We start from the raw sequence: 226,985 nt of genomic DNA on the forward strand, positions 1-226,985 counted from the left end.
GTTACTATGGTTACACTGGCATCATCATTGTTGTTATGATTATAGAATTGACCACACGTCAAGTAGATAAAAGTCCCAACTGTTGAAACGTGCTAAAAAGATGAGACATTATACATGACCGACCACTTCCCATCGCTCTGTGAATCACTTCTTCGCCATCTCCTGCCTCGTCATTCATCGGACCGCCCAAACACACACGCATACGCCTCACACACCATCCTTTTGTTGCCAATTTAATTTGTTTTTGTGCATCAGGATTAATTATTTTTTTTTTCACCACCCAATTGTTTTCGCACATAAACGGGAACGTGCCGCTCCGAGTCATCGTTTGGATTACTTTTTTCAACCGTCATTTTTATTTCGACATTTGCAGCACATCTGAAGACGCGCATTCACGTGTTTGTGGAAAGAAAGAAAAAAAGATTGGACGTGGTAGCTCATGTTTATTATGTTTTATAAGTACTGTACCTGTACAGCAATAAATCACAACCGTGTCAGTGCTCGCCTGTCCGATTTCATTGATTTTTTTTTTTTTTTTGGGGGGGGGGGTTTGCCCTTAAACTAACAAAATTACTTACAGATTCAAATAGTAAGTAACCAGTAGTAAATGCGCCAAATAATCTTCACATGGCCGACTTTAGATTTGTGTTAGTCAAGTCGCGAGACACAATCCAGATCAATATAATCGCATACTGTAAATACAGCCTTTAAAAAGATCATTGCACATATTTTATGAATTATGTGATCATTTTATCACTGCGGATAAAGAGTTCTGCAAGTGCACCACATCATACGAACAGTTGTTTCTCATTTTATTAGCGACATGGGATGGGCAAAATACACATAAATCCACGTTTATAGTTTACAAACCACGGTTAGGGGGTTTCGACTTGGGTTTGAAGCAAAGGTTCAGATTTCAAGATAAAAGTAGGATTATGATTTCAAGTTTAGGGGTACAAGTAAGGGTTAGGGCTTTCAGAACCAGGATTAGCATTTCATGTTAGCATTTCGAGAACAAGAGATCGTTGTAATGTATGGGTTGGAAACAGTGCGACCGGTTCAAGTTCGGATTTGAAGCCAGGGTCAGGATTGTGTCAAATTCGGGTATCAAGACTTGAATTTTGAAGTGTCAAGGTTTTGAAAATCGGATTTGAAGCCAGGACTATGGTTGAAAGTCTGGCTAAGGATTTTAAAAGTAGGGTTTCAAGATAGGGTCGGGGTTTTAGAACTGGAATTCAAGCCTGGTTTGGGTTACAGTCACTAACCTGTCAAGCCTCGGTGAGGATTTCAAATGTGGGTTTCCAGTCAGGGTTCAGATTTGAATGTAGGGTTTCAAGCTACATTTGAGGTTTTACATCTTGGTTTTGGTTTCAAGTTATGATATTAAGTCAGCATTCCAAGAACTTGGACTTTGAATCCTTGATTATGGTTTTAAACAAGGCTAAGTACTTCTAAGTAGGATTTGAAGCCAGGTTGAGGGATCCAAATGTGGATTTCCAGTCAAGGTTAGTGTTTTAAATTATATTTCAAAAGAAGGTTTGGATTTTTTTAAAACATTTTCAAAGCCGGACTAGGATTTCAAACTAAGGTTAAAACCCTCTTTTTTAAAGGCAATTTTTTGTCATCTTTAATGAGTCAGTCCTTGTTGGCTTCTTCCAAAGCCACCTGAGACAACCGCCAATCACACTTGTTGGTTTTTGCGTCTATTGGTTGTCTCGCCGTGTGCCCGAGAAGCGCAGGTGTGCGCTCGGACATTGGTTAGTCTGTGGGACACGGCGAGGGGTCCCCATCGATTGCTTGGGGTGGCTTTATGTTGACTTTTAAACCGCCGGGGGATCTCATCGATCGGCAAAGAAAAGCCACTTGATGGTCTTGCTCAACCTTCACCCGCCCCGACGTTTCTCCATCAGAAGCCTTTCCAAGCTCATTTATGACTTCGTTTCCCCACCACCATCCCGATCCCCTGCTGTTGCTTCTCTTTCAACCCTGGTTCATTTCTCACCGCAGCACTGCCGCCCCGCGCCGTGATAAAATCAATAGCGTCGTCCAAAACACTGTCTCAATTTTCAATTAACGACTGTAAGGTCGCTATCTCCAGACGCATCCATCACGCGGGATCAGACTTTGACACGTGCGATTAGACACGAGCCAACGCGAGATGGGGCTCGCCTGAGCGCGACACTGGATGGACAAACTTGTGGAACGTGAACCACGACTTAAACAACAAAATTAATGGGCTGGTTATGGGTATGATAAATAATATCATATCATAAACATTCCACTGTAGCCATACTCTGGTGACGCCATTTGCGCATTGTCAGCGTTGCATATGGCCTCCATCAGCGTGGCACTGAGCACTAACGGCCTCCGTCTTGATGTCGGGCCAGCGGTCCCGGCTTGGTGCGGCTCCAAACATGAAACGACAAATGAAAAAAAAAAAAAATCACTGCCAAGCAGGTTTGGAACAGAAGATGAAATCCGTCTGCTCCGCCCCGGTCGCATCCCGACGACCCCCCACCCGTCATTATAATTCCACCTTCCCTGCCTTTCTCCACTTAACCAGCAGTCAGCAAATCCGCGCTTGTTCTGATGATGAAGCTAATTAGCATAGCAATTAATGAGGCCATAGAATGCTGACGGGGTCACGCGCGCTGACTTTTCTACTGACGCGCTCAATGGCACTCCAGCAAACGCTAATGAGGTGTAACTGTGTCTTCAACGCGCTCTATGATACTGACAACGTAATTACTTTATAACGACACAAAGGAAAAATGGAGCGTGCCTCGCGCGTTTTTTTCGCATGTACGCATGGCGACAAATCGCAATACTGCATGCAAGATGGTGATCGTTTGTGTACATTTTCTTTGTGCACCTTTTTTAGCACTTTGAAAAAAAATGTCGCTTTTTAATTATTTTATTACCTTACTTGATGTATCGGGGGAAAACAGAACACTGCACGCATTTTTAGCACCGTGCTTTTTGTACCTAGAAGATGTCAGTTTTCTGTTTTACAAATTCAACACGTGTGCCTAAAAGAAGTCAATTTTTTGAACTCATTTTGCTGTTCTTGTACCTCAATTTAGTCGCTTATTCTCTTACCTAAAAAAAAAAAAAAAAAAAAAAAACACTTTTTCCATTTTCCAATTCATTTTTTTTTTTTTCTCGTATGCATTGAGCCAGATGGCAACATTGCAGGCGGGTAGGGAGCTCGGACCCCCTCAAACTATGCGAGAAATTGTGTCAATCTCCGCTGTATGGTTACCGTGGCAACAGGAGGCTTCATCAGGGTCAGAGGCAAGCGCAATGCCGCTCCTTTCCCTCGGGCCATCTTTCTCCAGGCCACTCCTTGGTACGGTACGGTATATGTCACGTTTACGTGAATAAGCCGCACCGCTCCCACAGGACGACATATTGCGTGGCCAGGGGGCGCTATACAAGCAGGCTGAGAGAATAATTACACGTATGTAGCTTGTACACGCTCCCATCGATTGCAAAGACGTGCACGTGCTGGTTGCGAGTGAGATGGATAGAAGGATGGTCATCAATGCAGAAAAACATATTCGAAAGAAAAACCCTATTTTTCACATGGGCGTTGCCCTTGTGTGGTCGCTTCTTTGTGTCAAATTGTTTTTTGTCCGCTGCCCCCTCAAGTGCTGCCCTTGTGCGTTCGCACACTTCAAACATAAACGCAGCTCGTAAATGTGCGGATACTCGCACGAGAAAAGTGATTTACTGGATGGAAATATATACATCAGTACTGTAATTTCATACCTGAGTCAGAACAATTTTTTACAAATTTTATTGCCTACTTGTGCTCCTGAAAACCCTAAAAAGTCTTTCTCATTTTTAAACTTAGTACCTTGATTTTATTCCAAAATGGGAATTCCGTTTTCTACTCATTTTAGTTTTACTTTTGTACCTGATAAAATATCATTGATATGCTAATTTAATATACTACTTGTACCACTACTCATTTGAGTGTTGGGGGTGTAATTTTTTCTACTCTTAGTTTACTAAATTTTCCAACTACAGTAGAGACTCAGTTCTCGACCGCAATCCGTTCTAGAAGGCGGTTCGAAAACCAGTTTATTCGAAAACCAAAGTCCCAAGTTTTGTTCGAAAACATAAGCAAAGAAATCTCGAAATTTTCGTTTTAAAACTGTTTTTTTTTTTTTGTGAACGACCGAGGCTGTACTGTAGTTTAATATTATGACACGCCCCTTAAAGAAACACATCAACACAGGGTGAACTACTACTACTGTTTGTGTGTGTGTGTCTGTTTGGCCCGATCACACTTTTATCAATTAATGTTACTTTATTACGTATTATATTTGACAACGCATGTTCCCATTTATCTTTAAACACAATAAGAAAAAAAAATGCATATTTGGTGTCGGGGCTTGAACTGAGTAATGGCATTTAGTAGTTTTAATGTTTCTTTGTAAAATATTTTGTTTCTCTCTAATTTTACTTTTTGTACACAAAAAGCTTTTTTATATTAATTATAGCCAGGTTTTCCTCTAATTATAGTACTTTTTTGGGTACAAAGTCTATCTAAACGCTTGGGAGAGGCCGCAGCACTTGAATTAAACATAAAAAAAAAAAATACACTGGGACGATTTGTACGCTGTCGTCTTCTAATGAGGACCACACCCAAGCGTGGTCGCTTTCATTCCTCCACGGATGAGTTTCCCCTCTCCATCTCGTCTTAATGAGCAAACCCACCCGACCCCCCACCACCTTTTAATCAAGCATCGGTTAACCATCTAATCAGCCGGCCGCCGGCTAATTACATTCTCGTAATGGCCTCCTCAAGACGTATACACAATGTTGTTTGCGTCTCTGCATTGGTGACCGCAGCCGCGTTGAACTTTTTGCCGCTTTGGACCTTAAAATTCCGCTCGTGTCGGAGGAGTGCATGTGTGCACTGGAATATCCTTGCAGATGATAATTCAGTGGGACGTGCGTAATGAAGGATGGAAGGGGTGGAAGGGAGGACTGTACTCGTAAAACATACGAAAACCAGTTTGCAAGAATCTGAAGAATTTCTTTGCGTGTGTCCAAATGCATCCCAACACAGATTTTAGACATGGTTCCTTTTGTCCTAACATACTCCGCAAAGATGCCCGATTGGTTGAAGACTTTTGGTTTCAGGCAAAAACACGGAAACTCACAATAGCTCAATTCAGCGAGCGTCCAAAAGTCAATTTTGATTGGTTTTGGGGTGGGGGGTGGAGACCTTTTCACAACACTTGTTCCATAAGGCAGAGAAGTCTTAACGAGAGGTCCTAATTCAAGAATAAAAAGAAGACGGTCTGGCCACTGCCGTGGGTGGCGCCTCCTGTCTCCTGTGGGGGGCGTGGCCAGGTCACTGGTCTGGCCGGTGCCACCTCAGACACTAATGAACTAAGTGCTTGAATGGTAAATGTGCCATTTTAGTTTGATCAGGTCTTGTAATGCTACTTGGTTTGCCTCATAGTCATCGAACCTTGTTTCACGTTTTTTTGTATCTTGCCTAGCCTAGGGTTTTGGTGCCTCTGGCTTGTTTTGGACTGCCTTTTGTTATTGACCTGTTTTTTGGAATAAAACCACTTTGAACATTATGCCTTTGCTTGGAAGTCCTGACCCAAGTCTGCCCCCATGCCGCTGGTTCACGACAACAATGAACGAATTTGCTCAGTTAACGGCCTACTTTCCGTTTTTCAATCATTTGTTTTCTACGTGTTTTAACTGTCATTATGACTTTGCCTTGCGTTTGTGTGGGTTCGTATCGGCTTCTGATTTGCATCCGAATTCGGACTACATCACCACATTAGGAACGGAATTACATGATAAACTGAGGACCACCTGTAATTATGAATTGTATAAACTTTTTGGATAATAATGCCACCATGTGCGTCATTTCTATTAAATTCTATTAAAAAAAAAATCTGTGTTCAATTACACATGAAAATCTTGCTGCGTTCTTGTGAAAGTACAGTTGAAGCCAAGAGTTTACACACACTGTGCAAAAACAAACAAAGGTGGCTTGAGGATAACAAAGTGTTGGAGTTCCAAATTCCTGATCTGAATCCCATCAAAATTTTGTGGGCAAGGCCTCAGTTCAGATCAGTTGCATCAGTTCTGTCAGGAGGACTGGGCCAGGATTCTTGTGGAAGCTTGTGCAAGGTTACCCAACACCTTCGACCTGAGTCATGTAGTTCAAAGCAAATGCTCCTCGATACCAAGAAAATGTGTGTCAACTTTTGACCCTGAAGAAAAAAAAATTGAAAATTCTCTAAGAAATTCTCTCTCTCATTATTGTGGCATTTAGCAAAATGAAATAATTCTGGTGATCCTGATTGACCCGAAACATGAGATGTTTAGTCTGATTTGACTTTAGACAGTCAGACAAAAAAATAAAGTTTTTGCACAGTGTATGGAAACTTCTGGGTTTGAAAGCTGTCTGGCGGTCACTGGAGATACTCGATATACATAGTAGGTCATAAAAACGGGTTTAAGCAGGAGAAGAGCAGTTTCACTGTTACAAACTCAGAATACTCACCTTAGATAGCGATGTTACACGATGTACTGTTCATGTGCCAAAAGTAGATAAGGTTCCAATAATAACGTTTCCATGACAACAGCTCCCCCAGAGCTCCGTAATGTATTTTTAAAGGCAGAATTACATTGTGGCCGTACATAATGAAAGGCATCAGGTGACCTTGTGGTTAGCGCATCTGCTTCACGGTCAACAGACCACCGCCCTTCAAATGTTCTCCCGTGCTTACGTGGCCTTCACGGGTTCGTGGAAGACAATTTCAACAGGTGTGAATGTAAAGTCATCTCGGGCGTTTCCGACTTCTCGGCCAAAATCGCGACGCTAACGACGACAAGCGCGATAGAAAACGGATGGATGAACCTCGTGAAGTATTGGACAAAAAGCACGGCGATGGCCTGAGATAGTCCGATGACTCCGCCATCGCCTTAGTGGGACAACACTGGGGCCCATGTGCCTTTGAGCGTGCCGTCTACAGCTCCCTTGGACGCGAGCCACATTCCTTAAAGCGGCGTTTCGCCGTATTTCCATGCGAATGCATCTGGGCCCTATTTGCGCAAGCTCGCTCGCTGGTCTCCCGCTCGCACATCTGATGGGTGGATTTATACAGAGACACGGAGTAAATACGACTTTACCTTTATTCTCATATGACAAATTATCAGAGATTTTCAAGGGCGGGCAGGCCACTGAAAGTACGGGACTTTCCATTGCGTAAATGGGCCTCGTTGAGCAATAACAATTCAAAGAGAGAATAAGACGTTCAATCTGTGCAAACGTACCCGCAGCCTCCACAGTGTAAAACGCTGGAGCTTGGATTGATTTTTGGTTGAACTGAAATTGCTTTGGTCTAACAGTTGGCACTGACGTTGCTGCGCATCGGATTATGTGAACGTGTGAACCCGCAACATCCGTTTGAACGTGTACGCGATCAGCACAGCAATGTCGTCCCAAATTCAACCAGTTCTGTCTGAAAGGCACAGGTGGTTAAAGGCCACCGTTAGACGGTATCTCTGAAGCTAGAATGGACCTTTCCGACCTGTCAATCACTCGTACGATAACAGCCAATCAGATACCCGCATTGTCTTGACACTCCCCCTGCCGCCATGTTGTGCCACAAGCAATACTGGTTGTCAGTAGCGTGCGCTTGGAAAAGTTAATGTTACCAAAAAAATGTTCTTCAGATGCGCTTGGGGAACGTGCAATTCTGATGAACGATATCTTGCTAGGTTACAAGGGGCCCGTTTGATTCATTTTCCAAAGCCTAAAACACAGGTGACGAAGTGTCTACGATGGATTAAGGCTTGCGGAAGACCGCACGTACTAAATGTGGACAATATCAACAAACACTAGGCTCTATGTTCGAGCGTAAGTGAGGGAGAAGTATTTTCTCTGAGTTTGACTTAACGATTATCAGTGCTTGATACATTGCAGGAGAACAAATTTTACCTTGTGTCATGGTCCTGCCGGTCCAGCCCTGGCTGTGCGGGTTGCTGCACAGCCGCACTGATTAGGAGGTGCAGACCTGCGCCTCATGCTCGTTGAGTAACTCCGGTATATATAGGACCCAGGGGACAACTGGTCGTCGCAACTCATGCCCCGTTCCTGCACTCCCGTATCTCTGATCATGAACCCGTGTGTACCGACCTCTACCTGTTCTCCGACCGACCCCGTAAGCCTGGCGCCTTTGACACTCCTCCCATCTTTGATCGATCTCCCGTGCACCGACTCCTGCCTGCTCGCGGACCTGCTCTCTACGCCCGACATCCTGACTACCGCTGCTGCACTTGACTGTCTACCTGATCCCCGACTTTGCAACGAATAAACACTTTTCCCAAAATGCCTCTGCGTCTCCGGAGTCCTGTATTTGGGTCCTCCCTCCGTACCGACCATACGTACCGGTCGTGACACTTTGCTAGTGTATCACTGACCTGCTGAATGAAGTGTGGAATGTTTTGTGCCGAAGAGTCAGGTTAGGGATACGTAAATGCACCACGTCATGCAAGAGAAATGTCGATTTGCCTTTTTGTATCATATCGGACTTTTAAGACAGAGCACTGGGTTCGGTTACGAGCCAAGTCAAATGAATACACCCACTCACTTATAAAGACTACAATGATATTACTCAGGATCTTTCCAAGTAAAAAGTACTCACCCTGCTTTACATGCGCAGTACAATTCCACTATTTCATCCTGTTGGATTTCAATATGAAGTTTATGAGGCGTCAAACTTTTTTGCATTGATTGCCAACGTTTCGCTGTAACTCTGACATTGCGTCCCGCTCTGTGCAAAATCTTAATTCCGTGTACATACCCTTGTGTACAATAGTTGAGACCTCTCTGTAGAACTCTCTTGGACAAGTCTGATGCATTTGGAAAAAAACATACCCCAATATTATCTAGAATACGCGTTAGAGAATCGACTTCAAACCTGTTCTGTTCAGTCGCCATTTTGGAAGCTTGTGGGAGATGGTAACGGTAGCAAAGGGGGCGGAGTTTAAGATCACCAGTCGCAAAGGTCCATTGGTCGGGAGGCAGTACGAACCGGGCTACATAGTCCGATTTTGGTTTTGCAGGTGACAATTGCCAGTGAATTGTGGGGGCAACGGTTGGGGGACGTTTTTATCAGGTCATCAGGTCGGTTGATCACCGAGCTCATATTTTTAATTGTGTACATTGTAGAAAAATACATAGAACCTGAAGCATTTTGTCTTTGGCAATACTCAGTCGTGAATAAATCACGCTTGCAGTCGCAGTATTGGCGCGTTTGAGCAACGACGCAAAGATGTGATGTGAAGTCACATTCAAGTCCTGCTACTAGTTCGAAAAATGCATCCTTTAACGGGCAATTCTTTGGATGTGTGTGCTTCCGACTTCTGGTAAGACAAAGCTTTGTTTTGCAGAAATAGCTGACACGACTCCGGCAGGTCAGGCCGCTCCACCAGGACGCGGCGCTGAGATCCACGGCTGGCTCCGAGCTCGGAGTGTGGGGGAGATCGTTTAAGTCAGATGCTCCCAAAATTGGGAACAGAACGTTTTGTTGCCGAGGGGTGGTTAAATTATCCCGGCACCGAGTGTTCCCCTCGACCGTCAAACACGACAGAAACACCCCCTTCCTCGCGGTTAAGCTCCCGTATGCCTTGTGCGTACACGGAGATTACATTTCGGAGACGAAGTGTTCTTTCCCAAGAGCAAATAGCATTCCTCCATTGTTGAGGGGGCACTTTCTCACTGATAAAACTGAGATGTTTTTTTTTTTTTTTTGGGGGGGGGTTCATTTTCCAACACATAAAGTTGAACTCAAATATATTTTTTTCTCACGAAACGCTCATATTTAGCAAACAGAGGTCATGTGCTTCACCGCTCGAGAGTACGCGATAGCGCACGGCCTTATCCGTTACCGTGGCAACGCACCGGATCCACTCTGTTGCGTGTCGTGAATAAACTTCAGTTTCTGCGGTGAAATCGCGAAGCTTTGATCATTGGTGTTTTTGATAACGTTGACCTCGACATCGAAATCCTACGTCATGTAAAATCGTGAATCGTAACAGTCGTATCCAAAACAATGTCGTGTTTTTTGGGTAACGCCTTCTAATAACGACCCAAGTCTCAAAATGTTTTTCCAGTGGTAGTCGTGGAAAACCCGTGGTAACCGTGTAACAAGAGTTATGAAAGAAAGTCAAGTATTAATTAAATATGATGTATGCCGGAACATGTCTTCATCTTCTTTTTGTCTTCATCTTGTAACTTTTTAAACAACTGCTTTACGCCACGTCTGTCTTAGCTAGTCAAGTGTATTTTTTTAACCACCCCCGTGTATAACACTATAGCGGCAAATAATAGCGAGTAGGGACTGAAAATATTAAAGCATAACTAAAAACTCAACTGGTACTGTGAGCCGGTTATGAATGAAATCTGGACTGACAAAAATAAAGGAAAACCTTCTACCGGCAATGACCAAAATGCACTGAGGAAACCCCGCCCGGTCGCATCCTAGCTAAAACCAGCTGTAGCGACACCTCTGACTTGGAGAAGAACTGCAGTACATATTCATAACTGAGCGTATGGGTTGTGCAAACTAGCAAACTGGGTGCGGCAGAACCGCGAGGATGTCAGCGCGTTCGGTGTAAAGAAGCCTTTAGGAGACGTTTACCTCTGGACTGTGGCGTTATATTCCACAGTCTCCACTTTGCCGATTATCTTCTGACACTCTCAGACAAAATTTGCTTCTCGTGTTTGTTGTTGTTGGGTTTTTTTTTTTTGGGGGGGTCCTAATGCATTCAATGCGGCATGTTTTTTGCAGTTTCCCGCAACTCCCAACGCCAATGTGAAAGAGGAGAATTACGGTCCACACTAATTTTGTTAGCATAATATTTTGGTTGTATTGTTATTTTTGGAGCGTCGTTGAAGGCCAAGAATTAGGATTATTTGCAAAGTAGGCCTATTAAGATCGTGATCGTTTCGGCATCGTGGCCAAATCCAGAGGAACAATCCGGCGTGAGGAAAGAGTGTGACACTTGCACCAGTTGGACCACAACAACCTGCGTCGCAGAGGCCCCCTCGCCTCCGCCCCCACCGGGCCGCCGTCTGCCGTTCCTCACAGACGGAAAGGTCAGCCAGAGAGCGCCGTAAAGAGGAGTTGAGGGTGGTCATTGAGTTCTCCTAAAGTTCAATCAGATTCGACGGCGACTCCTCCTCGTCTTCGGCTTTTTGTCAACCCTCCGCGGGAATGAGGGGTTAGTATCCGTGCTGCGTTTGAGAGTGAAAGGCAGCAGATTTCAGATCGCGTTTAATAAGCACGTGTGTGTTGTTTTAGGGAAGGGGGGGGGGTTGTCCAATGACCCTGAGGCTGTATAACCTCAGGGTCAAAACAACAGGAAGGAAGTCACATGATGGACTGAAAGTAGCTTTGTTTGGGATGAGGTGGGGGAGGATCGAGGAAAAGCAGAGAGGGAAAAATAATGAGTGGGGGTGGCAAGATGTGTCCTCTACTCCACCCCCCCACCCGGCCCCCCTCAGCTTGTTTTTCACCCACACAGGTGCATGACAAAGAACCATCCAAGAGACGCTTTCCCCGTCTTTTTCTTCTTTTATCCAAGAGATATCCAGGTCATGAGGCAGAAAAAAACATTTGACCATTAATGCCACTCGTTATCCGTCCCCCTCATCTTAACTGAGTGTGAGTATGATATAGACTCATATAAAAAAAATTAAATAAAAGCAGCTGGTTTGAAGCACCGCTTTATGGCCCGGGTCGTTAAACTGTGTCATTTGGATGGATTCGGTGCGGGCTAACATCAGAACCCGGGCAGCGATCCACTTGACATTAGCGACCATGGACCATGTGTGAATCACCGCTGATATCCGTGAAGGGAAGTGGTGTTCACTAGCATAAAGGTACTGGTGATAATATTTTGTCAAATTAGCATCCCTGATGTACATTTATGGAAAGCAAGAATTCACACTATTATTCACAGCAGTGGACAATTTAGAGTTTTTGATGAAGCTAACATGCGTGTTTTGGGAATGTGGGTGGAGGTCGAAGTACCCAGAGAAGAAGAAGAAGAAGAAGAAGAAGAAGAAAAGAAGAAGAAGAGGAAGAGGAAAACTGTTTGCCACATAGAAACTTTGCCAAAAACAACAGAGGAGCAGCTGTAAGTGATTTTTTTTCAACGTAACACTGTTAGATGTGTAATTTAAATCTAACATGATGTATTAGCGAGTTGAACGATAGTTTGCAGGAATTTTTTTAACCTAATTGATAGCGCTAATGCTAATCGCGATTGCTAACTATTTAGCATTAAGGTGTCTGAAATACTGTTGACCAAATTTATACCATGCACTCAGTAACAACAACATTGGCAATCTAAGGATCATATTCAAACCCCGAACTGCAGTACTGCATTGTGGTGCCTGTGAATTATTATTCATGTCAACCAATAAGCTTCAACACACCTCCCTTTAGAGCACTTTTTTTTTTTTTACCTTATTATTTTATTCACAAATGTTGATTTTGGGGCGGCACGGTGGCCCTGCTAGAACGTGTTGGCCTCACAGTTCTGAAGTCCCATGGTCAATCCCAGACCTGCCTGTGTGGAGTTGGCATGTTCTCCCCGTCCCTGCGTGGGTTTTCTCTAAAACACTCTAAATTTCCCCTAGGTTTGATTGTGAGTGCGCCTGTTTGTCTCTATGTGCTCTGTTGACAGCTGGAATAGGCTCCCGCACTCCTGCGATTGTCGTGAGGATAAGCTGCAAAGAAAATGGATGGATAGATGGATGTAGGTTTTGCCAGACTGTACTCAGCATCTTTATATACAGCAATTTCAGATTTTTTTTGGCTATCATCATATTTTCCCTTTGCTCGCACTGGTTCTGGTAAAGGACTGGCCGATTTTCTTGCTGCCCTCAGTCTCCTCTGGTATAGAATGTTTATTTGCTGTTTTTGCAGTTTTCTATCATTTCTAAATCCAGCGATATTGAGGAGTTCAGTGGTCATCACAACAAAAACAGAAAAAACAACAACTTTTAACTTCTATTATTTTCTGCCTTCACTCTTGTCTGTTTTCCATTTGTTGTTGTGTCTGAGCGCAGTCACTGCGGCGTGGATTTTATAGTTTCCTGTGAGTACTGAGCTGACGTTTCATGAGATGTGCTGAGTCTGATTTTTGGTGTGCCATTTTTTTCTCCCATATTTGGGTTTTATTCCAAATCGTACGACCTCAGAGGCATTCGACCTCAGCGATTCCGCTCCGCGCGTTCGTTATGTACTCATTGTGCAATTTAAAGACGGGAGCCACGGTGTTGACTCGTGAACACTCGCTTTTAGGTGTTTATAGCGAAAATGTTCTTTCTTGGTATTCATGACAGCAGGTCAACATTTGTTCATTGCGATGCTAATGAAGGAGTCGGTTAGCCGATGTGACTCATGCGTGTGTTTTTTGGGATGGGATGATGCACAGGTAAACACCTGCAAGCAGGACTGAGTCACTGTAGATACAAGGCAGTCTTCAGTTCATATGCATTGACGTTATGACTTTTTTTTTTCTCTCTCTCTCATTACTTGAAAAAACAAGTACAATTCTCTGGATAAACAAGCGCAGTTCTCTGGGCGTGCTCATCAGCAACAATTTCATTCCAAAACAAGGACCATTGTCTTGAAAAAGATGTGAACATACCTGATTTGATCTCAATTTGGAAATGTCAATGATGTTTCCTTTATGGGATCGGGTTTTGTAGCAATATTAAAAGACGTTTTCAAAATATATGTAGTCCGTACGCTGGATCAGCTGGTAAAGCGTTGGCCTCGCACTTCTGAGTGCCCGGGTTTGATCGTGGCCCCACCTGTGTGGAGTTTGCATGTTCTCCCCATGCCTGCGTGGCTTTTCTCCGGGCTCTCCGGTTTCCTGGCACATCCCAAAAACATTACAACTTCAATTGGAGACTCGAAATTTCCCCTAGGTGTGATTGTGAGTGCGACTGTTTGTCTCCATGTGCCCTGCGATTGGCTAGCAACCAGTTCAGGGTGTACCCCGCCTCCTGCCCGTTGACAGCTGGGATAGGCTCCAGCACTCCCGTGACCCTTGTGAGGATACGCGGCAAAGACAGCAGATGCATGGGGTTTTTTTCCGAATGAGTTACAGCTCTTTCATGCTCTTTTTGGCAGAATCCAGTCAGAAGATCACTACAAAAACCTTGATAAAAGGTTCGACAAAAATTGAAGTGACTTTGTCCTGCCTTTGAGATCTGTTACAAATATCTGACAGGTTTGTCTCCAATGTCCAGTGAATCATATATATCACCCAAAATTTTAAAAATCAATGTTCATCATCGATTGGCAGGCAACCTGTTCAGGGTGTACCCCGCCTCCTGCCCGTTGACAGCTGGGATAGACTCCAGCACGCCCCGCGACCCTTGTGAGGATGGGTGAAAAGAAAGAAAAAGGATGGCTGGGTGTTCATCATCAACCCCACAGATCGAAGTTGAGAAAATTCACGAACTAGATAATGTCCTTATAAGCCTTCTTGAGGATTATCATCTAACAAGTGGATTAATGTAGCACATTTTATGTAATTGATGAGTAATTAATTAACATTTAATGTCCAGTAGGAGAAAAAGAAATATGAGGCGTTTAGAAATTCTTAAATTGCTGCATAAGTTGGGAATAGAACGTAATCAAATCTTCATCCAAATCACAAATGCACCAATACCACACCAAGAACAATAGAAATAACCGGCTATAACGATGGTGAATTTTTCCAGATTTTGTCACGCCACATGGAGGCGACACTGGGAGTAGCATCTGCCGTCTATCGCCTAATGGGCCTGCCAAATCTGGCCGTTATGAATGAAAACGTGAGACGTCAGTACCGCGTATCACATGCAACGCGTACCTCATAAAACCTCAATTCGGCAACGCTGAACGGATTGTCGGCACCACGCTACCCACTATTGAGGACTTGGACATAATGCGAACTCGGTCCAGAGCAGGCAGGATCCTTCTGGACCCTCCACATCCTGGCCACCACCTCTTCCTGCTCCTTCCTTCGGGAAAGCGCTACAGAGCAATGAAAGTCAAAATTAGCAGCCATTCAAACAGTTTTTTCCCCTCTGGCAATTACGTCATTAAATTATTGATCAGCGAACCTACTATTTTTCTGCCTTGTGCCTTTGTATTAAGATTAGTAATATATTTTGTAGACTACCGCACGGTTCGTCGCTTTCAACTCATTGGTCTATAACGGCAACCGCGAACGGGTAAAGGCACTCTGTACAAGTTGAACACCTTGTGGGACGTTGACACACTTATCTCGTACTTGTTCCCAACGAAGAACATTTTACATCTTGCACGACTTTTCTAATGTCTCTGGTTCTTTGTTCTTGCTGCTTTGTTGTTCTTTGTTCCGTATGTCCTACCAGGAGAAAAAATTCCTTGGGTGTTTTTCCACGTTTGACCAGAAAAGATGATTCTGATTATCACAGGATTTCTCGTTTTGCTTCGCCTTTTTGCGACTGCTGGGAATAATTCAAAGATTTCATTCGACCAAGACCAGGAAACATAGATCGCTTATAGTTTGTCACAACAGTAACTTTAACGTCAGTTGGGAACAGTCTGGAGCAGCTTTGTTTAGGTGTCAATACAGCTCCTCTCCAACATTGCCTTGACATCCTGCGTGTGTGTGTGTGTGTGTGTGTGTGTGTGTGTGTGTGTGTGTGTGTGTGGTGTGTGTGTGTGTGTGTGCGTGCGTTATCGCTCTGTCCACACTGATACTGATCAGCGGAAGTCTTTATGACTTCCGTTATGGCTGAATAATCATTGTGCACGGGCTCATGTGCACTCCCGTCACACTCCCGGGCTGGCACGCCCCGTGTCAAATACAGAAAGGAGATTATTAGCTTCCTGAGGAGCTGGTGTGTGTGTGTGTGTGTGTGTGTGTGTGGTGTGTGTGTGTGTGTGTGTGTGTGTGTGTGTGGTGTGTGTGTGTGTGTGTGTGTGTGTGTGTTGTCGGGGGAAAGCGGATAGCAGGACAGAATGAGGTCAACGGCGGCTAGCTTGGATCGGCCCGTCGGAAGCGCCGAGTATCACTTACCGCTTTTTCTTGACAAATGTAGGAATGGAGAGTTTTGGGGGAAGCATTGAGAAAGACAAATGATGGCGAGCGACAAATGTCAACACGCGGGACTTTCTGCTCACATATCAGTCACGGTCGAGGCAGGTGAGCGATCTGCCTCGGAGCCAGAGAGGGCGCCGTCGACGTGAGGTTGGGTCGAGGGAATGTCTGAGCCAGGATCCTTCGAGCCCAAAACACGGCATTAAATATGATTATGACCTTCACCCCTGTACACAATACACACACACACACACGTTTTCGAATATGTCATAATCACGAGTGCCGCTCAAGAGGAAATTCAACGCGCACTTCAAAGGAGGGGTCACCAACATTTTTGAGGCTGAGCACTTTGTATTATACGGCATTATTTTAAAAAATGCATTCATGTAAGCAAGTCAGATTCAAAATTGAAAGCACAAATAATAATAATAACAGGCGGCACGGTGGATCAGATGGAAATCGTTGGCCTCACAGTTCTGAGGTCCCAGATTTAATCCCGGACCCGCCTGTGTGGAGTTTGCATGTTCTCCCCGTGCCTGCGTGGGTTTTCTCCGGGCACTCCGGTTTCCTCCCACATCCCAAAAACATGCAGCATTAATTGGACACTCTAAATTGCCCATAGGTGTGATTGTGAGTGCAACTGTTTTTCTCCATGTGCCCTGCGATTAGCTGGAGACCAGTTCAGGGTGTACCTTGGCTCCAGCACTCCCGCAACCCATGTGAGGATAAGCGGCTAAGAAAATGGATGGATGGATGGATGGATATATATATATATATATATATATATATATATATATATATATATATAAATATATATATATATACTGTATATATAAAATGAATTGATCCAATTATTTAGTTCTGTTACAAGTTTTTGTTTGTTTTTGTTTTTAGTTTTAATGATGTTTCACATCTTGGGTTATTAAAAAAATAAATTTTCTATGTAATGTTTGGGTGGAAGAAAGAATGGACCACGTGTTGCCTGCGGTTCTGCTTTAGGGCGTTCTTACACGAAGTTAGTGTTCATTTTTGGCTAGTCAGAATATTTGAAACATCTGTTAGTATCTGGCGGTGCACTTTTTACACCTCAGCGAACCACAAAAAAAAAAAAAAAATAAAATGAAATGTTAGCGACGTCTTGATTAACCGCAGAGAAGAACAGCAAATAAACAAGCGCGCAAACCTGCCTCTTTCTCTGCACCAGCCTTCCCACCCTCCCAATTCCCCTCCTTTACGCACACAAACACATTTGCCCCATCCTGCCCTCAGCCCAGCGTTGACGTGCTTGGCCTTTTATTATGTTCCGGACACTGTTTTTCCTGAGGCTGGAATGTGGACAGGAATGTGTTGTTGCTCTGCTAGCGCTCAGAGGGAGAAACACCTATCATGCTATCATGCTGCACAGAGAGACAAAAAAGACAAACAGAGCGACTCCGGGAGCATTAAGGAGGGGGGTGGGGTGTCCGTCGGTTGCGTAAGAAGAGTCCATTACTGCGGATTCTCCTTCGAGTGGTTGCTGTTTTTCCACCAGCACTTTGTCTCTGCTTTTCATTACAGCTGTTAGCATGCTTTGTGCTCTGGCCAGGCCTTGCGTAACAGCCCGCTTCTCATTGGCTTTGCGCCGCATGAACCTCAGACGGACGCACTCAGTCATACACCTTAACCCACTTCGGCGAGCCAGCTGTGATCAACAAATGATTTTTTTTTTTTCTTTTGTTTTGTTTATCATATGCAACCAGATAGATATTACAAATACTTGACATTTCAGACATGTTTAGACTCAAAAGGAACACCTCAAGTTCAGCAGTGCACCTGCAGCGTATCACGGGATCTGATCAAAATTCTGCCCTTTGCCAAGTCATTTAGACCCCGTTTGACATGCTCAACGGTTTCTAAACGTAGTATAATATATCATTATTATCAGTATGATACAGTGCAGTTCTAAACCTGAGCCACAACAATAAATATTCTGTTAAATTTATAGATCTCGGAGTATTTAATGGTGCAGGTGAACTCTCTTTTGCAGCTGGTAGATTTAATAATAATAATAGTGGATCGTGGAAAAAAAATTTTTCTATTATAATCATTTGCAGTATTTGTAATAGTATTAATAGAAGTAGATGTTGGTTGTAGGAGAAGTAGGATTAGACATAAGAACTGATTGTACAAGTTGTGTCATGGTATTAGTAGCAATATTAGTAGAAATTGTAGTTTTTGGGGTTCATTTATCAGCAGTAAAATTCACAGTTCAGCCTCACAGTTCTGAGGTCGTGGGTTTGATCCCGGACCCGCCTGTGTGGAGTTTGCATGTCCCCCTCCGTGCCTGCGTAGGTTTTCTCCGGGCACTATGGTTTACACCCACATCCCAAAAACACGTAACATTAATTGGACACTCTAAATTGCCCCTAGGCTCCAGCACACCCCGCAGTCCTTGTGAGGATAAACGGCAAAGAATATCATAGATGGATGGATGGTTTGAAAGCCCAGGTTTTCAAACCAGGATTAAGGTTCGAAAGAAGGGTTAAAGCATACGAATTAGGGATTGAAGTCCGGGTTAGCGATTTTTTTTTTCTTTTTTTTTTTTTAATGTGCTGGGATTTAAATTTGTGTTCAAGAAGGTTTCAAATTAGGAGTCTCTAACCAAAATTGGGGTTTTAGATAGATTAGGATGTCAAACTGGGGTTAGGGTATTAAAAAGTATTTGGCTTTCAAATGAGGGATTTCAGTTTAGTTTGAAGCCTGCGTTACAAAGAAAATGGATGGATGGATCAAAATTGCTTGGAAAAAGATTGCCAGTCACTTTATGATGTTAAAAGTTTTGGGCATTGAAGTTCATCATGGGCTAATCCAGTGATTTCCAACCTTTATAGAGCCAAGGCACATATTTTACAATTGAAAAATCCCACGGCACACCATCAAAAGTAAATGTCACCAAAAATGGATCGATTAATTATTATATGTAGTTCCTGCCATTTAATAGAAGGGGATTTTTTTTGTTCTGTCTGTCATTGTGGTTTACTGGCGTCAATATATGAATAAAGATACATTATTTCTTGGAATAAATGTATTTTTTAGCAATTGCATAAAATTGGATAACTTCCCACGGCACACTGATCTACCCCGGCACACTGTTTGGGAATCACTGGGCTAATCTCGTCAACAAGTAGAAAAAAACCCACAATTTAATCAGGTGCAAGAGTGAAAAAAATATTCAGTCTTGTTCTTGTTGTTCCTCTATGAAAGACATATTGTCCTGTTCTGATAAACCTGCAACTGTGTCAATGTTCATGCTCATCATTTCCGAGACAAAGCAGCTGTTTTCCATGTTGCAGGTGCTCGCCACTCGCGTATCAGCTTTTTACCACCCCTCAGTGTCCTTCAAGGATACCGATCGGCACTTTCCGAAAGATGCAAACTATAATTTTTTCCCATCGAGTTCCGTTACTGCTGGGAAGACAGATTGTGTTGTGTGCCGAATGCAAATGGAGCGCCGGTGGAAAACCCGCAGTAATTGAGCCCTCGACGCATCCCTCCTGACGAAAGAAATTGCTGCGGCGCGTGTAACTTCGTCATCGGTGACCATTTGGGGATCCAGTTGGGGGTGGGGACAGGGAGCGAGTGAGGGTCTACAGATGCAACCCAGGCAGAGGTTGTGCCGGGAGGCCTAAACGATAAGGATAACATCCGCCCTTTTTGGGCCGTCATTGAACGCTGCTCCGTTCAGCGTGTTGACGGAGACCACCTGGGGGAAGCGCTTATTTATTAGTGCTTAGCTTGGGTGACGAGGGTTTGGCTGGCGGTCTGCCTGCCTCTATAGGCGGCTGTCAGCTTGAAAACCCTTCACATTAGTGTGATTGAGGGAGGGAGCTCTCTGGCCCACTTCCAGATAGTGTCAGAGTCTTTGCAAATCTCTCCAATGATATTTCATGATTGCCAATTGACAAACGAATAGGTCAGAGCTTTGCTAATCGTTTCTCTCTTTTCTCTTCTTCTCTCGTTGCACCTTTCCACTTTATTTTTAGTCGACTGTTTCCATGAAAATCATAAAATAGGCCGGTGATATTTGCGATTCAAGGTTGTTTACTTGTGGGTATAGAAATCGCACGTCCTTGCTCGAGCTTGTGCGTCATTCGGTGCTGAGACGAGATAAGACACGATTCCTAAGAATTCTGAACATTATAAAAAAAAAAAAAAAGGGGGGGGGGGAGAATGACTGTCGCCAGATATTAGAGTGCAACAGCTCCCAAAATAAGACATTGTCGTCAATGTGACGCTAATTTTACATGTCCTCTTCTTTTTACACCTTTTGACATCATGATGGTGTTTTCTGGACACATCGTGAACAATCTGTACGTCCTCATTAGGCTTATAGCATCTGACTTTGGGCCAGAAGTGATATACAATAAATAAATCAATAAAATATTCAGACGTTTCTCATAGCTTAGCCAGTTAGCTCTGAATCTCTGATGGTAGCAGCTGACGCCTTCTATCATATTTCCAGTCATGTGATTTTTTTTTTTTTTTTTTTCAGTGTCGCACATGCCCCCTCACGAATAACAAATTTTCCACATTTCCAATGTGTCGTCGTACATGACCTTCTTTCTTACACGTGTAGGAAACAAAACACTTAACTTCGACCACAGCTGCTTGTGGGAGCAGTTTTTGTTCCTTTTACCGTGATTTCTTTGATGAAACACATACGTGCACCTATATATGATCTTTAAAGACTAAATCAAGTTAATTAGCATCAGCGCTACTATGTAATGAGTACATTGTGTTTCGACATTGGGAACTAAAACATTCTAAATATGAGACCCTTTTAATAGCTCTGTCAAATCGACGCTCAAGGCCTGATTTCATGTTTTTCAGGGCCTTACAACAAACTCAACCACTCCCTGTTCTTCCTTTTTTTAGTATTATTTATGTCTTTATGTGAAGTGACTCGCCCCCCAGACACAAACAAAAAATTTCCCGACAACCTGTTGTCGATGTGTTTTACGTTTTTTTGAATGTTTTACTATTTCACTAATTAACTTTCCTTTCAACTGGCATGACAGTTAAGAACGTCCTATACAATCTCCCTGTGCAGTAAAATGCGTTTCGGATGTTAGACGCTGGAACAGATCATTTGCATTTCCTACTGGATGTTTTTTTTTGTTTTTGTTTTTTTTTGGAAATCTGGAAAAAAAAAATGGCCGGTTGACAAGGGCTCCACTGTGTGATGAGAAGGTCTTATTCCTGCAATTTATGATTCTTTATGATGTTATTGCCAAGTGGAAACTTGGCCTGAATTCAAGTCTAACATTGAGAACCACAGTAAAAGAAGTTAAACATAATAACGCTATCAAATAGAGGCCCAGGGGCTGATTTATTGTTTTTGTGGGAGGGGGGGGGGGCACCTACGCAAACTCGACCACTCCCTGTTCTTACACTAACCTTTACTAGCTGTCATTAACAATAAGCACTCCGGTACAATATCGTGGCTGGTGTGTTTGATCAGTCAACATCCAGTGGCTGTCATTCAAGCAGGAGCTAACAGGCCTCCATGGAACCAGCGTGCCAAGTTCCTGCAGAGTGCAAACAACAACAACAAAGGTTCTCGGAAGTATAAAACAATTACAACGTGAGTCAGACGTGGGTGATTTTGAGTTGTTTGGTAAAATATAAACTGCAATTATCCTTATCCCATGACCTGTGTTATCTAATACAGCAGCAACACATAACTTAATAAACCATGTTTTTTTCCCCCCCAAAGCGCAGTTTGTCTCTAACCGCGACCCAACCTCCATTAAAATTGGGAGAATACGGGGCTTACTGTACCAAAGGAATGCCATGGTTATTTATTTACACTCAGAGAGCGTAGGTATGTAATCTCACGCATCCATCTTGCCAAGCCTCAAGATGATACCTCCAAGAAACGCGAGCGCACAAGAGCGCCAGCTGCAAGCGTTTAGATGCGATAAAGCGAGGAGGAAAAGTGCGACCCAAATAAATGACGGTGCAAAACCAGAAAGGGATTACCATCCTGTACATGGTGGCATAGCAGAGCTGCACTTTTATCAATGTAGGGCTAGCGAATAAACAATAGCAGAATCCCAAATGAGAATAAGCATACACGCTAGCATACCGTAGCATCGGTTTATCCCGGGACCTTTATTTATAGATTAAACATTGCTGGAGTCCCAGAAGTGGATTAGCATACTGTACATGCTGGCATAGCGTTCCAGAACTTTTGTCAGAATGGGAGACGCTGATGCTGGTAGAGCTGGGATCAACCACATTTGCGCAAGTAATACGCAAGTCTCAAGGTTAACGTTACTGTGGCAAAAATCAAGCCAGTCAACCACATTTTAACTACTTTAGTGGAGTAATTACGTGGATTAAGCAAGTCATAAATCAAGTCATTCAATCTTGCTCAGTCACAACATACTGGAGATTAGCACATTGACCAATTTCCATAATTGCGTTAGCTAGAAAATGAGATGACATCCCCGCGCGGCTTCTGGCCTGATGTATAAAATCGTTGTCGGACAATTGATCGCAATTCGACAAGGCAGGAGAAATGAGTCTCCTGGGAGTTCAAATTCACACTCCCGTTCCAACTGTTCCGCTATTTCCTTTCACGCAGCCACCGTCCAATGAGTGTTATGGCTCCGATACTATCTCGAAGCCGGAAAATGGTCAGGTCACATTTGTTCCCACGTTCTGTGTCGGCGGCTTTCACGCCAAACAGCGACACGGGATAAAGGCCGGCTTGAAAACGACTTCATTGAGATAGATCTGTTTTTGCGTTGGTTGTCTTTTGACTTTACACAACAAACTCATCTTCTTCATGTTGATGAAGACTCTCGCTCGCTCGCTCTCTCTCTCTCTCTCTCCTTCCTCCTCATAATCCATCACCTGGTTGCGTAACCTGCCTGCACAAAGTACGGTAAATAGTCACTTTCTTTCGCTAATGCCAAACAGCCTTTTACAAGCCCTTGTAAAGCGCTGTTGTTGTCCACCTATGAAACGTTTACACATGTAATGTGTTGAACAGGTCAGTTGTTGTTGTTTTTTTATTTATTTATCTCATATACTGTACTCTTGTGTTTTTCCGGTCATATTTGACATCTTACTTGTCCACTAAGGGACATTAAGATACAATTGATGTACAGTTAGTCCTCGGTCGACGACTGAGATCCGTTCCCACAGTAGCAACTTAACTTGAATTTCGACTTCAGTCTGATTCTACCATTAAAGTCCGTACTTACATCAAAATACTTAAAAATACATTGTAATAAACAAGATGATGTACTTAGAATTACTGCTGAGAGGTGGATGGAGAAGAAGTGGAGGCTGTGCTTAGCTATTGCGAAGGAATCTGGTCCTGAATCCTCTCCATCTCCGACAGGATCGGAACCCTTCACATGCGCTAAAATACGGACTTTGTCTTTAATAATTGTCGCCACGGTCGACCGACTGAAGCCTTGGTGTTCTTGATGTCTCTCCTCCCTCCAATCTTTTAGCTTCGTTTCCATCGTAAGTCGTATGTCGAGACCGTCTTAACCCGAGGACTTCCTGTATTGAACCACCTCTTTGTGTACAGCACTGTTTCGAGAAATGTTGTAAACATCTCCAACGACCTCTTCTCCTCTCTGAAGTCATAAACGATTGTAGACATAATCATGGAAGATCATCTTTAAAACTCAACGTGCAGTCTTCACGCTTCCAATACATCCGTGGGACTGTTTCCAGAATAATGCTGCTGTTTTGGTTAGCAATGCTAAGTGTCGTTCAAGATGATGCGCATCCATATAACACAAGACAGTCTTTAAAACTGTCCGTCTTTTGCTCCACGTGGTAGTCTCCACATTTGTCTTGATTTAGGAGACGGTTTACGTACTTTGCAAGGCGTTTGCTGTTTCGGCTAGTAGCGCTAATTGTCGTTAAAGACGTCATCGTCTCGTTTACGACATCGCACACTTTAAATTATACGTGACACTTAAGAGGTGCTGCTATTTTGGTTGTCACACAATTGGATCAAAAGTGAACTCCGGAGTTTTCTATGTCGCGAGATAATTACAATTAGTATCTGTATTTTATTTTTTTTCGTGATTGAGAAAAGGAAGGCGTCTATTTGAAGGAGGCATTTATTTACTTAAAGCGGATGATGCACCCACTGAGTAACGGGGTCATGGCGTCTCTTTCGAGGGTAGGCCTCTATTTGAGGAAATACAGAATACTCCGTTTGTGCGTTTGTGGTCGTTCGGGCTGTTTAAACCAGGCAGCTGTTTTCCAGATAGCAGTTCTCACACTTGTTCCTGCATCTCCGCTTTCTCAAGCAACCTGTAATCTTTCCGCAAAACAAACACACACACTTGGAAGGTAAGACAAAGAGTATCTCAAAGTGGGTGGGGCTGGAGATGAGACGTGGGAATGTGCGGGAACCGACGGGGGTGGGAAGGGGGTGAGCTCATGGGTGCGCGTAGCCGGGGCCCCGCCCACTCCGGCACGGTGACTCACTATTTGGCAGGTGCGCGGTCGGAGCATGCGCGTCGGCGGCTGCGGGTCAGCTTAAGGGTGTGTCGTCCTCGCTAAGCCCGACAAGTTTCCTCAGGCTCAGGTGAAGCTATTCACCGCAACTTTGCGTGTACTAAATCGCCGCCTCAACTCATCAAAAGAATGCCGCAAATACAGAAATATTTATTTCTTTTTTTTTTTTGCAACATGTTTGATGTGACAACAGGAACACCCACAGACTGCAGACCACCTCCAGGGTGTCAACAGTGTCACCAGCCTAACTGGTGAGTGAGCCAGGACCCAAAAGTCAAAATCAAAGCCCGGAGGCTCACTGTTGTTTTATGCAGTACGAGAACGCTTGCTGCAATTTTTTTTTTCTTCACTTCTGTTGATAAATAGCCTTAACCTACTTTAGGAATTGTCAATTGCAGAGGCGATTATGCAATATTATCGGGGCTATTATTCGGGTTTGGATCCAAAACATAGCTGATGATATGATTTGCGCTCTTTTTCCACGCCTACTCGGTAGGCAAACACAAAGCGGCTCAGCTTCTTGTTGCACAACATCGTAGCTAGCCATAAGTTTGGAAAACAATCTGCAATCAAACAATCGGTGCACTAAAATATCAATTTTTTTTTCCCAAATTCTTTTTCACTATATTTTAGTAAGATTCCAAATTTTCATATATAAAATATATACAATTTACATGTGACTTTTTATCCAACAAAAATCTGAGTTTGTTTTATTTTTTATTTTTACATTCCAGCAATATTGTGAATTTAAAAAAAATATGTGTTTGATTGTTGCAAAGTTATAACATTCTATCTTTGAAAACAAGACAATATCTTCATAAAATGAAACCTTTTGTCTTACAAAATTAAAGGAATTGGAAAAATCTCACACTATTTTAGTAATATTGGGATTATCTGGAAAAACCAGGCTTTATTCTCAAATGAATAGGACTTTATTTTTTGCTGAATGTTTTGTTTGCAAAACTGTACAATTTTATTCTGGTATGACGACTTAATTTTGATAACGTGACTTTATGCTTGTAAGATTCTTAATCTCTTTTCTTCTTTAGTGTGCTCCTGATTCTGCATCCGACTAACTCCAAAAGTGTTGGGCAAAATGTGGAAATAATAATCACTAAAAAGTGTATAAATGTGAAACAAAATCCTAATTGCAAGTGACTTTATCATTGAAAACCTTCGCAGGGTTGGCTACTGCTCTCCCGTTATGCGTCCTCATTGACCCCCCCACCCGCACCCCCGCCCCTCTATGATTTGATGGATACCAAATAGCGAGTCTCTCCCCCGCATCAGACACCAGAGACAATTAGACCTATTTCCAGCCTTAATTACCATTTTAATTAGCACGGCTGTGGGAACGAGTAATCCGCCAGCATACGTTTAAGCGTGCCAAAGCGTTGATCTCGAAGGCGCTTTCACCCCGCCCACCCCCGGAGGGCCGCCTGCAGACGATGGCTGAGGGGAAGGGGGCGGGGCCTGCGAGGCAAACAATAACAATAACAAAAACGCGAAGCATCCAAGGTTAAGGTCCACACCCAAAAGGCTGCAGAAAGCGCACTTTCGCCGCTCAAAAAGCAGGACCAGAAAGCAGAGAAATGTCCTCTCCTTCCCTTTTACAAATCACTATTAAAAAAAAGAATAATATTGCGTGACACGGTGAATAAAGATGGAATATTACAAGAATAAAATCATACTGTACTTCAAGATTGAAACGGAATGTTTTTGTATAACCAGAAAGTCATCATTTGAAGATGAGTTTTAAAGTGTTATATCAAAGTCGTAGTAGTCAATAAAAAAATCATATTAGAATTTGTTAAAAACATACAATATATATAAACTTGGGGGGGAAAAAGGTGTAATACCATTTTAATAAATTTAACATTTATTGCTGTGACATACTTGGCCATTAAAACTGATTTTGATTCTGATTTTGTTAGAATAAAGTCAAAATTCTATGAGAATAAAGAAATAAGCCACATATTCAGATAATGAAGTTTAAATTTTGCAATATCTAATTTTTAGACGAAAAATGTGATTTCACATGAACAAACTGTAATAATAAAAATAATACGTGAGGTGGGAAAATTGTTTTTTTAAGGTTGGGGTTTTAATATTAGCAAAGTCTTTGTTTTGTAAGACTCCGATGACAATGTTCAGAGTATTAAGTCACAACTGTTTTGTCTGAGATCAGTTTTCATTTTTGAAGAACTAATTTTATAAAACTAATGTTGCAATATCCAGAACAGTACACAATGAGGACAGATGCAATTTTCATTCATTCATGAATGAGGGGAATCTATGTAGGAAATTCCCTCATGTTAATTCCAATTTTATAATAATGTTTTGGCTATTTATTATTTTTAACAGAAGTGTGACATTTTCCAAGATATTCCGGTAAAATGATAAATTAATATTCAAGGAGAACTATTATTTAATTGATAATGGACACTTATTTCTGAAAGAAAAAATAAAAGTAAAATAACCAGGAGCAGGATTTTTTTTTCTTAAATATTTATTCCATGTTTCTACAAAGAATCAATACAATCTAAAGCGAAGACGTAAGTTTAAATTATCATCTTTTAGTCGCATCACAATAATATGCAAGTTGTGAAGTATTTACAGTGGGGGGTGGGGGGGCACACAGCAAAGTACGCTGGGGCCCCCCCAGCAGTAACCTTTCGATGTTTCAATAAAGATAACATGAACCAAATCCAAAACACTGCTGAAACACCAAATGGGCTCCATTAGCAACATTTCTAATTTGAAGGAAAAACGTGTACAAACTGCAACAAACAAAAAAATCATTTCAAGGTTTAATAAACAGTATAGACAGTATTTGTACATTTGGTACATCTTAGTAAGTAAACGCCTTTTCAAAAGTGTAAATATTGCATAATTGCCATTTGTACCTACGTATCAAGAATCAATTAGGTCAAGTATGAATTTCTCGTAAAATTGGCAGGGTTACAGCATTAAAAAAAAATTGTGGCATCGTCTTTCACAATACTATCCCATCAGATATTAAATTATTTGAAGAGGAAAAAAAAAATAATAAAAATCAAAGCCAAACCAGAACTGGTAAGCATATAACTTAATTAGTGCTTTTGTTTTTGTTTTTGTTTTTTGTTTTTTTCACACCAACACAAACTATGTACATGTTGAAAACATATTTAACTTAAAAGTTGTTTACGGTCGTAACTTCACACTATTTACAGACTTTAAGTACCAGTGAATCCAGATAAACAGCAATGACGCTTGTCCCGGTGTGTTGTCATTAGTAGTACTAGTAGTAGTAGTAGTAGTAGTAGTTGTAGTAGTAGTTGTCGCTTTGACTAGTTGGGTTTTCACTGTGGTGGTTGTTGGCAGGGATTTGTGCGTTCCCACCCTTGGAACGCAGCGTGGACTACATTCAACGCGTCCTGTCTCGTTACAATCTACGCAAGTTCGGAAGTGCGGGAAACGGCGGCCGCCAAAATTGACCACGTGGCTCAGCGCCGCCATGAGGCAACAGGTGTGTGTGTGTGTGTGTGTCCGTGTGCGTGTGTCCGTGTGTGAGTGTGCGCACCGTCCAGTTAAGACCAGGGATGGGCGTTTGATTACATTTCATTGATCGACTGCAGAGAAAACAAAACAATCAATTCATCGATTGTTAAATGACTCCCCTCTGAAAAGGAGGGGGGAAAAAAATACCATTATGAGATTGATGTGATTATGAATGTCTGACACAAAGGTCACGAGAATTAAATGTAATTTGGCCAACATTGATTCAAATGAGTTAATAATAATTAGGACTGTTCAGATTTTTTTGCCCGATATTAGCCCTTTTCCAAAGCTACAAAAATTAAAAAATCTTTTTAAAATGCATAAGATTTTCTAACATAAGACAAATATGACATTCAAACAAACCAAAAAATCTGCAGATTTTTCTTTGTGTTGTAAACAAATGCTGAAGAACAATGTTTTGTATGAATAAAGTTGTAATAGTCATAAAATGATGATAACTAATCAATTTCTGAGTCATAATTCAACTGCAGCTTTAGGATTTTTCATTCGTCCTTTTATTATTTATGTTGCGATAGAAGAATCTGAATCACCCCAGTGTCATATTGAGCAGATGAATGCTGCCTGAAGAAGTCAACTGGGGGGGTTCTTTGCGCTGCAAAGAACTTGAGCAACTCAACAGTGCCCCTGCTGGGCGCAGCCAAGTAGCGCACTCTATTTTCACCCTCCCCCCCCACCTCCAAAATAATTCAAGAAGAATTACTCACAATCAACCAAATTCCCAATTCCAACCAAAATCACTTCGCCCATCCCTAGTTAAGACGTGTAAAGAACTTCAAACATTCGTTTTTGTCATGACAGGCGGCGCGATTGGGTGGGCGGGGGCCCACAGGTGAACAGGTCCAAAATTTTTGGAGGTGCCAAGACCGCCTCAGACGGGCCACGGGGTCCACCTGGTTGGTGATGTGCTGTTTTGAGTGCAACATCATCGCGTTTCCAAAATAGCAAGGGGGAGAAAAATCCCTCCCGCCTCCCGCCTGGCGAATAAATATAGAAATCTTTCATACATCATGTCGTCGTAAATGTACCGTGGAAATCTCAGAGTGGCTCATTGTTTGCGGGTCGGTTTGGTTGCCAAGTGGTGCTAGGTCCAGACTAAACGGCCCGTTCGGGGCCGGAGTAAGGCTTTGGATTGGTGATACCTTTCTTTTAAAAGTAAAATTAAAAATCTGAAAATAAATATTTTATATATTTATATCAACTATGGGGGTGTTTAACCAACCTGTTTTTGTTTGTTTTACTGAGGTAGGTTTTTTTTTTAAGCAAACTTTTCATGTTATTTTTTTTTTTTTTTAAATATCTACCTAAATGCCATTGTTATTATTTCTAGAAATTCACACATTTGGAAAACCTTTCAACAAATGCATATATCCGTGTTAAATAAATAAATATTTTGTATGCATTTTTTTCTCGTGTGTGCATGTGATCTCCAAGTTTGGTTTGTGTCTTTTCAGGTCAGGCAACCAGTTTAAACTATTATTAATAGTAACCAAAATAATATCTATCTGACATGAAACAGCAACTCATAGTCATTTTGCAGATAAATAAAATAGTTACCGAGTTAATAGTGGTACAAAACTTTTTTTTTTTGTTCTTTTTTTACTTTTTTTTTTAAAGTCATCCAGTCCAGCAGCATCAATGGATGGCGCCTAATCGTTTTGGTGCCGGGGGAAGATTCGGGGGCAAAAGGTCAAGTGTCTGTGTTGCCGTGGCGACTGCCGTCTCGGTGACCTCGCGGAGATGGCCCCGGGGGGTCCGAGAAGATGCGGGCGCCAGCGGTTGGTTCTGAGCCAGTGGTGTTCATTCTGAAGGACAGAAGGGGGGAAAAAAAGCACATTATTATTATTATATGTGAAATCATGACTGACGTCAGTTATTTCAAAACAGCAAAGGTGGACTCTTCGGAGAGTCCATTTTTTGGGGTGGGTGTGGTCCAAATATTATTTGGGGGGAGTTTTATTACAAATTATTATTATTATTATTATTATGATTTTTGCAGAATAGAAAATTGCCATTTTGACCCCCCCCAAAAAAGGCTTACGTTTCGTTCGAAAAAAAAAAGGGTTAAAATAACCCCCCCTCCCCTTCCCAGGGAGGATGTTTCCCAGTTTGAAAACCACTCTGCTAACCACTTGTCCACCATGCCACACCCAAAAAAAATTATATATATATATATATATATATATATATATAAAGGTTACCGGTGGGGCAGCTGGAAAGCGTTGGCCTCACAGTTCTGAGGTCCCGGGTTCGATCCCGTCCCCACCTGTGTAGAGTTTGCATGTTCTCTTCCAGCACTCCCCGTGACACTCGTGAGGATAAAGCGGCTAAGAAAATGAATGAATATATATTAAGCCACTGCATAGTTATTTAAAAACTGTCGAGAATGAACATCCATACACCCATACATTTTTGTAGCCGCTTATCCTCACGAGGGTCGCGGGGAGTGCTGGAGCCTATCCCAGCTGTCAACCGGCAGTAGGAGAGGTACACCCTGAACTGGTTGCCAACCAATCGCAGGGCACATGGCGACAAACAACAGTCGCGCTCACAATCACACCTCGGGGCAATTTAGACTATTCTAATTGATGTTGCACGTTTTTGGGATGTGGGAGGAAACCGGAGTGCCCGGAGAAAAGCCACGCAGGCACAGGGAGAACATGCAAACTCCACTGGGGCGTGTCCGGGATCGAACCCGAGACCTCAGAACTCTGAGGCCAACGCTTTACCAGCTGCACCACCGTGCCGCCTGTCCACGCATACTTATATTAACAAAATAGATTTTCTAGAGCAACACTATCAATTCCAACAATAACATCCTGTCTTGAAATGAACATGATCTAATCTTTGCAGCGTGCGGTCAATCTCTCGGCACAGTAACGTTAGCGCTCGAGTATCGTAAAGACGGCCTGGCCGGTCCACCCACATTCGAGACCACCAAAGTAGGTCATCTGGTGGGAAGCGTCTCCTTATTTCCTTATTTCTCCAGGGTGCTCGCAACTTGAGAAGTTATTTCAGACTAAGACTGCACCATAGCGTTGCTTTCATCTAAAAGTGTAGATGTGCGGACTGTATTGAGAAGTCAAATGTATCCCCCTACTTTATTACCAAGTATGGAATAAGTGCTCTTCAAAGTGTGTTCCTCAGTGTCTTAAAAACTGAGTGGCGTTGAACACACACGCCAGAGTGACATATTTTTCTTATGCACTGTATAATTGCCACAGTCTCGCTTTCTGTCCCAGTGGAAAACACTGCCGACCTCTGACCCTCACACACTTGTTTGTGAGCTTTCATTTGCATGCAGCTATCGAGCAGCGGCGGAAGTGTCGGCGGACGACGGCACACAATCGCACAAATACCCGCAGCTCGACCGGCCACATTTTTGTACCCCGCTCGCTCGCAACCCCCCCCCCCCCCCCCCCGCCGCCTTCCCCAACCCACCCCCCGGAGGCGAACAAGAGCTGTTTTCACAAAGCTGGATGTGATCGTTCATTCTCTAAAACAAACCTTTCATTCAGGCCAAGCTGAACCCCCACCCCCTTCCCCGCAACACTTCTACTATAAACACACACTTTGTTCTCCTGTTTTTGACTCATAATTTATACAAAAAAGCAACTCGAGAATCATTTCATCTCCTTTTCGTTCAGTTGATGAGTCGTTTTGGGGAAAATGGATTTAATTTGGCTCCCCCCCATCCCCCATCATTGGTGCCCCATCTCTGTTTGGGTTCATTAGAGGGCCCCCCCCCCCCAAAAAAAAAGCAAGTAGAAAGTGTTTCAGGGAGCGGTGGAAAAACCACAGTAACAGAATCAACCTGACTGAGAGGAACGGGAATGCAGTGAGGTCATGGGACCACCGGCCTTTAACAATCCGTGTGTATTTGTGACTACGTGCGCGTGGGACGGCCCAGACAGTAGCCTGTCGAGGCAAACACTTGGGTGAGAGTGACTGAGATGTGCCGGGAAAATGAATCACCGGGAGCGTCGAAGAGGAGACGAATAAATGTCTCGGCTCAGACAACAGCGGTGTGTGGGGAGGGGGGGGTCTCACAGAAAGAAGGGAATAGAAGTCGATCAAGGAATGAACCCGATGGCTACAAACACCCCCACCCCCACGCACACTCCGTCCCGTTTTTGGGGGGAGGGCTCACAGATAAACACACCCATCTCACTGTTTTACCCCCCTCCCACAACCGTTACACCCACCCACCCTGACTGACTGTTCATTATTTATTTAGCTCGCGGGCTAAATTTAGCCTGGCTCCATTCAGGGCTAGGACACTGGGGCGTGTTATTAGCTGCAGGGACTCTTGTGAAGTAAACATGTCCACTGTGGCTCCTCCGCTTACCCTATCTCCTATGTCGCTACAGTAAGAAATAGGATAGCAAACAAAAACAAAAAAAATGAAAAAAAAAATGCTATTTTTATTAGGACAACGAAAGTACCTATAAAAACAAGTAGTCAAAAAATTAATAGCATGCTCATGTCTTCTGATATAAACATGTAAATGACTTCATTTTCAAAGGTTAAGAACGTGTAAAAGTGACAAGTTAGCAATTGAATCCCTATTCACGCAGGAATTGCACGCAATATGCATGCCAGGCCAGTAGGTGGCAATATCGCTTACTTATGCATCTTATCCAAAGTCATTTTCTTCTAGTTTGGGTTTGAAATACAGTGGTGCCTCGGCTCTCGACCACAATCCGTTACAGAAAACGGTTCGAGAAGCGATTTGTTCGAAAACCGAATCAGTGTTTCCATTACAATGAATGGAAAAAGAAATAATCCGTTCCAAGCCTAAAATAAATTGGGCTTTTTAAAGCATTTTTTCAGCTTTCCTGAAAATAAACTGCATAGTAGAAATACATTTATTGTTTGAATATTTTATATAATAAAATAATTTAAGAAATCTTTTTTATTTTTTGCTTAAAATGTATGCCTTAATACGCTAGGCTTGTAAACTTTTTTTTTTTTTTTTTTTAACAAAATTGCAGATTAACTTTAAACAAGCAACTTTCCTTCTTTGGAGCCATGATTGGGGGTTAATACTGTAGTCCTCCATAAGAAGAAAAACAACAGTCACTACCGGGACACGTCTGTCTACAGAGACTGCGTTATACAGAATAACAAAAGTGCGCTGGTTGCGCCACGTGCAATATGTTATTTCCGGGTTTTTCCGGATGGGGGGGCGTTCGAATTAACAATGAAGTGCGTCATGGTGTGGCTCAGCAGCTCACGCCGCACGCATTGTATTTTTTCCGGGTTTTCTCAGTGGGGTGGGAATTCACAACAAAGCGCTTCATGGGTCAGCTGGTCTGGCCGCGTGCAATTCGTTATTCCCGGCTTTTGTCGGTGGCGTTCAAGTACAGATTTTCGTTTGACAACGGAAGCAAAAAAAATCTTCAAATTTTTGTTTGAAAACGGGGACATTCGAAAACCGAGTTTATCTTTTGTGACTCCAGTCTGGAACTTTTCTACCACGCCTTATATGTGTGGATTTAGAACTCTTCATGAAAAATGGACTCTGCTAAACAAATCCGATAAAAGGTGTCGTCTTAAAAAAAGTCATCTTTGAGAGTCGCTTTAAGTTTGTGTTTTCAGAATTCCAAAATGTCACGCAAACAACCTCGAAAGTGGAAGAGCAAAAGTGATGTAAGGGCCTCTCACTGAGAGATGAGCAGGCTGGGATATGTCATGTTTACATTCCAGCCTCCCGCTGGCTGGCTCCTCCCTGATCTATTGCAGAGCTTCACAACGCAAACACCGACTGCCTCGTGCCCTTTGACCTCCCCCGCACCTTGGGCCTGTCCGACGCACAACACAAAAACAAACCGAGCTCGCTCACGTCGACCTTTGCTAGTGGTGTGAACACAACCTCCAATCACAGGATCCCTTTTCAAAGATTTGCTCACAATCAGAATGATTATGAAGATATTTTTTAAATGAGGTAAACTCCTATTATTGTATCTAGTGATGTCATATGGCGTACACAACATTCAAGCAGCCTCCAAAAGGAATGTTTCCCATGCATGAAAAATACATCAACCAAATAAAAGTTAGCTACTCTCCAGGAACCAGAAGCAATTTCTTGCCAAATCCTTTTTTTTCCCCCCCATCCCAGTGCTGGATTGAGCACGATAATGCTGATATCATGTCATACTTTTTTTTTTTTTTTCGACAGCAAATTAGCCGCGGCTCTGCTGGCTGCAAACTCCATTTGAACTCAGACGCTAGTCAATCAAATTGTGTGCCGCATGGAAATCAGCTGTGTGAATGTGATGCTGCAGCTATCAAATATTTTTACAAACGAGTATGCTACTAAATGATCAGAACATAATTGATTTTACATTAGTAAACACAATAACATGCGCGTATGACGTGGAGGTATTATTTTTGTTAGCTTGGGGGTCACGATCCTAATGTTTCACACTAGCGTCTGTGACTTTGAGTGTCTATGGTTTTAAAGGGCAAATGATGAGAATTGCTTGGGTGTTGTCTTACTAACCTGTTAGCTAATCTGTGTCGGCATGAGTTGTGGCCATCATATCAGCAATTAATGTATGAATGTGATTATGACATCTTTGTATTGTTACAGTTTGTTTAATAAAGCGATTGGAAGTGCCCCTGGGGCTGCGTCTAGCCTTCACCACTGGGGGTCAGTCTTATCAACATGTTCTTTTAGAAGTGATGCTAGGCTATGCTAAATTAGCTAACATCGATACCCTACTTGAGTTGGCGATCGTGGACGTCCCATTGTGGCACAAAGGACTTTTATCTTCCTTCTAATCCCAAATTTTGGACACTACATCTTTTACAAACTATTTCCCTTCCATACTCTTTCCCTCTTGCTAGCTATCGTACCAAATATAGAGGCGAAGTGATCCCGACATAGCTTTGAGGCAGAGATTTTGCTTCAGCCTTTTTTTTTTCCCCGTAATGGAATTATTTAACTTAATCAATTAATTGTTTACTTGCAGCACTTTTTAATTCATGTTGAATTCCTTCCTGAGGAAACTGAGGCAAAATCGAGTGTGCAACTTTTCATTCTCAACTACTTTAAAGAAGAATGTTATCGTGTTCTTTCGACAATTATATTGAAAATAATAATCATTCATTTCCCCCATTGCTGATTAAGGAAATAGATCCACAAGAATAAGAAAAACTTTTATCGTTGGTCTCACGTTAAACGTAAAATAGTCTCCAGAGAAGGCTTAGCAGCTGAATTTCTAGCATCACACACAAGCTATGAGACAAAACAAGCCACTCAACAATGTTTAATCCCAAAGTGAACGTAAGCCTTCTTACCTCCAAGCTAAATTGGGGATAGGTTGACTTTGTTTTTATCCGTGACTGGAACATCCCGCCCTAGTGTACTCTCAAGAGTTATGTATTACACTCACTGTGACTGTGCAAAGCTGCAGGGGAGGGGTGTACGGGACAGGTGAGGGCAAGAAACAAAGTGTTCCTTTTCCCTCTGTTATGCGTTATCAAATAGTCACGTTTGGCTGACTTTGAAAAAGTGCACTTTGAACTTCTGTAACTTTGTCTCATTAAAATGCATACAAGTGGGGAAGATTAGCAGCGAGTGGGTCTGATTAAAAAAAACAAACAAAAAAAACAATTAAATAAAGAACTAATCCAGAGCTGTGTGTAAGTGTTTTGGGAGGACGGTGATGACGACAACAACAGCCTCCAATCAAGTATGATTAGCTTTAGTCGCTAAAACAGGTCTTTAGGAGATCCTCTGAGGCCTCTGGCGCAAGACGCCAAAATCAGCACCGGTCCACGGAGCTATGGAAAAACAACAACAACAAAAAATACACACCGATGCCAAATAAAGCGTGTGTGTGTCAGCTAAGGGGGGGGGGTGTAGAGGTAGGCGTAGGTTGCATCACATGATTTCTGCAAAACAGAAAGCGATGCCTGGAGAGAAGAGGTGGAGAATAGGGGGGGGGGATGAGGGGGAGGGGTTTAGTGTAAGGCTTCTTGAACACACACACACACTCATGCCCCCTCCAACCCCCACCACCACCACCTTCTCCCTGTTGTTGTGGCAGATGGTGGCCGGTCATTAGCGTATTGTCACTCTCCTCCTAAAAGCGCCAGATAACCAGAGAGTGCTGCTTGGCCGGGGCAGGTGCAAATACTCCTGACTGAATCCACCACGCACACACGGCCCCGCTCTCGACCATCTGCTGGCGGCTGCGCATATGCAGACAGGAAGACGCACAAAGTGGAACGGTGTGTGCGCGTCGGGGCTGCTAAATTCGGCAAAGCATGGAGGGAGTGAGTCAGATTCTCCCCTAAACGCAACCATGCAAGACGGCTGTTACAACAGAGGGCGGAGGGGAGGGGCTAAATAGATAAAAGGTGGCCCAGGAAGAAATACGGTCCGAAGTAATCCACACGATTCCGTGATGTGGGTTGCCGCATTTCGCTGTAGTTCAAAGGTCACCGAGGTGCATTGCGGCAGGGTCGACAGGTGCGCCCTTGAAGTGGAGCGGCAGGACCGAAACAACTAACCAATCGAGTCCCGAACCCATTAAAAGTGAGCCACGGCCCGCAGAAAGCGCACCGTCCATATATAGAGATATGGAAGGCACTCCCTCCTCATATTCATTCACGTGTGTGTTGAATTTTAGAACAGCAACTGCCTCTCGCACCCCCTCGCTCGCCTTCCCTCCGTCCTCTCACCCCATGGGGTGACTCCAAATGCCAAACGAGGACACGGGATTTAAGTTCCTCGCGTTTCAAACTGCAGGACTGAAGGGAATGTAAACTATGGGCTCAGATGGTGATAAGAAAATGTGCTAAAGCTTGCGGAAGCTGACACCTCATCGCTTCCTTGATCGCTAAGAAGCGTGTTTATTCATTTGGAAGGGGGTCCTTTTCCGGGTCGGGTTGCGGGGGAAGTAGCTTCAGTAGGGATACCCGAACTTCCCTTTCCCCAGCCACTTCTTCCAGCTCTTCCGGAGGGTATCCCGAGGGGTTCCCAAGCCAGCTGAGAGACATAGTCTCTCTCGCGTGTCCTGGGTCGTCCTCGGGGTCGCTTTCCAGCGGGACATGCCCGGAACACCTCACCATCCGGATCAGATGCCCCAGCCACCTCATCCGGCTCCTTTCAATGCGGAGGAACAGCGGTTCGACACTGAGCCCCTCCCGGATGACCCAGCTTCTCACCCTATCTCTAAGGGCGGAGGAAACTCATTTCGGCCGCTTGTATCCGGGATCTTGTTCTTTCGGTCACGACCCACAGCTCGTGCCCATAGGTAAGGGTAGGAACGTAGATCGACTGGTAAATTGAAAGATTTGCCTATCGACTTTACCACAATGGACTGATACAAAATCCGCACCACTGCAGACGTCCGGGAGGGATCTGAAACAGATGCCCCAGCCACCTCATCCGGCTCCTCTCAATGCGGAAGAAGAGCACTTCGACAGTGAGCCTCTCCCGGATGACCGAGCTTCTCAGGAATAGGACCAAAAGAAAATACGAAGTAATACGAACTAAGTAGCAGTGACTGGTCTTTATCGGTTTACCTGACGACAATGATCAGGAAAAAAAAAATCCCTCTGTGATTCATAGTGCAAAAGGAAATATTGTGATAATAGTATTTCCTGTGATGTGAAATGATTCTCAGATTTCAATTTAAAAACTAATGGAAAAGTAGCCATGTTTATGTTGACATTGCTATTACCTCTGGCTGTGGTCACGTGCCGTCAGGAAACATTCAAGGTCAAACCACATACGTTCATACAATTAATAAGAGCCATTTCATGTTTGCGAAGTTGTTTTGTCGGTAAAAAAAAAAAAATATATATATATATATATATATATATATATAAACCCCCCCCCCCCCCCCACACAGTCTTCCCTCCTGACAAACAAGTGAGCATTCACCTCTCCCAGCAACCTTTGCACACTGCCCCGCATTCCAGTCCTGAAACCCAGTACCTGACAATTGATAAACAACTGACTCACTTGTTTTTCTGGGGAGCCCAATGACTTGCAGAGCTGGGACGTAGACTAAAAGACAGACTAGGTAAGAGACTAACTCTGTTGTGAAAGCACAAACAACAGCAGTTCACAGGACTTTGCAACCGGCGTGTCCCGGATTGTCTTTTCGGACAACAGCGACTTCTGACGTGTCGCTGTTAGGTCACCTACCCGTGTAAATAAATCCTGCCTTTGATGGTTGGATGAAAAGCCAGTGATGCAGCAGCTCACCGAATGAGGTGAAAGGTGATATTTTGATGACAACTCTTCTTTTCCGAAAAGAGGACCAGTCAACAGTGTAGTACAACCACAACAGAACTAAATAGAGGACCAATAAACCTGCTTTACGCGGGCATAAAATGCGGCTTTTTTACTGGTGTTGTGGCTTTAATTCAGCCCATCTAGCAAATAAATACTTCACTAGTACAAATGAAACACTGATGTGGTCTTAAAACTCCAAACTACCCAGGAGACGGGAAGATAGCAACACTTTGAACCACGAATGACAACAGTAACGGTGTTAGCAACGGTAAGGGTCACTCGAGATAGATTTTTTGTGTTATATCGTCACAACTTTGTATCCAAGGAGGCCAAAGTAGATGAAAGGCTGAGCAAACAGCTCTCCTTCACGTCACGCTCCCGTGAAATTTTTCATTTGTGCCATGGGCGTGACGGGGGGGTTGACTACGGGGTGACTAATCCTATCTAAACATCGCCGGCTGTTTTTGAACAACTTTCCTCGGTCGCTGACACATCAAACTGCACAAAGTTGGACTTGTGTTTGTGTGTGTGTGACCACAGTTGATATGATACGCCGTCCGATGTTGTTTTGCCCTCGTTTCGTTACGTAATAATGTAGGTTGCTACGTTGTTGAGCGGAGGAAAATACATTCCGATTACCAGCTTTGAGCTTATCGTCGGTGCAGCGAGTTCAGTTGGTGGGCTGCAGGCGGGAACACTGCGCTCTCACGATTTTTCACAACTTGGGAATGAAAATTAGCTGGGTGCTGCTTAGCAACCGCGAGTCAATCTGCAGAGTACACAGAGGCACGACGACAGATCCTGCTCCAGTATTGATACCACTCCCTTCATGAATGAAAACCTCCTGAATGAACGTGTGAACGACATGTTGCGCCACTCACCTTTCACAGCGGCGGCAGTCGTCTCCTTGAATCCGAGGCTGGCGTAGGGGCTGGAGTTGAAGCCATTCATGCCACCCTTGCATCCACAAGCGCTCTTGAATCTCAGGAGTCCCTCGCAGCCCCCTAAGCGGCACCCTCCGAGGGTTCCCTCCATCAAGTTTAAGGCAATGTAGTTGAGTCCATTCTGATAGCCCGCAGACGTCTCCCTGCACATGGGGGTGCTGCTGCCGTAGTCCTCGTCGGGTCCCTCCGAGCCCCGCACGCCGTGGGATACGTTCTCCACCGAGGCCGAGCTGTGGCGCTTGGTGTCGTGGGCAAAGGACGGGCACACAGGTGTGACGGTGGTGGTCGAAGAGAAGGTCTCGGAACTGTGTCGCCGGCGTCCTTGAGGGTCGGCGCGAATGACTTTGGCCCCCCTATGTGGATCTGCAACGGGGACATTCAGCGAGGGTCCCCCAAGGAGAAAAGAATCCACTGCCGCCGCTGGTACCTCGTCTGACACAAGGCTGCTATCAAGACTCAGTCTCTGAACGCATGCGGTGGGGCTGGTGGGGAGAGGGGCAGCATCGGCAGCACCGAGAGGATCAAACGTCATCTCGGTGTAGTCATCCTTGACTGCAGCTGCCTGAATCAAGTGATGCTGGAGAGGATATTCATCCACTAACCCTCTCACCTCTGCCTCTCCCTCTGTCCCTTTGCCTTCCTCCTGCTGGCCAAAACTTCCTCCAGGGGGGGAAACCACAGTTTTAGGTGAGGCAAGATTCACATTAACATAGTCGGAGAGTGGTGGAGATCCCTTTTCTGCGCATTTCGAGCCGTCGGCCGGTGCCACCGTGTCACTGGAAGTGCTGTTGAAATCGAAGTTGATATACTCCCCGGGGCTGCGTGGCTCAGAGGGGAGCGGGTGTTCACTCATACATGGTAAGGTTCTGAGGGAATCGAGAGCTAAGCGGGTGGGGCGACACGCCCTACTCCTGTGCGCCAGGCCTCCGTCACTCCGAGCCCCTCTGGGAGGAGTGGGGGCAGATGAAGGGGTGCCCGGTGTCACAGAGTCTAACGAAGACACAGGACAGTTGTTGGACTCCTCCTCTATCCGCTGTGTCTGCAAACACATCACCACATACTGGTCTGCGTCACCTGACCCAGTGCGCTGCAATTGGCCTTTAAGCGAATGTGGCAGCGTGCTATAGGAGTAAGGCTGTCTCTGTTGTTGCTCTCCTCCGGAAGAACTAGAAGTGTGCTCTCGGGGTGTGAAGGACAACAGATGGTCGATGGGAGACATGTTCAGGTACTCTCCATTGGTGAGCTTCCCGTCGATGCTCTCCATTGACATTTTGATTCCGCACCACATGCGCATGTAGCCGTTGTCCTCGAGGGAAACGCTGCCCGGGGAGTCCGTGTGCGGGGCCGGCCCCGCTGCGGTGGAAGGGTGCGATCGGGGGTTGATGATCTGCTTCGGAGCCGAGACACACATGGGGCTCATAGGCATGTAGGGATCGTTCTTCGCTCCTGATGTGTGAGGTGCCACGCCTGGCATCATCGGCATGTAACCGCTGTCGCCCTGGAGACAGTTCGAGCCCACCTGGACATCCCTGTACTCGTCTGGATAGGTTCCTTTCGGGGAGGCTGAGAGACACCTGCGAGAAGACTGGCTCCCGCTGGTGTAAGTGGCCCTCATTAGAGTGTACTCGTCGAGGGAGGCCGAAGAGACTTGGGGGAGACACCTCTGCTGGCGGGGGGTGGTCAGAGAGTACGTGCGCTTTCGATACGCCTTGTCCAACTCGGGTAGCCACCGATAGCCGTTCTGGTTCTGTTGTTCCATCACCATGTAGCCATCCAGCCTGCTGCCATCCCGGGAAGGGGGAGTGTCCGCTCTGAGAGACTCCGGGGTGTTGGTACCGTACGTGAGCGGCAGCCGGAGGTCCCGGGTGTCCGCGGGGCTCGTGCCGTACTCTTCGCACGATATGAAACCGGCGTCACTCGGGGAGCCCGAAAAGGAGGCACTACAGCTGGAGGGACGAGGGGCGCTGCTATCCGGACACGAGGACAGGCTGGCGAGACTCGGGGCGGCCATCGGCGGGGAATGAGACAGAGGCATAGACATGGACTTACTGTGCTGCAAGGAGGAGGATTCAAACGTCCGACATGGGCGTGCCGTGATGGTGTGAGACCTACTCAGCAGGGTGCGGTGAACCCCAGGGCTGAGGGGGCTCCCATTCACCGACATAGGGCGTGTCATGGTTCCGTCACCCTCGCTCGCCGTGCGTATCCGACAGGAAGAGAATTTCCCCACAGGCGAGGTCGTCGCCACGCTGTCAGTGCGTGACCTCCGCATAAGACCGGTTTGGCTCGGAGGAAGGTGGTTCAGGTACCGCCTCGTGGGCACCGAGATGGGGTTGGTGCCCGATGACTGGCTTTTGCTGCGGGGGCGGAATTCCGACAGCTCCTTCATTGCTTTCATGGCTTCCAGGATGGTTTCGTGGATGTTCTGCGCGACGACAGAATCGTCGGCTTGCATCCAGAGCTCGCCGGGTCCAGTGGCTGCCGAACGACCCACCTCGATGAAGAAGAAGCTGTCAGAGTGGCCGCACCTCCGGATGTTCATCAGCTGCAAAATGACCGACGCCACCTCCGTGTTGAGTTTGATGAAACTGATAGTCCGACTGGATAGGCAGAGTCTGTACACGCCGGTCAAATTCCGGCTCTGCCCCAAGCCTTTGGACTTCATGTTGACCTGCCATACCTCCTTGTAGGCGGCACTGACCGGCGTGATCACCCCGTAACTCGCCTCGTCGAAGCCCACCAGCGAGGACGCGGAGTTTGACGCCGACCCGTTGAACACTCTGCCGTCCGCGATTAAATCCGTCAGCACCCGGTACCAGCCTTCCTGCTCACCCTCGCTCTCGGCGGCCACGGCAAAGTACTCGTCCTTGGTGTACAGCGCGATGAGATATTTGTATTTGGCGTCCGCTCGTTTGTTGACGTTCAGGCAGCAGTCTAGCGGGATGACCCTCTTGGCGGCAGACTTGTTCCTCCATTTCTTTTCACTCTCGTAGTACTCCAACCGGGCAGGGCAGCCCTCGCCGGGCTCCCGGAGCACGAAATATCGCTTGTGTCCGTGTTTGTGCTTCCTCAGGTAGCCGCACTTTTTCACGCCGGCGGCCGGTAGTTGGGGTCCGGCGTCGCTCGGCGGACTCGCCATTCTACTCTTCAAACACTTGCTAGGAGGAAGAAGACGAAGGGAGGACACGCGACGCGAGTTCTTCTTCTCTCTCTCTCGTTGTTGTTTTTTTTTTTTTTTTTTTTTCACGCTTCAGTCCTCCTCTTGCTTCCCCCACGGCTGAGCGATAAATAACACATGTCTGCTGCTGCTTCTTCTGGTTCTGCTGTCCGGACTGGGGAGGGGGAAACAACATGTGACCATTTACACACTCAAAGGAAGGAGAGGAGGAGGAGGAGGAGGAGGGGAAAAAGAGAAGGGGGTGGCGGGAGGGGGAGGGAATACGCGCACGGTCAGTGGGCGGGGCACACCCAGCTCATTGGGCTCATTGGTGGATGGAGGGTGAATGCAAGACCGGAGGGAAGCCTCCTACTACCGTCACTCTGCCCCCTTCCGACCCGTTTCAGCCTAGTCAGGGATCCGTTTATTTATTTATAGCAGAGCCAGCTTTTGGCTGCACTGATGCGGCCTCCATTTTGCGTCATACAGCACTTTAATCACTTCAAATCAGCCTCACTCGGTTAGTTTTATAAGCAGTCCTATCTATCTATCTATCTATCTATCTATCTATGTCCGTCATTCTATCTAGCTATATCTCAGTCCATCCGTCTATCTATCTCTGGCTGTCTCCGTCCATCATTCTATCTATCTATCTATCTATGTCTGTCTCTGTCCATCATTCTATCTATCCGTCAATCTATTTATCTCTGTCTCCGTCCGTCATTCTATCTATCTCAGTCTGTCCATCTATCCATTTATCTATCCCTGTCTCCGTCCAGCCATCTATCTATCTATCTATCTATCTATCTATCTATCTATCTATCTATCTATCTATCTATCTATCTATCTATCTATCTATCTATCTATCTATCTATCTATCTATCTATCTATCTATCTATCTATCTGTCTGTCTCAGTCCGTCCGTCTATCTGTCCCTCTATATCCATCTATCTGTAATCTAATTTATCAATTTATCATTGGTTCTTTCAAGTGTCATTGATAGGTTTTGACATTTTGGTGGATAAAAGAAAGATATATACAGTTTAATTACAGTTTTGTTAACCCAAAATACAAACGTCAACAGTCTGTGTTGGATGAAAGGGGGAACTTTTGATTTTAGGGGACTGAAGATGGGTTTTAGGGGGGCTAAGAATAAAATTTTGACATCAATATATGATACCAAATCATTTGGGGGGGGGGGGGGTGAGCTTCAGACCGAGCAAAGCCACTGGGTCTACCAGGCTACCTTCCTATCAATCAATAAATTAATCTATTAATCTGTCAATTTGGTCTCAGTGTGTCATCTTCCAAAATATAGCTCTTATTAAGATGCAATAGATAACCACAATAATAAACATGATGTTCACTTCATTACATCCATCAGATCTTTGCATTATTCTCCTTGTAAAAAAAAGATTATATCGTCTTATGCAAGTGTTCCCAATTTTCACATTTGAAATCTCCGATTGTCTGCAGAGCGGAGGCATATTCCAAATATGGTTGTAAAAGAAAAATGATGTCAGGAATATCCATGCGTCAGAGGCTGGCAGCGTGCGTAGAGAGGAAGTTGCGAGCGCCAACAGGGTACCGAGACGTGTTTGAGATGAAGATGAGGACGGAGAGAAAATGCAAACTTGCCGGAGGAGAGAATGAGACAATCTGAATCAAAAGATGCTGCTTCCGGGACATTTTTATGATTCAACAATGATGTTGCAAAAACAACCCCCACCCATTTCCAATGCAGCCCACCCCCACATGAATGTACACCCACATCCCTCCCTATTATATTCTAATTTTTGTTCAGTCGCCACATTGCTAGCTCAGCACCAGACGACGCCTTTCTTTGCCTTTGAAGAGGCAAGGTCGATTATCATATCTGGTGCCACCTCCAAGCGGTGATTTGACTTTGACGCCACCGTTGGAAATGAACCAAGCCAAGATATCGTTTACAACACACACATTACACAATATTAGGTACGTTTTCACAACGGAATGACGGTTATCCATTGTATCTTAAAATTAGGTCAAGAGGAATTTTTACATGATTTTACTTTCATTGACCCAGCAGCGGCGCTATCTTAAATGACCCCTAGATGGCGCCCTCCCCCCCCAGGCAATGGAGACAAACAATAGACTTGACTGCTTTACTTTGAAAATCCAATCATCAAAATGTGTGAGGAGGATGTGATGGTCTGAGGGCTCCCGGTGCTGAAAAGTCTCCTTGTGATTAATGCGCATGCGCGTATATTTTGCAAGCTTCCGTCCAGTCTGAAACATCCCCATCCATGCTTCAACATGTCCCATTCGAGAACTTGTCGCCGAGCGTTCATGTTCGCAGAAAGACAAACACACCGAACGTACATATATATATATATATATATATATATATATATATAATTTTTTTTTATCAACTTTTGTTTTTAAGGTTAGGTTCTAACGTATGTTAGCTCCCTCTATGGAGAAGAAGGGGAACTATGAGACCGGGCGATTTCCCAGTAAGCCTCTGCTACGTACTCAGAGTTCCCCTGTTAGCAACGCATGCGCATTCATCACAAGGAGACTTTTCAGCACGGGGGAGCGCTCAGACCGTCACAGGGGCAAACAGAGTGGTCTGCCGATGAACATTTTTCACAGTTCAAAATATGTTTTCAATAGTGCGCGTCTTCATTAGGTTTGCAGGTTATAGCTGACTTTCTGCAAGGGGCACGGTACACTTAGGACTGAGAATCGCGGGCCACATTCATGCAAACAACTCTCCACATTCACAGCTAGCATGTGGACGATTGCGTCTTCAGTGAACCTAGCATGCGTGTTTGTGAAATCAGAGCATGTGGCGACGCAAGCGCACAGAAAATATAGAAACTCCTCAGAGGAAAGTCAGAATCGAGTTTCAAATCCGCAACCTAAGAACTGCATGGCAGACACGCACCATCAAAATATTAGCAACACCTCGCGGTATGCTGCAATGATGCATTAGCTCTCATTAGGCCGTGTCGACTGTTTCAATAAAGCATCCCGCGAGTGTAGTTTACATCCAGCGTCTTTCACGCGACGTCTTGTGTTTTGTACGCTTGTGTTTGCAACATTTGAGACCCGTGTCCGTCTCGGCCTAAAGTGCCGTGAAGGCATATTTGGTATAAATAGATGTAGCTCTCCAATATCTCACTGTAGAATTAGCAGGGTTCCCCTTCTCTACTGTCAGTTCATTTCGGGTCACCGGCACAAGCACGCAAACATGCACTCGGAAGAATCGACAGGCGTCTTAAAAGTGTTATGGGACTTGTTTTGCTCAATTAACAATATACAGAAGAACCGCTCTGGAATGAAGATTAGCCACAGTAAAACAGAGTCAGGTCGGGGAAGAGTCACGCTCCCGGGAGAAGAAATGGCGAGGGTGGATGACTTCAAATACTTGGGGTCAACAATACAGACCAATGGCGAGTGTGGAAAGGAAGTGAAGAAAAGGGTCCGAGCGGGATGGAACAGTTCCAGGAAGGTGTCTGGTGTTCTATGTGACAGAAGAGCCTCTGCCAGAATGAATGGCAAAGTTTATAAAACAGTGTTGAGGCCGGCCGGGCATGATGTACGGATTAGAGACGGTGGCACTGAAGAGACAACAGGAAGCACGACTGGAGGTGGCAGAAATGAAGATGTTGAGGTTCTCGAGGTTGGATAGGATTAGAAATGAGCTCATTAGAGGGACAGCCAAAGTTGGAGGTTTTAGAGACGAGGTTCGAGAGAGCAAACTTGGATGGTTTTTGGCGACCCCTAACAGGACAAGCCGAAAGGAAAAGAAGAAGAAGTAGAACCGCACTGCATCACATTCAGAAGTGTGCGAGACATTTAGACCCTCTCATGCAGTTAAGGTCACCAAACTCCTTGCGCTAATCCTGGATCGTACAGTGCCCGAAATGATTTGGTACCTGTCAGAATCACCTCGTTTGATACCGTGACCCGACGTTTGCGAGATAAGCACAAAAACGATCTGGAGGGCAGCTGTCTTGAATTCAAAGCAGGGGGCAATGACAATGTCTATTTTGCATAATCTATGAACCGTGAGAAATGCAAATCAGCGCTCCACAAAGTAGCGATAAGCGCCGGAAAACCCGATACGAACGTTGTTTTCTTGGGTAACAATATTAATACGAATATTTTGCATTCTTCCAATATAGGACACACACCACATTCATTTACAAGTTCCTTCAATGGAAGGCTGCATGTGATTTACATGCTTGGACCGCTCGTCTCCCGAGTGTGAAGCCATTTTTGTCTTTCTAGATTAATAATTGAGAGAAAAGGGTAGAAACTGTCTAACGTGACATCGAGGCCTCAAAGGACCTTAATCAATTTCCTGTCTGCAGAGGAAACCGCAAACTCATTTTCAGAAGATTGTTGGTTGGATGAAAGAATATATTTTGAAAATATATTATCACTTTTAATTCGGTTTGACCTGATTCTATTTGATCCAATTCAGTTCAATTAAATAAAAAGCTTCATGCATTGAAAAATGACAATTTGGTTATAAAAACATGTAGTTAATGTTTTGAATTATTTGAAGTTGTATTTATTGATTTAAAGTTGAATTCAATGTTATTGTTGGATTATTTAATTGTATATTCTCTTTTATACTTATTTGGCATAAGCATACAAGTGTTAGCCTATCATTACTAGCATGCTAACAAGAAATGCTAACCAAAAAAAAAGTGAATGTGGGTTTGCATCTTGTTTCTGTTGGGTCATTCGGTTTTTGACGGTACTGACATAAACCGGACGTTGGAAAAATGTTTTCATCCAGCACGGGGAAGCACACCCAGTTACCATTACACTTTTTCCTTGTTTTTTTTTTTCCATATTCATACTCTACAAGAGTTTTTATATATGTGTGTATATATTATTTACTATATTTATGACTTTAATTTTTCCTTGTTTTTTTTCGTATTCATACTCTAGAAGAGTTTATATATATATATATATATATATATATATATATATATATATATATATATATATATATTTATTTATGACTTCACTACTTTTTTAGCATAACATAGTGCTAGATTATGGATCCTCCACAGTAACTAGTTCAGGGTGTCAAACTTGTTTTTATCGCGGGCCACATTGTCGATAACGGGTTCTGTCAGAAGGCCATTATGATTGAAACCGTGACAATCTTTAATTGACCAAACACGTCAAATTTACCAGCTAGTTTTGGAATCAGAAATCAAGGGAAATGGTTTTTTTTTTCAACAATTGTTGATGTTTGGTCACACAAAAATGCTTGCAATATCGCAACGTCATCATTTATGATATGACAGTGTGAAATTTAGGTTCAAATTTTCACAAAAATCATGGCAGTTGATACACCTGATTTGCCTTCACAGGCCACATAAAATCATGCGGCGGGCCGCATCTGGCCTCCGTGCCTTGAGTTTGACACCTGTGCACTATTTCATGAGTATCGTCTGATGAATTTGCAGCATAACTACATATTTATTGTATTGTGAAGTATTTACCATCCATTTTCTTAGCTGCTTTTCCTCACAAGGGTCACGGGCCATGATGGAGCCTATCCCAGTTGTCAACGTACACCCTGAACTGGTTGCCAGCCAATCCCAGGGCACATAGAGACAAACAGCTGCAACTCGCAATCACACCTAGGGGCAATTTAGAGTGTCCAATTTCTTTGGGATGTGGAAGGAAACCGGAGTGTCCGAAGAAAATCCGCGCAGGCACGGGGAGAACATGCAAACTCCACACAGGCGGAGCAAGGATTTGAATTTTAGAAATGTGAAGGCAACACTTTCCATCTGATCCATCGTTCCGTGAATTATTTACATTAATTCTTAATTATATTTTGATCACGAAGGACCAATTTGCATACTCAGCACCCTTGGACAAGACGACCACATCAAGTAGATTCGCTAATGCTCTTTGTTTATTTAAGTCTTAGTCTCTGTTTTACTCCGGCGGCATGTAACGTTGCAGATGTAATCCCATTTAGCGTCTTTAGGCTAGCTTTCCCATACAAATATCCCGGCTTGCCCCGAGCGCCGAGTCAAATGCGCATATTGTCTCGGTCGCTCGCTCCACTGTCACTGTGTGCAAAGATTACTTTCATAATCTTCATAAAGCAGATTAGAATAGCCAATCTGATGAGATAAGATTAAGGGCAAGCGGGAGGGCGGCGGCGAGGGTTAAAGATTAGGCCCCGTCATACATATACAGTAAGTCGCCGTCAAACGAGCGCCGCGACGTCTTTTTAACCGAACGCGGCCTCGTTTCGTTAGTCGCCTGAAAAAAAAAAAAAAAAAGATTAAAGGCAAAATCCTCGAGCGTCTCGGCCGTGTTACAGCAAATTGTTGTGTTTTCCCCGTGACCGATTGTGCCTTTAATTGAATAGATTAACCTTTGTCGCAGCTTACCCGGTCCAAGCTGATATTCGGTTAGCGATCCCAGAGACCCCAAATCTCCGCCTTCCAGTACAAAGATTAAGATTTTTTTTTTTTTTTTTTTAATGAGAGGTGTTAGAGCCCCCATTGCAGATTCAAAAAAGTATGTTTTCATATGCAGACTGCAATGAGCTCAGACAACAAGGGTCAATATGAACAAATTACCTTCCGTGGAACAGGGAAAAGAATGTTCGATATGAACAAATTACACACCACGGCGATGATGATAATGGAACCACTATTGTGTATCCGGAGTTTATACAGTATGGATCGTTCGCTTTGTTTCTACGTAGTCGCTAATAACTGCCTCGATTTCCCGATCAATACAGGGGGGAGCGAAATTGAAATTTTCTGGCGGTTAATTTTTGCACGCCATTGATCTCCGCGGGGCTGGCCCGGAGGAGAGACCGCCTGCGCCGATGCAGAATTTGGCCACCGTTGGACATGATTACCGGCTCGCAGCGGAAATGATTGTGGGTTTGATCACACCGGTTGGCTAACTCGCCGGGATAAAAGGAACACTTACAGTTTTCATCCATTTTGAGCAGGATGATTTGTTGTTTCAGCCTATACAACTCGACGGTCTCTCAGTTCCACGGCAAAAATCCCGTGACTTTTATTTATGTCACCATATTGCCGGTCTGACAAAGCATTGTTCCATGCTAAATCGGTTAGAGACGACACAAAAATGTCTTATAGCACGACGCCCAGAGTCTTGTCTGATACCGTTAGACATTTAGAAGGTGAAAATAAACAAAAGGTACGTGGAAAAATCTGATAAACTGGGCACAGAGGACCCGCATTTAATACCCAAGTCGATGTTTTCCCCGATAAGGAACGGGACTGTTAACCCGCTTCCGCTCGTCTTGGATAACTGGATCTACATGTGAACCTGGTGAGTAAGTCGTCCAGAGTTACTTGGAAAAGTTTGAAAGCGTAGAAAAGTCTGGACGCATACAAATACTTCGGATGTGTGGATCTGTTCACAATCAGGAATAAATCCCACATAGTGACAGTTTTGACGGCTCATGAATGCGGAAGCGTGTTCAGCCACATGTTAACCTTTGCCGGAATCCATCGATTTTTTTCAGGTAGTATTCAATACAAATAACAAAATTGAAATAAATGACCCCTGGTTTTAAACACACTTGCATTCATTAACTATGATTGAGAAAAAAAAAAAAAAGAGAAGACGGAGTCGTTTCCACGGAACGTACACAGAAGCGATCGCGGCCACACTTAACCTTCGGAAACCTCTGCGACAGTTTTTTTTTTTTTTTTTTTTAAACACGCATTTTTCTCAAATGAGACAACTCGGAATTATAAATACTTTTTGGTAATTTGAGATTGAGAAGAATAATTCCTTCCTGAAATTAAGTAATCGCTACACAGGCGTGTGTGTATTTTGGTTGGGCACCATCCATGATGTTTAATAGCTGAAATCCATTCATATTTTCTGGTCTTTTCAGCTGGTATTCCATAAAATTACCTCTTTGAATATCTGTTGTAACAACCAACAGCACAACGAAGTCTCGGGCATTGTGAATATTCTGCTTCGGTTCAATATCGAGCAGTTCTGTTTGACCTGCAATATGGCGCCGTGAAAATGGTGACGTCACGTGCACGAACTCTATACCGAGCCACTTCCACTTCAAATCTTGAATGGGGGGAAAATCCAAATCAAAACACGTGTGGGTTGAATCAAGAAGGGCATCCGGTCTCAAAACTAGGCTAAAAATACGTCACGCCTCAAGGAACCAGCTGAAAGTCAAAACAAAAACAACACCATCTTGTGAAAAAAAAATATATTTTAAGTCAGTGACTTACTTATCGGGCCAAATTTGGTCACTTAATCACAGGATTCACATTCCTTTTATATTTGAAAGAGACATTTATCACACATTTGTACAAATGAGGTTGCCATGGTTACATGGAACCCAACAAAAAGTACATTCATTGATGATTTATTAAATAAAAAAAAAATATGCAATTGGGCGGCACGGTGGATCAGCTGGTAGAGTATTGGCCTCACAGTCCTGAGGACCCGGGTTAAATCCCGGACCCGCATGTCTGGAGTTAGCATGTTCTGCGTGGCTTTTCTGCGGGTGGGCACTCCGGTTTCCTCCCACATCCCAAAAAACATGCAACATTAATTGGACACTCTAAATTGCCCCTAGGTGTGATTGCGAGTGCGGCTGTTTGTCTCCATGTGCCCTGCGATTGGCTGGCAACCAGTCCAGGGTGTACCCCGCCTCTTGTGACCCTCATGAGGATAAGCGGCAAAGAAAATGGATGGATATTCACACTTAAGTGTATTTATTTTTCTCACACAAGCACCTCGGATCATATCAGGGATACATTTAAAATGATCTGGCCAATCATTGGCCAATGATGTCGCGCGTATGGACACGGGAAACACGCTGATGACAAATATATTCACGCACACACGGCGTGACGAAAGCAACAACAGTGAAATCTGGGCCCGCGTCACGTGAGATGAAAATCCATATGAAGGCATATGTTATTCATGCTCCGCAATGCCGTCATCAGTCATTTGTCACAATTACGCCTCGTGTGGAGTCACGTGCTCGAGTGGAGATGACAGTGACGCACGACCTTATTTTCCATATCAAATGTGAATTTCAAAAAAGGGCCTTCCGTCCATATTCAAGGACTTTTTGCGGACTTGACTTTCCAGCAGGGGGGGGGGGGGGATCTGACGGAGGGGGAAAAAAGGGAGAGAAATAAAAAAAAACAAGTGTGGGCATCGCTGTATTTATTAACGATACATTCCAAAGACTAAATCACGCGGTCCGCATTTAGAGCAGCAGAGTGAAGGCGGCAGGGGGAAAGTGGGCGGCGTGAATAGTATTAAAAAGGGAAATGATCTAATCGGAAAGTGTAGGATGCTGATCATTCGTGCGTGTTTGTGTGCGTGTGCAAGACTTGTTTGTTTGTTTGTTGTTGTTGTTTATCCTGAACTGACCCCGGTAGCCACATTTGCATCCACGATCGACACAAACAAACACACAATCTGTAATCCCTACAAAATCCAACGTAGCAAGCGGTAATAACGTCGCTGGAAATGTGCAACTTTTAAAACTTGAAATTGATATCGAAGGAACTGTACATGAAACAAAAGATGTCATGCTAAACAGTAATAACAATGAATAATAAATATGTAAGGCAACAAGGGGATTTTATGCAGAACATTTACAGTAAAGCACCTTTTTTAGGAAATATTAAAAGTGATCTCTGCCAGTGTATAACAGAATGACCAGACACTTTATTAGGCACAGTACACCCCCCCCCCAAAAAAAAAAGAATTAGTATCTCCTTATGAAGATATTCATGTTCTTACCTCACATGACATGGCTGACAGTGCCCGATGCTGACCATGACATGGTAACAAGGTCTTTCCCGGATATTTTGTCCCGTCAGCATCTGTCCCACTTTCCCATTGATAAAAAAAAAAAAAATCCGACGGAGACGGCGTGGACACAAAATCCAATTATCGATGGTTCTTGAGAGCCATTTGACGTGGATTCCTGTGGACGAGAACATCACAGGATGGACTTTTCTCAGAAATGATAATATAACTTGAGAGACAAAAAAAAAAAAAAAAGGGCAAGCAGCAAAAATGGTCATGGTTAAAAAAAAAATACAAAAAATATGAATAAATAGATGAACACAGTGATGAAGATAAAAATAAATACAGATACAGCAAAATAAAATTGTACATTTCCATTAAGATAAAACATTATGTGTGTGGTAATAGCTGAATTTTGTGCTTAAACTGAGAAAAATAAAGAAAATGATGCATAAAAAAAATATACAGTATTCAAATATGAAACAAATACCAATGTAATAAAACAAATAATTCTAAAAATGGGACAAAATGGTATTGTGGTGGTTCACATTGTTGACTAATGTAATAAAGTTTACCTTTGACCACGGAGAAAATAAAGTAAAATAAATGCATACATAATGAAAAAATAGAGAAAGTAAAGCTAATCTATAGTATTAGCTCTCAAAGGCGTTTTTTTTTTTTTTCTTCAAGTTTTATATTTGTTTTGCTTTTTAGTTGTTCCCGGTCAATAAAGGTGAAATAAATAATTCGTGGAACACATTTCACATATATATACAATAAATAGCGCAGATTGGTGAATTTCTAACAAATTGGACACCGAGAAGGGCGGTATTAAAAAAAAAAAAACAGGCTAGAAATACATGGAAACAGTGAGAAATGAATGCATACACATGCAATAGCACATTTATACTTGTGTTATTTATGTTATCGTGTCACAATCATAACATGTATCGTAGGTGTATGTATAATGATTCATCTTTGACTCCAGAGGATGCATTCAAGGAAATCATCTCAAACGGAGGATATTTGCTTGTATTTTTTACTCCGAGTGCTGCCAGAAATGGTGTTTGCAATTAAAGTGTAAGTGATATTTACGATGACTAATGCACGCGCACACTACACGGAAGTCGTGCTGTATCTTTGCACCATATCATTTTTCATCTCTCCCCTCCGTCGTTTGCGAGTACTGCATGTTTAAATATTGAACGTTTTGCAAAACGTCGACATCCGTCTTTCATTACAGTCGCTTCATTCATTCAATCTGTTTTCTCTTTGAGCTGCTGGTGGGTGGAGATCACATTTGTACTACGCATTGGCGGCGATGTGGGGGAGGGGGTGCCGGGGTTTTGTGATAGTCACGGCGGATGTGTGGGTTTAGAGTGCTCGAGCCGTTTTGGTCACAGCAGCGGGAGTGGGAGGATGTGAGGAGGCGTTCGGGATCGGCAGAAAAAAAAAAAACCACTCACAAAACATCTCGAGCTAGAACTTTCTGAACTCACGCGCAGGGAATAAAGCATCCACCGAGGCCATCCCATTGTCGACGGCGAGAATTTTCTAATTAACTTGGGGGGGGGGGGGGGGTTTACCACATCTGCTCTGAGGTCGCATTTGGAATCCCGGTTCCTGTGTGGAGTGTCTATGTTGTGGTTTGCGTTTCCTTCCACGTTCCAAAATCATGCAAGTCGGGTTCACTGAAGGTTCTCAAGGATCTTTGATTCGCTGGTTGCTCGTCTACATTGCTGTAACAAATGCAAAATGCCGTTATTTTAAATTGGGATTTTATTCATTAAGTGGGGGGAAAAAAAGCTCCTTGCCCCGGTGTGAAAAAGTAATGCCTGCCTCTGTTAAATCACAAATTAACTGCGGCTAATAACATTTTTGGGTTCCTTTTACTGGCCACGCCAAAACCTGATTATTGCCATTGCTGTTAATCAAGTTATCAATTAAATAAAATCAGTCTGACAAAATGAAGTTGATCAAAAAGATTTTGAAAAGCTGCAACAAAATGTCACAATACAAAGAAATTTAAGGACACATTAGCACAAAGGTAATTGGCAGTTATCAGTCTGGAAAGGGTTACATAGACATTTTTAATGCTGTTGGGACTCCAGTGAACCACGGTGAGAGCCATTGTCCTCAAATAGGTTTCCCATTGAGGATAATGGCTAAGGAAGCCTAGAACAGTGTGAAGCTTCCCAGGAGTGGCCAGGGTATGACAGTGACTCTCAGAGCACAGCAACGACGCATCCGCATTAGGAATCCAGGATAACATCTAAAGAACTACAGGCCTCCCTTTACTCAGTTACGGCCACTGTTCATGACTCAACGATAAGGATGAGACTGGGGGAAAAAAAAATGGGATTCATCTGAGAGTTCTGAAGTGAAAACAACTGCTCGTCATGGTCCTGCTGGTCCCTGTCCTGGCCGTACTCGTCTCAAGTGATCAGGTCCCATTGATATAGAACCACTCGTACGGTCTGGCCTCTGCCTCATGCCTCGTTCCCGCACTCTCGTAATCCCGTTCCTGATCTCCCGTGTACCGACCCCTGCCTGCCTACCTTGTTACTGGCGCTCCCGTTGTCTGCCTTACTGATCCCCGACATTGGACTGAATAAAAACGTTTCCCCGAACTGCCTCTACGTCTCCAGAGTCGTGCATTTGGGTCCGACCCCGTGTTCTGATCGTGACAGAGCCGAGCAAAAAGATCATAAAGGCTCGTTTTACTTTTTCAATACAACAATAAATTTTATGAATGATTCCGTCAATATTCAATGGGCCGACGAGACGAAAGTTAAACATTTTGGAATGTGTGTGTCACATTACATCTGGCATAAATGTAGCAGAGCGTTTCATAAAAACATGAATTCATGGTGATGGTAGTGTAAAGCAAGCTAGTTTGTGAATGGCTTTTTAAAAAATGGATACAATTCTTGTCTGGACAAAAATGAGAGAAAAATATTGCCAGAAGGGCCCCCAATCAAATTCAAAAGAATCAAAACTAGTAATCGGTTTCCTGCAACAACTTTCATTGATGTGGTATTTTGTGTACATTTTTGGTTCTGATGCACAAAGAATCAACCATTTTTTTTCCATTTCCCCCTGCTGCTGATCATCCATTTTGTTTTGCATATCAAAGCCCCGCCCACTCTCTCTGGCTCACAAGGGCGAGCGCTAGACGCCGCACCCTGCCAAGCGCTTTCTCTTTACGCGGTCCAAAGGCCTTCGCATGCAAATGCGTTTCATATATTTCTCTCCATTAACGCGTCTTTTCAAAGTCCGATGTTCTCGGCGCGCACGGGCGGCTGTGCGTTTGCGAACTTCTTGAACGTTGACCTCGGCTCTTAGCGTATTCGCAGTGACGATTTGGATTGTCGGTTGTATTCATGACTTGCTCGGCCCGCCATATGGGTGCAACGCGCGCCAACGCCGACGCGTTTTATACGTGTACGTTGTTTGTATATAAAATATTCAGCAAGCTGTCCTCAAGCCTACGACCTCAGAGACAACAGAACTGATGGAATGTTGCTATGCAAATGTAATTACTGTATGTAAATGCTATCCACAATCAATAGCTAAGGACATCGCTAACACTGAGGGTCTTCCTAATCCGGTGTCCAGTGCAGTCCAGTCCACTCCGATGTGGTATGGCGGATAAATTCCAGGACTGGCGGCACCAGCTACAAGTTTTCCTCTCCGAGTTTAACTCAGCTTCGGGAAGTCCAGGAAGAATTCTTAAATTCTCGCGGCCATCTTGATTTTGTCCATGTCTTCAAAATTAAGTATTATATTAATTATTATTCAATATCCCTTGATAATTAAAGTTAAACACTGACTTGATTGATACACCATACTTGTATTGATTGTAATAATTAATTAAATAATTATTTTAATAATTAATAATGAAAAAATATATATATAATTAATAATTGTTAAATAATTAGCAATATTGATAAATAGAATCCAAGTTATTTATTATAGTTATTTACTTGTAAATGTATTTAAAAATATTTTTTATTTTTTTCTTTACTATTTTTTCAATTTATTTTTTCAGACGTTTCCACACTATTTTGTCATGTAAACAGACAGATGTTTAAGTCATGTGCTTACTTTTTGAATTAAATATTTAATGGGCAAAATTATGAACTGAATGATGCGAAAATATTAAATAAAGTTCACATTTAATTTAAAAAAAAAAAAAAAAGACCGCCATGTCCTCTTGTCCATTGTTTATTCACCCAGATGTTGTATTAATGAGCCAAATGGGCGAATAACACGTGAACAAAACTCAATAATGCATGACATTATTTTATCGCATTTATGCATTGTGCAGGCCACATTTGGTCTCCGCCACTTGTTCAACCTTTTTTTTTTTGTTTGTTTGTTTTTTAACTGAACTTCGTCAAGAATCCTATTGATTTGGAATCGATTTGATCCTTTTTAACTACGAGGTCTTAGATCCAAGGTTTACTTTTTCCATCTGTCATTTGGCAGATGGGCCGTTCCATTCTGATTCTGGGTGAAGATGCTTCCGTTGATGCCGCACTGCCTCAAATAAATGCCCAAATGCTTCTTCTTCTCCACCATCTCTCTGGTTTAATCCTCCTAATTTTGTCCCATTGTTTACTATTTTACGACGGCCAAATGTTTAAGGGGAGATAGCGTGGAAAATGGACTTTTTAATTGCCTCTGTAGGGATAATCGGGTCTTTGCTGTGTCTGCTGCCCACACATCGAGCGTAAAACTAAACAACTACGTAAAGCTTTTACGATCTGCCCGTCATTGAAAATGTTTCTTCCTCAGTTAAACTCAAAATTGCCCATCGGTGCAAATGTGAGCGTGAATGGTTGTTTGTCTATTTAAGCCCCGTGATTGGCTGGCGACCAGTTTAGGTTGCACCCCACTTCTTGCCCAAAGTCACCCGGGTTAGGCTTCATCTCACCGGCAGTGCGAGTCAGCAAAAGCGGTATGCAAAATGGTTGTATAAATTCTGCAGTTCCCGAAACGCCCTAAGATGGCGCCAGAGCCCAGTGTGACGGTTTGAAAGGTCTCCTTGTGATTAACGCACATGCGAATATATTTTGTAAACTTCCAGCCAGTGTGAAACATCCCCATCCATGCTTTAACATGTGCCGTTCGACAACTTGTCGCCGAGCGCACTTACAGTATATGTCATGTCATTATCCAAGCCGCTTATCCTCACAAGGGTTGCGGGAAAGCTGGAGCCTATCCCACCTAGGGTCGGGCGAAAGGAGGACTGTACCCTGAACTGGTCACCGGTCGGTCGCAGGGCGGATATCGACACCATCACTGAGCGGGAATTGTTCCCACGCCGCCCGTCCCGAAGGGAGGCGTGTGTACCACTACACCATCAGTGACGCCGTACATATATGTGCATATCTTTTTCTCAACTTTTGTTTTAAGGTTGGGTTAAGGATATAACGTACGTTAGCTACCTTTACGTAGAAGAAGGGGAACTATGAGACTGTGGGGGGGATACTGCTACGTACCCAGAATTCCCCCCGTTAGCGACGCATGCGCATTAATCAAAAGGAGACTTTTCAGCACGGGGGAGCACTCAGACCGTCACACCAGGCCACCCCGTCATGATGGCGGTCTCATTAGCGCTTGGAGAATCGCTGTTGGTGAAACATCACATGACCAAACCCAGAAAACGGGATAGCTAACTTCCTGTCCATGCTACGCTATGACTACAGTTTCATAAATATTATTGTATGAAATCATACTCAAATTTAGTTTTCTTCGTGGCTGGGTCTTCTGACAAAAAAAAAATCATTAACCCATTCATGGGCAGGGTGGCAATTTTTTGCCGTATTGAAATAAAAATCTCCTAACAGGCCACAATCAAGGAAATAACTTCTTTTTCGTTTATGGTTAAGTTATATGATAACTTTACTAATTTATAATCTTGTCCCAAAAATGGGACGCTGCCTGTGAGAGAGTACTCAGAGTTTTCTTATATACCAAATTATGTCTACAGATCAAAACACTTAAATATTTTGATATTCTGAAGGGTATAATACGTGAGAATCATGATGTCCCAAAAATGGGACGGTGCCCACGAATGGGTTAATTTAAGCAATGTTTCCGTTTTAAAAATGTAATCGAACTCAAGCCAGTAACGAACTTTTGAACGGTATCATAAGAGAATATAAATATTATTTATAACACGGTACATATACTGTCAAAAAAGGAGATGGTGAGAGATGTTGTCACACGGGCGTCACGCTCACGTGTCGGCCAGTTTGATCGGGAAAGGGCAAAAACGCGGAAGGACAGCCTGGCCGCGTAATTCCGTTGAGCCAGCAGCACGTGCGACGGCGGCGTGAGCACATTTTGCTAGCGCGCTAAGGCCAGCGTCGGAAAACGGCTCCCACGAGGGTCCCCAACCTCTGCACGAGGAGGGCCGTGAGGGCGCGTGTGTGCGAGCGTGTTTCTACACGTGCGTGTGGTTTTTTTTGTTGTTTTTTTTTTTTTTGTTGTTGATGCAGGTGTTTGCGGGGCCTTCGCGCGCGTGCGGCGCTAATGGAGGCGGCCATTAAGCGGCACGGCAACACCGACGCCGTTGTAAACACGCGGGTGCGCTGCCGCGAGCGCAGCCTTGCTCAATAATTCAGCAGCTTGGGAGGAAATCAACACTTTGGACTACAAACAGCATTGTTGACCGTGTCATTACGCGCGGCAATATGCCGCTTTCCATTAGCAAATGCATGGGCGGGGGGTGGACTTGGGATTCTACGGGACCTTGACAGACTGGACCCCCTTTTAGTCAGAATCGTGCCATGGAAGAAACATTTAACGCCTGATTATAGCAATACCTAATGAATGAAATGAAACACTTTGTGACTTCAGATACATCCATCCATTATCCAAGCCGATTATCCTCACAAGGGTCACGGGAGAGCCAGAGCCTATCTCGTCCTAGCTTCAGGTGAAAGGCAGACTACACCCTGAACTGGTTGCCGGCCAATCGCAGGGCACATAGAGACAAACAGCCGCACTCACAATCACACCTACGGGCAATTTTAATTGACCCATCATATTTGCACGCTAATTTTGGAATCAGAAATCGAGGGCAACGGGTTTTTCAACTATTGTTGATGTTTGGTAACACAAAAAATGCTTGCAATATCTCAACGTCATCATTTATGATATGACAGTTTGAAGTTTTGGTTCAAATTTTAACAAAAATCTTGTAATTTGATACATTTGATTTGCCTTCACGGGCCACATAAAATCATGTCAGCAGCCCGCATCTGGCCACCCGGCCTCGAGTTTGACACCTGTGCACTAGTTCATGAGTGTGGTCTGATGAAATTGGAGCAAAACTACATATTTATTGTATTGTGAAGTGTTTACCGTCCATCCATTTTCTTTGCCGCCTATCCTCATAAGGGTCGCGGGCCGCGCCGGAGCCTATCCCAGCTTTCAATGGACAGGAGGCGGGGGACACCCTGAACTGGTTGCCAGCCAATCGCAGGGCACGTTGACACAAACAGTCGCACTCACAATCACACCTAGGGGCAATTTTTGGAGTGTCTTATTAATGTTGCATGTTTTTGGGATGTGGAAGGAAACCGGAGTCCCCGGAGAAAACCCACCCAGGCACGGGGAGAACATGCAAGCTCCACACAGGCAGGGCCGGGATTGAATCCTGGGGTCTCAGAACTGCGAGGCCACCACTTTAGCAGCTGAGTCATTATCCAAGCTGCTTATCCTCACAAGGATCACGGGAGAGTCGGAGCCTATCCCAGCTAGCTTCGGGCGAAAGGCGGACTACACCCTGAACCTGTCGGCAGTCAGTCGCAGGGCAGATACCGACACCATCACCGAGCGGGAATCGATCCCACGCTGCTTGCACCAAAGTCAGGCGTGTGTACCACTACGCCATCGGCGACATGCAAAAACATTTTATCCAATTAATTTTAAGATTTGATTACATTCAAATGTACTAATTGAATATAATATTAAAATGTGACTTTCATTTTATGTCAAAAAGGCATTTTTTTCCCAATTAATAATTAGTAATTGGTAATTTAAAATGAAAAAGAAACATTTAGGTGTCAAAAATATGTTCCCGGCGTGCCGTATTTATCATTTGACGACGACCCCAATCAACGACGGGGCTCGCTCGGCGCCGGTGAAATAAATGTCGCCGCTTTTATCGGCGGCGCAAGCGCGTTTGTTAACGCCGCTCGAGGCAGACGGCTGCGTCTCTCGGTATGCCCGTCAAGAGACATTCATCCTGTAATCGATTAACTGGACTAATTTAGCATTAAACACCGTAAAAGGTTTTTTTTGTTGTTGTTGTTGTTTTTTTCCATGTAGTAATATTCATTTGTCTGTTGAGTAAATTAAAATACAAGTCGGTGCAGCGGGCCCCCCTGCTAACGCCCTCGCTTTTTACACGAGGAAGCGGCATAAAGACTAACGACGTTGTCCCGTGTATATTTCTGGTGATGGTATGGTTTAATAATCATTAGATGCTAATTTAAATTGCAACGTGACAACATTTTAAAAGATGAAGAAAGCAATAATTAGCTTGTCGACGTACGCTCGCGGGTGATGCTAGCATGCAGGCAAATTTTAATTGCAAAAAAAGTTGTGCAGAGAGAGAAATACTTCTTCTCAACCTTGTTTTTTTTATTTTTTTCTATGTTCAGATTGCACACACACAATCAATGACCCGAACTGAAAGATGAGAGAAGAATAATGAATTTATACGCGACAGATCGAGTTTAGCCGTACTGTTTATTACAGCCGCCACGTGGTGTAATTTGATGACGGTAGTACAAAAGGAGAATCGCATCCCTTTCAACGCCAGGGAAAAGTTGCACTAGCTACTTCCGTGGGCCGTAGTACTGTACTAGTAGACCAGCCAGGACACCTCTCGTGTTGCATTAGCTTTAGCATCAGTGCTAACGTTAAGTTGCATGTGGCGCTTGTGCACGCAAATATAAATCATATCCACGTATATTTCCTAGCTTGATATTTCAAAAGAGACAACTTGGCTTCTTCTTTACGGTGTAGGAAATGTGGAAATCCTCACGTTGCAGATTGCAGTATTACAAGAATAAAGTTCCATCCATCCATTTTCTTAGCCACTTATCCTCACGAGGGTCGCGCGGAGTAATGCTGGAGCCTATCCCAGCTGTCAACGTACACCCTGAACCGGTCGCCAGCCAATCGCAGGGCACATTGAGAAAGACAGTCGCACTCACAATCACACCTAGGGGCAATTTAGAGTGTCCAATTCATGTTTTGGGGACGTGGGAGGAAACCGGAGCGCCCGGAGAAAACCCACGCACCCGGGTCCTCAGAACTGCGAGGCCCACGCTTTCCCAGCTGATCCAACGTGGCGCCAAGAATAAAGTTGTAATTTGTCATTTTAAGATGAAAAATAATGCCAGAGTTGCCGGCATGTAACATTTGTAAAAACACTAAATCAACAACAAAGTCTATAAAAAGGAAGGTTCAACGTACCAATGAAAACTCCGGGGGGGGGGGACGTCTCACAGCAACGTTGAGAAGATCCTCAGTGAACAGGAACCAGGAAGTGAATGCGGGTTAACTGGCGAGACAACGAGGCACACCTGGATGAGGCACGAGTGGGTGGAGGGAGCTGATTGGTTGACACAAGGGATGGGCTAACGACAATAAGTGGAAACAAATGCAAATAAAAAAAAATCATTCTTACATTCTTGACAGCTGGGATAGGCTCCAGCACTCCCCGCGACCCTTGTGAGGATAAGCGGCAAAGAAAATGGATGGATGGGAGTCATACCCATCAGAGAAAATGGATAGATGGATTATTTATTTTGTTAAAATTACAAATCTTTATTTCTTGTAGCTTTATATGTATTTCTGATAATATTAGACCCTTATTGAAGTCACCCTATTCCTCAACAATTTTAATGAGACAAATCTGGACGTTTTCTTGTAAAATTACAAGATTATGCTCTCAGCAACATATTTTGGGACTCATATTCTGACTTTATTCGTGTAACACTACATCTTTTTTTTCTAACAATATAACTTCAATATTCTGAATGAGCTTTTGAGTCATTTGAGGATTTGATTTTGTATTTTTTTTTTAATTCGCCTCTGTGTAATGAATCATCTCAAACGTACGCACGTTGCATCTCGCGCCAGTCGGGGAGCACTTGAGCAAAACAAAGGAACAAAAACATTCCTGTATGATATTTTAAACCGCACGTTTTTTTTTTCTTCCCCCCGTTCTGGTTCATTTAAGGACATTTTCACACTCTCTTATCAGTCTGGCGCTGGTGTGTGGATGGTTTCTATGGTTTCCTGTTTTTTTGTTGTTTTTTTTGCGAGTACTACAAGCGCTTCCTATCCCACACAGACCCTCCATCTGATGCCACCGACACTCCAGAAGGCTTCAACAGACCCTCATGCGTATGCCAGACACGCTTAACGCCCGAGATTGTTTTTGCTTGTTTTTTGGTTTTCCTTTGGTTCCCTTGTGATTGTTTAAAACCTCTTCTGTTGGTACACAGTGCATGAAAAAAGGTACAAGTCAGGGATGAGAATTTCCGACTTTTTCAGACCATTCTCGAGATAAGCGCAAATCCGTTGAGAAAATTTCCGGGGCGGGGGGGTTTATCGTGCGCCTGCCTCTCGGTGGTGTGCTCCGAGCTGCAAGTTCAGCTTAGTGCTAGCACGAGCACGACTATCACATGCCGTTCTAACTTGCTCGGTAGTGTAAATATTTGCATTTTGCGACATAAACATTAAAACTTGTTTGCGGCAGATTACGCGATTGGACAAAAGAGTTTATACAGTAGAACGATCCAATCGTGTTAGTGGTTAAGCGGGTTTCACCATTGCCATGTACACGTTCTCGATTCTCAGAGATCGCAGTGTAACTTGTTAGTTAGCCAAGTAATGTAAAGTAAATAGCGCGAACTGAGCGACGGCGTGTTCAAAGTTTTACGATGGCGAAAGTGTTGGGAAAAAAAGGATGACGACCGAGCGAGGGCAATTGACAAGGATGCCGGAATCAAAAACGGCTTCAGACGGGCATGGCTTGAAAAAAGTGTAACCGTGCGGATCCGACCGAAAACGGTATCAACATGTCTGAGCGAACACATACAAAAAGTGGACACTCCCGGCAAAGTGCTGTGCTGTGTTCCGATAGGAGCAAAAAGTATCCAGGAGGAAACTCAACCTCCCCCACGACCCATCGACAGACTTTTTCAGTGTTTTTCCAAATTGGTCGTTCTCATCCCTGACAAGTGTAGAAATGGTAGGATGATGTGTGACTAAAATTTGGAGCAATCTTATGCCATCGCGGAAAGAAAAAGACCCACAAGCTTTGTACGCTCGGCCTGCAGCGCCCACGCACTCGCTGTTCCTGTGACCTTGTATTTTTGAATATTTTTTTTTTCTTTTAAACGCCTTGACTTCATTGTGAAGGCGTTGTCTCCGTCTTCCCTCATTCATACCGAACGGACGTTACGCCGTCGGAGCAGGAGGCGGAGGAGGGAGAGGAAGCGCCATGTTTGGCCTCCTACGAGCACACCAGAGTTCCCGTCGAGCCGCCCGAAAGGCTCCTTGCGGCGATGACCCACGATGGGAGTCGTACCCCATTTATGAGATCATAAGTGTATCGATAAGAACGTTACATCTTCACGTCGCAGTCACAGCAGAACATTAGCTGATGCGATCTGATGGTGTAGTGGTACACACGGCTTCATATGGTGTGGGCACCGTGGGATCAATTCCCGTTGAGTGATGGTGCCTATATCTGCCCTGGAACTGCCTGGCGACCAGTTCAGGGTGTAGTCCGCCTTTTACCCGAAGCTAGCCGGGATAGGCTCCAGCTTTCCTGCAATACTTGTGAGGATAAGCAGCTTGGATAACGACATGACAGCATCTGTTTCCGCCGACTTTAGTGGCCTGTTGTAATGATCATGGTCACGTGGCAAGAATAACGTCATATTTTAACGTGAAAAGAAGTTGCAATGTTACATAAATAAATGTATGGGGGAATGCGATTTTAAAACAATTAAGATGTCATTTTACGGGGGAAAGAGTTTTAATAGGATGAAAATGTGATTCTTGCAAGAAAAAAAAAGTTGCTAGCAAAGTGTCGCCATTTTGCAAGAATCAAGTCAAATCTTCAGAGAAAAAGAATTATGAATTATATTTTTACAGTGAAAAAGTTGCATAACTCCATGAAGAAAAGTCACAATATCACAGGAATCAAATCATGTAATCTAAAAAAAAAAATCACAATTTTAAAAGGATTTGGCCTTCGTGTTTGAAAAATGTCAACATTTTTACATCACTATAAAATATAAAGTCATCTTAAAACAAGGAAAATTTGAATGTTTCAGAGGACAAAGAAATTAAATGTATTTTTTCTTAAATAGAAGTGTATAATAAATCTCAATAATACAAGAATAAAGTCAATTTATTTTTAAAAAATACTTACTTTTATAAGAAGAAAGGCTTGATTTATGATCATTTAAGACATTAATAACAGAAAACCACAATCTTTTTGACAGCAAGGTAAATCCAATATGATAAATAATTTATTTTTTTGAGGGGAAAAATACGCTAAAAGAAAAGAACGGGAATGGTATAACAATTTGTTAACGTTAATTTTTTTTTTAAATAATTAATTTTACAATAAGAAGGTCTCAATTTATGACAACAGAAAAACAATCTTTTTCTAAAAAGTCACCTTTTGACAGCAAGGTAAATCCAATATGATGGTGGTTCCCATATACAGAGAATAAATAGCTCATTTTTTTTAGGGAAAAAAAATATTCTAAAAGAAAAGAACGAGATTGGTATGACAATTTACGTTAACGGCAATTTATTTTTAAAAAATAACTAATTTTACAAGAAGAAAGTCTCAATTTGATGATCATTTAAAAAATTAATAACAGAAAACCACATTTTTTTTTTTAAAGTCACCTTTTGACAGCAAGGTAAATGAAATATGATGGTGGTTCCCGTATAACATGAATAAATTATAAATTTTTTGAGGGGAAAAATATTCTAAGAAAAAAGAACGACAATGGTATGACAATTTGGAATAGTAGGATTGGTCGTATTGCATGAAAAATAAATAATCATTTCGACCCCCTCGAGCACATCAGCTTTCCAGATCCACCACATGCTTACGACTTCAGATGTCGCCCCCTCCATCCCCCCCAAAAAAATTAAAAATTCCCAACAGTGGTACTCAGGAAGGATGTCATTTGCAAATAGTTTGATTTAATAACTGCAGCTACGCCCACTCCATCTCTCCATGGCAATCATAATAGAACGGCAAGATGGTTCTTATTGGCGTCGGGGGCCAATTGACTTGGGCGCGCAAATGATGAGCGTGTTGCGTTCACTCCGAGACGGCAATCCAATAAACGTGAGCGATTGTTTCATGCATCCGAGGTGTCCATTACCGAGTAATAGCGTTGAACCGGGATTTATGCGCCTCATCTTAGTGCTCCTCGCTGAATGTTGCCGGCTTCATTAGGCCGGACGATGAAGCAATCATTCCGTTTTATTGGTTCCCCTCAGACCCGAATGAGGAAAGCTGCACGGATGCTGAAGCAGCTTGGCTGTTTAAAAAATACAATTAAAATAAGCAAAAATATGTAAAAACGTTCCCTTAAAATAGCCAATCATTTTGACGATTCATTGGTTTATAATAAAGAGAAAACATCTGTCACTGGTATGGATCAACTACTTTAGAGATCTAGAATTGGTGGAGTAGCCAGGAAACCTCTCGTGTTCACGTCAATGTGAGTGTTCTGTGAAATCCATAAATACTATACACCCCCTGTTGAAGTAAGCAGACTTAACATTTTCCTTAATGTTTTGTGCATAAAATAGCATAATAACAGCGTTATAACATAGTAATAACGAAATTATAGCGTAGTAATACCGTCTTGCAAAAGAAAAAAAACACTTGATACCACCTGAAATGGCGTGCAAGGGTATTTAAGAGGTTTGCGACGGGGTGCACGTCTCGCGTTGCACTCGCCGGTGTCGCGCCGCGTGCGTGCGGCCAGCTAATCTTTATTTGGCGGGGCTCAGGTCAAGGGGGATCTAGCGGCGGTTTGCGGCCTGGCTGATCCACTCAAGAGAAAGGTCGAGGTCACGCCAACCACCTGACGCAAGGCCGGAAAAACATTCCGCGTCCGGTTGCGGGATTTCCACCAAACCGGCGGGCGGAGTACAAACAGATAAACACGTGCTGTGCATTCTATATTTTTAAAATTTAACTCCACGGTGGTGTCCTAAACTGACCTGTTTGTTGCAACTTGACATTAAAAAAAAAAAAAAGTTAAATCTCCACATGACAGATGATAGAATTACTTTTCAGTCGTGGGTCACTTACTTTGCTCTCCCTCCAAGTGAGATTATGGACAGATTATTGTAATAATATTAACTGCCACGAAACCTCGCGCGCTGCAGGTAATTGTTAGCGGCATTAGCGGCCAGCCAACGGGATTAAAACACTTAAAGATGTTAAGGTTTGGAACCGCAACCCCGCCCCCACCCCGGGCGAGGCCAAGCGCTGACCCCCCGACCGACCACATGGCAGCGACATGCATGCAAACGGCCAGTTATTTACAGGCCTAACCCTTCCCAGGCTTAAGCTATTGAGGCCAACGCGCTCTTGTGTTTACATTCGCCGAGTGAGACAACAGAGACTCGCAAAGTTAATGGCGGTATATTGATTTCATCTTGATGGAATCATTTCCCCGTGTAATGAGATATGCAACGTGCGGGACTGGGGGGAGATTTTTTTGAAAAAATGCTTTTCGACTAAAACGTGTTATAAGAAGCGGAAAGGCAAATGCAAAAGGAACATATCGTTTCTCAACTTGGTAAACATCCATCCATCCATCTTCTTAGCCGCTTATCCTCACAAGGGTCGCGGGGAGCCCTGGAACCTATCCCAGCTGTCAACGGGCAGGAAGTGGTGGACGCACCCTGAACTGGCTGCCAGCCAATCGCAGGGCACGTAGAACCAAACAACCAATCACACTCACAATCACACCAAGGGGCAATTTAGAGTGTCCACTTAATGTTGCGTGTTTTTTGGGATGTGGGATGGAAACCCGAGTGCCCTGGAGAAAAACCCACCCAGGCGCGGGAAGAACATGTCAACTCCACACAGGCGGGCCCGGGATTCGAACCCCGGGGTCTCAGAACTGCTTTGCATTGTAAAAAGTTAATTAGCGTAACCAAAATGTTCAAGATTGTCTTCCTCCGAAGCGGCGATCCTTATGGAGTCACATGGCGGGTAGGCGGGGCTCGGGCATATCAAAGAGAAAGAATTGCGGCTCCGGGAGGCGACAGGAGCGATGCACGATTATTTTAAACTCACCAAGTCCATTTCAAATCCGTCCTCACGCGGCCTGAGCGCGGGAACTGGACGATGTCAGCGTTTTTCGTTCCTTTTTGTTTTGACGGCGTTACAGTCGTTGCGGCTGACTTCCACGAGCGCGCATTTGATGATAAGTATCACCGGTGGAAACAAAATCAAGCGATAGATTGAGTCAGGAAAGTCCCGACTGAAGGCCCAGGTACCAAATGTAGCGATTGTACCGGTCCGGAACCCTCTCGAATGTACACTCACCTCCTGACTTTTTCCTTCTTTGTTTTTGTATTTTCCTCATGCCTGGATGCCAGGCGGCACCATACTGCCTCTCGCTGGTCTGTCCCGGTACTACAGAAGACATCTTTTCCATTTCCATTTCCAGTTTTCTTCCTTTCCTTTAGGCTTGTCCCATTAGTTCCACCGTCTCTAATCCGTACATCGTGGTCGGGCTCACAACCATTTTATAAACTTTGCCCTTCATTCCAGCGGAAACTCTTCCGTCACATCGAGCACCAGACACCTTCCGCCAACTGTTCCAACCCCGCTTGGATCCGTTTCTTCACTTCCTTACCACACTCGTTAAAGCCCGAGTCTCATCCCTAAAAAAGTTCTAAAATAGATATTGAAATGAAAAATACATAGAACATTATTCACTTGAATGTCTATACGAGCGGAGAGCGCGTCATCCACACGCGCAAAGTTGCAGAAGTGTCATTCTACGATATCCGAGCGGTCGCCATATTGGCTGCGTCCTCCGTCCGTGACGTCACCCGGACATTTTCGCCGATGAAAACACGCGGCGCACCCTAACTATGGGAGACGAACGCTCCCCTTCTGACACGGAAGCTCAGCACACAACCGGGTGAAGTTACCGGGGCAATGTTACGCTATTGTTTCGAGCCATATTGGGTTGATGATGATACGCGATCACGGCCGAGCCACTTCCGCGGCGGAGATGAGCCATCGCGGATGAGTCGGCCGGTGTGGCTTATGACAGAGCCGAGCCGTCCTGCTTTAGTGGGGTGTTCACAGACGCGGCAGTGCTGAGCAACACAGTCGAGCCGGGGAGCTTTACGTGACGCATTCTCGGCTGGGTTCTTCAGAGCCGCCCCCGTCCGCAAAGCAATGACCGCCGAACGCGTCGCCTCAGCCGGTGTGGCTGATTTTCGGCACCGTGGTGGCATATAACGGAGCCGAGCCGTGCTGCTTTTAGGGGGATGTTCAAAGCCGCCGCAGTACTTGTTGAACACCGTCGACCCGCTGCGCATTACTGCCTACCTGCTATTCGGAACCCACGAAGCTCTCGTCCTCTCCACCCGTGCAATCCATTTTTCGCAACGAACCGGGTCTAAATCCGTCCTCCCGAGTGTTCAAGCGATGTCCAGCAATGGAACGAGCCGGCGTTTTGGCTAACACGGAGGAGCAACAAGCGACCTTCCCGCAGGTAAAACTAATGGAATCAAACGAGTCCACTTGGGGGCGCCGCTGTCCTTTACGTCACTTCCTGCTTCTTCTCGAAAACAAATCCCTCCAGAGGATTTTCACGGCGGGAGTTACAAAAAGCCGTATACGTCGAAATCGTGTTTTGTGGTGAAAAAAACGAATACTAACATACTAAAAATCATCCATTTCATGACAGGAGCCCTTTAAACGCACAAAGCACCGTCCATACGTAGTGCTGGTGAAGAAGATCAACATCCTCATCATTGTTCCCCGTTTGACCCCCGGAACCTCCCCCCTGCCCTCCCCAAACGCGTGACCCCCGAGGCCAATGCGCGGTCAAATATTTGCTGGGCATGTTCATGACGATCGACGGGCGAGGTCAAGGCCTTCGTTTTGCGACAGGAGCGGAAACGAGGGATCGCATTCCGGTAATAGATGAAAGACGAGAACGTTGGATGAAAGTCGGGGGAGGAGGGCAGAGGGGTGCCCATCGATCTGTTTTTGTTTTCGCCGAGGAAGGAGGTGAACGGGTTTGTTGGCCCGCGTCCCGGCAGAAGTGCTGGCTGAGCTCGTGGCCGCGTCTTCTTCTTCTTCTTCCTCTTCTTATCATGTCCGTGATTTACGCTGCATAACGTTTGTGTCCGCTGTCTGGAAGGACCGAATTAAAATAAAATATGGTATAATCAAAACTCAGCCAGCCGCTGGATTTGAAAGGACACGGGACACCGGTGCAAATTATGCTGGCGCACTCTAGTGGCCAAAAGAGATAACTGCAACATCATGGGGAAAAGTTACGTTTCACAGTTGCAGAAACTGACAAATATTGTTCTACAAAGAGCTTTATTGCATGAGTGTAAACTGTCATGTTAATCACTGGTGACACTTATCATTTTCCACTCTGATTGGGTAACGACTTCATGTTGCGCTCAATCTATAATTGGTTTTATATATTTTATTTTTTTTATGTACAAAACATGAATAGTCTCGTCTTCATTGGGTTGGATTAAATGACATTGGAGTAATAATTATCACGTCAAACCTGACAGCTGAGCCCTAAATAATTCATACCTTGTGCCATATTTTCAATTAAAGTGAATTTGTGTTTATTATGTAGCTAAAAAATGTCACAAAAACTGATATATTGTTATTGTTTTGTTGGGTTTCTGTTATAAAAATGGATGGATTCGTTGCATTTTTGTAACGATGCTGTTTTACCAGTCTTACAATGTTTTGTCACTTTTGTAATTTCTAGCCAATTAAAAAATAAATCACTTTTAATAATAGGTACCAACTGTTATAGCGTTGAGTGTATTCATAAAAAGTTCCCTCTGTATTTTTTTGTGTTTCACCAATAAATGGGTATAAAGATACACTTTGTAGCCAATCAACAACAACAAAAAGTACGTCGCGATAAAGTCCACGAGCAGAGTAGCAAGTACATGTTTTGTGAAAGTAAAATATATGCTGTATACTGTATATACACATGTGCATTTTTGGCAGATCAAAGATTGGACTCGGTGAATGGGAAGGAGAGTATGGCAGCAAAAAAAAAAAAAATATCTGGTACATTTAGCGACTTTGTTTAAAGGGATAGCAAGCCTTAATCCATGTCATATGTACCGTACCTTGAAAATTTGAGATTAATCCGATATCATTTAATGGTGTTTTTATCGGCAGTTACGAATTTTCACAGGCGCCGCCATTTTGGCGAGTCACATGACCTACTTGCGTGAATGCGACGTATTCTGTCACCAAAGAAATCATGGCTGATTTGTAGTGTAACCATCACACCATCGCGCCACCGTCGCACGCGTGAAAATGCGCTACTGAAACGCAAAATTTTGCCATAATTCGGATAGAAATAATCCAAGGAATATGTGCATACAACATATGTCCATGTAGATTTGCGAATTTATCTAAGACCAACACTTTTAGAGTAAAATAAGTGTCTGCATTTTTAAGTAACATTGTTATGATGTTGCTAACTAATGATGACAAAAGTACTTCTTTAGCATTAATGCGACTTCTTGTGATTTCATACGTCACGCAGGCGTTGAGACTTCCATCCGTAATTCAATTCGATTTTCCACCATGATGGTACGATCAACAGTTCTAGCCGACAAAAGTGTGTCTTTTATCCGTTTGATTGTCTTGTCTTCATGCGAAGTTGGCAAAACGTCGATCGGCAACGTCGAGTACGAATGCTTTGGCTTTGCGCGACCTTTGTCAAACGTTTCCATAATTATTGTTCCACGCCGTCGGCGTTCGACCGTTAGTTAGCTAGTTGTGGTCAGTTAGCGAGTCAGACTCTGTGATCCGAAAATCCATCCAAATATTCACCATTTTTTCACAGCCCCAGGTTCAAATCTGTACGGACGTATTGCTCCGTCTTCCCGATCCACCGATGCCGCTATTTCTTCACCAGATGAGGATAAATCCGAGAAATCAGCGCTGTCCGTGATTTGGTTTGCGCAGAGGAGGCGCGCGTGAGACGTCACTTCCTGTTTTTTCCGGTCATGTGACTCGCCAAAATGGCAGCGCCCGTGAAAGTTCGTAATTGCCGATAAAATCGGCATTAAATGATATCGGATTGACCTCAAATTTTCGGGGTGCGGTACGTATGACGTGACCTATCGGATTAAGGTTTTTCATTGTTCGGCGGGGCTATTCCTTTAAGCAACAGCAACAACACAATGAATTATGTTTTTATATCCGTGTTTGTTTGTGTTGTTGAGAAGCATCATTACAACATCGACGTGTTCTGCCAAACACGCACATTCTAAATCTTCAGCGCTGCGTTCTCAAGGCGCAGAAGACCTCCGGGTCCACGGAACCCTCGCACACACTCGAGTCCGACATCGTGAATCTCATAAATAAAAAGGGGATTTAATAACACACAAAGTAGACTCAATAATAACCTGAGGAGTATGTTAAACGAGGAATGCATTATATTTACAACAGGGATAGTTGCTACAAGTGTCGTGCGTTAGCAAACGGTTGTGGCGTCAGTGGCAAGTCCCGTCCTTAATATCAGTGTGTGTAAACGAGTTGAAAAACATAACTCTATCATAAACACGTAGATTTAGCTTTCGTAGAGCAAATGGAATACGGCAGATAAGCAAAGATTCATTAGCACCTGGCGTACGTAAGCGACCAATTGAAAATGAGCACTAGTTTACCGGTTCAGCGGGCATGTAATCAGTGCAGTGGTAAACCGGGCGCCGTTGGTTGTTAGTAGAAACGTTCCGCACGGAGCGAGAGGCACTTGGTCGTGGAATCTTGTTCTGGTTGGCCAAAGTTCAAACTCGGTCCCTTCGCCCTCACACATGCAGGGAAGTAGCACCATCCTCGGACATTCGGAAGTTTTAAAGCCAAAGTGAGCGGGGGTCGCGAGTCAGGCGGGCTTTATGTCCTCTTCATGCACACCTGACAGCGGCTTATGTGCGTTCGCAGGTTGCCCGCTTTTAGCGTCGTAGGGACGGGTTTCCTGGAAATGAACACAGGAGAAATCCTTCAGATTTATTACGGGACAAAATATAACGACGGTATGGTAACTACTGCGTTTGGAGTCACAGGGAAACACAATCCAATGTTATCGCAATGTAACGACATAGTAACGACAGTATCACGACACAACAAAGAGAACATTTGAATTTACATTCCTATCATGAATGTCATGTCACGTCAATGCTTTTCTCGTAATTTTATATATTGGCGCAATATTGTATGGTCCACCGGACTTACGTAAACATCTCGCTGTCTTCGATCGTCGCAAGCCAGAAGCTGTAGGAGTTGGCGTAATAGTTGCAGGTCCCGCGACCGTGACACTCGATGAACGGCGCGCTTCGGAACTCCTCCAAGCAGGAACCGGGAGATGCTAGAGCCTGGCCCGAGCCCTCGGCGCCGGCACTGGTGTGCTAAACAACCACAGACGTACCGAATGTAGAGTATGAGCAATATCGTGGGTAGCCTGTATTGTTTTGTCCCTTAAGGTCCGCCATATTTGTAGTTTATGTTGGGGGGTTGCCATGAGACATTTTTTTTTTTTAAATATATCACTTATCCTCATTGGGGTCACGGGTGGACTAGAACCTTTCTCAGCTAACTTTGGGAAAGAACAAGGATACATCCTGGACTGGGTTCCAGCCAGTCATAGGGCGCATATAGACAATGCGGGGGAAATCTTTTGAACCTAGAACATCAGAACTGTGAGGCAGACGCGCTAACCGCTCGAACACCGTGCCGCCACAACAAAATCCAACAAATACATATTGTTGCGTCTCACCATGACAAAGGAGTAGCCGATCCACAGCGAGTCCCAACCGTAGGGACAGGGAGGGATCATAATGGTCTGACTGTGAACCGCGATCACCATGGCCGGAGCTTCACATACCGCACACCTGTAAAAAAAAAATGAGTGCATGAGAATGTTCCAGGAACAGAAGAACCAGAGCGACACGTTAAAAGTCTCACCTGCTGATGAAGGGTTTGATGCTTTCGCCGGTAATTGGTGCCATACTCATGGGCATGGGTTCTGGCGAGGTCAGCCAGTATGAGTAGTCATTACGGGAGGCGAAGTTGCAGACGTTGTTGATGTTGCAGAACAGGAAGGGCATCGGGCTGAACTTCCTTAGACAGCTCCCCGCTGTGCCTGCAGACCCAAGGCATAAAACCTTCCTGACAAGGCTACTTCTGAGCACGACTTCCATCTTTTCGTGTTCGATCCTCACCGAGATCTTGCCCGTGGGAGCGTTCATTGCCTTGTACGTAGAGCAACGAGTAGCCATCGTAGATGGGCGAGGTGCCGTCGGGACAAGCCGGAACCTCCACCGTTTGGCTGTGACGAGTCACCAAGAAGCCGTGATCCATGGAGGAGGGGCCAGGCGGTCCCACTTGGCCAGGAACGCCATCAGGTCCTGGCGGGCCAGGATACCCTCTGGGTCCTAGGGACATGTTTTGTTAACGGTTGTTTCTTTAAACACCATTACACGGTACTCGTGCGGATTTCTAACCTTGAGGCCCAGGCAGACCGGGGTTGCCTTTGGATCCTGGCTGACCGTGATATCCAGGGAGGCCGTCTTCCCCTTTTGGCCCTGGAAGACCTGTCAAACCTGGACAAATGAATAAAAAAATTAGTTAAACTTATTAAAGGAGCTGGAAAGGACCTGTAAGACCTTATTGACTACGGTTGATTATTTGAACGTAATTTCTCAAATAAATATTACCCCAGTTCCTTTTTTTATTATTTCTGCACAATCAACTGCATTCTTGACAATCAATCAATTATTTATTGTTACCTTGCTGTCCTTTATTTCCAGGTAACCCAGCTGGCCCCTGCGGTCCCGGTAAGCCTGTGATACCCGGTTGACCGTTGTCTCCTTTGATGAAGGTGTGTGGACCAGGAGGACCAGGGGGGCCGACTTCACCTGAAATGCATGATATCGTTTTGTTTTATGTAGATCCATCAAAGGTCAATAACTGATGGTTGATATGTTCAGGGTGTCTCTCCCCAGTTTGGATACTGTGTGCAACAGCGTCCCCGTGATCCAGAAGTGAGCGGAACTGAAAATGAACTCAACTCCCTGCTTTTTTCCTCTTACCCTTTTCTCCTTGAAATCCTCTGTCTCCAAGTTCCCCTTTGAATCCAAAATCGCCTTGGTCACCCTTTGTACCTGGATACCAACGATAACAGCAACAGAAGCTTTAGCTTTAGCAACATGTTGTTTTTCACAGATAAGAACAAGATCCGTCTTTATCCACCTGGGAAACCGGGCACCCCCTGATGCCCCCGCTCCCCTTTGGGACCGTGACCACCCGGAAGACCAGCTGGCCCCTGTATAACACAAATAAATGCATAACTGAGAGCTGTCTTCAACTTAAGGAACTAGTAGAAATTGAACTTGCATCCGCTTTACTGCAGATCTATCAACAGCATTGTTACGTACGGGAAATCCAGGCGTTCCAGTGTCACCCTTTTGCCCTAACTGTCCCTGGAAACCGGGGAGACCCTGGTCTCCTTTATCTCCCTTCTGACCATCTCTGCCTGGCACACCAGAAGGTCCCGGTGCACCAATGATTCCTGTTATGTGATGACATAAGATACTCTTTTTATTTCTGCTACAATATTACCTTGGTGTTCAAAAACCCTGCTTATGGCACATTGTACATGGTGGCCTACCTGGTTCTCCCGGTTGTCCTATTTCACCCTGATTTCCTTTCGGACCCTCGAGAGAGATTCCTGGGAGCCCAATTTCTCCAGGCTCACCTTGCTGCCCCTGAAAGCCGGGAAATCCCTTGTCCCCTTTGACGCCAGGCACACCGGGATAGCCTGGGGTGCCCGGGAAGCCGGGGCTACCTTTGTCACCTGAAGATCAAGACACATATGAGAGAACTTCACAGTTACACTCATTCAAAATGAGTGGAATTAGCGATGGAGGCAGTGCTCACCTTTGCTACCGAGCTCCCCTGGGGGTCCTGGAATACTCAGACCGGGTAGACCTGCAGAAAAAGGTTGACTTAATAATCACAATGCCTTCCTACAGGGTTAGGATTGGAATCTTTCCTCTATCTGTCCTGATAAAAGAAAAAAAATGTAAAATGAAACGTATAATGTTGAAAATCATTGTGTGGAACCGACCAGGGTCTCCTCTCTCCCCTGATGATCCCGGGATTCCGTCAACACCAGCTTCTCCTTTCTCTCCAGGTAGACCAGGAGGTCCTGGTAAACCACTCTCACCTGGTAGAGAACAATTTCAGTAAATCTCTACAATATGTCATTGCAGGCTTCTCTTTGTAGTTTGAAATAAACCTGCTTCTTACCTGGGCGGCCAGCTTGACCAGGCTCTCCTGCAAACCCTGGCAGCCCTGGGGCACCCTTCTCACCAGGTACACCGGGCTGGCCTGCATGAATTATACGGTCACACATCATAGGTCAAGATATTCCAGGATGTTGTTTATGGGCGGTGTCAAAACAGACCGAAGTCTGACCTGGAGTGCCAAATGTTCCTTTGTCTCCCTTGGTCCCCTGCAGTCCTGGCATCCCAGGCGTTCCCATATGACCCTTCAGACCCTTCTCTCCTCGTAATCCTGGGAATCCCGGTTGCCCGGGTTGTCCCTAGGAGAAAAAAAAAACAAAGTGATGAAGTGTTAAACACAAGTACACTAATAACGAAAAAAAAGCTAACGGGTATTGGTTGGTATCAATACAGTAAATGTGTGTTTGTTTTTTCAGGACGCTACTATCAGGTAAATGTCAGCAGTACTCTACAGCGAAGCGTACAATAAGCAGTCTGGCCTTTGAACCAATTGCACATACTTTTATCAGGCTTTCCCAAACATGCTCAGATCTCGTCCTGAAAATGGATGGATGGCTAATAATAAAGCTAGAGGATTACCCTTTCTCCTGGAAATCCCGGGAGACCTATACCAGGTTCACCAGGTGTTCCACGTTCTCCTTTGTCTCCATCCGTTCCTCTGAAGCCAGGATGGCCTGGTGTACCCACGTCACCTTTGTGGCCCTTTGGACCAACTGGACCTGCACGTAATAGGGAAGGAAAATCATAATTTTCCATTTTTGAATTTATCACACCTGCACATAATTACACTACGCCCTCCACGTTTGCATTTCACCTTACCTGGTATTCCCATCTCGCCTGCACTTCCCTTTTGCCCAGGTGGGCCCATACTGCCTGGTTCTCCAGGAACACCAGTATCACCTTTCTGACCTGAGACACAGCGTTCAAACACAACTTAGTGGTTCTTCCTTTGCAGTTTTTTTGCATTGGAAACTTTTGAAATTGACCATCATTCACCTGGTTGTCCGGGTAGACCAGGTTCTCCATTTTTTCCTGGCATTCCAGGGTCTCCAGGTAGTCCGCGGAAGCCTTTCTGTCCTGTTATTCCAGGGTTTCCTGATTAGAAAGACAACATTTACAATGTTGTTCAAGTAAACTTTACATCATTTGGATTTATTGTGATCTGTGTGTAAGTGTGACACTCGAGTCAACTTTGGTGTTTCAGGCATTCACACCTGGATCCCCGAGGTCTCCCTTCTGCCCTTTCATGTGCTCCATCTGAATTTTACTCATGTTGCCTGGAGGTCCCTGTAGACCAGTCTCTCCCCTCTCTCCTTTAAGTCCGGACTCTCCGGCTTGTCCTCGCAAACCGGGAAGACCGGGATCACCTGTGAAGGGTACATTTAAGATCTAGATTGAGGGCCTTCAGAACCTCCTCCGCTCTCCCGACCCATGTCAAACACACTGACTTGCTTTTACAGCTAACATAAATCTTTATTAATTCATGTTGCAGTACCAAAGACCCATGTCCAAAATGCAGCTTGCGCCACTGCATTCAAAAATTTCCCCCCTTTATTTTGTCTTTAACAGCAAAGAGTAGAAACCTAAACCCAGGTTGATTGACGTTAATAAAATGTCGCTAACCAACCCACTTCTCTCGTAATTTTCCACTGTCTCACAGCGACTGATCTCATTTCTAGTAAGGCTAACTAACTGAAACATACACTCAAAAAGCCAAATATTTTGACGGAGAAGCCAGGTATTCGCAGTTACAGCCCACACAGAGAAAGACTGACATGCTGATGAAGAGCAGAATTCGTCTTGTGAGTTGATTCGTTACCTCTCAAGCCTTGATTTCCGGGTAAACCAGGTGGTCCGGGAAATCCTGGCAACCCTGGAGTCCCTATGACCCCCATTTCACCTTTCGTACCTACCCAACAAAGACAAGAGTGAAGTCACAATGTCTCAAAAGAAAGTTCCAATACAAATTTGTATCAGCGGTGGCACCGGCGGGTGTACTGACAAACAAATGGAATATGTGCTATATAATTTTTCTCACCTTGTGTTCCTATCAGTCCATCCCTTCCTGACAAACCTGGTGGTCCTGGCAGTCCTTTTACACCAGGGACTCCTGGGAACCCAGTAAGTCCTTTTTCTCCCTGAGGCCCCGGCTTGCCAATGCCAGGGGGACCTGGATAGCCCCGCTCTCCTTTTTCACCTACCCTACCTACAAAAGAAATGTTTATAGGTAAATACGAGTTCGGCATCTGATCCAAGGAATCCATTGCAATCAACTGTGTAAAAAGACTGGCATGACTTGCACTTACCAAATGGACCGGGCTCTCCAGGTTGTCCCTGTGGTCCCGGGGCCCCCGGTAAACCTTTTCCTGGAGCACCTGGTAATCCTATCTCTCCAGGAGGTCCAGGGTGTCCAATGCTACCTAAGACCGAATTACAAAATATATATATATATATTTCATTTTTGTCTTTGAACTTTATGCCATTGACTGAATATATTTACTCTTTTAACCATCCATCGTTACCTTTCACTCCATGGGGTCCTGGTGGTCCTGTCAGGCCCTCTTGCCCAGGAATGCCAGGTAAGCCCACGTTACCTTTCTCTCCAGGGAAGCCAATAATTCCCGGAGGACCTTGTGAACCTTTTTGGCCTGGGAGCCCCATTCCCGGTTCACCCTGTCACAGGTAGTAAAGACGCTATGTTGACACTGACGTTCGGATACGAAAACACTTTCAAAACACGATATTAAATTGTCAGAACCAAAATCCATGAGAGTCGTGCAGAATATCACTCTACTCATCTGTCATTTATCTTGGGATCCCAAATAAATACATACTTTTTGTCCCTGTGGGCCGGGCTGTCCAGAAAATCCATCCTGTCCAGGTTTCCCTGTATCTCCTGGCAATCCTGGAGCTCCCGGAATTCCACTGACTCCTAGAAATGTGAATAAAACATATCTTGTGTTTGTATGTTCTGGCCATCCTTATGGTTCTATCAGGGTCCATTGGACGTCTTTGGTGTAAATATGTATTAAAAACGTTTTGCACCAGTTTAAATACCTTTTGCACCAGTTGGGCCTGGAACTCCAATCCCTGGTGGTCCTTGATCACCTTTCTCTCCAGGAAAACCTGGTATTCCTAAGTCTCCTTGTGGACCTGTTGCACCTGCAAGCAACAAAATAATCTGATGATATGGATGGATGTTTTTCACTTTTCTTTTTTAACTTAAGTCCATTCTTTCAAAATTTCACAAATGAACTCTTGGATTTGTAAAAAGTGATCAATTGCAGAATGAAGATTATCGTTCACCTTGCGGGCCATCTCTGCCAGGTTCTCCCCGTGGCCCAGGTGCACCTTGTGGTCCAGGGATGCTTTCACCTTGACCTGGTTCACCCTTCGCACCTAGTAGATGTAAAATACAGAAAGTGAATTCATGAATGCGTGTGTGTGTGTGTGAGAACCCTGGGACAATTCATGAAGGCTATTTTAATTATGGCCTTTCTACATGATGTTTTACCGGGTGCTCCAGGTGATCCAGGGACGCCAGAAATCCCCTGACTCCCCTTGTCTCCAGTCAGACCAGGTCGCCCATAGCCTGGAAGACCTGGGGGACCCCTTTCCCCGGGGGGGCCAATAAGACCAGGGTCCCCAATTGATCCACGGTCACCCTTGATGCCACCTGTGCCCTGAAAGCAAGGTTGTCAAAGACAATGAAGTGTTCAATATGACCTACTGATACTATTCCATTAACGCAATACTTACAGGCTCCCCTTTGGGCCCAGGAACACCCGGTAGTCCATCGCTCCCTGGGAATCCATCTACACCTGGTTCTCCAGGTGAACCACTCAGACCAGGGAAGCCTTTGTCTCCTTTCAGACCAGGAGCGATGAATATGTCTCCTGGCTCTCCGACTGCACCAGGTGCTCCAATCAACCCAGGAACGCCGTTGATCCCCTAAGTACACGTTGAATTATAAGAACTTAGGAAACATATGCAGTACTTGTCTTGTTGATGCTACTTACAGGTCTTCCAGGAGTTCCTGGTGGTCCAGAATGACCTTTATCTCCTTTGCTTCCTATTGGACCAGGAGGTCCTGAAGACAAATAAGGAACACTTCAGTGGAGGTACATGGAAAGGAGAATGCTTGCGGTCAAGTCTCCGTGGTAAAGATCATGTTCACATTGTATTTTTTCGGGTTTAGTCCATTGTGATTTTTTTTTTTTTTTATGTACACAGCAATCACAGTAACTTGTGTTGAATATTTTTCCACATTGACTGTTACTGCAGACTCATTCCAATAAGAATGAGTCAGGAAGAAAGAGCGCAAAAAGACACGGCAGAATGTCCAAATTTTGGGATTATGTCACACTAAATAAAAGAAGCTTATGTACAGTGTGCCCGTTGTAAAGTACCACAGGCTTAAGTTACATAACTGGAGATCAACGACCAATTAAATATAGGCTACCACTGCTAGTTAGAAGGAATTGTAATCATAACGGGTGGTTAGGATAGAGAGAGAATGGAAACAGCCGCTGTGCTATTTAAATCCCTTTTTTTTAACAATTGGTAACAGAATGCAAGAAATACAAGCGCGTTCTCGGTTGATCTGTCAACGGCATGTCAATCTCCACATGTTGAACTTGGGCTAACGTACTTAGGCTACCACTAAAACCAGATAAAAGCCGGCCAACTCTACGTCCTCCTTTGCATGTTCCAAAAACTCTCAAAAGGCCAGCTTGGCCTTTCAAAGTCAGGTACACTTTCATACTACAGTACAGTGCAGTATGTGAGGATGGAGACCAGATAGTAAGTTTCTTCGTTTGTGAGTGTTTCGGGGGGGTGGATTGGAACGTAACCCGTTGGATGAAGGGGTGCAGGGAGCGTCGCAGTATCGAGACGCAAAGCTATTTCCACCAGTAGTTTCGAAATGGGATCTGATCCCACACTAATTGTACAAAATTCACCTTTCTGAACGGTTTCACTTCCATTGACCCTTTAGCACTTTTACTCACCCCTCTCCCCTTTAAGGCCCTGGGGGCCAGGCAATCCAGCGGGTCCAAACCCTTCACATTGGACGCAAGTGTCTCCTTTGTCACCTGTTTGGATTCGCACACACAAAAAAAAAAAAATACCACAGTACAGTAAATACTGACTATCACAGAACCCGCGGAGTGAAATTTGATTTGTCCAAACCTTTCTGTCCCAGTTCTCCTTGAAGTCCTGGCGGGCCCGGCGGGCCAGGGGATCCTTTTGCATTGGTGCACTCGTTAGGGTCAACTGCGGGTACACACAAAAACCTCATTATGTGCTGAGATTCAAATGTCTACGGTTGAATCATTTTTGTGGAAATCACCCTGAAGTCAGAGTGCTGTCTAAACCCAAAGCATACCGGGTATCCCCGGAAGTCCAGGGGGTCCATCTGGACCGGGCTGTCCTGGGGGTCCAACTAGGGACTCTCCCTCAACACCTCTGTCTCCTTTCTGACCCTCATCTCCCTTCTCGCCAGTTTCTCCACGCGGCCCTTCAAGATACCGTCCTGAAACACAAAACGACAATGTGTTCGTTTTTTTACACACTTGTGTGCGTGTGTTTCCATAAGAAAACACGTCATGGTTTTGTTTTTTTTTACCTGGGGGGCCTGCTTCTCCCTGAGGTCCAGGAAAACCTTTAGGGGCAAAACAGGATGAGGACAAAACGTCAGTTCAGGGAGCTAATAAATATATACTTTTGTATATTTGTGTTTTTGTGGCACTACTTGACCTTTTTCTCCTTGTAACCCCGGAAGACCACGAGGACCGGGAGGACCGGGGGCCCCGCTTGCCTATAAAAAACAATGTTAGGACTTTACTATTTACAATTATTAATGACTACTTACTTTATTTATTTTACCCTATTAAAAAAAAAAAAAGAAAAAGAAACATGAAAAAAATGGCAATGAAAAGATAATAATTATTGTAATAAATATAAATGCTGAGAAAGACATTTAGGGAAAACATGCGACAATTGTGATATTTTTTATTTAAAAAAAAAAACGTAACATACATATCCAGGAGGGCCTATTTCTCCTTTTTCACCCTGGAGACAGGAAAAAAAGATTATTATCAAAATATTCAATGAACGGTTTAAATACATGATGAGTACATAAAAGTTGCATTGTTCACCTGTCGTCCAGGATATCCAGGATTTCCAGAGAAGCCCTTTTCTCCCTGTGGGATAGAATGAGAAATGATTTTTTTTTTTTTTGGGGGGGGGGGGGGTAAATATGATATGAATGCAAATAATAAAACAATGTTGATAGTTTTACAATCTAGCACGTCATCATTTAATATGCCTGCAAAACACTCTTAAACTACAGCATTAATTGCGGATAAGCGATAATTTCAATACGGCACGGAAACATAAAAATGGCCATCAAATGTTGACGTCATTCAAAAAAACATCAACATTAAGTTGAAATTTTTTTTTCTTTTTTCTTTTACCTTTCGCCCTTCATCTCCTTCCTTGCCAGGTTTGCCCTAAAATAAAAGAAAACAAAAGAAAATATTGATCTCACTGATTGGAATTGAAAGTTGAGGTAAAAGAATTTTTTTTAAAATTTAAATCCATGATTACCCGTTTCAAATATGACTTCAAAATGATCGTGCGATTCATGTAACAAGAAGATTTATGAGTTTTTCCGAAACTTACTAGCGGTCCTGGCGGGCCTGGCTCACCCTTCACTCCGTTCAGCGATATATTGCAGTAGCCCTGCAGAACACATCGATGTTATCGCGAATTATTGCGTCTGATTGTCACAATATGTATGATGATGACGTTACATTAAGTTGCTTTAAAATAGGAATGAACGAGAACAACTAACTTTATCTCCTTTTTCTCCTTTATATCCTCTGTTTCCCTTGGGAAATAGAGCAGAATAGAGTACATGATAAGAATGCAGAAAACACGAAAAGTACACTCTGGGTGACACGCAGCAAATCCCAAATTGTCCGAGACTTGAGTGAGAAAAAAGTACCGGAGGTCCTATGAATTCCGTGCCGACGCCGTCCACACCCGGCGAAGGGGGGCCGGGAGGGCCGGGCGGCCCTCGGTAGCCTCGCTCGCCCTGGACAGAAACAACCGCCGCCGGACAATTCATTAGGCACGACCGGACGTTCTCATCGGCTCAGCACACAAATGAGTTGTTCGATCCTGATCATCCATCTATCCGTTTTCTTTGCCGCTTATCCTCACAAGGGTCGCAGGGAGCGCTGGAGCCTATCCCAGCTGTCAACGGGCAGGAGGTGGGGTACACCCTGAACTGGTCGCCAGCCAATCGCAGGGCACTGAGACAAACAGCCGCGTTCACAATCACACCTTGGGGCAATTTAGAGTGTACAATTAATGTTGCATGTTTTGGGGTTGTGGGAGGAAGCCGGAGTCCCCGGAGAAAACCCACGCAGGCACGGGGAGAACATGCAAACTCCACAAAGGCGAGTCGGGGATTGAACCCTGGACCTCAGAACTGTGAGACCAACGCTTTACCAGCTGAGCCACTGTGCCACCCATTCCAGGAATAATAATATTTTCATTGAAACCAATGTAACACTTTTACTATTGTAGTGGTACGACTGTAATTGCAGTGAAGAACTTCCCCGAAACCAACTGAGAATTTTTTTTAAATATATTTGTGCACCATAAAGTCACTATAAATGATTAAAATGATTTATTTCAGTGCCAGAAAATCGCCCAAAAATACAGAAAATAATGAGAACATTTCAATGAATTAAAAAAAATTAATTGTTATTTAATGAAAGAGTATTTATTGTGATTTGAAAAAATACATATTTTTGGGGGGAGGGGGTAGATGAAAATTGAATCTAATAATTAAATTGATCTTTGGTTGCATGTGCCATAAAAGCATGACGCAAAATATGAATTAGTTCTACAATCGTTTATTTAATTCTTTCATTACTGTGATATAAATGCATCGACAGAACCATATCAGAGACAATATTAGATGATTAATTTCAAACAAATATGATGATGATGATGATCGTCATTATAAATTACAGTTTCTGTGCAATTAAACAAGCATGCATTTAATAAAATGTTTGACGGGTTGAAATAAAGTACGCGTAAGAGAAATATTTTTGCAGTCATAAATTTTTGAAAATGAGCCAACACGCAGGTGCTTCTTTTTAATTGTGCGGGTTAATTAGTCATGAAACAATAATAAATGATGAAATTCTCACCTTATCGCCTTTCTCACTCTCAAAGGACAGCTTGCTATCCTGTCAGAGAGTAAAAGAAAATGATAATATGTCGCTCAAATAACGACGCTTCATGATTTAAAGACAGATTATTACGCCGCCTTGCACCTTTTCTCCAGGGGGGCCTGGTGGGCCGACGTCACCCTGTCAAATAACAACAATAATGGCCTTAAATGTACACTTGTGTGGATTTAACGGCTCTCAAAACGGTTCCACCGGGACAACTCACTTTGGGTCCGACGTAGCCCCGAGGTCCCGGAGGACCGATGGGCCCGGGTGGTCCGCCGATTCCCTGAGAAACACAACGTGTCATTAAATCAACCTCCCCATCCGGATGTTCACGCGTCCAAAATACACACGGGAAGTCCGGGCGTGCCCGGGAAGCCTCTGTCGCCTTTGACGGGAATGATGCCGATGACGCCGCCCGGATCGCCCTGCAAGAGTCCAGATGTGGCGATTGTGGAAAGAATTTCGGGCGATGGTTCACTTCGTATTTAGTATAAAATGGGTCATCGGAATCCAGCAGACCTTAATTCCAGGAAGACCCGGGATGCCCTGAAACGCGAGGAAAGAGACCAGGTCAACGGTTTTGATTTTTAAGATGACTTTTCATAACGAGGGCGGGTCGTCGTGAGTACTTACAGGAGGGCCTTGAATACCGTCAAAACCGGGAATGCCGTCTCGTCCTCGATCTCCCTAAAAAAACAAGCACGGCACAATCAGTTTCAAGGTTGGAGCCCAAAACGGAAAAAGGAACCACCTTTGGTCAGAAAGTCAAAGTGGCTGGGAAAACCACGTGACTTGTCAAAACCGTTTAACGTAGACAACCAAGCCAAGAACAAAAAAAAACTTGAACACGTTTTAGCTTCAGTCACCATAACAAAGGACCAGCGACGCCGCTGCTTGATGCGACCAAAATAGAAGCTGTGGCCCATGTCGCTTGGCTGCGGTCGCCGTGGCAACTTTGCAAAGTCTGTCTTTAAAACAGCCAAAATCTTCAAATCAATGGCTGACGGTTGTTGGGGGGGGGGGGGGGAACCCACAATTCACATGCTTGCTGAACAAAGAAAAATCCGCGTCAACTTGATCAAACCAAGACTTAGTGGACCAATGGACCTTTCCGACCTGTCAATCACTCGTACAATAATAGCCAATCAGACAGCCGCATTGTCCCACAAGCAATGCCGGTTGTCAGTAGCGGGCGCTTGGAAAACTTAATGTTACGAGGAAAATGGTCCTCAGATGCGCGTGGGGAACGCACAATTCTGATGAAAGATATCCTGCCCGGTTGATTCATTTGCCAAAGCCTAAAACACAGATGACGAAGTGTCTACGATGGATTAAGGCTTGAAGCAAGAACAACTTTTACTTTGTTAGCATATCACTGACCTGCTAAATGAAGTGTGTCATGTTTTATCCCGAAGAGTTGGATTAGTGATCCGTAAATTTGCGATGTCACACAAGAGAAATGTCTATTTGCCGATTTGTATCACATCAGACTTTTAAGATAGCGCACTGGGTTCGATTACGAGCCAAGTCAAGTCACTTACAAATACTACAATGATATTACTCGTGATCTTCCCAAGTAAAAAGTACTCACCCTGCTTTACATGCGCAGTACGATTCCACTATTTTATCCTGTTGGATTTCAATGTGAAGTTTGTGAGGCGTCAAACTTCTTTTGCATCGATCGCCAACATTTCGCTGTAACTCTGACATTGCGTCCCGCTCCGTCCAAAATCTTAATTCCGTGTACATGTCCTCGCGTGAAATAGTTGCGACCTTTATGTAGAACTCTCTTGGACAAGTCTGGCGCATTTGGCAAAAAACATACCGCAATATTATCTGGAATACGCGACAGAGAATCGACTTCAAACCTGTTCTGTTCAGTCGCCATTTTGGAAGCTTGTGGGACATGGCAACTGGAGCTCAGGGGGCGGAGCTTAAGATCGCCATCGGAAAGGTCTATGATGCGTTCAGTATTCAAACTGCGAGAAATACGATTTTATCTATCGTTTATTGATGCTTTCGTGAAATTTGTTCAATGAAATCGCCACTGTAGTATCATCTGGAAACACAAAGAGTCATCAGCGACTCATAAACGTAGACAAACTGTGCTAGTTAATCAATCGTGCGAGTATCTGACCTTGGTCCCATTGCATCCTGGGATACCCGGCGGACCAGGTGGGCCGTCGTTTCCGTTGATTCCCTTTGAAAAGATGGGCAAAATGAGTGCTCAATTTCCATTGAAACATAACATTTTTAAAAATGCAAGGATAGACTGCCACGTACAGGTATTCCTGGATTTCCTGGAAAACCTGGAATACCGGGAGGACCCTGCACGAGGAAAACATGAGTTGGCATTGACATTTTCCACTGCGTAGCAATATGTTATTAATTGATTTTTGGGGGTTTTTTCCCATGATGCTTACCCGGACTCCTTTAATTCCAGGAGCACCAAACTGGCCTGGATCTCCCTGAACAGATTAAAAAAAAAAAAAATGTAATTTAATTTTCACAACAACGACACCATCGCGTCGGAAATACGACTTGACGAGCGTTTTTGTCATCGGGGAGCAAAGGCGCCGACCTTGGGCCCGATTGGACCCGGCGGTCCCTCGTGGCCTTGCATTCCTGGAAATCCCATATTGCCTTGAAGACCGGCGAGTCCGCGCTCACCCTGGAAAAATGTTAATAATCGGACAATCAATCAGTGAAAGTATGGATTTTTCAACACAACGACAGGTCAAACAAAAACAAATGGTAAAAGTTGCTGAAAATGATGGAAAAAAAATTATGTAAAGCAAAGCAAATTTATTTGTATAGTGAATTTCATTCAATGTGCTTTACATGATTAAAGGCATTTGAAAACAAATAAAATAAATATTAAATAACTAAATAAAATATGTATATTTATATGATATCATATATTATATTTATATATTCGATTTTTATTTTGTTAATTTTATTATTTATCTTATTTATTATTATTTTATTGTTTAATTATTTACATTTATATATTTATTTACGGTATATTTATATATATTATCATTATAATATATTAATATAATATTGATATATTATATTAAATATAATGTAAACAAATAAATAAAACATTTAAAACGGCATCAAAACAATAAAAATGACAACCAAATATTAGAAAAAAAAGAATTAAAACCACATACAGTGCAAGTAATATGATCGAAAGGTGGATATATTCTAAAAAGCACGAGAAAAATGTACATAATATATCGAAAATATATCGGCTAATATGACAAATGATAAAAAAAATAAATAAAATGAAATGAAAGAAACCAGGAATTTAGACTGACAATCAGAACATATGGCAGTGAAAGAAAAAAAAAATCAATGGCTATATTTTGAGTGTCAGCTAAAAATTATTAAATAATAAATAATGATTGCTTGTATATTATTAATGCTTTAGACGCCGTTTTATTGATGAACTACAAGAACGCATCTTGCATGGGCGTTGAAACGTTTTGGGAGGGGGGAAAAAAAATTACTGTACTGGCCACCAAATTGTCCTGATGTATTTCCCCTGGCTGACGCTAGGGGGAAACCTTGGACAAAGATTCCATTTACGCTCGTCCCCGCGACATTGAAGAGGGGGAAGAAAAAAAAACTTGGCTGTAATGTACGTTGTGAAAACAAAATCCCATTTTGGAACAAAATCACCTCCCAGAACATTTCGCACCTGCTTTGAAACTGTCGCGTTAAGTGTGTGTCGCCCTGGGAGTCGTCATGGGAACTGTTAGCCACCGAAGGGACGCTGGGGGGGATTTAAGCAAAGGTCTTTGGCCTTTCAAGACCTTTCGGAATTGAGCCGTCACCTGTTGTCGTGACGATCAAGAATTTCAATGCACTCGTGTCAGAAAAAAAATAGATATTATATCATCTAGCCGTCCATTCTCTGATCCTCACGAGGGTCGCGGAAGTGCGATCATCACGTAGGAGGTGGGGTACACCCTGAACTGGTTGCCAGCCAATCGCAGGGCACATAGAAACAAACAACAGTCGCACTCACAATCACACCATGGGACAATTTAGAGCATTGTTGTTGCCCTTTCCCTCAGAGGGCCATTATGATTGCGAAACAATCAAATTTTTAATGGCCTCATTATGATGAATATTATTTCCACTAATGTGGAATCAGAAATCAAGGTAAACGGGTTTTTCGACTGTAGTTCATGCTTGGTAACACACAAACGCTTGCAATATCTCAAAGTTGTCGTGTATGACATGCCAGGTTGATATTTCAACATAAATCCTGGAAGTTGACACGCAGGATTTGCCCTTGCGGGCCACATCAAACCATGTGGCGGGCCAGATCCGGCCCCCGGGCCTTGAGTTTGACACCTGTGATTTAGCACGTCCAATTAATGTTTCATGTTTTTGGGATGTGGGTGGAAAACCGGAGTGCCCGGAGAAAACCCACTCAGCCACGGGGAGAACATGCAAACTCCACCTTGGCGGGGATGGGATTTGAACCTCGGTCCTCAGACTAAGCAGTTGTACACTGTTCCACTGTATTGAAAATAATACTTTCAACAGATAATATTTGCCGCTATTTTATAAGTTTTTATGCCACGTAACACCATGACGACTAACATTAAAATTCAGTCGCGTCTACATGCAAGCCACTGTAAAATTATCCATCCATTCATTTCCTTAGCCGCTTATCCTCACGAGGGCCACGCGGAGTGCTGGAGCCTATCCCAGGTGTCAACGGGCAGGCGGCGGGGTACACCCTGAACTGGTTGCCAGCCCTATCGCATGGCACATGGAGACAGACAACAGCTGCACTCACAATCACACCTATGGACAATTTGGAGTGTCCATTTAATGTTTTTGGGGATGTGGGAGGAAACCGGAGTGCCCACCTGGAGGAAACCCACGCAGACACAGGGGAGAACATGCAAACTCCACACGGGCGGGTCTGGGATTGAACCCCCGCGGACCTCAGAACTGTGAGGCCAACGCTTTACCTGCTGATCCACCGTGCCGCTGATGTAGATATGAAACAATAAAATGCATTCAAAAACAGAAAGAGTTCCTTCAAATGTGACGCAAATGTTGTGCGCCTAATGCGTGGAAAACACAATTGAACTCCACTTGGGTCGCGATTCTGTCACGTACCACCAGAGGGAGACCACGTACAACTTGTGGTGCTTAGTACCACACCTTGCGAATCACTGTTCTCTCAAAAACATGAAGTATCTGGGGCAACTTTTGAAATGGTCGTTTCATAAATAATAATAGTAATCCACTGGATTCAATATTGGCTATATTTTCTAATTACATTAAAAAATAGTTTGATGCATCAAAAAAATTGTCAAAATGACAAAATTGAATTATAAATATATAATATAATAAATAAATAAATAAAATTTAATAATAATTATTATTATTATCAATACATAAAAGGTGAGGGTCAGAGTTCTTACCTTGGTTCCTTTGACGCCAGTGCAGTCGCATTTTCCACACGATGTTCCACAGCCCTGCGGAACCACATCAGCAGAACGGTTAATATCGTGTCCCACTTGTCGAGGGCTCGCCGGATTTTCTCATTATGGCTTATTAAAAATGTCGTGAGAAAACTGGCGGCAACATCAGTGAAGATGTGGACTAATTGCAGCTGATGCAAAATCAAATTTAAATCATGGGGGGGGGGGTAAGCCTGATAAAAGAGCAGGTGGGTGTAAAAAGTAAGTCAAAGACCACCCCAGTTATGGTTGAAACATTCATGTGAATATAGTATGATTTATGATAACTCTCTTTCATTTCTACTTGACTCTGTCAGGCAGGACTTGGACACAGCTGTCCCCCCTTCCCATGTCCCCCAGCTTCCTCTCCTCGGGGGTCTCCAGAGTTTGAGGCCTGAGAACGAGCGTCTCAGCCAATCTACACTACCAATAAGTTAATTTTTTTTCCCCCTGCACCGTGCAGCTGTTCGTGCCGGGCCACCGGCCAAAACCCCGTCAGGAGGTTTGCGGCGCTGGTCTGGTCTGGACTGGACTGTCTTGAAGAGAAGACCAAAAAAAAAAAGGTCTCCCTCGTTCTCACAGCACTGACAAATAAACAGCTCGGCCATATCGACGTGAAACTGACATGCAGATTTATTTTTTAACCTTACTTCCTGTGCGGGACTGATCTTGACTTCCTGTCATCTTCAAGACAAGAGTCCAAAGTTTGGCCTGATTCGAAACGTAACCCCAATTCGAGGTTAGGCTTCAAACCAACTGAAATCCCTCATTTGAAACCCAAATATTTTTTCAATACCCAGTTTTGACTAACTTTGGTGAGGAACCCCAAATTTGAAACCTTACCACTTGTTTAAAACCTTCTTGAACACGAACCTAAATCCCAACACGTGAAAATCTCAAAACCCGGACTTGAATCCCTGATTATAATGCTTTAACCCTTCTTTAGAACCTTAACCCTGGTTTGAAACCGTACTTGGAACACGTGTGAAACCTCAGCTTTCAAACCCTAATGTCCATCCATTCGTCCATTTTCTGAGCTGCTTATCCTCACAAGGGTCACAACATTGCCTGAGCCAATCCCAGCTGTCATCAGGCAGGAGGCGGGGTACACCTTGAACCAGTTCCCAGCCAATCGCTGGGCACATCGAGACAAACTCACGATCACACCTCGGGGCAATTTAGAGCGTCCAATTAATGTTGCATGTTTTGGGGATGAGGGAGGAAACCAGAGTGCCCGGAGGAAACCCACGCATGCACTGGGAGAACATGCAAACTTCACACAGGCGGGTCCAGGATTGAACCCGGGACGTCAGAACTGTGAGGCCAACGCTTTCCAGCTGCGCCACCATGCCGCCAACCCAATTAAAACCCTAAACCTGATCTGAAACTGTATTCCAGGCTAAAATGCTAATCGAAACCAGAACCCTCGGTTTCAAACCCGACTTTGCCACCATCATGTTCAGCCCTTGACTTTGTTTGAAACTCCTTCCCAGGCTTGACCCCAGTCACTCACATTTGAAAAATGTCGGGGTGTGGTCAGTCATGCCCGCAGATATAAAGTTACAGGTGTGGTCCACCAGTCATGCCTGCAGATATAAAGTTGCAGGCGTGTGTTCTGTTTGTAATTATGAGTGTACCCCTTTAAGAGCGGAGGGGAGCGGTGTCAGGTAAACTCGGAAGTACGCGCGAGCCTCAGCGGACGAAAGTCGACCCGCCGCCCGGCGCGACAGTCCCGATGATAAGTGAAGCAATCTGCGGTCGGATCGCTGCACGAGCGTCAGGGGATTCCGACCCAGCCGGTCTCACGTCTAACGCGTGTGGTCCGCCGAGGTGCGTCATCACCCCGCCTAATTCGGAGCCTCTTAAACACCTTCCGCTCTCTCCCAAACACCTGCCAACCTTACAGATTAGTGTAGTTAAAATTTTTAAAAAGGTGCAGACAGGAAGTGAGCAAATACGCTGAAAATGAGCCACATGTGTTCTTCGTTATGAAAATAAAATCGTTGCTCACGGCATTTAATTGACTTCAAACCTTCAATGATGTCACTTAGTGTTAGTGAGACCTTTATTTGAACAAATACATTTTTAGAATAATAAAATATTCTGTACATAGTACTGTACATAATCTTCCTAGCATAAATCGGGAGGGGGGAAAGGTAACAATGTGTATAATTGTGAATATTTTCCATCTTTAAACCTCAATTCAGCTTTACAGATGCCACGTTTCCTTTGCTCTTGTGGCAAAGATACTAGTCCAACATGACTTGTCAGTATTGGGACTAGTAAAGTTCACCTGTTAGTTTGTTTGTAAACGAATGGAATAAGGGAGGCGTTTATTTGAGCTGAGGCCTTCATTTTTCCGCTTGGATGGCATCATCGGAGCAGAAAATCTGACAATCCCGAAACGTTTTGCTTCAAGTTGTGGTATGTTATGCGGTGTTTAGAATTTATTGGTGACCTTATTCAGCTGCACTAAAAGATAAAAATATTAGGGAAAAAAATCTCTCTGCAATTAACAGATTTCTGAATGAAAAAATATGACTGACAATATGAACCAATAGTGAATATTGATGTCGTTGTAAAGGTAAACGTTGATTATGGCCCGCGTGATTAATCGGTTGATCGATTTGATCGGCCATTTTCAAAGTAAGAAAAAATTGATAATTTTTTTTGTAATGAATATATTACAAACTAAAACAAACAAAAATATTTTTAAAAATCAGCAAAAATAAGCAAAAAAAATGATTTTTGCCAATTTTGTTTTCTTTTTGTTGTAAAAGTCAGATGCTCCACCTGTGATTTATTTCTGGACTGTTAAAAGTACCAAAAATAAGTTCTTTTATCAACTGTATTTTTTTTTCAAAATAAATTATCTATTAAATTAATCAGTTATCAGCTTTTATCCCGACGAGCATCAGAATTGGCATCGGCGTCAGAAAACCAATTTTGATCAGGCGCCAGTTTTGATACCTAATGAAGGGTCCGCTGAGTGTTTACAGTATATATTTCCATCCATCCGTTTTCTTCACCGCTTATGCTCACGAGGGTTGCAGGGAGTGCTGGAGCCTATCCCAGCTGTCAATGGGCAGGAGGCGGGGTACGCCCTGAACTGGTCTCTACCCAATCGCAGGGCACATTGAGAAAAACAGCCGCACTCACAATCACACCTACGGGCAATTTAGAGTGTCCAATAAATGTTGCATGTTTTTGGGATGTGGGAGGAAAACCCGGAGTGCCTGGAGAAAACTCACGCAGGCACGGGGAGAACATGCAAACTCCACATAGGGGGAGCCGGGATTGAACCCAGGTCCTCAGAACTCTGAGGCCAACACTTTACCAGCTGATCCACCTTGCCGCCCAATTGCATATTTTTAAAAAAATAATTAATCAATTAAATTAATTGGTTGTCATCTTTTATTCTGATTAAAATTGGCATCGGCGTCAGAAAACCCTTTTTGCTCAGGCACTAGTTTTAATACCTAATGAAGGGTCCGCTGAGTGCTTACAGTATTTATGTGTTTTTTAAATATCATCATATATGAAGGAGGTAGATGGAAATTATTTGCTTCTCTTGGTATAATGGAGTATTTTAAAATTGTGAGAAAAAAAAATATCACCGTTTTAACAAAGTCCAAGCTAGAACCAACACTTGTAAGACTTATCAGTAAAAACCTGCCCAATCCTCAAGACGACTCACTGAGTCTCCCACGTCTGAATAGATGAAAAATGTAATTCCTAAATATGGACCCCTCCAAACAGTGAAAAACCACAAAGGGTGTCTTGCGGTTTTCCCGCCGTTTGCGGACCGACGACGGGGCACATTCCCACCCGGATCCGAAATAGCAGCAAATGGCCGAATTGGCGCCGAGGTGTGCACGGGCGCGGTCACGTCCGCCCAAAAGAGGCTCAACGCAACTCTCGGAATATGAATGACAAGATCAGAAATACTGTTTGGACCAAAAAGACAATATTAATTTTTTAAAAATGAGGTGGAGAAAGCAGGTCTCAGCATTTGGTGGGTTGGGCGAGTGCCCCCCCCCCCCACCGACAAAAATTTTAGGAACCTGCTCCCCGATGGACACTCAAATGAGTCCATACGCACCATCCGTAGCATACTAGTGCCGTTCATTCCAACGCGATTACTTATTTCCGCACATTCCCAAAATTTTGTTATGACTCACACGTGACTGTTTACGACTATATTGCTGTGTATATTTTTGTGTGAATAAATGTTCTTTTCCCAAACAGCTGTACGTAAAACACGCTAAACCACGTAAATACAAAAATACCGAAAGAGAGGTTTCTTCCATGTCACAATGAAATGTGTAACTACCTGACAAAAAGCAGCTTATCCCTGCGTGTCCTTTTATTATTGTGTGCTTATCCTCACGAGGGTCACACGAGTGCTAGAGCCTTTCTCTGCTGTCGTTGGGCAGGAGGCGGGGTACACCCTAAACTGGTCGACAGCCAATCGCAGGGCACATCGAGACAAACAGCTGCACTCACAATCACACCTATGGGCAATTTAGAGTGTCCAATTAATGTAGGAAACCGGAGTACCCGGAAAAAACCCACGCAGGCATGGGGAGAACATGCAAACTCCAGGATTGAACCCAGGACCTCAGAACTGTGAGTGCAATCCTTTACAGCCTCACCAAAGTGCCACCTATATATCCATCCGTCCATTTTCTTAGCCGCTCATCCTCACGAGGGTCGCGATGAGCGCTGGTGCACATGTCAGCTGTCAACCGTCAGGAGGCAGGGTACACCCTGAACTGGTTTCCAGCCAATCGCAGGGCACATCGAGACAAAAAGCCACACTCACAATCACACCTACGGGCAATTTAGAGTGTCCGATTAACGTTGCATATTTTGGGGATGTGGGTGGAAACCGGAGTGCCTGGAGAAAACATGCAAACTCCACGCAGGGAGGGTCGAGATCGAACCCGGGACCTCAGAACTGTGAGAGCAATGCTTTCCAGCTGAGCCACCGTGGCACCGATATATGTATCCGTCAATTTTCTTAGCTGCGTATCCTCACAAGGGTCGCAGGGAGTGCTGGACCCTGTCCCAGCTGTCAACGGGCAGGAAGGAGGGTACACCCTAAACTGGTCACCAGCCAATCGCAGGGCACATCGAAACAAACGACAGTTAAACTCACAATCACACCTATGGACAATTTTGACTTTTTTTTTTTTTTTTCCTGACAGGACGAAATTGGGAAATTGTTGTCACGTGTAATAAACAGCCAGTACCCGCCAGAAATCCCCTGCAGAGCCTCCAATGTCGCAGTCGGCCTCTCTGACCGGTTCAATTCATTTTGGAACGATGCTCAATACAGAATTTCATTTTCTGCCGTATTTTCTTCACCGGGCGATTGCTTTAAGTCACAAAAATATGATATTTGAACAGGGGTGTGTCAACTTTTTCTTAATATCCTCTGTAGGACACAAATGCGTCTTTAGTCAGACGCATTCTTCCCGTGAACAAAAAAATAAAAGAAGGTCTACATTGGATTTTTGATCACAAGCTGCACAAAGTGCAATTTTTCGGATTTATTTATATTACTTTGTCATCGTTGGCAACGGCACGATGGCGTCATCCTGCCGCCAGATTCCTTCACATCAAACGCGAAGCCAAACTTTCATCGTCTTTGATTTTACAATCTTTTACGGGCATTTTTTCCGCCACCTCGCGCTGATCCGACAGAACTTCCGCGTTCTGCACTTTTTGCTCGTTTGGTTTGACGTAGCCGTCGATTCTGTCACACGCGCGCTCGAAAGGTTAGCAGCAAGGTCGAAGGAAATTAAACAAATATCAAAATATTTTGTAACCGTCACAGTTCTGAGGTCCCGGGTTCGATCCCGGCCCCGCCCGTGTGGAGTTTGCATGTTCCCCACGAGCCTGCGTGGGTTTCTTCCGGGCACTCCGATTTCCTCGCATCCCAAAAAACATGCAACATTAATTGGACATTCTAAATTGCCCCTCAGTGCGATTGGTTGTTTGGTTCTACGTGCCCTGTGATTGGCTGGCAACCACTTCAGGGTGTGTCCCGCCTCCTGCCCGTTGACAGCTGGGATAGGCTCCAGCACTCTCAGCGACCCTCGTGAGGATAGGCGTTGAAGAAAATGGATGGATGGAAAAAAAACATCCTTAATGATTTGCGATGTCATATCATTATCCAATCCGCTTATCCTCACAAGGGTTGTGGGAAAGCTGGAGCCTATTCCAGCTAGCTTCAAGCCTAAGTTGGACTACACCCTGAACCGGTCGCCAGTCAGTCGCAGGGTAGATTTCGACACCATCACTCAGCGGGAATCGATCCATCAGTGACTTTTCTGAAACGCAATCTGAAGTTTGAACGTATTTCTAAACATGTCTGAGAATTTGGCGTGCACGTTTTGTGTTTGTGTTTCTTTGATTGGACAATTTTGGTTGACTTCCCTGACTAATTTTGTCATCATACCATCTGTCAAAAACTGCAGTAAATAGTATACGTTACTGGCACATGGGAAGTATCGTTGTGTGCTTTTTGTGAGGTCCACTGAAATAATTGATGGGAGTCTTTAAAGACCCCCCCCCCCCCCCCCCGACACCCCCACCCCCAACCGCGTCCACTTCGCAATCAGTCCCAAATCCACTCCAGATGCGACGCTGCAACGGCGACTACCCGCCGTTCTCGTTTACGGCCCGGCCGTGCGTTCTGGCGCTCTCGTTATTGTTTGTTTGCCACGGCGGCGTTGTCGCGTCACGGCTTCCGGATGGAGTCGGCCCGGTTTACGTTACCGCATTCGTGTCCAGGGGGAAGCAAAACCTCCTTTTTTTTTTTTTTTTTTTTTTTTTTTTGGGGGGGGGGGGGGGGGCGCTGGTGTTGGCATTCTTGACCTTCCGTGGATCTGACAGTTCGGGATGAGGCTGGAATTTTATGTCCAACTGCCATACTTGGAAAACCAAAGTCCTGCTGCAAATCACTCTGTAAACAGCAGGAATGTGTGCGTGTGCGTGCGTGGAGGTGATTCGGAATGCTGTGATGTAAAACAGAAATGACGTCATGGAATGATGAAATATCGACTTAGTTGTAGCTGTATTCTTAAGTGTAAAGGGCCTCACCATCACTAGCTTGTTTTTTTATTATTGTAATTTGGGGGGGGGTGCAGCAGTCCTTATTACATTGTAATAGATAATAGAAATCAATTGGAAACTGAGCAAAGATATGTCACGTCATTATCCAAGCAGTCTATCCTCACAAGGGTTTCAGGAAGGCTGGAGGCTATCCCAGCTATCTTCGGGGGAAAGGCGGACTACACCCTGAACTGGTCCCCAGCCAATCACAGGGCACACGGAGACAGACAACAGTCGCACTCTCAGTCACACCTAGGGGCAATTTAGAGCGTCCAATTAATGTTGCATGTTTGGATATCGACACCATCACTGCCCACACCAAACGCGTGTACCACTACACCATCAGTGACTCTTGAGCAAAGATATATAAATAAAACCCCCCCCCCAAAAAAAAACAAAACCTCAATGTCTTTTTTTTTTGTTAGAAATGACGTTACAGTCGCGTTGTTGGAATGTAAAAAAAAAAAAAAAAAAAGTAAAATGTAAAAAGGAATGACATTACTTGTTACGTCACAGCATTGAAAATCTTAGTTTGTAATAATTGCAATGTGAAGATAATCAAAACTAATGTAATTCACAACAACAACAAAACTGTGTTGTTGTGGTCCTCCTGTACTTAGAAACCGAATTTCTGCACTATGACTGCTCACATATTTACATGTGTTCATTTTTTGTTTTTTTTCCCTAATGAGTCTGGGGGTTTCCAAACACAATCCAAATACAGTTTCTTCCTGTTTCGGATCAAAACATAAGTTTCGCGTCTACTTGGACATACCGTCATTTCTGGCCTATAAACCGCAATTTTTTTTCACACGCTTTCAACCCTGTGGTTTCTGCGGTGATGCGGCTAATTTATGCATTTTTTTTTTCTAACGGCCGCAAGGGGGCGCTCGAGCGGAAAGGGTGACACCGGTGGAATACATGTGCCGAGGAAGTGACTTTTACCGGTCCGGCCCTGTAAGTGCTGCGCTAGCATGTAACTGCCGTGTCTCACTGAGTTTTTTTTTACCGGTATGTTTATTTTTAACCTGCCCTGTTAGCACTAGCGTTAGCATTAAACTCTTGAACTCTTTGTGTACCGTCTTTCTTTGTAAATCTCGTGTTTCATTGTGGGCACTTGCGGCTTTTACACAGCTGCAACGTATGTTTGTACCAAATGGTATTTCCTTTACAAATGTACAGGGAGAGGATTACAACCAGGTGCGCGCTGTAGGCAGGGAATTACGGTATTTCCTGAGCTATAGAGCTAAAACCGCTCGATTTTTAAGAGAAAGGTTTACGACCGGGCTTGGATCTCAGCAGGTCTGGTCTGTGTGCACGGGGCTAGTGGACCATTATCTATTGATGAGGATCTGCACACAGGTATTTACAGGTGTTCAAAAAATCTAATATTTTTGCACGGTAGTCCATTTTCTACTGTAAGTGTATGTTCTCCGTTGAGTGTACAGAATCTCCGTAACCTTGACGCTTGATTGCAAATGACAGGCGTGCACAGTAACACATCAACAAGCCAGCTGAATCCCATTTTACGGAACCGGAGAGCATCGAAACCAAAACAGACCCAATTTGCCGAGACCCGCTTGACGTACAGAGGCCTTCATCCAAACCGCTACGAGCGATCGGGACCGCCGGTAACTGAACGCAGATGGAAGCGCGCGGAGATGTTGTCGCACGCAGAGGCCCGAGTAAAGCAAAACAAAAAATGAAAGGAAGAAAAAATAAAACCGGGTCGAAACACGCATGAGCGGGACGTCAACGTGTGAGAAAGGCAAATGGATGCCAGACGTTGCGAAATCCTCTCCCGTCGAATCGCAGTAAGCGCAAGGACAGAGGGAATCGTGTGGGAAAAAGTAAACAAATTTGCCGTTGAAGCAACAATATCTCATCATGTTGATGATACGCTGCCTCAGCATCTCTTTCGTTGCCATGGGGACCTTCGTAACATCTACAATGATATTATTAATGATCAGTGGACAAGCCAGGATGACTTTCATGTTGCGTTGCTAAAAGAGCTGGTAAAGCGTTGGCCTCGCAGTTCTGAGGTACCGGGTTCGATCCCGGACCCTCCCTGTGTGGAGTTTGCATGTTCTCGCCGTGCCTGCGTGGCTTTTCTCCAGGTGGCCACTCCGGTTTCCTCCCACATCCCAATAACATGCACCATTGATTAGACACTCTAAATTGCACCAAGGTGTGATTGCGAGTGCGTCTGTTTATCTCTGTGTGCCCTGCGATTGGCTGGCAACCAGTTCAGGGTGTACCCCCCCTCCTGCCCGTTGACAGCTGGGATAGGCTCCAGCAGTCCCCGCGACCCTTGTGAGGATAAGCGGTGAAGAAAATGGATGGATGGATAAATGGCGTGGTGTGATTGCCCCCGTTTGTCTCTATGTGCCCCGCGATTGGCTGGCAACCAGTTCAGGGTGTGGCCCGCCTCCTGCCCGTTGACAGCTGGGATAGCCTCCAGCGCTCCCCGTGATCCTTGTGAGGATAAGCGGCTAAGAAAATGGATTTAATGTGCAGAAAAGTGTCTAGTTGGAACTTAAAATCACACCTTTCATGCCTCACTGAGGGAAATTGGGATGACTGTTCAAATGTGATTTTTTTTCAAAATAATTTTTTCCTGTACTGGGTGTTTTTATTCCATGATAAAAGTGATTCATATATATATATATGAATCACTTTATATATATATATATAATATATATATATATATATATATAATATAATTGTTAAATTGAGGTTCCACTGTGTAGTTACAGGTGTTTAAATGTACTTTAAAAATATCCCAGTGGTCACATTCTCTTTACATTTTTTGGACAAACATGTTAATATGTCGTTCGTTTGACTGACCCATGATTTACGGCAGCGGCTTTAATGCGCATTAAAACTTCAACCCCGGAGGGCGAGCCAGACGGCAGAAAAGAACAATTCTTCCATATTTATGTTACCCACACAGACTCTAATGCAATCAGCCCAAGAACATCCACTGGGACGGCAAAAAAAAAAAAAAAAAAAGCACAAAATGTCAGTGAGTGTGTAATATGAAACGAGACACTGGGCAGAACCGCGCAAGCCCACGCCGGAATCGCGCAATGCAAAATTAACCCCGCAAATGGGAAAATTGTCGGAGGGGATTTCTCAGGCATCGGATTGGCCGCGCTCCACTCCAATGTGGTTAAAAAAAAAACAAAAAAGCGAGAGAAAGTACAAGTCGACGTCACGATTCGTTCGTTGAAAGCGCGAAAAGAGCCGCTGCAACATTTCAACCGGCGACAAAAGTTGTCACATTTTGGCTAAAGTCCAAATCCGGCCCACATCAAAGCGCCTCCTTAAGAAGAAAAATGCCCCAATTTGACTCGGGGGTCTCTGACCCCTCCTAATCAGTCGCTCCATCTGCATCTGCATCTTGCCCAGTCACATGACCCTCGCGGGCTCATCCTGTTGAACTCTGACCCCCGGGCGAGGTCATTAGAGGGGATTTAAGGGGTTGAGAGGAGAACCTTTCACGTGAGGCTCATGTTGATGAGCGCGCTCGGCGGCGGCGGCGACTGCGTGAAAATTAAAAAAGACTTGAGTCGTTGCGGAGCAAAGGAGGGAGGCGGGGCTTGTGCGCGCACCCACACCCACCCGAGAGCATCGGACGGCGGTTGGGCGTCGTCGCACCGAACAAAAATGGATTCTCAGGGAAAAAGTCCCAATATTACATGGACCGGGCAATAAAGTTGCATTTTTGTCAGAGAAACTTTTCTTTCCACAGTCACGTAAAATAATTTGTCGATATTGTTCAAAGTGGACAAAACGATGACGACTACATTTGCTCGAAAACTTATTCAAGCTTGAACAGCTTTCACAATCCTCAATACCGTAATTCCCGGCCTACAGAGCGCACCAGGTTGTCAGCCTCGGTACACAGAAAGAGTTTAACGCAAGCGCTGCGCTAGCTTGCAATCAGGCGTGCTAACGCTAGCGCACAAACCCTAGCGCCGCATCACATAAACCTCAACCGGGAAAAAAGTCGCCGGTTGCAGGCCGGAAGTTACGGTACATGTCATGAACTTTTAATTGCAATGTAGACATTTAGTTTACATCAAATTTCTCCAAATATTACAGTTTTATTCTAAGATTAAGATGTTTTGGGGGGAAAACAAAAACAACGAAAATCATCAAAGTCTCGGAACTTTTTTGAATCATTACGCTTTTTGTACTACAGTGTTATAAATTTATAAATTTATTTTTGCAAAACTTTGACTCCTTCCTGAATCAAAGCTAACTTTCTTTTAGCTTGTCCCTTTCGGGGTCGCCACAGCGTATCATTTTGGCACAATTTTTACGCCGGATGCCCTTCCTGACGCAACCCTTCTCAGGGAGTGGAGGCCCCAGTGGGATACGAACCCACAAACCCTGGTTTACCAAAACCAGTGCCCAGTAAAATTTGCAATTTATTTCTCACGAAAGCATGAAATAATGACTTTTTTCCCCTCCCAATGTTACAAATTTGTATGTTAAAAACTTTTTTTTTTTACATAATTTTTTTAGCTTTCTCCTTATTGACCAAATCTCATAAAATATTAAAAAACAAAAATGTGCTCTTAAAATGTTAAAATTCTCTTGTATCTTGAATCTTGTAAAATGGCAACTTAAATATTAATACATTAATAATATTATTAATATATTCTAATTAAAATCATTAACTTAATTACACCTCTATCCTCATGGCAATGACATTTCTGGCCAATACTAACACTGCTCATGAATTGGACATTTATCTATCTATTCATCCATCCATCCATCCATCCATTTTCTTATCCGCTTATCCTCACAAGGGTCGCAGGGCATGCTGGAGCCGATCCCAGCTGTCAACGGGCAGGAAGTGGGGTACACCCTGAACTGGTTGCCTGCCAATTGCAGGCCACATCGAGACAAACAGACGCACTCACAATCACACCTATGGGCAATTTAGAGTGTCCAATTAATGTTGCATGTTTTTTGGGATGTGGGAGGAAACCGGAGTGGCCGGAGGAAACCCACACACAGGCACGGGGAGAACATGCAAACTCCGCACAGGCGAGGCCGGGATCGAACCCGGGTCCTCAGAACTGCGAGGCTAACGCTTTCCAGCTAATCCACCATGCCGCCTGGATGTTTATTCATGTGAAATAAAAACAGTTTTTTGTTTCTTGTAAAATGGACTTTTCATTCATGTGGAAAAAATGACAGATGCGAGCTTTTCACTCTTTGGGTTTGTAAATTGGAGGAATTAACGCTTGATTTTGCTTTGTGTGCAGAAAGCGACGCCCGACGTCAGCGTCGCGCGCGGCGCGAGGGAAGCGACGCGTCGTGACGTCATCGAAAAAGTCGGGAGTGAAGGCGAGCGGCCGACTCTGCCCCCCCCCCCGTGAGAAAGACGGCGCTGACCTGAAAAAACGCTGCCGCTGCGTCCCTGTGAACGTGCAGCGGCGTGACAGGATGTCGGGCGGAGGAACGCATTCTTTCTCCAAAGAGGAAGGCCTCTTCCTTGCCTTTTATGCTCACAAAGACAAGAAGGGGCTGGGTCGCCGTCCCCGGGAGGGGGTGGGCTCCGCTATCTGGAACGCATGAGGACAGCCAACCAGCCGGCCTAACTTCTAGAATATTCTCACTGTAGTCGACATTCCCTGGTCACTACAATAGCTCGGCTCACACTGAGGATTATTATATTTGTAAATGGTGGATTCCATAACTTTTGTTATGATTCTCGAGCGCAGGTGTTGAAAATATTAGAGCAGGCAGCTGTCCCAAAACAGTGATAAATACTTGGACTTATCATCAAAAGTACTTTAACTGCATACACAAAAACATAAAACATTTGTTCCACAAAACTCGACAAGACCTTGTTTTGGTTTGTTTTTATCTTGCACCTGTCACAGTGATAGAAGCTCGCGCGGAACCGCCGAAGGTGGGCCGAAGCCAAGAATTCCCTCTTTGTGGGGGGAAAAAAAATGCAACAGCGTGTCCGAAATCTGCCATCTTATTATCATCTGTCAGTTACAAGGAACGGACGCCCTCGGGTCAAGAACCACGCAGGTGAGAACCGCCGGATTTGCTACGTGGGCACCGTCGCGTCATCTGGGTGTCGTCCCTCCCCGTCGCCCCTCATCCATGTTTCACGAATCATCGTTTCCTAAATCCCCGTCAGCACCTTTAACACTTGAGTTCGCCCGACGGCCATAAAAGCGCTGCAATTTTAGGAAAGCGACCGATCCGGCGGCTAACAATTCAAACGGATAATGTGCAGGATTTAGTAGCCTTGGACCCTTGGAGAGGTTTTGTGTGTGAAAAGTAGAACGCAGCTGTGACAAGTCTCAGTGAAATGCTCGGACCACAGGGAAGGGTTTGGCGGCGGCGGCTCAATCCATAAAAAGTTTGGCTGGGGAGCTGAGAATGAAGGGCCAAAAGGGTCACAGGTTTAAGGACCACAACGGACCGTCCGCTGGAAATCACCGAAAACCCTAACTCCAGCCCAGTAGACGCTGATAAAACTGCTCGGGTATTTATCTACACTTCCGACATCATTCGGTAGTGAATGGGAGTCTGTATCAAAAGTATATAAAAAAAAAATGGACCCTCAAAATCTGAACTATTCGGGGCGTCAAGCATCTCAGACTTCCACCTTAAATTTCAGCAAAAAAGGCCCCAGAACTTGAACATGATTCCAGAACTTGAACAAAAGCAGAAAAAAATGAAAAGAATTCCCATTATGTTTTTCTTTTAGAATTATATCCCTGATCGTAAACATATCAGTAATCATGAAGAAGAGGACGAAGTAAAAACAGGACTCTTTGCCAAAAGCGGTCCTCAAAAGTTCCGGTTTGGTACATGTTTTATGGTTTCAAAGTTCTTCGATTAACAACTTCATCAGTATCATACTCTCATTACATGACAATTAACTCATAAAACATGATTTGAAAAGTGTCATCCAAATGCTTTGGATGGCATTTTTATATGCTTCGGGGTGTGGGGGGCGGGTGGGGGGTAATTCCTGCAGGACAGTTGCCATTCGAAAATCGTCTTTCAGAGGGGAGGCAAAAAGCGGGTCCTCATGGCCACACTGCTCGAGCACGAAGGTCAGACGAGACTTGTCTTTGCCGCCCAAGAGCGCCTGTGAAAATACAGAAACAACCGCCGCAGTCGCAACTCTTCCAAATGTAGGCATTTTTACAACAGGGGGGGGTCAGGAAGGTTGCACCTTCCCAAGCCGCAGTGCTTGGCTGGTGGCCCGTCACAATGACGAGGCCAGCTGTCGTCTCGGCGGGAGGCGGGCTTGTTCGCTCTCCCGAGGATGAGACGCTAACTAAAACTAGAAGCGCTATCCGCCGTCGGCCCGTCCAGCCCGGGGGTCCCGCCGATTTGCCAATCTCCGCCGTGCATTCCTCGGGTTGTGGGAGGATTAGCCAATGTCAGAACTTCCCGGGGCCGAACCAGAAGTGGAGGCTTACGTTTCCAATCAGCTAGCCGGCTACCGGAGAAAAATCCAACACATCCCACACAAAAACACCCTGCAGGAATCCGCTAATCACCTAAGATAGAACCCTCCTCCCCTTACTCCTCAAAGACTCGACGCATTGTGGCCGCATTCAGTGACCACCAAGGGAGAGAAACCGTTCTGGCGATGAAATTCATTCAGGATCGGATTTCACAGACAAAGGACTGAGGGCCAAGACCCTGCCAGCAACCGGTTAGAAGTCGGCGGAAGGTTTAAGGGAAAACAACGTACATTATCTTTCTTAATTGCTTTCTGAAAGTAAGTCAGGTCGACTTTTTCTCGTCGGGTTCAGGGTCGCGGCGTGATGAGGTCTTTCTACTCGATGTTCATTCATGGTTTTAGTGCAACAGCAGTGATCGTGACATAGACCAGACAAGAACTTGCGTTCTGTGGAAGGCCACGCAAAGCAGCAATAATCAGTGAAAAGTCTTAAATGTTTGCTAGCTGGCGTAAATGATCGACTAAATAAGACGTTTTTCCCTCGTGGTCAGATGAGTCCATCCCGTCAATCAAGGCAATATTCCCAGTGGTGTCATGGGACCAGCCGCAAGATGTTCCGCCAAGCATAACCCCCAACCACCACCACCCGTCCCTGGCGTTCTCCGGAGTTCAATCTGTCCAGATGTCGTGTGTCACTCTCGTGTTTCTTGGAACGCGAATAAGCCGCCTCTGCTACTTTATTTGAGGCCACAAATTAGCTCATGCGAGTTTTAATGAGAAGAACTTGAAGCGCGGTGGATGACGAGTGGGGGTGGGGGGGGGGGGATCCACGTGCGATAACGCCAGACTCCCTCATGAGGTGTCGCTTCCTCTTGTCGGGCTACCCTTGCGTCTGGTCTTCATCAACTTGACGCGAGATGATTCTCGCACTTCTCCTCCCCCTCACCTGCACTTCCGCCACGTGTGAGCGGGTGAAGAACGCTCTGGAAACGTCGCCTGCTCTGACGGCACCCGAAATGTTCAGCGGACGTCACGGTTGGGCTGGGCTTCAGCGTGCGTGAACGCGGCGTTAAAAGTCGGGCTCACGGGATCCCTTCGCGAGTCCATTCACGCTTTGCTGTTGGGGAAGTAACTTGGGAACCAGGACCAGAATAGGAAAACTGGAGGATGTTTGCTTCCTGCTGGGCAATTGCTGAGAAAGGCACCGAACAAATCCGAGGGTTCAATTCCATTGTCTTGTAATCGGTTCTACAAAGAGTTTTGTAGCCTCGACTAAAGTCTTAGACACAACTTTAGGCCCCCACTCCGACATTTCCACTACACAACTTTTATTGACCCTCTGAAACCTAAAAATGTGGGAATTGCCTTCCTTGTCCTATTGCATTTTGTTCTTTGTCATTTTGAATGTGAAACTCATTTTTGTTGTAGGCCACGGTGTGGTTAAGGCCTTAAAAACTATGAATCCATATCAAAATAGGAATTGATCACCACATTGCAACATACAATACACACCTAAAGACTGATACATAATTGATTTTGAAATATAACACTAAGGAAAACAGTTTGTTCAACGATTGATCTTTTTTCACATGGTTGGGAAATGAAAAAATACTTGCAATCTCTCACCGTTGTTAAAAGTGAAGACACTTGGCAATTTTGGAACAGATTTGAACAATAAACATAATTTGCAGTATTTACGTTTGTGGGCTCTCTAAATTGCCCCTAGGTGTGATTGTGAGTGCCCTGCGATTGGCTGGCAACCAGTTCAGGGTGTACCCCGCCTCCTGCCCGTTGACAGCTGGGATAGGCTCCAGCACTCCCGCGACCTTTGTGAGGATAAGCGGCTAAGAAAATGGATGGATGGATGCTTTCGTGGGTCGCATCTGTCCCCCCCCCAGGCCTTGCGTTTGACACCTGTGCCAAGAAATGTCCAATTTTGACGGGCGGTGTGAAACGGGCTTCATATGACAACGACACAAGCGAAGGTTCCATTAAAAAAAGTCCAAAAATATAAAAATGAAACATTTCCGTGTTAAACGGTGTAGTTATAAGTTTTCAGAATCTCAGGCAAACTAATATGTTGCACAGCAAGGTGGTGCGTCAAGATCACATTTGGAAAAATATGTAACGTTTGCAACTACAACAGAATGGCACGTGACCAAAGAGAGCCAATCACAAGCCTTAGCTTAAGAAGAAGGAAGTGATCTGAAAATAAAGCATCCATCCATTTTCTTTGGCACTTATCCTCACAAGGGTCGCGGGGACTGCTGGAGCCTATCCCAGCTGTCAACGGGCAGGAGGCGGAGTACTCTTTAAACTAGTTGCCAGCCAATCGTAGGGGACATAGAGGCAATAGTCACACTCACAATCACACCTTGGGGCAATTTAGAGCATCCAATTAATGTCGCATGTTTTTGGGATGTGGGAGGAAACCGGAGTGCCCGGGGAAAACCCTCGCAGGCACGGGGAGAACATGTAAACTCCACACAGGCGTCTCCGGGATTGAACCGAGACCAACACTTTACCAGCTGATCCACCGTGCTGCCAAAAATAAAACACAATAAAATAAAAGCTCTTGGAGCAATGTAAAATTCTAATCACGGAAATGTCCGAAATGAACTCAAACTGAATGACATGTTTCCTCCCAGAAATGTAATGGATTACAATTACATAAATTGTGTGATAAAGTTACTCCCCAACACTGTCCGGAAAACCTGTACTCTACCTTCAAATTAAGATTCCCAGAACCATCCAAAATGTCTTATTTATGTTTCAGGCACTCATAAAATTTGGAGATGCGTGTTCTTATCGTCTTGCAAGAGTGATGTTCATAAAGTGGATTATGATTCATAACGTTCGTAACATCCTGGTAATGTGACCTGCGAAACTGTCAAATGGGACTGATTATATTAACCGAGCATTGATGGTTTGGCTCGTAGCTTACTCTGGACTGCATTAAGCCCCTCCCACCTACGCCCACGGAGTGGGGGGTGCAGGGGGGGGGCGGGGGGGGCAGGGGGGGGGGCAGTGCGTAGTTCTGGAGAGCTGCATGACAGCAGCAAGACAAGTCCAGGACAGATAATCTGCAAATGACGCACATTCGACTGAAGTATCTCATTGAATTAAAGCAGGAAAGTGGCAGCACGCTGCACCCATCACACATCAGAGCTGCGTCCAAGTATAAAAAAAAAAAGTACCAATAATAATAATAATAATAAAGCACATGAAAGCACAACACTTTAAATCGCTTTTTTTTTTTTTTTTTTTTTTTGTGGGTGCGGCGGGGAAGGCTGCAAACCGCCGGGACTCACCTCAGCCGTGGCAAAATCCACGCTTGACGAGACAGCCAGCAAAAGCAGGACGGTGCCGGCGTGGAGCGCCATCCGAACTTCCGCGCGCACCGCGCCGAGCTGTCGTGTCCGCAAAGCAGCACCTGTGACTCGGCCTTGTGGCTCCTCTCCTCTCTCGCTCAGCGGCGGAGCGCGCTCGGCGCGTCGGCCCGCATCTTGTGTCCAGAAGCGATATGAAGTTGGGATGGAGGAGACTGGGTTTAGTTTTGGGGGGCTTGGGCCACACCACACCTCCCCAACCCACCCTAAAAAAAAAAAAAAAAAAAAAAACCCACCCACTGCAACGACCACCCTCACCCAATGATGCGAACGGACGCGACCAGTGCAAACATTTTGGACCTTTCGGCGTAAGGAGAGGGTCCGCTCGGTCCACTTTTGGTGGGTTTTCGAGAACAATATTCCAGTCGTGTCTGCTGTGGAACGTTTCGTCGCTCCGTCGCGCCCCGAACTCTGGTGAGTGCGAGTCAGTGATGCGACTTCAACGCAACTGGATTAAACGCAACTTTTTAAACTTCGCTGCATGTGGACTGGAGTTAACTTTTTTTTGCCTTTTTTTTTTTGTCCTAGGTGGGCGACACAGTCATGTTTTGAGAGCTGTTTGGCGGGGCGGGGGGGGGACCATGCAAGGGCATCACAACAGACGCGTGGCGCATCTCAGGTGAGCGCGTGTGCATAGATATCATCTTTAAAATAACATTAAAAAAAACGTTTCTGTCATATTTCATCCACTTAACCGTGACCACTTCGTCCCGCAGGTTGCTGCTGCTCTGCGCCTGCGTCGCCGTCCTCATTTCGGGAGCGCGCGCGGTGAGTGCAGGTCACCTGTTTGCACGTGGTTTTGGTTTGCTTTGACGTCGACGCAGTCAAGTGACGGTGGTGGGGGGCTGGGGGGGGGGTGCAAAAAGGACCTTCTAAAAGCGGGAATGCGTTTTTGCAGTGGGTTTGTGAACGTGGAGTTAGGAGTCCAGAGTGTGCAAGTAGTGGGAGTGTCGCGAGTGGGGAGGATCTCCAAGCAAATCCGGGCCGAGGGGGCTTGGCCTTGCAATGGCGTCGCTGCAGTGCGATTTGTTAATAATGTCTAAAAGATTCCTAAAGTATTACATTGTCAGAAGAAAATCCACAAGATTAAAAGTGTAATCATGGTTTTCTCGCAATATACATGAATTTTTAATATCCATTAATTTTCTTTTGCCACTTATCCTCACGAAAGTCGCGCGGGGGGTGCTGGAGCCTATCCCAGCTGTCAACCGGCAGGAGGCGGGGTACACCCTGAAATGGTCGCCAGCCAATCGGAGGGCACATTGAGACAAACAGCCACACTCACAACCACACCTAGGGGCAATTTAGAGTGTCCAATTCATGTTGCAGGTTTTTGGGATGTGGGAGGAAAGCGGAGGGCCGGGAAAAACCCCACGCAGGCACGGGGAGAACATGCAAAAACTCTACACAGGCGGGGTCCGGGATTGAACCCGGACACTGTACCTGATCAATGTTCAACTACGATTTAGTGCCTCGATCCAATCTGTCGTTTCCCGACTTCCAGGTCAGCTACATCCAATATGGCCGTGCTTTGGTCATGTCGTTCTTGAATTGCGGTGGAGAGTTGGACATAGATTTGTTCTTTTCTGTGCTACTTTTATAGGGTTGGACCGTTTTGGGTTTTAAAAGAAAAAAGCAGGTGTATGGAAAAATATTCCTTCGGCCATTGTTTTCACTCTTTATGCACCTTCCAGGTTGGGCTTTCATTTTTTATTTTTGGGATTATGTTTGGCTAGCCGTGTTCTCACACACTAACCCATTGGTATTTTTTTTTTTTTTTTGGGGGGGGGAGAAAGAGACTGAGCCCTGCACTGCACATTGAGGAAAAATTATGGGAATGGTGCCCTCCCCAATGTGTTGATTATTTCCTCTTCAATATTGATCTTTTTAAAATAAAAATTTAAAATTAGATTCCAAAAGAGTTGAACATCATGTCAAAGTCATTTTACTAAATGGCTGACAGTTTAATAAGTTGTACTAGAACGAGGGTGGAGGTCCGAGGTCTTGTACTTCTTCAGCCAGCAAAGATGCCGCGAGCGAGTCAACAGCGCCTCTGTTGGCTGCAGAAATTACTGCACCCACTTTTCCTCCGTTGCCCGAAGACATAAATCCTCAACAATCAATTTGTCACAATAAACCAAATTATGAAGAAAATATAGATCTGGTTTCCCCGTGTTATTTCAGGTGTCCCATTTTAAAGGAGAAGCCCGGTGGTTTAGGGTGAGGTCATGTCATATGTACTGTACCTAGAAAATTTGAGGTTAATATATTATCATATAATGGTGTTTTGAGAAGATTTTTACCGTCAATTACGAATTTTCATGGGCGCCTACATTTTGGCCAGTCATATGACCTGCAAACGAAGGTTCGCTCACGTTGGGAAATCATTATGCCCAGCGCTGATATGTCGGATTTATCCTCAGAAATAGCAGCATCGGTTGATCGGGAAGACGGAGGAATACTTCCATAACCCGATACTGCTGTTCCTTCATCAAATGAGGATAAATCCGAGAAATCAGCGCTGGCCGTAATTGTGTGCCATCGTAATCGACCCTTTGCTGCGGCACGTTACGCGTCACATCCGCGCGCGGAGGTCATGTGACTTGGCAAAATGGCGGCGCCCATGAAAATTCGTAATTGCCGATAAAAAATCTTCTCAAAAACACCGTTAAATGAAAGAGGATTAACCTCAAATTTTCAAGGTACAGTACACATGACATGACCTAACCCTACATTGTAAATCCAAACCATCGGAGTTCTCCTTTAAAAACATGATCCAGATGTCCATTAGCGTGTCACTTTAGCTCATCATTGAGTCTTGTGCTAAGTGATATGCTAAAGAGTACCAAAAAAAAACTTGTTATAGCGCGTAAAAAAATGATTGGATTGTAGCGTTCGCTACCAATCAATAAACAGCCGTATTCACAATTGTAATTGCACGCATTCCAAAAAGTGCTGAAAGGAAGTGAACGAGGAAAAACTTTGTTTTGAAACGGAGTACAGCAATCACCAGGAAACACGCGACCAATAACAAAGCATCTCTCGGCGGCGTTTCCCCATTCGGCGGGATCGTTCGCTCTCAGCTGCGCATGACAACATATGTTTCTGTTCAATTTCATATCCACACCTCCCCCGCGGGACTTCACAGAATCTCTCGTGCAGATCCCCCGCCTCTGCGTAACGACTTTTTCCCACCATCCCGGGCCTCCGCGCGATGTTTTTGCGTCGGGGATCCCGGCGGGAATAAAACGCTCAAGATGTTTTGCGTTTACGATCGATCGACTCCTTTTTACGCCGCTTTTGCGAACCTCCTGCGGTTTAAGCGAAGACGGAAAACAAAGTTCTGCTTCGGGAAAAAAAAAGGACAACAAAACGAAAAACTGGTGGAAAAATATAATTCAAGATATCTGCTAACAAAAAAAAAACGTAAACGAGTATTTGCAGGTGATCTAAATATGACAGCGCATATAATCTCGAACGCTATAAGAGTGTAACGACATAGTTATTACAATACCCCCAAACATCGACAATAGCCGGTTAAATTGTATGTTAAATAATTTCATATCGCATTACGTTATCTATCGTAACATCGCACAGCGCTAATCCAGGGTGACCTTTGGCCTGAAATCAACTGGGATGGGTTCCAGCTCCCTTGAACAAAACAAATGTATGAAAAATGGATGCGTGGCTAGATGAGTGCTAATATGTGCAACATTTAATCGGTACGCCAATTCAAATTTATGCATTTATTTTGCCTTTTCAGCTAACACTGTTACAATCGCTAGCGCTCGCTTGTTGCTTTGGCCTCTGTTTGAGGGCCGAGTAATAATATTTTGTCTTCCATCCATCCATTTTCTTCGCCGCTTATCCTCACAAGGGCCGCGGGGAGTGCCGGAGCATATCCCAGCTGTCAACGGGCAGGAGGTGGGGTACACCCTGAACTGGTTTCCACCCAATCACAGGGCACATCGAGACAAACAGTCCCGCTCGCAATCGCACCTGTCTAATTAATGTTGCATGTTTTTGGGATGTGGGAGGAAACCGGAGTGTCATGTATAATGCACACCACTGTATACTACGCACTCTCTAAGTTGGCTCAGCTGGAAAGCGTTGGCCTCACAGTTCTGAGGACCTGGGTTCAATCCCAGGCCCGCCTGTGTGGAGTTTGCATCTTCTCCCCGTGCCTGCGTGGGTTTTCTCCGGTCACTCCCGTTTCCACCCGCATTCCAAAAACATGCGACATTAATTGGACACTCTAAATTGCCCCTAGGTGTGATTGTGAGGGCAGCTGTTTGTCTCGATGTGCCCTGCGATTGGCTGCCAACCGGTCCAGGGTGTACACTCCCGGCTGCCCGTTGACAACTGGGATAGGCTCCAGCACTCCCCGCGAACCTTGTGAGGATGAGCGGCTAAGAAAATGGATGAAAAGTGGGGAAAACCCAGTGCAAAATTTTATACGGACGTACTATATTTGGCGCACCGAGCTAACGGGAGCGCAAACATACTTCCCAATGCACATACGGAACCGCCCTCATCAGTTGGAGGAAGGAAAGCCCTCGGGGCGACAAACGCTAACAGGATGTTTCGAAACGGAGCCTTTGATTCACGTGCGCCCGAGAAGATATTTCAAGATGTGTTGGAGCGAGACGGAATGAGTGGGCGGGTCGGCGGGCTCCTGGCGGCGGATGTTTTGGGAACCAGATCTGCGTCGGAGGAAGAGGCGATCCGTGCCACAGATTTCCGACCGTACCTGGCGGCCGAGCGGCAGCATCTGCGTTTGCAGTTAGGTTCGTCGCTGGCGGGTTTTGGCGGTCTGTGTTGCGTTCGTGGGCCCGCTTCTCCGCTGCCAACACAATCACACACATTTTGGATGATTATGACACGTAACAGAAATGATATTTTACCGGCGAGACATGGTCAAGGTCGGTCAACGTTGCCAGAACGAAGTTGTGGATTTTACATTGTCGTGTCTTAAAATTCACATTGTTAGAATGTTTGTATGAGATCCAAGCACAACAATAACATAATAATAACACAGTAACAACAACGCAAAGACTAATTAATTTTTTCGAGGTTTACCACATTTGCGGTTTTGTACTCAGTTGGACTTGAACACGCAAAACAACAATGAATGCTGAATAGAATGTTAATAAACATATATTCCATTTATTTTTTTATGGTCGGTGATTATGAGAAACTGTAAAAAGTTAGTCACAATTAACATTTTAACTGATTTTTTTTTATCTGTTCTAAAAATAGCTCACCAGTGAGGTTGTCACTTTTGTGGAGTGGGGGGGTGTTACTATTTTACAAAAAAATAAAAATAAAAATAGCCAATAATGGCATGATGTACCCCGAATCTCAAAGTGACGGCTTCTTGAAAATTATATCGATCGTGCTATTATAAATCGCTTTTCCAATCCGAAAACGTGGCGCGTGATATGAAGGGGGGGGGGGTCACCTCCGACACGTGAGCGACCCTCCCGACCGGGATTGTTCTACGGGTCCCGGTCGAGAGGAAGATGTCTGCCGGCGATAAGGCGAGGGGAAAACGGCGAGTGCGACGGCTGGCCAAATAGCGGCGGCGATACGGAAAGTCGAAGGTAACAATCGGGGGAAGAAGGCCATTGTTGCTGTGCGGCGGGAAGCCAAGCGACACGCACGGCGCACGCGGGGCTCGCCGTCGCCGATGGGGGCGTCGATTCCGCCCAGGTGTTTCTCGCGCCGTGAGAGGATGATGGCGCTGAACGGCCATGCACTTGTGTGCGCGTTTGTCGCCTCGAGTGGTGATTTCCCACACTTTAACGCGACTTTGTGATGTTCGGTTTTACGATTGTGGCCTTGAAGGGAAAACCAGCTACGTTTGGCTTTCGGGTGCACGATGTTGATGTTTTGGAATTTATGACCCTGGACATGTCTACACTGTATATACACATGATTCTGGCAGATAAATGGCAAAATGTAACAATTAATATCCATCCTTCCATCCATTTTCTTTGCCACTTATCCTCACGAGGGTCGCGGGGAGTCAACGGGCAAGCAGGTGGGGTACACCCTGAACTGGTCGCCAGCCAATCGCAGGGCACGTCGAGACAAACAGCCACACTCACAATCCCACCTGGGGTCAATTTAGAGTGTCCAATTGATGTTGGGATGTGGGAGTAGTGCCCAAAGAAAACCCACGCAGGCACGGGGAGAAAATGCAAACTCCACACAGGCGTGGCCGGGATTGAACCAGGATTCTCAGAACTGTGAGGCCGCTTTACCAGCTGAACCACCATGCCGCGAACTATAATAATTAACAAGAATCTTCACTTCTAGTAATCATATCACCAAATGACGAGCCACGGGCTGCCAACCACCCCGAGTTCCACCTTGTACACGGTTTAAAAATTTATAATTCGGGGAAATAATTGTATTTCTCCATTTCCACCATTCACTGTGTGCCGAAGGTACATGACGAAACACAATAGTACATAATTTCTCGTGTATAATGCGCACCCATGTATACTACGCACCCTCTAAATTGCCTCAAAAAACCCTTCTAAATTATTAGCCGTATATTTTTAGGTTTTTCAAAGAATTATTATTCACAATTAAGCATTTTATTTGAACACTTAATACCTTGCTTCAATTCGCTTGCTCTTATTTTGAAATTCACAGCTCTACTTTTGTTTAGTAAATGAAAAACACAGAGTTGCATTCGTGTTTTCAGTCATGAGTCCGGTTCAGCTGTGCCAGATCGCAGTCGCGGCCAAATTTCGGACATATAAAAAATTTCTACGGTTATTGCACAATCCAAAAACTACGGCTAGCTGTCTGGCAGACACTTTTTCACAAGAATTCTGGCACAGATGTATCCGATCATCGTCCACAAAACAAGTCACGACCGACGGCTCCTCGTTGTCCTGGCCGCTGACAGGTTTGCTGTCGACTCCGATACATAAAAGAGGCAGATGAACAAAAATGTCAGCAGCTGTGATCTGATTCCACGCGTTTGGTTTTTTTTTTTGTTTTTTTTTTTTTTGTGGCACGTGCACAAAGTGCGGTGCGAGGTTATCTGGGCCAAAATGTCACTTTTATGGGGAACATCCTGAGCCGAGCATTGTGCGACGAAAACATCGATTATGCGGGGAAGGTCTCTAAACAGGAAAAGGAAGGAGGGCGCAGTTCAATGTGTCGGAGGTTCTTTACGGCCCCCCTGGACCCCGCATATTTTGTGCTACCTCACACGAGTTGTGTTCTTAACCCTTTGCTGGCCGGGAGCACTTAATAGTAGATGTGTGGTCCGGCAAAGGACGAGTGGATCTGGTTTTCACGAGCAGCATAATAAGCAGTTCTGCCTCGTGACTTATTTTTCAAATTCAGTTCTTAGTTTTAGGAAAAGCGTGGCAAAATATCCTTGACGGAGGTTTGAATTTTGGAAGGCGGTGACAAAGGCTCCGAGTTTTTAGTAAAATAGTCACAACAGCTTTGCCGCTTGACTGTTGGGAAAGACTTAGTTTCAAAAACTGGAAAGAATGAGGTGGCACGGTGGATCGGCTGGAAAGCGTTGGCCTCACAGTTCTCAGGTCCACGGTTCAATCCCAGGCTCCACCTATGTGGAGTTTGCATGTTCTCCCCGTGCCTACGTGGGTTTCCTCCGCATCCCAAAAACATGCAACATTAATTGGACACTCTAAATTGCCCCTTGAATGCGACTGTCTGTCTCTATGTGCCCTACGATTGGGTGGAGACCAGTTCTGGGTGTACCTCGCCTCCTCCCCGTTGACAGCTGGGATAGACTCCAGTACTCCTGTGACCCTTGTGAGCATAAGCGGCAAGAGAAAACGGATGGATGGATGCTTGTACTGTTAGTGTCGACAACAGCAGTTTGCAGGTGCCAGAAAATACTCATCTCCACCCAACGCCGATGTGAGGCAGTCGGTTTAGTCCAGCTAAGCATCAGTTCAGCGATTCACAGGAAAGCAAAAACGCTCGAGTATTTTCAGTTATTTTCAGTTTCTCGTGAACAAAAAATGAGACTGCCCTGTTGTTTGGAGAGTCTAATATTTATGTTCTTAAATTTTTGCAAGCCAAAGACCTATTTGAATAGTCTTCTTCAAGCATTTCGCCGGTATGGAAACTAAATAAAGTTCTCATAAGGATTCTGAGAACGCCAGATCTCGTCCAATCTCGGAAGCTAAGCGGGTTTGGCCCTGGTTAGTACTTGGGACGGGAGACCGCCTGGGAACACCAGATGCTGTAAGCCTCTGTCCCCGGCTAAAATGCAGAGGGGAAGGGCATCCGGCGTAAAACTGCTCCAAAAAAAATACATGTTCATCTGACATGACACGCTGTGGGCGACCCCCAAACGGGACAAGCCGAAAGGGAAAGAAGAAGACAAGGATTCTGAGCTTTTACTCGTACTGCTACTCTTCAACTGCAGGTAACCAAATACGAGTACTACTCAGTACGTATCTGGAAAACGTCTCTTTGAAAAAAATGTATCGCTGCTTCCATGATGAATGGAAGGAGGCCACAATGAGAGAATTCCACATCCTCAGCGAGTGCACTAAGTCCACCCCCCCCCCCCCCGACCCATCCTCGCCGGTCAGTTCCCTCGCTTCCTTTTATAGCCTCACACGCTGTCGCTATCGCGGCCCTCGTGCTCATTTATCGGTATAAAGGACGTTCCGCCGCCTGCCCTCCGCCCCTCCCTCGGTGACGTTTCGACTCTGCCGCCGTCACCCGCGTGTCAGGCTGAGGATGTCCCGCCGGGTTCACGCTGGATCCGGCCACATTTACGCCTCGGCCCGCCGACGGTACGATTCCATCGTGGAATGTCGGCCTTCGGCGGCCATCAGCGTGCCTGCCGTATTCGATCCTCCTCCGCACGAGAGGCGTCCACCTTCCGATTTCCACAGCAGCTGCGCTCCAACTGCCGGACTGATTCGGTTATCTCGTGTCACGGAAGGAATGTTAACTTTTACATACTTTCTGATAACTTCTTATCCAAGCCCCGATTGTTTGTCTCCTCAACCGTCTGACTGCTGTACTTTATTTTCTCTTTCAGTCTTCTTGACTGGTTTTATAGTGAATCGGAAAAGCTATGGCCAGTGGGCCATATCACGGCCCACGACAGCATTTCAACCGGTCCGCCATGCAATGATATTATAAATATCTACAGAAAGCCCCCAAAATATTTAACCATCACAGTGATTTCATATTATTTGGGAACTTTATGTCATAAAAATATGAAACTTTTCAGTAGAATTTGGGATCTCTCGCTTTCTGTTTCAGGTCACAAAATATAAAGGCTTTAAATATTTTTTTATTATTTTATCTTTGAATGTGACTGGTGTCAATTCTTCTTCAAGCAAGTTTTGTTTTATGAAACCTTTTTCCGTTGTAATATTTCAGAATTTGGAGTCCTCAAACAAAAATAATTCCTTTTTCCCTAAATTAGCATATTTTTCCCATACCTCTTCCCAACTTTTCTTCTTCTGGGCTTCTGATTGGATAAAAATTTCCTTATGGGTGCAGGTTATCGGACCAGTTTGTTGTTTTCGTCCAAACAAAATACCGACTTCTGCAATACTGTTACAAAAAACAACTCTCATTTGACTAAATCAGATACTTTTTTGGTTGGTTTTCCCATCATTTTTTTCCTCCTCAGGCTTCTGATTGGCTCAAATGGCCTTGTGGAAAGTTTATAACAACATCCGTTGTTTCAGAATAAACGTGAAACTGAGTTTTGAACCAATTTTTTTTTAAATAGAATTTTCTGTTCCCATTGGTTCCTCTGGAAAAAAATGTAAAATTTAAACACCATCCCGAAATCGATTGTGCGCAACCTCACAGCGCTTCACATCGGTATACTCTGGCTTCCCACGTCTTCATACATATCTATAAACACTTCCAGGTTGTTCCATTTGGAAGTCACTCGTCATCTGGTTCTGGAATTGAGCTGCGGATCTTTTTCCTCCCAAAGACGGTCTGACAGGTCCATGCGATCGCCGAGGTCCAGATCAGATTGAAATCGGATCTAATCCCGTCTCCGTTTAGCGCACGCTAACCGCAGGAAGCGGTGATTAGGAGCACGGCCCACTGGGAAATGAAGTTGAGGCTGTCGTAAGACCTGCACCAGCACAAAAGGGGGGGCAAGGTCCAGCTGTGTCAGGCAAAAGGGCAGAAATGAGAACCGTGTTTACTCTGGAGCCTCGCCAGCAGAGCTCAGCGGTAGTTAACGCTGTTCTGTGCTCTTTCTTCGAGGAAAGAACATGCCGCCTTCCCTGTTCTGTCCTGCTCTTTGCAACGTGACCATCTCTTTTGTGTCTAAAGGTCTCCTTTTCAACAACCCCAAATTTTGTTCTTAATTATATGGCAATAACTCATCGACAAATATAACGCCAACAGAACCGGTCTTCTCGTCAAGCCCGTCTTGATTCGCTTTCAGTGACGGCTCTTACAAGGCCTTCGGGAACAAACAACAGCAAACGTCACCTTAACTAAACTCAGCAGTTTTGGAAAAACATTTGGCGAAATTGCAGGAAATGACAGCTTGCTGGTTGATAGTTACAATCCCCTTTGTTTCTCAAGTTCCAGAATATTTCCTTTGTCTCGGTGAGGTTCAGCTGCAAACGAGAGCTGTCGCATCATTTCAACAGCGGGGAAAAGATGGCGGCATGTTTACGATGACAAAGGAGATGGTGGATGCCTCTGAAGAGGAAACAGTCATCGAGGCTCTTTTGGTGATGAGAGATCCATCTGTGCTCTCGCCGTGAGAAATTCCTGATCGGAAAATATGTACACATTTGGCTTTGGACTAGTTTATGGACAATGACTCACGCAAGACTCTCGATAGTTCCTCGAAATATTGAAATAGCGGCAGTATTTCTCGGGACAATCATTTTATCACTCGGTGGTCCTTTTCTGTAACTCTGCCAGACATCTGGATTCTTCAGAATACAGTCCTGTAATCTGAATTGTTTTGCTCTTTGACAAGTAACTAAAAGTATCTCGGAAATCACACCAGATACCGTCTCTGGCATCCTCACAATTCTCCGTGACTCTGAGTTCCTGGGTGCAAGCGCAAACTGCTTCTGTTTCAAACCATCCGAATCTGCCGGATCTTCTGTCATGGCCGTGCAGGGTTTGCTGTGTGAAACAAACGGACTGATGTGTCCCAGTTCAGGGACTGCAGCCATCCAAGGAAATATCCAACCGCGTCCACGGAAGCAACACCAATGGCTGCGTGGACCTCACTTAAACATGATGATCAAGCCTCCGGGAGATTTCCCGACATGTCGTGTTCCCACTCTTACATCTTGTTCTTCCACCAGCCCTTGGCCCAGTTTTCAACTTGGTGACAAACTATTTGCCTGTCTCCTTTAGTTTTTCCAGTTGCGGTCATGCAACATTAGGGCTGCTTTTGATAGATTGGCCTCGCAACAGGACGTTGACGGCTCCGCAGCAGGATGCAGAATTTGTAGTCATGAAGCAACCGTGAAGACAAGTCTTCCAGAAAGTTCCTTATCATCATAATGAAGGCCTTCGGGAGATCTGGTGTAAAATCAAGATATGCCTCAGCTAGAATCCCAAGTCCAACACAAACAAGGCCACGTTTGGCATTTTGCTTGTTGAGCCTGACGCGTGTTTTACTTGGTTTTAGGGTGTTTGTTTGCAGAGGAAATCTGATTGACTTTCTACGTTGGACTATTGTTGCAAGACAAACAGAAAACGTTCCTGCTTGACACGATGTCTTCCTCCAAAGTCATTTTGGTTGAAGCAACTTCCATGTACTGTTCCACTAACGCACTGGGGCAACATTTCCTCCTCCCAAGAGAAGAATCACACTAATGGGCTGGAACAATGAACAACTTGAACTCTGCTTTAGCGTAATCCCGTGCAGTTTATTACATTCCCAATTAAAGTGACAGTAGAAAACCTCGACACATTTCTTCCCTCTTTTTAAACTGAAATTAAACAAGTAACATTCAAACAAGTGTACAATTACTACGCTAATATTGTGTACAGTTGGGTTAAATTACGTGAAAACAGATAACCATTGCAGTTTTGCTTTGGTGGTCCCTGGGAAACGAGATCACTTGGACAATTTACTTGTGTGATATTGTTTACAAAAACATTCAAATTATGGTCTGTTAGTTCCATGTACACTAAAACACAAGAAACTCCATCTATCCATTTTCTACCGCTTCTCTGGGTCAGGTCACGGGGGGAAGTAGCTTCAGCAGGGATACGTAGACTTCCCTTTCCCCAGCCACTTCTTCCATCTCTCCTGGAGAGATCCTGAGGCGTTCCCAGTCCAGCCGAGAGACATAGTCTCTCCAGTGTGTCCTGGGTCGTCTATTTCCGGTTGGACGTGGCCAGAACACCTCACCATGGAAGCGTCCGGGAGGCGTCCGAATCAGATGCCCACAGACACCTCATCTGGCTCGACTCTGAGCCCTTCCCGAATGACCGAGCTTCTCACCCTTTCTCTAAGGGAAACTCATTTGGACTGCTTGTATCCGGGATCTTGTTCTTTCGGCCACGACCCACAATGTCATTGCACGAACAGTAGAAGAGTAACGGTTGGTGTTAAATACATAGAGCAAACAAGAAGTGACAATGAGATTGATATTCCTCAAGAATTGACTTTTGGCCACTGAGGGATAAAGATAACAGTTTATAGAACAATTTACTAATACATTTTTGTCATAACATTGAATCATGCAGACGACCTTGACGAAAAACATTTCCGTCGTTCAACCGGTGAGTAAGCGCGCTCGTCAAGTCGCACAGCGGCGTATTCCCCGCTCCGGCGTATCAGACATCGCGTTTCCTTCACAGATGTGACGCATCCCGCGGTGAGTCAACGCTTGTTTCCCATACGGCTGCCCTTTAAGCCACACCATTAGTGTAAAAGGTGTCAGCTGTCGTCCTGGCAGGCCGCTAACAGGCAAATCTTTGAGAAATGAAGGCAGTTGCATCCGGTTGTGTGGACGATTCTACGGTTATCCAAAGTGAGCTTGGGTGGGTTTGGCTGTAATCCGTGGGCAAAATGTGGCACATGATCAAAATGTCGAAAGGGCAGGGTGAAAAGTACTGCGGTTGCCTTCCCATCTATCCATTGTCTACCGCTTTCCCGGGTCGGGTCGCGGGGGAAGTAACTTCAGCAGGGATCCCCAGACTTCCCTTTCCCCAGCCACTTCTTCCAGCTCTTCCGGAGGGATCCCGGGGCGTTCCCAAGCCAGCCGAGAGGCATAGTCCCTCCTGGGTCGTCCTCGGGGTCTCTTTCCGGTTGCCTTTGTACTTCCTATATGTGGTATAGCAGTCGCAAAACATTCTTCATTACCACCCAACAGGTTTCGGTCAAATTGTTCACCTCAGGAAAGTCTTTGGCCGCATAACGCATTTCAAACAGTGTCGGTGACACGCCCTCCTCTGTGATCTTGAACACTCGATCCGATGACAACCGCGGGGAGTCCGGCACAAACACCGTTTATGCTCCTCTACGTGGTTTCGTGTTGAAAGCTAAGCATCGGTCTCAAAGAGGCGCTTTGTCAAGTCTCATCACCCATGATCAGCGTGCCAGGAGGCCCTCGTGACATCAAGGCTGACCCCTGAACGCCCGACTCTTTAGACCACAAACAAAAAACAGCGTTGAACACACCATGAACAGGAAGACGGAGTAGTATTAAAAGGAGTGCGAGTTACTTCTATTATGGCATTCATCCAGATCAACATGAAAATTTTGTATATATATATATATATATATATATATATATACGTAGATATAAATGATCACTCGGTCACGCAGGTGGTCTCCAAGCGATGTTATCGTTAATCTCGCTCACATCACATCATGGTTCTAATGAGTCATTTGTCGAGGGAGATGAGAAACCGTGTACAGCTGCCGTTTGGATATCACATGCTTGTACAGCTTTGGCACTCACAACGTGACAGATCCACGTAAATTGTGCTGGGGAGGGAAGCAAAAGTCACCCGGGGAGGGGGGGGGGGGAGCACTGTTGACCCAGCTGCTTTTATTTCATTTGTTCGATGTGAACTGAAGGCATCAGCCAAGCCGGGAAGGATGGGGGGGGCGGGGAGATAAAGAATTAAAACATGTTTTAAGTTAGATTTATCTTTTGAATGCCATTGGATGGACAGTGTGGAAGGAAAATATCATTTCAGCAAAACTGTTGATTGAAATCTTAAGGCTAGTCCAGGGAAGGTGGCAGATCAGTGATGGGCGGACAGTCTAAAAATCCTCATTATGAGCTTTATCGTACCAGTATGTGCGTGCGTGTAGGATGTTTGTATGTCGGAATAATACAGGACATGTATAAGATGTGCCGTTGGTGTGACAGAAACATTTAAGGTGGAGCTGGGACTGCATCAGGGATCTGCTCTGAGCCCCTTCCTGTTTGCTATAGTAATGGACAGGTTGACAGATGAGGTTTGACTGGAATCCCCTTGGACCATGATGTTCGCAGATGATATTGTGATATGCAGTGAACGTAGGGAGCGGGCGGATGAACAATTAGAAAAATGGAGGCACGCACTGGAAAGGAGAGGAATGAAGATTAGCTGAAGTAAAACAGAATATATGTGGTGGGGGAAGAGTGAAGCTCCAGGGAGAAGAGATAGCGAGTGTGGACGACTTCAAATACTTGGGGTGAACAATCCAGAGCAATGGTGAGTGTGGTAAGGAAGTGAAGAAATGGGTCCAAGCGGGGTGGAAGGTGTCTGGTGTTTTATGTGACAGAAGAGTCTCCGCTAGGATGAAGGGCAAAGTTTATAAAACAGTGGCGAGGCCGGCCAAGAAGTACGGATTAGAGACGGTGGCGCTGAAAAGACAACAGGAAGCAGAACTGGAGGAGGCAGAAATGAAGATGTTGAGGTTCTCGCTCGTAGTGAGCAGGTTGGATAGGATTAGAAATGAGTTTATTAGAGAGACAGTCAAAGTTGGATGTTTTGGAGACAAGGTTCGAGAGAGCAGAATTCAATGGTTTGGACAGGTCCAGAGGGGAGAGAGTGAGTATATTGGTAGAAGGGTGCTGAGGATAGAGCTGCCAGGCAAAAGATGGATGTTGTGAGGGAAGACATGAGGACTGGTGGTGTTAGAGAGGAAGATGCATCATAAAGGGTAAGATAGAAAAAGATGACACGCTGTGGCGACCACTAACAGGACAAGGCCAAAGGAGGAGAACAAAAAGAACAAGAAGAACAAGAACAAGGAGACCGTGGCACTGAAGAGACAACAGGAAGCAAAACTGGAGGTGGCCATGATGTACGGATTAGAGACGGTGGCGCTGAAGAAACAACAGGAAGCAGAAGTGGAGGTGCCAGAAATGGAGATGTTGAGGTTCTCGAGGTTGGATAGGATTAGAAATGAGCTCATTAGAGGGACAGCCAAAGTCGGATGTTTTGGAGACTAGGTGAGAGAGAGCAGACTTCGATGGTTTGGACATGGTAGAAGGGTGCTGAGGATGGAGCTGCCAGGCAAACGAGTGAGAGGAATACCAAAGAAAAGGTTGATGTATGTTGTGAGGGAGGACATGAAGGCAGTGGGTGTTAGAGAGGAAGATGCGCGAGATCGGCTTCGATGGAAAAAGATGACACGCTGTGGCGACCCCTAATCGGGACAAGCCGAAAGGAAAAGAAGAAGAAGAAGAGCTTTATCGTATGATGTGGGCCATGTTGTACAGATGGGTAGAGAAAACAGGATACTGTACTTGTTTATGTAATGCGTCACATTCTATTTCGGGTTGACGTGGACTGATGGGACATTGCTGTCCTATGACGGACTTGCCTTTGTGGCAGCCATTCCTTTGTAATGTTTGTCTGTGCGGAGATGACGCCGGCTATTGTTTGATTTAGTCGCCCGCCTCGATGTGGAAAATGTAGCGATCCTCGCTGGGACGAAGTGACTTCCTGCCTTGACTCTCCGTCCGGCACGGTGGCCCTTGCGGATGTTTGCCTCCTCCGTCACGCGATGTGCGAAACATACGCCACGGAGCGTCCACCAGCGTCGCGCGCGGTGGAGATGAAAGCGCACCAACGGCGACATCAAGTAACACTTTGAAAGGGGCCCTCAGACACCTCACAAAGAAAATGCAGACTTGTAGATTCCATAAGGGGGGACGAAGAGGGACTTTTTGTTGGGGGGGGGGATAGGGGATCATTAGAGGATAGTGCGTCGCCGGTAAAAGAAGCTCTTTGTGAGCTTGTGAGGAGGGTCTCAATATGGTCCTTTGTCAGCGGGGAGGCTCTCAGACTGAGGATTATTCTGATTCCTTATCCACCACCGTGGGCACAAGTTGAACAGTTTGGACTTTTACACAAGGGACATTCGGCGCCCTGGTCGGGTTTGGCATGACTGTGTAGGTGGAAGGCGTAGGACTGAACCAGCGTGAACAACTGATTCTCTCATCTATGGACGAGCTAGACTTTAATTTCCTTCATTTCCTGTGTGGGAGGCGGTGTGTGTTCCATTAATATTCGTTACGATGTGGGAAAGGTTAAGTGGGACTTCTTCGCTGCAGACAAGTTTGAGCCCTCGCTTCAATTTGAAGACTCGGCAAGTCTGCATTTGAGCGACTCGTCTGAACGTGTGCTTGTTGTGTCTACAGTTGGATCAAGACCCCGCTTTGTTTGGGCTCTTCTGACCAACCGATGTGGTCCTGACAAGACATGAAGTAGTTTGATTGAACTTTGAAACAAGCGTCATTGATGTCGTCAGCGGCTAACGTGGGGACTTTTGAAGCCTTTCGATGATTATGGGGGGGGGGGCCTCACAAAGACTGCAACAGTGACAGCGGGTGGTTTTGTCATCGACCGGCTACTTAAACTGTCGGGAAGGGTTCTCTTTATCAAAGACATATGCTAACTGGACTTCTCTGATCTCCGGCTGTGACTCATTCAAGCTCTCCAGTTGCAACAAAAACAGCAGCTATGTCCACAAACCAAAATGTATAAAAACAACAACCTCCACGATACAACAGATCACCAAACATCTGTGTACCATCAGTCCTGTTTCCACTTAGCAAAGGAGTTGCGAAAGTCGGCAAAAAGAACTGATCGGTAGCGTACCTTTTTGTGGAAATCCTCAGACTTGCCAACCTCGGAAAAAAGACTTTTCTGTTGGGTACCAGCCTCGGTGGTACGGTTAAATTGATTGAAGAATCCTTATATTTTCATTCCACGAGCAATCAAATGGTGTGCATTTTCTCAAAATAAATTATTTTTCCATGATGAAAGAACACGAAACGATGAAAGTGTTAAATTTTGCGTTACACGGCATCGGCGACACCCACGTAGTTCAAGCAACCAGGAACGGGCATTGAAGAATTTGGTCACCATGTGGTAGAACTGCTCCTGTCAGTTTGATGGCTCTCAATCAGAGCCTATCGACAGGTGTTCAGAACTTTCAGGCAGCGAGTCGGCCAGTCCACTTTCATGCACCCATCGGTATTTCCAATACGGTTTGACCAATCCATGCCGTACCGCGGCAGACCAAAAGGAGCTGATCGGTATTGTTAGAAAGAAGATGAAATGAGCTAGTTCCTCCCGAATGTTTGCTATGGATTCCCTGGTTGCTAATAGCTGCACGTTGTATGTTTGTGTCTGCAGGGTGGGAAGAAGCACAGCGGTCCCTGCGGAGGAAGAGACTGCAGCGGAGGCTGCAAATGTTTTCCCGAGAAGGGTGCCAGGGTAAGTCCCCTACTGTTCTAAATAGCCGCATAAATAAACCTCTCAGATGACTAAATAAGGCCAAGACGGCGCAGCGCGGGGTCTGAAGGCTCCTTCAAAATTGTGACGGATGAAGGCGCTTCGTTCTAATTGGCTCACGTGTTGATGCTTCACACGGAATCTCGGAGCGCTCTCCAAATGACAAACCGGCAACGTGTTGCGGTGCCCCCAACTGTTTATATCACAAGTTCTAGACACAGTCGTCTCTGTTTGTGAAGCTAAGAGCAGCACTGCGTGTCACCGCAACAGACAATGACGTGACCGGAGAGAAAACCGTTCCGCGGGAACCCACGTGACTTTGAAATAGCACGCTTTGTCGCAGCTCGAACTTTTGGAATTCTCACACCATTTATCGCTGCAAAAAGGTCAGGTGGGAAGCGGTGTGTCGACTACGGGAGAGAAATGACGGCCAGAAATGAGAGACAGAGGAAATGTCTGAGGAACCTGATGCAAAGCTTTGAGCCCATCCAGACAGACAGACTAAACACGCTAGATAATCGTCTCACAATGAGTGACGACAGACTGCTTTCCCCTCGCTTGAAACACGTGCGCTCCCATATCGGTACATAATGTTCAGGTCCCTCGGGCTCTAACTTTTCAAATCTGACTACCAACAACGACCCGCTACATATGTGAAAATTTCCATCTGCTCTTCAGACGGAGAACGAAAAAGAAAGCTAAACAGCGCCAGGCAGACCTGTCCGATCATAGACACCTAATCATTTTACCCCATTTGTTTGTCCGCAACTCACGATTGAGGATAGGGTCATTCCGATCATTCTTCTGTGCATTTCATAGCCGACTAACGTTTTTCTACCGAGCTTTAAACAATTGTCACGGTAAGCGACATTATCTTCGTCCGGCCACTCACTGGAGACCAAGACTCAATAAAAAAAAAGCAGGTCGAACTTGTTTGGAAGCCGTCCACATAAAGTCCAGGATCGGTTTCGCTGTTGAACGTTGGCTACCCTCGACTAGTTACGAGAGCAGCTTTACAGTAGCTGTTTCGCTTGACCCGAAGAGGATACAGGAAAAGCCCATAAAAAGGTGAAGCGGCGTAGAGGAAGTCTCGCATTCCACATCGGCGCAATGCGCTGGAATTTGCGACGAGAGGGTCAGACCCGATTGCCTTTATCTCCGTCCTCCTCGCCCGCCATCTGCGGCGAAAGGATTTCCATCGTGCTGTGAAAACGCGATAGCGGCGTGCCAGGCGTGACACGAGGTTTACATTTTGGCACGTGGACGGGATTTCTCCAGCACGGTCGGACTTTTAAGTGGCGAGCGGCAATCAGCAGCCGGCACGCTCACAGGAACGGAGCGGTCGGTGGCAATTAATGACCTTTTTGTAAAACACACAAACGCGGAACTCTCGTGTTCCCATTTTTTGGAGTTCCTTTATGAAGTTCCATGGTAACTTCTCACGGCCTCCTATTTCGTAACGTAATGAAGTTGCAAACAACAACAAAAAAATGACAATCAGTCCAATACTGGATAAACATTTGCTTGGGTTTTCCCCTCGCTAGTACCGAAGGTCCTAAGAACACGTTCTCCTTCTGCGCCAGCCAAGTACTTCACTTTGGGAATATGACAGAAAACAAGACGTTCCCACACAGATGCGCTCATCGGCTCTTTATTTTTGACGCGCATCTCCGTCCCCGGCAAATCTCCGTGGCGGCGTCGGTCTGCCAAATGCTTCGCAGCTGCTTGATTTGGTAAAAACTGGACGACACCAATTAAAAGGCTAAACGCTTGCTTATCGAACTTCATTTAATCAAAAGGGGAAATTTCAGGAGGAACCTAAATTGAACCGTGAACTTTACGATTGAAATGAATGTCCAACTGTTCAACGTTTCGTCATCTTTTTCCCCAAAACTTGTTGTTCTCCAACAAGGAGATGAATGGAAAAAATCCCAACAGGTGTTTGACCCATTAAAATGTCCATAGACATCCACTTGTAGGCCTTTCGGTGACTCTTCCAGTCTTTCTATAGCTACATCGCAGCCTGCGACAGATTCCGTGGCTACTTGCTTCCAGAACACAGGTGTCTGTCAACGTCCATGATTCTTTTGTTCAAATCTGTACCAAAATTTCAAATGATTCTATCAGAAATGATATCGTTGAGAAATTACAAGCCAATACCTTTGATTTCTGATTCCAAAACCAGTTCCTAAATTTCATGTGTAAACATGATGAGGCGGTTATTAATTTTTTTGTTATGGTTTCACAGCCACAACGGCCCTCTGAGGGAGACCGCGAGTACAATGTGCCCCGGCACAAAAATGAGTTTGACCCCCCCATGCTCTAGAACATTCTGTGTGAAGGGCCGCAATGGAGAAGAATTGTTCAGCAACCGTTCGGTACCGTCATAATCTCGTTATGTTAAAAATGTGAACATTGTGATGAAGAGGACTGAAGGGAAATTCTATTTGATCCGGGACACATATTCGTCATTCAACTAGATAGAAAACCGCAGGTTGCGCAAAAAGAACTGAAAGGGTTGAACGGTCCAAAGTTTTGCGAAAATCAGAAGAAGTCCGCATGCAAAGGCTGTAGTGCGATTTTGGTTTATTTATAAACTTGTACCCAAAAGTCCAATATTGGGTGGTGAACAAGCGAGGACTGAAACGGGTGGAAACACCGAGAGGGAAACGAACGACAGACTTAGCGCGTAGCAAGTACGTTTCCCTCGTAAATCTTTGACCACCCACTCGCCTGGCCGAGATCTCCTCTGGAGGAATGCGGCAAAAGATCGCAGACTCCCCCGTATTACGCGTTTTCTCGTTACCCTGCACCGACAGCCATGTTGCGAAAAGCTAAAAGTGGAGGTGTAGTCCTTTGATAAGAAAGCTCACAAGACGCGGAACACAACATTTGGAAGTAAATAACTCGTGGCGAGTCAAAGCAGAACAAAGGGCGACCTCTGCGCTCAGCCCCGAAGCATGTTTTGCCCGTTCAATGCCATCTTTTGTGCTGGCTTTTTTTTTTTTTTTGGACCATCTTCACTTCACAAAAAAAAAAAAAAAAAGGATTTTTATATTGCTGAAGGAATGTGAGAACAGCGGCGCCTGTTTGCACGAGTCCTTTTCGACGTTTAGGCATCACTAGCTCGGAGAATCTGTTGGTCCATCCTGGGAAACACTGTCCCAGCTGATGCTGGGACAGGAAATGGCACATATCGCAGGAAGTGCAGCACAATGACAGACCACTCAGCTCTCTCTCTCTCTTGCTTTTTTTTATATGGATAGCTTCTGTTTTTGTGGGAAAAAGATGGCCCATGTGTGGGTTTTTTTCCAGCGGCGGCTATAAATGGCTGAGATTTCCTCGTTCCATGACAACAGGCTTGCGCCGACATTCTGATGCTTGTTGCCGGTGAATATTGTCGACTTCCCTGTCCACTCCGGGGACAGGATAACGGGCCGGCAAGGAATGTTGAGGATTTTTTTAAAAGGTTCAAAGATCTTTTGATGGTGGTTTTCACCGAAAAGGGATGCGGGTCAGTTCTGTCCCAGGGATCGCAACCACTCGGAAAGGCCACACTTTATAGCTCCCGGGTGCGTAAGATCAAGTCAGAACAATTCCAAACTTCCAAACACATGACGCACGCGTTTGCTCAAGAGCGCTTCTCATTAAACCTCACGCAAACAGGATGCGATGTTTTCTGGATGGAGTGCAACCCTTGAACTTAAACTGCGGATCACCTCCTGGTTCAGACGGAAGTATCAGAGAACAGCCACACGCACAATTGAATTCATTTATATTTACAAGAGTAAAATGGGGTGTGGTAGAGAGGGTGGAGGACTTCTTGGGGTCAACAATCCAGAGCAACGGTGAGTGTGGAGCGGAAAACAGGTCCAAGCGGGGTGGAACAGTTGGCGGAAGGTGTCTGGTGTTCTATGTGACAGAAGAGTCTCCGCTAGGATGAAGGGCAAAGTTTATAAAACAGTGGCGAGGCCGGCCAAGAAGTACGGATTAGAGACGGTGGCGCTGAAAAGACAACAGGAAGCAGAACTGGAGGAGGCAGAAATGAAGATGTTGAGGTTCTCGCTCGTAGTGAGCAGGTTGGATAGGATTAGAAATGAGTTTATTAGAGAGACAGCCAAAGTTGGATGTTTTGGAGACAAGGTTAGAGAGAGCAGAATTCAATGGTTTGGACAGGTCCAGAGGGGAGAGAGTGAGTATATTGGTAGAAGGGTGCTGAGGATAGAGCTGCCAGGCAAAAGATGGATGTTGTGAGGGAAGACATGAGGACTGGTGGTGTTAGAGAGGAAGATGCATCATAAAGGGTAAGATAGAAAAAGATGACACGCTGTGGCGACCACTAACAGGACAAGGCCAAAGGAGGAGAACAAAAAGAACAAGAAGAACAAGAACAAGGAGACCGTGGCACTGAAGAGACAACAGGAAGCAAAACTGGAGGTGGCAGAAATGAGGATGATGAGGTTCAGGTTGGATAAGATTAGAAATAAGCTCATTAGAGGGACAGCCAAAGTCGGATGTTTTGGAGACGAGGTTTGAGAGTGCAGACTTCAATGGTTTGGACATTTCCAGAGGCGAGAGAGTGAGGAAATTGGCAGAAGGATGCTAAGGATGGAGCTGTCAAGGAAGAGAGAGCAAGAGGAAGACCAAAGAAAAGCTTGATGGATGTTGTCAGGGAGGACATGAGGCCAGTCGGGGTGTTAGAGAGGAAGATGCACGGGATTAACCTTAGATGGAAAAAAGATGACACGCTAACGGGACAAGCGAAAGGAAAAGAAGAAGAAATAGTGTGTGGTAGTTACTTACTTACGCTCACAATCCAAAAACGCGGATAGTAACTTAACTGAAGACGTTAAATCGACCAGTAGGCGTCAATGTGAGGGTGACATTTTGAAATAAAAGCGCAAGTGCGAGCAAACTCGAATGCCCTTCACGGAAAATCCAAAACCAAAGTCCCGAGAGCGCCCGTACGAGCAATCTTCACACATCTTGTCGTTCACGCCAAACCCCAAAGCTGGAACTCTACCAGCTTCTTTTATTCCCTTAAGATCGCTCATAAGAAGGCCTGGCAGAGAGAACCGCCAACTGTTTGGCAAAGAGCAAAGATGGCGAAAAGGGAAAGTCTGGGAATTACAAAACTGGTCCATGTCACTGAAACTTGTGCAGGGAAAGTGACTCTACGACTTGGATGAACTCCACGTGGGAATTTGGACAGTAACGAGCTCTTTTTGTGTGACATTATGATGTACCGGGGAGTTAAAACGGAACCAAGCATCGGTCGGGGGCAGATTTTAACGAACAGGTGGGAATTTTTAAGAGTTGATCTTCTGCTAAGATCGAAGAAAAGAAGAAGCGAAAACAGATCAGCTTGTCAGAAAAGAGGAGAGCTCGCGGGCGGGAACGAGGCAAACGCGACTCTGCAAACATTTAGTCCAGACTTCCGATGACTCACAAAATAAATATCACAAGATCCGAACACAGAGAAATTACTATCCTTATCTACTTTTGCAACCCAAAAAAAAAAAAAAAATTCCAGTCCGATCCGAGCCGTGTTTGGCGCACAGTTGTTCACCCAGCTGCTGTTCTGAACGTCGAGTGACTCACACCCGTGTTTGAAACAACAGCGCTACTGTTTCTAGGGAGAAGATGCACACAAGTAGCATCGCAGTGACGGGCGGAAGTCTTACTAACTTCGGATCCGAGGCTGTCTCGACAGTAAACGTCCTTTTCAGATGAAAAAAAAAAAATGGATGTTCACTTTTTGATGAACATTCCTTTCCTCTTTTGTCACTTCGGCCACAAGGACACCACAGCAAATATCACTTTTGACGCTTTAACGACGCTAAACCACAAATTGGTATGTAAAAACGACTAGAATTGGGATTTCCGAGACATTTAATACGACACTATTTGGTTTTACTGTACTCATTGATTGAGCAAAATAAAAAGAAATACTACTACTACTAATAATAATAATAATAATAACAATAACATAATAATAATAATAAGAAGAAATAAGTAAATAAAAAGCATTAATACAACACTATTTGGTTTTACTGTACTCATTGATTGAGCAAAATAAAAACAATGAAATAATAAATAATAATAATAAAATAATAATAATAATGAAAATAATAATAAATAAGTAAATAAAAAGACAATACAACACTATTTGGTTTTACTGTACTCGTTGATTGAGAAAAATAAAAAAAATATATAATAATTATTATTATTATTTTATAAATAAAAAGAAATAATACATCACTATTTGGTTTCACTGTACTCATTCAGCAAAATAAAAACAATTAAATAATACTAATAAAAATAATGTAATTAAATAAAAAGATATAATACAACACTATTTGATTTTATTGTACTCATTGATTGAGCAAAATAATAATAATAAATGAATAAATAAATTAATTAGTTAAAAAATTATTTAAATAGTTAATTATAAAGACATAATACAAGACTATTTGGTTTTACTGTACTCACTGATTGAGCAAAATAAAAACATTTAAATAATACTACTAATAATAATAATATAATTAAATAAAAAGACATAATATGACACTATTTGGTTTTACTGTTCTCCTTGATTGAGCAAAATAATAATAATAATAATTAAAATAATAAATAAATTTATTAGTTAAATAATTACTTAAGTAGTTAATTATAAAGACATAATACAACAGTATTTGGTTTTATTGTACTCATTGATTGACCAAAATAATAATAATAATAATAATAAATGAATAAACAAATTAATTAGTTAAATAATTATTTAAATAGTTAATTATAAAGACATAATACAAGACTATTTGGTTTTACTGTACTCACTGATTGAGCAAAATAAAAACATTTAAATAATACTACTAATAATAATAATATAATTAAATAAAAAGACATAATATGACACTATTTGGTTTTACTGTTCTCCTTGATTGAGCAAAATAATAATAATAATAATTAAAATAATAAATAAATTTATTAGTTAAATAATTACTTAAGTAGTTAATTATAAAGACATAATACAACAGTATTTGGTTTTATTGTACTCATTGATTGAGCAAAATAATAATAATAATAATAATAAATGAATAAACAAATTAATTAGTTAAATAATTATTTAAATAGTTAATTATAAAGACATAATACAAGACTATTTGGTTTTACTGTACTCACTGATTGAGCAAAATAAAAACAATTAAATAATACTACTAATAATCATAATGTAATTAAATAAAAAGACATAATATGACACTATTTGGTTTTACTGTTCTCATTGATTGAGCAAAATAATAATAATAATAATAATTAAAATGAATAAATAAATTTATGAGTTAAATAATTACTTAAATAGTTAATGATAAAGACATAATACAACAGTATTTGGTTTTATTGTGCTCATTGATTGAGCAAAATAGTTCATCACCACTGCATGAATTAATAGTCCAGAAGACAGCAAAGTGTAGTCAGGTTGTTCTTTGGAAAAACACAGCCAGAAGCATAAAACATGTCTGGATGTATTTGTATAAGCAGAAATATGGCAGGCCTTTTTCACACGATGTTTTGGTGTCGATTACACATACGACAGGGACCGTAACGTGACACGTTGTAAATGCAATAACAGCGCGCTGATAGTGAAATTAGCATCATCGTCAACAATTTAGATTTATTGACCTTCCTGCTGGCCACACACCAAGTCAGCAGTCCAGGATTTGTCGAAATGTGCGTCCCCGGCCACGAGACGGCCGCCTTCTGGAAGCATCTCGTGCGCTTTCATCAGCAGCCAGAACACGCGGCGAAGACAAACACGGATGACAAAGACGAGGCGAAGACGCTCGAGAGTTTCGCTTTCCTTTCGGGGATTGCGTTGCAAGATAAGATCCGTTTCCATCTAAGCGGCGATTTATCCGGCAAAAAGGTCAATTTGCATCCTTACGGTCGCGTTTGGAAATAGGGTGACCGCGTGGGTCAAGCGCCGGGACGTAGCGAGTGGCGACGTGTAACGGTCAATGACGGGTGTCCTTCGGGCGGCAGGAGAAAGTCTCGCGGGTCGCACCGGGGCGACGCCATGTGTTCGCCATCAGGTGGTCACGTGAAACCCGCATCGAGGTGGCGGGGGGGGGGGGGGGCGCACGGGAAACCATTAACTCTTGTAAATACTTCGACACTTCCATTTTTCTCAGCCATGTTTACAACAGCCGCCTCGACGCAAGTAAAAGGTCAAACGCGTTTGAGTGTCAAGGCGGTAACGATTCCCCAACGCTTTCAATCCAAAACGAAGCTCGCTCAACAGATTCCTGCGTCCCAAAGAGGCAGTTACGCCGCCAGAAAACAACCGCGGGAGCCAAAATGCGACACACCCGCGATCAGACGCTCTACCCGGCGCGTTCGGGGCAACACCTCATTCGGGACCGCTCGCCGTTAGAATTTTTTTTTGGGGTTGTTTCTCACGCGCAGAGGCCGCAGCTGCGTCCTGTTTCGACACGCAGAGCTTGTCATTCCTCAGATCTGAGGCAAGAGCGCAGGTGTCCGGCCGACAGCGGGAAGTCAGGACGGTTCTCGGAGCCGCCCCTCCGGTCCGGCGCAGACGCTGGTCTTCGAACGCCCCATCGGTTTTGCAAACAGCGGTTCTCGCGTAAACCGGGGCTCGGGAAGGCCCACGTTTGCGAGTTTGTGAGAACCGAACAAAAACTAACAAGCCGTGATTGATGCATGTCATGTGCTGCGAAATCGTGCGTCCGCCTGTCAAAGGCGTCCTTCCGTTGCGGCGCCGTCGTATATTTGAAGTCTGCGCTCGTCCAACCGGGTCATCGACGTTTTTCTCCAGCTGCGGGGGTGGACATAGAACCCCCCCCCCCCCCCGTTGCAAAACACTCGTAGGTATCCAAACATCATCTGCTCTTGTTTATTTACTCGGCCTGTGTCTTTGTGACCCCCGACCCCCCCCCCCCCCACGCCAGCGAAACTGATCGCCTTTTTCTTCACGGACATCATGCAAAAAGGAAATGAGTTTGACAAAGTTCCGTCCAGAACAAAGTTGTACATGGGGTTGCGGATCTGTCACGTGGGACACAAATTCCTCCGGGGGTCACGTCCCCAGTCCCAAATGCAATTCAGTCCGATTCCGCTCATTTTGAGAACGCTGTTGACATTTCTTTCCGCTTGCTCGAATGAACGTTGACCTTTAAAGATGACGAGTCCAGCGGAACCTCCATCAGGATTTACGATCCAGAATTGAGTTTTGATATGATGATTAGTTTAAATTTAGATTATCATTAAACGGTGGTGCAGCTGGGAAAGCGTTGACCTCACAGTTCTGAGGACCCGGGTTCGATCCCAGCCTCCACCTGTGTGGAGCTTGCATGTTCTCCCCGTGCCTGCGTGGGTTTTCTCCGGGTGGGCACTCCGGTTTCCTCCCACATCCCCAAAAAAATGCAACATGAATTGCACACTTTAAATTGCCCGAAGGTGTGATTGCGAGTGTGGCTGTTTGACTCTCTGTGCCCTGCGATTGGCTGGCGACCGGTGCAGGGTGTCCTCCGCCTCCTGCCCGTTGACAGCTGGAATAGGCTTCAGCACTCCCCGCAACCCTCGTGAGGATAAGCGGCAAAGAAAATGGATGGATAGATGGATTATCGTTCAAAAATGTAAGGCCAGGGGTGAAGAATTTGCAAATGGTCAAGCGCAGATTGCTCCCGTTTTCATTTCTCGGCATTTTCTAGACCGACAAAATGCGCTTCCGGACATCTTGTTTACGTTTTGATTTTTATTTCTCCGGGGGAGGGTCAGAGTTCGGTACACAGGGCCATGTGATTCCCATCGTCTTCTCACTGGGCCCGTCCCAAAAACAACCACCCCAGGAGACGGTTCCCCGGGTCCAGATTCAATTTGCGGCATCGGACGGAGCGCGTTAATAATACACGTGCGTTTTCAGAATAACAAAAATGTAATCACACAAAAGCGGGATGTGGAGAAGGGGGGGGGGGAGTTCGGCCGGGGAGGGGCGGGCGGGGTGGGGGTCAGAGGTTTTCCGACAGATGTCACGGAGCCGGTTGAGACGACAGTAAATATGTCACGGAGAAACTCAAACGCACGTCCGTTTACACTTGTGTGAAAAATATGAAAAGGCAAATCGCAGTTTGCCGTCTCAAGAAGAAAAACGCGAGCCCGGCACGGAAAGAGGAGCTCAGAACATTCAAGTCGAGATTTCTCCATCGTGTGAAGCCCTTTTGTTTGGAGCCCCTAAAGGGACATTGAAAAAAATAATAACTTTGGCTCTCATTGTAATGAGTAATTAAAGTAATAGTAATAGTAATAGTATTCAAGGAACATTGAAAAAAAAATTCTAATTGTAATGAGTAACTTTCTCATTGTAATGAGTAACTTACTCATTGTAATGACTAATTAAAGGAATAGTAATAGTATTCAAGGGACATTGAAAAAAAATTTCTCATTGTAATGAGTAACTTTCTCATTGTAATGACTAATTAAAGGAATAGTAATAGTAGTCAAGGGACATTGAAAAAAAACTTGTTTCTCATTACAATGAGCAACTTTCTCATTCTAATGAGTCACACTCTCATGGTAATGAGTAATTAAAGTAATAATAGTTAAGGGACATTGAAAAAAAATAACGTGTCTCATGTAACGAGTAAGTTACTCATTACAATGAGAAAGTTACTCATTCTGAGTAACTTTCGTTGTAAATAGCAACTTACTCATTGTAATGACTAATTAAAGGAATAGTAATAGTATTCAAGGGACATTGAAAAAACATTTTCATTGTAATGAGTAACTTTGTCATTGTAATGAGTAACTTACTCATTGTAATGACTAATAAAGGAATAGTAATAGTAGTCAAGGGACATTGAAAAAAAAACTTGTTTCTCATTACAATGAGTAACTTTCTCATTCTAATGAGTCACTTTCTCATGGTAATGAGTAATTAAAGTAATAATAGTTAAGGGACATTGAAAAACAAAATAACTTGTGTCTCATGTAACGAGTAAGTTACTCATTCTGAGTAACTTTCGTTGTAAATAGCAACTTACTCATTGTAATGACTAATTAAAGTCATAGTAATAGTAGTCATGGGACAATGAAAAAAATAACTTGTTTCTCATTGGAATGAGTAACGTGTCTCATGTAACGAGTAAGTTACTCATTACAATGAGAAAGTTACTCATTCTGAGTAACTTTCGTTGTAAATAGCAACTTACTCATTGTAATGACTAATTAAAGGAATAGTAATAGTATTCAAGGACATTGAAAAAACATTTTCATTGTAATGAGTAACTTTCTCATTGTAATGAGTAACTTACTCATTGTAATGACTAATTAAAGGAATAGTAATAGTAGTCAAGGGACATTGAAAAAAAAACTTGTTTCTCATTACAATGAGTAACTTTCTCATTCTAATGAGTCACTTTCTCATGGTAATGAGTAATTAAAGTAATAATAGTTAAGGGACATTGAAAAAAAATAACTTGTGTCTCATGTAACGAGTAAGTTACTCATTCTGAGTAACTTTCGCTGTAAATAGCAACTTACTCATTGTAATGACTAATTAAAGTCATAGTAATAGTAGTCATGGGACAATGAAAAAAATAACTTGTTTCTCATTGGAATGAGTAACGTGTCTCATGTAACGAGTAAGTTACTCATTACAATGAGAAAGTTACTCATTCTGAGTAACTTTCGTTGTAAATAGCAACTTACTCATTGTAATGACTAATTAAAGGAATAGTAATAGTATTCAAGGGACATTGAAAAAACATTTTCATTGTAATGAGTAACTTTCTCATTGTAATGAGTAACTTACTCATTGTAATGACTAATTAAAGGAATAGTAATAGTAGTCAAGGGACATTGAAAAAAAAACTTGTTTCTCATTACAATGAGTAACTTTCTCATTCTAATGAGTCACTTTCTCATGGTAATGAGTAATTAAAGTAATAATAGTTAAGGGACATTGAAAAAAAATAACTTGTGTCTCATGTAACGAGTAAGTTACTCATTCTGAGTAACTTTCGTTGTAAATAGCAACTTACTCATTGTAATGACTAATTAAAGTCATAGTAATAGTAGTCATGGGACAATGAAAAAAATAACTTGTTTCTCATTGGAATGAGTAACTCACTCAATACAATGACTGAGTAACTTTCTCATTTTAATGAGTAACTTTCTCATTGTAATTAGTAATTTACTCATTGTAATGAGTAACTTTTTGTAATGAGTAAAGTAATAATAATAATAGTCAAGGGACATTGAAAAACAAAATAACTTGTTTCTCATTGTAACGAGTAAATTGTTCATTCTAATGGGTAACTTTCTCATTGTTATAAGTAAGTTACTCATTGCAATTAGTAATTAAAGTGATAGTGCAGGGACATTGGAAAAAAAAACTTGTCATTGTCATGAGTAACTTACTCATTATAATGAGTAATTAAATTAATAATAATAGTAGTCATTACAATGAGTAAGTTACTCATGACAATGAGAAACAAGTTGTTGTTTTTTTTTTTTTCAATGTCCCTTTGGGGGCTCCGTACTTTTGCCTTAGATTTCGAGTTTTGGGGGGTTTGTGTAAGCGACAACTTTTAGTGTACTACTTCATCCACGAGAGGTCAGCAAAGGCAAAATATGCTAGCAATGTTACAATACCCACAATCATATGAAAACAAGAGTAAATAGTATCGTGTATATACTGCATGTTATGAGCAATAGAACTTCTTATCACTGCATTATATATTAACAAGGTTTACTCCAATTAGAATGTGTTAAAATATAGCAATTTGATAAATAAATATGACACTGACTTGCTTGCCACTTCATTAGGTACGGCAACACCTGCACGACTAGCGACATTCTTAAATAAAAAATAAATACATTACAGGGAGAAATTTGACTGGCAATATTTTGTTAGTTAGCATTTCACAATAAGACAAAATAATCTGTTTTAAAAATGTGTCTGAATCTCATTATATTGTTTTTATATTGTCATGTGTTAAAGTCCGTTTTTAAAAAAAAATGTGACCAAAACAGCAGATTTTTGCAAAAAGGTCCACGGAATCGTGTGACTCAAGTCCAAATATTGCAATATTTTGAAATCAACACAAATAATAAATATTCGTGGAATATTTCAAGCAAAAGCGAGCGTTGTTGTGTTTGTCAACGCCGACCTTTTGATGCCCGACACCCGCGGTGGGCGAGATGGAGGTGTACCTAATGAGGCGTCTCGTCCTTTGTGGGGGGGGGGGGTCGGGGGAGGGGGGGGGTCCTTTCACAGTGGCACCTTGAGGTCAGGGGCGCCTTTTCTTCTCATACATCTGCGCGAAAAATAAAAAAAAAAAAGTCAAACATCATTGCAGGTGCACAATTGACAAACTTTGTTGACGACTTTATGAAGGATTTTTTTCAAACGTCAGCGTCCAATCGTTGCACACCTCGCACGGCGTTACCGGGACCAGTCTGTTAGTGTGCGTGTGCATGCGTGTGTGTCTATGTGTCATTTCACGCTTTCCAAACGACGTGAGGAGTGATTGGATGAAAAACAGACGCCAGTTACCAGACCAGCATGGGAAACTATTTTGCTTTTTTTTTTTTTTTTTTTTTTTTTACTCCATTATGATCCCTATGCTTTTTTTTTGGGGGGGGGGTCTTTTTGTTTAACGAGGTTCATTATTTCTGTTCTTTACTGTCTTAAATATGATAATTCGTGAGTACGAGGGGGTTAATCACGACTTAATTTGTGCACAATATATGTATTTTATACAAATTGAAATGGCACACGTCGTAAATATCAATAACGAGAACAAGGGGCGTCAAACCCATTTTTGTTGCAGTTATGGTTTCTTCCCTCGGAGGGTCGGTTTCCCCGTAAAGATCTTCTCGGTATAATCGCCTCATCGTATTTGTGCGGGAAATTTAGAAACTCCTTTTGGAATCAGAATTCAAGGGCTCTGTTCATGTTTGATAACACGAAAAAAATGCTTGTGTTGCAAAGTTATCATTTATGATGTCTGACAACTTGAAATTTCGGGACAGATTTTCACCTTGAATTTGACACCAGTGAACTAGAATAACGCTTTGATTTAAAAAAGGATAGATAGATAGATAGATAGATAGATAGATAGATAGATAGATAGATAGATAGATAGATAGATAGATAGATAGATAGATAGATAGATAGATAGATAGATAGATAGATAGATAGATAGATAGATAGATAGATAGATAGATAATGTGGGTGGGTGGATGGATAGAGAAAGAAGAAAGAAAGAAGAAAGAAAGAAAGAAGACAGACAGACAGACAGACAGACAGAAGACAGATAGACAGATAGACAGATAGACAGATACACAGATAGATAGATAGAATAGATAGATAGATAGATAGATAGATGATAGATAGATAGATAGATAGATAGATAGATAGATAGATAGATAGATAGATAGATAGATAGATAGATAGATAGATAGATAATGTGGGTGGGTGGATGGATAGAGAAAGAAAGAAAGAAAGAAAGAAAGAAAGAAAGAAAGACAGACAGACAGACAGACAGACAGACAGACAGATAGACAGATAGACAGATAGACAGATACACAGATAGATAGATAGATAGATAGATAGATAGATAGATAGATAGATAGATAGATAGATAGATAGATAGATAGATAGATAGATAGATAGATAGATAGATAGATAGATAGATAGATAATGTGGGTGGGTGGATGGATAGAGAAAGAAAGAAGAAAGAAAGAAAGAAAGAAAGACAGACAGACAGACAGACAGACAGACAGACAGACAGACAGACAGACAGACAGACAGACAGACAGATAGACAGATAGACAGATACACAGATAGATAGATAGATAGATAGATAGATAGATAGATAGATAGATAGATAGATAGATAGATAGATAGATAGATAGATAGATAGATAGATAGATAGACAGACAGACAGACAGATAGACAGATAGATAGATAGATAGATAGATAGATAGATAGATAGATAGATAGATAGATAGATAGATAGATAGATAGATAGATAGATAGATAGATAGATAGATAGATAGATAGAGTAGAAGAATGGATTTTTTTCTCCTCAAATTGTCCAGCTAAAATCCATTTCTGTTTGTATTATTCATTGAGCTCATTCAATATTGATGAATTCCGATTCCTTGACATTAATAAAATCTTTAAATGTTAAATATTTTTACATATAAATTGAACTCTTGTTTATTTGACTAAACGGTGAAATAGTTCGGATGAATTCCATTATAAATGATACGACCCCTAACGGCTTGTCCTCGTATCATTTATAAGGACATTTATTTATTTTTTATATTTTTAGATATTTTATTATTATTATTATTAGTAGTAGTAGTAGTAGTATTTATTTATTTATTTGTTTGTTTGTTTATTGATTGATTATTTGTATATTTTTACATTTATAAGGACAAAGAAAAGAAAAAGAAGAATCATACTTGCGATGTTTTTACATATTTGACCTACACATTCACCAATGAATGTTAAAAAATGTAATAGAGTATTTGTCCTCCCGTGATTCCAGGGCTTGTATCCATCACCGTCATACAAAAAAATAATGCCCATCATACGGAAACATGTCACGATCTTGCGATAACATTGCTGTCAAAATTGAATATTTTTTATATAGCATGGAAGAATTTCTTTCTGCATCCTTACCTTAACATTCCCTCGAGAAATGTTATATAATATATATATATATATGTATATATGTTTACATAAGAGAATATTAACACCCCCGCTCACCTCACACCTCTCTCACAAATTGGAGCAAACCTATTATCATTAAAAAAAAAAACAAAAAAAAAAAGTGAGTTATGTCGCTCAATCTTGGCCGGACGCGAGTTGGCGACTGCATCGTGCGGCATCCTGCGAGGGGGACTTTTACAATAAACAATAGCGCGCACATCTGTTCCTTCGCAAATTGATTCGCCACATTCATAACTGACCGTTGGCGGTCCGACGATGACAAATAGAAGGAAAAACACATCAGCGCAAACATTTCGCCCAATTAAGATGATTTTAGAAACAGATTTGAAGACTAAAGCGGCACGGTGGAGCAGCTGGAAAGTGTGGGACTCGCAGTTTTGAGGAGCCGGGTTCAATCCCGGCCCCGCCTATGTGGAGTTTGCATGTTCTCCCCGTGCCTGCGTGGCTTTTCTCCGGGTGGGCACTCCGGTTTCCTCCCAACATTAATTGGACCCTCTAAATTGCCCCTAGGTGTGATTGGTTGTTTGTCTCCATGTGCCCTGCGATTGGCTGGCGACCGGTTCAAGGTGTACCCGGCCTCCTGCCCGTTGACAGCTGGGATAGGCTCCGGCACTCCCCGCGACCCTCGTGAGGATAGGCGGCAGGGAAAACGGATGGATGAAACTGATGGCCACGAGCGCTTCCAAAGACTTGCACTGCAGGTCTGGGGAATCCCTGTTGCTCGGGCGCCCCCTGCAGGTCGACTTTATTTGGACAGGAATATGAGGAGCTGCGGGCGCCATATTGAGGCCAGACCAACGCGACGGACCCATTACAAAAGCAAAAAAAACGGCGTTTTGCTGTTAATTACAGACACTACTTTTCATTCGGTGGATTGAAAAAGTCTACACACCCCTGTTCAAATGTCAGGTTTTTGTTATGTTCGAAATAAAAACGAGACCAAGATAAAGATAACGTGAGCCTTGACCTGCGCTACGCAGTTGGAACAAAATTAATAATGAGACCAAGTTCTAATGAACCGATGAAACAGTGCGGTTGCATAAGTGTGCACACCCTCTGGTAATTGGAAACATGCCTGTGCTCCAAATTACCGATATATCTTTTTCGCCGCGCGTGTTTGGGAGACAAAACCAAGCTCGGTATGTTTGGCACAAACACGCCAGTGCTCATCAGTAAAAGGAACACTTTACCGTCAGGCATGAAGCTTGCAGCATCCTGCGTTGAGGCTGATTCTCCTCTGGGGCAAGCGGGGCCTGCCACAAAATGGAGGGAATTATGAATACTTCAAATTATTAGTCACTGTTTAAAAAAAAAAAGGAAACATTTGACAAGAATAGCTGAACTTAATTTGGAACTGTGACACACAATTCATTGGCAGGCGATTTGCCCGTCCGTGGCTGTTTTTGTCTCTTCTCACAGGAACATACTGAGCCCCCCCCACCCCCGACCTCTGCGGTCGTCGCCGGTTGACCTTTTTGACTGTCAGACCAGGCAAACAACGACGTTCCCATGATATCACTCACCACAAGTTTCTCAACCATTTGCAAAGTCATAAACTTGCTCCCCCCCCCCCCCCCACACACACACACACAAGTCCAACCAGTGAGACAAAAAGTGGAATGCAAGAAGAATGTTGTTCTTTTAAAAAAAAAAAAAAACATAAAAAAAACCTTTGTACTTTCCTTTCTATCCTCGTGGCGATTTTTGCTCTTCAGTAGTTTCCATGAGGGGTGAGGACAGGGGGGTAGTTGCTGTAGTAACAAAATCTTACCGCGAGATGGCGAAAAAGAAGTTGAAATTCTCACATGAGAGCTCACATGAATGAAAGAAATGAAATATTGATAAGTTGGTCAAACTGATTAATGTATCATTTCAACGCAAGGATTTCATTTAATTTCTAATGAAATTTTCGTGGAAGAAAATGAACATTAAATGAAGACTAATTAATTATACATACGTTTTTAGAATACGGCCTGAAGATTTTTTTCAAGATGGCCAGACATGAGGAAAAAAAATTATATATGTATACATAGATAGATAGATAGATAGATAGATAATTTTAGCTCAATTGAATCGAAAAAAAATAAAAAGATAAACTGAAGTGATCATGAAACTATCCTGAAATCTAAGTAAATGAATCATAACGTACAAATGTTTTAATTTTTCACCTTCTTAGTTTTATGTTAATTCTGTATGTTTTTGAGTGCTGTACTTATTTATTTGCTTGTTTATTTATTTATCTATTTGTGATTTAATTTATTTATTATGTGAATGTTATTTATTATACATTTTTATTTTTTATTTGTATTTATTTATTATTTTATTTGATGTTTTTATTATTTATTTGCTTATTTATCTTGGGGGAAAAATGTGTTTTGAAGCTGCACATTTGTAGTCCTGATCTTAAAAATATTATCTTAGCTCTCATTCAGCTCAAAACAATCGTTGAAATATTTGACGGCTGGACTCCGTCGTGTTCTACCGCTGGATATTTAAACAGATTTTTTTTTTCATGATCCCTCCCATGATCATCAGGGTCAACACGGGCCTGTCGGCCCCCAAGGCATCCCGGGGCCCCCGGGGAGACCGGGCGATCCGGGCATCCAAGGCCCAAAGGGGCACAAAGGCGATTCTGGACGTAGCGGCATCATTGGGCCCAAAGGAAACACGGTAACGTCTCCATCGACTGCTCGGAATGCTTTGAAAAACAAAAAAATTGTGCATCTGCTCATTTCACGCTGAATTCATTTTTCTTCAGGGAATGAGTGGCATAAGCGGCTTCCCCGGAAGCAACGGAATTCCGGTGGGTCGTTTGTTTCCTCTGCAGACAAGAAATACATTTTTTGAAGCGGCCATTCATTTCTTTAGGGCCACCCGGGACATCCGGGACCCCGAGGGAAGCCGGGAGCGGACGGCTGTAACGGGACGGCGGGAGACTCCGGCATCCCGGGTCAAACGGGCCGGAAAGGAGCACCCGGTTTTCCTGTAGGCCGGACCGAACCGCCGCGGATGATTTGATGCCATCTTGCAAAATTGCGCCTGATTTTTGCGTTTGGCTTCAGGGGCAAGCGGGCAGGAAGGGGGAGAAGGGCGACACCTTGGATGTGACCGTCTACATGCAGAGATTCAGGGTGAAGACGTTTGCGCGTGAATCTTTTGGACGCTGAGCTCCGCATCTCGTTTCGCTCAAATTCATATTTTGGATCATCTCTCCGCAGGGAGACCCGGGCACACCGGGACTCAATGGACTACTAGTAAGACATCACTGCTGTAGTCGGATGAATGACTGATGATATTTTACTTCAAGGGGACCGGATTTTAACGTAGACCCCATCATCATGTATATTACCAGCTTTTGTTTGATCTTTTTGCGTCACATAACAGTTTTTTTTTTTTTTTTAAACCTTCCTCTGTGATATCTTCGTATTTTACATGAAGTTTGAGTCCTTCGGTCGAACAGGAAAGAATTTCTAAAGAGTAGAGAGAGACAAAGACAAAACACTAACTTTAAACAGAATGAGAAAACAAAAATCATTCCATATCCGCAAAAAAAGTAACATTAAATATGGATGTCACACAAGACTGTAGCGCTACACCTTGTGAAGGAAGAACAGGACAAGATAGGACAGGACAGGGACAGGAGAAGAAGCATACAAGACAAGGATCGTCGACCCGGCTATGGGGCTCGTGCACCTACGTCATCAAATCATGTGACTTTTGTTTACGTCGCCATATTGCCGGTCAAGCTAAGCATTGCTCAATGCTAAATCGGTTGGAGACGGCGCGGAAATATGTCTTGTAGGACGATGCCCAGTCTTGTCCGATACCGTCAGACATTTAGAAGGTGAAAATAAACGACGGTACGTGGAAAAATTTGATAAACTCGGAATAGAGGACCCGTATATAATGCTGAAATCGATGTTTTCTCCAATAAGAAATTGGACTGTTAATTCGCTTCCGCTTGTCAAGGACAACTGGATCTGCGTAAAAATGCATTGTTTTGAAATGAGTCCAATGTGTATTTAAAAAAAATAAAATAAACTGTTGGGATAGGCTTCAGCCACGAACACGGATGCGTGTTGCGGCCACACATTAACCTATGTAAACATCTCTGTGACTGACAGTTGATTTTCTTTTTTTTTTTTTTTTTTTTTACATATGCATTGGACTCATTTGAGAACAATGCATGTTAAAAAAAAAAAAAATACATCTGTCGTGGGAGGTTTACCGAAGTTTAATGTGTGGCCGCCACACGCTTCCGTGAAAGTTGAAAGTTGTTTGTTTTTAAACGCATTGTTCTCAAATGAACCAACTTGGCATCATAAACATTTTTTGGTAATTTGAGATTGAGAAGAATAATTCCTCCCTGAAGTGAAGTGATCGCTACACAGTCGTGTGTATTTGGTTTGGCACCATCCATCACGTTTAATTGTCGATCTGTTCCGCCGGTATTCCATAAAATGATCTCTTCAAACATTTGTCTTGTCTGTTGTGACAACCAACAGCGCAACAAGTCTCAGGCATTGTGAATATTTGCACCGGTTCAATGTCCCCCCCACAATGTCGAGCAGGTCGGTTTGACCTGCAATATGGCGCCGTGAAAATGGTGACGTCACATGCACGAGCTCTGTACAAGTCAATTCACATCGTTGTGCATGCCGATAGACTGACAGAAACGTCCTATTATTGCTGTGCCCGCAACGCGGAGGCGAAAGGCCAAACTCACTCAATCAAGGACTGAACCAGGACCAGGGGTCCACTGGAGAGTAACCCTGTGGACAGGACAAATCCGAGGACACGCCGAGGGACTCGGGGCGGTTCGCCGGCCCCTCCGATGCACCCCGACAACTGACCAGCTAGTGGTAACCGGAGGGAACCAACGCACTTTTCCAGATCAAAAATGGCCCTTTAGCACAAACGTTTGAATTGTGTTGCCGCTCCACTTATTATTATTATTATTGTTATTCTGCAGCTACGCAGCAGTGAAGCCACTTGTAGACTTGCCTGTTGACTGACTGTATTGTGAATTTTTGTTTTTCAAACAGGGTCCTCCTGGTAACAGAGGATGGCAGGGAAACCCGGGCATCCCAGGACCAAAGGTAATTATAATGAATCATTATTTCCATTATATTTATTGTGTATAATTATAATATGCATGCACTTCCGGGCATTTCATTTTTTCTGGCTTCTCATATGCAAGTGTTAAAATGTGTGTTTCGTCTTCAAGGGTCCACCGGGGCCCCCGGGTCCTCCCGGAACGAAGGTAAGTCCGACTTCAATTTGCACGTGGACGACCTTTGACCCTCCGTTTCACGCATTTCGTTCCGCTCGTTGTGTTTTGTGCACACGCAGGGCGTGACGAACGTGATCAAGGGGATGAAGGGCGACCAGGTTGGTGAGGGCCTCCCGCAAATCCATCCTTCGCATAATTCACACGTCGCAAATAGTAACTTTGACGAGATGAAAAAGTAGCGTATAGGGAAATGCGCCTTACTTACAAAAAAAAAGAAATAATAAAAATACAGGGGACTCTCTGCAGTTGAGTAATTAACAGACCCTGGACATTAATTATTGGGGAAAAAACACGGCGGGTTCATTTACTATTTGGGTGATTTTTTTTTTTTTTTTTTTGCATTGTTTTTCTTGCACCCCAGGGGGAGATCGGACCCCCGGGACCTCCGGGAAACTCGACTCACCCCCACAGTCAGCTCTCTTTCGGACCGTTGGTGCGTACACGTGCTTCGCTTTCATTCCCCCGCCTGAAAGAAATCCGTCTCCATGGTTAAGGTGTGAGAATTTCCACGTTGTTTTAGGGCCCACCTGGACCGAAGGGTTTTAAAGGAGAAAGCGGCGATCCGGTAGGTGGTGGCTGATTCCTCCGGTTCTCCACTCCTCTCATTTTATGACCTAAAGGCTTCGTTATTCTTGCTTCATTCACAGGCCGACAACAGAGGAGAAACCGGAATCATGGGGTTCCCCGGATCTCGGGTGAGCACACTTCTGCGGATTCCGGTCAGACTTGTTCCAGGCCTGAACTTGATTTTCTCTTTATTATGTGCAACGGATGCTCCGCTAGGGTCCACCTGGTACACCCGGGAGGCCTGGACCACGGGTACGCTTGCATCAACATCACCCTCTCTGATGAGGCCTCGCGTTACATTGTTATAAACGAGTCTCTCTTTCAGGGGGACGCGGGGGAGCAAGGACTAATAGGCAGAGATGGTCCAAAGGTAAACGTTTTCACCATTACCGGGAAATTTAACGTTAAACTACATGATTCAACATTTTTTTTTAAATTAGCTGTTATGAACCAGCAGCACGGGGGCGGACCCAAATGCAGGACTCCCAGGCAAAGGCATAATGTTCAGAGTGGTTTTATTCCCAACTGAGGTCAGACGCAGTTTAAGCAGTCCAAGAAGGCAGAGGCACAAAAACGCTAGGCTGGAAGCTAGGTCCAAAAACATGAAACGAGGTCCGATGGCTACGAGGCAAAACTTGGAAACTTGAACAAAAATGTGACTATGACTACGGTGGCACTGGCTTACTGTGACAAAGGATTGCTCTACACTAACTTTCGCACAGTAGCGGAGTATCCCAGAATGCAGTGAAGTACGCGCAACGAACTGGCAAATGCCGATGACACATTTATCATTTGAGTACTTAGTTCATTAGTGTCGCAGTGGCCTGGCCACGCCCCCTCACAGGAAGCGCCGCCTACGGCAGTGGCCAAACCATGCGCATGACATTAGCACAGCACAATTCTGTGTAAAATAACCCAAAACTGCATTTTCAAATAATGATGTAGCATCCACTGGAGAGATCGCTAGGGAACCAACCATGTATTTGAGCCTCTTTGACTGTGGAAAATTAAAAATAAGTACAATAATTTGTACGAACTGCAAAGTGTGACTGCAACATTGCAATTTAAGAAATTTTAGATGGACGAGCAATAAAGACGAAATAAGTTTTCTTCAGGCCGCGGTTGAGTGGAACTGGAACAATAGCACCTCTGCTGGTTGCAGCCGAGAAATTCAACACACATCAACTACGCACACATGCAACCACATTTTTAATAATCATTTAATGCGCTTAACGTGACGACTGTCCCTAAAACATACCAAATTCTAGATACTTGTTTGTAGTGAATACACGTGTTGTTGTGCTAATTTAGGGTGTGAGGGGAGAGGCGGGGGAACTGATTTCTTCAGGATCGTGGCCCTGGTCTTCATCAGGTATGTTCATTAATTTGCGGGAGAGAGGGTGATCATGTTTGAGATGTCTGAATATTGATTATTTAATTTTTTTTTTTTTTAATATCCCAGATGTTAATCATGTGGGGTTTTTTTTCACCTTTCAGCTGGTGCCCGTGGTTCACCCGGTGAGGAGGGACCCCAAGGGGAGAGGGGCCCGGTCGGCGATCAAGGCATTCCTGGACCACCGGGACGGCCCCCGTCGTACACACAGCAACAAGGTTTGTGCTACCAGTCAAAGAAATAAAGATCACATTCGTGCTTGACCAACGAGTCACGATAAAAGTTATGGATATTGTTCTAAGTTACGATGAAAATCCTTACGCATTACCAATCCAAAAATCAGTGATTTAAAAAAAAAAATAAAATAGTGATAGTTGTGTAAACAAACCTCGATATGAGGAACGACACAATCTCGGGAATCGAAAGTTCAACTAACCGTTCTTAACTCTTCCTTTGGTCGATCAGTGTTTGATTACGGCGGGCCATTCGGAAGAAAGGGGGAGTCAGGAGAGAAGGGCCAACAGGGGGACCGAGGAAGTCCTGCGGCCAGCGCAGGACCACCGGGCAACCCCGGTCGCCCAGGTGCCAGAGGTCCTCCGGGCCCCAAAGGATCATGTGAGTAAAGGATTAGCCAACATGTGTCGGTACTTTTAAAATAGATAAATGTTAAATGTCCGTTGTTTCTGCCTGATGTATCAAGGGGAAGAGTTCTTCAAGGGGTCTCCTGGAATTAGAGGAAGGCCTGGAAATGCAGGTTTCAAAGGAGTCAAAGGTGCGGTTTTGATTCATTTTGCAAAAAGAAAAAAAAGCAGTTTTAAAAGTTGATTCTTTAAGTTAAGGTGAATTTGTTGTTGCGTCAACAGGTGATCACGGGCAATGTGAATGCGCCGTTAACAACTCCCCACCGGGGCCGCCGGGGCCGGTTGGGGACACCGGTGAGCCTGGGATGATGGGAGAGTTTGGACCTGAAGGTGACGCTGGAGACCCGGGACCCTCAGGAGTGGATGGATTGCCGGTAAGAATCCTCAGACATCGATTTAGTTCCAACTCACTTGCCGTGATGGTATGTTGTGTCCTTGCAGGGAAGTCCGGGGGTCATTGGTGAGCCAGGTCCAAGAGGCAGAAAAGGAGACACGGCTGTGGCCACGCAGAAAGGTGCGCTTCACCCATTTGATTCTTGGACCATACCCCGTCCAAGCATTCTATATTTACCTCACCCAAATGGTGACATGAGGAAGAACTCGCAACATTGCCCATACTAATGCAACGTGGACTGTTTTTTGTTTCTTCAGTCGGTGCTATCGTTCCTTTCTCAAGCGAGCCACCACCCTGCATAATCATAATCAATATCATGTCCACAGGCTATCGTGGCGACCCTGGAATTTCGGGGCAAGACGGTGAACTGGGAAAGCCCGGATTTCCAGGCCGAGACGGTGTGCCTGGGTTTCCTGGGACTCGTGGTCTTCCTGTAAGCCCAGTCGTCTGTTCCTAAAATAATCCTCAATCGTCTCCTTAGGACGCAGATATTAAATGTTGCTCATGGGAACAGGGAGATGATTCCAGAGGAGAGGTAGGAGAAAAAGGTTCTCCTGGTGTACCAGGACGAGCTGGAGAACCTGGACTTAGGGGAGAGCCAGGTCCAGATGTTGATGGTATCAAAGGCCAGCCCGGTTTACCCGGTGATGCCGGTCTGGACGGTTATCCGGGAGTCCCAGGAACACCCGGTAGCCCAGGTAAGAGGCAACTGATTGACTCAATGACACGGACGCTGCTTTGTTGAATTTGTTGCCTTCATCTAATTTTCTTTTTACTAAGTCTTTTTTTTTTTAAATCCTCATATAAGTGCTTCTCATTCATTTTTGCATTGGATTTGAAAAAAGTATTCATGGCTTTGGAACTCAAAACAAGGGCGCATGATGCCAAAGTTTTACTCCAATACTGTTGTTTCTCCTTCTGTGCTTCCAGTTGACGACTTTTGTCGCAGGGCCTCGCAAGCCGTCAAACCCGCTCGGGCTGAGCTTGTTTGAAAAATAATGCTCGTGCTTTTTGAATAACTCTCGTACCGAATGCCTCTCTCGTTCTGTCTGTCTGTCTCTCTCGTGACTGAAAGGTGGCTGTAGTCCGACGGGAGCTGAAGAGCAATGGGATGTAACAGGTAGCAGGCATAATAATGGTTTTAAGCCTCTTTGTTGCTTTGCCTTCTGTGCATGATTCTCGCCAGAATTGAACCGCATTCAATTTGATGTGAAAGTCCAACTTTGGGAGTAGTAAACATGATTGATACTGCATCTGTAATCACAATCCACGCTGGGCACCGGACAAAGTCACCAGATTTTTATTTCAATGTAAAAGTTACTTCGGTACGTAACCATGCTAATATCGCTAATTGAGGCAATTATTATTTTCTCTTTAGGTCCTTGTGGCACTTTCCCAGGACCTCCTGGCCTGCCTGGTTCTTCTGGACCCAGAGGAGTAGCTGGTCTTGCAGGTAAAGGAGGAATAGCGTTGATATGGTCTTTCTTTTTAGCAACTAGTTAGCGTGAATTACATTTGTTTTTTTTTTTGTTTTTTTTTAAATCATCAATTATTAGGTCTTCCAGGTGAAAAGGGTCTGCCAGGTCTGTTTGGACTACCAGGAGATAAAGGAGAAAGAGGAGACAACGGACCTGGTGGTCAATCTGGACTACCGGGTAAACCATCATGGCTACGGTTTACTACCTAACCATATGGTTCTATTAACCCGAATGGTCCCTCATGACAGGTTTTCCTGGGCCCCGCGGTGATTTGGGCCTGCCCGGCAGCAAAGGGTCTGTTGGATCCCCAGGTGTGCCTGGGCGGCTCGGACGGAATGGAGCACCCGGGGATAAAGGTGTCCACGGGGAAATATTGGGCGCATTCCAAGGACCCCCTGGCGATCCTGGACCGCATGGGCTTCAAGGGAGCAAGGGTTTCGCTGGAGATCAGGGAGAACGAGGTTATCCGGGTAAGATAGATTTTAAAATATATCATACATCACACAGTGACACTTTTACTTTTTTCTATTAATACCCATAAAGGAATCATTTCACAAAAGTAATAGTACCTTATTTCTTCCGTTGCCTCTGACATAAGTGAAATATTTGCAGGTAGACACCAAGTCTTCCTCACTGCCTTTCTTACAAAACAGTGAAACAAGAATAAGACAAACAAACCCAGCTTTGATAGGCAGCGTGAAAGCGGCTTTTGTGCCTCAATTCCATGTTGGTGCCATTTCTATATGGCAGCAAAAATAAAAATTGGGAATATGCAGCAGAGGGCTGCAATTTTGGGACAACCTTTGTTGTTGTTTTCTTTTTAATTGACATTTCTGTATCTGCTTGTCACCCCAGGAATGGCGGGCATGCCTGGTATGATTGGCTCTAAAGGCAACAGTGGCCCTCCAGGCCTGCAGGGGGCGGAAGGAAGCCCTGGACCACCAGGCAATTTTGGCTACCCTGGTGATCCTGGCACAGCCGGTCCACCGGGGCCGCTGGGTGACGTGGGACAACCAGGTGACACCCTGTCCGACAGCACATTTCTCCGAGACTTTCTTGTTCATATGTAATGTACCTCAACGTTTACTCCAGGCTTAACTGGCGAAAGGGGAACAGAAGGGAACCCAGGACCTCCAGGTCCATCTGGAATAAAAGGTTTACCAGGGGAACTTGGTGACTATGGGTTCCCTGGGGAGACCGGCTCGCCAGGTAATGCAGGACAGCCAGGGCTAGACGGAAAACCAGGAATTCCAGGAATGAAAGGTCTGTTCTTCAGACATTTATTTCTTTAAAATATTCTAACCCAAATGTCAATAATTTGACCATTTCCAATACAACAATTTTTCTTCATTTCAAGGGTACAAAGGGTCTCGTGGCCAGTCCGGCTTTGGCGGTGTATCTGGTAATACTGGCATTAAAGGAGTCAGTGGGATAAAAGGAGACACTGGATTACACGGCCAAACCGGCCCAAAAGGAATGATAGGCAAAACTGGAGAAAAAGGTGCTGGGTCCATCTTTTTTTGTATATTTATTTTTACTACTCACTCACGTTTACCGATTTCTATGTTGCCTGCTAGGTGATCGCGGGTTAAGGGGCCCACCTGGCGAGAAACCAGAGATCCCTGCAAAGATGATTGCCAAAATGAAAGGAACCAAGGGAGAACGTGGAAACTTCGGAAATCAAGGCTTCGTCGGACCAAGAGGTTAATCAGAAGTCCATCGCCCCCCAAAAAAATGTGTTCTTTGTCATTTTACTTCCTCACACAAAACTAATTTCCGCAGGCTCAAAGGGTCTCCCTGGTGTTCCGGGGCACGAGGGAGGTCATGGCTTTCCTGGTGAGCCCAGTCAAGAAAAGGGTTTCCAAGGAAATCCAGGGGCAGAAGGACTGCCTGGGTTCAAAGGAATGCCGGGCTATACCGGGAATAAAGGAATTTCTGGCTTTGACGGGATGAGTGGTGGAAAGGTGACGAGAACTATGTTGTCAAAAATCTGGAGTCTATCAAGTTCAATATTCCATTCAGCCATCGTTTATTGCATGTCAAAGTCCATTTCTATTCTGTTCTTGTTTCTAGGGGGTCAAAGGAAGTCCTGGTGCCTATGGCGCATCAGGGGACAAGGGCAAGAAGGGTATCAAAGGTGCAAACTATAAATTGACTTAAAAAGATGATTACAGTATTTGTTAACAAATAGCTGATCAGTTCTTGATATGATTCAAGGTGACAGTGGCCTTCGTATAGACATTCCAGGAGTAACTGGACTGAGAGGAGAGGTTGGTTCTACAGGAGACCCAGGTATGATAAACCGTAATTCATATCAAATCTGAAGAAGTTCCAAATAGCATTTCTGGGCCCTATTGTGCTTATTGTAATATTCCATATCACCCAAATAGGTGAAACAGGATTACCTGGACTTATTGGAGATCGGGGACTCCCTGGATTTGATGGTATCGAAGGGAAAAGGGGACAGTCGGGTGATCCAGGCGATGTTGGATATCCAGGTAAGAGGGTCACATTCCAGGCTTTATCATTCTCTTTGAGCCCAAAATATTTTTTTAAATTTTCATTCCATAAAAATTCTCGTTTTTATAACGTAGGTTCCGATGGACAGAACGGAACTCCTGGCAACCAAGGTCAGAAGGGTTTTGTTGGGACACCTGGAACAGAGGGGCAGGCAGGTTTCCCAGGCTTTCCAGGAGTAAAAGGTAAAAGAATCCCCTACACTTCAATATTGTTCAGTTTTAAAGACTCAAATTATTTTATTTGTCACATTCATGCTTTATTTGTAAAAAATGTGCAGGCTTCCCTGGTCTCATTGGTCTTTATGGATTAGATGGTCTGAAAGGACAAAAGGGTGTCTCAGGAATCCTAGGTGTGTTTTTTAATAGATATATAACTTCAAAAAATGACCCACCAGTGTATACTTAAGGAAGAGCCTCGTAAAAGGTGAACATTTAGTATTTGGTTGGGATCTTGTCAGGTTTGGATACTACTGGACCATCTGGCAACCCAGGACCCAAAGGAGAGAAAGGTGATGAAGGCAACTCCAACAACCAGGTGGGAGTTCCGGGCGTTGCGGGTTCAAAAGGCTCAGAAGGAGATGTTGGTGAGTCCCACTTACTCAGCTCTCAACTAACCAATGTACGTGGCATCGAGACACTGGACGAAATACCATTTCCATGTTGGATCTATTCAGGTGACCAAGGCCACCCTGGACCATCAGGAATCCGTGGGCCAGTAGGACCAGATGGCAAACCAGACATACCAGGACCCCCTGGGGATCAGGGATTTCCTGGACCTCGAGGATTCCATGGTGAGAATATACTACTTCAACAAAGAAAACCATCATTACCAAGACCGTTTGACTTAATTTCACAGTTAGTCCCAAATACTCTGACAGAGCTCCTGACCCCATAGTCCTAATAATAATAAAAAAAAAAAAAAAACCCAACATTACAGGGTTCAGCATATTTATTCCATTCATCCAAATGTTTTGAGATAATGGTAAGCGTAAGGAATGACCGTACGTATAATACTTTTGTGTGGTACTCGATTTAAAGAAACCCTAAAACTGTGTTTTCCAGGTTTCCCTGGGCCCAGAGGGTTTCCTGGCAGTGACGCCCGCCCTGGAGAAAAGGGTATTTTTGGAACACTTGGGGATCCTGGAGTTCCCGGTAGTAAAGGGTTTATCGGAGATCAAGGCCCAGGTGGATACAGGGGACCAAATGGGATCTCTGGGAAGAAAGGTACAGAATACTTAAATTGCAAAAATCCATCACTACTCCCCGCATGACATATTGTGGTCATCCACATCATTGCGTTACAAATGTGATTTCTTAAAGGTGAGAAAGGGGAACAAGGATCAATGGGGATTCCTGGTCTGTTTGGAAACAAGGGAGAAAGAGGACCATATGGCCCTAAAGGAGATGCTGGACCTCAAGGTGAATAATGTTTTTTGTTTTTTTTAAGATAAAAACTGTTTTGGTTCGTCACCAGTTTGTTCAAGTGTTGTTTACATGATCTGCTTGACCTGCAGGTTTCCGTGGGCTTCCGGGAAACCGGGGTCCAACAGCACCGCCCAGCATAATCCCAGGAGAGAGGGGCCTTCCAGGACCACAGGGTATTCAGGGACCGAGAGGCATCCAAGGACAACCAGGATTAGAGGGAATTCCTGGGGATGCTGGTCAGTTTTTGAATGCATGACTAAATCTCGACAAACATTTACATATTCAGATTAACTAATCAAATTTAGCGTCACTGACTGGTTCCGTTATTTTTCAGGATTTGTTGGGCCCATCGGGCAGAAGGGCATGCCCGGAATTGGTGGAAGATCGGGAACGCCTGGATTCCGTGGAGAGGAAGGTCAGGTGGGGCATGCTGGTCTGCAAGGGATCGAAGGTACGCATGATCGGGGCAGATGAGGAATAGTCCCGGATTAGCGGATGAATTAAAAACCTAGGTGCAGGTTTATGAGGGAACCGGTTATTGCCAAATGTGATTTTTATCATTCATATTTTGTAAACTTGTTTAATTGATAAACTCAGAAAGTATCAAGAACTGCAAATGATTGATGTTAAAGCATATTTTATATTTGCAATCATGATGTATTATGTAACTATTATAGTGGAGGTGGTTGTTGTAGCTTCGGGTAACAGTTTTTGCTAGTTTGTTGATTTTTGCATTACGTTTGGTCCAAAGGTAACCCGGGTAAACCGGGTATCCCCGGCTTACCCGGCATGCCCGGCCGCAGTGTCAGCGTGGGTTACTTGTTGGTCAAGCACAGTCAGTCTGAGCTGACGCCCATGTGCCCTGTGGGGATGTCAAAAATATGGGATGGATACAGTCTTTTGTATCTGGAAGGCCAAGAAAAGGCTCACAACCAGGATCTTGGTGAGTTCGGTTCAGTTGAGTTGACGTCATGTACGCGATTGATACATGAAATCAACGTGCATGAACTTTTTGTGCGATCTGGTCAGGCTTGGCTGGCTCCTGCCTTCCACGCTTCAGCACCATGCCCTTCCTGTACTGCAACCCCGGAGACGTATGCTACTACGCCAGCAGGAATGACAAGTCGTACTGGCTGTCCACCACCGCCGCCCTCCCCATGATGCCCGTGGAGGAGGGTGAGATCAAACCTTACATCAGCCGCTGCTCGGTGTGCGAAGCCCCGTCAGTCGCCATCGCCGTTCACAGCCAGGACATCACCATCCCGCAGTGTCCCGCTGGATGGCGCAGCCTGTGGATCGGCTACTCCTTCCTCATGGTGAGTAGTGTGCAATCTAACCGAGATCCGGCGCAGGAGCTGTGTCAAAGCCGGAAAGGCGGTCCACTGCGAAGGCTTATCCCCTCTAGTTGAAGCCAGAAGTTTACATACGCTGTGCAAAAACTGATTTCATTTTTTGTCCCACTGTCTGACGTCAAATCAGACTAAACTTCTCATGTTCCAGGTCAGGTAGGATCACCAAAATTATTTTGTTAAATGTCACAATAATGGCAGAGAGAATTTCTTATTTTATATTTTCTTCAAGGTCAAAATTTGAAATACTCAAAATGTTAAAGAACATGGGCGACCCCAGATGATGAGTTTGTGGTTTAGGAAGATCCTGATAGGTTAACTAACAACGTTAGTTGATTAACGGCACATTTGGGCATGTATTTGAAGGTCACGCCTCAAACACTCTCTTCCTTGTTTGAAATCCTTGAGAGGTCAAAGGAAACCACACAGGAAATCAGGGAAAGAATCGTGGAGCTCCAAAAGACTGATTCATCCTTGGATGCAATTTCCAAATGCTTGAAAAAGTCACATTGATCTGTTCAAAGTCGGGCAAACGGGTCTTCCAAATGGACAGTGACCCTAAGTGTAGTCCCAAAATGGTTCAAAAGTGGCTTGAGGATAACAAAGTCAACATGTTGGGAGTGGCCACCACAAAGCCCTGATCCGAATCCCAGAGAAAAATTGCAAATATATCTGAAAAAGGGTGTGCGAGCAAGGCACCCGACAAACCTACGCAGTTACACCAGTTCCGTCGGGACGAATGGGCCGAGATTCCGGTTGAGTACTTTCAGAAGATTGTAGAAGGTTACCCAAAGCATTGGACTCAAGTCATGCAGTTCAAAGGAAATGTTCCTCGATACTAAAGAAATGTATGTGAAATTTTGACCCCGAAGAAACCGAAATTTCGTGATGTTGACTGACCTGAAACACGAGAGGTTTAGTCTGATTTCACTTCAGACAGTGAGACAAAATGTGTATTTTTGCAAAGTGTATGAAAACGTCTGGCTTCACCTGTACATGTGAGCTCCGGTTACCGCTTATGTGGGTCGACCGTTCACCCCTATGGACAGTTTAAATTCTTCAAAGAACCTAACTCACATGTATTTCAACTTTGGCAGTGACCAACAAAAAACTACACTACTCCATTTCACAGCCGGACAAATCACAAATCGATTACCTCTTTGCCGCAGCACACGGCAGCAGGAAACGAGGGCGGCGGTCAGTCGCTCTCGTCACCCGGATCCTGCCTGGAGGACTTCCGGACGTCGCCGTTCATCGAGTGCAACGGCGCCAAAGGCACGTGCCACTACTTCGCCAACAAGCACAGCTTCTGGCTCACCTCCGTAGAGCAGTCTTTCCACGCCGAGCCGGCATCAGAGACGCTCAAAGCGGGCCAGCTCCTGTCGCGCATCAGCCGCTGCCAGGTCTGCATGAAGAACTTGTGAAAGGAGACTCCCAGTGTAAATTAGTCATCCGGCCATCTATCGGTATAAAAGACGACAGCCCTGCCTGAGCCACCGAGCTCTTACCCACAACGACTGTTTGGTGCCTTGAAACAAGTACGTTCGTCCGAAATGTCTCATGGTGCTTACTGGTTTAACTTATTACCTCAGGCAATCACACAAAGACTGTTCTTTGCTACCGTTGCACTGCATCCAGCCTTATCTTAAAAGCCACTAACTGCTTTTCCACCAGGCCTTCACTATTATTATGATTTTATTGTTTTTTACTTCCAACAAGTCCTATCCGTGTCAAATATACTTCTCAGTATCTGTCATTAACTGCGATGCTTCATACCCTTCCAATGCACTGATTCGTATTTGAGTATATTGTCGATATGAACTTGACCGAAGAGAACTAGATTTACAGGCTCACTTTCCAAATCAGCTCATCACAGTACAGCCTCGGTTCCCGAGCGTCCCCGTTCGCAAACAATTCGGTTTTCGAACGAAAATGTTTGGCTTCGGTTTTCGAATGAAAACCGGTACTCGGACGGCCCCCGGCAAAACCCGGAAATAACAGAACGCGCGGGGCCAGACCGGCGAACCCCCCACGACGGGGGTTTGTTATTGTGAATTCGAACGAATCCTCAGGGGGAAAAAAATAAAAAAATAAAAAAAATAAATAAACGAAATAACAAAACTCGCGCGGCGGTTGATTCAGTTTTCGAACAAATCACTTCTCTAACCGCCTTCTAGAACGGATTCCGGTCGAGAACCGAGGCTCTATTCTATCAATATATCAATTCATCGTCCTTAGGTAACCGTTTACTTAACAGGGTGAATTAGCAATCTATATAAATTCCACCGTGGACCAAACCACATTGGTGGAAAAAATATGATACAAAGATGATAAATTATGACTATATTATTATTTGTGTTCAATACTTTGGGGTATAGAGCTCGTGCACCTATGCCATAACATCGCATCACTGGCCGGAAGTGCCGGTCTAACAAAGCAAAATGTTCAATGCTAAGTCGGTTGGTGACGACGCGGAAATATGTCTTGTAGCACGATTTTGCCCAATACCGTTAAGACATTTAGAAGGTGGCAATAAACGACGGTACGTGGAAAAATGAGATAAAACTCTGGATTGAGGACCCGTATTTAATGCCGAAGTTTATGTTTTCGCCGATAAGAAATTGGACTATTAATTCGCTTCCGCTCGTCTTGGACAACTGGATCTACACGTGGATGTGGTGAGGAAGTCGTCGAGATTTACACGGAAGAGTTTGAAGGCGTAGAAAAGTCTGGACGTATACAAATACATCGTTGCTGGATCTAGAATTCAATACAAATACCATTATTTGAATAAATGACCCCTGGTTTTACACAAACTCACATTCATTAACTATAATTGGGGGGAAAAAAACAAAAAGAGGACAGAGTAATCTCCACAGAACGTACACGGAAGTGATTGAGGCCACACATTAACCACGCTGCTGAGACAGACTGTTTCTTTTCTTTCTTTTCTTTTTTTTTTTTTTTTTTAAGTATGCATTGTTGTCAAATGAACCAATTCGGAATGAGAAATACTTCTTGGTAATTTGAGATTGAGAAGAATAATTCCTACCTGAAATGAAGTGACCGCTACACAGGCGTGTGTGTATTTTGGTTGGGCGCCGTCCATCACGTTAAATTGCCGAAATCCATCGACATTTTCTGGTCTTTTCAGCTGGTATTCCATAGAATGACATCTTTGGATATCTGTCTCGTCTGTCGTGACAACCAACAGCACAACAGGTCTCGGGCATTGTGAATATTCTGCTCCCCCACACCGTCGAGCAGCTCTGTTTGACCTGCAATATGGCGCCGTGCGAACTGCGACGTCACGTGCACGAGCTCTATAGGAAACCGGTTCAATTATTTGAAGTAACACGTTGTCCATTTTATCCCAGTTGTTTGGAAACCCGCCGTATAATTTGTCAAACGACACTAATATCTTGAAATACATTATTGCATCTTAATGTCAAAGATTAAATGTTGTTTCGAAGAAAGACTACTTGTGTAATTTCAAAAGCAAATCACGGCAAAATAAAAATCTTTATTATGACTTTTAAAAAATTAAACATGACGAATAACGTCCGGTCATTGAAAAAATTGACGCGTGCGATATACCAGTATATATACATACATATTTAAAAATCAGTGTTATCTAAGGTCAATTTAAATCTGATCCCTGAAAATATTCAAATGAAAGTATTTAATTAAGACTGTACTGCGGTACCCTTTTCATAACCATTAGTGCAAATGTCTCTAAGATTGATGAAAATTTCATTTCGGAATTCTGAAGTCGGTTTTGCTGTCCGGAGACTTTCCGTGGTCTGGAACACTTCAAAATTCCAAATGTTGTTTCTTCACAGTATGAAGGTTTAACGGTGACAAAAGGCTTGTGGTTTCTTTCTCAATTCACATTCCAAGTCGAAAGTTCAAAGTCTCCCCGTGGGTCTTAGCAGCACCCCGATCGGCTCCGTTTTCCGCCGCCACCTCTGCAGATTTCCAAGTCCACGGTGGCGGACCGCTGGTTCTCGTTCCGCTTCCTCAACATGGAGGGCAGCATCAGATCGAAGAGCGCCTCGAACAGGGCGTCCACGTTGTAACCGGTCTTGGCGCTGGTCTCGAAGCACATCTTCTCGGCGGGCAGGCTGGTCCTCTCGTCCGAGCCCTTGTAGCGGAGTATTCGCTCGTAGAACGCCAGCGCATCCTCGCGGCTGACTTGCTTGGGAAACGTGACGCCGGGGGTGGACACGGGCGAGGCGGGCGGCGTGGGGCAAGCTGACAGCAAATCGGATCTGTCCTCCTCTGACTCAGTTTGATCCGCGTCAGTCATCTCCCGAGACAGCCGTGCTCCAGTGTCCGTCAGGTCGGCCTTGTTGCCCACGACGGCGTAAATGCAGTCGTGGTTGGCGGTGTCCGTCAGGGACAGGAAGCGCTCCTCCAGCTCGGCCAGGCTCTGCCAGTTGGTGACGTCGTAAGTCAGGATGACGGCGGCGGCGCCGCGGCAGTACATGGAGCCCAAGCCGTGGAACTGTTCCCGCCCTGCGGAGACAAGGTGTGCCGCATCAGAGTCCGACGCAAGTGGACTTAGCGAACCCAGAGAAAGGCAGCTGGCCGCATCGGAAATTCTGTGTACAATGACACAAAGAGCGGGGCTACGTGGCCTTGTGATCACTTCTGATTTTAATTTTGTTTTTCTACTTCGCTAACAGAAAACGTACGTGACAAAAAGACACAATGATATTCAAAACAGTCCAACACTTGAGCTTCGACGTAGATTCTTCCAACGGATGGCTCCACTGACAATTGGATCACTACGAGCGCCTATTAGCTGGTAGCCGCTAGCGGGCTCACGTACCGGCAGATTGGTGCCGAGTTTCTCCAAAACCTCACAGTCTCAGTCTACGTGTTGTGCTAAGATCCACACAACAAAGGAAAGTTAATTATTTATGACATCTACTAGCCCGCGAGCTCGGGAGGGTGCTGAACCGGTGTCGGGTCACATTTAATACGTCAGCACTTTACACAAGCGTTGTTGTTGTGTGCGGGCCCCCACGTAACAGAGACAATTCCAGGAAAGTTAACCGTTCAGCCAACTCGGCAACATCTGTTATTTTCACCCGTAGCTAACTCCAGACACTTCTAGACCAAATACTGTATTTGATTGACAGATGAAGGTCAAGCGCGCCATCTCTTCAGTGCATTCGGTGGGCACGCCCACGGCGTCCGTCAGGCACAAGAGTGGTTCCACTTTCATAATTTTGCAGACTCATCTTAAATACTTGGCGTTTTGTTTTTTAATCAACTTTTAATACTCTTCAAAGACACTTTTTGACGCATTACAGGGTCGTTAAGCTGATTCACACCTGACCAGACTTCCTCCACCTTTACTAAAATATGAGTACTAAAATATCTGTGAATTTGTCAGAGGTGATATTCTTGTACTATGTTGGGATATGAGGAAAAAAATGAATTTTACATCGCATCCCAAACTTTCTTCGATGTCGTGTAACCTCCAGATTTTTCCTCGGTGAACTTCGTAAAATCTAATGGTTTTTGGTGACTGACCCGAAGCGGCGTACAGGATCATTGCTTTCATTATTAGTGCCCTTTCCCTTATTTGCATGAGAAATCGGGTCACATGGTCCTTTACATTTCTCGAAAAAACAAAACTTCCCGGTATTTTTGGTTGAAAGTGACCTCAAGTGACTCTCGATGACGCAGCCAACAAGTCCTTATGTGGCAACAACATTTTTATTCATCCTGCGTCCACATTACTGCTTGGTATGCTATTCTTAAAGTGCCACTGTCATGAAATGCATGATTTTTAGTATTTTTTCCCCACCACAAAACATGATTTTGACATTTGCACCTTTTTGTAAATCCCGTCATGAGAATCCTCTCGAGGGATTGTTTTCGAGAAGAAGGATGAAGTGACGTGAAGGACAGAAGCACCCCCAAGTGGACTCGTTTGTTTCCATTAGTTTTACCTGTAGCTCGTTGTTCCTCCGTGTTAGCCAAAATGCCGGCTCGTTGCATTGCTGGATATTGCTCGAACACTCGGGAGGATGGATTTACCCTTCATAAGTTTGCAAGAGACCCGGTTCGCCGTGAAAAACGGATTGCGCGGGTGCAAAGGACAAGAGCTTCGTGGGTTCCAAGTGACAGGTAGGTGTGTATACAGCTACGAAAGAAAAAAAATAATAGTTTGGGGCGGACCACGTAATCCGTCTCTCATAATAAAAGATCCGCGTACGTATGACAGGGGTGCTAAATGTGTCGACGTGCGTGTCGGACAGCTTCCGCGTCGGGCTCGCCCACAAAGGCTGCCGCGATGCTCTCCGTCGTCGCCGTTATGAGCCAGCCTGGCCGAAGCCGTGCTCGTCAGCGAGCCACGACGCGACGGCCTTCGCCGGCATCGGCTGCGCGCCTGCCGGTCGCGGCTTCGGCTGGGGTGGCTCATCTTCGCCGCCGAGGTGGCTTATCACGGCCCGCGTTACGGTGTTGTCATCGCTCGCGGATGAGTACGCTACATACTGTCCTTAAGTCTGTTGTTAGTTAGCAGTGATCCGCATATCATCTAAATATGGCTCGAAACAATACGGTTAATATTGCCCCCGCTAACTTCACTCGGTTGTGAGATGTTCTCTTCTTCGAAAAGAGCTTCGGTGTCAGAAGGGGCGTGTTCGTCTCCCACAGTAGGAGCCACGGCGTGTTTTCAACGGCGAATTTCCGGGGTGACGTCACGGACAGGAGATGCAGCCAATATGGCGACCACTTCGATGTCGAATGACACTTCCGCAACTTTGTGCATGGATGAAGTGCTCTCCGCTCATAATTCTTTTTTCGTGTAGACATTGAAGTGAATAACGTTATATGTATTTTTCATTTCACTATCTATTTTACAATGTTTATAGGGATGACACTTGACCTTTAAAGGGGTACACTCATAACTACAAATGTTACAGTCCTTACGCAACCTATTGATTTTGTTTATAATGACAAGAGTGCTTATGTGCTGCCCACCACCGGAATTATTATGATTTTTTTTTTTTTTTTTACATAAAGACAGGCCTCTGTCAGCAAGCGCTGTTGGCGAACGCACATAAGTCGGAACAAATGAGAAAAATTCAACCTGCAGACAAGCTGACTGCGAAAAGACATATCACACACTGCGGCGTGTGAATGTTGCCGTACTCACGACGTTTGGTTATACCTATGCATATGAAAAGTCGTTATCACATTAAAAAAAAAATATCTAGACAAACCTACGTTCATGAATAAGAGATGGAAGCCTCAAAGGCTGCATTAAATTTAATTTAATGACATATGAAACGGACGACAAAGCCATCACCAAAGAAGACGCGATAAACGTACAAAGTACTTTTGTCATCATTGGTTAGCCACACTGTAATGTTATTTACGATGAATTTAGAGACTTATTGTACTCTTAAAAGTGTTGGTCTTACATAAAAATGGACAAATATTTGGTTGTAAAAATACCCGACGGCTCTTTCGGAATTACATTTTAAAATATTTGCCGTTTTTGGCTCGCTCGGCCGAAAAGGTTCCCGACCCCCGGACCAGATGAAGCACAGCACAATTGCGTCAACACCAAAGTACGAGAGTCTCGAGTGCCCGTCGTGGGAAAGGTGAAAGAAAACACTTTGTGTACTCAACCTCAAAGTATTTCTGCGTAAGAAGTGTTTTTCCCTCACCGACGCGCAAAATGTGCTTCGTTACATATTGTGCAACTCCAGAAAATCATTCTGTCACCCGAATGTCTGCACTTCCTTGAATTCATAAATTCCCATCACAGGATTAATAAATTGAATCTAATTCTGCTGATTATTTTATGTAATTCTAGCCATAATCAGAACATTCGGACCGGGCATTTGACCACATTTCTTTTATTGACTTTGAAGAAAATGAGGAGTAAATATTGATAAAGATTTTAAATGGGATGATTGTTTATCTGGATATTTTGAACTTGTGTGTTCACGCCAGAGCGCCACAATTGAAGAGTTGTGCAATTGAAAAATGTCTTCACACGTCAATAAAGCAACTCGAGAGCGCGCCGTAGACAACAACGCAACGCGACGAATCGCCTTATCTGGCAACATGGGAAAGACAATACGTCACCGCGATTTCGCAAAATACAAGCGTTGAGGACGCGAGCGCATTTCTGTCACGGGAGGAACCGATAAGTCGTTCTCGCACTTCTGGAAATAGCCGGCCGAGTTATGCATAACTTCTTCCTGTCATGGCACCGTCATGTGATTATTACGGGGAACAGGGCAAGATCCTCAAAAAGGCGCCGCTTTGAAACTCAAGCTGTCCAAATGAAAAAGGCCCAGACGGAACGCAAAGGCCAGCAGCGGGTGGTTGTTTGTTCTCAAAACACCGCACAAACTGGTTTCGCGACCAGAACAGAGCTGATCTTGCATTTCATAACATAAATGACCCAAAAAAAAAAAAAAACAGACGGCTAATCCTCGGAAGAGGTCATGGAAACGCAGACGGGGAAGCCGACAGTCAAACGTTCCTTATCGTGCCCGACTGAAGCACTTCACCAAGTCGTGTTTACGTAGCGGCGCGCTCGTGTCGCAGCTCGCACGTTCGGTAAACATCCCGGCGGGAATTTATTATCTTTTGGATTAGCTTCACGACAGGAGCGCGACATAAATGCTAAAGTCAACATGGAAAAATACTTTGGTGCCGCGAGCAAAAGTGGACAACTAGGCGAGACATTTTCCCTTAACGTGTCCTTTCAGTTTCAACCCCAGACAAACTGAATATTCTACTCGGTAACCAACTTCAACATAGATCATGAAGAACGACTAGATTGAACGTAAATCCATCAGAACTTGCTGAGGATGAGCCACACCGAGGGCTGTGACGTCATTACCGGGGCACTTTCCTGCCTGTGAGCGGGTCTTGGATTTTCCATTCAAAGTCCAATATTTCTCAATTGGTAGCGTACAAATGCACAAGCCGTCACGCGACATTTTTAGTGTTATCAGTCATTCGACGAATAATAAGCAACGGCGGAAATGAATGCCGTTGATCTACTAGTCATCCCCGCAGATATAAAGTTGCAGGTGTGCGTTTGTAATTATGAGTGTAGCCCTTTAAGAGGGGAGGGGCGCAGTGACAGGTAAACTAGGCCAATATTACCCTGTCGTTTCGAGCCATATTTAGATGATATACGGATCACTTCTCACTAAGAACACAAAGCTCTCGTCCTTTTCACCCGCGCAATCCATTTCTCACGACGAACCGGGTCTCTGCTAATAATCTCACTTCCTGCTTCTTCGCGAAAACAAATCCCTCGAGAGGGTTTTTATGGGGGGAGTGACAAAAAGCCATATACGTCAAAATCATGTTGTCTGGTGAAAAAATGGATGGGTCCATTCCGGCGATTAATAACATACTAAAAATCATGTATTTCATAACAGTGGACCTTTAATGTACTTGGTAAGCCAGTCACTCACATTTTAAAAATGTATGGGTGAGATCTGTCATGCCCGCAGATGTAAAGTTGCGGCTGTGTATTGTTTGTAAGCACGAGTGTACCCCTTTAAGAAGGGAGGGGGGGGGGCGGTGTCAGTTAAACTCGGACCGGGCCAATATTACCCTATCGTTTCGAGCCATATTTAGATGATATACGGATCACTTCTAACTAACAACACGAAGCTCTTGTCCTTTTCACCCGCGCAATCCATTTTTCAGACGGACCGGGTCTTTTTGAAAAGTATGAAGAATGAAATCATCCTCCCAAGTGTTCGAACAATATAACGAGCCGGCATTTTGGCTAACACGAAGGAACAACGAGCTACCTTCCAGGAGGTAAAACTCGTAGAAACAGACGAGTGGGCTTCTGCTACTAACGTCACTTCCTGCTTTTCCTCGATAAATACTTCAAGCGGATTTTCATGGCGGAGGTGACAAAAAGCCGTGTACGTCAAAATCATGTTGTGTGGTGAAAAAACGGATGACTCCATTCCGGCTGGCTTTTTTTTTTCCATTAATAACGTACTAAAAATCATGCATTTCATGACAGTGGACCTTTAAAAAGCAGAAAAAGATGAAACCTTGTTTTCAAGTGAAAACATAAAATTACTTTTGGCGGGTATTCTGTGACTTTTAATACAAGGAATATATTCTAATCTTTTGAAAAAAATATTTTTTTGGGGGGAGGGGGTGGCACGGTGGTTCAGCTGAAAAGCGTTGGCCTCACAGTTCTGAGGTCCCGGGTTCAATCCCGGCACCGCCTGTGTGGTTCTCCGGGTACTCCAGTTTCCTCCCACATCCCAAAAACATGCAACATTCATTGGACACGCGAAATTGACCCTAGGTGTGATTATGAGTGTGATTGGTTGTCTGTATCTTTGTGCCCCGCGAATGGCTGGCAACCAGTTGAGGGTGTACCCCACCTCCTACCCGGCGACAGCTGGGATAGGATACAGCACTCCTGTGACTCTCGTGAGGATAAGCAGCAAAGAAAATGGATGGATGGGTATTGGTGGCTATTGTGTGACTTTTGAAAATCCCATCCAAATCCTCTAAAACGGTCGTCAGTAAACAAATTAATACAAGAAATGTATTCTAATCTTTTTTTTTATATATATATTTTCAGGGGCATATCTTTGTTTAATTGTATTTTTTCCACGTTGTGAGGGTTTACTGTTGTGAACTTCAAGGTTTTAGGACGCCGTCGAGGATGATTTCGATTCGTATGGGGGCAAACTATACGCATTTTCAGAACTGGGGACAACCGGTTCCGATCCGAAGGACAGCAACCGGCGTCGGCCTCAACTTGGCAAAAATCACGCGACAAAACAAAACCCACGAGAGGATTTCTCACCAGCGGTGTCCCATATGGAGACGTTGTAGGGTCCCCACTGCTTGAGGAAGAAGGCCCCCCCGACGGTGCTGATGGTGTCTTGGAACTTCCTCTCCGTGTACCTGTGCAGAAGAGACGTCTTGCCCACGTTCATGTCCCCCAGGAGGACCACCTTCACGTCGGGCTTTCTCATCTTCGAAGATTCGGGCATGTTGGGAGTCCGCCCGCCGGAAGTCACGCTCGGTTACGTTACAATAAAGACAGCTGGCGGTCTAGCTCATAAACGTCGTCAGCGTAAACCAGATGAAAGCCATATTTGTTTGTTTTTGTTTTTTTTTTTTTTTTTTTACGTGTAAAAGTGAGGAATTGTGGCACTGGGCTGCAAATCAAAGTAGCTCATTCTGAAATGTGCGCTCGCGCTTTTGAGCGCCTGCGACGAGAAGAAGTGAGCTCAAAAGTAGGAAGTGAAACTCGGGGACTTTTGCCCCCAACCTCGCCTCGCAGGTTCAACCGTGGCACCGCCCCCGCACAAAAAGCCCGTTACGAAACACTTTTGAGAACGTTTTCATGCTACGCCATGACATTTAAAAATACCTTGATATTTTAAAAATATTTTACAGTTAAAGAAACAGACTTCGACTTGAATTCAAAGTTACCTGTGATATAAATTCCAGATCACCCTACTTGCGGCACTACAATGATGAAAAAGTCGCTAAACAACTGAAATTAAATAACACGTGTAGATAAATCATTACTTAATACGTATAATAAAATTTTTGAGAAATAGATTTGGTGATGGAATCCGTCCAGACAGATTGTTGTCCGATTTTTCCTCTTCGACGTCATTGATCTAAAAAAAAAAAAAAAAACCGGATCGCACATACGCATCTACCGCCATCTTGGTACTCCCAAAATTTTATGGAAAACACGGTTTACAAGTTGGAATTTGGTGGGGGTTTTGTCAAAGTTTGGCATGTAGAATTAAAACTGGTCGTGTGAGCTTGACATTTTTTCAGTTCTGGTAATGTGAAGGACTTTTAAGCCCAAACGAAAGGCTAAGTACAAAGGAAAAACATAGAACACGGTGACTAGCAAGAAACCTTGCATATTAGCTCGTGCCCAATTTCCGTGATGTTAACGTCTCCCAAAATACGCTGTGAAGCACTATTATAACATAGCAAAAAATATTTTTTTCGTCATTAAAAACATTCAATTTTAAGTCAATCAGTTAGATATATTCTTGGAAATAAGGATTCCCAATGGGAAAATACGTTCTAAACGTATTGTTCATTTCTTCTGTTCTTCTTCTGTTCAGCTAGCATGTAATTTCAGACAGAAAATTTAAACTTGTTTCCTCGCATTTGAAAATCAAATTCAATTTGCAGAGTTCTGTATAATGAAATCCATCGAAAATTTCACAGAAAATGTGTTTTCTTGCTTATCCACTGATGATTTGGGGAAAATATTGACACCGCTTTTTCGCGAAAAACCGTCAGCTTGAAGCAGAGAGTAAACAACCGTAAAAAAAAAAAAAAAAAAAACTTTGTTCAAGTGAATTAAGCAAATCAGAAAATAAAAAAAAAAAAACTTTACAAACAAACTTAAACAGTGTCAAAATAAATCTTTCTAACTTACCTGTGGAATGTTTTCTCACAGCCACCAAGCTGTCGCCGCACAAGTCGGCATGTTTGTTTTGGGAGTATCAAGATGGCGGACGGCGACTTCAGTTTTGGTGGCAATGAGCCATCCAGCCTCTTTTTTTTTTTTTTTTTTTTTTTTTACATCAGAGGTCGTCACCCGCAGTATAAAAGACAAAGAAAAAGGCAAAACATGTTTATGGAGGTCATCGTAAAATGCTCACAAGTTTTCCAGATTTCACTGGCAGCATCGTACATACGTAGCGATATGTTCGTGTCAAGTATTCGAATTATATAGTATACCCCGCGATGCAGTCTCGGTGTATACAGCGAAAAATGCATGACCACGTAATTTGGAGCATTATTTTGATTTTTGATCTGATATCGGATTTTCCGAGTAGCCATTAAAGGCACCGTGAACTATTTCTTCCTGCATCGCTGTGGCTGAGGAAGCCTCATGAGCAGCCGTATTTGTGCACAGTTGACCGCGTTGATACGCACTTGGAGTTTAGGTAAGAAGTGCGCGCACCCGACACGGTCTTCGTCTCCGGGTGGGTGGCGAAAAAGCGAGCTTCGTGTCTGCGGCTGGCATGTCACTAAACAATGAATGACAACAACATGCCGCAGTCCTTTCCGACGCTCTCCTTCTTGTTTGCCACCGTAGCGGTGTCGATTGTCGCCACGTTGTTCTGTCTGAACGTGCAAGGTAAAGTGAGACCGTGTTTGTCAACGTTTCACGGCTTTGTTTGTGTTGAATTCCCTGAACGCGTTCAGTTTCGCCGAAGTCGCGACAGCTTCACGCAATAATGTTGTTGGCGCGGTGGTCTTTAGGACCCCGCGGACGCCGCGTAAAGCAGGGGTGGACGCGGGCAGGCTCCCTCCGTGGACCGATCGCAGGTCAGTTTCGCCAAAATGTCCACAATGAGGCTCGGGGCCGGGGTCGGTTTGGACAGCTGGTCTTTGTTCAGTTTTGTCGAAACTTCCCAGCGCGTGCATTTTTGCGAACGACGTAAAGGGATAAACATGGCAAAGGTTTAGCTAGGACGCCGAGAGTCGACGTGCAAATGCGCCCTCGATTCAACGATCCGCACGCGCTCACCATTTTAAGACACCCGAAGGTTCGGGCCGCGAGCCCGCCAGAGGTTTTCGCAGACGACGGGCAGGTCGAGAAGCAGGCCGGGCGTCCATCCCGAGTCCTCGACGCGCGACTATGCTGCTCAACAACACGACGCGGGGCTTCCTGTGGTCGGACGCGGAGACGAGGACGCTGCTGAACATCTGGGGCGAGCAGGACGTGCAGGAGGCGCTCGACGGCAACTTCCGCAACAGCTTCGTCTACCGCGACGTGTCCCGGCGGCTGGCGGCGATGGGGTTCGAGCGCACGCCGGAGCAGTGCAGGGTGCGGATCAAGAGCCTCAAAAGGCAGTACTTGCTCGCCAAGGAGGGCAATCTGCGCAACAACAGGCAGTACCACAAGATCGCCAAGTTCTACGACACCATGGAGAGGATCCTGAGCAACCGGCCCGCCCTTGACCCCCAAGAGTTCATCGACGGCGGGCCGGGAGGGGAGGAGGCCGTGGACGGCTTGGACGAGGATGCGGATGACGCTCAGGACGGGTACTCCGAGACGACTGGAGACTGCCCCTTCCCAGCAGAGACTGAAGTCAAGATGGAGTACCCCAGCATCCCCATCCCCATCCCGGTTAAAGTCACAGTGGGCAACAACAGTGAGTACGCATGCACTGATTGTCAGGACACATTCTTGTTTTGTATTTGTCTTGCATGATGGGTAACGTGAGTAGAATACACGCGAAATGCGACGGGATGCGGGGCAGATCAACTCGGTCGGACTGGGTCCGCGGCAAACCGTTCCGGATTTGTTTGGATTTAACAACAAAATGGACAGAATTAATCCGCCGCAGTCGCCGTCATAAAACCTCCGATGAAATGTACAGAGCGGTGTGCCGTTCCGGATCTTGTGAAATGGGAAATGATCCAATTTCACTTCCAGTGAAGAAAATAAGTATTTGAACACCCTCCCGTATTGCAAATTCTCCCACTTATGGGGGGGGGGGGGATCTGAAATTTTCATCGTAGGTCCATGTCCACTGTGAGAGAGATCATCTAAAAAGAAAAATCCAGAAATCGCAATGTATGATTTATTTATTTGTGTGATACAGCTGCTAATATGTATTTGAACACCTGTCTATCAGCCGCAGGTCAGAGTCATGTTGAAAGACCCAGCAAGCCACGACCCATCTTCAGTGCTCTGACGGAGGGAAAGAGGTCGTTGTTCCCCAAAATCTCACCATACACGACCGCGGTCATCCTCTCCTTAATACACTGCAGTCGTCCTGTCCCATGTGCAGAAAAGCACCCCCAAAGTATGATGCTACCACCCCCGTGCCTCACAGTAGGGACGGTGTTCTTGGGATGGAACTCGTCGTTCGTCTTCCTCCAAACACGGTTCTTGGAATTATGCCTAAAAAGTTCCATTTTGGTCTCATCTGACCACAAAACCTTCTCCCATGACTCCTCTGTATCATCCAAATGGTGATTGGCAAACTTAAGACGGGCCTTGACATGTGCTGGTTTAAGCAGGGGAACCTTTCATGCCATGCATGATTTCAAAAAAGTGTATTAGCAACAGTCACCTTGGAAACAGTGGTCCCATCTCTTTTCAGGTCACGGACCAAGTCCTGTCATGTAGTCCTGTAGTCTTGGGGTGATTCCTCACCTTTCCCAGGATGATTGAGACCCCACGAGGTGATATCTTGCACGGGGCTCCACTCCGATTGAGATTGACCGTCATGTTTAGCTTCTTCCATTTTCTCATGATTTGCTCCAACAGTGGACCTTTTTTCCACCAAGCTGCTTGGGAATTTCTCCGGAGCCCTTTCCAGCCATGTGGAGTTGCACAATTTTGTCTCTGGTGTCTTTGGACAGCTCTTTGGTCTTGGCCATGTTACAGGTTTTGAGTCTTACTGATTGTATAGGGTGGACAGGTGTCTTTCTCAGGCTCACGACCTCACACGGGTGCATCTGATCCTGGATACTACATGGAGTGGAGGTGGACTTTTAAAGGCGGACTAACAGGTCTTTGAGGGTCAGAATTCTAGCTGATCGACAGGTGTTCAAATACTTATTTGCAGGTGTATCACACAAATAAATCGTTAAAAAAATCATACATTGTGATTTCTGGATTCTCTCTCTCACAGTGGACATGGACCTACGATGAAAATTTCTAAGTGGGAGAACTTGCAATATAGCAGGGTGTTCAAATACTTATTTTCTTCACTGTATTTACAGTATGTATTCACGAGAAATAATGTACCAGTGATACCAGTCCCTGTATTCTCAATTCAAATTTATTGAGATGTACCTGTAGACGAGCTAGCCAGTCCATCTGAGGCTAGCGCTAGCAACCTCGTTAGCAGATGACCACGCTTGACTGGCTACTCCGCCATCAAAACTGCGTCGTGATCGCAATGTCTCGTGTCCCCTTCAGGTTCGTCGGAAAGACCTCCAAACTGCAGCCAGTTGGCGGCCAACTGCTCGGCCTCCACGCCCAAGCAGAGGCGGCGGCGGCGGGCTAACTTCCCCATGGAGCGGCTGATGGAGCAGTTCCTGAAGCAGAGCTCGCAGGCCGAGGACAACTTCTACCGCATGGAGGAACGCCGCCTGCAGGCGGAGGACAACCGGCGGGAGGCAGAGCACGCCAGGGAGCTGCACATGCTCCAGATGCTCGGGCAGATGTTCTCCAACATCGCCTCCGGCAGGCCGGGCTCGGCGGCGGCGGCGGCGCCGCCCCCTCCTCACTCCAAGACCGCCGTGCCCGCCCACGCATCCGCCTTCTCCCAAGTCTTGCCGTCGTTTACAAGCCGCCAGCCCTCGCCCCCGAGAGACAGTTGGGTCAAGCAGGGTCAGCTGTTGAAGTCGGACCCTCACCCATTAGGTATTGGTGGAGCTGTCCCGCCTGCAGTCGGCGGGATGTGGTGGAGCTCTTACTCAATGAGTCTCTCACGTGACGATTTGCCCCCAGCGCGGTTTGCTCGGCGGTCCGTACCGTCACAAATTCTGGACTGCAGGAAGTCATGCGGGGTGTCCACAAAGTTTCTTTAGAAATTACGACCCAGTTAACACTTCGGGAGCGAAGAGCGCCCATGTAGAGATGTATAAAATAAAACCTTCATGACAAAAAACTTGAACAGCTAGCATGTAACGGTAGACCAAAATTAAGGTTCGATTCCAATTTCGGTTGTTCTTATTTAAAACAAGTTGATATATTTTTCATAAATACGATATTACATTTATTTCTAATATTCATAATTTGCTATGTGTATTGTTGCAGGATGAATAACTGGCAAATTTGCTCAAACGTGAGAAGACTTTATAGCTGGGGTGTCAAACTCATTTTTCTCCCGGGCCAGATTGTTGTTCCGGTTTCCCCCAGAGGGCCATTATGACTGTGAAACAAAAATATTTAGTCATCTCATCATATTTACAACATCAATTTATGAACTGGTTTTGGCATCAGAAATCGAGGGTAATGTGTTTTTTCAACTATTCACGTTTGGTAACACAACAATGCTTGTAACTATCTCAACTTTATCAGTGATGATATATGACAATTTGACATTTTTGGTACAGATTTTTACTAGAATCTTGCAAATTGACACTGTAGGTTAGGCTTTGCGGGCCACATAAAATCATGTGGCGGGCCAGATCTGGCCCCCGGGCCTTAGGTTTGACACCTGTGCTTTATAGACTTTTTACAAATGATTTTTTTTGTTGTTGTTGTTGTTGCATTTTATTTGATCAAACCCTGTTGAAGTCGTGTTTTCATTGTGCAGTGTTTGAGCGGCGCTACAGCCTGGCCCCGACGTCCGAGGGGGGCATGGAGGAGCACGTCCTGTCCCTCGTGAGGAAGATCGTCCCGCCGCTGTCCGGCAAAAAGCACAAAGGGCAAGACGGCCGGATCGGGATCGTCGGCGGCTGCCAAGAGTAGGTCGCGCGCGCCCATCCCAGCTTTGGGTTTCACGTCGTATCGATCGCGTTTGATTTCACCTTCTAACGCTTCCCGTCTTGACCTTCAAGCTACACTGGAGCGCCCTACTTTGCCGCCATTTCTGCATTGAAAGTGGTAGGCAAACAACTTCCTGTCGGTTTGTTTTTTTTTTTTTTTTGCTTTAGATTCAGCATTGGAGCAAATGTCTTGATCTCGTCTCCAGGGTGCTGACTTGTCCCATGTGTTCTGCACCAAAGACGCCGCGGCTGTAATCAAATCCTACAGCCCTGAGCTCATAGTTCACCCTGTCCTGTGAGTAGACCGTTTGTGTAAAATGATCACGCTTGCAGATGGCAGAAAACCACCTCTAATCAGTTTCTGCAGTATCTTGTCACGTGATGCGTTGTGCCGGAAAAATGTCAAAATACCGATAAATAGTATACGCTCAACTGATTGGTGACCTGAGGATGTTTGACAGCCAAGATAGTTTTCCTGTATACCGTAAATTCCATTACCTGTACCATAGTTGTCATAGTTTCTTTCTGCCGTCATTGCGCGGAAGAAAATATGTGCCACCAGGATTTGAATTTGAAATGCCAAAGAAAACGGGATTTTAATTTGAAATGTAGTCATCGCATTTTCAATAGTTGCATTTCAGTGTCGCTTTTCAACGTTAACAATTCAACCGGCTACAATTCGCTGCCTAAAATTCGCCGTCTGTGCCACCAGGCAGGGTTACTTCAGGTCACAACCAACCATCCACCCAATCGCAGTTACGCTTCCTTAGCATGTGACGTCACGTGAACAAGAAAGCGTAACGGCGATTGGCTGGGCGTTCGGTTCTGACCTGAAGTAACCCTGCCGGGTGGCACAGACGGTGAATTTCAGACAGCGAATTGTAGCCGGTTGAATTTCAGACGGCAAATTGTAGCAACTATTGAAAATGTGATCACCTTACATTTCAAATTCAAATCCTGGTGGCACATTTTTTTACTTCCATATCATTGGTAGACTTATGTGGTGGTATTAAAAAAAAAAAAAAAAAAAATACGTTAAGTAAAATTGATTTTATCCTTTAGACGCTGACTGAATCGAAGTCCAGTTTGATCTCATTCAAACAATTAATGACTTCTGGATTTGTCTAATTCTGGATTTTAGACATCTTCCACTCACACGGTTGCATTCTTAAAGTGTCAAATATGCAACATTTGTACCAAGTGCATTTATCTGACTTATATTTGCTTGTGTGTGTGTGTGTGTGTGTGTGTGTTGACCTTTCAAAAAAAGCGACAGTCCTAACGCAGTGGAGGAGATTGAAAAATGGCTCCCGAGACTGCACAGCCTTGTGGTGGGACCGGGCCTCGGGAGAGAGGACTTCTTATTAAAAACAGCAAAGGCACGTAATGTATATTTGCATACATTAGCGTATGAGCTCATATTTTAGCATTAGCATTTGAAAGTAGGTGATTCTTTACACACAGTGAGATTCTGTTACATAGGCTGGATCTACGTGTGGTTGTTCAAGTGACGCAATTGTGTTTTTTGGCGCTCAAATAACATGATGCAGGCATACATTATGGCAAATATCTTGGAATTTGATATGTTCTGGTCAGAATCGGGCCTCCTCAAAACGTGGTTAAAACGGATGCCTATCGGATGTCCAGAAACGCAACTGCAAGGGTAGTAAACGGAGCTCGGAGCGTTGTCGAAGCACACTGATCCAAGCAAACGCTGCAGGATCTTTTTATAAGTTCATTTTATGGCCCACATGAAAGCAAATATGCATTCATCTAAGACGACACGTCGTGGCGACCCCTAATGGGACAAGCCGAAAGAGAAAAGATGGCGATTGAAGGGGAAAAATTGGGTTTGAAATGCAACTTTTGTGGTGAAAATTGTCCATAAAGGAGGATGAAGTAGCTCAATTTTTATGTGGATCAGATTGATGTGTGACAATATATACAGATTTTTTTTTCTGGCACGTATATTAATCATCATCATCATCAAACCATCACATGATATAAGTGGAAACACAAAGTCATAGATGACCACAAAGCGGCCCACTCGCCGTCATCTAGATTTGCAAACGCATTCCAAAAAACATGAGTGGTGGGGAAAAAAAAAAAGTTACAGAAGATTTTGTATGTCTGATGGAAAACTTGATGAATTAGTTTTGTTATTCCTTCAAGTTATTGACATGTTATAAAACGGTTCATTCAAAGGAAGGAGTTTTCTTGCTGTCGCGCGTTATAAACAAAGCAAAAATCTGCGTCCAGAACAGATCATGACACTTCTCCACTGTACATTTATGACAGAGTTAAGCCGTCAAATTTTAAACTCGCTTATGTACTAACAGGGCGGCACAGTGAGTTGGCTCGAGGGTTTTGGCCTTGCAGTTCTGAGGTCCCGGGTTCGATCCCGGACCCGCCTGTGTACACTTTGCATGTTTTCCCCGTGCCTGCGTGGGTTTTTTTCCGAGCATTCCGGTTTCCTCCCACACCCCAAAAACATGCGACATTAACTGGACACTCAAAATTGACCATAGGTGTGATTGGGAGTGGGACTGTTGTCTGTCTCCATGTGCCCTGCGATTGGCTGGCGACCAGTTCAGGGTGTACCCTGCCTCCTGCCCGTTGACAGCAATCCCGCGACCCTCGTGAGGATAAGTGGCTGAGAAAATGGACGGATGGATATGTATACTAACAACGACATTTAAAAAATGGTTTGGGATAAGATCCATCGGGACAAAAAGTCAGTGCAAGTTGTGTTCACCAGCTAAGGAACTGGCATGCATATCATCCATCCATCCATTTTCTTTGCCGCTTATCCTCACGAGGGTTGCAGGGAGTGGTCACCAGTTAATCACAGGGCACACAGAGCCAAACAACCAGTCGCAGTCACAATCACACCAAGGGGCAATTTAGAGTGTCCAATTAATGTTGCATATTTTTGGGATGTGGGAGGAAACCGGAGAGAAGCCACGCAGGCACGGGGAGAACATGCAAACCCCACACAGGCGGGGCCGGATTGAACCCGGATCCTCAGAACTGTGAGGCCAACGCTTTACCAGCTGATCCACCGTGCATATCACAAGGCATTAAATCATTTTTGAAGGTGTGCTTTTACTGTGTCAACAAATCAAACGCATCTTTTACCCGTATATTTCCGCAAATTATGTATTTCTCAATTTATTATTTTTTTTTCCCCCCCTCTCCCTTGTAGGAGGTGATAGAAAAGTCCAAAGCAAGAGATATTCCAATCGTAATCGATGCGGTGAGAGTTCGCCGGGATCAAGTCTGTCTCGGGTTTACGGAATCCTCACGACTCACTGCTCGCTGCTCGCTGCTTGCCGGTTTTCGTTTCCCTCTTCAACAGGACGGCTTGTGGCTGGTCACAAAGCAGCCGTCCGTTATTCAAGGCTACCAAAAGGGCATCATCACGCCCAACTTCATGGAGTTCACGCGACTCTACGAGACGCTGGTGGGTCTCGTGCCGAGGGAGAAATTCGAGTCTGGGTCTTTGCGTGTGTTTTCATCCTGCCTGTGCGTTGCTGTCGTCGTCCCAGCAACACAAGGCCGTGGACGGCGTCGATCACCGTAGCGGCGTCCTGCAGCTGAGCGAAACGTTGGGGAACGTCACCGTCTTGCTCAAAGGAGAGAAGGACCTCATTGCCGATGGCAGCACCGGTTTGTCTTGAATCTTCTTCTGGACGACTCTTTATGTCACTTTTTCATTTATTTCTTTTTTTTTTTTTTTTTTTGCAGTGGTCGCATGCAGTACAGAGGGCAGCGCGAGGAGGTGTGGAGGACAAGGCGATCTTCTGTCTGGATCTGCTGGTGTACTGGCACACTGGGCCCACGCCGCCTCTCAAGCGGGACTGATCACGGGGTGGGTAAACTATAAACCCGATAAGTCACTTCACTGCATATTCCATTTTTATGAGGCTCGAGTCAACCTGATCCAGTAGCGACCGCGCTCGGCACAATGTTAATTCTGCCCTTTTAAATGTAACAATGCCGTTTTCATGGAGGCCATCATAGAAGTATCAATTTAACAATGTATAAAGTACGTCAAATTCAAACTTTTTTTTTATCATTCGTACTCCTTCGCAATTTGATTTTGAAACCCTCAATTGACCCATCTTTAATTTTTCGGGAATGTGGCGTGTGTATGGATAGAGCTCGTGCACCTACACCATAAAATCACGTGACTTTTGTTTACGTCGCCATATTGCCGGTCAAGTTAAGCGTTGCTCAATGCTAAGTCGGTTGGAGACGACACGGAAATATGTCTGGTAGCACGACGCCCAGAGTCTTGTCCGATACCGTCAGACATTTAGAAGGTGAAAATAAACAAAGGTACGTGGAAAAATTAGATAAACTCGGCATAAAGGACCCGTATTTAATGCCGAAGTCGACGTTTTTGCCGATAAGAAATTGGACTGTTAATTCGCTTCCGCTTGTCTTGGACAACTGGATCTACACGTGGATCTGGTGAGGAAGTCGTCGAGATTTACACGGAAGAGTTTGAAGGCGTAGAAAAGTCTGGACGCATACAAATACTTCGTTACTGGATCTGTTCTCATCAGGAATAAATCCCACGGTGACGGTTTTGACGGCTAGTGAACACGGAAGCGGGTTCGGCGACACGTTAACCTTTGCCGGAATCCATCGATTTTTTTTTTTTTTTTTTTTTTTTTTTTTTTTTTTTTTTTCCCCAGCTAGTATTCAATACAAATACCAATATTTAAATAAATGACCCCTGGTTTTACACAAACTTGCACTCATTAACTATGATTGAGAGAAAAAAAAAAAAAGAGAGAGGACGGAGTCATCTCCTTGGAACGTACACGGAAGCGATTGCGGCCACACTTAACCTCCGTAAACACTGCGACAAGACAATTTTTTAAAAATACGCATTTTTCTCAAATGAGTCAACTTGGCATTATAAATGCTTGAGATCAAGAATAATTCCTACCTGAAATGAAGCGATCGCTACACAGGCGTGTGTGTATTTTGGTTGGGCACCATCCATCATGTTTAATTGGAGAAATCCATCAATATTTTCTGGTCTTTTCAGCTGGTATTCCATTTAATGATGTCTTTGAATATCTGTCTCGTCTGTTGTGACAAACCACAGCACAACAGGTCTCGGGCATCGTGAATATTCTGCTCCGGTTCACACCGTCGAGCAGCTCTGTTTGACCTGCAGTATGGCGTCGTGAAAATGGTGACGTCACGTGCATGAGCTACGTATAGGAAATAATTCAAAATTGATGGTCAAGCAGTATTTGTTAACATAAAGGCAAAGGCTTTTTTATTTTTATTTTTGTCATCACACAAGTGAAATGAAACCAACTTTAGTTCTTTACTAATGGCGAACGACGAAGGTGCATTGTGAGGTTTATTGAGTCGACCTACAAATGCACATCTCACCTTTAAGCACTGTCAAAAGTGGACAAAAAATGTCAAAATGAAACTGTACAAGTGAGTGTGTGGGTATGTTGACATTGAAATCTGAATGAGAGTCTGACTTTCCTGTGTATACTGTATTTTTATTCTTTTAGATTCCCTTATTCAGGCAAGGGGAGGGGGAAAAGTTGATCATTTCATCTCTGAATTGATCTTTTGCACTGCAAATTACCAGATCACGATACAAAGATTCATCAGATCAGTAGAACATTAATTTTTGTTAATAACTTAAATTACTTGTGTGAGTAAAGTCCTTGTTTTTTTTTGTTCTGCAATATTGTCAATTCCATAATTTTGGCCTTACCGCAGTGTGAATCCGTCAGTGGTGGCAGCGATGGGGGCTTCTTCGCTCACCAGACAGTGCAACAGACAAGCCTTCCAGCGACACGGCAGATCCACCACCACCTCGGACATGATCCTCGAGATTGGGCCGGTCTTCAAAAACCTGTTTGAAAGATGAAATCCAACATTGTATATACAAAAAAAAAAAAAAACTCCCATGTGTTCAATTCTTCATTCTGTGCCCTCCATTATTACTTTCAGTCAAGTATTTTAATGAGTGGGTGGGGTTTTAGTGAAAAATAAAAAGTACCCAAAGGCTGAGGATGTGTGGACTATACCTTTGTGGATGTAAACAAACAACTTTCAACACTTTTGAGGTTTTTCCAAGTCTTCCATGACAACATAAATGATGGAGGGGATGAAAAATGAATGTAGCTGTGATTTTTTTTTTTTTTTTTTTATGAAAAAATAAAAATACGACTTTGTGTGGGTCACTTTGCTTGAAGCTATTTAAGTACTGGACTAAAAATATATATATATATATATATATATATACACACACAATACAGCCCATTTTCGCCGCAGCAGTGACGGTACGTAAACTAACCCGGATAAATTGTTGGCCCACAGCGCCACAAATTATGCCTTATGGTTTGAGTTCGGTAATGTTACGTAGTAATAGATAGTTTATGACGACACGTTAGTAAACAATATTTTTGGAAAAGTCGGTGGCAGCTCGTGGCGTTCCACGCATGCGCACATCCCCCAGCTAACGTTAGCATTAGCCGCGGAATCGCTGCACGACCGATGTCGTAAACATAAAGCTCTTCTTTTTTTGATGCAACGACAAGAGCAGAGAATCGACTGGAAAAGTGCGAATATATGTATGCGCACGGGTAAGCAAATCTTTAATTAGCGAAGCCGGGGAATAGAAATTAAATGCTTATGTTTTGGGTTTTTTCCCCAGTGATAAAGCGACACGCTAGCTGCAAATAGTGACCGAGAAAAACACACATTTGTAGGATTATAGGTAATAACGCTTGTGGGGGGAGAAAATATGTAGTTTTGAGGATAGTTACGTTTAGCGTGCAAAAAAAAAAAACGTTTTTTGTTTTGTTTTGGGTTTTTTTTTACTCCCGTTTTGTTCTACTCCAACGTGTGACCGCCTTACGAAACTTGGGCAAGCAAGCTTCAAGTTAAAGATATTTAAAAGTGTCCAATACCCGGAATTGTAAGTATTAAAACCGGTTGCCGGGGATAACTTTTGAGTCGTCAAATTTAGAGTTGATGGGAGTTGGCGTGAACTCGTCGAAGCGGGCTAGCCGCCGCATTATCAGTCCATACGCTAATTATTACACAGCCACACGTCGCTACTCTTTGTTTGTAATTCGCAAACCCAACAATGAATATTGTATTTTCATCTACGTCGGGTCTGACATTGACGCCGGATGTCGTTTTTTTGTGCTCCGTTAACTTGAACCCAACTCATTTTCGATTGCCGGGGAGCGAGTATCGGTAACTTGCTAGCCTTGCTAGCTTACGTCAGCTTCACTTTCTTGCTTTGTTTCGACGGGTAAAGGAACAAAAACACTTTGAGGTTACATACAAATGTAAACAGTCGTACCACCCACAACCCATTTATTGTCATTACAACCGCCTTGGGTGGGAATTGTACGAGGTTAAAGCGACGTTATTTGCCGCGTTGCCGTCACTTGGACACGCTACGGCGCACACTGAATGAACGCGTCACCTGACCACGCCCGCTTTTTTGATTGACGTTTGCAGATAAGCATTTTTCATAACCCACGTTGGAGTCTCCTCGGGGAGGAAAAAAAAAACTTATTTGTTTCAAAAAAAAAGTACAGGTATTTGTATGAACCGTCTTTCATTTTCAGGTGCGAGCGTGTTTAATAAGAAAAGTGGAGGCACAATGTTGAACGCCACGAATGGCGACCCCGGTCACGTTGTTGTCAATTACGTGGAAGAGTATTTGGACCTGGTGGAGTCGCTCCCCTTCGATTTGCAGAGGAGCGTGTCCCTCATGAAGGAAATTGATGCCAGATATCAAGGTAAAAATGGAGATATTAAAAAAAGCACTTCTCTTTTTGTCATGTGCATACATTAATCTACTGATTCTGTGACTTCAAATATGAACTTGGACAATGACAGAAGATAAAAAAAAAACATTCAGAATATTACAGTTGATTAATAGTCGGATTTAAAGACCCCCACTGTGGACAAAAAGCAGTTACATAGACGTGTACTCCACCTTGACGATGTTGTGGTCTTTCTGTCAGACGTTCTGAAGGAGCTCGAGGACGCGTACGAGCGGTACCGCAAGGAGTCGGATTCGCCCCAGAGGCGCAAGCTGCAGATGTCGATCCAGAGGGCGCTGATCCGCAGCCAGGAGCTCGGAGATGAGAAGATTCAGATTGCTGGACAAATGGTTACTACGCTATAATATACAGACTACCAATTGAGATTTCATTAGAATATGCCAGGATATATTTTTTTTTTTTATTATTGTGGCTTTAAACCAAATCACATCCGCACTGACGTTCACTGCTTGCACCAGAGTCTATTCCAACGAAAATCGGTACTCAAACAGCCCCGACAAAACCCGGAAATAACAACCCGCGCGGCCCGACCAGCCGACCCACCCACGACACGCTTTGTTATCGTCAATTCGAATGAACCCCCGAAATAAACCCTAACCGGAAATAACATAACGCGGGCGGCGGTTGACTCGGTTTTCGAAGCGCCTTCTGGAACGGATTGTGGTCGAGAACCGAGGCTCTACTGTATATTGTTGCCGTTGTTCTTCAATAGAAAGGGATGAATTAAAATAAGGAATTACATTATTGTGAAAAGGAAAAAAAATGATTTTAAAGCCATTTTATCACCCAGCCCCAATTAACATGTTGACAGAGCACATGAAGTGAAAATACCTTTTTGATGAGGTCAACAAATATTCGTTCCAGGTGGAGTTGGTGGAGAACCGAACCCGGCAGTTGGATTGGCATTCCGAGCGACTCGTGTCCTCCCAAGAAGCGCCAGAGAGTCACGTCGCCACGCCGGCGTCCTTGGTGACCGCGGCGGCGTCCATGATCTTGTCGTCGTCGTCTGCCGCCGCGTTGAGCAAAACGGGCCACCACGACAAGAAGCGCGAAGAGGTCACCCCGAGCTCGGCGGGGGGAGACAAAGCCGGCGGCAAGCGCTCAAGGCGGCAGAAGAACGGCGACAGCAGGGAGAGCTACGGCGGCCTGGACGCCGCAGAGGACGTCGGCGCCGGTGCGTCCCGGGAGAAGAGGGCCAAGACGTCATCTAAGAAGAAGAAGAGGTCCAAGGGGAAGTCGGAGCGGGAGGTGTCGCCGCCGGACCTGCCCATCGACCCCGACGAGCCCACGTACTGCCTGTGCGAGCAGGTGTCTTACGGCGAGATGATCGGCTGCGACAACGACGAGTGTCCCATCGAGTGGTTCCACTTCTCCTGCGTGGGCCTCCATCACAAGCCCAAAGGCAAGTGGTACTGCCCAAAGTGTCGCGGCGAGAATGAGAAGACCATGGACAAAGCCCTGGAGAGGGCCAAGAAGGAGCGGGCGTACAACAGGTAGCCGTCCCCGGCACCCCCAAGAACACCGGCATTTTTAAGTCTTATTACCACCACTAGCTTTTGTCTGTATTATTGCGGAATAGTTCTGTAAATAGTTATTTTTCTATGACCGCCTCCTTCTCGTCGGGACGTCGTTCTGAAGCAGGGGTGGGGAATCCGTTTTCGAGGATAAAACGACGGGAACGGGCAGTCGTGTGAAACGAGGTCAGCCTCGTAGTTCTGAGGTGCGGCACTTGAACCCGCGCTCTGGCCTCCCACCTTTCAAAAACATGCTCATTAGGCTTCTTAAGGATTCGTCTTTACGTGGGAATGTGCTGATAAATGGTTGTCTGTCTTTATATATGTATTTCATATGTATGTGCCAAGTGATTGGTTGACAGCCATTCCAGGTTGTACTCTGCCTCATACCCAAAGTTAGCCGGAACTGACTCCAGCTCACCCGCATCCTGACGATAAACGGTTATAATAAATGGATGAATGATTCAATAATAACCTGACTAGTGTTAACATATTATGAGCACTTACGGAGTCCAGGGGTTTTTATAACGGTTGATTAAAGGTGTTTTCTGTAATTACAAGGCGGATTAAATACTTTCACGGGTCCCCCACCCTTGCACAACGTGCATGTTCATCGGCGGACGTCCTCCACTTTCGTCTAATTTTTCCACGTGCACGCGGGATCTCCCATTCAAGTGTGTCCAGTTAAATAAATGACTCTTGAAAAAACATGGGTATTGTTTTCATAAGATTTTAAGTGGTATTTAGTATCCAGCGGTGCTTCGGTGACAACTGTCACAAAAGTATAAAGTAAGCCAAACTACCGTAATTTCCGGCCTATAAACCGCAACGTTTTTCACACGCTTTCAACGTTGCGGTGATGCAGGTAATGTAATTTTGTGCATTTTTTTTTTTTCTACCAGCCGCAAGGGGGCACTCAAGCGGAAAAGGTAAGAGTGAGACCGGTGGAATATATGTCCCGAGAAAGTGACTTTTACCAGTCCGGCCCTGTCAGCATTGTGCTAGCGTGTTACTGCTGTGTCTCAATGTTGTTGTTTTTTTTTGTTTTGTTTTTTTTAACTGTCCCTGTTAGCGCGGAGTCTTTCTTTGTAAATCTCTCGTGTTTCAATGTGGGCACTTACGGCTTTCACACAGCTGCGGCGTATGTATGTACCAAATGGTATTTCCTTTACAAATGTACTGGGTGAGGCCGGGAATTACGGTAATTATAAATTGTTCAGCCAAGGAACACTGCACCTTTGACAAGTGACTATTTTGTGGCAGGTGCCGGACTGTTCGGCAACAAGTGAGAAATTACAATAAAAATAAAATAAAAATTAGCGCACGCCGCCAGTCACGTAACCAGATAGAAATAGGAACTGGAATCAAAACCAAAATAAGAAGCGGCTTTTCTGATCAGCCGGCCGCATGACTGCTGGTTATCTCCATGATGACACAATAAATATTCAGTCATTCCAGATGAGAATATTTGGGACATCACGTGTTGCATGTGTACATTTAAAGCAGTTTTTTTTTTTTTTTTTTCCCCAAGCTTTTATGTAGTATCTGTACCGATAGCAACCATCCACTTGTCCTCATTCCCGTCATGGGGACTCGGACCAAAGAGGTCCACCCAGGACTGGTCATCAAGTCAATCGCAAGACCGGAAGTGCCGGTCAAACAAAGCATTCTTCAATGCTAAGTCGGTTGGAGACGACGCGAAAATACGTCTGGTAACACGACGCCCAGAGTTTTCTCCGAAGGTGATAATAAACAAAGGTACGTGGAAAAATGGAGACTATTGGCACAGAGGACCAATATTTAATGCCGAAGTCGATGTTTTCGCCGATAAGAAATTGGACTGTTAACCCGCTTCCGCTTGTCTTGGACAACTGGATCTACACACGGATCTGGTGAGTAAGTCGTCGAGATTTACACGGAAGAGTGTGAAAGCGTATAAAAGTCTGGACGCATACAAATACTTCGTTGCTGGATCTTTTGTCAATCAAGAAGAAATCCCGCGTAGTGATTGAGCCACTCAGATTTTTCCAATACAAATACCAATGTTTAAATAAATGACCCCTGGTTTTACACAAACTCACATTCATTAACTATGATTGGGAGAAAAGAAAAAGACAGTCGGCTCCTCCGTACACAGAAGTGTGTTGTGGCCACACGTTAATCTTTGGTAAACCTCTGCGTGACAAACTTTTTTTTTTTTTTTTCTTAAGTATGCATTGTTCTCAAATGAGTCCAACGCATATTTAAAAAGCTGGGATAGGCTTCAGCCACGGTAAACGGAGGCGTGTTGCAGCCACACGTTAACCTACGTCAGGTCTCAAACTCATTTTTGTCACGGGCCAGATTGTAGTCAACAGTTTTTGTCAGAGGGCCGTTATGACTCAAACCATAAAAAACTTTTAATCACCTTATCATATTTACACAGGAAATTTCTGAACTATTTTGGAAATCAGAAATCAAGGGAAATGTTTTTTTCAAAGATTGTTTATGTTTGGTAGTAAAAAAAAATTATTTATGACATGACAATTTGAAATTTTGGTACAGATTTTCACAAGAATCATGGAAGTTGGGACACATGATTTGCCTTCGCGGACCACATGAAATCATGTGCTGGGTCGGATTTGGCCCTCGGGCCTTGTGTTTGACACCGGTGACCAACGTAAACATCACTGTGACTGACGGTTTTTCTTTCATTGCATATTAAAAAAAACAAAAAAAAACATCTGTCAGGGAGAGGTTTACTGAAGACGTGGCCACAATACGCTTCCGAGTACGTTGGAGATGACTCCCTGTCTCTTTTTTTTTTTGTTAACCCTTTGTTCTCAAATGAGCCAACGTGTCGTTATAAATACTTCTCGGGAATTTGAGCTTGAGAAGAATAATTCCTACCTGAAGTGAAGCGATCGCTACACAGTCGTGCATTGTGAATATTCTGCTCCGGTTCAACGTCGCCCACGCTGTCGAGCGGCTCTTTTTTTGACCGGCAATATGGCGCCGTGAAAATGGTGACGTCACGTGCACGAGCTCTATAAACCCAACACGCATGTTTTGGGCGCTGGGAGAGGAAGCTGAAGAGAACGCGTGCACCGCAAAATCCTTGGACGCTGGCTGAAATGAGGCAGAGGTCAACACTTCTTGCAGGCATTTGAGACATTTTTCATAACTGAACAACTTTTTTATGAAACATTATGCAATGCAGCAAGGGATTGGTAAAGTCAATTTAAATCTAAATTTAGCCACTAAAAGAATTGCACCATACGGTGATTGTGTGTCTGTTTTCGGTGAACTCCGAAACATGCAACTACATTGAATTTTGCATTTTTTTTTTATGTACAATTTCCGGGGGAAAAATGACATGGAGACAAACCAGTGCAAAATCTGTACATATATTCAGATGCAGGTTTCGTATATACATGAGTTTTGAAGGAGGAGGAGATAAGGTTTGCTCATTGTGTTATGCATGCAACAAACGGTTCACAGCACAACGCAGAGATAGCGTAACGACGTCGGGGAGACGACGACGACTACCTTCTCTGTGAAAAATGACGAAGAACCGGGACGTTAAAGGGAACGCGGCGGCCCACGAACAAGGCAAGATTCAGCCCAGGCGCTGCTGGGAAAGTGGCCGACGACAGCGGACAGAGAAGAAAATTCCCTCTTGGTGGGCGAGGGAAAAAATACAATTCTACACAGGGACGTCGAAGGTAAAGTGCATAAAATGTTAAAAAAAATGTAAAAGTCGAGAGGAGAGTCAGAGGGTTCTCCACGCTAGTGTTCGCCGCACACCATCAACCAAGTCAGCTGTCTCGCCAGCTTCGTTCTACGATGGCGGAAACTCTCTTCTCGTACTCGCGCTTGTTCTCCTGGTACAGCTGAGCGGCCTGGCTGTTGGCCGGACTGTTGGGGTTGGGCTCGTCCAGCAGAGACTGCGGGACAGACGACATCGACGGCCGTCGTTTAATCGCTTTGGACTTTAAACGGGTCGACCGTCCTTCATCCGGAAAACATCGCGTAACGATCGAGTCTTTACCTGGATGGATGTCAGAATGGAAGACACGTCATAAGTGGGGCTCCATCGGTTTTGGAGGATGTCCAAACAAATGCTGCCATCTGCATAGACTGTAAAAAAAAAAAATCATTGATGTATTAAATATGACTTCCACTGTTTCCTCGAATACAAACAACAAGCAGTCACTCAGATTTGAAAAATGTACGGGTGTGGTCCACCAGTCATGCCCGCGGATATAACGTTGTGGGTGTGATTAGGGATGGAATCTCAAGACCTTAAAATAACTTACTGAGTTGTTACACCAGAGCATGTAGTTGTTACCTAACACCATAATCATAATTTAACTGCCGTAAATAGGAGGCCAGCTTGCTAGAACGCGACTTTATGCGCGTGCGCTCGACGTATTGGCCACACCTGAATCAAGCGACGAGTTGGATGATAGTCTAACGTCTTTTTTTTTTTAGTACGCCGTCAAACGATCAACCAAAACTGCCTCACGGTCGCCGCATTGAGCACCCCTGTTGTAACTCAATTTCCTTTGACATGGCTCATGACGTTGATGACTTTCGACGTAAATGCACTTGCAGTACGTGAAGCAGCTCAGAACATGCGCTTTTGGCATCACTTCCGCACATGCTCAGTACGGTTAACTCGCATGTCCTGTTTCCGGGTGAGTCCTGATTGTTTAGGAGCAGGGTTGTTTTGTTAACATTGATGAAATAAACACGTAAATTCATGTCAAGATTTCACAAAATAAGCGACGTCTTTCAGTATTTATTTTTTCTACTCGTAACAAATTTTACGCGCGTGATTTTTCGTGCTCGACTGTGCAGGGACACAGTGAAAACATGAAATACGTACCAAAAAACAGTGTCACGTTAGGAGAATGAAATTCCATTACTAAAAGTATGTTTTCTACCAATATTTTTCTAGAAAAAAATGAGTAGTCTTCAAAGTTAAAAAAAAAAAAGGAAGTCACATTTAAGAAAAATCCCAAGATGGAAAAATGTCATGTTATAAAAAAAAACAAGTCTCGTTTTTCTTTAAAAAATAAAAAAAACAAGTTTTACAAATATATAAAATAAAATGAATAATAATGAAAATTCTGCAACTATTATATTATTAGTTAGTCAATTCTATGACAATTAAGTAATTTTGTCAAGAAAAAAAACATGCATAATTGTACGAAAAGAATTTGAAATAGTTAAAAAAATTCAAAGTAGTAATGTTTAGAAATGAAAGTCCTACTTTTCCTCCATAAAAAAACTCTTAATTTGAGAAAAATTACTAAGCCTAAACCTTCATTCTTGCAGCTTGATGCCCCCCCCCCACACCACCCTTTCTTGGCACAGTCCTAATATTTTGTACAATTATGTGCATGACTGCACCTAGCAGCCCAACAACATTCTTACCATTCGGATGAAACATCTTTGACACAAATCTCACTGTAGGAGGTTTGTTGGGGTATTCTTCTGTGAACTCCACAATTAGTTTAAATGTGCCTGTGAACAACGATTGTGTCACGAGTATTAGTCATTTATTACAAAAAAGTCATTTGCAATGAAATTTAAAAACACCTACCATCTTCAAATGGAGTTCCTTCAGGGCTGGAACAAAAGATAGTTCCTCATTAACGGTTTCATTATTTCAGGCTTGAAGGATGATGAATGTACCGGATTGACGCTTCGACTTGCAAGTGCAGTTTTTCTAGTCACGAAATCTCGCTGTGAGCTGCATCGTTAGCCCGTCTATGGCGTTGTGTATCTTTTTTTCTTTAAGAGGATGTAGAGGATTTTTAGAGGATTCTCTTTCTTTTGTTGAGTTTTTACAATAAACTTCTATTGGAACAGCTCGAAGTAATGTGCACAACCTTCTGCTTTTGCAATTTGGTGCCAGCAAGCCATATCTCAGTTTTACTCGCAACACAGTGGGAATAAGATTGCCTGAAAATGGCTCAAATCTCTTTTTTTTTTTTTACTGCAAGTCAGGTCACTTGTAAGTCAAGGACCCGTTGTATGAGTAAATTGTAACACACTTAGACACTGAACGAATTGAATTTTTAAGTCATGGTATCAGTGTATTTCGTAAATTATGGTTTACCCAAAAATGACTGCGTTCCACACCATAATGTTGTTTTCTGATGGGGCTCCACTGACACCAGCTGGGGGGTCCTCTTGTAGCCTGTACAACCAAATAACAAAAACAATTGGGCCTAGGATTCACTGTAAGATCGTGTACTCAACTACTGAAGACTTTTAGGAGACACTTTTAATCATTGCTCTGCTGCTCGCAAAGAAAAAGTCAAAGGACACGGAATAAGCGTTTCCTGACAGCTTCCCCCATTGCTCTGTTGTTTACTTACAAACGTGTTCACACACAAAAAAAAAGCATATACAGAAGACAAAATGTCCTAAAAGATTTGTTGACGTATCAAACAACACATAAGCATAATTGCGTTCTAAATATTAGCTAGTTCAAAACTTTGCTACACGCAGGCGGCTAGCGTACTGATCTATTTTCTGAGTGCTTTGCTAAACAAACACGATGTTTATAATAATTTTACACATTCCACATGAATTTTTAGTTGTTTAATCATCAGAACAACAACCCCGGTTCTTCGGGTTTCGACCGAGCTTGGTCGTTCCACGTTAGCCGCTTAGGACGAATCATTCCTGGGGAAAGCAAGCGAGCAACCCACCGTTTAAAATCTCTCATGAGTCGTCTCCTCGCCGGTGTGGACATGGTCCAACTTCTCCAATCGGCCTCAATTTATATTCTACTGAGTGTTGTGGCGGCAACGTTTTCGTTTCTGTATTTATTTGTACAGTTAATGTTTATCGTACGGCATCCCCGCTCATCCGCCTCCAAAATTCTCGTTCTGATAATCCGGTCTGGTTAGCCCAACCCATTTAAAATTGAAGATACCATGTTTGAAAAAATACAGATGGTAGACTATTAAAGGAGCCGTATCCTTAATGACATATATCGCACTAAAAATACAAAAATAGAGGAATTATCTAATTATCTATAACTGTTTAGCCGGTTTCCATATTTCTAAACTTAATACATGACGCGGCACTTCCTTATTTGTCGACAAAATGATGTTTGCACCCCCATTTTGGACAAGCGGTAGCGTCCGTCAGGGCGGGGCCACGGTGACGTCTTGTTTGTGCAGCGCCGTGACGGTGAAGGTCGGGCCTTGTGCTGACAGGTGACTTGATTCTTCTCCCCCAGGTCTGAGCTCAGGCCGGGTGGGGCAAAACACGTGAGGCTCATCCGCTCTATTTCAAGACACAAGTCTGCAAGGGGGGGGGGCGTTCGTGAGCCCCAACGTACGAGCCGAACAATTGCAAATAATCGTAACATAATCGCGAGACATTTGTCCCAAATTGGGGAAATGATGTGTGATTAATTGCAGATAAAATCAATGATTGCTGATCTATGTGCAAAAACACCAAAGAGTTGTCAATGTAATAATATTTCAAGAAATGTATGTAAGAAATGTACCAACCACTTTCTTAGTCGCTTATCCTCACGAGGGACACGGAGGCGGGGTAAACACTGAACTGGTCGCCAGCCAATCGCAGGGCACATAGAGACAAAGAGTCGCATCACAATCACACCTAGGGGCAATTTCGAGGGTCCAATTAATGTTGCGTGTTTTGGGGATGTGGGAGGAAACCGAAATGCCCGGAGAAAACCCACGTAGGGATGGGGAGAACATGCAAACTCCACACAGGCGCGGCTGGGATTGAACCCAGGATCTCAGAATTGTGAGGCCATCGCTTTCCAGCTGGTTCAATGTGCCACCCTGTATGGAGATAATATTACAAGAAAAATTGAACAAAGAAATATTGAGAGAAAAGATTTTGGCCAATGGATGGTATTATGGAGGAAAAGAAAAATTTTCAAGAAGAAAAAAATTGTAATTTTCAAAGTTCAATTCATACAAAGTTGGAAATATCTGTCTGAATATTCCAAGATAGTCCAAATTAAGTCATATATCCCAGAGTTGGAATAAAAATATAAATGGAAAAAAAGTTTTGTCATACAGTAATGCTGAGACAACTTGAAAATGCTAATATTGTCATTTTGCAAAACTATGATTTTTGTACATTTGTAATTCATGTGAAATTATTTTCCTCAAAATGTTCACAGCTTTGTTGTTCCAATACTGCCCAAATACCATAATTCCCGGGCAATAAGCCGCGACTTTTTTCCACACGCTTTCAAACCTGCGGTTTATGCGGTGTTGTGGCTAATTTGTGCATTTTTTCTAACGGCCGCAAGGGGGCACTCGAGCGGAAAAGATAAGAGTGAGACCGGTGGAATATATGTGCCGAGGAAGTGACTTTTACCGGTCCGGCCCTGTTAGCGCTGCGCTACCATGTTACTGCCATGATTTTCACCGGTATTTTTTTTTTTTTAAATCAACCAGCCCTGTTAGCGCAGTGCTAGCGTGTTAGCACAGCGCCATTAGCCTTAAAGTCTCTGTTTCTGACAGTCGGATTAAATTATATAGTACCTTAATTTCCCTCTTATAAGCCGTGATTTTTCAAATGCTTTCAACCCTGCGGTTTATGCGGCTAATTTTTGCTTTTTTGTTTTGTAACGGCCGTAAAGGGGCACTCGAGCGGAAAAGGTAAGAGTGACACCGGTGCAATATATGTGCCGAGGAAGTGACTTTTACCGGTCCGGCCCTGTTAGCGCTGCGCTACCAGGTTACTGCCATGATTTTCACCGGTATGTTTTTTTTTTTTTTTTTTAATCAACCAGCCCTGTTAGCGCAGTGCTAGCGTGTTAGCACAGCGCCATTAGCCTTAAAGTCTCTGTTTCTGACAGTCGGATTAAATTATATAGTACCTTAATTTCCCTCTTATAAACCGTGATTTTTCAAATGCTTTCAACCCTGCGGTTTATGCGGCTAATTTTTGCTTTTTTGTTTTGTAACGGCCGTAAAGGGGCACTCGAGCGGAAAAGGTAAGAGTGACACCGGTGCAATATATGTGCCGAGGAAGTGACTTTTACCGGTCCGGCCCTGTTAGCGCTGCGCTAGCGTGTTACTGGCATGATTTTCACCGGTATGTTTCTTTTTTTTTAATCAACCAGCCCTGTTAGCGCAGTGCTAGCGTGTTAGCACAGCGGTATTAACCTTAAAGTCTCTATGTTTCTGCCAGTCGGATTAAATTATATAGTACCTTAATTTCCCTCTTATAAACCGTGATTTTTCAAATGCTTTCAACCCTGCGGTTTATGCGGCTAATTTTTGCTTTTTTTTTTGTAACGGCCGTAAAGAGGCACTCGAGCGGAAAAGGTAAGAGTGAGACCGGTGGAATATATGTGCCGAGGAAGTGACTTTTACTGGTCCGCCCCTGTTAGCGGTGCGCTAGCGTGTCACTGCAGTGATTTTTACCCGTATGTTTTTTAAATACAACGCTAGCACGGCGGCACTACCGTCTTTCTTTGTAGATATCTCGTGTTTCAATGTGGGCACTTGCTGCTTTTAACACAGCTGCGGCGTATGCACGTACCAAATGTTATTTCCTTTCCGAATGTCCTGGGTGAGGCTTATAACCGGATGCGCTCTCTAGGCCGGGAACTACCGTAACTTGTTTTCCTTTTCGGGGTGCCCTCCAATACTTTTTTCCATTCAAAACAAAACAATCGTTGACATTGGCAGTGCTTTAATAAAGATGCTTATTAGGGAAGATGAGGTTACAAACACGTTAGCGACTCAAACTAGGAAACAGTTCTTCAAACGCATACCAAAAACAAACAAACAGCCACACCGGGCTTCCCCTTTACAACAGGGAACGACAGTATTTGAACTAGCAGACCGCCGCTCAATGGCTTTTAAGGCGAGTGAAGAACTAACTTTAGGCTCCATGGTAGAGGAGCACCGTGCTGAAGAAGGTGTGGTCATACAACTGCTCCGCTTTAACCGACTTCTGGTGCTCCTCTTGGCTGATCTCGGGCGACCCCCAGGAGCCCGGGGTCGGGCCGCGCCCCGACGGGAGCTGCTGTTGACGGCGACCGAGTGAGGAAATGCCCACTGACGCTGGGAGGGGAGAAGACAAGACAGTCAAGCGCCTGTGCGAATAAATCATCGGCGAACGCGGCCTGATTCCGGAGGTGACCTTCTCGAAATAGCTCAGTCAGTGCAGTCCTCTGAAAACTGACGTGGACGTGTCGACGGGTTTTGCTGACGTATGAACGATAAATCGTGAAAGACGCTGACGCGATCTCGCGAGTGACGAGCGCGGATCCGCTTGCAAATGGGTCACAACCTGTTTTGTGCATGCTGGACGACATCGTGAACTAGTTTCCGAGGTGGCGCTTGGACGGAAGGGTCAGAATTTTTGAAATGTAATCTTCTATAAACTCATTTCTCTCACGGGCCACCTTGTAGTTCGGGTTTCCCTCAGAGGGCTGTTTTGCCTGTGAAACAATAAAAATGTTTCATCGTTGCATCATAATTTATGAACCAGATTCCGAATCAGACATCAAATCGAATGTGTTTTTCAACTATTCATGTTTGGTAACACAAAAATGCTTGTAATATCGCAACTTGATCACTTATGATATATCAATCCATGCATTTTCTTTGCCGCTTATCCTCACGAGAGTCGTGGAGAGTGCTGGAGCCTATCCCAGTCGTCAACGGGCAGGAGGTGGGGTACACCCTGAACTGGTCGCCAGCTAATCGCAGGGCACAAAGAGGCAAACAGCCGCACTCACAATCACACCTCGGGCCAATTTAGTGTCCAATTAATGTTGCACGTTTTTTTGGGATGCGGGAGGAAACTGGAGTGCCCGTAGGAAACCCACGCAGGCACGTCCAATCTCCGCACAGGCGGGGCCGGGATTGAACCCGGGTCCTCAGAACTGTGAGGTCAACCCTTTCCAATTGAGACACCGTGCCGCCCTGTATGGAGGTAATATTACAAGAAAAATTGAACAAAGAAATATTGGGAGAAAATATTTTGGGTAATTTATAGTATTATGGAGGAAAAGAAATATTTTCAAGAATTTTTTTTTACGGAACATAAATTGAATTGTAATTTTCCAAATTCAATTCAGCTTTACCAGCTGAGCCACCATGCCACCGCATTTATGATATTTGACTGTGAAATTTTTGTACAGATTTTTACAATAATCATGGATCTTAGACGTGGCTTCGCGGGCCACATAAAAATCATGTGGCGTGCCAGATCTGGCCCCCAGGCCTTTGGTTTGACACCTGTGTTCTAAGAATTGCTCGTGCAATCTAAATCAGAACAAGAATCAGGAAAAGTGTATAAGTGGATCAACATTTAATGATTTGACATCATTAATTACAAAGCTACACCTGCTCAACAGTAACACACCCTGATTACTACCTTTCATAAACAAACACCCCCCCTCAAAAAATAACCCCATACTAAACAAAATACAATTCAAGCACATTTGTTCCACTACCAGCTCAAGTAATGAAGATTTTTTTTTTGTTGTTTTTCAAAACTTTACAATCCAATGCAAACTTTTTTTAGGCAGCTGATTACAAAATGACCTTTAACTTTTTTTTTTTTTTTTTAATGAACAATTATAGGCATGCAACATTGCTAACTGAGTGAACATTCATCATACTTGAGCAAAATAATTCTAAAAAAAAAGTAAATGTAGTACAGTGGTAACCCCGAAAAACAATGCCAAAAAAGGCCGGAAAAAAATGGGAGTTTGGACAAAATTAGCATCGAAATATTAATCATTCCTGTGTATTTTATTGGAGTCTCAGTGGGAACTGTTACAGGCAAACATTTTGTGAGCAACGGATTTTGAGTCGGACATTCTCGACCCGGTGTCAGGTAACCGAGTCCGTCTAATTTGTGCTTTTCAGGACAAATGAGTCAAGATGTAGACCGCAGGTGTCAAACTCCAGGCCCGGGGGCCAGATCCGGCCCACCACATGATTTTATGTGGCCCGCGAAGCAAAATCTAGTTGCAATTTCCATGATTCTTGTAAAAATCTCTCCCAACATTTCAAATCGTCATATATCATAACTAATCAAGTTGAGATGTTACAAGCATTTTTGTGTTACCAAACATGAATAGTTGAAAAACAGGTTACCCTTGATTTCTGATTCAGATTCTGGTTCATAAAACTATGTAAACATGATGAGATGATTAAACATTTTTATTGTTTCAAAGGCAAAACGGCCCTTCGAGGGAAACCCGGACTACAACGTGGCCCGCGAGAGAAATGAGTTTGACACCCCTGATGTAGGCAGTCATGTTGGTTTCAAACCGGTTAGCTGCCACATACTTGCCATTTGTTTAAAGTTCTACAACAATCAATGATGTCAAAATTTTACTCAAAACGCCGCCTGCGCAGTTCCTGAAGGTTTCATGGTGGCAACCGTTTGGACTTTGCGACACAGTATTATAAATAAAATTGCTTTAGACGGGGAAAGGAAGTTCCGCCGGGATAACTGAAAGATTGTCATTGACCTTCGAGGTACCACCGTACTAAGCCTTAATTTGTTACATTTACAAGCTTTAAAAGTCGGTAGAAAAGCTGCACTGTGAAAGATTTCGAACTCCATGAGCTACATTCATGTTTGGATTTGCCCTGGCGTCGAGGCAGTTTCAACGATAGAACTCTTACCAACTAGCGCCAGTCACTACCTCGGTGCTCTCGGAACTTCATGAACGACAAAGCGACAAGAAATGTTCTTCAGCAGATTCAGCAAAGGGAAGAAAGGAGGGAGTAGGGCATGATATGACCCAATTCAGATTACATCTCATGGCTATTAAAAAATAAAAAAATAAAAAGTTTCCTTTGAAAACAAACTGCACATTTCCCAACAGATGTAAGCTGTCGCCACAAAAAAAAAAAAAAAGCATACAACAAATTGTATTTAAGACTAATAACCAAAGGACAGTACTCTGTTTACACTCTTCAACCAACTAGAAAAACAAATAATTCTGTTATCTGGAAATGTCCTACAAAATTGTGTAAAATGAGTTTTTTTTTTTAATATAGTAAATCCATTAGTATAACTGGAGAAAGGACTTAAATATTTTGAATTCAGTACATAAGAGAGTAGAAAAGCTTACGCACAGTGCTGCACCCCTTTTTAATATTTTCTTTTTGCATATAAGACGCCAACAATTAAACCATAGCTTGATAATAGCAAAATATATACACAACACCGATGCGAAATACAGTTTTTGAGTGCGCCGCCACACACACACACACACACACACACACACACACACGACCTCTCTACAAATAAGCATAAGAGTTAGTGCAGCGACAAGGCGTCTGCATGGATGCCACATTGAAGACCTCCAGCTCTTTACTTGGTGAGCTGGACGTGGGCTGTCCCCCCTGGTCCTCCCACTGATCCGTGGTCCCCGGCACCGCCCCGTTTGGCCCCAACGCAAAGGGTCCCGGCCCACCTGAGCTCACAGAAGACTCCATCTCCATGCTTTCCATTGGGGACTCTCCAATAATTGGCCCGTTACCATTCTGCATTTCCAGCAGCATCTCCACACCTGATTGAAAAAAAAAAAAAAAAAAATATATATATATATATATAAAGGTATGCAGTCAAAAGACTTTTTACCCCCCCCCCCCCTTTCCATGATAGCCTATTCAGTGAGCTTTAGTTAAATAAGGGTTAAAATAACATCAACAGCTCTCATTATAACTTCCTCTTGTGTAGGATTTCATTCAATTTGCTCAAATTTGTATCGCAAGGATTGTTTTTTTTCCAACCATTCATCCGTGGAAAATTGGTCATTTTGTTGAATAATCATTTCTCGCACAGCAATCTGTACAGGCTAGAGGTAGTTGAACCTGAATCAACGGTAACCTCTGCTGGTTAGTCCGGAGTAGTCATTTCTTATCGTTCCTCAGTGTACCACTACTTCAAGAGGTGCGACAAGACTTGGAAAAAGTACAACTGGCTGCGGATTCACTGATCATGTCTCAAAAATTTTATTTTCGAGCAACTAAAATTCTGCACTAACATTTGTGCAAGTGCAGAACTGTAAACAGCACACAAACCTCCAAATATCAACAGTGAGCAGTGACAACATAGAAGAAAATAACTAAATTATGCGGCGAAAACAGATCCAAGTCAAGATCAAATTTAGCTTATCCTGGACTGACTTGTTCACTCATTGTCGGTCAACATAAAAAAATGTGTTAATATAAATGGTCAAAGAAACTTATCTACCATATTCCAGTCACTCACATTTGAAAAATGTACTGGTGCAGTCGGTCATGCCTGCAGATATAAAGTGGCGGGTGTGTGTTCTGTTTGTAATTATGAGTCTACCCCTTTAAGAGCGGAAGTGGGTGGTGTCAGGTAAACTAAGTAGAAGGAGACCGTGTGCTTCCGTGTTGAAAAAATAATAATACTAAAAAATTAAAAAAGACATCAGGCTGTGGTTGTGCGCTGGATCGGTTTTCATGTGCGCTGAGAGTGCAACTGGTGCGCATTTGCACAGCTTAAAGGGAACATTGGTCAAGACTACATAAAATAAGCGTCATCTTTCAATAGCCACATATTTCTACTCGGAACAAATTTTAGGCGCGTGATTTTTTCGTGCTCGACTGTGCAGATTTGAGAGTGCGATGGTGTGCGGGCCCATACGCGCCTGTCAAATCACAGTGACTGATATTCACGCCATATTTAACGTTCTAGACAACTGTTTTCATTCAGCATTGTGCTTCCTTAATCTGATGTAAATGGGGATCAGGAGTGGTGGCGCCAATCCCAGCTAATTTGGGCCAAAAGGCAGACTACACCCTGAACTGGTCGCCCCCACGCTGCCACGGTCACCAAATTGTGGCACAAAAATGACTCACCGTGAGATCTGGCCTTCTTCACCGGGTTGACTTCCTGGTCATCGGATGACCTCTTTCTGTTGGGTACGCCCTTGAAGAAGCTACGGCCCTGCGTAGTGGAGGGAGTGTGGCCCCCGTTCTGGCTGGTGCCATTGAGAAAGTCTCCGTTATGGAACTGAGCCATGTTTTGTTGGAAGTTCTGGGCATTGGAGAGCAGCTCGGCGCACTCCTGGAAGCCCTGCGCATGGGCCAGGTCGGCGGCGGTCAGCCCGCTGGCATTCCTCACACTGCACAATGGGAAAAGTTGAGTGTCAGAGGGATTCGCTGCATCTTTGCTTGAACACAAATAAAAAGAAAACATGACCCACACACACACACACACACACACAGTGACAGACTTATCAAGCAAACACACTCACATACAGACACGTACAACGATGAAATAAATTTGCCTTTGTCATCATCACGACAGATGATGATGGATCCTTTTTGGATCGTTTGCATCATCTTTTGAATGAATTGAACGGATCCAAATATTTAGAAGACAAGTCTGCTGGCCAAGAGACGGGATTAAAACAATGGAAGCGATGCATTTTCATCCACCTGAACTGATCCAACATGAGAACGGATGATCCAGCGTCACATGATCCGGTATTTGGTGTCCAACGTTCTCGAAACGCAAGATGAGGAAACATGGAGTAGGACCAAGATCACTTCCAAATCCAAACGAGTTATACGGGGATTCAAGTATGCAGTGGACCAGAAGAGCGAGCGCGGGAATTTAATAAAACATACCCAAGCCAATGATATTTGCCACAAATGACAATGATGTGGCCAAAGCCGAGAAGTTGGGATTCCAGAATTGATTCCTGAAAAATCCAAGACTCGAAAGGACGAGGCAAGCATCAAAAGATATACATTCCAGGGTGACTCCATTTGAAGGAACTGAAAAATTCAAGCGTCTTCGTCAAGTCTTGAGTACATTTGGACTTTCAAGGTCAAAGTCTTCCGTCTTGTTTGACGACTGAGCGGAAGAATGGAAGCGTGTGTATCTGTGGTTGTGTGCGCATTCTTCACACTTGTGTTAATCGCGCCTCTTTGCAGCAGACTTTCATAGTGCCAGAAAAGATCAAGCAGACAGCGCTGGGACTGGATCAGTGTCTTTTGCAGAATCGATGCCACTCAACAGTAAAAACCATTATTCGGCGTTATTCCAAAACTACACAGCGCCAATGGAATATAGTTGTTGCGGAAAGAGATTTCGCCCTTAATATTCCAGCGAAGAGATGGATCTCTGCTGGATTAATGAACGGAATTTTCCGTTTGCAAAACAATACTGCACTTGTTCCGTGCGAATGTCATCACAGAGCGTGATGTGTTCTCAGCGCCAACAGAAAGGTCTTTGTTAACCAAATAGAGCTTCTGGAAAAGAGCCAGGATGTGGCTCTATGAGAAAGAAACCACGAACAATGTGCCATTTCATGTACAAATTATATCACCTTAGATCAAATTCTAAAAGGCCTTTGATTTCGCTTGTGCTAGAGTACCGATACGCATGTTTTTTGTTTTTTGTTTTTTTAAATCAAGCGGTTACCTGTAGTTTTACTGTAAGCAAGTGGCATCGACTTCCACAATGTGACAACTTGCGGCCGTTTCAATCGACTCATTGTATCATAAAAAAAAAAACCTTTAGAGAAGTAGTGTACGTTAACGAATTTAACAGTGTCAAAACAACAAAATTAAAAATCACACAATAACTTGTTGCACATTACCCACTCCCCATTTCAAATTAACGCTTCCAACAACAGTAATCAAGTCAAATCATTTGTCCTAAACTTCGGCATGGAAATGTACTTGTCTCACCAAGGAATACAATTCCTATTTGAAATGCTAATAGTTTATTTTAAATAAAAAGGAAGATGCAGATGATGTAAAGCCCCAGATAACCATTGTATGGATAATTAAATCAACTATCATTTGGCTCTTAAAAAGAGTAACTGGACAGATGGGCGCTATTATGTGCATTGCTAGAATTTTTAACATCATTTCATATCTTTACTCATTCCCAACTAAGGTTAGGCTTCGGCTCTGAATACCAGCAGTGTGACCTGAAATGCACTGCTCCGGCACTCCCTATAAGGAATAGAGCCTTTCAGTTGATTTAGCAATGAGATTCATACTTCCATCCATTACTTTCTGCCATTAGTAGAATATCAACGGTTACAGTTTTGTCAAAAACTCCATATGAGTAAATTTAAGAAAATAGATCACAGGGAGCTGCTTTTTGTTAGGTCGGTGATTGTCAAGAGTACGATGGTGAATCTTTTTGATTCAAAATGGGTGAATACCGACAACAGTCATTAGTATTGGGCTGATACAGGCCCTATTTGAAGATATCGGGTACTCAGAAAGACTGCCGGTACCAGGTATCGATAATTATGGCCCACCCAAAAAAAAAAAAAAAAACAACCTGACAAAGTACGTCCTCGTCTTTTTTATTTTTTTCCTCCATCGGCGAATCATAACGTGCACCACACATCTGCCAATGTGTCAACTGAAATATGCATGTATAAAAAACATGAGTACTCTGTATATGAATCAGTAAGTACTCAAGAGTGAATATTTCCACAAGTATCAACAGGAAAATCAAGTGGTATTGAACTTCCCTACTTTTTATTGATCTTTGATTGCTACTTGGATCATCAAACATGAAGTTCCTTTCAAAAGGCGTTTGCTTGATGTCTTATTTTTCATCAGTTATGGTGCACATCGGTTTATGTGCAATAGATGTACAATAAAGTACTACCCTGACTTAGACTGGAATCAAATTTTACATTTTACCAGTTATCTTCAAACGCAAAACGTAATATATGCCTGAAAGTTTGGGTGCTTTTGGGTACAAATTTATCAAAAGTTGATTTAAAAGGTTTTATGGGGACAAAAAGGCAAGTACAGGATTCCTTGAGCGAGACGTGACATCTTTCATCTGTTTAGTTTGAGGTTTTTTTTTTTAAAAAAAAAAAGGAAGCGTTAATTCTGTTCAAATTGCCTGGTATGCTTTGCTTTTCAGTCCTAGGTACATACTGTACGTGTCTTCGCTATCTAATCGTCTAACCTCCCAGAGGCAACCTACATAGTCATGCTAGTGCTTTGACATGGGACTCACGTGATTAACCCTGTCCGTATAAAGGGCTCCTAATGGTTAGTTGGCAAAAGTAAACATTGAATACAAATAATAAAAAAAAAAAAAAAAAAAAAGAAAAAAGCTAAAAAAAAAAATAAAGACAAAAACTAGATACAAGAACAGTCATGGATAATAAGCAAAGCATGCAGGTCTAAAAAAAATTTCAGTTGTGATTCATTGACATCAAAACCTAGCATCAAAACCAATCACCGCAAGAAATACCTCAACAGTTTGCCAGTGTGTAGATAGGAAGCGATAGTGAGAACACTCAATGCCACAACAGTGCGGCTATCCCAGGGAACGGGGCAGACTCAGCAGTGTCTATTCTCCCCCTTTCTAGGATTACTTGAAAAAACCAAGTCATTTCCAACTCAATGGCTGCAAAACAATTAAGACGTACGGTTCTGTTTTAGCAGGTGAGCAAACTTTGTTTTCTCGTTCTTGTCACTTATTGTCACTTTCAGGAAGGAAAATGTGACAAATGATTACAAGATATTGTATCAGGTTAAAAGTGACATTACACAATGAAGACATTTCTTGGCATGACGTTAAAATATTTGACACAGTAACATAACAGTGAATAAATAACCATGGCACAGGATGATTGTTACCATTACACAGTTAATAGGTGAGTACATGGTGCTAAGCAACGCTAACACCTCCTAACTGCTCAGATGTTCTAATATTCTGTGTCTGCGCTCTCCACTCACGGCATTCGGCTTCCTGCTAGCTTGCTAACGGCTACTTTTCAACTTCCCGAGGCTCATGACAAATTTAACTAACATTGATAATGTGAATATTAGTCTCTTTGGCGACAGGGGGAATCATGAGTATTGTCAAATTTACCATTCGTCAATACTTGGAAATGTTTCAATTAGGTTAGACTATATTAGAAAATTTTAAAAATTGATTCTTTTATTATTCTTTCATTATCCCCATTGAGGATTTTTTCGATAGAAATATAACAGGAGTTTAAAGTTAGGGGGAAAAAATGGGTCTGTCTTCCCCCTCCACCCATTCCTGTTTGTAGTATGAAATTAATAACCGTTGTGTCCTTTAGTTTAAATGCAATGATCAACAAATTGATATTTTAAGTATGTGAACATGGAGGGGGAAGTGAAAGAAATCCTGGGGTCCATTTTTTTTTGTGAACAGTTATGATGCCAAGAAGGAAAGGGAAAAGATTAATCCATTCGTCAATCCAGCACTGTGGATCCTGAAGTGGAAAATTTTGGATGATTGATAAAAAAGGACAGGTCCAGCACAAGACCTAAAAATTTATTAAATTCCAACCAAACGCAACAAAGTCGTTGCAAGTGTAAGAATTTCTGTCTCCGCTGAAGGCATATTTGGCCTCTTTGTCCAGAAAGAGGCTCTTCGGGTTCAGGTTGAGTGTGGCGACTAAGCTCAAGATCTTCACAACTTCCACGGAGCAAATGTCTTCTTTTTCCATTTCGGTCCAGTTCTTTGTGCCTTTGTGTCGTGTTCCCGTGGATTCAAGAGGAAGCATTTGGTAGTGCAGGATTGACAGGCAAAGCAACACTTGAGTTGGTCTGACGCTCATTACAAGAAGACTATAAATGATGTGGTTCCGTATTTTGAGTGAAATACAAAAAGGGGTCTCCTTTTAACGGTGTATTTACATTTTGTTTGTAATATTCAATATATCTATAATGGTATGTCCATTTTTTTCTGCATTTGGTAAAGTGACATGTTTTCTGACGTGATTTTTTAACTGACGCTATTGTTTACTGTTGCAAAACATTTACTTTGGATACAAAGTAGATGGAATTACTTGCAAATACAAGTTTTGCTTGTCTAGTGTCTAATTTAAGATACTGTTCTATTATTTTCCCTGTGTTTCGGTGTATCTAATACATTTTTTGTATCTAAGAATTGCTACTTTTGAGTGTGAAATTAAGACTTCAATGGGTTTGTCATGAGCCTCCTTCCCACCTAACTTAGTTTCCCCTCTTAAATGTTCCCAAATAACTTTCCCACTACTTCAAATCATAAACTTTATAATAACAGAGAGTAAGGACAAAAATCTGTGATCTATAAGAGGGAAAAATAACATTGTCATCACTTAAACATTTACTCATCAGGTAATAACCAAATGCACATCACAAGAAATGGAGTGAAGCCAAAACCACCAGGGGTCTTACATGTGCCACGAAAAGTATCTTAATGCAGTTTAAAATGCTTAGTTGAAATATGAACAGCATATATATATATATTTTTTTTTGTTATCATGTGTTACAATGTTTTATTAGCTGTTCTATCAACTAAACTAAGAATTATTCTCTTTGTCATAACAGATTCTGATTACAAAATATCTCAACACCAATAAATGAAATGCTTCTTGGTCAAGTCCAATGCAGAATATTCAAAATATTTTTGCTTACATTGTTAGTGAAAATGTGTTTTTAAATGTAATTAATAAATGAAAATAATTTGAAAAATTGGAAAAATCCACACATCTGAGCTCCCTGGAAGCTTTGGCTCTCACCTCTCTCAAAAGGCGCAAGAACAATTAGCCAAACAGCACGATGCAAAGTATGAAACTGCATAACAAATATAAATTAGGGAATGAATAAAGTGGAACTATATAGTACGAGATTGCTAATTTCAGTCTGTACTGCACTGACATGAATACTTCATAAAAACAATGGAGAGTTACATTACATAAAATATGGTTAACCTGAAAATATACTCTTCCATGTTTACCATATGCAGTCAAAATTTTTTTTTTTTTTTTTTAATGCAAACCATGACATCTTGAGGTAATAATAATGTGACTATTTGGTGTCACATGATCTATTTTATATTTTAGCATTTTTATTTTAAAATTCCCTTTCTGGGCCCTAACGACGTTTACCATTTGCAGTCATTTTTTTTTAAATGCAAACAATGACATCAGAAAGTAATAATAATAATGTGATAATTAAATGTCTCATGATCTATTTTATATTTTAGCATTTTTTATTTTAAAATTCCCTCTGTGGGCCCCGACGATAAACGTCCATTCTGGTGATGTTTCAATATTTCTTTTATATCTTTACAGTACCCCATATGGGCTTTGCGCCAGGAGTAAACATGTTACTAATTAATTAAAATAAAATTGCGATTATCTGCCATAATAATAACAACACGAAGACAAATAGAAGACCAACTAGTTATGATTTATATGATTATATTCAGGTTTAGGAAAAATTTATGACCCAAGGTACTCAAATCTTAAGGTCACAGTAAATTGGTGGTTTATGTTTATATTAGTCACCTTGCTCCTTAATGTTTTAATATATATACTTTTGTTTTTTTTTTCCCCAAACACGAATATATTGTTGATGCAGTTCCATACGATGCAATGCAACTTAGGTCGTGAAAAAAAAAAAAAAACTTTCATAAGTGAAGTGTAATGTGCATTTGGTCATCTAGATAAAACTGTATGTAAGACAAACCAAAACAAACACTAATTAAAAACACACTCTAGATATAACAAATATCATGCAACATGGCCTACAAAGTGAATAACAGTTTATCAACATTTTCATCAAGTTGTCCTTGTGTTCCAGACATTATAGATGACCCCAAAAAAAAAAAAAAGATGCTACTTGAGCTCAAAGCTGTTAGAATCAGTTAATGATCAACTTTTATTTATAACTAGCTCAGATCATACAGGGTCAATTGAGGGCATAAAAAAAAAAAAGAAAGAAAAAGAAACGGTCGTCAATATTTAATCTCGTTGTACGCACAAGGGTCAACTTGATGAGAATTGTCACAATGATAAACAACAATTTCAAAGATGAATAAAATAAAAGCTTTTCAAGGGCGCACCACCAAATTGAGCATTTCGCAATCAAAGTTTATATAAATAATACTATCAAGTTAGAAGTGGCAATATTTGTCGGAAAAATATGCCTTTAAATTTGCGCGACCGAAGACTAACTCGCTACTCAGAGGTGTGACGTTTCATATTACGTCAACTTTTATTATTCCCTCACTCATCGTTCAAATTAAATTCATGTTTAAAGAGTGTTTTAACATGCAATAACAATAATGAACTTATTTTTACACTTGCACATGGATTTAGATGTTACTTCAAGCATTGCCTGTAAAGTTTTACAAAAATTAAAATAAAAGCCGACTTTAAAAATGATATATGATCACAGAAATATGAGTTCATCCCGCAAGCGAGGTTGGTCAATCATTGCAAACAACCTATACGAATATCTACACTTTTTTTTTTTTTTAAGATACCGTAATTTCCGGCCTATAAGACGCGACTTTTTTCCCTACACGCTTTCAACCCTGCGGCTTATGCGGTGATACGGCTAATTTGTGCATTTTTTTTTTCTACCGGCCACTCGAGTGGAAAAGGTAAGAGTGAGACCGGTGGAATATATGTGCCGAGGAAGTGATTGTTACTGGTATGCTGTTGTTTTTTACCGGCCAATTTAGCGTTGTGCTAGCGTGTTGCTGTCGCATCTTAGTGATTTTTACACGTATGTTTTTTTTTTTTTTAAACCGACCATATGAGTGCCACGCTACGTGTTTCGGCTGTATTACTGCCGCGTGTCAGTGATATAGGTATGTTTTTTTTTTTTTTGAATGGCTCTGTCAGTGCTGTGCTACTATGTTGTTATTGTGTAGCTGCCGTAGCTGTTTTTCTTTTCCCCACTGGTATTTTTTATTTTTTTTAACCAGCCCTGTTCGTGCTACCGTGTTGTAGCTATGTTAAGCTAAGCTAAGGTATTAAAACTTCGAAAACTCTTTCTGTGTACAGTCTTTCTTTGCTTTTACACAGGTCCCTGCGGCTTATGTATGTACCAAAAGATATTTCCTTTCCAAATGTACTAGGTGAGGCTTATAACCAGGTGCGCTCTGTATGCCGGAAATTATTGTACTTTAAAAATGATACATGATGGAAAGTAAAGCGCGGCAAGTCTCCATCACAGAAATATGACTTAAATCCGCGAACGGGGTTGGTCAATCATTGCAAGCAACCTCTACAAATATCCTATCTCACTCATGCTTTCTTTTTGTTTTTAAAGATAGTTTTCTCCATTTGTGGCAATGTGCTTGTTCCTTGACAATCATCCCATGCTCTTTTTTTTTTGATTCAATAAAAGAAAAAACTGTAGCATTTACTGTGAATGGAGCCTCAAGACGGGATCACTACTTTTTTTTTTTTTTTTTTTTTTGTCGTAGTACGCCTCTAGTTTATTGAAACATTCAAACCTTTGCTTTTACCCTGGAAATGTCAACAGTGATCATATTCAGGTTTTGGTGGCGAGCCCCTGCAAAGTTGTCATGTCCAGAGTCGGAGAAGAAGAAAAGAAGGGAGGGGAAAGAAAGAAAAAGAGGCGAGATCACAACATTGACCACAGGACTTACTCAGCTTTTGCTCCCTGCACCAAGAGAGCGTTGATGCACTCCAGACTGCCCGCACGTGCAGCCTTGTGGATGGGCGTCTCGCCCACATAGTCCTGAGAGATAACAAGAGCGGCTTGCAGTTAAACATAGAAACACATGTTTGGAGGAGATAGAACAAGACCGAGAGACTCGACATTTTCTCTGTCAAATGTGAAATACACTATCTGCACTGTTTGATAACTCCACTTTTTGACTAGTTTTAACTTTTTTTTTTAAACATTACTTTCTTTTAGTTTTATTTTGTGTTATTAAACAACTTTGGAAACATATCCGATGATTTGAACAAGTGTTACCGTTTGCCGGCATAAATGCCTTTTAAACAACTACCGTAATTTCCAGCCTATAAACCACGACTTTTTTCACACGCTTTCAACCCTGCAGTTTATGCGGTGTTGCGGCAAATTTGTGATTTTTTTTCTAACGGCCACAAGGGGGAACTCAAGCAGAAAAGGTAACAGTGACGCCAGTGGAATATATGTGACTTTTACCGGTATGTTTTTTTTAACCCAGGCCTGTTAGTGCTGTGCTCGGCTGTTGCTGCTGTGTAACTGCCATGTCTCTGTGATTTTTACCAGTATGTTTTTTTTTTTTTTTTTTAACTGGCCCTGTTAGCACCGCTCTAGAGTTAGCGCCATGCTTTTGCTGCTGTGTTACCGCCGCGTCTCAGTGATTTAGGTGTTTTCTTTTTAACCGGCCCAGTTTATGCTGTCATGCCATGTTACTAATGTGTAGCTTCCACGGCTGCTTTTTTTTTTTTTTTTTTACTGGTATGTTGTTGTTTTTTTTAACCAGTCCAGTTCGTTCTACCATGTTGCTATGTTAAGATAGAAAACTGTGTACCATCTTTCTTTGTAAATAGCTCATGTTTCAACATGGGTTTCAATGTGGGCACTTGCGGCTTTTACACAAGTGCGGCTTTTGCGTGTACCAAATGGTATTTCCTTTACAAATGTACTGGGTCAAGCTTATAATCAAGTGCGCTCTGTAGGCCGGAAATGATGGTACGTCTAACGCGTTTTGGAGATCAAACCTAACTAACTACCCACTTGACCAACTTGTAGCCACATTAAAAAAAGCGAACAATCCCAAGTAAAGAAGCCGGCCTTTAAAGGAATAATTTAACATACCTACTAGTTTTGACCTGCATTGATCGGTAGTTGTAGTATTGGTTGTTAAAAGATTAATTAGTTCCATTTGTGTTTGGATTTTATGAAGGCAACTGTGGACCCGTGTAGCTCTTTGAGACGCTCTATAATTAAGCGCTATACAAATAAACTTGACTGTCTTATCCATTTTCCATCTCCAATGTGTGAGTCAGACAAATGAGAACAGGGTGCAAGTCTGCAGGCGATAGATGAACTTTTCACCCAGACTTCAACGCCGCCCTTCTGTAGCAAATTATTATTAAAGAAGCAGTTGCAAGAGAGAGCAAGCGAAGCGGAAAAATACACACACACACACGCATACACCCTGAATGAGTCATAATCAAATACCAGGCTATGCTGGCTGCCGGCAGTCTGGTACAACTGTTTAGCAGACGGCAAATGAGAAAAATCCTCCGCTTTAAAATGTCTTGTTACCATGCAAAACCAGAAAATGCCCAGTTATTCAAAACAAAGTCTTGCAGACACTGAGTCACGATGACGTCAGCGCATTACGTCATTGTGACCCACTAATCCGATTTCTCCAAGTAGTGCAACGGCGCAAAAAAATAATAATAATCCCGGCATCCGAGGACATCCATGAAAAGACAACAAAGATGCCATAAAACTATAAAAAAAAAAAAAAACGCAATACAATGAGATTCCATTTTGAGAGGAGATTATATAGAAATGAGGCGATGATGAGGCAACAGCTTTACGCAGAGTTTCTCATCGTATCAGAGTGATCCTCCTTGATGGGATCAGCCTCAGCTCAAGCTGTCGCGACACTGCTCGTTTTGCTCGTGGCTGAACCAAGCTGAGTGAAATTCTACAGATATATTTATGATACACAATATTGTAATTTGTCTTAGCAGATTCCTGCCTTTTTTTACGTGGCGATGGCGTCTTTAAAGGTGCATTAAAATGATGCGTTACCACTGACTTAGGAATGTTGTTTTTTTTAAGCACTCACAGCAAATTATTAAAAAAATAAATAAATAAATAAACACCACAGTTGCATCGCTGACGTGTTCTTCTTTTGGCGACAAACTAGTTAGAGCAGATGAAAACAACACTGACGCTGGTTGCTGCCAAGGACACTCCGTTTCAACAAGCGCTCCTCTTTCAGTTAGGTCATTTGCCTAATAGCGCCATTGCCAAAGTATTTTATCTACTGTCACAATAGCAATAAAGAGTTCTTGCCCCAAAATATTTGCAAACAGACCCTCACTTGTTGAATTCCTAATAATATCTTGATAATAAATAAGACTGGTGGGCAATGCCAATGACAGTCTGGGTTGAGTTGCCTTACCTAAAAGATCAAATGAAATATGTTAGTTTTGTTGTTGTTGTTTTCAAAATACATTAAAAAAAATTGTACAAGCAAATTTCCATGGTAAAACAAAGACCCCTTGTAAAAATCCCCAATGGCTATAAGATTAACTACGGTAACTAAATGCCTTGGGATTTCCTCTCCTTGTTTCGCTGGTGCAGAAAGACCAGCACTGTGTTCAATTGGGTTCCTTGTTGTGGCAACAATGCTTTTCGAACACTTTAATTAATCAGGTCAGGTGATTTTTTTTCCACTTTTCATCACTGTATCTCCCTGGTGTCAAGTCAACACACTCATCCGCTGTCGCACCTGTCTATTAATGTCTGCGCCGGCTTGCAGGAGCCACAACAAGCACTGGGGATGTCCTCCAAACGCCGAAATGTGAGTGGGCGTCTGGGCAAACTTGGAGGTCACAATGTTGACGCCGCAGCCCACTTGGACCAGATGCATCACGCACTCCAGCTGGGAAGAAAAAAAAGGCATAATTCGGTCATTTTAAATGTGACAGATGATTTAAAAAAAAAAAAAAATAGAAAAAGCTGGTTGGGGCAGTCAAATGTCGTTACTTTGCATGTCGGGCGCTATCTATTTTTTGCCACGCCTTCAATTTCCTCGCAACCAACAATTAACCTGTCTTTTCACAGCCTTGAATTCATCATAGTTTAGCTACAGTAGTGTTAGTGTGGAAACATACAAGTGTTTATCTAAGTGTGAAGAACGCCCCAACTGCGAACGGTATCACACTTTTGGGGGCGCGACGCCACAGCCATTTAGTAGGTGCGCGACAACCCGGCCGTTTATTGCACTGAGCGATGGAGCTGCCCGTGCTTGGATGAGAAACTATCTGCAGTACGATGTGCGTCACTACTTTGGGTGTGCAAAGCTTGTTAATTATTGCACTAAAACACACAGAAGATGAAAACGTAGTCCACGTTTCTGTCGACAACCTCCATTTTGTATTTTTTTTTTAAGTATTAGTACTTTTCTCTGTTTAAATCCTCAATAGAAACCTGTCAGTAAGAATATATTTTTTTAGAAAGTACTTCATTTATGTACTTATTGATGCATAAGTGAAATATGAAGGTGATACAACCGCTTGCACTGTTAATTTTAACGCTCGCAAAGATGTTGGTCGCATTGCAAAATCGGTAAAACTGACGGATTTGTTGCTTTGTATGCAATTACATACAATTATGATCTATGCAATTAGATACAATTATAATGACAACTTGGGCAAGCTGTCATCACTGAAATTTCATGAAAATCCGCTGAGAAACAAAAAAGTTATGACATTTTTAAGATCTTATTTAACCGGGAAGGTGCACAACTTTTTGCTATCTATTGTTTTACCAATACCATAATTAGCTCATATTCCCAATCTTTAAATGGTCATAACTTTGATGTTATTTGAGCAATTGTGACCATTTAAGTCAGTGATTCCCAAACAGTGTGGCGTGAGCGCTGGAAGTTATCAAAGTTTATGTAATTGCTAAAAAAAAAATTATTTTTTAAGAAATAATGTGTCTTCATTCATCTATTTATGCCAGTGAGGCACAATGACAGACAGAACAAAAAAAATTATCTTCTATTAGATGGCAGGAAGTACATACAATAATTAATCTCTCCATTTTTGGTGCTATTTACTTTTGTTGGTGTGGGATTTTTCAATTATAAAATATGTGCCTTGGCTCTACAAAGGTTGGAAATCCCTGATTTAAGTGATATTTTAAAAAGGGATCTCAAAGCGCATGAGTTTGAAATTTTTTGGAAACATCTTTCTGAATATTGTAAAATGGTTGTGGAGGCCAAAAAGTGGTCGTTTGCTTTAAATTAAAGTAGTTTAATTATAGAACGTTTTCGTGGACATGATGAACGGCGTAAACTTCATGGGTTCATTTTTTACCTCGACACAGACTTTTAACTCGTAATTATTAAAAGGAGCGGTAATGAAGATATAGTGTTAAAGTTAGACCAGTGTTATTGAGAGGCTGAGGAGTTATTTTCTATCTAGAGACGATGTAGGCCTCGCTCCAATTAATTAATGTAACCAGTGACGAAAAAACGACCAAAAAAACACGCTCCATCTACGCTATTGTATGCTAACAGTCAACTATGGCGGTTCATTAAGCTAGCAGACGAGGCTAACATCAGGAAATGGCCGAGCCGTCGCGCTCGTTCTAAAACAAAAAAAATGAAAAAAAAAATGGGAGGGGGGGGGGCGAATAAAAACATAACTGGAAATGGACCTACCTTTCCGAAATGAGCTGCCCAGTGTATAGGCGTCCATCCGTAAAATGTGTCCTCCACCGTGAGGTCAGCCGGATTGGCGGCGGTCTGAAGAAAGGAGCACAAGGAGCCGACATCTCCATCCCTGCACGCCCGGTGGAGAGGGAAGCGGCTGTTTAACACCTCCTCGCTCGAAAAGCCAGACTCGCACACCAGCGACATTGTTGGATACAAAATAAATCAATAGCAAATAATAACAATAACAACAATACAATTAAAAAAAAAAAACACGACTGGCCGGGGCGGTGGCGGGGGAAAATGCGGTTATCCGAGCAAGTCCCACGATGACCCGGGTTGACTGGTTGCGAGTCTTTTCTGCCCGACAACACAAGACACAAAAGCGCTCGCAAAGGCCCGCAGACGAAGTGGAACTCGAGAGAAGCCGAGCGAAACCACAAATCCGCCACGGAGATTCCGCAAAAACGTGGAACGGCGCCGAATGAGCCCGGAAGCGGTGGAACGGATTTTACAGAACGAACGGATTGAACTCAAGTGTCGAGGCAGGAGGATTGGAAGGAAATCAAAGTAAAATAATTTAAAAAAAAAGTCCAGACTCTAAAACTGTGCACAATATCCATCCGCTTATCCTCACAAGGCTCGCAGAGAACAGGAGCCTCTCCCAGCTGTCAACAAGGAGGAGGCGGGGTACACCCTGAACTGGTCGCCAGCCAATCGCAAGGCACCGCACTCACAAATCACACCTAGGGGCAATTTAGAGTGTCCAATAAAAGTTGCATGTTTTTTGGGACGTGGGAGGAAACCGGAGTGCCCGGAGAAAAGCCACGCAGGCACAGGGAGAACATGCAAACTCCACACGCGCGGGGTCGGGATCGAACCCGGGATCTCACAACTGTGAGGCCAACACTTTACCAGCTGATCCACCGTGCACAATATCATGAACAAAGATATCTTCTTCTTCTCCTTTTCCTTTCGGCTTGTCCCGTTAGGGGTCGCCACAGCGTGTCATCTTTGACGAACAATAAAACAATTTCAACACAAAATCGTTTTCAAAATTGTGACAAAATTGTTTTCAGTGTTTCAAATATCAATGGAATACCTCTAAAAACAATCCGTTCCCATAACTTTGCTCACGTGATGAACTAACAAGAAAAAGAAGCGAATTAGTTGTGAAAAAAACGGAACAAAATGCGCAGTAACAGCACTCCTCATTTTTTGCCTATTCTCTGATTTTATTCATTCTTATTAATCTTTCACTATTCGATGGTAAGGAAAACTCACCTGGTTATTTTTGTGCTCGTGACAAAGCAATTTTATTACTTTGGCTTTATCTTGAAGTTAAGCAAAAGCAGCGAAGTGAGTTCGGGAGGTTCTTTTGGACAAAAGTAATGCGTGGCCCCCACCTGGTGGCGTCTTTGTGGATGGACGCGAACATTTGCGCATCCATTTTTCCGTGTATTATGCGCTACTTTTCCGTTTTCAAGTATTGTCTTTTTTTTTTTTTTCACAATTATGATAGATAACAAAGGTTGTGTGAAATCAGAGGGGAGATTCAAGGTGTGTTGTTTTACCCATAAAAATGAATAAAATAATAATAAAGTGTTGATATTTTTAAACCCCAAGTGAAACTGCACAGTTTATTAAAATGCAAATTTAATTTGACACGGAGTCCAATTCTGTCTGATTGAGTTACCTGCAAATTGGCTGGCGGCCAGTCCGGAGTGTACCCAGAAAATGGGTGGGTGAAAATATTGCCAAATATTTCACAGGAAAACAACAACAACAACATTTCACTAACCTTACAGAAGTTTGTTTTCTTTTTCGCCACAGGAGGGCAGCACATAATCAATAACCCAAACTTGTTCCTGCCCACATTGAGTGGCTGTTTGTGGGCATGAGTGTTCGATCGTCGAGGCGAATGTCACTGAACGACAGCACGAAATTCGATTATAGTCCGAGCATCTGTCCATTTTCAAGAGCGCTTTTCCTCATTTGTCCTGGAGTCTGTCCCAAATGGCTTTGGTGAAAAAAAAATGCGGGGTTACACCCTGGAATGGTCGCCAGCTAATTGCTAGGCAATATAAACGTTCACATGAATTAGAGAATTGAAATCATTTGCCTCAGCTGTAAAGTGTTGGCCTCACAGCGCTGAGGTTCAGGGTTCGATCCTTTCCCCGCCTGTGTGGGGTTTGCATGCTCTCCCCGTGCCTGCGTGGGTTTTCTCTGGGCACTCCGGTTCCCCCCCCCCCACCCCCCTCAAAATATGCAACATTAGTTGGACTCTCTAAATTGCCCCTAGGTGTGATTTGTCTCGAAGTGGCCAACAATTGACTGGTGACCAGTTCAGGGTGTACCCCGCCTCCTGCCCGTTGACAGCTGGGATAGTTTCCGGTACACCTGCGACCCTCGTGAGGATAAGCGGCAAAGAAAATGGATGGATGGAGGGATTCTGAAGGACAAAACCTTCTGATATTTTATCAGCCTGCAATGACGTCCTACTGTTTCTTTTCTCAGATTAAAAGGTGACCAATCTGAATCTCTTTGCACCCCCTCAGTGCAACAAACCTCATTAAAGGACCCCCCGCACCCAGCCACCCACCGGCCCAGTCCCCCGCTCGCCGGTCTTTCCTCAGCCGCCTATTGAAGGTGGACAAAGGATTATTTGCCGAGTTCCGATAACGCATCGTTGACTCAATGCCGCGCAGATCAAATCGAAGTGACGCAAAAAAAGTGTTTGGTAAAATAACACGGACGTTCGTGCGTAGGGGACGCTTCGCTGTCGTGCAACGAATAATCAGAATCAGCTTTAACGGTCAAGTGTGTAAAAAGACACAAGGAATTTTTCTCCGGCACTCGGTGCTCCCCTGGTACGACATTCAGGACAAGGAACAACATGGCAACAAGAACAAGAACAAGAGACATTTCTGTTTATAGGAATTATTCCTTAGAAGACGTGCAAGTTAGATAAGTGTGTTAACAATGTCAATAAAGCTAAGGGAGCAGTTTAAAGTGACGACTCATGTGGCTACAATTTTTTAAAAAAAAGAAAATATATATATCTTGCCCCCACTGCTTCTACACTATTTAAATTAAATTAAATTAAATCAAATTAAATGATAAAATCATTTACACATTTACAGTGTCTGGCCAGTAAAATAATGTAGTCTCTCTTTTTTTTTTTTTTTACTTTATTTGTCCAAAACAAATACCTTTTTCCCCCTAATGCATAAAACAAAACACAAAAAAAATCCCAAATATAAAGATGCAAGTTCTTTGTGAGACAACAGTGTGTTCTTCAAAAACAAGCCCAATATGTGAGGTTGTTCTCAAAATTCTCACAATAAAATCGAGGAAGATAATGAAAAATGTCATTTTTGTTTCACTTCGTGTTGTCAAACAGCAGATATCACAAAAATGACATAAATTTTGTCCATTCCAAAAATATGTGCCACAGCCAGCCAATCCACTCACTCTTTCTTAGTATGTGCGGTCACGTGACTGAGAACGCGTCACTGGGATTGGCTGGCTGTTCGGTTCTGACCTGAAGTAACCCTTGCCTGGTTGCACGGACGGCGAATTTTAGACAGCGAATTGTAGCCGGTTGAATTGTTAACATTGAAAAGTTACACTGAAATACAACTATTGAAAACGTGAACACTTTACATTTCATATTCAAATCCTGTTTTTTGTGACATTTAAAATTCAAATCCTGTTGGCACATATTTACTTTCATACTTAAACCCTCGGGCAAAATTCAAAATGTCTCCATATATTCCTGTACCAAGTTTGATGAAAATCTTTCTGTATTTTTTTTTTTTTTTTTTTGTGTGTGTGCGTGTGTGTGTGCATAATAGTGTCAACAAACATCCAAAGGAATGGAGCGTACAATACCTTTTGCCTTGTTTTATCTGGGCCAAAGGTAGAAATTCCTTCTTCCTCTAGTTATAAATCTTTTCTCAGAACAGCCGACTCTATTCTTTGCGGAACATTTCCCCCGAGCAAAACATCATGTGATGAATGAGGCCGGATGTACTGTACAGCAGAATTCATCGAAACTCCTTCCCATGCCGAGCGACGGTGATGACGTCAGCTGTGTCGACTGTCATATTGAAGCGTGTAATCCGGTGGGCATGTGCTCAAAATATACACAAAGGCATGAACGGTGATTTATATTTTGCAACGTACAGCAAGCTGTCATTCAAAACGTGGTCGCCAGAGGCAAAAATGGGGAAATGTCACAGGGACCGATGGAGGTGGACTACACGCGTCGCCGGTTAAACCTTTTGCGCCGCCCGTGACTGGTATGGAAAATGCAAGTCCGCGGGGGATGTAAAGTAGATGACGGCGTGACCTTGCATGTGGAGGGGTCAAGAATCCTCTGTGAATTGCCTCGTTGGGAAAACGAGATGCCGAAAAACATGAGCCGAGCCATTAATCGACTTTAAAGCTCCGCTGTCATGAAACGCGTGATTTTTAGTGTTATAAATGGGGGGGGGGGGGGGCAGCCGGAATGGACCCACACAACATGATTTTGACGTGTATTGCTTTGTCACTCCCGCCATGAAAATCATCTTGAGGGATTTGTTCTGAAGAAGAAGCAGGAAGTGATGTTATTAGCAGACGCCCACTCAAGTGGTCTCATCTGTTTCTACTCGTTTTACCTGCTTGAAGGTAGCTCGTTGTTCCTTCGTGTTCGCCAAAATGCCGGCTCGTCGTATTGCTGGATATTGCTGGAACACTCGGGAAGATGGACTCATCCTTCATACTTATCAAAAACACCCGGTTCGTCGTGAAAAATGGATTCCACGTGTGCAAGGGATAAGACCTTTGTGGGTTCCAAATGACAGGTAGGTGTGTAGAAAACTAATACAAAATAACAATAGTTGGTGGGGGGGGCGTAATCCTCTCAGAACGTAACAAAAGATCTGCATACATAAGTAAGGTGTGCTAAATACGTCGATGTACCCGTCGGCGCCGCGGACGGCTTCGGCGGCGCATCGTCCACAGCAGACGGCTTCAGCAGCGCTGCAGACGGCTTCGGCGATGCCTTGTCCGCCGCGGACGGCTTCGGTGGTGCCTCATCCCCCGCAGACGGCTTCGGCGGCCCCTCGTCCGCCGAGCACGGCTTCAGCCAGGGTGGCTCATCGCAACGCCGCCCTGGTGGCTCATACATACTGTCTGGGAGTCTGTTGTTAGTTAGATGTGGTAACGCTTTGTTCCTTCGTTTTAGCCAAAATGCCGGCTCGTTATAGTGCTGGATATTGCTTGTACATTCAGATGGACTCATTCTTCATACTTTTCAAAAACACCTGGTTTGTCGTGAAAATGGATTGCGCGGGTGCAGAAGTTTGTGGGTTCCAAATGGCAGGTAGGTGTGTATAGAGCTACTAAAAAAACAACAATAGTTGGGGAGGCGTAATCTTCTCTGAATGTAACAAAAGATCCGCATACATAATTCAGGGGTGCTAAATGTGTCGATGTACCCGTTGGCACCACGGACAACTTTGGTGGCCCCTCGTCCGCCGCGGACAGCTTCGGTGGTGCTTCATCCACTGCAGACGGCTTCATCCGGGGTGGCTCATACATACTATCTGGGAGTCTGTTATTAGTTAGAAGTGATAACTCTTTGTTCCTTCGTGTTAGCCAAAATACCGTCTCGTTGTATTGCTGCATATTGTGGTGAACACTCGGGAAGATGGACTCATCCTTCGTACTTTTCAAAAAGACCCAGTTCGTCGTGAAAAATGGATTGCACGGGTGCAAAGGATGAGAGCTTCGTGTTGTTAGTTAAAAGTGATCCGCATATCATCTAAATATGGTTCGAAACGATGGGGTCACTTCACTCGATCGTGAGATGTTGTCTTCTTCGAAAAGAGCTTCCGTCTTCCATAGCAAGTTGCCGCTACCTGTTTTCGATGGCGAATGTCCCCGGTGTAACATCTGTTGACGACGTCGCGGGCAATATGGCTTCCACTTGGACGTCCAATGACATTTCCGCAATTTTGCGCATATTTATTTTTGGGGATAAACATCGAAGTGAATAATGTTATATGTATTTTTCATTACAATATTTATTTTAGAACGTTTGACGATGACGGCAAGTAGTAAACTCGACTTGTCGACTAATCCGCGACTCATTTCAAGCCCTCGTCTTCGGTTGCTCGTCCGTCGTTGTCATCCAGTGGGCAAGCTGTAAATATCGAAGAGATTTTAACATTTACGTTTGCTCACCCCGAATATTTATTGAGAAGATGGAGTGGCACGTTTTTTTTTCGCCCCTCCCGGGTTATTTGAAGGATTTTCCTCTCGTCTGACAGGTCTAACCTCCCCCCCAACGCCTCCCACGCCCGACGGGCCCTGTTTCGGATCATGCGCCGCACCGTTTGTGCTTATTGTCTGCGTCTCTGCAGACAGGAAGCGGACTCCGCTGCCACATGCGTGCGCACATTGTCTCGCCATCTGTTGTTCCAGTTGCGTCGCACCGCCGCGTCCTGTGTTCCGCTACGTTCGTATTCCTTTTTCCGCTGTGGACTGTCGTCATTAAAATGACCTCACAGCAAACGTAGGCTCAGGATATACAGTATGCACAACCACGAGGCCGTTCGTATAGCGTACGGTACAATCAGCTGGGTGCCCTTCAGTCCGCGGTCCTCCTGGGAACATTTGGAGGAGGGGCTGCGGCTTTGGGGCTGACATCAGTCAGCTCTGACGCCAGCACAGCACCGAGAGATTATGATTAACAGCTTTTGCTTTCCTTCCATAGGCTTCGTTTGCACGATGTTTTTCTACTTAATGAGTTTTACATACTGCCACATTATTTTCTTTGGTATGTCAGGATGCAATTTCATGGATCATGCCCCCCTGGCCCCCAGCCAAAAAAAAAAAACAGATCAGCCGAACGTGAACACATTAAAATTACCCCCTGTTGTTGCTGTTGTAGCCAAGTACGACGGTCGTTATTCCGTATCGAGGTCCGGAAATTGAGGCACATCGGCCGGGGCGCCCCACAGGTGTTCCGCCATCAGCGTGGTCGGTTTTTGAGCGCAGTTGAAGAAACGATGCGGATCAGCGGGGGCGACGTCACACAGAGGGCATTCATCGACCGTGTTGTTGTCGAGTCGATGCTGATAGTTGTTGAGTCCGAACGGAGTTGCAATAGCGTCGATCTCGCGGGCCGTGGGTGTTGTCTTCCGGATTCGGCTACTGGAGGCGACGTTGGGTTTGTAGCCGGCGATTCCGTCACCGACGGACGGCCGATGAACGTACCGCTCGATCGATGGCTCGATATCTTGGACGGTTTTGGGGATAGCCGAGAGGCCGCGCCCGTAGTCCTCCGCACCGACGGACGGCCGATGATCGTACCGCTCGATCGATGGCTCAATATCTCGGACGGTTTTGGGGCGCGCTTCTTGCCTTGTCATCTCGCGATTAGGATGTCTGGCGATGTTGTGTTTGTAGCCGGCGATCCCGTCGGCTACGGCGGTTCGATGGATCGCCGAGAGGCCGCGCCCGTAGTCCTCCGCACCGACGGACGGCCGGCCGATGATCGTACCGCTCGATCGATGGCTCGATATCTTGGACGGTTTTGGGGATAGCCGAGAGGCCGCGCCCGTAGTCCTCCGCACCGACGGACGGCCGATGATCGTACCGCTCGATCGATGGCTCGATATCTTGGACGGTTTTGGGGATAGCCGAGAGGCTGCGCCCGTAGTCCTCCGCACCGACGGACGGCCGATGATCGTACCGCTCGATCGATGGCTCGATATCTCGGACGGTTTTGGGGCACGCTTCTTGCCTTGTCATCTCGCGATTAGGATGTCCGGCGTGGTAGCGTACCGATGCTACCGATGTTGGGTTTGTAGCCGGCGATTCCGTCACCGACGGACGGCCGATGAACATGCCGCTCGATTGATGGCTCGATTTCTTGGACGGTTTTGGAGGACGCTTCTTGCCTTGTCATCTCGCGATCAGGATGTCTGGCGAGGTAGCGTGCCATTTTGTGGCAGCCCGTGGCGGTTCGAAGGATAGTATTTCGGGCTGCCTGGAGAAGAAGGCGAAAATTACCCCCACAAGCATCTACCACCTGCATGTTTTGCAACAACAGCCAGACAAAATTCCATACACGGTGTCGCCATCTCAGTCAGCCAGACATGCTAACGCTAACATTGTATACACTACTGCACGCTGACGTCATTTAACCCGACATTTCTTTGTCGGACACGGTACACAATGGGGGCCTTGTAAGAAACACGGAACTGATCGTCAAGCGTGTCATCAAAGTCTCCACGATGACAGGAAGCCAACAATAACGGCTTATGTAGCCACCGCTTGATGTAACTTATTCCTATGAGCGTGCGGTACTCTATAGCGATGCTTATTTTTGGAGTCTGCGTTGAGCTGGACGGAATTCCATCGGCGCTGACGTTCTGTGAAGTCGTCCGTGCTTTTGCACCTGCGGAACAACAGCAGAGATTTCTCTTGGAAAACTTTTCTCCGACATATTTGAGTGTGAGATGGTTTCTTTTTTTTTTTCTGTGTGCGTTTTGAAGGTCAACTGTGATTTTTATCAGGTTCTCCTCCACCACCGCTCATCCGTGCATGCCTTCATGGTCCTCGCTTTGTGAACCGGGAACAAACGAGGGCCTTCAACTAACGCCCCCCCCCCGCACAGTTAAAAGCATAAAATTGTTCAAAATGGCTTTACGAGGTGAATAATCAAAAGGTCCGGAGGGAGCCGGCACGGTTCGTTCTTGTCTCGTCAAAGGACGGCTCAGTATTGAAGGGATTCTGTCGGCGAAAAAGGGTCCAAAGAAGTTGGGGCCGGGATATCCAGCGAGCTGGGTCAATGCCGTGTATGCGATGTAAACAGTTGCTGGTTCCTCTTTAGCTGAACAAATTGGTCATTGAGGATGCATGAATTTAAATCACTTTTTTTTAAAAAAAAAAATACCCTGTGGATCCTGCAGTACTCCCCAGTCCCTACTTTTCTACAGCAGGCTGTATTCTTGCAGCCCTCTTGCGTAGATTTCATCTCCTAAGTAAATACATAACCCTAATATTTTCTCATTTGTTGTTGTTTGTTGTGCTGTAATATTCTGATGCGTCCATTCCTGTGTTTCTTGCGCTTTCACACGGTAGTATTTTGAAGTGGAATGTCCCAAACTGAGGTGAGGAGAGTTGGTGCAGTCCATTGAGTTCGATTGTTGCGATAGGGCAGGGGTGTCAAACTCTTTTTTTCTCGCCGGCCACGTTGTAGTTCTAGTTTCCCCCAGAAGGCCGTTACGACTGTGAAACAAAAATATTGGAATCGTCTCATCATATTTACGTCATCAATTTTTGGGAGATTTGAGATTTTTTTCCCCAATTTTTACGAGAATCAGGGAAATTGACGCTGTGGATTTGGCATCGCGGGCCACATAAAATCATGCGGCGGGACCTCGTAATATCTCAACTTCACCATTTATGATACACGACAATTTGAGATTTTTTCCCCGATTTTTACGAGAATCAGGGAAATTGACGCTGTGGATTTGGCATCGCGGGCCACATAAAATCATGCGGCGGGCCGTATCTGGCCCCTGGGCCTAGAGTTTGACACCTGTGCTATCGAGACTCGTGCTCAGGCCACTTTTATTATTGAAGTTGAACCAGCTAAGAAAGGATTTTATTTATATCACGTGTTTCTCAGGACACTTGACATGGTGTAATTTTATTATGCCACGTCATGTCATTATCCAAGCCACTTATCCTCACGAGGGTCGCAGGAAAGCTGGAGCCTATCCCAGCTAGTTTCGGGCGAAAGGCGGCCTACACCCTGAACTGGTCGCCAGTCAGTCACAGGGCAGATGTCAACACCATCACCGATCCCACGCTGCCCACACCAAAGCCGGGCGTGTGCACCACTACACCAACAGTGACTTAATTTTATTATTTAGTTTTATATTAAAATCAATAACCTCTATTCATACATACAGTACCTGACAATTTAAAGTGTTAAACTGCCGATTTTTTCATCCATCCATCCATTTTCCTTGCCGCTTATCCTCACGAGGGTCGCGGAGAGCCCCGGAGCCTATCCCAGCTGTCAACGGGCCGGAGGCGGGGTACACCCTGAACTGGTCGCCGGCCAATCGCAGGGCACATACAGACGAACAACCATTCGCAATTAATGTTGCATGTTTTTGGGGATGTGGGAGGAAACCAGAGTGCCCGGAGAAAACCCACGCAGGCACGCAGGGGATCGGACCCGAGTCCTCAGAACTGCGAGGCCAATGCTTTCCAGCTGATATTATTCACTCTGCAGTAAATTTATGAACTGTATTGAGGGTTTCGCGTTGGCTGCAATTTATCGCCGTGATAGTTTATCATGAAATATTTAAAGCAATAATCCACTTTTATTGCTTTAAAAAAACATGAAAGTCAGTTTCACCCAAGCCACTACTCGAGGAGACGTCCATCCTTTGACTCTACCACTTGTCCTAATAGGGTCACGGTATTAAACACACGTGATTGTTTTCCTCGCATCCTAGGAATATTAATCACGTTTCGACTAATACTTTTAAAGTAATTGCGATTAGGAACATAACTCACGCTCGATGTTTCCACATATTTTTTATTTTTTTTCCAGCTAAGATGCTTGTGATACGAATCCATCCCAAGTCAAGCTCATTAAATGGGAAAGGCCGCTCCACCAAATACAGAGGTCCAATTGTGAGACGGCGTTTAGCCTTAAGACGTTCTACCGAGTCAGTAAACAGCTTTTATTTTGCGCAAACACCAAATCGCAATAAACAAGTCCCGAATCCACCCACCAGCGGACCAATCCAGACCGCCATAAGATCGTGCGGAAATAAACACCAAGTCCCGTCCAAAACGCTTTCATTTGTTATTTTCTGCAGGTTTAATCCACCCGGGGTTCTCGAGTTCCAGCAGGGTGGGTAGGCCCGAAATCCCAAACAGTAGATGTCGATCTACACGTTCCGCGTTTCAAACAATATTATGAGTCTACCGCATGGACGTTTCACACCGTCTTTGCGAGGCACATGCGGGATAATCCGCCTTTCAACACGACGTGACACCTGTTATCATCGCTCAGCCGCGCTAGCGCCTTCAATGCCGAGGAGGATTATAGCAGATGTCGTGTTGTGGATTGCGGCAGCTTTGTATGAATCTTAGCCCCGTCACCTGAGCGGGAACGCCACCCGCTTTAATCTCATTTGTGTGCCTCGTTGGTACGTGCATCGAACTTCATCAGTGGTTTGTTGTTCTTTTCCCAGTCCTGATTCCTGTCTGGCTGACTCTCATAGTATTGCCTGGGGGGGGGGGGGGGGGGGTCCAGGAGGGAAGAACCACAGCTGCCGTCTGACGCAAATGGCGCACAAATGCAGCGTTTGTGTGTTCACGGCTCCGGCCGGTTAATGGGTTAGCCGACACTCCCTTCAGCCCGTGCGCCGTTTGTGGATCAGCCCGACGTGAACTTGTCGAAAACAACGGCGCACTGTGTGACGTGAAGTCAAGTCGGTGCACAGAACGGCCTGGGACTCTCCGGTACCAACAGGAGCTCGGTTAATTGATCTTTAGGAATTACCCACTGTAATTCCCGGCCTACGGAGCGCACCTGGTTGTAAGCCACACCCAGTCCATTTGTAAAGGAAATACCGTTGGCACGCAGCTGCGTAAAAGCCGCAAGTACCCACATTGAAACACGAGATATTTACAAAGAAAGACGGTACACAGAGAGTTTAACGTTAGCAGCGCCGCCGTGCTAATGCTAATGCTAGCAGCGCCACGTTAACGCTAACGATAGCAGCGCTGTGCTAATGCTAACACTAGTGACGCACAGGGCAAAAAAACATACCGGTAAAAGTCACTACCCCGGCACATATATTCCGCCGGTTTCGCTCTTACCTTTTCCGCTCGATTGCCCCCTTTGCAACCATTAGAAAAAAATGCGCAAATTAGCCGCACAGCACTAATAGAGCTGGTTAAAAAAAAAAAAAAAACATACCTAGATCACTGAGACGGGGCAGTAACACAGTGGAAACACGCTAGGGTGGCGCTAACAGGGCCGGTTAAAAAAAAAAAAAACATACCTAGATCAGTGAGACGCGGCAGTAACACAGTGGAAACACGCTAGCGTGGCGCTAACAGGGCCGGTTAAAAAAAAATAAATAAATACCTAGATCAGTGAGACGCGGCAGTAAGACAGCAGAAATACGCTAGCGTGGTGCTAACAGGGCTGATTAAAAAAAAAACATACCGGTAAAAATCACTGAGATGCGACAGCAACACGCTAGCACAACGCTAAATGGGCCAGTAAAAAAAAAAAAAACAACATACCGGTAAAAATCACTTCCTCGGCAAATACATTACATCCACCGGTCTGACCCTTACTGTTTCTGCTCGAGTGCCCCCTTGCGCCGGTTAGAAAAAATGCACAAATTAGCCGCATCGCCGCATAAACCGCAGGGTTGAAAGCGTGTGAAAAAAGTCGCGGCTTATAGGCTGGAAATTACGGTATGTGAAGTACTCAGTGTGTACATTTTTTTAACATTTTTTTTTCCCCAAATATTTGGGGCGGCACGGATAAAACGGGACCCAGTGACACACATTCGCATCCGGCAGGAGTTGCCTGTGACCTCGCGATGTAAGATCCGGAGCTGCCCAGTGACGTTCGTCGGGCAACCGGTAGGCAAACACATTATTTCCTCACCAATGAGTGCAATTTGCTTTATGTGCTTATTTTATGATTATGGTGCTCCGCAACTATTCATTTCTGAAGGGGAGCCTCATAATGTGATTTTACGTCACATTTATGCTAACATTATCATAGCGAATGCACACATTACTATCTGCAGCATTAAACTGAAAGTTATCAATTGAGTCGGGTGCGGTTTCAGCGCATTTAACTGTTTGACAAGTTTTATTTATATGATTATGAAGACTCATTTTATGTATTGTACTTGGTGATTTTTTTTTCTTTTGTCAACAACACCTGTGGTGTGTCAAATTCAAAAAACTTTTTTTCTTGCGATATAAGCTCTTTTTGTTATCAAAAAGGAGTCGAGGGTCTGATGGAGTGATGTCAGATTTATAATATGTCACAATGATATCAGAATCAGAATTAGCTTTATTGCTTTTAATTAGCCAGAAGTTAAAGTAGCAACGAGTGATTACTTTAAGTGTACGTTTTATTGACCCATCAGTCCCTATAACTAGGTACAAGCGCGTTTTAGAAAATAATTACAAATATTATTTTTCAAATTATTTTGTGGTCAGGCAGGCTGCGGTTGGGTCTGAACTTTATAGAGGAAGAACCCTTAAATTTTATGACTTTTTTTTTTAAATCTGGATAAGGTTTGTTTATTGTTTGGATAGACCGCCTGCAAACAAACAAATAGATAAAGAATGAAAAAAAATGTTTCCAGTTTTGGTGGAGGTCTGCGCTTTTGTGATCATTTATGTTACTGTGTATGGTTATGTATATATAACGCGTGCGGGACCATGACTGAAATTTCTGTAAATTAATATGAGTACTTCACACAAAACATCTCAGAATCCAGCCGCATTCATGACATTTTACCCGGAGCGATTGTGAAATGAGCGAAATGGATTGAAATTCTTCTCCCTCGCAATGTCACGTCCTCGGTTTCGCCACGCGACCGTCTTCGGGCATTTTCCCGGAAATGTTCCAAGCTCTTAGGTGGGGAACTGATTGGCAAATACTTCTCTGAATTATGATTCCCAGTTCCATTCATGCACGTATTCCCCCCCCCCCTTTCCCCCCAGGGGGCATCCATTGTGAAAGCAAAAGCATTGTTACACGTCGTGCCTGTTTCGTGTCGCTATCGAGCATAAATGTGAACCATAAGCCGGCTGACACTCATATAGGGTTTGTCCACTTTGTTTGCGCGTTTGTGTGTGTACTTGTGTCCCGATACTCGCTGCATCCTTTCCAAGGTGCGGGAGGCTGTAACGTCAAGCCCCCTCCCGAATCAGCCTCTCGCGGAATAATGGAAGCGCCGCTCCGAAATGATCCTGGTCCCCTCCGTCCTCGTTCTATTGAACCGCTTCAAGGACGTCCTGTTCGCCCAGTGTGACGTGCGTATTGTTTACGTCCACTCGTTGTGGGAGGTTATCTTTTAAACATTTGCCCTTCAAGTCGTGGGCCGGGACCCAGAACTGGGTTGTGAACCCATAACGACAAAGATCGCAGGGACTTTTTCTTTTCCAGGTTACGTCGGTAACAGCATACGATATCCAAGATTGAAATAATGGACCTTTCCGATGGTGATCTTAAGCTCCGCCCCCTTAGCCACGTCCCACAAGCTTCCAAAATGGCGACTGAACAGAACATGTTTGGAGTAGATTCTCTACCGCGTATTCAAGATAATATTGCGGTATGTTTTTTTTTTTTTTGCCAAATGCATCAGACTTGTCCAAGAGAGTTCTACAGAGAGGTCTCGACTATTTGACGCATGGATATGTACACGGAATTAAGATTTTGGACGGAGCGGTATGCAATGTCAGTTAGAGCGAAATCGATGCAAAAACATTTGACGCCTCGCAAACTTCATATTGAAATCCAACAGGATAAAATCGTGGAATCGTACTGCGTGTGTAAAGCAGGGTGAGTACTTTTTACTTGGAAAGATCACGAGTAAAATCATTGTTGTCTTTAGAAGTGAGTTAGGTTCGATTTTTGACATTTAAACAATGGTGATGAACTTAGTACCATAGACTTGGCTTGTAATGGAACCCAAGATACTTCTCCCTCACTTACCTCGGAACATACAGCCTTGTGTTCGTTGATATTATCCATATTTAGTTGTACTTGCGCTTTTACGCAAGCCTTAATCCATCGTGGACACTTTGTCAACTCTATTTTAGGCTTTGGAAAATGAATGAAGCGGGCCCCTTGTAACCTAGCCAGATATCGTTCATCAGAATTGCACGTTCCCCAATCGCGTTTAAGGACAATTTTCTTCGTAACATTAACTTTTCCAAGCGCACACTACTGTCAGCATTGCTCGTGGCGGCGGGGGTGTGTCAAGACAATGCGGCTATCTGATTGGCTATTATTGTACGAGTGATTGACAGTTCGGAAAGGTCCATAGGTTGCTAAGCACAGCAGATGATGTTCATTACTGTTTTTCCAGTATACTGTATGGTTTAATATCCGTAGTCTAGAAATGCTTTTAGTATAAACATTTAGCATAATCACGCCGTGCTAGCATACGTCAGCGATCGACAGCGGAATCGTGAACATAGGACGGCTTGTACGGAAAAATACTGTTGCTTAATGTGCATCCCGCCAAGTTCTTACATGCAGCAAATTTCCGTTTTCATTTTCTGAAGAAATAGCTGGGAGCGTCATTTCCTTTTGGCTTTGACCCGCAGCAGTGTAGTATCCGTTTGTGGCTGACGTAATTCATCCGGATAACAAAGGCTGTCATATATATATACACACAGGAGGTGGTGAGTGTCTACGATAGTATACAATTCGCTATTGAATAAGGTTGTTTGAGAATGGTGGAAGAGTCTTTTATGCAGCGTGCATACCACTTTCCCTCTGTGCAATGAAAGGATTTGGACTGGCTGGTCGACAACACGGAGGCTCGTGCTCGAAG

The 226,985-nt window shown here is 44.0% G+C and overlaps 8 protein-coding genes across 15 annotated transcripts; 3 read left to right on the forward strand and 5 right to left on the reverse strand.

Moving 5' to 3' along the window:
- Nucleotides 1-27,136: 27,136 nt before the first annotated feature.
- Nucleotides 27,137-42,810, reverse strand: irs2b (insulin receptor substrate 2b). Its single transcript, XM_061841345.1, has 2 exons — nucleotides 39,376-42,810; nucleotides 27,137-30,041 (listed from the first exon to the last, which is right to left on the reverse strand). Exons 1-2 carry the CDS (start codon nucleotides 42,575-42,577, stop codon nucleotides 30,037-30,039), a joined length of 3,207 nt encoding a protein of 1,068 aa, XP_061697329.1. The 5' UTR covers nucleotides 42,578-42,810; the 3' UTR covers nucleotides 27,137-30,036.
- Nucleotides 42,811-72,107: 29,297 nt separating this feature from the next.
- Nucleotides 72,108-107,833, reverse strand: col4a1 (collagen, type IV, alpha 1). Of its 2 annotated transcripts, none has more exons than XM_061840819.1 (52): nucleotides 107,700-107,833; nucleotides 89,769-89,822; nucleotides 86,894-86,983; nucleotides 86,736-86,780; nucleotides 86,596-86,640; nucleotides 86,450-86,512; nucleotides 84,946-84,999; nucleotides 84,832-84,858; nucleotides 84,663-84,737; nucleotides 84,533-84,595; nucleotides 84,412-84,447; nucleotides 84,286-84,324; nucleotides 83,067-83,156; nucleotides 82,914-82,949; nucleotides 82,742-82,801; nucleotides 82,534-82,569; nucleotides 82,216-82,260; nucleotides 82,097-82,129; nucleotides 81,815-81,875; nucleotides 81,684-81,719; nucleotides 81,444-81,590; nucleotides 81,248-81,331; nucleotides 81,067-81,150; nucleotides 80,077-80,147; nucleotides 79,817-80,008; nucleotides 79,572-79,740; nucleotides 79,364-79,456; nucleotides 79,115-79,219; nucleotides 78,892-78,989; nucleotides 78,580-78,730; nucleotides 78,364-78,477; nucleotides 78,096-78,263; nucleotides 77,877-77,966; nucleotides 77,272-77,424; nucleotides 77,054-77,152; nucleotides 76,877-76,966; nucleotides 76,637-76,776; nucleotides 76,230-76,356; nucleotides 76,062-76,142; nucleotides 75,880-75,978; nucleotides 75,690-75,740; nucleotides 75,421-75,606; nucleotides 75,188-75,321; nucleotides 75,003-75,075; nucleotides 74,843-74,914; nucleotides 74,540-74,668; nucleotides 74,255-74,353; nucleotides 73,973-74,185; nucleotides 73,716-73,893; nucleotides 73,528-73,642; nucleotides 72,987-73,159; nucleotides 72,108-72,729 (listed from the first exon to the last, which is right to left on the reverse strand). In XM_061840819.1, the coding sequence occupies exons 1-52, from the start codon at nucleotides 107,769-107,771 to the stop codon at nucleotides 72,648-72,650; spliced, it is 4,920 nt and encodes a 1,639-aa protein (XP_061696803.1). In that variant the 5' UTR covers nucleotides 107,772-107,833; the 3' UTR covers nucleotides 72,108-72,647. The 2 variants fall into 2 exon arrangements, with proteins under 2 accessions (XP_061696803.1, XP_061696804.1); XM_061840820.1 differs by lacking the exon at nucleotides 107,700-107,833 and adding an exon at nucleotides 102,342-102,444.
- Nucleotides 107,834-107,911: 78 nt separating this feature from the next.
- col4a2 (collagen, type IV, alpha 2) lies at nucleotides 107,912-159,287 on the forward strand. The gene is made up of 48 exons (XM_061840818.1): nucleotides 107,912-108,191; nucleotides 108,306-108,396; nucleotides 108,494-108,545; nucleotides 125,400-125,480; nucleotides 143,797-143,931; nucleotides 144,020-144,064; nucleotides 144,130-144,246; nucleotides 144,324-144,392; nucleotides 144,480-144,515; nucleotides 146,307-146,360; nucleotides 146,489-146,524; nucleotides 146,614-146,652; nucleotides 146,916-146,987; nucleotides 147,075-147,119; nucleotides 147,202-147,249; nucleotides 147,338-147,373; nucleotides 147,447-147,491; nucleotides 148,433-148,493; nucleotides 148,619-148,732; nucleotides 148,980-149,129; nucleotides 149,215-149,286; nucleotides 149,378-149,529; nucleotides 149,597-149,669; nucleotides 149,876-149,982; nucleotides 150,064-150,247; nucleotides 150,625-150,669; nucleotides 150,928-151,002; nucleotides 151,106-151,204; nucleotides 151,276-151,497; nucleotides 151,883-152,044; nucleotides 152,120-152,290; nucleotides 152,385-152,528; nucleotides 152,605-152,730; nucleotides 152,810-152,991; nucleotides 153,101-153,164; nucleotides 153,245-153,319; nucleotides 153,418-153,525; nucleotides 153,622-153,729; nucleotides 153,825-153,896; nucleotides 154,005-154,130; nucleotides 154,221-154,337; nucleotides 154,609-154,770; nucleotides 154,867-154,965; nucleotides 155,061-155,207; nucleotides 155,306-155,422; nucleotides 155,723-155,914; nucleotides 156,001-156,287; nucleotides 157,490-159,287. Exons 1-48 carry the CDS (start codon nucleotides 107,912-107,914, stop codon nucleotides 157,742-157,744), a joined length of 5,349 nt encoding a protein of 1,782 aa, XP_061696802.1. The 3' UTR covers nucleotides 157,745-159,287.
- Nucleotides 159,288-159,823: 536 nt separating this feature from the next.
- On the reverse strand, nucleotides 159,824-170,007 carry rab20 (RAB20, member RAS oncogene family). Of its 2 annotated transcripts, XM_061840830.1 has the most exons (4): nucleotides 169,879-170,007; nucleotides 168,778-168,896; nucleotides 167,164-167,264; nucleotides 159,824-160,838 (listed from the first exon to the last, which is right to left on the reverse strand). In XM_061840830.1, the coding sequence occupies exons 1-4, from the start codon at nucleotides 169,879-169,881 to the stop codon at nucleotides 160,249-160,251; spliced, it is 813 nt and encodes a 270-aa protein (XP_061696814.1). In that variant the 5' UTR covers nucleotides 169,882-170,007; the 3' UTR covers nucleotides 159,824-160,248. The 2 variants fall into 2 exon arrangements, with proteins under 2 accessions (XP_061696814.1, XP_061696815.1); XM_061840831.1 differs by lacking the exons at nucleotides 168,778-168,896; nucleotides 169,879-170,007 and having other exon boundaries at nucleotides 167,164-167,768.
- naxd (NAD(P)HX dehydratase) lies at nucleotides 168,949-179,986 on the forward strand. Of its 4 annotated transcripts, none has more exons than XM_061840823.1 (11): nucleotides 168,949-169,291; nucleotides 169,444-169,485; nucleotides 173,633-173,783; nucleotides 173,877-173,922; nucleotides 174,011-174,099; nucleotides 175,075-175,183; nucleotides 177,010-177,060; nucleotides 177,163-177,267; nucleotides 177,353-177,473; nucleotides 177,552-177,675; nucleotides 179,568-179,979. In XM_061840823.1, exons 1-11 carry the CDS (start codon nucleotides 169,237-169,239, stop codon nucleotides 179,716-179,718), a joined length of 1,044 nt encoding a protein of 347 aa, XP_061696807.1. In that variant the 5' UTR covers nucleotides 168,949-169,236; the 3' UTR covers nucleotides 179,719-179,979. The 4 variants fall into 4 exon arrangements, with proteins under 4 accessions (XP_061696807.1, XP_061696809.1, XP_061696806.1 ...); XM_061840821.1 differs by lacking the exons at nucleotides 168,949-169,291; nucleotides 169,444-169,485 and adding exons at nucleotides 169,990-170,506; nucleotides 172,288-172,734 and having other exon boundaries at nucleotides 179,568-179,986; XM_061840825.1 differs by lacking the exon at nucleotides 169,444-169,485 and having other exon boundaries at nucleotides 168,954-169,291; nucleotides 179,568-179,975.
- A 273-nt stretch (nucleotides 179,987-180,259) lies between these two features.
- ing1 (inhibitor of growth family, member 1) lies at nucleotides 180,260-185,335 on the forward strand. 2 transcript variants are annotated; one of them, XM_061840826.1, is made up of 4 exons: nucleotides 180,260-180,436; nucleotides 181,436-181,609; nucleotides 181,838-181,986; nucleotides 182,522-185,264. In XM_061840826.1, the coding sequence occupies exons 1-4, from the start codon at nucleotides 180,379-180,381 to the stop codon at nucleotides 183,152-183,154; spliced, it is 1,014 nt and encodes a 337-aa protein (XP_061696810.1). In that variant the 5' UTR covers nucleotides 180,260-180,378; the 3' UTR covers nucleotides 183,155-185,264. The 2 variants fall into 2 exon arrangements, with proteins under 2 accessions (XP_061696810.1, XP_061696811.1); XM_061840827.1 differs by lacking the exon at nucleotides 180,260-180,436 and adding an exon at nucleotides 180,503-180,771 and having other exon boundaries at nucleotides 182,522-185,335.
- A 1,206-nt stretch (nucleotides 185,336-186,541) lies between these two features.
- Nucleotides 186,542-190,067, reverse strand: ube2al (ubiquitin conjugating enzyme E2 A, like). Its single transcript, XM_061840832.1, has 6 exons — nucleotides 189,879-190,067; nucleotides 189,281-189,361; nucleotides 188,762-188,787; nucleotides 188,593-188,682; nucleotides 187,202-187,290; nucleotides 186,542-187,097 (listed from the first exon to the last, which is right to left on the reverse strand). The coding sequence occupies exons 1-6, from the start codon at nucleotides 189,920-189,922 to the stop codon at nucleotides 186,969-186,971; spliced, it is 459 nt and encodes a 152-aa protein (XP_061696816.1). The 5' UTR covers nucleotides 189,923-190,067; the 3' UTR covers nucleotides 186,542-186,968.
- Nucleotides 190,068-190,345: 278 nt separating this feature from the next.
- On the reverse strand, nucleotides 190,346-211,891 carry ankrd10b (ankyrin repeat domain 10b). Of its 2 annotated transcripts, XM_061840829.1 has the most exons (8): nucleotides 211,363-211,891; nucleotides 209,422-209,574; nucleotides 206,599-206,690; nucleotides 198,039-198,304; nucleotides 196,622-196,717; nucleotides 193,056-193,238; nucleotides 190,692-190,991; nucleotides 190,346-190,479 (listed from the first exon to the last, which is right to left on the reverse strand). In XM_061840829.1, exons 1-6 carry the CDS (start codon nucleotides 211,558-211,560, stop codon nucleotides 193,057-193,059), a joined length of 987 nt encoding a protein of 328 aa, XP_061696813.1. In that variant the 5' UTR covers nucleotides 211,561-211,891; the 3' UTR covers nucleotides 190,346-190,479; nucleotides 190,692-190,991; nucleotide 193,056. The 2 variants fall into 2 exon arrangements, with proteins under 2 accessions (XP_061696813.1, XP_061696812.1); XM_061840828.1 differs by lacking the exons at nucleotides 190,346-190,479; nucleotides 190,692-190,991 and having other exon boundaries at nucleotides 192,848-193,238; nucleotides 211,363-211,889.
- Nucleotides 211,892-226,985: the final 15,094 nt, after the last annotated feature.

Source organism: Syngnathoides biaculeatus, chromosome 14, assembly GCF_019802595.1.
Source record: "Syngnathoides biaculeatus isolate LvHL_M chromosome 14, ASM1980259v1, whole genome shotgun sequence".
NCBI lineage: Eukaryota > Metazoa > Chordata > Actinopteri > Syngnathiformes > Syngnathidae > Syngnathoides > Syngnathoides biaculeatus.

Coding starts and splice junctions, on each gene's coding strand:
- naxd (XM_061840821.1), top strand. CDS start 169,990: ATGCTGCTCAACAACACGACGCGGGGCTTCCTGTGGTCGGACGCGGAG. Junction 172,735..173,632: donor GTCGGACCCTCACCCATTAG/GTATTGGTGGAG, acceptor TTCATTGTGCAG/TGTTTGAGCGGCGCTACAGC. Junction 177,061..177,162: donor TTCCAATCGTAATCGATGCG/GTGAGAGTTCGC, acceptor CCTCTTCAACAG/GACGGCTTGTGGCTGGTCAC.
- col4a2 (XM_061840818.1), top strand. CDS start 107,912: ATGAAGTTGGGATGGAGGAGACTGGGTTTAGTTTTGGGGGGCTTGGGC. Junction 149,130..149,214: donor TCCGGGCCCCAAAGGATCAT/GTGAGTAAAGGA, acceptor TGATGTATCAAG/GGGAAGAGTTCTTCAAGGGG. Junction 149,287..149,377: donor AGGTTTCAAAGGAGTCAAAG/GTGCGGTTTTGA, acceptor TTGCGTCAACAG/GTGATCACGGGCAATGTGAA.
- rab20 (XM_061840830.1), bottom strand. Junction 167,265..168,777: donor TGTGAGAAAACATTCCACAG/GTAAGTTAGAAA, acceptor TCTTCTGCACAG/GTACACGGAGAGGAAGTTCC. Junction 160,839..167,163: donor CTCCATATGGGACACCGCTG/GTGAGAAATCCT, acceptor TTGTCTCCGCAG/GGCGGGAACAGTTCCACGGC.
- ankrd10b (XM_061840829.1), bottom strand. CDS start 211,560: ATGTCGCTGGTGTGCGAGTCTGGCTTTTCGAGCGAGGAGGTGTTAAAC. Junction 209,575..211,362: donor GGGCAGCTCATTTCGGAAAG/GTAGGTCCATTT, acceptor TTTTCTTCCCAG/CTGGAGTGCGTGATGCATCT. Junction 196,718..198,038: donor GAAGAAGGCCAGATCTCACG/GTGAGTCATTTT, acceptor TTTTTCAATCAG/GTGTGGAGATGCTGCTGGAA.
- irs2b (XM_061841345.1), bottom strand. CDS start 42,577: ATGGCGAGTCCGCCGAGCGACGCCGGACCCCAACTACCGGCCGCCGGC.
- ube2al (XM_061840832.1), bottom strand. CDS start 189,922: ATGTCCACACCGGCGAGGAGACGACTCATGAGAGATTTTAAACG. Junction 189,362..189,878: donor CTCATGAGAGATTTTAAACG/GTGGGTTGCTCG, acceptor TTGGTTGTACAG/GCTACAAGAGGACCCCCCAG. Junction 188,788..189,280: donor TGGAACGCAGTCATTTTTGG/GTAAACCATAAT, acceptor CTTTTGTTCCAG/CCCTGAAGGAACTCCATTTG.
- col4a1 (XM_061840819.1), bottom strand. CDS start 107,771: ATGGCGCTCCACGCCGGCACCGTCCTGCTTTTGCTGGCTGTCTCGTCA. Junction 78,478..78,579: donor AGGACCCCATGGAGTGAAAG/GTAACGATGGAT, acceptor ATTCGGTCTTAG/GTAGCATTGGACACCCTGGA. Junction 74,915..75,002: donor GGGGGTGCCCGGTTTCCCAG/GTGGATAAAGAC, acceptor GTTGGTATCCAG/GTACAAAGGGTGACCAAGGC.
- ing1 (XM_061840826.1), top strand. CDS start 180,379: ATGCAACGACAAGAGCAGAGAATCGACTGGAAAAGTGCGAATATATGT. Junction 180,437..181,435: donor GAATATATGTATGCGCACGG/GTAAGCAAATCT, acceptor TTTCATTTTCAG/GTGCGAGCGTGTTTAATAAG. Junction 181,987..182,521: donor TTCAGATTGCTGGACAAATG/GTTACTACGCTA, acceptor TATTCGTTCCAG/GTGGAGTTGGTGGAGAACCG.